We start from the raw sequence: 288,358 nt of genomic DNA on the forward strand, positions 1-288,358 counted from the left end.
TCTCGCTTTACACCGAAAAGATTCGCGGGGCTCCGGCCTTTCTCAGCCTTTCGGGGGTCCCCACTTCCCTCCGGAGGCGCCCGGGTCTCTCTGCAGCCGCACCCACAACCCGGGCGCCTCACCACAGCGGTCTGGCCGGCCGCCGGCGCGTCCCCCTCAGCCCTCCGAGGCGGCTATTGGGCCCAGGCGACGGGGCGGAGTCGGACGCTCGGCCCCGCCCCCGGCTTCCCCTGGCCCTAGCGCCACTACGATTGGCTGTAGGATCCACCAGTCACGGGTTGGGGCGACCCGCCCTGCGGGGGGGGGGGGGACCCGAGGCTGGCCCCGCCCCTCCCGCCTCCCGGCCCCGCCTCCCTCCGGAGCCAGGTCTCCTCAGCCGGGAGGTCCGCCTCATTCGCTGAGCCAGTCCCTGAATTGTCAGAGCGCTCCGGGCGGCTGCGGAGCCGTGGCGGCCGCGGGCTGGTCGTGCTCTCTCGGAGGTGCCTGCCCGAGCCGATCCGCCCCGGTCCGCTAGGGCGAGAGACGTCGCTGCTTCGGGGCAACTTGGGGTTCAGGACCCGCAGCAGAGGCGTTGCTTTGAGATCGGGACTTGGCGACCAGGGTGAGTGCTCGGCGCGCAGGCTAGCGGCGCCTCTCGGAGCTGTTCCGCGAGCCGGGGCACTGGACGCGGTCCTGGGGCGCGTCGGCGCGTCTGTCCGAGGGTGGCCGCTGTGGGGAGCCAGGGCTGGGAGGGATGTGCTCCTCGCCGGAATCCCGACTCCTGAACTTCTTGTTTCAAAGCGTCGCAACTGCCCGGGACGCGACTCGGCGTGCACGCGAACTTGGCGTGTGGTCTGTGCCACCCTGGGGATGTGGCCCCGGGCCCTCTGCGGCCGTGGCACGCCTGCCGGGTCGGCCTCTGCGCCGCGGTTCCTAGATGGCTCGCGGGCGGGTTCCAGAAAAATTGAACCCGCGCCGGAGTCGTCGGCAGTATAACCCCGCGTCCGCGTCTGATCTGGAGCCCGAGCCAGCGATCTTGGGGTTCGGGGTGGGTCTTCAGCTGTCAGAGAACTTAAGGAACCAGCCAGGTTCTGTAGCGGGGGCTTCAGTGTTTTGCAGTTATTGGAAGGAAATGACAGCTCGGATATTAAACTTTGGGAAGTCATTACTTTCTACTAGCACTGGAATCCGCGTCCCTCACGAGGTGCTCGGACCTCCGCGTCACTGCCAGGTGTGTCCAAAGACGTCGTCGGAACCAGGGGGAGCTCCTGTCTGTCCCAGGGCCCGGAGCCCCCGGGAGTACGGGACCAGACCGTGAAATGAACCACCAGGCTGGTCGAGTGGCGTTTGCCTGAGCACCTGTGTGTTTAAGTGATGAAGTTGTGACAGGAACTGACAACAGGATTTAAGGTTAAACCTGACACTTCATTTGTCACTCAGTCTGGGATAGACTTTTTTTTTTTTTAATCTTAATGATAAGGAGTAAAAGCAGCTGGTTTTTCTGAGGGCAGTTACATACATGTAATTTATGTTATGTGTGGACTCAGTAGAATTTAATACAATATTTTCTTGTAATTCTTCTTTGACGTGAAAGAGAGCTTGTTGAGAGTACTTGGTCTGGAGACTTGGGATCAGAATTTGGGAATATTTTGGTCTTTGAAAACATATAAAAAGGTTGAGATCTATAGCTATCCATGTGTGTGTTTGCATATGTAGATATGCATATATGTGTGCGTACACATATGTGTGCGTATAAAATTGACAGGTGAATGAAATAGAAATATATGCAGAGGGAAACAACCTTGAACTTCCCCTGGGTGGAGAGATGGACCCTCTGATCTGTGGGGTGCATAATGAGTGTAAGCATGTCTGGATCTGCCTGGTCTGTCTGGGTCAGTATATGTCCATGAACTTTATGAGCATTCAGTTCAGTACCATTCGGTGCAGATTCCACGTTCCTATTTTACAGCCCTGCAGCCGCCAGCTGGCCCATCTGTTAAAACATAACATGTACACTTCAGTGGGAGCCCTAGGATGGAGCGTGGGTAGGGGGCAACCCTTAGTACAAACATGCTACAAACAAAGCCTGCCTCCCAAGTTCTATTTTCATACAGTATTCAGCCTGAACTTGTGATTTGGGTGAGGAAGAAAAAGAGTGTTTGACTCTTCAGAAATGGCAAACCGCATTTTGTGAAATAATTATAGCCATGATTTGGGGAGGGGGTATTTATGGGAGGAAAAAAAATCCCTCTAGGAAAGAAATGTGGTGCTTGTCACATCACCATGCAACACTGGTTTACTGCTTTGCAGTAGCATGCATTTTAGAAACTGTGTTCTTTTGCTTCTTAAGAGATGCATTACAACGAATCATTTTGCACCAAAAAAAAAAAATCACTAATAGATGTAAACAGAGCTTTATTGCAGAGGCTATTTAATCTATTAGAGTTAAGACTGCCTTACTAATTCTAATGAAATGTGTTTTTAGGAATTTATAACTTGCATATAAATTCATAGTCAGCCTAATCACTAGTTGCAATGGTTTACAATTTATAGTTTAAAAAAATAATAAAAACCTTTATCACAAAAATTCTGATGAGTAAAAGGATATTGGAGGGGCTTAACAGCTTAATAAATTCCTGCAGCCAAATGACTGATACTTAAAATAACTATAAATTCCTTTAATAGCATAATTATTTTTTGGTGACAAAATAAAGGCAATATTTTTGTGAAGCATAGTTGATATTTTCCCAATAATTTTATGCTCATAATTACATTTTAATAATGGTGTTCATTATATGTTGCAGAATAAACTGCAATGGTTCTTAAGAACTCATCACAAGAAGTATTGTTTTTATTTTTATGGTACTTAAACATTTGGGGGGAAATGTGCAAATCCCTAATCTGTCTTTAAATTGCTGATGGACTACGTAGACATAATAACTCTCCTGCCTTGACATGAATCATCTGAGTCAATTGGGTTGTTCCTTAGAAATTCATTTTATAGGCTGGACTCCAATCTCTGGGATTCGAGTCTGGGGTGGGGCTTAGGAATCTGCTTTTTAACAAGCACCCCCAAGTGATTCTTGATATAAAAGAGCAATATCCTCTATAAGTTGATTTAACAAATATTTGTTTCAAAATTTCCAGGTGACATTTACTGGCCTTGTGAAATTTATAGGTAACACTTTAATTCTCTGTTTTCAACAACGGCACCTTTTGTCCTGTGCTCAGAAGTGTTTTGGAAACCTCAGCTATCCCTGTTCCAGGTTAGCCCCAGTTCTAAGGAAGTCTGTCTGGGGAAGCAAGGTAATTTAATCTTAGTCCTTCCATTCTTAGTCCTTCCATTCTCTACTCCAAGTCCAGTGGATTCCTGGGGTCTCCGGGGTGACTTTGCCAGTCCTAATTTACATTCCTGAGAATTTCTCCTTGGAGGTTAGATGAATCCTAGCCCTTGGGTGAATCCTAGCCCTTTGATACTTTAAAGTTGTTCCAGGTTGGGGCCTAGAACCTCAGCAGGGCTAGTATCAACTTATCCAAGGTCAAGGATCTTCTTGGGAAGCTATAGCTGGCTTGCCTCTTTGTCAGGAATGTCCCAAGCCAACCACTCAGAGACCCAGGGGATCTTATTTTCAGAAAGTCATCTTAGAAGTACTTTGAGCTGTCCCAACTAATTGGGTACATAGATTTTCTTAGCATCACAGAGTGATGAGTTGAGAATTGATTGCCATCTCGCCTTACAAATCAGTGTAAATTTCAATTTATTAATTATTGCCAATTTGTGTGTTTTTTCATGTATAGTTTGATACCAATGTTTAAGTTCAGTTCTCCCATTTCAGACTGGCATAATTCTCCATTTAAGACTCCTGGAAAAGGTTTAAAAGAGAAAGGATCTATGAGAAGTTGTTGCCCTTTCCTCTTTCTACCATCCAAGTACCTAAAAAAACAAATGATTTCTCAGAGGTCAGCAGTGCCCAGAATATTTACTTCCCTGAGGACAAAAGGATGTGGGTAGGCTGGGAAACTGAACTGGGATTGTTCCAGGCCCCTGCATCATTACAGGAACTTTTACAGAGCAATTTCTGTTTTAAGGAGCACTTGACAGGCATGTTTATAGGTTGCTTATCTTGATTCTTTGAGTACCATGATCTTTTCCCCCACTTTGTTACAGATGAGCAAACAGCAACCACAAAGATGACACCAATAACTGAGAAGTTGGCCTTGTTTTTTGAATTGTTGTTATTTAGCATCGTGGTGAGATAATAAAGTTCTGCTTAATCATTTATACCATCTATAGTTTTTATTTTTTTTAACCTTTCCTATTTTTTAATATTGAATATAACCTTGGGACAGTTTTCTTTCTTTTTTTTTTTTTAACAGTTTTCTTTATAAAACTAACCACCATATACTATGATCATTGGTTCAATGAACCTGACCTTAACCAGCCAGCCTTGAGCCACCATGGCAAATAATTTGCTAAAGGTCACAGAGTACAATGGCAGTAAAGCCTATATGTTGAATTTTTTTTTTTACTAATATTTTAGACCTGTACTGTTTGCCTGTTGAGTCATGCTGCTAATAATGTTTTTAGGCTGGCAGGATACAGTTGCTTATATTTCACTTGACCAGTTTCTGAATGATTGGATGGACCTAAAAAATTTTTAAAGCCTAAGGTATAATTTCAGCCCCTGATTATGCAATGGGACTGATTTGTGCTAGTTAAAAACAACAGTAGAATGCTACTTTTCTTGGAACTGGGTCATAGGTCATTGCAAGCTTCTAAGCAACAATTTTGCAATTCTGGTTTGGTTTTGGTTTTGTTTTGGGGTTTGGAGGGGTTTGTTTTGGTGAGGGTTTTTTTGTTTTTTGGGGGGTATTTTTGGCCATGGGATACTTGTGGCAAAAAGAATTTGACAAATTCTTTTCAAGTTTTGACCTTCCTTTCAATATATCCTTATGCCCATGGAAAAATCTACTTATGAAAAATTCACTTTTCAAATCAGCCTGCCCTTGTTTGTTTGTTGGTTGGTTGGTTGGTTGTTTTTTTATTTTTATTGATTTTTAGAAAGAGAGGAAGGGGAAGGGACAGAGAGAGAAACATTGATGGGAGAATGGAACATCAAGGAGCATCGATCAGCTGCATGCCCCCTACTGGGGATCAAAGCCCAAAACTCGAACATGTACCCTGACCAGGAATCGAACTGGTAACCTTTTTTGGTGCACAGGATGATGCCCAACCAACTGAGCCACACTGGCCAGGGCAATTTGCCCTTGTAACAGTTCCTAATACTAAAATTTTAGCCATAATTCTCCTCCAAAATTCTCCTGAAACTCCTACCTTCACTTTGTGGTGGTAGTTTTTGTTTTGTTTGTCTTGTTTTGCATCTAGTAACATCTTCTAATATAGAACAGGTAGTGAGATATAGAAGTTTTACACTAGTTTTAATTTTGTGGATTTAACTGTAACAATAGTAAGGAAAAATAAAAATAGGTATAATATTAAAGTTATGTTGATAAGCGTATCACATTAGATAATCCCATAGTTTCTGTGGGAAATTTATGAATGAAGTGACAGATGCACTCATCTGTGGCTGTACAGACACTCTTCTGATACAGGCTGAGAAACAGAACTGAAGACAGCATCCTGGGTTACAGAAGAAAAACAAATGTTAAGCACTAAGAAAAGAGTTGGCAAAAAGTGAAGGGTCAGCGGTGGGATGGGACGAGGAGAGTGGTGGGAAAAAAATACCTCCAGTAAAATGCCAGACAGGATGGTAAGAAATTTATAGAGGTGCTGATGGTTTGGGGTTTCTTGGGGGCATTGATTCTGTTTTATATTGTCTTCACAACCCGCTTGCCCTGCTTGCTTTAAATAATTTATTACAGCAGCAGGCCTTCCTCTGGTTAGTTTCTTTTTTTATAACTTTTTCCTTCTCATCTCTGGGTCTAATCAGAGGCATATATAATAGTGTGGCTGCTCTAGAGTACTCAGGAAAGTCCGTGATCAATATTACTATGCTGCATTATAAACCCAGGGCTATTCCTTTCTATTTTGCAGTGTTTTCTTCCCTGTTGTATTAACTCAATATCTATGTTTTAAACAATATTTTATTAATCCTTGCACAATGACACTTCTGGGCTTATTCTTCTTGGCTAGAACTATCTTTTGAGCAATCCATCATCAGACCACCATTAATCTAATGATGTATTTATTGCTCACTATCGCAGCACTGGCAAGAAACCCAGTATGGTTCTAAAAATTTGATTAAAAAGAAATCAAGTTTTTGCAGGGCATAGCCATCAAATTATGTTAGCAGCTGCCAAATATATTTTATGCTAAAATACACACACATATTTTAAGTGAGCAAAATGTGATTTTTTTCCAAAAGCTTCTAAAACTTTTTACTAGGAAATTAGTAGAACAAGAAGATACCTCATAATTAGAAAAATTATGATTGCACTCTCCACCTCATCCAAAGATAAGGGTGTGTGTGTTGTTGTTGTTGTTTTTGTTTTTAGATTATGCCCCTAGACACTAAAATGGATAGATTTATCTTTTTAATTGATAAGATAATTTTAGTGATAAGAACTAGCTCCTCATCCTTGAACTATCTACCAGGCAATCATTACAAAGTAGAATGGATTTCATTTAATTAACAAATAGTAATAGAGTATCTATCATGGGTAGCACCTCTTCTCTGTTAGCTAACTCAAAGTGCAGTTCAAGTATTAACACCTACTATGGGAAGCTTTTCCATGTCCTGATAGAAATCCCCTTGAGGGCAGGGACCACACCTCTCATCTTGTAGCTTCTCAAGGAAGGGTATTCAAGAAATAGTTGCTAGGTGCACTACTAGAGGCTACAAAGAATTTCAAGTGGACACCTACAAGGCCTTGAAAGGATATGGCAAAGATATTCATCAAAAGTATGAGTGTTAGCAATAGCAATCCAAGGGCCAGGCTTTCGACTTCAGTACCAGACTCGGCATTTCATATTAAGTATCACCTACTCCCGCCCCCTCCATCCTAAAGTCCCTCTGCTTCATTCCTGCCTTGCCTTTCTCTCACCACCTCCCTGTTGTGTCTTCTTCATGAATATCTCCAACTCTCCCCCTAGCCTAGGCCATCTTCCCTCATTCCTTTTTTGTTCCCATACCACTTGTTATATTTTGAAAAGGCAGCTAACCCATGGGCTCCCTTTTGAGACTTGGGACGTCCTCACTCTCATATCCTTTCTTTCTTTTTGTCTTTTTGTTTGTTTTTCTCACTCTATCTTTTGAAGTCTCAGATGGCTTGGTTCCTTTCACCACCTAGTGGAGGTGACCAGCTAGCTTTGGCCATGGGAGGTTTGGGTGCCTTGGAGGAACAAGATGGTGCTGGGCCTAGAGGCTGCTGACATCCAAAGCTCAGCAGAATGGGGAAACTTGACATTTGTTACGAGAAGCTTTTTTAAAAAAAAACACCAAAAAACAGTAGTTTTGATTTCAGAGACAAACTTTCATAATATTTTTCATTTATAAATCTCCCTTTGTTCAGGAAGTGCCCCATAGACAGTCATTTTTATGGCATGGTCTGATGGCTTAAGTAAGTGCCAGTTCTTACCTCGAGCTGGGTTACTGAGGTCATGTACTGATCTTGTGTCCAAGTGGAGATTATGGATCAGCTGAATTAAGGCTAACTGCCTGAGGTCAGGGCCATTAGGATAGTCCTTTTTCTTTAGGTCTTCACAGACTCTAAATGACTGTATCATCTGGGACATTAGCCTTACTTAACACAGGTGCTTTCTTCTCAGACCTGCCAAGAAAATATCATTAGAAAATTGAGTGATTACATCTAAAGTTATTTAGGTGTTCAAAGTAACAGAGAAGATGAGCAACTCTAGATTAGGTCACGGACTCAAATACTGGTTTCTTTTGGATCTTGTAAGTCAGGAGCACCTGCCCCTGCACATCCCAGGGCTTTTGCTTTCACGTAGGCGCTGGGGCTGGGAGGCCTTGAGGAAGGCTCAGGTGAGGGCTAGTGGCAAACATCTGTAGAACACATTGTTCAGCCCCTTCCCTGCAACCAGTGGAGGTTCACTCTGTGGAGTCTTGCTTTGGTAATTTCTCATGGCTGCTTTCAGGTGTCTCAAATACCAAATCTTCCTCTTCTACTTCGCAAATACACTGAGTGGCCAGATTATTAGGATCTCTGAACGCATAATAATCTGGCCACTCAGTGTATATCCTATATAATAAAAGGCTAATATGCAAATTGTCCCCTTGACCAGGAGTTTGACCAGCAGGCAGGCTGGCCAACTGCCCATGTCCCCTCCCCCTGGCCAGGCTGGCCAGACCCCACCCATGCATGAATTCATGCACCAGGCCTCTAATATATATATATATATATATATATATATATATATATATATATATATACACACACACACACACACACACACACACACAGAGTGGCCAGATTATTATGCATTCAGAGATCATAATAATCTGGCCACTCAGTGTATGTTACACAAACAGAGATTCTCACAGAATGTTCTCATCCTTAACCTTCTAAGTTTCCCCAATTCCAACTTTTCTCCTTTGTTTAGCCCCACCCTCCAATAATGTTTTCCTTTTTTTGACATTCTCCTTCCCTTCTGTTCAGGTAAGAACTTTACTTTATAAAAGCTCTATTATAATCAGTATTACCATGAATCTTATCCCTTTGGGAGTGACTGCATTTTTGAACACTTTCAAAGGACTTTTCTACAGCATTCCAGAGTATTTTTCTGATGCTAAGAAATAGATCACATTTATGCAAGATATTACATGTTCTGACAACCTTACAGAGTGTAAAAGTAATTAGTCTCACAAAACCTCAGTTTTTACCAGCCTTACCCATGCTTGCCAGTGACACCTCCCTTATCCTTCTAATCACTCTTACAACCTCCTGTGTATTTTTTAATCATTAAGAAACAAGATCACAAGTCTCAACTTGCAAGATATATTCATTACAACCAAGGAGAGGAAGCTTTCTACAAAAACCAAAACAGGTACCCACAGAATAGGGAAAAGAAAGGTAGGGCTACCCTGATATCTTTAATAGCAGAACATGTGGATTGGTGCACCCTTTCTTGATAAATTCTTACTTTGTTGTTCTAACTAATCATGCATGGCCTATGTCTCTAGAGAGGCTGGGTTATTGCCTTGTAGCTATTGTCACTTTTTTCTTTCCCTTATGAATTATTTCCAGTAAGTTTTAGTTTTCTCTCCTTCGGTTATTTAATTTAATTTTTATTTGGGGGGGAAGGGGTTCAGGTTTCTTTTCCTGATCTAACTCCTTAAGTTGGGTTGTTTCTAAACTCTCCAAATATTCTCCTACCACTTTCCTGACCCAGACAACATGTCACAGTTAGATACCATCCTCACATTGAATGAATTTCCATTTTTGCTACAGATTAGTAATTAAGACACTAAGTGGAATTTTGATAGTGACCCTTTCAAGAGCTAAGACACCATTTATATCCTGTTTTAATTATGGTCTCTTAGAAAATCTTCCCCTGTTATAATGTTCACCCCATTTTCTAAGTAATGTTTTTCAAATACGACACTGAATTATGAAATCTGTGTGCATTACATTTTCTGCTCTCCAGTATGTGCTAAATTTATAATTCTATAATTTTCTTGTAGGAAAAATGCTTATAAGACTGGAATGGTTAATTTGGTTTCAAACCATACTGCTTTTTTGCTTATTATGAACCATTAAACATTGAAGTGATCTTTTCTTTTTCTTCATTCCCAACCCTCACCACAGCTCCCCAAGCAATAATGCCACTCCATCCCTTCCTTCCATGCTCTATGCTTTTATTTATTTTTTAACATGACAGATATTTTCTTTTTACTGGGCCCAAATATTTTCAACTTTAAGATAATTCTACATAGCTGGGGGAAAAAAAAATCAGCCATTGTCCTTTGATGATCATGGTATTTCCCCCTTCTTTTTCAGGCATGTCTGCCTCCTGACTACAAACCATAATATTGCACCTCTTCTCCGGAGTGCTTCTGCCCCTTAATCCTCTTATCCCAGTGGAATGTGAAGCTACTTCTGCTTCCTTAACTTCTGCCTTGTGCCTGGGATCTGTGCTAGTCCTACGTGGTCTCTACTGAAATTCTTGTAATTGGATAAGGCTACCACAATAGGTAGCCTTATGGACTTCATTTAGGTCTTGGGGGAAAAACAGGTGTCTGGGCAGGAGGGAGGTAAAAGTCAAAGTTGTTTTTTAAAAAATATTTTTTCATTGATTTCAGAGAGGAAGGGAGAGGAAGAGAGAGAGAGAGAAACATCAATGATGAGAGAAAATCATCGCTGCCCTACACTGGAGATTGAGTCCACAACCCAGGCATATGCCCTGGGAATTTGAACCCTGGCCTCCTGGTTCAAAGGCTGAGCCATGCTGGCCAGGCGAATGTCAAAGCTTTTAAACAAACAGAGAAAGCCAAAGACAGAGAGAGGGCCATTTAGTACCAGCTACCCATGCCACAGTACCATCTTCTTGGGATTTCTAGGGTTGTTATGCCCCCAGGCTTTTCTGGATGACCAGTTAAAATTCTGTGTCATCCCATACCCAGGTTTCTGGAGTTCACTGAGCAAGAATCAGAAGTCCTAGTTACATTCCTAGACCATCCCAGAGACAAAGAAATTAGTGATGTTTGTGAATAGAAATGTCCTGCTAGGAGACCTTCTGTACAAAACACAGGACTCCAACTCAAGTTAACCTTAACAGTAAGGGAAGTGTCGTATCCATGTGAGAAGTAGGGCTGGTGGCAGGATTGGTTGATTCATTGACACAATGGTATCATCAGGGATACAGGTTCCTTTCATGTCTCTGCCTCTGAACTTGTCCTCAGGGACCAGTTCATCCTAAGACTGGTTCTTTACAAGATGGCTATAGTTGTTCAGATGATCATTTGCAAGAATGTCAATATCTAGAGCACAGAAAACAGATACCTTGTTTCTCTCTTTTTTTTTCTTAAATCCTCACCCGACAATATTTTTCCATTGATTTTTAGAGAGAGTGGGAGAGAAAAGGAAAGACAGAAATATTGATGTGAGAGAAACACATCGATTGGTTGCCTCCTGTACCCCAACCAGGGCCTGGGCCGGGGAGGAGCCTGCAGCCGAGGTACGTGCCCTTGACCAGAATTGAACCCAGAATCCTTTGGTCTGCAGGCCGATGCTCTATCTACTGAGCCAAACCGGCTAGGGCCAAGGTCTCTTTTTAAAAATATGTATGTTTTTTATTTATTTCAGAGAGGAAGAGAGGGAGAGAGATATAGAAACATCAATGATGAGAGAGAATCATTGATCCACTGCCTCCCTAATGGGAATCAAGCCTGAAACCCTGGCATGTGCCCTGACCAGGAATCAAACCGTGACCTCCTGGTTTAGAGGTTGAGGCTCAACCACTGAGCCACACTGGCCTGGCTCCAGGGTTTCTTTTTGAAAAATATAAAAACATGACAAAGAAGAATTTAAGAAGACCTCTCTTCTCATCTCATTGATCAGAATAGGATCACATGCTCACCTGTAAATTGGTCACTAGTGAGAAGATCAATCATCACTCCCTGAGGAAGAAAGGAGGTGAATTTGAACAAAATCAGGATTCTGTTAGTAAAAAAGAAGTATGTGTGTGGGAGTGAGGGGGCAATAGATGTTGGCGGGCAATTGTAAGTGTCTACTACATTTTGTGACTTGGAAAGTAACTATAAAATTCCCTTTATGACTGCTGTATCATTTGGTAGATACCATGAACTGCATGAGCTACACATTCCTAGACACAAAATGGCAAGCCTGGGTTGACAGGGAGAAAAAAGCCACAATGAAGACTAATTAAGGACAGAGAAATGAACCAAGATCAATCATTATTCTGATTAGAACCATAATAAACCCTAATAATTTTGAATGTACTAATTTATGTCTATTTGTATTCTATAAGTAGATGATTTTTACTGAATAAAAAATATTAAAATAACTTGCTTATTTCACAATAATTCTATATTTCTGTTGTTATTTTGCAGTATAGGTCTATTTGAATGTAAACATTTTTATTAACTTTATTTACATATCATAGCGTTAACAATAATGATAATTACTGATGATTGTAATTGGCCATTATTTATTGAATACCCTTTTATAAATTAGGAATTGAGCATCTAAGAGGAGCTAGTAATTTGCTTAGGTCACATAACTACTGAGTGGATAAGCTAGGATTTAGACTCAGGTTCATTTACTCATGTCCCTTTTCTACTCTCCACGGCTTCCCTTTGCCTCGGAAGGTAGTCCCAAAACTATGGCAAGGCCTAAGTGATTGAGCCCTGCCCATCTCTGTGACCTCATTATTTACCCTCTTGCGTAATTCAGTTTTCTAATCACACTAGCTTCCTGTTTGTCTGATAAGCCAGTCCCATTACCACCTCTGACCCTGTTCTGTCTGCTTAGATCACACATCTTAGGTTTGTCTGGCTACATCCTTTCCATTAAGGGCTCCTCTTCAGAGGCACCTCTCAGCACTATTCCATCTAATCTGTTTAGGAGGCCCCCACCCACACCCCAATTCTCTGTTTCTTCCCTGTTTTTGTTTCTTTTATGATACTTGCCACCACCTTGTTTTGTGTACTTGGTTTTGTCTGAATTCCCAACTAGACTATACTAGGAAGTTCCATGAGGGCAGAGACCCTATAAAATGAATGAGCAAGCAAGCGCATAAGTTGATGAAAAGATGAATATTTAGAAGTTTTGATATCTAATAATTCATAGTCAGTCTTTTTCTTTTCCAGTAGGAATAAAGTGGGATGTTGATTGTCAATTTGAGCTGAGTATATGCACCCTAGCTTTTTTCCTATAAAATTTGAAAACTTAAGAAAACTTGTTTTTCTTTCTCTCTCTCTCTCTCTCACTGAGAGTAAGATAAGATATAAATATCAAAGTTATTTAGAGAAAAGATAGACTTACTACTACAGTAGAATTACATGAATACAAGAGGGAAATTTGAATAATACTTTTAACGTTAGTTTTTATGTTGATTATAGTTTTAAGGATGCCAGCTCCTTTAATTGGGTATAAACCTTTAAATATGAAGGTACACATATAAGGATAAATGTAAATTGGGAGAATTATAATGACATGATAATTTGCAGTAGCAAATTCACTTAAACAAATAAAATTGCGTTCTCTGCTTACACATAATTTTTCATTTGAACTCATGTATCTACTAAAATGATTCATTCTTAGAACTTAATTAGTTTGAGGAAATTATAAAGGTGAAAATTGAAAACTAGCTTTAGCTCACATATTAATTTGGAAGGGACTGACAGAAGTGAAGCCTAGTGCCCCCTCGGAGCTCCCTTTTCTCTGGCATTCAGCTTAGGACTTTTTTCCACCAAAGTACGTGCCTTAATGTTCTTTCCTTCCCTGTCATTCTGAGGGTTGCTTGGTCATTTGCTAAATATGTTGTGAGCCATTATTTTCTGAGGCTTGCTGTGTGACTTTACCACTCAACTACATAAATCGTCATTTCAACTTGGACGAGAACCTCACATTCCTCTCCTACCTGCCCATCTGTCCTGGATTTTTTCCCAGTTGACCTTGCAAGCTACAGGGTATTTCTCTGTGCAGTTTTTCAGCCTAAACCCAGTTGACACTGTTCTGCCTTCTGGGGTTCCCACTATTACAAAAACCTGTTAGAATCACTTACTATGAAATATATTTCTCAGCTAAACTCCCTGTATCAGATTTCCAAAAACAGATAGAAATTTTATGGTGAGTAGAATACATCATATTTGAGACTAATTTTTAATCTGGTTCCTTCCAGATTGTCTTTCTGGTTTGCATCAGCGACAAGTCAGAAAAAGAAAAAAAAACTGAAGGGGGAAGAAAGGGAAAAGAATGTTTTGATGTTCACATTGTACTTTCTTCCTGAGTATCATGGTGGGGACCTCTTTCTTCCTCACTTTATAACCTGGTTAGATATGGGTGTATGACTGGGTTAGAATCCATCAAGATCCAGGTAATGATGAGACTGGTAATTAAAGGGCTGGATCAGCATATCAGCATTGTTTAAGTTAGGCAGGTGCATGGTCTATGTAAGCTCTTGAAAGCCTGTTTGACAGGGTAGTTTTCATATACAGTGGATTGGCCCTTTTATTGCTAAAAAAAAAAAAAAGGCTTTTCCTCCCTTTCTTGATAATCTGTGTGGGTAGGAAACAGCATGAGGTTGCAGAAAATGTAAAGTAAAAGCAGTAGCAAGGAGAAAGAATCCATAATGGGCACACACACATGGCTGGAATATTTCCCAAGTACTTGGGGTGAGGGGATGGCAGTGAGGTTTCTTTGGCAGAGGCAAAGTAGAACATGTGCTTTTCCATGTGTGAATACTATGCTTTGAAAGGTTCTTTATGATTCACAAAAGCAGCTGCTTTTGAGCTGGTGTAGCACAGAGTTTTGGAAATTCACTTAAAATGGGGTATTGCAGTCTCCTGACATCTGTTTTGGAGATTTGGTTGAGTGAGGGGAATTTGCTTATTCACAAGTGACAAGGAACAAGTATTCTTCATTAGAGTATTAGACCCTTTAAGGTTTGGGGATCAAAGCTAACCAGAAAAGACGTTTTGAATAGTCATTTGCTATGTTACATACATACATAAATTTGCAATAATGACTTCTTAATTTTGAAAACTGTGTATGACAGTTTTACTTTGCCTGGTAAATCAACTTTCCTGAGTTACTCTCAGTTTTTTTGTTATATTGTAAGGGTTTCTTGCTAGGTATTCATAATCTTATGATGCATTGTTCTTTAGCGAGTTTTAATTTTACCCATAGTTTTACCTAACAAATCCTGTTGTTTTCTCTTTTTGTACACTTCTATTCCATTTCTGAGTGTTAGTTTTTTTGTTTGTTTCTCTAAGCGTTAGTTTTTGTCTACTGTTCTATCCTCATTAATAAGTTGTTTTCACTTTTCCAAGGATTTCAAACCTAAGTAATACCAGCAGTGTTGTTGTTCCCTGTCACTTTCAACAAGAGTCTTATTTGTCCAGTTCCTCAAACAAGATGAGTAACTAGGACATGATTATTTCACTTTTTGCCAGTTACTTTTCAATTTATTAGATACTGACACAATTTATTAGATACTGACATAGCATTTTTCACAGGTGGCTTTTTTATTTTTTAAGTGAAAGCTTTGTTTTTAATGAGTTACAACTATTATGTTTCTAAATGACAAAGCAAAACAACTTACCTCAAAATAAGATTAACGTGGATAACTTGAACTGGAAGTCATTTGAAATGTTTCATGGCTACACTTTGTGCTAAATATAAAAGTAATTGTGTTTCCCATGTGTGAGCATCAAAAGCTCCAGTTGGAAAATCACATGGTATAGCAAGTAGGTCACTATTGATGGCAGAACATGAGACAGGAAATGTTACAGCTAAGATTAGAGGCCCAAGCAATATGTCTGGCCATGCTTGCTACATTGTTCATCCTAAGAAGTGGAAGGACTCAACAGGGTATAACTAACTTTAGCCCAATTCAAAAAGTATTAGCAAAGATAGCCTTTTAATCTGTCATTCCCTTTTGTTTCTAGATAACTCTTTTTCCCTGGGAGGTAAATAAACTGAACTGCTTGGGTTTGCACATTGGCAGACCTGTGAATACCAATTAAAATGGCAGCCTTTACATTCTAAAAGTATAAATGGGAAGCAGTAATCAGCTATATATGTCAGAGGGGAGGGGGTTTGAGGGGGCGGGGTGAAAAAGGTGAAGGGATTAAGAAAAAAACAAAAACCTCATAGACACAGACAACAGTATGGTGATTACCAGAGAGGGGTGGGGGGAGGTAGAAGACAGTAAAGGGGGACAAATGGTGATGGAAGGAGACCTGATTTTGGGCGGTGAACACAGAATACAATATACAGATGATGTATTATAAAACTGTAAACTTGAAACCTATACAATTTTATTAACTAATGTCACCCCAATAAATTCAATAAAAAATTTTTTTAAATAAAATAAAATCTACAACATTTTCTTTTTAAATAAAAGGTTGGGGGGGGGGATAACTTTTTATCCCCAATGAGAGATAATACCTTACTTTGGGGGGCCAGACCAAGATAGAGCCTTGGATTCTGAGAGAAGCCAACCCCCACACATTAGATTAAGCAGTTGAACACAAGCCCAAAGAGCCAGCAGTTATTTGGATGAGTAGATGGAGGCATGCCGAGATGATTAAATTTGAATCTGTCATTAGAGCGTCGATTATTTCATTCACTTCCAGCACAGAACCCTCCATAAAAGTACCCTGGCTTATGGAACCCATATATTCTGTGTGGATAGTTTTATCACTTGAACCTCAGAGGCCTTTCTAGGCTCATATTTTCAGAGGTCATTAATGTAGATCAAAACACTCTACTTTGAACAAGGATTATTTCATGCAGATTATAACTTTTAGGAAAGGAAGTGGTGTGGAGACTCACTGGAAAGAGTATTTTGGCAGTGCTTTTAGTCTTTATTCCTTCTCTAGCTTAAACACAGAGCTTAGATTTGATGCCTGATCCAGGGACAGGATGTTGGAAAGGGGGTTGGAAGCTCAACTCTCACAGATAATCATCTGGGATTAAAATACTGGGAGTGGTTTCTAATTGGCAGTTAGAAGTCTGTTGGGTCCTGAATGGAGAAAATACATGTGATGTGGCCATCGGACCTAGTTGTGCCATTGATTGTGCCTGGTTCTCACCCATCATGCAGCAAGTTGGTTGGCCTAGCTCATTTCCTAGGTCTCTGTCAGAGAATGTCAGTGACAGAGGCTGGTGGGAACATCCTGGAAAATATTTAGGGTGTCTGAAATAGATTTTTGCTTTGAAAATCTTTGAAAGTTCCCTTTTCTAGTTTCAAAAATGTATGAATAACTAATAACTCTTTAAAATGTTGTATGCCTTGTGGAACTCTTTATCACCTTATGAAATTGGTTATCTAATTTCAGTTACTGCTATGAGATTTCTCTTTGATGTCAGTGTAAATGACCAGACGGCCAGGTCCCCCATTCTGCTTCGACCCCAGTCAGAACCCTGAGCCTGGTCCTGGCTCTGCCTCTGACTACAGGTGGAAGTAGAGTGAGTCACCAGGCTCCTTTCTGGGCCTTATGTTCCTCTTCTGGGAAAGGAACAGAAAACTGGATCATTTTTATGGATTTGCTCCAGTGTTAACACTCCTAGTATATGATCCTATTCATCTTTCAAGCCTGTTTGTCTTATTTTTCCTTTTGTAGGGAAAAAGATGTAAAAATTTTCTAGTTGATAACTTTTAATCTTAAGGTCAATTGCTCAGCTATTTTGGCTGATTTTTTTTTTTTTTTACCTGTTTGTATGGAAGAGTTTGAATTCAGTTTAATTACAAATTCCAAGCAAGAGTAACCAACAAGTTTCATGTAAGAAGCAGCAAGACTTTTGAGGGGCAACATGGTAGAGTGGTTGGGATTGGTGGGGCATGGAGGATCTAGTTTCATGGGAAAATAAAAAGAGGGAATGCAGTATGCAAACATGTAACAGGAATCCAGTCAGGACCCACAGTTAATAACCTCTGTCCCTTCATATAGGAAACACAATACCGGGGCTTATAAATCTGTGGGCAAGGAAGTAGCACAAATAAAAACTTCATTTGTAAGGGCCATCTTGTCACTTTCTAAAGACTTAATGAAAATAGTATACTTTTAACTGAGATACATACAAATAACCTCTTACTATCTTTAGTCTCTCTGATGACCGATAATGTTGGTGGAATCTCTGAAATGCAGAAAACAACCTAGATTGGATCATTTTTCTTGTTGTTTTTCTTTTTGTTAACAAAACTTTTTTTTTTTTCCAAAGAAAGAAATACTGAATGGCATCTAGATTCTCTACACCTCCCTTTCCTCAAACACAGACAGAATAAATCAAGTTAACTTCCTAAGGGTGAGTTATCCTTAGCCTTTTGAAAGACTCTAGTTGTGAGAGTGGTTGACCTCTAAAAGGAATTAGAGCCCTAGCCAGTTTGGCTCAGTGGGTAAAGCGATGACCTGTGGACTGAAGCGCCCCGGGTTCGATTTCAGGTTGGGTTGCTGGCTCCTCCCTGGCCTGAGCCCTGGTCAGGGTGCGTGCAGGAGGCAACCAATCAATGTGTTTCTCCCTCAACGATGTTTCTCTCTGTCTTTCCCTCTCCCGCTCTCTCTAAAAATCAATGGAAAAATATCCTTGAGGGAGGATTAAATAAATAAATAAATAAAAGGAATTAGAGGCTTTGGAATCTCCTTTTCAAGAGTTCTCGAAGAACAGGAGAGAAGCTAGTGTTTTCATGGAGGAAATTTGGACAAATTCATCTTTTGGCTCTGTCTTAATTTTAAAACTCACCTATGTTGTTGCTAGTGCTTTAAGAGACTTTACTTATAGGTAACCAGATCTTGTGACAGATAATTTCTTCTAGATGTTTAGGACTGTCCTTTCAGACTCTTGAAATAGGCTTTGGTCACTGAACTGGGTTGTCTGGCCAGCTGCCTGGCATATGACTTTGTTATCGCTGGCTGCATTGGAGCACACGAGACTTCCTGAGCCCCTGCCTGCAGTGTGGCAATTGTAGAAAAACATGTTCAAAGGAAATAATCCAGGTGATAAAAGACTCTAAATTTAGAAAACTTTTCCCTTCCACATAAGAGATACAATTTGTTTCTTCTTCCCACACGAAATAGAGCTGTCCAGAAGAACAACCGTGAAAACACATGACCCCGTCACTTCCCTCCCACTTGCAGCTGTCAGTGCTTCTAAGCGAAATGAGTGTGTGCTGAATAATTTTGCAACACCTCACAATCACATGTTTCGATGTCTGTTGAGGCTGAAAACTGCCAGTCCATTTGAGAGGTGAATATAGTCTAACATGGAGACAGAGACTTGCGAACCGTATCCCGTTATTCTTGGTGAAGTCAATCTTCTAGGTGATGGCAGTAGAAAACCCACCACTGCCTTCATTCCTCACTCAGTGGGCTTTTGGATGGAGAGTTTCTCCGAACAGAAGTTCAGGGATTATCCATGAACTCTTTGAGCAGTCAAACAATGAGAGTTAGTGCCAGTCTAGCAGACCATCCATCGGTTTTAATTTTTGATTTGGAAATAGCACTAACGATTTCCAAAGTGGAGTTTGCAAGATAAACCACTGAGTGTGAGGAGAAAATATTAGAACTTCTACTTATGTTCAATACCCCCAAAATAAGAAAATTAAGTTTTATTACTATATATGAGTTGACATTTGCACCCTTCCCTGTTCTTTATGTCAGAAGGCCCTGGGTTCTGAGAGAGCAATAGGTTACCCTCAAACAACAGATAATTGACTGGCCCCTCACTTATCTATAGCATGTTGCATTGTATTTGTAAGTGTCCAGTTAAGTTTATTTGCAGAATATTAATTTTTTTGATTTAAACTAGCCCTCCACAACAACAAAATAAACAAAAGAAGTAGCTTTAAGAGATTCTGGCAAAAACAAAAACAAAAAGTGGATTAAAGATACCACTAATTTTACAAACAAGCACAAGAGAACAGTATGAAATGGAGGAGTTAACTTGTCCTTTTAGGACAAGTTTTTTTGTTAGTCATCTTATGCATTAAAAAACAATACTAATACAGTCAGTTTTGACCAGAAGTTAGTCCCCAGATCTCAAAATTATCAAGACGGCTAACTGAAAGAAGGATTTATATCTATTGTCATTAAGAATGCACACATTGGATGGGAGTGTGTACTTTGCCTTGAGAAATTTTGTAATAGAAATAATGAAGGTACCATGATTTTTAAAAACCTGGAGGATAACCTCTGCATTTTTTTTAAATCCAGTGTTAAAAGTTACCTTCTAATCTTCATAAAATTTCACTAAACTAAATAGTGTTGTGAAGCCTCTTGTGAAGTTTTCTAACTTGTATGTAAAAGTTAAAAGCACACATCTTGAGGAAATACATGTTCTTTCACCTAATACAAGACCAGATAAGATAATATGTTGAAAACTATCTAAAATGAGTTTCTTTGCCAGAAAATGCTGTTGAAAGTATTATTAAAGATATTACTGAAATCTTGGAGAAACAAATACTGTATTAAAACAAGTTATGGAGGGCAAAACACTTGTTTTAAATTTATAAGTTGTTAGATCTGACCTATTGTATTTGTTCATTTCTGTTTCACCAATTAAATACACTAAGTGCTTCTTTTTGGTAAGCCACTACTAGATGAGATTTATTCACAATCTTTATGAAAATGTTTTATGAAAAACATTGAGTAGTGTTTCCTCTTAAGAAGCAGCTGTTCAATTCTAGGGTAAGGTTAGAAGAGATAAATTCATTCACTATATCATTCATATCAAGCTAGTGCAACCAAGATGTTGAAGCCAGAGATATACAAAAAGTAAGCAAGATGTTACCTTTAGTTAATTTTATAAAAACAGACCTTTAATATACAGCATAGTAGAGAACTCACTTAATACAACATTTTAAATTGAGAAGGGACCATGAAACTCTTTTGTATCCCACAGAGTTTTGCTGTTTATCCTGTTGAAAATTACTTGAGAGTTCTTAAACTTACAGATAAGTTATATTTATTTTCCTTTTTATAAAGAGGAAAGGCTTCTATATTTTGTTAGTTGTTTCTGTGATAATAAGCAACTTCAGTAGTGTGCTACCTACAGATCATTTAAAAGAAAGAAGGAAGCATAATTAATTTGTCCTTCCAAGAATAAGGAAGAAAATAACTGAATTTTAAGGAAATTAAAATGTAGAAAGAATGTTGTGGGAAGGTGTTTGGAAATTTTTAGATCGTATTGTGATTTTATTGCTTAAAATTGTGACAGCCATTAAAACCCAGGTATGTAAAATAAACTGAACTTAGAATCTGACCTTAAAATTAACATATCACAAATAACTAAATCTAAATTTTCAGACATGACCTATATTCAATCAAACTGCTCTTAATAAAATAATTGCTATTTAGTAAATAAAAGGGATTTGTACTATTAAGTATATTTAAATAAAATAAACGTTTAAGTGGATAAAAAAGCTGTGGTACATTTACACAATGGAATACTACTCAGCCATAAAAAAGAAGGAAATCTTACCTTTTGCAACAGCATGGATGGACCTGGAGAACATTATACTGAGTGAAATAAGCCAGTCAGAGAAAGACAAGTACCATATGATTTCACTCATATGTGAAATATAATGAACAAAATAAACAAACAAAATAGAAACAGACTCATAGATACAGAGAGCAGACTGAGAGCTGTCACAGAGGAGGGGTGTTGGGGGCCAGGTCAAAAAGGTAAAGGGATTAAGCAAAGAAAAGAAAAAAACCTCAGACACAGACAACAGTATGAGAGAGAAAGAGGGATAGGGGGAGGTAGAAGAGGGTAAAGGGAGAACAAATGGTTATGGAAGGAGACTTGACTTGGGATGGTGAACACACACTACAATATACAGATGTTGTATTATAGAATTGTGAAACCTATAAAATTTTATTAACCAATGTTGTTCTAATAAATTCAATAAAAATAAATATTTAAAGTATTGTTTACTTTACTTTTGTCATTTTGATGTTTGTTGTGTCATGTACCTAATATAGTACATGTGTGCATATCTAGTACATGATCATGGTGTGCATGTTCAAAGCTTTTTTTAAAATATATTTTTATTGATTTCAGAGAGGAAAGGAGAGAGAGACAGAGAGGGAGAGAGAAACATCAATGATGAGAGAAAATCATTGATCAGCTGCCTCCTGCACACCCCAACACCAGGGATTGAGCCCACAACCTGGCATGTGCCCTGACCAAGAATCGAACCATGACCTTCAGGTTCATAGATCAACGCTCAAACAGTGAGCCATACTGTCCGGGCTCAAAGTTTTTTAATATTGGGATTCATGATCCAATAATGTTGGAGACTACTGCCACAGATTCTTAAACTTTTGGGGTCAGGGAATAGCCACAGATTCTTTGAGACAATAAAAGATATGTGTCCTCTTCTCAGAAAAATTATGCACACATTCCAGCAAATAAAATTTCGCCCAGAAATTCAGGGTGATCACATGCCCACTGATGGCTATTGCCATGGACTCCATTAAACCCCCTAGATGAGGACATACCCAGCATCACACAGTGACATAATTGATCTTCCAATCAATACTTCCTAATCCTCTGTCATTTCAGGCTTTGGTCTGGTTGCTGAGGACAAAAACATGAGGATGGAACTCTATCTGGGCCCCCAAAGAATTCACAAGTTCATTGGGGATTCCAGTGTGCAACCAATAATCACAATATGATTTATGTTTAGGAGAAACTTGTTTATTTGGCCATCAATAAATGACACCAACTGCATGCGGGTATTATGCTAAACTCCATAAGAAATGCAGAGATGGGTAAGGCAACCCTTGTAGAGAATCAAGTCCCAATTGCTTCAGCTTCCAGGGCTTTTCCTAATGCACCTTTTATATCCCTGAAGCTCGTGATGATCCTCATTGGGGTTTGCAGCTGTTTCCTTCATGTGCTAAATGATGTAAGGGAGGTGAGGCAGGGGGTCATACTTTTTCCTGTTTCTAAGCAACCCAAAGCTCTTTGTGTTTATGTACACTAATATGCACTTCTTTGCCTGTGGAATAGAGAACTGAACTCTTAGGTAAATTGGCAAATGAAAGAAAACAGGGAGTAATAAAGGAGGTATGGAATTTTATAAGCTTCATGATCTCTTCCCCAAAGGCCTGAATCTATGTAATGAGGTAATACAACCATTTTTTGCCGAGTCTGAATTTATTTCTGTTTTTTTTTTTTAAATGAACGAATAGGAATAAAGTAAATGCAAAATTTTTTTTTCTGCTTTGGTCATTAGTTGGTAATATTCTGGAAGGTGATATAGAGTTTTTCTTACAGGTATTGAGCTCTGTGTAGAGACTAAAAATAAACAGAACAGCACAGGGAAATAGGCAAGCATTATTGATCTGTGTCAGGACCATTTCCACTTTAATGTTTGCAAAAGGCACGGCCCAGTTTGCAAACCTATTTATAGAGTGCAGCTTGTTCGTTGCTTTATATAGATGATAAAAACAAGGTGAATTGTCAGGTAAATTTTGGTTTAAATTAGAAAACAGGACTAAAAGGGATCTCCTTCAGAATTAGTGAAGAGGGCTCATCCGTTGTGTTCCATGGAGTGGCGTGTCTGGGGCTGTGTTGCCCGTGGACATGCTTCCAGCTTGAGTGCCTCCTCCAGTTGGTGTTCACCCCACCAGCTGCCCCCAGCCTTCCTCAGCTGCCCCCTGTCGGGAGCAGGGGCTAAAACAAACAGGACACCTCCCAGACCCCTTCTGCCCTTCAGGGAGAGTTCTAGTTCCCGCGCTGGTATTGACCAGGCTCGTGTGCCTGTATGTTTGTGTGTACACATGCACAGTTGTGTATGAATGGGATGTTTTTGTGGGATCCTCTTTTGACATTTGGTTCTCCCTTTATTTTTTGGTAAACTGTTGACATTTTTTTCTCTCTCCACTCATTTCCTACCAGAGTTATTTACTTCTCTAATATGCCCAAACCCTTATTTTTCTAGTTTCTTTCCATCCCACTCACCAAGCTTCCACTCTCAGTTCTTTTTCTTTTCTTTTCTACAACTGTCAGTTCAATTCAACAAGCATTTAGTGAGTGCTGGGCACCTGCAAGGTTCTGGAGCTTAAGAGAAGTAAGACAGAATCTCCATCTCCAAGTTGCTCAGTCCAGTGGGACTTGTGGCCTGTGCTCTGTCCTCTCCTCTCTCCCTCCAGGCAGAGTTTCCTGCCAGCATACTCCATTGTAGTAATAGCTCAACATTGGTTCCTTAGAAATTAATTTTGTCTTAACTCCCCCCCCCCCCCCAGTAACATCTGATTTATAAAAGGAACTGGGCTTGTAACATGGAAATCACCCATCCTGAAATATGACATACGGGGTTGGATTCTGTTTGTGTTAAAAATTCCAGAGGGATGCTAATGGGCCTAACCACCTCCTAAACGTACTGTAGTAATGTTGTTTCACCGGAGGGCATACTTGTCTAGTTTCTGGGAAATGGCCTGCCAACAGTTTCCACTCTGATGTGGTGGTCTTAGTGCCAAGGCAGCATTGGAATGAAAATAACTGTTTTAAAGTCAGTACAGAAAGGAGGCAGACAAACCAACCCTGACCACACATAGTAGCAGTTGACTCCAGTTTTTGGCTCTCAAAACTGTTTTCCACCATCTCTGAGCCATCTCTTCCCTTTAGAACTTTTACACTTATAAATCCCTCTGCCCATCCAAATACAACATCAGTTTATTTTCAATGTAAGAGACACTAAGAATAGTGACAGGCAATACATCTTTCACAGCCAGTTGTATATAGGACAGACTTAAAACAAGAGGTGAGGGAAGAACTTGAAAACTAATACACATTTTAAATATAACTCTTGTCTCTATTGCTCGGTCTTCTGATAATCACCAGACAAATGGTATCAGGGCTGAGATAGCTATGTGGATGGAATTCTTAAATGGTTTCATCACTTGTGATGGGGTTAATGTCTTTCTGGTGGCTGGGTATCATTGGCTTCCCAGCTTCATTCTTTAAATCCTTTTGTGCCATGTCATTCTTCACTAAGTCTACTCAATTCATCCTGGGTCTTCCTCTGTTTCTCATTCCATACCCTCTGGAATGTGTCACTATGTAGTGTCCATTCTGTAGTGTGTCTCTAAGTGGCATGCATCCAAATGATTACAGCTGTCTTCCTAGGGTCTTACATAAAGTAATTCATTCTTGTCTTTTTCAAAGAGGAGTGATGCTATAAGGTCACTGGCACTGCCAAATCCAAATTATTCCTCATCCTCCTGCACGTTATATCACTGGCCAGTATTCTAGTTCTGATGAAAGTTGCTGGGACCTAATTCACCTTGACTTACTTGCACGCTGTGGGTACTCTGAGCACTGGCTATTGCGTGGAGAATAGATTGTAATGGACAAAAGTGGAAGCAAGACCACCAATTAGGAGGTTACTGCAGTAATTCAGGTGAGATCTGATGATTGCTTGGGTAAAATGATGGTAGTGGGGATGGAGAGACGTGTCAGAACAAAGGGGACTTGATAATGAATTGAACATGTAGGAAAAGGAATGGTATGGAAGCATGAGGCCTCCTAAGTTTTGGGGAAACAGAGATTAATGAGGGATGTATGCTAACAGAGAGGGCAGTGGCACAAATGAAGTTGCCTAAATGATGTAAGGATCTCTTTCAATTCACTAGTGAGAAATTAAGATCATTAACATTAAAATATATGCAGTAGCCTTTTGAAAACTATAAAGTTTAGAATGACTAAGGCATTGTTAGTATTTTTGCTTTGGTTTCATGATATGGCTTGGATGGAGTTGGCTGATTTCTATACATTGTGGTACATTAGTAATGGCTAAGTTCTTTGAGGGTGAGGGCAGTGCCTTATTTGTTGTACCTTCAACACTAGCATCCGTACAATAATAGGTATTTGGTATATTTGTTGACCAAATAGGTTAGATTATATATTTGATGTATAGAGAAGATGACCATTTGGATGTTTTGAAAATAAACTTGAACCTCATTTCTGGAATGCTAGTATCTTCTATGAAATATTAAAATATAATGCCATTCACTGGGGGAGCATTTTGGAACATTCATTTCATAGTTAGAAGGAATTTCTTTTAGTGATTATTTCTCTTTAGCTTGAAGGGGGGTGCTTTCCCCCTGAAGTGGCCAGGTGCCAGAGGACCAGGGGCTGAATCAGCTGGGAGACATTACTGCAAGGTGGCTGGACGGGTAGAAAATGTAATGGCAATGAGATAAATTTATGCCTGGAAATAGAACAGTGAGGGTCAAATCTGAAAGTCAGTGAGATAGTAGCCTGTAAGAGAGTAGCCTGTAAGGAGTTTGGAGCTTAAAGGCCCAAGATTTAGGTCAAGTCATTGAGGACTTTGCCCTGTAAATAAACTCCATGTCCCCAAGGTGCAGGGGGACCAGGAAGTTATGCTGGACTGGCTGATTTAATAGGCTCATTGAATGCTGGTCTGGACATTATTGCCCTAAAAATGAGCATTGTATAAGTCTGCCATCTGGAAAAAAAAAAAAGGAAGAAAACGGACCCATTTTCTGCATCATCTACATTAGATAAAAACTTCTTATCCTTATTGACAATATTTTATTTGTTTACTCCAACTGAGACTTATAGCTCACAGACCTGCCAGTATTGTAGAATCAATATAAAAATTCCTGTTGTTTTGCTGACTTAGATATTCACTGAGAGATTATTTGGGAGACAGACCTGAAAAGCAATTATGTGGAAAGTTCAATATGCGAGTTCTCCTTGAAAAGTGTTGCTTAGAAAGAAATTTCTGGGAGGCTTTCTAGTTTTTTGTTGTTTTTTTGTTTGTTTGTTTGTTTTGTTTTGTTTTTATTGATTTCAGAGAGGAAGGAAGAGGGAGAGAGAAATAGAAACATCCATGATGAGAGAGAATCATGGTGGATCGGCTGCCTCCTGCAAGTCCCCCACTGGGGATCGAGCTCACAACACGAGCATGTGCCCCTGACCGGAATCGAACCTGGGACCCTTCAGTTCACTGGCCGATGCTCTATCCACTGAGCCAAGCCGGCTAGGGCAGAGGCTCTCTAGTTTTTGCCATGTATACTTTCTTCCTGATGTCTTGTGACATGCAGTAATATTTCTTCCAGTTCTTAGTTTTACTTCAGTCCATCACTTTGAGGCCCCGTTAGGTAATATCCACAAATATTTTGGAGCTTGTTCTTTTAACCACAAATCTTTATAGCTTTTCAATTTGTTTTGGCGTAGCCTGGGGATTGGCAAGGAAGGAGTGGTGCAGGTGAATAAATAAGACTTTTGTTTAAACGATGGCTTTTCTCAGTTTGACATCCACAGGAATATCTGTTAATTGTCCTCCTGGCTTGGACTTTAAGGCATTCATGAGGCTCCTTTATCCCTACCTCCACTGCCTCCACCCCCCCACCCCCCCACACACACACACCTCATTTCCCCATCTGTTCTCCCCAGTGTGAGAAAGTACATTTGTGGCCATCTCCACCTGATAGCTTCCGTATGTGGCCTCAGCCATGGAATGCTGAATGTTTGCACTGGGTTTGCTGAGAGCAAAGTCAGGAGACAAGCATGTTGGTCAGAGGCCAAGTACCCATCTAGTGTAGCTGCTCCAGTTTCACCCCTGATCCAAGCTGTGTGCATTCTCCAAGTTAAGGGAAGCCAAGGAGTGACTTGAAAAAGGAGCAGGAACTCTAAGCTTTATTCTTAGCCTCTAGAGCAGAATTCTGGTTCCCCGTAAGTCAGCGCTTTTGATCAGCAGCCAGGCCTGGTTGACTTCTGGTTATGCAGCTCATTGGCTGCCATGTGGACCACTTGGTAGCTGCTGCTTTTGTATTTCCATGGTCCTCCTTTCACCTTGCACAAGAAGTTTCTTTTTAAAATATATATATATTTTTATTGATTTTTTTTACAGAGAGGAAGGGAGAGGGATAGAGAGTTAGAAACATCGATGAGAGAGAAACATCGATCAGCTGCCTCCTGCACACCCCCTACTGGGGATGTGCCCGCAACCAAGGTACATGCCCTTGACTGGAATCGAACCTGGGACCCTTCAGTCCACAGGCCGACGCTCTATCCACTGAGCCAAACCAGTTAGGGCAAGAAGTTTCTTTATTTACTTTGGGACCTACACAAAATAAAAGGAAAAAACAATTCACCTAGACCTAAGATTTCTGGTGTAATGAGATATTTCCTGCCATTGAAGAAGTCATTTTATGATTCTAGTCTAGTCTTTTTGAGGAAGAGAATAATATTCATTTTTTTTAATTTAATAAATCTTTATTGTTCAGATTATTACAATTGTTCCTCTTTTTCCCCCCCATAGCTCCCCTCCACCTGGTTCCCACCCCACCCTCTGCCCTTACCTCCCCCCCCCCATCCTCATCCATAGGTGTACAATTTTTGTCCAGTCTCTTCCCGCATCCTCCACACCCCTTTCCCCATGAGAATTTTCAGTCCACTCCCTCTCTATGCCCCTGATTCTATTATATTCACCAGTTTATTCTGTTACTCAGATTTTTAATTCACTTGATTTTTAGATTCACTTGTTGATAGATATGTATTTGTTGTTCATAATTTTTATCTTTACTTTTTCTTCTTCCTCCTCTTCTTAAAGAATACCCTTCAGCATTTCATATAATACTGGTTTGGTGGTGATGAACTCCTTTAGCTTTTTCTTATCTGTGAAGCTCTTTATCTGACCTTCAATTCTGAATGATAGCTTTGCTGGGCAGAGTAATCTTGGTCGTAGGTTCTTGCTATTCATCACTTTGAATATTTCTTGCCACTCCCGTCTGGCCTGCATAGTTTCTGTTGAGAAATCAGCTGACAATTGTATGGGTGCTCCCTTGTAGGTAAGTTTTTCTCTTGCTGCTTTTAATATTCTCTCTTTGTCTTTTGCTCTTGGCATTTTAATTATGATGTGTCTTGGTGTGGTCCTCTTTGGATCCCTCTTGTTTGGGGTTCTGTGCGCTTCCTGGACTTGTAAGTCTATTTCTTTCACCAGGTGGGGGAAGTTTTCAGTCATTATTTCTTCAAATAGGTTTTCAGTATCTTGCTCTCTCTCTTCTTCTGGTGTCGGTACGCTTGAAGTTGTCCCAGAGGCTTCTTACACTATCTTCAAATTTTTGGATTCTTTTTTCTTATTGCTTTTCCGGTTGAGTTTTTTGCTTCTTTGTATTTCAAAGCTTTGACTTGATTCTTGCGTTCCTCTAGTCTGCTGTTGGGTCTCTGTATAATATTTTTTATTTCAGTCAGTGTATGTTTAATTTCTAGTTGGTCCTTTTTCATATCCTCGAGGGTCTCGCTAAATTTATCAGCCTTTTCTAGGAAATTCTTGAAAAACCTTATAACCGTGGTTTTGAACTCTATATCCAGTCATTTGTTTTCCTCCATTTCTTTTGTTTATGATCTGTTTCTTTGTCTCCGCATTTTTGCTGCTTCCCTGAGTTGGTAGGGTAGCTTTGTGTGCTAGGTGTCCTATATGGCCCAGTGGCTCGGCCTCCCCAGTTACCTGAGGTGGACACTCTTGGTGCACCCCTTTGTGGACTGTGTGTACAGCCTTGTTGTAGTTAAGTCTTGATTATTGTTGGTATCACTGTGTCTACGCCGGGAGGACTTCTGTGCTGGAGACAGCCTTATGAAACAAGACTTGCAAAATTGCAAAAGCCTCTGTGCTCAGCTTGGATGGGGCGGAGTCTCAGGGCTGAGCAGACAGTCTTAGCTTCCCATCAGCCCTGCCCTATGAGGCCCCTGGGTCTCAGTGTCCCTCGGTAATCGCTGCAAGCACCTCTAAGAGTAAGCTGCCCTCAAGTTTCACCTGCTGCCAGACAGTCCAGTTTCTCCCCCAATGAATCTGGATTCCCAGATTCTTGCCCGGAACTGGAGTTCAGTGCAGTTGGGAGCTTCCAGTTCCCTCCAGCTAGAGAAAGCCAGCGGCACACTCAGCAGTCAATCCTCCCTTCGCGCACTTGCGCGCGCGCCTCCAGACCTCTGCCTTTCGCGGCTCCCCTGAGTTTCCGCCTGACAGTTCAGATTCTCCCATATAAGCCTGGGTCCCCAGCATCTCGCCCAGAACTGGGGTTCAGTGCAGTCGGAACTGGGGTTCAGCGCAGTTGGGAGCTTTTGTCTCCTTCCCGCTAGAGAAAGCCAGCCAGGCACTCAGCCGCCCGCGCGCGTGTCTCCGTACCTAAGCCTTTTTCAGCTCCTCTGATTCACCGTGTGCTTTCCTCTTTCCTTCTAGTTGTAGAATTTCCACTCAGCCAGCTTTCCTGTGGTTCTGGATGATGTTTGTTTTGTCTTTTAGTTGTAGTTTTGAGATTATTGTGCAAGGCAGCAGTTTAGGTGTTTACCTATGCCGCCATCTTGGTTTCTCCTCTCTAAGAATAATATTCTTTTTTACTCTCTTAATATTTCCTCGGTTCTTAGATTACCAATAGTCTCCATTGGGTTTCTGTAATAACAGTGCTTCAATATTTTCTCCTCGCAATAAACAATCAGCAGATTATTGATTATGATAACTTTCTAAAATAACTGACTGTGGTTAATTCCCTAAGAATAGTAGCAGACAAGGCAAGGTTGGCCAGATGTACTAAGTAGACACAGAGAATTACTGCTGATCTAACATAGTTCCTCAAGAGGGAGGGAGGAAGTATGAAAAAAGGATAATCTTACCAAAAAATAAGGTATCCAGTAAACTGGTATTCAGAAAAATACATTGAATAGCTTATTCTACTGTTGCTATTAGAAACAGGATCTGAATCCACAGGAAAGATTGCCCTTGACATTTTCACATTGGGTACCAGTGATGGCAAAAGATAGTAAGCCTATTGATTGAGGAGCAGAGTCTCCTCTTCTTATTCCTAAACTTGCAAAAAGAGGACAGTGTTTCTCAAGTGCGTTCTTTTAGGATAGAGCACTAAGCAAATCCTATATAATAAAAGGCTAATATGCAAATCAACTGGTGGAACGACCGGTCGCTATGACGCGAACTGACCACCAGGGGTCAGACGCTCATACCGGCAGTTGGACATCCCTCTCACAATCCTGGACCGCTGGCTCCTAATCGCTCACCTGCCTGCCTGCCTGGTTGCCCCTAACTGCCCCCCCCACAACCTTGTCAGCCCTTACTGCCCCCCCTGCTGGCCTGGTCACCCCCAACTGCCCCCCTCTGCCGGCCTGGTCGCCCCTAACTGCCCCCCCCCCGCCAACCTGGTCGCCCCAACTGCCTCCCCTGCCAGCCTGGTCACCCCTCACGGCCCCCCTGTTGGCCTGGTCACCCCACGCAGCCTGCTGTTCAGTTGTTTGGTCGTCCCTCACTAACTCCCCTGCCGGCCTGGTCATAGGCAGCCATCTTGTGAGGGAGTGATGGTCAATTTGCATATTACCTCTTTATTATATAGGATATGGCAAAGTTTTTTACCTCTGACAAAAAAAAAAGGATCAGAATTTGTTTTAACATGCATGTGTACACACCCAGGCATGCATGTGGATATGGGTGGAGAGATTCCTAGTGTTTTCTCATTGCTCTTCAAGCGTTGAAGAAGAGACCCAAGTCTAGTTCATGGGTCTTGGTCCACGTTGCTTTAGTCGTAAAGTCTTTGATGAAAAGGGATTCCCTCTGTGACTGAGAGGGATTAGGATTTTCAGATTTTGGAACGCTTTTTTTGCTTCTAGTACTAATCAGTTCTGAAACAGAATTGAGAGTAGCAAATGTCTTTTTGTCAAGTGAGCGGCTCATCATATTGTTTTCTTATTCTGTTGCCCTTTCTGTGGTTCTTCTGCTTCACCAATCCAAGCCCTAAGTCTTGCCTCCACCAGGAAGTCTTCTCTGCCTGGCTCACCCATTCCAAACACCCCCCCGCCCCAACTCCACATTCACATCATTTCTGTTGTCTTCTCTTTGTCTTAACTTGCTACTGCACTCTATTGTTAGCTGTTCAAGGCTTGCAACAATAACATATCCAGTAACCACTTATTAAATTAAAATGTTTAATACTTGTTCAATTAAACTTCTAGTACATATTGGCCCTTTTACCGCATTAGCCATTGGTCCCCATAGTAAATTGCAGGTTAGCCCCAGGAAGTACTATAAGTATTCTTTAATACTTTATGTGATGATGATGATCATCATTATATACACAAGTGGTTAAAAATAAACTCAGTTACAGGAGTGTATGAGTTGAAAATAAATTTTTCCCTTTCTCCTCATTTTTCACTCCCCAGATGTAACCAATGTTAACAATTTTTATGTATCCTTCTAGAAGTTTGTATGCATATGCAAACATAAATGGGAGCCTAGTATACATATTCTTCATCTCCCTGATTTTTAATTAACTTAAGTAATTTCTCCTAGAGACCTTTTCATTTCTTCACACTATTGTTTGTTTTTCCCTTACTGGCTCTGTAGTATCCCATTGTGTAAATAATCAATTATTGATTTAAGTAGTGCCCTGTTGATGAATATTTATATGATTTCCGTTTTCTTAATAGTAATGATAATGCTGCAATAAAGATTCTCCTGCATTGGTTTTTAGTGTTCTTTGTTAATGCCATTTCCTGAGGGGACTAAAGATCCTGGATCCATACCCACTAGAGAGGAGCAAAAGCTTCCTACCAGTGTGCCCTCTTCTCCCTTTCTTGTTGTTTATTTTTTACCCCCAAATTTAACTCTTTATAACTCTTCGACCACAAGCAATCCACTTAAACTGGGGACACCATAAAATGCCTTTATGGACAAGGCGGATAACCTAAATATGTTAGAGGCTTGAGGCCTGAAGACATTGAAATTCAAAAATAAAAATGGTAAGTACCCATGGTTTTCAGGCTCCAGGAGGCCAGCCTATGATAACTAATTTAAACAAATCTGTGTTCACAAGGCCCTTTGTGCAAACTGGTTCCTCAGCCTGGCATAGCTGCAGCTCTACATCGTCCTTATCCTTCCAGGGCTCAGCTTCCATTCCAGCTTCCCAGACTGTTTCAATTTCCCCTCCCCCTGCTGCCTTAGCACTGTATTTATGCCTCTGTTTATCACACACCACTCTCTGCCTTCCATTGGAGGTATGTGAGTAGCTGTGGAAGGCTGCTGAACATCTAGGCCAGCGGTTCTCAAACTTTTTAAACAGGGGGCCAGTTCACTGTCCCTCAGACGGTTGGAGGGCCGGACTATAGTTTAAAAAAAACTATGAACAAATTCCTATGCACACTGCACATATCTTATTTTGAAGTAAAAAAACCAAAACGGCAAAAACACTCTCATGTGGCCCGCGGGCCGTAGTTTGAGGACGCCTGGTAGGCTTTTGAGTTTCTCATTCTGTTTGTCCTTAGCATTTATTTTCATATAGTGGATTCCCAGTAAATGTTTTTATTGGGAGAAGGATAGGGCAAAATGAAGCCTCACATCAAATCACAGATGTTAAAATGGTATATTATTGTCATGACATCCAGTGGAAAATAAACAACTGTTGGATGTCCAGGACACAAATATTTTTCTGCCAAAAATAATTCTGTACAGGTAATCTGTAAAAGTATCACTGAATTACAGAAGTCTCTTTTCTCTGTGTTATGTCCAGTTGGAGTAATAAAGATTAATTTGCTTCATCATAGAAAACAAACACAGGGCAGGCTTGAATTCTCAGTCTGAAATAATTTCTTAACTCCAGTGATTGTGAAAGCAGTGACATCCTGTTGGAACTCTAGGCAAAGCAAGGTAAGAACACATGCAGCACCCTGCAAAATAAATAGCACCTTGATGCCAGAGTGTCAGAAGCTCTCTCTTAAAGTATAGGCTTGAAGTATAGGCCATTAAGTAGAGATCTATTGATCTATGTATTCATTGCTTTATTTAAACTACGTGTCCAAGAGTAACTGAGTGCTTGGCTTCTGAGTGCTACAGCACCCAACTTGGGAGAAGGCCTGCCGATCTTGGTGTAGGTAGGAAGTTCATCAGCTGTTCTGAAGTTCGCCTTTCTTAATTATTGAGCATTTTATGCTGAGATTTTGTGCTCAAGTTGGGTTTATTTTTATAACTTACATACAGTAAAATTCACTTTTTGTGTGTGTACAGTACTATGCAGTTTACCAAATGCATAAAGTTGTGTAACTACTACCACAATCAAGATAGAGCACAGTGTTATCACCCCCAAAAATTCTCTCATGCCCTTTTGAAGTCAACTTTTCCTTCCACCCCCAGCCCCTGGCTACTGCTGACCTGTTTTCCAGCCCTATAGCTTTGCCTTTTCCAGGATGTTGCATATAAATAAAGGGAATCCTATGCTATGTATTTTTTTGAGTCTGGTTTCTTTCACATAGCACAATGCATTTGAGAGCCATCTGTGTTGTGCCATGTATCAGTAGTTAGTTCCTTTTTATTGCCAAGTCGTACTCCATTATGTGATGTACCAGCTTGTCTTCACCAGTTGAAGCACATTTCAGTTGTTTCCAGATTTGGGTTATTATGAATAAAGTCACATTAATATTCACATACCATTTTTGTGAACATGTTTCCATTTTTCTTACATAAATACCTAAGTGTCAGATTGCTGGGTTAAAAAGACAGGTTTGTGTTTAGTTCTTACAAGAAACTGCCAAATCATTTTCAAAGTGGCTGTTTTGTTTTGCATTCCTATAATATTAACTGAGAAAGGTCTAAGATTAAGGTTATATCTACACCATTTGCAATCATTTCAACAGCCTGTGGGTGCATTGAAAGGAAGGGAGAGGCGTGGAATAGGGATGTAGACCCTATCTCAATGGGTTAAACTTTTTGTTTATATACAGAACTTTTTTTTCTGCCTGAAATGATTAAAGTGAGTGTGTAGCTGCTTGGCAAGACTCTGTCCTGATATTCAGGGGAGATTACAGCAGCTTTGCAGATAAGCTCAGCAATCTACTGGGCCACAAAGTCATTTCCCAGGCCATTCAGGCAGTCACATGTCGTGGTGTTGATGGCATCTGATAATATCAAATATTGGGAACCTGAAGATGGCACATCTTTTAAGGGTGATATTTCTAAGTTTTATTCATATTCTCAGTCGCCTAAAAACTGATTTCTTTTAAATGCTTTCAAATTCTGATCATTGGAGATACTTTACTCATAGGCTTCTTATCATCTCGAGTCCCTATGGTTGAAATAGGAGATTATAGATTTGTCCTCTACACTTGGCTTTGGAACCTCAGCCCTAATTTAGGAGAGATGTGGCTGTGCCCTCTGACTATTGCTGCAATTAGCACCTTTATACTCAACAGGAAGATCAGGTCAAAGGCTATTTGGGTTGGAGGCCTTGTCCTCCGATGGCCTCGTGAGTCATGGTGGTCTGCCTTAGAATCACCTGGGTATCAAAAACAGGAAGGAAAAAAAACTATTATATGATGTGTGTCCCTCTAATGCCCTTTGGTAACCTGCAGAGTTCTGTGGTAACCATATCTGCACCCTGACCTGGAAATTTGGCCATTAACCTTCAGGAACCATTTACTCGCAGTATTCAAGTACGAACTAACTGAATGATCCTGACTAAGGAAAACTTTCAGCCAAGGGCACTGAACTGAATGGGGTTTTCATATTTCACTCACAACTCCTCCTTAATAAAATAGAAAGGAGATGGGAAAGCAAATACTAGTAGAAAATGATTATTTTCTGTCTGATATTGCTTCAGGGAAATATCCATTCAGTGCCTGCCTATCAGCCACAGAGCTACAAGCTCCCCTTTCTTCCTTCCCTGAGCTGAGTCCTCGGAGGTGTTCTGGAAGGCTTTGCAATATCATTAGGGCATTGTGGGGAGGGGGAGAGTGTCTTGTGTTTCAGGCTGATTTGACATTCTTCTTATGATGCCAATTTGGACAGAGTAGTAAAGGCCAATAGACATGATACCTGTGGTATCAAGAGGAAGAGGTTTGTTTTGTTTCCTGCTGCAGATCTGACTGCAGGTGAACTTTTTAGACTGAGCTATCAGAATGTAAGAACATAAGAAAATTTGGAGTGGCGGGGGGGTGGGGATAATCACAGATTTTGATTGTACTGTATACCCTGGGGCTGTACTGTTCACTCGGCATTCACTAACCCCACAGGATGGCTTCTCTTTTATTGTCTGGTAAATTGTTTTCCTAAAGCTGCCAGCCTTTGCAGCTCCAGTGAATTGCTCAACTTCATATATTTCATGTGGCCCAAGGAAGACCCAGTTGGCAGACCCTATTTCAAATCCTAGAGGCAGTGAGTACATGGAAATATCTTTGGGACTCTTGCTTGTTAGGCATGTGGCAAGTTCACAAAGCTAGACATCTTACCAGGACAAGGAATACATTTGCCAAGGAAAACATTACAGTAAAAATGAATGTAGGGAGAAGAAAATATAATAATAGAAGTCATCATGCTGCTAAACTTCATTCTTAAAAAGGCAAGTTGCTATTATTACAGAAGACACTAAGGATCAGAGCATAATATAATAGGAAGCTGTTCGTAATTATCATTGATGTGCTCTAAGTGTTGTAATTAATATATTCATACTGGTGCTATCAGTAAAACATTCCTTTCCTCTACGTGTGTTCCAATTTACGGTTTGCTAGCTCACAATAGTACTGGAACACTCCACAAATCTCACTCTCCAGCCAGGGAAAGGCCCCAGTTCACAAAGCATGTGGTCTATTTTTACACTTAGATTTACAGTGGACTGGCACTCACATACTGACAAGATCCACAGTGTATGAGGGACGGGGAGGGGTTACTAAAGTGTTTTTTAAAAACTTTCTTTGCTTTCTGACAAAGAAAACAATTCAGAAATTTCCAAATTGTCTTGCTGCTTGAGCCTCTAACAAATTTGAAATTGTTTCCCTTTAGTCCTATTATTATAGGCTTTTTTTCTTCTTCAGTGAAATGTGTTGGTGATGTCAGTAGGAGTTGCCTATGTTTTTTTAAAAATCTCATTTCTGAATAATATTTTTGAAACTTTTTTTCTTTATCTCCTTTTCAGCTTTTGTGAAAATAATACATATATAAATAATAAATAAAATACCACACAAATGCCATGCTTGCTTCCCTCCCACCCCCCACCCCCTTTTACCCCCTTCCCAGGACAACACTGCTCTCTGGTAATGAATGCTCAGGTGATTCCTTGCTTGATCTTTACATTGCTATTTTTTTTTATTCATTGTGTCAATTACCTGTTGACCCTTTCTATTTGTTCACTTCCCTTACCCTTCTCCCTTCCCAAATTGCTAATCTTTGTACCTTAAAAATAATAGTTTTAAACCTCTATTTATTGTTCCATCTATTTATATAGTACATCTTGACTCTCTATTCTGTTAGTTGAAAATATTAATAATCCCAGTGGAAACAAAGCTTGAGTTCACTTTAAAATTTTCTTACATTTTCTGAATGATTTGTTTCTTCAGGAGTCAGGTATCATGTTTAAATTACTTGGCTTTTCTTTTTAGGGCTTCTAATTTGTTTTTAAAGAGGAGTGGTGAACTTTGGTTATCCACCGATATTTGAGAACAAAGGGCTGAGTTGATTTTTCTTAATACTTGGTGTGGGTTTTCCCTGATGCTATATATATAGGTTTGATTTCCTGTTCTGTGCTGTCCCTGAATTGGAAGGCTGCATGGGCCATTGGTGCTGTGGGGGGCTTGTCTCCTGGTAGTTTCACATTAGGATCAACACTGAGAAGGGGCTAGTGCAAGGAGCCTCTGGGACAACTTCAAGCATACCAACATCCGAATTATAGGGGTGCCAGAAGAAGAGAGAGCGCAAGATATTGAACACCTACTTGAAGAAATAATGACAGAAAAATTCCTCTACCTGGTGAAAGAAATAGACCTACAAGTCCAGGAAATGCAGAGAACCCCAAACAAAAGAAATCCAAAGAGGACCATACCAAGACACATCATCATTAAAATGCCAAGGGCAAAAGACAAAGAGAGAATCTTAAAAGCAGCAAGAGAAAAACAGTTAGTTACCTACAAGGGAGTACCCATACGACTGTCAGCTGATTTCTCAACAGAAACTATGCAGGCCAGAAGGAAGTGGCAAGAAATATTCAAAGTGATGAGTAGCAAGAACCTACAACCAAGATTACTCTACCCAGCTAAGCTATCATTTAGAATTGAAGCTCAGATAAAGAGCTTCACAGATAAGAAAAAACTAAAGGAGTTCATCACCGCCAAACCAGTATTATATGAAACTAGAGGCCCAGTGCACGAAATTCGTGCACGTGGTCAGGGGGGTAATACCCTCAGCCCAGCCTGCACTGTCTCCAATATGGCATCCCTCTCACAATCCAGGACTGCTGGCTCCCAACTGCTCACCTGCCTGCCTGCCTGCCTGCCTGCCTGCCTGATTGCTCCTAACTGCTTCTGCCTGCCAGCCTGATCACCCCCTAACCACTCCCCTGCCAGCCTGATTGATGCCTAACTGCTCCCCTGCTGGCCCAATTGCCCCTAACTGCCCTCCCCTGCTGGCCTAGTCACCCCCAACTGCCCTCCCCTGCTGGCCCGGTCACTCCTAACTGCCCTCCCTTGCCAACCTGATCACACCTAACTGCCCTCCCCTGCAGGCCTGATTGCTCCCAACTTCCCTCCCTTGCAGGCCTTGTCCCTCCCAACTTCCCTCCCCTGCCGGCCCAGTCACCCCTAACTGCCCTCCCCTGCAGGCCTAATTGCCTCCAACTGCCCTCCCTTGCAGGCCTGGTCCCTCCCAACTGCTCTCCCCTGCTGGCCTGATTGCCCACAACTGCCTTCCCCTGCTGGCCATCTTGTGTCCACATGGGGGCGGCCATCTTTGACCACATAGGGGCAGCCATCTTGTGTGTTGGAGTGATGGTCAATTTGCATATTACCTTTTTATTAGATAGTATGCTGAAGGGTATTCTTTAAGTAGAGGAAGAAGAAGAAAAAGGTAAAGATGAAAATTATGAACAACAAAGTGACAACAAATACATATCTATCAACAAGTGAATCTAAAAAGCAAGTGAATAAAAAATCTGATGAACAGAATAAACTGGTGAATATAATAGAATCAGGAGCATAGAAAGGGAGTGGACTGACAATTCTCGGAGGGAAGGGGGTGTGGGGGGTGTGGGAAGAGACTGGACAAAAATCGTACACCTATGGACAAGGACAGTGGCGGGGGGGGCGGTAAGGGCAGGGGGTGGTGAGAACCGGGTGGAGGGGAGCTATGGGGGGGAAAAAAGAGGAACAACTGTAATAATCTAAACAATAAAGACTTATTTAAAAAAAAAAAAAAGAAGAAGAAAAACACTGAGAAGGGGCTAGATTCCTGTCAGAAGTTTCTGTGGCTGTGGGGGATGGGGTAGGGGGCTTCAAATGCTTTAAGGGGAGGGATTTACTCTAGAGTATTGGAACATATTCTAGCCTTCCTGGTTCTTTCCAGACAGTTATTTGTTTTGGGGGGTGGTTTTTGGGGTCTTTTTTTTAGCTTTTTATTTTAAACTGATTTAGAGAAAAGTTCCAGAAATAATAGAGTGTTTCTGTATATCCCTTACCCAGCTTTCCCTAATGTTAATGTCTTACATATAGTACAATTTCCAGGCAGTTTAAACAAATTTTAATAGATAAAGAGTCCCCAATAGTTTGCTCACAAGTAAAATTTTGGCACAGTACATGGAAATAAGCAGGGGATAAGGAAAAGAATGAAGGACACTCCCAGGCCCAGTATACCTTAGGCAGACTTTCATGAACCTCTCTCTTTTACACTCTCAAAATCTCAGTCTCTGTTGCTGCTGCCCAGTGAGCCTTGGGTCTTACTGGTTTACTGGTACATTGCCAGGCAGCTCATGCCCACCCTCCCACTTTCCCAAAGTTTTCTCCTATATCTTCTTCTCTAGGAAACCTTAGTTTTGCTCTTAAAACCTGCAATTGATTAAATGAGCCTTCATACCCTCCCCACCCCCCAAAATCCACCCAAATTAAGGAGGGTAACCTCTTTTACTTAAAGTCAAAGATCTTAAATGTTAATCACATCTACAAAATACCTTCACAGAAACATCTAGACTAGTGTTTGCCCAAACGTCTGGACACCATAGCCTAACCAAGTTGATGCATAGTATTAATCATCATCTACTCTGTTCTCTGCCATCCTGTCATTTACCTCCAAAACTTTGTCAAAATCTGTCTTCTTGCCCTGATGTCCCTTTCTCATCCCTTTCACTGTTATGTCCCTCCCTCTTTCAGTATCATTTTATTAGATTCTAGGGAGACAATTGCTTGTACTCATTCCATCATATTCTACAAGAAGAAAACACAGTTTATTTGTTACAGAGAGCCTGATTGCTCATGCAAGTGCCTCTCCTAAGCATTGGTGTGTCAACAGAGGTCAGCATTCATATTGAGATTTAAAAAAAAAAAAAAGCATCATGTGATTCAGCTCAAATGTATTTGCTTTACATATTACTCTAGACAGATTTATCAATGTTGATGCTTAGGTATCTATTGCATTGTACTTACTTAGAATTTTTTAACTATTCATTTTATTTGATCTATCTAAATGAAATTATTTTTCTATTTGCTTGGATGTAAGTCCATTCAGCTTTGAAGCATTTGAAAAATGTTAAAAATATGAATTTTAAGCTTTATAACCTGAACCTTAACTTTATTATTTTAATTTTTAAAATCATAAACAAAGCTTTTTTTAGGGCTTATTCACCTATGTAATTCACAATACCTAAAACAGTGCTTTGTCCAAAGTGGGCACTCAAAATTTTTTTTAAATATGCTTACATTTCCCAAAAATTCTGTAGCTTTGTATAATAATGGCATAAATTAATATGGTACTGTAGAGATTTCAAATGTTTTAATTTCTGCTATTTCATTCACTGCTCACATCTGATGCTACTTGTGGGGTTGGGAAGTAAGCAGGCATTTTTAGAACACTTGGTAGGACAAGGGCTTTGTCTGAAAAGGTACATCATTTGCCGAGGTCATGTACCTTACAGTTTCTGAATCTGCTTGATTCCAGATCTTCTGACTCCTAATTTTGTACTCTTAACTATGCATATGTTTTCATATGCTGTATATCATCTGGGGAACATTAGACAATGAGCACACTCTTATAAACCCTAGTACTGTTAGATATGCTTGTGATGGACTCACTCTCAAGGCATGTTGTGCTAATGATCTAACCAGAGGTTCTCAGCCTTTCTAATGCCGCGACCCTTTAATACAGTTCCTCATGTTGTGGTGACCCCCAACCATAAAATTATTTTCGTTGCTACTTCATAACTGTAATTTTGCTACTGTTATGAATTGTAATGTAAATATCTGTGTTTTCCGATGGTCTTAGGCTCTACAGCAACCCACAGGTTGAGAACCGCTAGCAGGGTTGCCTAAGACCATCGGAAAACACAGATATTTACATTACGATTCATAACAGTAGCAAAATTACAGTTATGAAGTAGCAACAAAAATAATTTTATGGTTGGGGGTCACCACAACATGAGGAACTGTATTAAAGGGTCGCGGCATTAGAAAGGCTGAGAACCACTGATCTAAACTATCCGTTTCTTTTATAAGAAGTTACGTTTCCTTGGACAGTCAATCCACCCTACTGTGTCCTTGCTTGTTCCGTACGCAGGGACCAAATAGAGTCATGCATGAAAAATGCTCCTAACGTCAGGCTCTGTCTCCCGACAAAAGTGTGTTTACGAATCAGAAACCACTGTGTATTTTCAAAACCAGAGCCTCCTTACCACCACCAAAAACTCATCCACACGAAAACATCAAATTAAACCTATCACATATTTACTAATAGCAAACAGAGCTGCAATCCTTGCCCTCCCATATCTCCCAAGACACATCTTGTCAAAAATCAAATTGTGGTTTAATTAAAGGAGTAAATGAAAAGTAATGATGTCTTGTTAAAAAATAAAAATAGTACTGACTCACTGTCACAAATATATTATTTTCTTTTTTTTTTTAAAGAAATACTATGTGTCTTAATTTAGTATGAAACATGCATGACAAAAAGCTAAGACTAGTCCCCCAAAGTAAGGCCCATCATTATTTGAATTAACTTTCTCCCACCACCTCCTGGTGGGGACAGTTTTCTTCCCAAGTACTCTTTTCCCAGTTTTTCTTTATTCCTCTTTTTGTTCCCCTAGCTCTGCCTCTGAGACCTCCCTCCTACCCTCCCAGTGGCTGCACTGGACGCATGCACAAACTGTCAGCTTTAAATGCCTAACGAATCTTTGTTGCAAATGATGTGTTATTCAGAACCGTCTCAGGCCAGGTCTCATATTATTCCGCTTTGGTTGCCAGAGGTTTAAAGGATTAAACAGTCCTTTAAGTACGCACTTCCTGTTATCACTTCTCATATTTCAGAGCAGAGGAGCATCCTTTGGGTCTTGAGTTCCTAACCTCTCGAGTCTGTGACTTGGCTTTTGGGACCTGTGACTCCCCAGAAGGGAAAGGTGGGATAATGTGAACACAAATGCATTTTCTGTGGAGCGGCTCTCTGGTTGTCCTCAGGTCTTAAAAGGGACCTATGGCCTGAGAATGTCAAGAAGCATGGCTGGCTCTCAGAGGCCCTTTGCTTCCACCACCTTCGCTTTTCACTTGAGGTCTGGGCTGGGCTCTGGCATCGATCTGCAGACCCTGAGCAGCAGCCTGTTTCCTGTTGGTTCTTCTGCCCACCTTCCCCGAGCTTCTGGGCTTCACCTACCCTGCAGGCTCTCTCCGTGTGCTGCCCTTGGCTGCGCCTAACCACTGCTTGGCTTTCCTTACTCCTTTTCACATCCCCGTCCCTGCGTAGAAGGTGTTCCTGTGCTAATTTTCTAAGCACCTTTACTCCAGTGTGATTTATCCTAGAGTTTCTATACGGAACATGAGAATCACCGGAAGTTTTTCTCTACCCTCTCTCTGTCTGATCAGAGCACCTGGCACATCCCAAAGCCACTGCCTTCCTTAACAAGTGACACATTCTTTTCCCCTGGAATCGCATCCCTCAAAGGACCAGTAGCATCCTTGTGCCCTGAGGAATCCTGGCACTGTCTTCCCTCCAAACCCCTAAAACTGCCAGATTCCACACTAACATTAGAATACCCTCTTCCCCCCTCCCTCCAGTCCTATCTATTACAGTCAGCTTCAGTTCATGAGCAGGTTTTACCTTGCTTTAGCCTCACTTTAATAACTTCTCTCTCTCTCTCTCTCTCTCTCTCTCTCTCTCTCTCTCTCTCTCTTCTCTCTCTCTCTCTCTCTCTCTCTCTCTCTCTCTCTCTCTCTCTCTCAATCTTCTACATTTCTGCCTAATTTTTCAATTTTAGAATTGGAAAAAAAATAGCCAACCCTGATTAAATATGAAAAACATAAAAGAAGCTAGGCATAGATAAAAGATAAAAGGACATAGACTTCTAGTGCTTTCTTTTGGTTTGGGACTCATCTAGGAGAACCCCTTGCATCCCGTGCTCCTTCTGACTTGCCGCCCGAAAGTGTCTACGATGCGAAGGGGGCACAGCTGGAAAGTAAGCTGAGGGATCTGGCTCCTTGGCCATATGAGCCCCAGTGGACTTGACCCCGGCATCATAAATCAAGTTGGCAGTGAGGGTGGATCTGGGGCCCTGAGTAAACTGCTGTTCCAGTCCAAAGTTAGCTCGCCACGAGGTCTGCATTCTAATGAGCCTGCTGACACTTCCGATAGCCTTTGCTGGTATACAAACGAGAGAATTCAAGCCCTGCCATATTTGGATCCCTGCTTTAAGTCTGTTCTGAGCTGCTGCATTGCTGTTTCCAATACACAATCCAGAGCTGAAGAAGTGACCAGCCTGTGGCCTCATGACTCAGGAAAGCCTGGTCACGGGCAGCAGGATAGTTCCTGTCCTCAGATAGGGACCGGGACACCAGGGCCCTGCCAGATTCTTGTACACCCCTTCCCTCCTATTCTGAGGCCAACTTGCAGAAGGGATCATCTGTCCCTTCATTACTGAAAAATAAGTAGCTCTCTTAGGAAACCAAAGACATCTGGGAGGTTCTAGTGTTAGTGTGGAATTCTAGGGGTTTGGAGGGAAGACAGTGCCAGGATTCCTCAGGGCACAAGGATGCTACTGGTCCTTTGAGCAATGCGATTCCAGGGGAAGGGGATGTGTCACTCGTTAAGGAAGGCAGTGGCTCTGGGATGTGCCAGGTGCACTGATCAGACAGAGAGAGGGTATGTGCACCATCCAGCTACGAGATTCTTCCACATGTTTCTTAATCTAGCACTCCTTCTGCAGAAGAAAGATAATGAAGGCATGCACTGCTGACTCACAAGAAGCCTTTTTCACAGTTAAGAATCATCAATGAGACTTTGCAAAGTATTTCAGAGCCTACTGCTACCAGGTATCTCAGCTTAATCTATCTAACGGGCCTGTGGGAGGGAAAAAAAAATATGATCAGTTGCATGTGTGAATAGGGGGTCAAGAACAACCTAAACCCATATGTTACAATGGAATTTTCCTCCTGTCACATAGCACATTGAGCTTTCCTGACTTCTAATCCAACGTCCCTCCACACACCATACTGCTTTCATGCACCACCGCTCCTTCCCACATCAGTTTAAGAAACGAAAGTAGCACAGAATGTTGGGACCCGGCTGTGCCCCTGTCAGGATGAGTTGTAAGGTCCACAGTGCCCTCAGCCAGCTAAGTCATTTTGCCTTGCATCAAAGGAGTCACCCTAATGTGAGGCCTTGTGGGAAACAAACAAAATGGTTCTTAGTCATCACCCAGTTTTAGCAGTGTGACTAAAACAGTTCAGAACAAGGCATGTGTATCCCACTCCACCCCCCACTTTCCCAGGACCTTCTTTGTGCCAGGTATTTCTTGTCAAATTTATTTAATACTCAGAGCATTTTCATGAAGAAGGTACACTTAGCCCTGCTACATATGACAAAATCAAGGGTAGAGAGTTAGTTAACATGTCCCAGGTATCGCAGCTATCCTTGGTATTTAAGGTTGATACCCAGGTCTTCTGTCCTTGCTTGTCCTACTAACCCCATGCTATTGTGGCAGGCTCTTAGATCCCGGAACTGCACGTTAGCGTCATCTGGGGACTTTGAGAATGAGTAAGTCAGAACCTCTACGGGTGGGGCCCAGAGAAGAGCACCTAGGGAAGAGCTGACAAGCACTCAGTTTCCCCTCTAGCACTGAGAGGATAGCTGGCCTCACCGTCATCCCAGGGCCCAGCATGGCTCCGAGCAAAATCACCTGCTCATCTTTCCCCATCCCTGCCCTCCAGATGGAGTTGTTCCCAGCAGTTCATTCAGCTTAGGGCTCAGCCACAGTGCAGGAAAGATTGGAGCAGGAGGCGACTGAGCTGAGCAGGCGGAGCTGAGCAGGCAGGCTGTGATGTGGGTCTGGGCCAGGGAATGTCACTGGAGGGTGCAGAGGCCGGCAGGCAGGAGAAGATCTGGGGCAGAACAGGGAGAGTCTAGCACAGTGATGGATGAATTAGACTTTAATGAAGTAAAGATGACTAGGTTTTAAAGTTAGTGTGGGCAGGGGTTTTATCCTTAACCAAAAGGAGTACGTGAAAAGGAATATTGTGTTTGGAGAGGGGAAATGTACATGCTGAGTCTAAGGTGTTAGAAGAACTTGCTGTGGAGATGTCTACTGGCAAGTGAAAACTGGTGATGAGAGACAGTAGGACTTGCTCAGTTTCCCAAATGCGTTAAGATGTGACGCAGACTCTCTGAAGAAGGTGCGAAAGCGAATAGCAAGAACAGTGCACCCAGGTTCCTTTGGAGCATTCAGCTAATACTCCTGTGTGTGTGTACATCTTGGAAACACTATGCCAAGTGGGGGGAAAAACAGACAAAAGGCCACTTTGTATGATACCATTTAGATGGGATGTCTACAACAGGCAAATCCATAGAGACAGAAAGTAGAGTACTGGTTTCCAGGGGCTGGGGAAGAAAGGAGTGGGGAGTGACTGCTAATCGATATGGCATTTCTTCTGGGGGTGATGAAAATGTTCTAAATTGATTATAGTGATGATTGCCCAGCTCCGTGAATATGCTAAAACTCACTTAAGTAGGTGAATTGTATGGTATGTGAATTATATCTCAATTTGAGCAGAATATAAATTGTCATTATTTGGTTAACTAAAAATAAAGTCCAAACCAAAAATGAATTCTACCCAACCTTTAGCTCGAGTATACGTGGGCAGCTTGGCTCCTTATGCAGGAGAAACACACCTCTTCCTTCAGCTCCCCTTCATACTTTACCTTCACTTTCAGTGCAAGAAACAAAAATTTGTGAAGTAGGTGTTGGAAGATCGGTTTAACATATAATTAAATTCTCTATTTAAAGAACCACATTCGTTTGCAGGAGAGAAAAGGCCCCTGATTCTTTACTGCCTTGTGTGTTTCCTGTGAGAACCATTCTTACTTGGGCCCTGTTTAACATATAGGTTCTCATATATTTAGGAATTGAAAAAGTGGGAAAGAAAAGGAAAGATGAAATACGGGTTCTTCCTTTGGGATTTACACTAAAATGTGAATTTTATCTTGGTCCACCATTTTTAAACCTGAAAAGTACAAATGTTTGGACAGTGACACAAATGTTTGGACAGTGGTCATTGGGTTGTCCTTAGAACATGTTGGAACTGCCTATTGAAAAATATGAGATGCTGAAACCGGTTTGGCTCAGTGGATAGAGCGTCGGCCTGTGGACTCAAGGGTCCCAGGTTCGATTCCGGCCAAGGGCATGTGCCATGTTTGCGGGCACATCCCTAGTAGGGGGTGTGCAAGAGGCAGCTGATCTATGTTTCTCTCTCATCGATGTTTCTGACTCTCTATCCCTCTCTCTTCCTCTCTGTAAAAAATCAATAAAATATATTTTAAAAAAGAAAAAAAAAAGAAAAATATGAGATAACCTGAAACTTAGAAAGGCGCAGTCTATCAAATTCACTTGAAAGGAAAGGATTAACAAAATTAGAAGGTGCTGTTTGAAAATGGACTTAAATGTTTCATGAAAACCCTTGGGAATACTTCAGTTTAGAGATGCTAAATACTATAGTAGTCAGATAATGTGTTCTCCTTATAAAGTTAAGGTGAGCATGTCTGGCAGCCTATGAAGAACTCAGCTTCACGCCAGGCATAATCTTTGGTCTTGTCCATACTTTAGTACTCTGTTACTGTTGGCTTAGGTATCTTTTGTTGTTGAAAGAAAAAAGGCTGGAAAATCCTCAATTTGCTGGTGAAGCAGGGAAATTCTGTTCATGCACAAACATAAATCTCTCTTCAATCTAAACTTGTATGCAATACCTTCAGTTTGAAGAAAACACTGTTTAGCATTATTTCCCAAAATACATTAATATTCTGCATGCATTTCACGAATGTATTTAAAGAAAAGAAGGCTGGAGGAAGTTTTCTCCAAATACTTTTCTTAGATCTGAACCGGGAACTAGTTCTTAAAAGTCTCAGTCTCATCATCTAAGTTATGATTTCACATGGCTTCCTCCATCAAAGCCTCAGAGGCAGTGCTGTGCAGGAAGCAGGCTGAGGGCCCTAGGGGCTGGAGTGCCAGAGTAGCTGATCCCTGAATAAATCCAGATTTATTCAGTGTTCTGCACAGCCTTGATAGAGTAAAAGGCGAGGTAGAGTCCACCTATTAGGAGAGGTTCTCTTCTCCTGAGAAGCTTTTCTTCCTCACTGGATAGCAACTGTCCAAAGATGTCCTGCAAACGGTCGTGTGCTCACTGCTGGAGCTGGTTTGCTGCCCTGCAGAAGCACGTGCAATGCAAGAAGGCATGTGGGTTGTGGATTTTTCTGCTGATTCAGCACAGAGCACTGCCCGCGAACAGCCAGCTCGAAGAATGCTGAAGTCATGTATCAGTGCACACCAGAACGATTCTTTGTGCCACAGAAAGCTCAACTGGTCACTTAAGGGAGAAAGTCACACGCAACTGTTAACGCCTGCTCTTGATTTTCAGTTCCGGGTCATGGATAGCTTATTTCAAATCCACTGGTAGTCTAAAAACGATTTTAACCACTTCCCTCACCAAACCTTTCAGTGAAGATGCTAACAAGCAGCAAAACTGAAAATATTATTTTCACCTCTCCTCCATACCCTTTATCTCCCTGACAGGGCCAGAAGATGATTTTTGGATGTTCCCCAATAAAAACTGAGTTTACAAACTAGTGGCGCGCAGGCTCACCCAGCCATAGAAGATGTGTTCCATTTGGCCTGTACTGTATTTCTAAAAAATATTTTAGTAAGTTGTCAACATCTAAACCTCAGGAAATGCCACATAAGATCTACGTTTCTGGTTTCTCTTACAATTCTGAAGATCTGGTCATCCTGGGCCCACATTCTCAAGTGATCCTGATGGGCTGAGGCCAAGGGGCAGGTCTGTCCTCAGGCTGGATTTGGCTCCTGTCCTGACAGCCCTTGTTCCCACTAGCCCGCTTGTATCACTTTCATAACCTACTAGTCATAGTGGGCATTTGGGTTTGGAACACCCCGCTCCCCCCCCCCCCCCCCAACAAGAGAAGGATTCCAGAAAAGGAAAGATTTTGCTTTCTTCACAGTTGTCATTGTGACTCAGTCCCTATTGGTATGAAATTTGAACAATATTATCATATACATGCCAGAGTCCTGAACACAGAAACATGTAAAATGAGTTCCATTTAGGATATAGGATTTCACTTTCGTGTCTAATAAGGAATAAAGACTATTTCAAACAAAGTTGGAGAAGTATAAGAAAAGCACACTTAAATGGAAGGTGGGTAACCTTACTTTCTATTCTACTCTCCTCCCCCCATGATGATACCAGTTTTCTTTCCTGAGGTTGAAGTTAGTAGCCACCACCTGTCACCTCATTTAGCATTTGTTCACTTAACGACATCTATAGGGAGTGGTTAACATCAAGAGTTTAGGGTTTTACAAACATGGATATGCACTTGGGACTTCCTTTTTCTCTTCTGTAAAGCAAGAACCATAATAATAAACACCTCAGTGTCTGGTGTACTCTGAATACTCAGTCATTATAAGCTTTTATCTATTTTTTTTATTATTATTAAATACAAACTGTTCACCACACTTTGTGCTAGGCCTTGGAAATATGAGATTTTTTTTAGAGTAGTTTCATACCAGGCTTCTAAATCTGAGGTTCTGGACATTAGGGGATCATCCCACTGTTATTTGAGTTAGAGCCATGACCTCCTTCCCAGAAAAGTGTACACACACACAATAGGTTGCATAACATTCTGGGGATTTGGGAGTCACTGACGCCCATCCATGGCGCCTGCTCCATTAGGTCCTCACTGGGTTGGTCACACAGGACGTGGAAGCAGTGATTGTAGAGGAGGTGGTTCCGGAAGACCCAGAGCCACCCATAGGAACGTTAGGGCAGTTCTGTGTGAGGGGCTGAAGTGCACAGAGGTGAAGTGGGCAGTAAGGGGAATTTTAATGAAGACAACATCTCTTTTTTTTTTTTTTTTTCAGATAAAGAAGATACTCCTATAAGAACTAATGTAGTCAGAGCTAGCATTGTATATTTGTCATGTATATAATAGTGGCTACTCTGGCACATGTTAAGTTCTGGAATTATCTTCTCGCCTGTGATCTTTTTACCTTTCCCGCCCCCTCTAAATTGTGATTTGTCTTCCTGGATATGGAAACTAATTTCAGTATATATTAGCCAGATCATTGCTTTTGCATAGGGTTGCTGTGGTTTATTGTGCTTTTCCCTGTATTCTAGTCTTTTCCTAGTCTCATCAACCTGAAGTTCCCAATGTACACAGAACCAATTGCACATGGGACCTGACTATCTGTTGGTGACACAGATGGGGCTCATCACTCTGGGCCACCTCTGCCTCTAACCCTCTCAGACCCTTAGGTTGGATGCAACACTTTATTATGTTCCCTCCAAAACAAATCCAACTGCAAAGTATTGGGAAACAGGTAGGTTTTACTGAGGCTTTGGGAGGCAGAATGAAAACAAAATTCACTGCATTTCACATTAAAATTCCCATTAGACAATGCTCAACTGCCAAAGCTTTTCTCTTCCACAGGCTAGCCCCTCATCATCCCTCCACTTTACCCCCCACCTCTCTTCTCATCTTGTACTAGTAGCTTGTGCTAATTCAGGGAATGTAGCTCCCGACACTCCCGCAATTCTGCTTCCTCGTTGTGGTTATTTAATACTGCCTTGAATTATGAGAAAGCTTCCGTGCTGAGGAGGATGATTTTGTTTATACCATGCAACAAGCAGCAAGTTCTCCTTAGTATTCATGTTATTTGTAGTGGGGCTGAAGTTTAAATAGCAAATATATCCTCCTCTCCTCCCCCGCACCAACCACAAATTTCTTTCTTCTTCACTTAATACATTAGCGGCATCCTTGGTGTTAGAACATGTAAACTCATCTCTCATTTTGAACAGCTGTGACGTGTGCCATTGTATACATGCAACATGATGTATTTAGCCATTCCTGGACATTTGCTTTCTTTTCTATTACAAACAATGCTGCAATCAAGCTATTGCACACTTGTGTGACTATGTCTGTAGGATAAATTCCTCGAATTGATATTTCTGTCATAAATATGTGCATTATAACATTCAGTAGATATTGCTGTCCAGAAATTTATCTTTTAACCAACTGTATAAAAGAGATTCTGTTTCAGTTTTTCATAAAATTACATCATCTTATATGTTTGTTTATTTATGACCCATCTTGATTTGGGAAGGGTTTAAGGTGGCAGGCAAGAAAATGTAAATTAGAAGTAGATAGGAAAGGAAAGTGGAAAATAGAGATGAAGACATAAAATGGACTGGTGAGTAAGGTTATAAAAATCCATGCAGATTCATTCTATGCCCCAGGCAACCCTCAGGTTTGGCACTAAGCTTTCCAGCAGCCAGTGCAAAGAGGGGAAACTGATCCAGTATGGGATCTATGACTGAAAACAAAGCCATGGCTTGGTGGCCTCATATACAGGACATTGTACAGTGAGACAGTATCCTCAGAAGTGTGACCTCATGTGAGCCATATAGCATCCCTTTATCTGCCCCTCCCCCCTTTTTTTTTTGGACCCAAAACATGTTGCCCAAGAGCAGAGGCCTGTCTTTAGGCATACATGTGCTGATTATGTCAGGCAGTGAGCAGCCTGGCCAAGACTGATAAACCAACCGCTTGCCTCTTAATGTGGCCAGATAGATAGCAGGGCGTTCAGAGCAGGCATTGCCACTTGAAAATACAGAGCTTCCTTTCTCCTAAAAGCTTCTGAGAATGACCTTGGGGGACGAGACTGGAAGCAGATCCAGGCCAGTGTCTGTAAGCCAGGTCAGGAAAACACTCCTGAAGCAGTATTCCCAGGTAGGACGTGTGGGCTGCCTGCTTCATGAGCAGACAGAGGGACAAAGGGATATGCTCTCCAGGCTGCTCAGGGCTGGAGACAAGGATCTCCAAAGGGAGCCAAGGCCTAGGGGCCACCTGTGCAAATTGAAGATGCCAAAGAATGGACTCCCGACGTGGTCTGGGGCACTGCAGCCCTGGATCTTGGAGAGAGAGATAGGAGTGAGCGGAGTAAGCTGAGCTGGGTGGGGAGACTAGGCAAATCAGCCACCACAGGTGTGGAGCTGGCAGAGAGCAGGTGGAGGATGTGACGAGGTCTAGACAGAGAGAAAGGAGATTCAGCTTTGCATAAATCACCAAGGGACTGAGTCCCACGGCAGAGGGGCAGATGGTTCTGCAAGGAAACTCTGACCCAAAGCGGGGGGAGTAGAACTGGACACCAAGCAGCTGAGGTGCTATAAGAGAGAGCTGGACTTGGGCCTGCATTTGACATCAGGGCAAATGGGCAAGAAAGAGAGGGACTCTAAGGGTCAGGGCTGACAGAATATAAAACAGAAATGATTGAGTGACATAGATTTTGTCCCCAAGCCCCACTAAGCTGTGGATAACTTTACCCACAAGGTACCCACACTGTGATGTGGATATCTAGACATCAACTATTGAGACTTACTGAGAATGTATCATGAGCTGGAGGCGTGGGGGGGGGGGGGGGAGGGGGAGTAAAAAACAGCCCATGAATATAGAGGGGGAAATATCTTCTTTTGTCATTCCCTGGATGGCAAAGTAAAAGACAGTAAGGGAAAGTTATCCAAGGGAAAGACAAAAAGAAAAAAAAAAGACAGGAAACCTGATTGAAGGAAGTTTTTTTGCCTATCAGCCTTGGAAGCCACAAAAGAGAGGGATGTAAGAACAGCAGGCAGTTCCAAAGGGAGTAAAAGAAACTATTGAGACAGTATGGCACGGGGAGGAAAGGAGGTTCATTTTCCATTTAGAGAAGTTTGATCAATTAAATTCCTTTGGTGCATCTAGGAAGGTTTGAGTTTTGAATCATCATGAGCCTTAGCCAGAATAGATGTTCTGGGTTTTAATTTTACTCACTTAGATCCAGATCCACTATTTAAAAGCCTACTTGCCCTTCACATCAGTCTACTAGTAGACTGCTTTTGCTGCTATACCTGGGAGAATGGCTTTCTCATCCCCATGTTCTGCATCCCTCCAGGTTGGTAATAAGAGCTTCCCCAGGTATCTGGCTTATTGCAATAGGGAATGTAACTGATGAGGAAATATGACCCCAGCTTAGGTTCTGGTATCATTCCAGTACAATTTTACCAGAATATTATACAAGTGAAAACATAATTTGAACTCACATATGGGGAAACACAAAAGTGTAACAGTAAACTTTCAGTGTTAGAATTTAGAATAGATTTAAGAATGAATGTTAGCCAGATGACTTCAGCTGTCATGTGTAACTTAAATAGCTTCTTATTAAGACTTGTAAGTCAGGCAAAAATTAATTTATTAGAATAAAGTAATGCTCAGAAGTGACTGAATATGTGAAAAGTTAATAAATGGAGCATAGGTTACACTAAGAGATCCATTTTCTTATTTTCTCAGTAGCCAGTTTCCATCAATTTAATGTGGTAATCTGAAATCTTGGTTAGGATTCTCTGATATCTGTTTTTAAATGAGTTCATGAGATAAGCACTGTTAAAAAGACACCACCTTTGATCAATGTAATGGTTTTGATTTGAAACCCCCATGTAAGATTCTTAATCATTTCCTTGGTAACAGAGGTTTGAACAAAATACAAGGGCAAGGGTATTACAAAAAGGTTACTTATTGTTCCCTCTGCTTATGATTATCTGGAGAACAACAATGCCAAAATGCGGAGGAAAGCAGGGGCTGTTTGGGCCAAATGAACAGAATTCTGAAGTAGATGGTAGGTGGTAGTCTGCAGGGTTTTTCCCTCAATTGGGTGTAGCCTTGCAAAGGAAGGTGGGGCCATCATTCCCAGCAATCAGCCTCTTCATTCTGGGCCCCACGTTGAAAATAGTTTTTGCTTGATATTATGGATATGAAGTATATATTCCTCTAAGACAGTGGTCGGCAAACTCATTAGTCAACAGAGCCAAATGTCAACAGTACAACGATTGAAATTTCTTTTGAGAGCCAAAATTTTTAAACTTAAACTTCTTCTAACGCCACTTCTTCAAAATAGACTCGCCCAGGCCGTGGTATTTTGTGGAAGAGCCACCTCAAGGGGCCAAAGAGCCGCATGTGGCTCGCAAGCCGCCGTTTGCCGACCATGGCTAAGACATCCTCAGACTCCAGTCTAATAAGTTTTTTAAATAATGCTCTTTTCTGCCATCACCTTAGGCAATTTTTGTATACTACATGAACTACAAAGATGTATATGATGTGTTCTGACTTGTAGAGACAACTTAATCCTTTGTAACTGCAACAGAAACAGTAGTCCACACTCAAACTTTTTTTTTTCTAGCACTACTGGCCTGGGTAGAATCATTACAATGCATTTTAGGCAAAAGGGACGTGAGAGTTGAAGATTGTTCCCCCAAACTCTCTCTGCCACCTTCTGTACTCCTCAGATGTCTGCTTTAGCCTCTAACTAGTTGAGAGGCTGAGATGCCACACGAATCAGGAAGGCGTGACCTCGGGCAGCCAGATTTGCAAGTGCACCCCGTAGTTGGAAGCCTTACTTCCTCTGGTTTATTGCACCTGGCAGGAGCACCAAACAGGTGGAATTTCACGGGATTGCACTTTGAGGTACCCACAGAGGACATACTGATGCAGAGTTTGTTTACTCAGTGTGACCTAGCACACAAACATGTGGACACAGGGCAATCACAACTCCCACGGAGGAAATATGCAGGTCAGGTTGTGAAGTAGCACCCATAGTTATTTAGAAAGGTGTTGGAATTCCTGGGGAGGTTCATTTTGTTTTAAACTCTACTCATTTCACTAGTAGAAAACAATGAGTGTGATTGCTCTTTCTTCTCCCTAACATCAGGACTTCCCCAGGGAGATATTTGCCATGTGATTCTACAGGGGACATGGAGACATAGAATTAGATCTTGTAACCAACCAGGTATATGGCAAAAATAACTACATAAAAAAATCCTGTGCATTTCAGTATAAAAATTACTGAAATTATAAGCACAGGTTAAATATGCAAATATAAGATTTCAAAGGTATCATTTATATTCCATGTAGCAAGAGAGAAAATATTTTAAAACTGACATGATATCAAGTGATATGAAGAAATTGGTATATAATTTGTGCTGAGTATGAGGGGAAATGCAGTACATAAATTATGCAGAAGACAAATTTTCCCCATTGCCAGAAGGTATTTGGAATTGGTATGTAAATCCTCTTGAGTTTATGGGGGTTTTTCAGTGCTGTTTGTTACATCCTTTCCTCAAGATCTTTCTCATTTGGACAAGAGACCAGTGACAGTAAATTTGAGTATATAGTTGTAAAAGCCACTCTCTCCCTCCACTTACCTTGTGACAGCAGCCAGAGAAGATGAAACCTGCTGGGCATGTGAGTGGATGGTGGTAAGGCTGCTCCAGGTGGGAGGAATATGTTGATGGAGGAATCTAGCCTTCAATTACGGAATGACGTCAACGCCTGTCCTGTTGAATGGCAGGGCTCGGTGAGACAAGCAGTAAAGAAGAGAAAGATCATATCTTGTTAATTGACTTAATCTCACCGCCCCCAGAATTACTGATGATTTATAACACAGAACTTCCTTTAATTTCATCAAATGCCTCGCCCAGAAACGATGCACAGTAGTGATACAATGGATAGTGATTATGAATAAGGACATACTTTGCCCCTATCTCTTGCCATTATTTCCTCTCTGACCTTATTTAGGGAAAACTGGCATGAAACTCACGTCTTGATTTTGCGGGGTGGGCTTTTATTTTTGTCCTTTAATTTTAAGTTGTCACCCCCTCTGTTACAAGCGGAGTGAAAAATCCCACCCATTTTCTTTCTAACTTTGTATTATAAATGCTGGACTCTGGAAAAGCAGCAACGGTAACGATGGAACTGGTGTGGATAATGAAAGCTTTTGGTCTTGGAAAGGGAAAATGAAAAGACCTGCTCAGAATTGCATGGCCAGGGAGGCTGGCGTTTTTCCTCATATTTCTAGGTGATAGACAAATTGTTAGTTACCACATGTGTAATTTATTAGTAATTGCTCTAATTTACCTCCTAAGTTTCTAAGTTGCCAATTCACTGACATCAACTATTTTGTACCGAAAAAATAGGAACCATGTGATAATTTAATGAAGTAGCTAGCCAGTTAGGGTGATTTCTGTGCAAATGCAGTAATTGCCATTGTAATTTAGAGAAGTAGGAGAGGAATAACAGTCAAATCTCTTAGAAGCCTAGTGACTAATACCACTCCCAGAAATTAAAATGCTATGTGCAACCTTTCCTCTTGTGGACATATGGATACTAAGGTAACTGGCTTTCCTTTGAATTGGGTTGCCATCTACTTTAAAAATAAAAAAATGCTTCTTTCCTCCTTGGAGCATGGTAAGGGCTGTCGAGGGACAACTCCCTCCTGTGTGTGGTCTGGGAGGCAGAGGGCTCAAGGGTCTGCAACTTAAGGTAGAGCAGAGTGGGGCCTGTTGCAGGGATGTCACAGACAGGGTTAGCATAGAGCTTCTGTTTCTTCTTCTCAAAGCAAATGTTCCACTTCTCTCAAAAAAATCCTATCTAATAAAGAGGGAATATGCTAATTGACTTTGCAATGGTGGCACCCACAGCCAATAAGGAAGGAATATGCTAATTGACTGTCCCACCCTCAAAGGTGGCAGCGCCCACAGCCAATAAAGAGGAAATATGCTAATTTACTGCCACGCCCTCAAAGATGGCGGCGCCCAGTCCCTTCAGACCTGCTGGGGCAGCCGGCACGCTGCAAGGCCAGGCCGGCCCCCAGGCGGGCCCTGCTGCTCCGCGCACCTGCCTCTGGAGTCCCCCAGTCCCCTCAGCCCCCCAACCCCCCAGGGCTGGCCTGAGGTGCAGGCAAGCCTCGGATGGTGGCTTCCCAGCTGCCCATGGCTGCCCGAGGCTCAGGTAACCAGGGCCGGCTGAGGCTTGCACTGCTGGCAGTGGCAGCAGCAGAGGTGTGATGGGGCATTGCCTTCCCCTGATCGCCGGGTCACCTCCCGCCCCTGAGAGCTCCCGGACTGTGAGAGGGGGCAGGCTGGGCTGTAGGACCCCTGCTCCAGTGCATGAATTTTCATGCACTGGGCCTCTAGTAATTAGCTATAAGAACCTAAATGCACAATGTCTTCTTGTGGCCAGCCTATCAGATTTCTCTTTGTTCCTGAATCTCCTCAATTTACCAACAAAAACATTTTCTACTTTTCTTCTCTGGTGAACAGCCAAGCAAGCTGAGGTCCCCTTCTGTCTCTGTGCCATCAGCAGAACTGTAAACTCCCTTCTGCTGCTGAGGTAGGAACACAGCTTAACTTTTGGTTCTCAGGTGTAAGTTTGTGGTCCTGGAAATGACAGGAAGTAGGAAAATGAAGTTTTTAGCTGACATTTGAGAAAACTGGAAGTATAGGTGACAGGATAAATGTGGATTGCTCAGGACATTTTGGAATGCCACTCTTTTGCCCAACTCAGCTGGCAAACATCTTGGGACTGATAAAATTCTTTTGCAGTTCATCAGAATTTAACTTTGGTGCAATCTGTCAAAGTCACAACCACATCTCTCAAGAGTACCATTTGGCTACAGATCAAATTTATTATCACAAACACAGTGATGTTCCTGAATAGCATTCCTAACACAGTGGATGTCCCTATGCACCAAATACCAAAAAAATACCAGAAAAACAAAGGAATTTATATAATCCCTGCTAATTTCATTAAAATCAAGGTACTTTCCTTCTGGCCAGCATGGGTCAATGGTTGAGGGTCAACCTATGAATCAAGAGGCCATGGTTCGATTCCCGGTCAGGGCACATGCCGGGTTACAGGCTTGATCCTCAGTGTAGGGCATGCAGGAGGCAGCCAATCCATGATTCTCTCTCATCACTGATGTTTCTATCTCTCTTTCCATCTCCCTTCCTCTCTGAAATCAATAAAAATATATTTTTAAAAATAAAATAAAGGTACTTTCCTAAGTGACCAAATAGTGTTTGGACAAATTACCATACTCCTGGAACCTGATATGAGACTCTATAGTGACTAAGAATTTTAACCAAATTTTAAATCTATATTTATGGCCTTGTGACATCCTTAGTATACTATTAGCATGTTCATGACCAAGGAGGAACACTGGCTGAGTCTCCTGGCTTAATGTTTGCTCAATCGATGTTCAGTAAGCAATAGGGCAGGATGGGCAGCCCCTTTATCCTCAAAGTGTGGTCCTAGGGCCAGCACCATCAGCATAATCTGATAGCATGTGAGAAAGGCAAATTTATGGCCCCACCCCAGCCTACTGTAGCAGCATTTCTGAAGGTGGAACCCAGAAATCCGGATTTTTACTACCTCTTCTAGGGATTCTGATGTCACTCAACTTTGAGAACCACTGGCCTCAGGGTCTTGGAACAAACTATTAACTAACAATTGATGGTGCTTGTTGGTGCCTGGATGTCTTTCTCTCTGCAAATGAAAGAAGTGTGGCCGTCATGCTATATCCTCTTTGGGTTTGAAATCTCAGCTGCTGATTTTTGCCTTTTTTTTCTCCACAACATATCCCAATACCTGGATCAAAATTATGGGTTACCATACATTGAAATTAACTTGAGATGACAGTTTTGTTTTTAAACTTGGAACTGTAAGGAACTCCTCCTAAATGTGATTGAACTGTTTTAGGTTATTTGTACCACATACCAAAAAAGTAATACACACTTTTCCTGAATCAGCTCTCTGAACAACTCAGCCATTTGCAATATAGAGAAAAAACAGAAACTGGACCAAAAAAAGACCTGCCAATATTCAACATATACATTGAGAAAACTGTGCACCAAAGCTCCTTTAAAAAAAAAAATTCTTGGAGGAGACAAAAATCTATTCGCTTTTACTTTGTAAAACTAGTTGTGGCTCAGAATTGCATGAGAAGCTTTTTAAAAATTCAGATTTGCAAAACCTAAGCATGAGAGTTGAAACTATAAAACTCTTAGAAGAAAACGTATGTGTAAATCTCACGATCTTGAATTAGGCAATGGTTTCTCAGATATGGCACCTAAAACACAGGCAACCAAAACAGAAAATAGATAATTAATATTGAAATTTTTTGTGCTTCAAAGTATACTGCCAAGATCATGAAAAGACAGCCTGCAGAATAGTAGAAAATAACAGGTTGTCACCAAAAAAATGCATGTGTGCTTTTTTCTAATAGCTCAATTGATGTTTCTTTCTTTTCAGATTGAACCCATTAAAATTAATAATTATTCAAAGTGTGTATACATTTTTTGAAACACCCAATATTTGTAAATAATATATCTGAAAAATTTAGCATTCAGAATCTATATATATTTTCAAAAACTTCTTACAACTCAATAGTAAGAAAAAAAATAACCCAATTTTGAAATGGCCAAAATATTCAAATAGATGTTTCTTCAAAGAAGATATACAAATGGCCAATAGCACACAAAAATATACTCAACATCATTCACCATTATGGAAATACACATCAAAACTATAATGAGATGCCACTTCACACTAGGATATGGACAATAATGTGTTGGATTTGGAGAAATTGGAGCCCTTACACTGCATATGGGAATGTAAAATGCTGCAGCCACTTTGGAAGTCTAGTAGTTTCTTAAAAAGTTAAAGATAGAATTATTATATGACCCAGCAACTCCACTACTAGGTTTATACCCAATAGAATTGAAGACATAAAAACTTAAAGAGAAATGTTCATAGCAGCCTGTTCATAATAGCCAAAAAGTGGGAACCCAAATGCCCATCAACTGATGAATGGATAAATAAAATGTGGTATATTTGTGCAATGGGATATTATTCACTCGAAGAGAGGAATAAACTATTGATGAATGCTACGACTTGAAGGAACCCTGAAAACATTAAGCTAAGTGAAAGAAGCCAAACACATACAAAAAAACACATTGTAAGATTCAATTTATATAAATCTCCAGAATAGGCAAAGCCATCGAGATAAAAAGTAGATTAGTGGTTGTAAAGGGCTGGAAGAATTGGAGAATGAGTGACTGTGAATGGTTGTTGGTTTTCTCTTGGGTGATGATAATGCCCTGGAATTAAATTGTGATTGTTGCACAACTTTGAAATACAAAAACTACTGAATTGTACACTTAAGAGGGTTATTTTATGGTATGCAATTACAGCTGAATTTTTTTTAAAGGCAACAAGTTGGATTTGGCCTGCAGGGCCATAGTTGGCCTATCCTACTTTTAGTGTGAAAAGTGGGGAGGGGCAGATACATGACAAAGATTGACCACATGATGATAATTGTTGAAATGGATGATGGGTATTTGGTGGTTCCTTATAATATTTTTTTCTACTTTTGTATGTCTTCAAAGATGCAAATATATTTCCATAATAAAAACATCACGTATGATGCATACTGAATTAGATATGAGAATCACCAAGAATGGGGCCTAGGCATCTGTAGTCTTGACAAGTTTCCAGGTGATTCTTTTGAAACCAATCAATTATTGGCTTGAACATCTATAATTGGAGACCAATGCTCTGTGTATAGCTCTCTTAATTTAACTCTGTTAGAAGGTTAGACGAGAGGGGGAAAAGTTGCTTATAGCCCAACAAGAAAAGCAGAAAATAATAAAATGCAAATATGAACACTTAAAAAGCTCAGCCCTGGCTGGTGTAGCTCAGTTGTTTCGGCATCGTCCTGCACACCACGAGGTTGTAGGTTCGATTCCCAGTCAGGGCACGTGCCAGAGTTTGTGTGATCGATCCTCAGTATGGGGGTGTGCAAGAGGCAGCTGATCGATGTTTTGCTCTCACATCGATGTTTCTCTCTCCCTCCCCTTTCTGTCTCTCTAAAAATCAATGTAAAAAATCTTTTTTAAAAATCTCAGTATTCTGAGGCCACTTAGCATAGAAGCAAACAGTCCTATGTGCCATTAGAAACTGAAATCATCATTATATTACAAAATAGCACAACTTTTGAGATTAATAATAAAGATCTGGAGGCATTCAGGGAGGACTGAATTGTGTTCAGTAAATGTTATTTAAGGCATGTAGAGATAAATACTCATTTTAAAAATATCATTTTAAGAATTGTCTGAGTTCTGGCCAGTGTTTTCAGTGGTTAGAACATCAGTCCTCGGATCGAAGGGTCATTGGATTCCCTGACAAGGGCACATTGTACCTAGGTTGCAGGTTTGATCCCCAGCCCTGGTCAGGGTGCATGCAGGACCCAACCAATTGATGTGTCTCTCGTGTTCTTTCGCTCTCCCCCTCCCTCTCTCCCTTCTGTCCTCTAAAAAATCAATGGAAAAAATATTCTCAATGAAGATTAACAACAACAAAAAGAATGGCCCAAGTGGTAAAACCTCAATTATCAAGAAAATCTGCTTATCCAGTTAAGATAATTAAAAAACTTTTAATCGCTTTATTTTAAAATCTTCTAATTTTTTTCCACTTAGGTTTTATAAACAAAAAGCTACTTTGCAACTAAGGAAAAATAACAGGATATAAACTTTCTGAAACAAGCATTAGATAAAGAAAACATTTTGGGGGACAGGGAAACAGAGATGGAGGAATTTTTGTTTTTTTAAATGCATAATCTCTTCTAAGCTAATTGTCTTTTTTATTAAGTCAACTTTTTTGAAGTAATATTTATGTATAATATTTTAAGCATATTAAATGTTTTTGACAAATGTATACACACACCTGGGTAACTACCATCCCAATCAATATAAAGTATGTTTCTACCTCCCCAGAATTCTGTACCCCTTTGCAGTCAGTCCCCACAGCCCAATACCTGTCTTGTTCCAGGAAACCACTTATGTGATTTCTGTCACTATTGATTAGTGTTGCCTTTAGAATTTCATATGAACAGACTCACTGTCTGTACTAGTATATTCTTGGGTCCAGTGTCCATGTTGCTGCTTGTTATTAGTACTTTATTCCATTTTATTGCTGATTAGTATTCATTATATGAATATACCAAAAATTATTTATCCATTCACCTGTTGCTTTCTGTTTGGGGTTATCCTATATAATAAGAGAGGAGTATGCTAATTATCTGTTATGCCATGAGGCGTAACAACTGGCCGAGTAACAACTGGATCATGGATCTGCAGGAGGGTGGGGCAGAGAACTACAAGTGGGCGGCAGAGAGCTACAGGAGAGGGCAGGGCAGCAAGCTATGAGGGGGGCGGCGGGGGGAGCTACAGGAGGGTGGCAGCGACCTGGCGCACGGATTCATGCACAGGGCTACTAGTTATAAATAAAAATGCACAAGTCTTTTTGTAGACATATGTTTTCATTTCTCTTGGGTAAATACCCAATGTTGGGCCATATTTTAAATATATATTTAACTGTATACGGAACTGCCAAACCCTTTTACCAAGTAGTTTCACCATTTTATACTCCCACTAGCAACACATGAGAATGCCGGTTAAGCCCAAAACCTTGACTTACAAATTAGTAAAGAGGAAATGCTCTCTCTCGCTCTCTCTCTGAATGGTTTCATCTCTCACTGGCTCATTGTTTTATCTACTGCTTAAGGAGCTTCACCTTGTATTTATGCAAACCTTTCCTGATACAGTTTCAAACCATTTTAGGCTTCAACTAGCATTAATATTAACTATTGTTAATATGCTGTTCATCGATTATATAGTTAATATACTGTTATTAAAACTAAAATTTTAAGCACAAAATATTTCTTTCCTACACCGATAGCTTAAAAACTGTTCCTAGAAGAGCATTTATTTATGTTCCTTTCTAATAAGTAGGTAGTGACTATTATTGAATCCTTGACCATTCAATGTCTTAGCAATTTTTGTGGTTTAACCTTTGGAATGTAGACTTTGTGTGGAAGTCAGTGTCTCTGCTCATGAAAGAGAAGAAGTACAGTTTAGTGGTAAAGAGGTTGTCAGACCAGCAAAAGAATCTTGGCTTCTCTCCATGGGCCCATTCTTTAACAAATAAAGCCTTGGTTTCCTCATGTATAATCTTGGGGGGGGGGGGGGGCGGGTAGGAGGCATAATTATACATAGCTCATATGATTGTTCTGAACACAATGATCTCATGTATGTAAAGCTTTTGGCAATGTTCCTGGTCTATATTTATTGCTCAATAAATGGAAGCTTTAAGAAAGATGTGTCCCAATGTAATTGAAGCAAGAAGTCATCAGAAGGAAAATAGGGGTGTGTTCTAGAATGTAAATTCCCTCTCCTCCTTGCTTTGACCAGGGGCATGTTCTCTCTCTCTCTGCTTGAAAGCCAGGGAGACTTCAATTTCATTAGCTTCCAATAAGCCCCATCCTCCTCAAGGTCATTCACTTCCCTCCCTTCACTCCTGCTTGGGGCTAGCTAGAAGGTATGACTCTTCTCTCAACAGGTTTCAGTCTAGCTTGCCTGCTCAGAAGCCTCAGCTATTTCAACTAATCTCATGCTAAAACATCCTGCTTCCTTCCATAACTCACCCTGAAGCTCCCACATGCTCAAGAAACTGACAAACAAACCCATGGGCTGAGGGATTAAGATGCACCTGCTATGTGGACCCCAGCCTCAACCATAATCGGACAATAAGAAAAAAAATCACTGGACTCACATCTTAAAATTCCAGAAAATCATTTTTTAAGTTTTATTTTCCAAAGACATGAACCATAAGGAAGGTAAATTCCCTAGTCTCAGACTTTCAATTTAAAGACCATTTGGTTACTGTTTCTCTTTGCACTTAGGGCCTTTAGGGAGTAGCCCGTATTCCATCTTCCCTAGTTCCCAAATCTGGAGATCAGGAGATGAATGGATCATACCAATAAATAAGTTAATTAAGAAATGTAATATGTGTATATATATCTAGCAAATAGAGCAACCAGGGAAGCTCAGGTTGAACTAGCATAATGACTGCAAGTGACCATCCATTTGAATACCACATAAAGGCAAACCTTGTTACCCTGGCCTTTATGTGTGCTGTGCCCTTTGCCCTTATGGCATTAGTTCCAACTGCAGGTCAAGGATGGATGAGGCATAGAAGAGTGGATGAGAGGAGGGGTTATCTTTTTTAATCCTCACCCCAGGACATGCTTATTGATTAATGATTATTGTTACATAACCTGAGACCGGAAGGGAATTGCCGTGGAACATCCAATGCCCTCATTTTCCAAACGAAGAAGTTAAGGTCCATGGAAGTGAAATGACTAGCCCACAGGGATCAGCCAGGTCATTGAATTTCAGAATCAATCAGCAGATGTACACTGTGTACCTCCTGTGAACACAGGTTTCTCAAACATTGGCAATTTATCTATGGCTTCTTTCCCTGAGTTACTTATCATATTACAAACTACCCATGTTCATGGCATAGCACCATCCTTGCTTCTTCACAGGGTGCTGCCTTCCTAGCTCTGTAGGACCAAGTGATGGCTATTTCTGTTAAGTTTTTCAGATGCCTGTTTGCTTACATTGTGAAAAAGTAACCATGGTAGCTTTAATGTTGTGAATTTCGAGCTTGTCAATATTATTGTGTAGTGGTATCACTGAAGTTGGGAAACAATCATTAATATCCTTCCTTGGGTTTATATTTAGCAGTGACTGTTCAGGGTGTGATTATAGGATATAAACAAGCTCCACCCAGAGTGAGCTCGAATGACTAAATGATTGCCTGGGGACTTAGGTTACCCAATGCATATTGCACTCTGAAATGAAAATATCAAGCATAGACAACTTTATTATAACCATAAATTTGACTTCCTACTATTACCATTTCAAGTCAAATTATATATGTTTGATGAGGCATAATTTCTTATTAGATCCAGAGAATACTAGGGTAGAATACATCATGATGGAATTATGATTTGAATTTTAATTAAGTTTCGTTCATTCCCCAATACTAGTTAATGAAATAAATTCAACTGTAGTTATACAAATGAATAGGGAACAATGTAGGACAAAAAAAGAACAAATTATATTGCTTACCAAAAATTATTTTTATAATAGTAAACATAACTTTTGTTATTATTTTATTTTACCTTTCCATGAACCTTCTTTCGCCAGCCTTACGGTGGTTGCTTCTAAAAGACAGATGTCTGATTCTGAATCTTGGCATTTCTGATTAGACATTTAACATACTGAATTTAGCCCTTTCATGATTCTCTAAAATTTTATTTTGATAACCTCTATGCAAACCCTGCATGTAGATCAATGTTCCTCATTTCTGACAAAGAAAATGTATTGAAACCTTTCCAACAAAATATTGTTAGTGAAATGAAGAGGAAATATAGTGCAAAGGACTTTGATTTGCTCCATTCTGCTTGCTGTATTTCTCCCTTTTCTTCATTCAGCACACCCAGAATTCAGACATTTGGAATAAATGTTTATAGCAAGAGATGTCATAGAATGTATAAAGTCATAGCTGGAATTACCTCTGACACATCTTATTTGTCGGTACTAACTATGCCATCAGCTACATGAGAATAATTTAAATAATAGAAAATTGAGTTACCTGAATAATGAGCCATTTCTCCTTAACCCCAGCCACTTTTCATTCATTCTGGTGAGTACTTAACTTCTAATGAGAATATTTATTGTCTGGTCATTTTTCTAAATCACATTTATGTTTTTGAGTACATAAACAATTAGAATTTCATCAAGGTTAAAAACTCAGGTGGGATAAGCCAATGGAAACAAGGTGATATAATTTCAAATATTAAAACTGGTATGTGCCAATTGACAGACAGTCCTTTCTTTTTTTAATGCACAAAAAATGGCAGAACATCATTGCTGTAAATGGCTTGGGGGCCTGGTAGTATATTGTTTTTCTAAAGTATTTAAGTCATCAAAGCAGTAGCAGGAGGTCAATGTCTAGTGTTGCTTCATAGCTGGAGGCAGATCAGGATGATCTTAGATTTGCTTTTCAAAAGATTTTCACAAGGGAAAATATTAATAAAATTTTAAAAAAGGAAAGCTTTAGAATGTGCACAAAATAAGCAGAAATAAGATTTTTACTCTGCCTCTGTAAGGGTATTGAATATCATTTCAATTTCTAAATATTGATACAACTGTCACATTATTTTCACATTGTGACAATTTTTAGTTTTCTTCACTTGAAACATTGTCCCATGGGGTATTGTGACTGTTAAACTAATCTCAATTCATGATTTATGCTGCCCGAACCCAAATCTTTGGAACAAAATTAATAAATCATGTGTTGATGGAGACTGTAGACAATTTAATGAGCAAGTTCTATGTGATTGATACCACTTATTCCTTTTAGTCTATGGAAATTTTCTACTTAAGATATAAAGTCTTTTAGGACCTTCTGGAAACTATAGAAATCAATTTTCTTGCCTGATTTACTCCAAGATGGGCTGAAACTGATATATGGCCAACTCATCCTTTAAAATATGATTAACAAGGAATATCACATAGTTTGACTTCATAGCACAACTCAAGACCCTCCTGCTGCAGTTTATACCCATTTGTTCTTGCTCTTTTCTCAGAGGAGCTTTAGAGTATAACTTAGTACCCTCTGTGGATCCATAAGTAAGCAATAACCCTGGAGACAAAGGTTCATTGGTAATTAGTCCAGGAAGTAATGCTGGTTGGAATACCAAGCAGGGCTAGCTATGTGTTAATTACTGAGTTGTTTTCCATGGTGGTTTAATAACTGCAGCTTTAAGAATACTCAGGAATTATTGTCTATATTTACGTAAGGTGTGATTATTTTTTAAATAAACTTTATTTTTAAAACAGTTTTATAATTACAGAAAAATTGCAAAGGTAGCACAGAAAGTTCCCATATGCCTCCCACTTAGCTTCTCCTATTAACAGCTTAGCAAATTGGACAACCTACAAGAAATGAATATATTCCTAGAAACATACAACCTTCTAAGACTGAAGAATCATGAAGAAATAGAAAATCTCAATAAACTTATTGCTAGTAAGGAGATTGAACCACTAATAAAAAACCTTCCAACAAATAAAAGTCCAGGACTAGATGGCTTCACTGGTGAATTCTACCAAACATTCAAAGAAGAATTAATAAGAATCCTTCTCAAACTCTTCCTAAAAATTGAATAGGAGAGAATGCTTTCAAACTCATTTTACAAGGCCAGTATTACTCATACCAAAACCAAACAAGGACACCATAAGAAAAGAAAATTACAGTCCATTATCTCTGATGAACATACATGCAAAAATCTTCAACAACATATGAGCAACCCAAATACAACCATACATTAAAAGGACCATACACCATGATCAAGTGGGATTTATTCCAGGGATACAAGAGTAGTTCAGCATTCACAAATTAAACTAAGTGATATACCACAGTAATAAAATGAAAGATAAATATCATATGATCATCTCAATAGATGCAGAAAAAGCATTTGACAAAATTCAGCATCCACTTATAATAGAAACTCTCAATAAGAGGTGTGAGTATAGAGGGACCACATCTCAACATAATAAAGGCCACAGATAAATCCACAGCTTATTCAACAGTGAAAAAATTGAAAGTTTTTTCATCAAACTCAACAGTGAAAAGCTGAAAGCTTTTCCTCTAAGATCAAGAATAAGACAAGGATGTCCTCTCTCACCACTTTTATTCAACACTAGAGACCCGGTGCATGGATTCATGCACCAATGGGGTCCCTCAGCCTGGCCTGCAGGGATTGGGCTGAAACTGGTTCTCCAACATCCCCTGAGGGGTCCTAGATTGCAAGAGGGCAGTTCTCAGGTGATGCACCCCAGAATCAGGCTCCCTCCTCTCTGGTTCCGGGTGCATCACCCAAGAACCACAGCTGCCAAGTCACCACAGCTTGGCAGCTCCTGCATTAAGCATCTGCCCCCTGGTGGTCAGTGCATGTCATAGCTATCAGTCGGATAGTAGAACAGTCAGCTGGTTGCTTAGGCTTTTATATATATAGACTAGAGGCCCGGTGCATGAAATTTGTGCACGGGAGGATGTCCCCTTAGCCCAGCCTGCACCCTCTCCAATCCACAGGGATCGGGCCTAAACTGGCAGTCAGACATCCCTCTCACAATCCAGGACCACTAGATCCTAGCTGCTCACCTGCCTGCCTGCCTGCCTGATCACCCCTAACTGCCCCCCCTGATGGCCTGGTTACCCCCAACTGCCCCCACTGCCAGCCTGGTCACCCACAACTGCTCCCCCTGCTGGCCTGGTTGCTCCTTATTGCCCCCCCTGCTGGCCTGGTCGCCCCAACTGTCCTCCCCCCCAACCAGCCTGGTCACCCCTAACTTCCCCCCCCTGCCGGCCTGGTCTCCCCACACAGCCTGCTGCTCAGTCATTTGGTCAACTCTTACTAACCCCCCTAATGGCCTGGTCACCTCACGCAGCCTGTTCGGTTGTCGTTCGATTGCGACAGTCACTTAGGCTTTTATATAGATAGATAGATAGTATTGGAAGTCCTAGCCAAAGCAATTAGGCAAGAAAAAGAAATAAAAAGCAACCACATTAAAAGGAAGAAGTAAAATTATTGCTATTCATAGCAAACATGATTTTATATATAGAAAACCCTAAAGACTCTGCTGAAAAATCTGTTAGAAATAATAATCTCAGTAAAGCTGCAGGTTACAATTATATATACAAAAAATGTTGCATTTCTATATACCAACAACAAACTATCAGAGAAATTCAACCTAAAACACTAATTCAAAAGAATATATGCACCCTTGTGTTCACTGCAGCATTATTTACAATAGTCAAGATCTGAAAACAGCCCAAGTTCCCATCAGTAAATGACTGGATAAAAAAGATGTGGTACATTTACACAATGGAATACTACTTGGCCATAAAAAGAAGGAAATCCTACCTTTTGCAACACCATGAATGGACCTGGAGAATATTATGCTAAGTGAAATAAGCCAGTCAGAGAAAGATAAATACTATACGATCTCACTTATATGTGGAATCTAATGAGCAAAATAAGTTAACAAAATGGAAAGAGAGGCATAGATACATAGAACAGACTGACAGCTGTCAGAGGGGAGGAGGTTTAGGGGGACTGGGTGAAAAAAAGGTGAAGGAATTAAGCAAAAAATATATGTGTGTGTATATATGTATATGTATATGTAGCCTATCTAATAAAAGAGTAATATGCAAATTGACCATCACTCCAACACACAAGATGGCTGTCCCCATGTGGACACAAGATGGCCGCCACAAGATGGCCAGCAGGGAAGGGCAGTTGTGGGCAATCAGGCCAGCAGTGGAGGGCAGTTAGGGGTTACTGGGCCAGCAGAGGAGGACAGTTGGGAGGGACCAGGCCAGCAGGGGAGGGCAGTTAGGGGTGACCAGGCCTGCAGGCGAGGGCAGTTGGGGGGGACCCAGGCCCGCAGGGGAGGGCAGTTGGGGGGGGTGACCAGGCCTGCAGGGGAGGGCAGTTGGGGGGACCAGACCTGCAGGGGAGGACAGTTAGGGGCAACCACGCCTGCGGGGGAGGGCAATTGGGGGCCACCAAGCCTGCAGGGGAGGGCAATTAGGGGCAATCGGGCCAGCAGCAGAGCAGTTAGGTGTCTCTCAGGCTGGCAGGGGAGTGGTTAGGGGGTGATCAGGCTGGCAGGCAGAAGCAGTTAGGGGCAATCAGGCAGGCAGTCAAGTGAGCGGTTGCGAGCCAGCAGTCCTGGATTGTGAGAGGGATGTCTGGCTGCCCTCAAGGAGTCCCAGATTGGAGAGGGTGCAGGCTGGGCTGAGGGACACACAAATTTTGTGCACCGGGCCTCTAGTATGTGTATGTGTATATGTATATGTATATGTATATGTATATGTATATGTATATGTATATGTATATGTATATGTATATGTATATCAGACAACAGTATGGTGATAGCCAGAGGGAAAGGGGGTGGGGGATGATGGAAGAGGGTATAAATGGGGACAGAAAGAGACTTTACTTTGGGTGATGGGTGCACAATGCATTATGCAGATGATGTTTTGTTGAGTTGTACACTTGAAACCTGTATGGTTTTGTTTGCTAATGTTGCCCCAATAAACTCAATTAAAAAACGAGAAATTAGGAAAACAATGCCATTTACAATTACATCAAAAAGAATAAAATACCCAGGAATAAATTTAACCAAGGAGGTAAAAGATATAGAATAGCACTTATATAACAACCAATCCTAAAATTCATATGGAACCACAAAAGACCCCCAATAGCCAAAGCAGTCTTGAGAAAAAAAAAGAACAAAGCTGGAGGCATCACACTCTCTGATTTCAAACTACATTACAAAGCTATAGTAATCAAAACGGTATGGTATTGGCATAAAAAACAGACACATAGATCAATGGAACAGAAGAGAGAGCCCAGAAATAAACCCATACATATATGGCCAATTAATTTACAACAAAAGAGGCAAGAATTCACAATAAGGAAATGATGTTGAGAAAACTAGCTAGCCATAGGCAAAAGAATGAAACTAGACTACTATCTTAGACACAAAAATTAACTAAAAATGAATTAAAGATTTAAAGGGATTAAGAAGTACAAATTGGTAGTTACAAAGTAGTCACAGGGCTGTACAGTACAGCATAGGAAATAAAGTCAATAATATTGTAATAACTATGTATGGTGCCTAGTGGGTCTGGAGTTATCAGGAGATCACTTCATCCTATCTAATAAAAGAGTAATATGCAAATTGACCGTACCTCCACTATACCCACCAGCCAATCAGGAGCGAGTATGCAAATTAACCCAACCAAGATGGCTGCGGCCACGGAGGGAACAGGAGGCTTGAGTTTCCCCAGCAATGGAGGAAGCCAAGCTTCCTGCACACCCTGGCCAGCCCAAGCCTCTGCTCAAGGCTACAAAGTTTCAATTATAGAACATAAATAAATCCCAACAAAAATGGCAGCAGCCATGGAGCTGGAGAGAGCAGGAGATTTGGGTTTCCCCGGCGATGGAGGAAGCCAAGCTTTCTGCCTGCCCTGGCCAGCCCTGGCCTTCGCTCAAGGCTACAAAGTTTCAATTATAGAAGATAAATAAATCCCAGATACCAGGGCCTCCGCTTGGGTCACTGGGGGGCGTGGCCGGCCTGAAAACCACCACAGGCCCCTCGCCCAGGCCGCCCCACACCCCAAGGGAACCCTTACCCTGATCCAGGACACCCTTCAGGGAAAACCAGCTGGCCCCCACCCGTGCACCAGGCCTCTATCTTATCTAATAAAAGAGTAATATGCAAATTGACCATCACTCCAATACACAAGATGGTTGCCCCCATGTGGTCAAAGATGGCTGCCCCATGTGGACACAAGATGGTCGCCACAAGATGGCCAGCAGGGGAGGGCAGTTGGGAGGGACCAGGCCTACAAGGGAGGGCAGTTGTGGGCAATCAAGCCTGCATGGGAGGGCAGTTAGGGGTGACCAGGCCGGCAGAGGAGGAAAGTTGGGGGCGACTGGGCCTGCAGAGAAGGGCAGTTGGGGGGGACCCAGGCCTGCAGGTGACCAGGCCTGCAGGGGAGGGCAGTTAGGGGCAATAAGGCTGGCAGGGGAGCAGTTAGACATCAATCAGGCTGGCAGCGGAGTGGTTAGGGGGTGATCAGGCTGGCAGGCAGAAGTGGTTAGGGGCAATCAGGAAGGCAGGCAGGCGAGCAGTTGGGAGCCAGCTGTCCTGGATTGTGAGAGGGATGTCCGACTGCCCGTTTAGGCCTGAACCCAGGATCGGGCCTAAACGGGCAGTTGACCATCCCTCGAGGGGTCCCAGATTGGAGAGTGTGCAGGCTGGGTTGAGGGACACCCCACCCCCGTGCACGAATTTCATGCACTGGGCCTCTAGTAAATTAAATAAATGTCTAACCACTATGCTATACAGCTGAAACTAAAATAAAATAATATTGGATGTCAAAATAATTAAATTAAAGTAAATCAATTCTAATGGACAAAAAAGAGACTTGTATGTAAGATCTGAAACCATTAGCTCCTAGAAGAAAACATAGGCAGCAAGCTGTCTTGGTGATGATTTTTTAGATCTGACTAAAAGCAAATGCAACAGAAGTAAAAATAAACAAGTGGTACTACATCAAACCAAAAAGGTTTTATGCAGCAAAGGAAATCATCAACAAAATAAATTTAAAAACCTGATGGGAGAAAATATTTGCAAATCATATATCTGATAAGGGATTAATATGCAAAATATATAAAGAACTCATACAATTCAATAGCAAAAAACAATTTGATTTTAAAATGGACAGAGAATCTAAATAGACATTTTTCCAAAGAGGACATACGGATGGTCAACAGGTACATGAAAAGATGTTCAATATCACTCAATCATCAGGGAAATACAAATCAAAACCACAATGAAATAATACCTTTTCCAAGATTGCTGATTGTCTTGTGAACTTGACCAGGAGGTATAAGATCTCTGCATCTTTGTTTCTTCAACTGTAAACAAAGAGACAGGTTTAAAAATATGGTCAGTGGAAGTGAAAACAGGAGAAGTTGTGGGGTTGGGAGAAAGATAGAAAATTTAGGGACCAGAAGAGAATGGTTTTAAGGAAGAATCTGACTAAAATTTTAGATGTACGCATTGTAACAGCATAGAAAACCCAGAAATAATATCCAAAATATATGCAGGAAGTTGTCAGAAGGTAGAAAAGACCAAAAATAAGTGAGAAGAGGAAAGGTTATTTAATAAATGATTTAGCTCTCATTTTGAAAAAAGAAAAATAGATTAATGCCTCACCTCATACAGATCGATAATTTTAGATGGATTAAGGGCCTGAGTGTGTAAAATAAACCTTTAAAACTATCAGAAGGAAGTACAGGAGAATATTTTTGTGTCTGCAGGAGACAGATTATTTCTCAGTCAGTACACAAAAAGGACAGTTCATAAAAGGAAAGATTACATTAAAAAATAAGACTGTAAAACTCTTTTATGCAAAATCCACTATAAAGTTAAGACCCTGGATTTGAAAAATATATTTTCAACACATAAAACAGCAAATATGTTAGTTTCCAATCTACATAGTTAGAGAATCCTTACAAATTAGTATGAAAAAGACAACTGGCTACAAAAATTGAGCAACAAAGTGTACCTTCAGGCAGTAGGCAAAGGAGATTTAAAAGACCAATAAATATAGGAAGAGATGCTAAGCCTTACTAACAATTAGGAGAAATACTTACTAAAACAGAGGTATCATTCCTCACCCATTAGAATGGCAAAAATAAAGTAAGACTGTTCAAATGTTGGGCAAGATGAATGAAATGGAGAATTTTCCCAGCTTGCTGGGCATGCAGTCTGTGCACCACTTTGGAAAGCAAGTTGGCAATACCTGGTCAAGTTGTAAATGTGATCTAGGGAGAAGCAGTTTTACCCCTAGAAGTATTCCCTAGGCATATTCTAGAGAAGAAGCTTTGCAGCAGATGTCTTGTACAAGGACATTCACCACAGCATTCTTTATTATGGCAAAACCTAATGTCTGTTAATGAAGAAAAGATAAATTACACTATGTTCATATTTTGTTTTCTTCATTACTGTGTTCCCAGGCACCAACCAGTACAGTTCCGGAACATTGTTGGTGCACATAAATATTTATTAAATGAATAATACATCAAAAAAGAAAAAAATACCTAGTAATTTTATTCTTTTTGATGTAGAGGAACACTTGCAACAGTTAAAAATGAATACAGGGTGGGGCAAAAGTAGGTTTACAGTTGTTTTTATGGAAAACAATATAATAATCCTCTCTAATAAAATGGTAATATGCAAATTAACCATCACTCTGCTACATAGGCCATGCCCACCAGCCAAGCCACGCCCACCAGCCAATCAGGGAAAGTATGCAAATTAACCCCATCCAAGATGGCTACAGCCACAGAGAGCAAGGTTTCCCAGGTAACAGAGGAAGCCAAGCTTTCCATAGCCGTTGAAGCCCTAAGCCTCCACTCAAGCTATAAAGTTTCAATTATAGAAGGTAAACAAATTCAAACAAATGGTGGCAGAATGGAGCTTGAGAGAGCAGGCCAGGGTTGCCGCTGGCAACAGGGGAAGCAAAGCTTTCCGCACACCCTGGCCGGGCTCACCCGCTTAAGGCTACAAAGTTTCAATTGTAGAAGGTGAATTAACTGCCACAGAAATGGCTGCCGCCCCGGAGGGAGCAGCAGGCTCGGCTCCGCTCCAGGCTACAAAGTTTCAATTGTAGAAGGTAAATAAATCCCAGATACCAGGGCCTCCGCTTGGGTTGCCAGGGGGCGTGGCCGGCCTGCAAACCACCACAGGCCCCTTGCTCAGGCCGCCCCACGCCACAAGGGAACCCCACCCTGATCCGGGACACCCTTCAGGGCCAAACTGGCCCCCACCCGTGCACCAGGCCTCTATCCTATCTAATAAAAGAGTAATATACAGATTGATCATCACTGCAACACACAATATAGCTGCCCCCATGTGGTCAAAGATCCTGCCCCCATGTGGACACAAGATGGCCACCACAAGATGGCCAGCAGGAGAGGGCAGTTGGGAGGCACCCGGCCTGCAAGGGAGGGCAGTTGAGAGGGACCAGGCCTGCAAGGGAGGGCAGTTGAGAGGGACCAGTCCTGCAAGGGAGGGCAGTTGAGAGGGACCAGGCTTGCAAGGGAGGGCAGTTGGAGGTGATCAACCCTGCAGGAGAGGGCAGTTAGGGGTGACCAGGCTGGCAAAGGAGGGAAGTTGGGGGCAAACAGGCTGGCAGGGGAGCAGTTAAGCATCAACCAGGCTGGCAGCGGAGTGGTTAGGGGGTGATCAGGCTGGCAGGCAGAAGTGGTTAGGGGCAATCAGGAAGGCAGGCAGGCAAGCAGTTGGGAGCCAGCAGTCCTGGATTGTGAGAGGGATGTCTGACTGCCCGTTTAGGCCTGATCCTGGTGGGATCGGGCCTAAACAGGCAGTCGGACATCCCTCCAGGAGTCCCAGATTGGAGAGGGTACAGGCTGGGCTGAGGGACAACCCCCCGCCATGCACGAATTTCGTGCACCGGGCTTCTAGTTAATAAATAATAATACAAGAATAAACTGCTTTGTGTACTCACAACTGTAAACCTACTTTTGCCCCACTCTGTAAACTAGATCCATATCTATCAACATGGATAGATTTCAGACACAGCATTGTGTGAACAAAATGATCTTGGAATATGTACCTTATGGTACAAATTTAATACACATAAAACAATCACTAACCTGTAACTCTATAGAAAAACAAATATACCAAGTGGAGTACAATATTTATATACAGCTTTTTGTTTTGTTTTGTTTTGTTTTGTTTGTTTTTGTTATTTTTTTAATCTTTATCGTTGAAAGTATTACATATGTCCCCTTTCCCCCCCATTGACCTCTTCTACCTCCCCCATCTCCTACCCCAGGCCTTCACCACCCTATTGTCTGTGTCCATGGGCTATGCATATCCTATCTAATAAATCTAATAAAGAGGGAATATGCTAATTGACCCTCACGCCATCGCAAAGATGGCAGCACCCACAGCCAATAAGGAGGGAATATGCTAATTGACTGCCCCACCCTCAAAGATGGCGGCACCCACAGCCAATAAGGAGGGAATATGCTAATTGACTGCCATGCCCTCAAAGATGGCGGCACCCATAGCCACAAGATGGCGGTGCCCAGTTCCCTCAGACCCCTAGCCACCCAGGGCCCTCTTGGATGGCGGCTGCCCAGCCGCCCAGGGCCAGCCTGAGGTGCAGGCAAACCTCGGATGGCAGCTGCCCAGCCGCCCTGGGCAGCCTGAGGCTCAGGTAACCAGGGCCAGCCAAGGCTTGCGCTGCCAGCAGTGGCAGCAGCAGAGGTGTGATGGGGCGTCACCTTCCCCTGATCGCCGGGTCACCTCCTGCCCCTGAGGGCTCCCAGACTGTGAGAGGGGGCAGGCCGGGCTGAGGGACCCCCCCCCCCTCTAGTAAGCATATAAGTTCTTTGGCTGATCTCTTTCCACATATCCAGCCTTCCCCACCTTCCCTCTGAGATTCAAAAGTCTGTTCCATGCTTATATGTCTCTGGATCTGTTTTGTTCATCAGTTTATTTTGTTCACTAGATTCCATATATTAGTGAGATCATGTGGTACTTGTCTTTATCTTACTGGCTTATTTTGCTTACCATAATACTCTCCAGGTCCCTCCATGCTGTCTCAAAGGGTAAGATATCTTTCTTTTTTACTGCTGTATTGTATTCCATGGTATAAATGTACCACAGCTTTTTTTATCCACTCATCTGCTGATGGGTAGTTGGGCTGTTTCCAGATCTTAGCTATTGTAAATTGTGCTGCTATGAACATAGTGGTGCATACATTCTTCCTGATTGCCATTTGGGGTTTCTTAGGATATATTCCTAGAAGTGGAATCAGTGAGTCAAATAGCAGTTCCATATTTAATTTTTTGAGGAAACTCCATACTGTTCTCCACAGTGGCTACACCAGTCTGCATTCCCACCAGCAGTGTACTAGGGTTCTTTTCTCCACAACCTCACCAGCACTTGTCATTAGTTGATTTGTTGATGGTAGCCATTCTGACAGATGTGAGGTGATACCTCATTGTCATTTTAATTTGCATCTCTCTGATGATCAGTGACTTTGAGCATTTTTTCATATGTCTCTTGGCCATCTGCATGTCCACTTTGGATAATTAAATCAGGATAATTAAAACATTCAGAGAGGATTAAATTGAGATTTCATATAATTTATTAGCTGTTTGGTGCCTTGTTTTCTTTAACATATGTACATGAAAGAGTTGACATTTAGATTTGAATGAATTTATAACTGTGTTTGCCTCCTAAACATTGTCTTTTAAGGTATTTCTTCCACTGGGATTTCCTTTTAATCAAGCTAAAATTTCATTCAAAAGAAAGAACTGTTTGATGCTGGTATTATAAGCTTTTGCTGGTTACCAAGGAAGATTTTTCTTCATGGTGGGAGAAGTCCTCCCTCCTCTCTACTCACTCCCCCTTGTACGCCTTCCGAACTCCATGTCTGCAAACCAACAAAGGTGCACATCCACAAAAACACTTCGACAAATGCTGCTTATCCAAGAAGCCTGCCCTCACCCTGACACCTTCCTCCGCCTGCTTGGCCAGACACAGATATCACCATCACATCAGCACTGACACACAAAGGCTCCATCCACATTTCTGAGTTCCCTTTAGTCTCTATATCCCTTTGTGTGCCCGAGTCTTTTCATAACCGTCACCAAGGTCCAGGCTGCTGGCCTGTGTCACAGGTGACACAGACAGGATAAAATCCATGGACACTTAAGAAATAACCCCCATTGAACTAGCCCAAAACTCATGAGGCAGATTCCAGGGAAACAGAAAAGCTCCAGAGGCACTTTAGGCTGCTTTCAACTCTTCATTCTCTCATGCGTTCTTTTATCCAACGTATTGTTTCTTCGAGGAGCATGGAGGTTATCAGGGGCAACATTTTCTCTGTTCCTTTGTGTGTTTCTGCACAAGCACTTGTCTGGTGCACATAGTGGGTGCTTAATTATTACTAGATTGGGTGAGAAACTGGGCAGTCCTACTGAAGACAGCGGCAGAGCCTTGCAGTGCCCACCCAGGGTCAGGGGAGAGGGGCTCTCAGTTGTGTTTGGGGAATGAAAGTGGGCTGTTCCTGGCTCGGCACTGTCTTATTGATGTAGGAAGTGTTTATTGCTCTCTCCCTCCACTAAAAATGATTTTGATGAGTGGGAATGAAAGGAAAACGCAGTTAAGTCAAGCAGTGGGTTACTGCAGGTCATTGATAGGGATGTCTTCTCTGACTGTATACACAGTTGTCATGTTTAGGGTATATCTGTTCTCACACTGGCTGCCCCCCCCCCACCCTCATACAAACACACACACACACACACACACACACACACACACACACTCCCAAACCCACATGAGAGGTGGTCTCCTTAGTGGCTGTGATTTCAGGACTGCCTGACCTGAGCATGTGATAACCTGCACAAGGGAGAGGATGTTCTTTTATTCTTTTGGTCCCTCTCCTTCCGCAGAGGAATCAAGGGCTTATGAGGTTCTTTTTTAGCCACTTTTGTCAGGAGGGGAAGGAGGAAAAAAGAAAGTGAATGAGCCCTGATGTTCTGCTGCAACTTCCTGTAAAGAATGGGCTTTTAAAAACATCATTGAGGAAGATTAATTTCTTTGTCAATAAATGTCGGCAGATAATCTAGTGCCAATTTCATGTGCCTGGGGAATGAGCCTGTGGAGACTTAAGGAAACTAAATCATCACGTGACGTGGTGCTTGGTTTTTTTCCTCCCAAACACTGACCAGGCATCTGCCATTGCTTTCCTTTTTTTTCTTTTTTTTTAATTCCCAAGGAAAAAGAAATGCCAAATGGTTTTTGCAACTCCAAAGGGCAAATTGGATATGTTTTGACAAATGTTGAAAATAAATTATTCTAAAATGTATTCACATATACAATTCTCTTTCTGGGGTACACCAGACTAAATGTCAATTACTACTCGGTTCCCTCGTGCACCAAGTCACGGACTGGGCAGCGACTTGCCTTGGACAGTTTTAGTTACCGAGTTTGACTCATAGTCAGAACTGAGCTTAGTAACAACAGGGCAGTTGAAGGTCTTAGTACCCCTTCCCTCCCAGTCACACACTCTCCCTTCCTGGCCTTTGGCTTTTGGTCACTTCCATGGACTGTCCATTACCCTGGCTGCTAAACAAGGAGCATCATTGTTTATTAGAAGCTAAATAGCCTTGGAAACCCCGGGGAATAAATCCCTAACGGAGACATTTCCCCCTCCTGCAGTAGAAGACAGCAATGCTGGTGGCCAGGCCTGTCCCCTCCCCATTCTTGCAGCCCCCAAAGCTCTCAGGAAGCTTCCCCTTGAAGCTGAAGCAGGGGATGCCACACTTTTAACTGCAGCCTGCAGGAATAAATTTCATCCCATACACACAAACCCAAAACAAAACTTACCTGGCAACGTACAATGGACTATGATGCTGGGGTTTTTTAATCCAGTTTCATTGAATTCTATATCTTTTTAATTTCTTTTTTTTTAATTGTTATTTTTTAGTACTACTCGAGACTTACTAAACTGATTTCACAACCTACTAATGCACCACCACCCAGAGTATCAAAAACTAGCAAAGTCGTGCTGTTCTAAGGTGGGAAGGGGCCACAGAAACAGCTCCTCTCCTATAGAAGGTGTGCATCTGCTCCGTGGGCAATTGCCACCAAGCAACTCTGAGCACTTGACCTGCAGCTGCACAGCCACCCCAGGAGGTCTGAGTACTACAACGACCCTTTTTTTACAGGTGAGACTCAACTGAAGTAAGAAGCGTGTTTGAGGTCCCCAGCTGGCAGAGCCAGAATTCAAATGCCACCTCTCTGACTCTGAACCCCACACCCATAACCCTGGCCCTGCCTGCTCAAAACCCACTGGTAGCCACCCATTGCTGCCAGGGTCAAGTTAAACTCTTACCTCTCCAGCTTCTTTCTTCTCTCCTCCCTCCCACGTTGCACTGCAGCCTAGAAGGAACTTCCTTCAGCTGCTCTAACACCCTGAGTCTTTGCACACGTTGTTACCTCTCCCAGGAACTCTCTTCTCCCTCCCCCGGCCTGGCTAGCTCCTCTCATTATTTAGGTCTCAGCTTAAACTCATTCTCCAGGACACCCTCTCTGAATGCCTCCACCCACTCCCCACAACCAGGGTAAGTGCCTCCCTCTAGGCTCCCAGACTAGTCCTTTCTATCCCCATTCTAGCACCTGTGCCATTTAATCATTTTGCTCTCTATCCTAAGGTGTGCTGGTAAATGTTCAACAACCAGTTCTCTGAGGAAAAGGGGAGGTGGGGAGGAGTGATCTGTAGTTTTCATAGCGTGAAATACTTCCAGCTGTTGCCAATATCAAGCCATCAATACGGCTTCACTGAACATGAAGTTGGAAAGAAATTGACGAGATGGTACAAGCTGGCTCTAGCACACCAGTGGGTTTCTGTCTTATCTTCTCTGATCTGGGAAAGGGGAAGGATCATCTTTGTCTTGCTGGCCATTGTATATCTATCTCCTCAGTGAATAAAAAAAAAAAAAAAGGAAGGAAGTGACAGGCAAGAAAAGGGCCTCGTATTCTGAGAAATACGAAGTTTATCAAACGTGTTGCTTTCTTCACAATGAGTAAGGAAAGAATTGGAGAGGAAAGGTTAAAGGCTGTGTGTAATAAAAATAATCACCCACAGTCAACCCTTCCTTTTAGATTATAAAATGCTTCCACATACATTGTGTCATATGATTATTTTTGCAAAAACGTTATAAGGATAAATGTTATTTAGTAGATGAAGAAACTGTGTCTCCCAGGGGTGAAGTGATCTTTACAGGGTCACAGAGTTCACACCTGAACTAGAACCATGGTTTCTTGAAGTCTAGCCCCACGTTCCTTTTCTATTCACATTGCTTGCATATCGCCATAATATTCGTGGTGTGAAAGCAGATACTTGGGCGTATGCAGGAATTAGAGAGGGAGGGTAATGGTGCAGGAAAGGATGGAGACTTTCCAGGCCTCATGATGGTTGTGTACCTAGGTGCACATGGAGCATAGTATCTTGGGAAAATAATACCAAGTGAGCGACAGAGCCATTAATGGCAAGAACCTTTAGTATAGTTGTCCCTCTGTATCCTTGGGGGATTGGTTCCAGGACCCCCTAAGATGCTAAAATACACAATGCTCAAGTCTGTTATATAAAACGGAGTAGCATTTGCTTATAACCTTTGCACGTCCTCCTGTGTACTTTAAATCATCTTTAAATTACTTATAATACCTTATACAATATAAACGCTATATAAATAGTTGTTATACTATATTTTTTAGGCAATAATGACAAGAAAAAAATTCTGTACATGTTCAGTACAGATGCAACCATCATAGGCCTAACTACATCGTAATTGTCCGCAACAACATAACTTTTTAAAAATATTTTTATTGATTTCAAAGAGGAAGGGAGAGGGAGAGAGAGATTGAAACATCAGTGATGAGAGAGAATAATTGATCGGCTGCCTCCTGCATGCCCCCCACTGGAGATCGAGCTTGCAACCCAGGCATGTGCCCTTGACTGGAATCGAACCCAGGACCCTTCAGTCCACAGGCCGATGCTCTATCCACTGAGCCAAACCAGCTAGGGGAACAACATAACTTTTTATGTATATATTAGGGGCCCAGTGCATGAATTCGTGCACCTTGAAAGGAACTGTGGGCAGTGAGGCTGCGGTGGGCACAGGGGCGGGTCTCGGCCCATCCTCCACGCCCCCTGCCCAGCCCTTTCCACTGCGGCCCCTGGTCCCCTGTCTGCTGGCAGCCCTGCTCCCACCACCGCCTCTCCCACATGCTGACAGCACTGGCCCCACTCGCACCCGCTGATGGCGCAGAGCAACTGGGGCCAACGCCAGTAGCGTATGTGAGCGGGGCTGGCGCCGTCAGTGGGTGCCAGCAGCAGCTGCTGCCCCAATCGCCCCTCAGGAGCAGGGGGAGGTGGAGAAGCCCTCAGGGGCAATCAGGGCCAGCAACTTCCACTCACACCTGCTAACAATGCTGAGCAATTGGCACCGGCGCTGGGCACTGGCAGCAGGTGTGAGTGGCAGATCCAGTGCCAGCTGCAGTTGCGAGTGGGGCCAGCGCCAGCAGTGGGTGTGAGCAGGACCATTGCTGGCAGCAGGTGTGAGAGGCAGCTGCTGGTCCTGATTGCCCCTCAGGAGCAGGGGGAGGTGGAGAAGCCCTGAGGGGCGATTGGGGCCGGCAGCCACTGCTCGCACCTGCTGAGGGCGCCAAGTGATCGGGCCGGTGCCAGGCACCAGCAGCAGGTTCGAGTGCCCAGCGGGACTGCAGTGCATGGGAGCAAAGAATTTTCAGTAACCACCAGAGGCTTACCCCGATGACAGTGACCGGCACCCCACCTTGGTCTGGCACCCCTGCTCACCTGCTCCACCATCCTGCCACAGCCAATGCCTGCCATGTTCCACACTCTGCCACCTGCTGCTGACGCCCGCCATCTTCTGTGCGTGCCCCCTGGTGGTCAGCACACATCATAGCAACAGGTTGTTTGGTTGTTCGGTTGTTCTGCCATATGGTCTATTTGCATATTAGGGTTTTGTGTATATATAGATAAATATTTCCTGTCTGCAGTTGTTTGAATCTGCAGATGTGCTTTCCTGGGGTCAGGGCCCAAATGCAAACCGTGACTCTGCCAGAGTCTTACTTTAATGTTGTCCTAGACCTAGATGCAACTCAGTCCTATCTTATTCAGGTTCTACTCCATGGGACTCTGTTAGCACATGTAACACATGCCTTGGCTTAAGTTTTGAAAACCTAAGTATGATTCAGAAAACTGTTTCTAACAAGTGTGAATTTTCCCACGTAGGTTTTTTCCCTACTGATTACTCCTTGTTGGATAGATGGTGTCAAGATTTTTCTCTACATTCTAGAGATGACAACAACTTTTAAAAAATAGGTTTGAACTTCTAATCTTACCTGCAGTGGTTAGAAAGCTCCTGAAATGCAGTTCAGCACAAAAGGGCTTTAAAGAGACAGAGGCCTCATATTTTCACATATTCAGCTCAGCATCCCTCCCTTTCCAGAGTGCTTAGTAACTGCTCATCGTTCTTCTACCAAATTCCAAACATACCTTTTCTGAACCAGGGGGAGTATAGTGCACTAATGGAAGTTTTACCGGAATTATAAAAATTAACTTCTGTATCTGTTCACAACATTTTCTCTATTTCCTTTCTAAAACAAATAATTGGAGGAGATTTTTGTGAACTTATAGTTTAACATTTTCCACCACCCTTAGTAACGTTCATTTATTTCTTTAAATCAAAGCTTTTAGCACCCATTTACTTAAAAACACACACACACACACACACACACACAAGCAAAATAAATAATACACAGCTGCACTACTGTTGCAGTGAAAATATGTCTCACTGTTTAGCATGGGAGATTACTTTTGTTGAGGCTGTATCAATGTTTAAGAGAAAAGGAGATAAAGCACGGTCTGCTATTGGATAAGAGAGAGAATTTCTACGCTCACTCCTTATTATTTGTGGATTTCATATCTGAGAATTCAAGTACTTGCTGAAATTTATCTGTAAATCAAAAATCAATACCTGTGGTACTTGCATGGTAATATGCAGACATGCACAGAGTGTGAAAAATTTCAGCGTCCCAACACACACATTTCCAGCACAGGCCGAACTTCACTCCCATGATGTAAACCAGTGTCTTCTCCACAATCTATTTTTGTGGGTGTTGTTGGTAATTTTGCTCTTTAAAATGACCCCAAGCATAGTGCTGAAGTGCTGTTTAATGTTCCTAAGCACCAGAAGGCGGTGATGTGCCTTATGGAGAAAATATAAGTTAGATAAGTTTCATTATCCACCTTGTATAAGAAATTGTTAGGTAAGTTTCAATCAGGCATAAGTTATAGAATTGTTGGCCCTGAGTTCAATGGTAGTGAGTCAACTACACATTAAATAAGGTATCTCTAAACAGAAACACACATAAAACAAGGTTATGTGTTGATCATTTGATGAAAATGTGACCAGAGGCTTGCAATAACCTAACCCTACGTTTACAGTAGGAGTGACGTTTCAGAATTCCCTAACTCAGTGTTCTCAGCAATTTGTAGGACATAACCACCTCAAATAACAAGAATCAGCTGTATTTGGATTGCCTTTCTATTAAAGTCTTAGATTTGTGGCTTAAATACATTTAGTCCGGAAGCATCTCTGCCTATTAAATTTACAACTACGGTATTTTTCATAATTACAATTATTTTCAAAGCACTAATAAGAATTTCTTCCAGTTCTCCCAATATAATCACAGTTCTCTATTTTATTTATTAACACCGTACCATGTTCCAGAAGGAATCACATTGAGGTTCACCCAGCATAGATAATATAGGAAGAGGTAAGAGATAAGAAGGAAATGTAGAATGGACTGCAGCCAGGGGAGTGTTAATAAGTGTTCTCCCATTCCAACCACTCCTGAGAACTTTCATCTACCCTGACCAAACAGTTTTTACCACTTAGCGAAGCCTTCCTTTCACATGAGGAGGAAAGGGCACGCAGTAGGAGATTATGTGGGTGAGACGCTGATCCTAACCTTTTCCTACAGGGAAGGCATACCCAAGGGTATGGAGTTGTCAAAGAAGAAATAATAAAAATAGTGTTTAAGTTGAGGGTCATCTGCTATCATTAATGCTAGCGTAAGGCTATATTTGTTGTAGAATTGGATACTAACAGGGATTTGTGCATGTGTTGTTATTAGACACTATCCAAAAAGGAAGAAACCTCTGGCAACCTTTCTAAGGTTAGGTTTTCTTAGAAAAAGATTTTTTGAACTTGTAGTTTAACATTTTCCACAGCTTTAGTGACCAGTATGTACACAAAATTCACTTCCTTTCAGTGAGAGGACAACTTCCCCACTCCCAAAATACCTGGTCACTGCATGGTTTTTCTTGTTGTTTGTAAGAAATAAGGAGCATTATTTATTTTAGCCTCTGCAAAACTGAGAAAATATTGCATTTTCTTTATTGTAATGCACATGTGAAGTTATTTCCCTCAAACCAGATTCTAATTTCCTGTAATTCAGTAGGACAGCTCACAGAACTTTATTGTCTACATTTCTAAAGTGCCATGGGGAAAAATTAAATCATTGCACAGGATGGGAAGTAGAGGAGTTGTGATGCCTAGAAAAACGTGTGATGACTCACACATATGAAGAGAAGTTTCATCCACAGCCGTGAGACTTTAGAAATACTAAGGAAGGTGATTAAATTCTAAGAATCAGATCAACAGAGCTGAGAAGTATGTTCTGCTCTCCTCTAAATTAGTAAAATGTGGATTGAAAAAATCTAAAGTACTCATCAATGTCAGTGAGAGCTGCTGAAACTATATATTGTGGAATTTAACCAGGAAATCTTGCAGCTATTACAGTGTCTTGCCAAATCATTCAATACCAAGAATTCTTCCTGTTTCAAAACTTGAGTCTTATCAAAAGAATATGTGCTTTTTCTTTAAGCATTCAATTCTACTCAGCGTTATTAGGAAACTCAGGAGTTTTGGGGAGTATGCTTGTTAGCACTGGAGAAATCACCTACTTCATTAACTTTGGGGGAGAAAGGTTTTCACTTTTTATTCCCCTTGCCCTACTATTCTGTCTCACCTCACTTCACCCCAACCAGAATGACTAACGGCACCTTGCATCATATGTGCACTTAATCAGTATTAATAATAAAAGTGGTAGCAAAGCACAGAAATTCGAGTCAAAAATGCAGTTATCAGGTTCTTCCACTGGCTTGAGGGTGCTGAGAAAAATCATAAAATTCCTTTCTTTTGATTTCCTCATTTATGAAACAGAAGTGAAAATATTCACCCATTCTCGTAAGGTCACATGGTTAAATGTACAGTTGAGAGCCAGGCAATTTGGTTATATAAATCCCAAACAGGCTGATTATTACAGCTCCTGTTTATAGATTTGCCTTGTAGCAAGGATATGATTCACATTAAGTATATGGATTTTTAATGGAAATTAGTATGTTCCTGGTTAAAAAGAAAACAGCCAGTCAAATGTTAATTTAGGCACATTATATTTATATGGGGGAAAAGAGAGAGAGAGTAGTATTCCACCTGGGTCATTTTGTCTCTCCACATTGACATCTGTGGCTGCCATCTGTGGGTGGAGAAGCTGCCGGAGGATCCACTCACTAACCTGGGTCTTCCCACAAAACCAGCTACTCCCTGGAGCAGGTGCCTTGGAGAGGGTTTGCTGACTTCCTTCCCTGGATATCTGTAATGTCATGTCTGCATGTGTGGGATAAAGGAAGTCCTCTTGCTTACCTTTTTAAGTTATTTATGATGATGTGCTTTTTTGAATTTTGGTAGGCTTGCTCTGGTTTGATTGGTTGTCTAAGGAGGTGATTTAATATGCTTTCCCTCTTGAGAGTTATACAATGTTTATTGTTCTTTTTTTTCTAGATATGATAAAAATATTTTTTATTTTAGAAAATTTTAAAAATACTAAAAACATAAACAATAAAAGTAAAATAAAAATCACTTATTACCCAGAGAGAACCACTATTTACATGTGGGTACACCATCTTTCTCTTTGGAGGTTAAAATTATAGATATAAATACTCGTATATCCTACTTCTTTTCACATAGCTTTACATTTTATTTTCCAGTGCCTTTAAATATCTATTATAAAAGTAATGTTATGATCCATTTTATGGATGTACTCTAACCTTTCCCCAACTGTTGGACAATTGTCTTGTGCTACTAGAAAGAAACACTGCATTTCTGATTATGTCCCTAAAATATATTCCTTAAAGGAAAGGCTCAAACATTATATCCTAAAAATAGATCCCTAAAAGGAAAGGCACAACCATTTTGAAGCTTTTAGTACATACCACCAGATTGCTTTTCAGTATGTGTGAGGGCTCATCACCCATGCTGAGAACAGCCTGTGTCATCTCCGCCTAGCACCCCCCAGTCATCCACACTCCTAATGTGTGATCAGGGAGCATACATAGCCTGAGCATCACCAAGAAGGTAATTGAGAATTTGCTTATGTTTTACTTTATGGATTTTTCAAAGATGTATATGTATAGGTATAGGTATATGTATATATTTATATGCTTTTTAGATTATCAGATTTTTGGTTGTTTCTGCTGTATTAGTCAGCATTCTTTAGAGAAATAGATGATGATAGATAGATGATAGATAGATAGATAGATAGATAGATAGATAGATAGATAGATAGATATTTATTGCAAGGAATTGGCTTATGTGATAATAGAGGCTGACAAGTTCCAAGATCTGCAGGGTGAGTTGGCAAGCTGGCGACTCAGGAGAGCTGATGGTCTACATTCCCGGCCATAGGCAGGCAGGTTTGAGGCCAAAGGAAAGCCAGTGTTTCCGTTTGAATCTGAAATACTGATGTCCCAGCTGAATGGCTGTCAGGCAGGAGGAATTCCCTCTTCTTTAGGAGAGAGTCCGCCTTTTGCCTTCAATTGATTGGATGAGGCCCTCCCACATTAAGAATAATCTGTTTTACTCAGTCTCTCAATTTAAATGTTAAACTTTTCCAAAAATACCCTCACAGAAACACCAAGATAGTATTTGACCAAATATCTGGGCACACTGCGGCCTGTCAAGTTGGCACATAAAATTAGCTATCACACCCTACACTCTTATGTCACCTTTGCCTGCCTGTCTATCCCAACCATTTACTACAACAAAAAAACATTTGTTTCTTTACAATAGTAGATGTTTCTGGTGGTTTTGCAAGTTGATATCAATCAGAAACAGAATGGACAAGACTTCCTCAACATGCAAATACGCTATGCCCTAGCCAGTTTGGCTCAGTGGATAGAGCATTGGCCTGCGGACCAAAGGATCTCAGGTTCGATTCCACTCAAGGGCACATGCCTTGGTTTCAGGCTCCTCCCGGTCCACATTGGATGTTTCTCTCTGTCTTTCCCTCGGTCTTCCATTCTCCCTAAAAATCAATGAAAAAATATCCTCAGTTGAGGATTAACAATAAGGAAGAAAGGAGGGGAGGGGAGGGGAGGGAGGGGATGGGAAGAGGGGAGGGGAGGAGAGGGGAGGGGAGGGGAGGGGAGGAGAGGGGAGGGGAGGGAGGGAGGGAGGGAGGAAGGAAGGAAGGAAGGAAGGAAGGAAGGAAGGAAGGAAGGAAGGAAGGAAGGAAGGAAGGAAGGAAAGAAAGAAAGAAAGAAAGAAAGAAAGAAAGAAAGAAAGAAAGAAAGAAAGAAAGAAAGAAAGAAAGAAAGAAAGAAAGAAAGAGAGAAAGAGAGAGAGGAAGAAAAGTTTACTCCAGGAATGCAGGGTTAAGTTAAAATTCAAAAAAAAAAAAAGATTGCAACAGTAGCTCATAAGAGTCCAATCACCTAATAGTTTTTCTGGGTATGGAAGTAATGGTACTATTTCAACTCGAACCAGCCATTTTATCTTGAATGGGAAAAATCTATTCATGATTTCCAAATCCGGGTGCCAGAAACCTGAGCTTCCACCATGCTTCTGCCTCACACAGCAAATCAGTAACCTGGGCCTGCGTACACAGGCTGAGAAGACCTTTGAGCCTGAGCTTCTCCTTTCCTGCACTTCCAAAGTGTCTTGGATTGATGGGAAAATGGGAATTGCTTTACCTCTGGAGTATTTTGAATCTTTATCTACCTATTCAGTCATTTAGTCATACATTTATTCGTACTTTAATTTTTTAAACAATACTCTCCATGTCAATTTAAGGATACTAAGTGCATATGGGTGAATAGGGAGAGGAATTAGAAATTCTTTGTATGAGAGATAATTGCAAGCCATTTCTAGGTTAAGAGTTCAAGATCATGGTCTGCCTGTTAATTTTCCTAAACGATCTATAAATGGGATTGCCTGATTTCAAGTTTGGTAGTAAACATAAAGATTGTTCAAATTCAAGGAAAAAATATATAGACAACCATCAAATAGAAGGGATACTAGACGGGTTAGAAGGTAGGTAAGTCATATGGAGAGTAGTGTGTATCTAAGTGGGAGGTCTGTGTCAGCCCTATGATTGTGTGACTTTAAACCTGGATCCAGAATTTGATGTCAAGATAGTGAATTCATTTATTTATTCAATGAGTCAACAAATATTTTTAAGTGCTAATTATATGCCAGGCACTTGTGAAAAAGCAATGGTCTTAATAACATTGTGGGGGTTTTCTGAATAGAGAGGGCTAGAAGGTAGAAGGAAAGTCTATAAAGTATACCTTTTAATGCAGTTTTCCCAATGACTGCATTGCCATTAAAGAAGATTGCTCATGTAAAGAAACTGTGTATGGTTTTGTAGTTAAAAAATAATACAGTTTATTGAAGCAGATTGGAGCTTTATTCCTTGAAACTAATAAAAGAGGCTTATGGGAGCTGGAAAGAAATAAAGAGAACAAGTTTACAATCATCTGTAGATACACAAGCATCTAAAAAGATGGCCTTTTTACTCGTTTTAATGAAAATATCTCAAAACCTCCACAGTAATGGGTAATTTGCCTAGGAACTCATCTTCATTATTTGTGTAACTTTTAATCTGCCCGCTTTTAGTTTCCTGTACATCAAAACCACTTAAGGGCTCTAAAAAAGATACTGAGGAGAAAGCCACGGTTAGAGCAGAAAGTTCTGTTATTGAATTTGCCACAGTGATCATCATTTGTAAATCTAAGAAATGAATCCAATTTATGGACAGACCAAACTAGAGAAGTCAGCATACCTTGTTTGCATACATACACGCTGTCATCATGGATTAATTTTAGTTGCATTTTCTCTTCCAGCAGACAGGACATATTTTATATCACCTAGAAAAGAGAACTTAATAAAAATCATGATGCAGTGTATTCCGGCTCCTTTCTAGTGTTCAGATCCTTATGACCCAGATACCCAAAACGTTGTACATTTCCCCTTCCATATGCCCCTGTTTTATTAAAAGAACATGAATTTCTCCCTAAGCTACCTGGTAAACATCTAAGTGGGCCCTGGGCTGAGTGCTGTGTAAACAAGATAAAGCGAGTGCCTGGTTCTGGGAATGTTAACATCAACAGATGCAAGTGGAATTACAAACTCAGTGTGGTTTTCCCCTGCAAAGAACCATCCTCCCCAGAAAAGAAGGCCACCATTCATTCATCTGTATCTATCCTGCTTCTGAGTCGCTACCTCATTCTGGGGCTAAAATGGTACCTGGCCCTTAGGCAAACCCAGGGAGGATAAAGGGAAAGTCACAGAGGTATAGTGGCCAACCTGGCTCCTCAGAGCCTTGTATTAGCCCTCTAGCAAAAACTAAGGGAGACAATATTCTATTCTCTATTGTATTGATGCTGTGTTTTAAGGTAATATTCTCTGCACACTTCACCTTACAGTAACACTTAATTGTTTTAGGTGTGTCCGGTATTGGTATTCAGTCTCACCTCAATGTTTTTCCAGTAAGTTCTGGCCCTTCCGCCCCAGTTCAGGATCACAGCATCCAGTGGCAGGATTCATCAGGCCCACCTCTGTCCCTCTCCAGAGCCATATATAATATTCTAATAATAATGAGAAATACCACTGAGTGGGCACCCACTGGACAAGACACCTGGGCTAATTTGCACAATGATTCTATATGGGAGGCACTTGCCTTTTTTACAGATGGGCAAATTAACGTAAGTTATTTATCCAAGATTGAACCCGAGTAACTGGTGGCAAAAGCTAGTATTCAAAGCTATGTACCCGATTCCTAAGCTCATGTTTTTTCCTGCTCCTCCACTCTGCTTCTCCTATATTACTAGTAGTGTCAGTTTTGTGATAAATGCCTTTTGGCTTGAATAGAAGTATCAAACGCAATAGTGTACCCTTGTGATATTTGAAGTTGCTGTGGCCCTCACACAATAATGGCAGCTAGCAGTGTTTGCTGTGTGCCAAGGTCTATGCTAGCATTCATTACATACGTTATTTCATTTAATCCTAAAATAGGAGGTTGGGCACCATTTTATCCCCAACTTGATGAGACATAACTGATAGATGGAAAAGCTGGGATTCAAACCAAAGATGTTATTTCCACGGCTCACATGCTGAATCACTGCAGTAAATAGCATTCCCCTACTTTGTTTTTTAAAAAGAAAATTGTAACATTTTCACTGGTGAGGCTAGTGACTTCTGGCTTCTATCAGTAGTCAAGCTGATTATTACCATTGGTTATGGTGGCACGTATTTTCTTCCCTATTGTGCTCATATTAGAAGTTTGCAGTCCGGATCATGCTCTAGTAGTACCTAAGCTCTGTGACTGAGTCCAGAATGGTAAGAATTATGGTGAATTGTTAGCATATAGATGGCATTATATTATAGTCATTTGTTGAATAAGTTGAAGTTTTATTGAATTGAAAATAAAAGATGGCATTATATAGGGGTGTGTGTGTGTGTGTGTGTGTGTGTGTGTGTGTGTGTTTAAAGATATGCTTTTATTTTCATTAGCCAAGAGGTCAGGACCTGAAAATATAACTAGAGGTCCAGCTATCTGCGTAACACTATTACTTCTGACAGAGAACTATTTACTAAAAGGATTCTCAGTGGGCGCTGAATTGCTTTTATTAGTTTATTTAAAGTGTGCACTTCCCTTTTCACCTTTGTTTCAAAGAGAGTATCTGAATGTGTGAAAGTCCTCCATTATAGAGTTGTTTCTCACCTATTCCTTGGTTCAGCAGCTCTTGGTGAGTTCCAGGGAAGCCAGAAAAGAGCTGCTTCCATCCTGCTCATGCGTTTTGGCATGCATTTCTCAGCCTATTTCCCTCCTGCGTATAGCAGCGAGCCCCCACACTGGTGTCTACAGGGCCATTTAGGAATCTCCCCTGATTCCATCCCTCTGTTATTTTTCTTCTCATTGTTTTGTGATTCTTCACTGAATTTCAAGCTGACTAGAAATGCGGATGGGCACATAAGCATCTAGGTTTCCCAAAATACACATTTTTCATGAGTGCCTCTCTCTTGAAGTGTGTGGACAGAGGCTGCATATTATCTTCCCATGATCACTCTATTTTAATGTCTGACTGACAGCTGCCTGTCAGTAAAATGAGGCGATAATGGGCATAAAATGTCTCTGCTCTTAGGAGAGCAAAGAAGGAAAGACCCTGGATTCCTATCAGTCTCGGAGACACTTGTCAGCATTGTTAAAAAAGACTTATAAGTGCCTCTGTGGGGAATACATACGAATGGCCCAAACATTCTCACCCTTATTAGTGAGAAGAAGAAAAGGGAGCTGTTTCTCATACATGTGCAGACTTTACCCACCGTGAAGATTCTTCCCCCGGTGGGAGCTTGCCCAGTGTGTTAATGTGTCACCTGGAGCAGGGTGTGGCCATGCCAGATGGCACCTGCAGCTTCACTGATGGGTCCCCGACAAAGCTCAAGCTGATACAGCTCAGGTGGTCTCAACTAGTCATTCTGAAGAGAGTAGTTCTGCCCACCTGCTTACACATGCTTGAGGTGCCTTCAGATGTATCTAACAAATAATATGAAAGTGGAAGTCTACAGGGCCAAGTGACACCACATGATCTGTGCCACAATAAGCAAAAGAGAGGATATTTTAGAATTGTTCTCATTTTCCCAAGGGATCAGTAAATGCAGAAGGAGTGTTCAGCCTAACGAGAGACTGTATCACTCATAAAGATGAGAGTCAGACACCAAAACAAGTGAGGGAAACAGCATCTGGCTTTTCTACTGAGAGTGCTGCAAGATGGCAGGGACCATGCCCTTGACTTACTGTGTGCCCCTTTAAATCACAAATCCAGCTCTCTGTGCTTAAGAAGAAGGATTATTAATGGGCGGAGGTATTTTATTTAAGTAAAGACAAGTGGACCTTTCAGAATAATATAAACAAAAACAACTGAGTTCCTATAAGATAAAACTAAGGCACCAGTTCCTTACTCTCGAAAATTGGCAAAGGAAAGAATGAGTCCTGCCTTTTCTGTGCATATTGTATTTGAGGAAAGCCAGATTGCACTGGTTAATGAAGGAATGTTCTTCACATGAGAATTCCAGCCACTAAATGTGGAAGGGAAATTAGAATTGGAAAAGCATAACTTGGTGGCTCCAAATGAAATAATTGAGTCAAACAGCTATCACCAATGGATTCAGTGATTGGACCATTAGAAATGTTAATAGGGAACTTCACAACGGAGAAATCAGGCTGCCGTCACCCAAACCCACTAAAGGTGGGATGGCCACACATTAGGTGCCTCCCGATGTGATGTAATGAAAAGTACACAATGAATGAAAAGGACACAATGCCACCTATATGGCTTACGAGTTAAACTTGAACTTAATCAAACCAATCAATAAGTTTCCAGAAAATACAGTGGATACAAGAACAAAAGAAGACAAATTATGAAAGTGGCTATTGAGACAGGGCTCATGAGGAACCCTATAAAAGTATATTCAGCGAGACAATGGCATGAGGGAAAGAGGGAGGTGGCTGCATGCAAGTGAGAGGGACTTCAGAGACAGAACATCCAACTCTTGTACCCTATTTGGATCATTTAAACAAACTAAATATAAATTATTTTTCAAGTTGGAGAAATTTGACTATATTTTGGGTATTAAATGATACCAAGGTATTATTGTTTATTAGGTATGGTAATGGCTTTGTGGTTATATAAGAAAGGTCCATTTTTTAGAAATTTATACTGAAGTATAAAGAAGCAAAATGACATAATTTCTTCGACTTGCTTAAAAAATCTTAATAGCCGTGGTCGGCAAACTGCAGCTCGCGAGCCACATGTGGCTCTTTGGCCCCTTGAGTGTGGCTCTTCCACAAAATACCACGGCCTGGGCGAGTCTATTTTGAAGAAGTGGCATTAGAAGTTTAAGTTTAAAAAATTTGGCTCTCAAAAGAAATTTCAATTGTTGTACTGTTGATATTTGGCTCTGTTGACTAATGAGTTTGCTGACCACTGTTAATAGGATTCCAGAGACATGGAAGCATGGAACTGAGTGTGGAATCTCAGAGGGAAGGCGGGGGAGGTAATTAACCAAAGACCTTGTATGTATATATGCACAACCCATGGACACAGACAATAGGGTGCTGAAGGCCTGGAGGGGTAGAGATGGGGAGGCAGGAGTTGGGGGCGGGGGCTGGAGGGGGTCAATGGGGGAAAAATGGAACATATGTAATACTTTCAACAACAAAGAATTATTTTGTTTTAAATCTTAATAGGATGAAAGGAAGAAAAAGAGCGTGAAACAAGTGTGGCAAAATTTTGATTATTAGATGGGAATGATGGAATATATGTGGGTTTACTGTAGTATTCTCTCTGAAATGTTTCATGATAAAAATATTAAGGAAAAAAATAACAGTTCTCTCTCAGAGATGATAGTGAAGATCTATTGGAGCTGTGACTAGAAAAACGTCACATTAGCTGAGTATTTAAAATTTTATGATTCTTTTCCTTAATTTTTTGATAATGTCCTTTTTATTTAAAAAAATAACTAGTTTTGTTAGATCTTTTGGGTAGTCACTGGAAACCAGTTTCATTGCCATACATCAAGCAATTGAGGAGAATTTGTGAAAGCGAACGCTGATCTGAGCTGAAATAACTTGCTTTCTTCAGCATCTGTAGTGGCTGGTCTCCAGGGGCTTATCTGGCTACATGTGTTTTTCACATTTATTAGTGAAATTGGAGATTCAAGAATAAAACACAGTCCGCGGGAACATTGTGTTATTTTGTGACATGCTAGAGAATCTTTAGCCCATAAAGCAAATGAGTGAGCTCTGTGGGGGCATAACTGTAATTTTCACCCGGGAAGGCAGTGAAGACCCATTGTATTTATTAAGCACATAGACAACAGAAAATTAATAGTGCTGTGAAGATAGAAAAACACACTCACTATTGCTATTAATAGTGTAATTTTTAACCACTTACTGGAATTGTAATGTGCTGCCAGGATTAATGTTCTTCTTCCAAGGAAAAATGACAGTGCTCATATTTGACACTTGTGTGATGGACTCTTTTGAATGAGAAAAAATGGAAAGGGCTTGGTGTCATTCCTGATGGATGATGGGATGTGTGTTATTTTTCATGCCACAGTTTCTTATTTAATTGCGGTTTCCTATTTAATTGTCATAACCCAGCAGAAATTTAAAAGAAAATAAAGCTCAATAAAAGTACAAATGTTTAAGCAACTATTAAAAAAATAAATTTTTTTGTCTGTTTTGAAGGAAAACAACCATCAGACAAAAATTTAAAGGTAGACCTCTGTGTAATATTTGGTTGTTTTGTGTTGGATAATAATTTCATTCAGTGTCAGCATACAGTTATTTTTGGTTCTATCAAACAGGCAGGATCAGGTGAAGGAACTTCACCCATTGTTTTTGGCAAAGCTGGGTATACAAAGAAATGAACAGACCAGATATTTGATTCAGGACCTTTCTTCTAGGTGGTTGAGGAGCTTAAGGGGAAGTTCTGGTGGGAAGACAGCCCTCTGTGTAAGCTGATGCACTGGGGCATTTCTAGAACACTCAGCTCCCCTGAAGACTGAGGAGAGAGTGGGCTGGATCTCCCACTGAAAAAGTCCAAACAAAGCCAACAACACTCTAACAGGTGACAGCCATGTAAGATGCAGGGACTGATGCTATTGCCAAAGTCAAGATGCACCTTGAGCTGGAACAGGACCAAAGTCAAGAGCTGGGACAGGCAGCCCAAGGAGCAAGTGCAGGAGGGAGGAGTGTGCTTAGAAAAAATATCACCTCAGTGGTACCTTGGAAGGCATTAGTAGGCACTTTGCATTGAGTAGGTGCTTTGTTTTGAGGTAAGCAGGAAGTAAGAAAGAGGCCTTTCCCCCACGAATTTCATGGTCCTCAAGAATCTGGGATATACAAAGGTGAAGAGATTCAAGATAAAGTGATCTCAATTAACTCAGTCCTTGACTAAGTGTTATTTTTTTCTTGTGCTTGTTTGTATCTTGATTATTTAAAAGAATATATTTTAGGGAACCAATAAAAAAGAATCTATGGTGTGTGTGTGTGTGTGTGTGTGTGTGTAGAGAACAGAGTAAAGTAATTCCAGGGGCTTGTGTCTGTGCTTTTTGCCTATGTTTATACAAGTCTGTCAAAGCAGATGTCAGCAGTTCTGCCTCCGAGGGATTTTTGGCCTGGGAAGATGGGAGAATAGTAAGGAGGACTGTGGACAGGTAGGCTAGGTGAGGGGACCTAGAGGTAGGCTCTGGAAGGGGCCGCTTTTCCCAGCCTGGCCCGGGCTGTTGTGAGATGACTGCTGCACTACAGCCTTAAGCACGGCGGGTTACCAAGTGCCCTCCATGTGCCAGGCACATACCTACCTAGCACAGGCCCTCGGTGTCAAGAGGAAACCAGGCTTAGCGCCAAGTAACTGTTCCACTGATAAGCTCCAGGTGGCCGTTCAAAGCCAGGACTCCGTGATCTAAAACCAGAGCTGTGTCCCCTCTCCCCCAAAGGCTCCCAAGGGGCCTCTGAATCCCAAACCACAGATGTGAAAAGGCAATGCAGAAGCTCCAGAGACTCTTGACAGGCCTCCAGACCACGTGTGAGAGAACATGAGGTTTGGCAGATTTTAGTAATTGAAACATACGATAGAGAGTCTGTAATGCCAACGACAGGGCTGAAAAGCAAAATCCAAAGAGCTTTAGACTTTGCTCTGCATTTCCTTAATATTCCTTGGCAAGGAGAATAACTTTGGTTTTCCTTGCAAGTATATGAAGGGTAACGCCCCCCAAACGTCTCTTGGGACATCACAGGCCTGAAAGCACTGCAGAGGGTCCCTGTCGCCAGCCTGGTGGGAGGCAGAGCTTGGACACTGCCCTGTGAGAGGGCAAGACTACAACTTCCTGCTTCAACTTCCTAATGAGTGCTCTTGGTGAAATGCAGATGGGTAAAGCCCCCAAGGAACCCTGGTTTATAAGCCGATAAGCCGGCAGCTGGCTTTATTCCAGGGTACGGTATGAGGTGGGGTTAAGAATTAGCAATTCTGTCCTAACTGGTTTGGCTCAGTGGATAGAGCATCAGTCTTCGGACTGAAGGGTTCCAAGGTTCGATTCCAGTCAAGGGCATGTACCTTGGTTGTGGGCACATCCCCAGTCCAGGGGGTGTGCAGGAAGCAGCTGATTGATGTTTCTAGCTCTCTATCCCTCTCCCTTCCTCTCTGTAAAAACTCAATAAAATATATTATATTTTTAAAAAAGAATTAGAAATTCTGTATTGCTGGTACTGGGTTGTTTGTGCAGAGGAGAGTGAGATACAACTTGGACTGGACCCCAAATCAACTTCCTTACTAGGGAACATTCACTTAAATGCTAGTAGAAAATGTGTCTGAAGCGGACCACAAATTAGGAACTTGTAGTTCGTAGAACATGTTCAGCTCTCATTTGCAGCTGAAATGTTTTTGTCCTGTGTATTTCTCCTGGTCAGCAGGCCGTACCCTCCACACCTTTCCTCATGCTGGACAGGTAGCTGTTGGCACTGGACACACTGAATATCATTTGAAGAATACACGTTTTTTTCTCGTCTCCAAGTAATATGCCTTGAACATTCCATTCTGTTTTGCCTGCTCTCCTCTATTTTTTTAAACTTGACGTTTAAACTTTTCTGATATGCCTGATTGTTCCCAAGCTCCCGGAACTCATCCGTGCAGCTCCATTCCCCCACCAGCTCCCGGGCTCAGCAGGGCTCTGTGTAGGAGCTAGTTGTTATTTACAAGTGTAATTCAGCTGTCGCTGTGTCTTTGAACATACGGTGTTGTTGTGGGATTTTTAATTGCCATTTTCATCTATATAATTAAAATTAAATGAAAAAAATGGATAGCTTCCAATATCTGAATTAATTTTATGAGTACTGCTTGAGAGGGAAAAGTATGTGTAAATACAATAATTGTTACTTGATTTGCCTTTAGCAGAACTAGAGATTGTACCTGGCGGAAAAGAAAATATAGTAATTATAAATGGGGGTAAAAAGATTAGTCTGATATTTCTGTGACTGAGAATCAGAATTAATGACCTGGATGAAAAGTGATAAAATAACTCTAGATATGTTTCAAATAGTACACTGGGAATGTGTTACAGTAATTCTCTACAGATCCAACTTGTCTGGTGCTGGTCTGGATTTTTTTTATTTTCTTCCCAGAGCTCATCATGGGTGTTTACACATTCCTCAAGAAAGGGCCATTATCCCAGATCAAAACCTCTGTCATGCTCAGAAACGGGCATTTCACCTGCTTATTCTGCTCTGTAAGTGTGACAGTGAGCACGTAGCAGAGATAAACGAGACAGTCAAGAGCAGAGTTTGTGTGTGGGTTGTGTTTTGTTGGGTTTTTTTTTTAACTCATTGGGCCAGCCAGTGTTTCACTTGCAGACTCATCAAGCGCCTGACCGTCATGTTTATAAAGACGTGGATGGTCACTTTATTTGAAATGACAAATTCTTCGCTCTACATAATGAGGTCAGTGAAGCATCCAGAAAAGAAATGTATAATTTGGTAGCGTGGGTCTGTAAGCACAGCCCTGCCGCGGCTATTTAAGTTTAATGAAGCAGCTACTTTGCTGCTACATATTCTTAGTGAATAGCCTCCTTGGCGTGTTTTTGAAAACGTAAATGTTGCTGGCAATCATGTCCCGGCAATCTCCTTGGAGAGCCTTTGTGCCCTGTTCTCGGAAGAAATATGCCACTTTTACATGTTAATGGTTTTGGAATTAGTCATTTGCTCCATTTTCATTGGAAAGCAAGGTCAGTATGCGATTCCCTGCCTGCCTTCATTTTCTCTGAACATGCAGAATACTCTCAGTCAGTTCATCAGCCATGCAGCACACTGTCTGGTTATAACATGCCTGAAAAGCCAAAGAAATGTTCCCTCAAAGAGCATTCCTATTCTCAGAGACTCTTCTTAGAATTCAGAGCCTAAAAATCTAACTCAGACGGGAAATTTCCTGGACAGACCATTATTGCTATTTTTTCCCCATTTCCATCACCAACCGACTTGTATCACCCATTCATTGGTCTCATTAGAGGAGGCCTCGCTCCCTGAGCATGCGAATCCCTGAAGAAGGCTAAGGGGTAGTGTAGAAATCCTTTTTGAAGCAGATTTACTGGTGTAAAAGTAAGGTCAGGCTTCTGAATCCTGGACCAGTGTTAATAAAGTACAGCTTTGATGGAGCAGAAAGACATCTCGCCCTTCCATGGTTCTGCAGTTTCATTCCCCCAAATTTAAAGCATCTGGTGGTTTTCCCTGAACCAGCAGGACACAATTGCTGGTGCCGTGTCCTCAACTCCGCAGCCCCGGGAGGGTCTGGGGACCACTCCAGACCATTTAGTGGCCTATGCCTGGGAAATGTAAAGCAGAACTTGAAATGCTGGACTCTATACCACCAAGCATTTCCCAGGAAAACCTAGTAAGTTTTCAAAAAACATTTTTTTAATAGATGAATGAATTAATAAATCAATTAGCTCTTTTGATTTTCTTTGTTGATCAACTCTGGATGTGGAGGTGACACAGGACCCTTTCAGGACATATTGGAAGCTGAGAAGCCCGCTGCTTAAAATCTCTGGAGTTGGCATTTAGAGTTGCATTTGGAAATGCAATCTTGATCCAGACTGCCAATCCAAACTTGGGCCTGCTCAGGCCATTGCCTGGGCAGCCCATATGACCAGGTTAGTGCCAGCTGGCACACAGCCTTCTCATCCTACCTCTAAGAGATTAAAGTTGACTTGGCACTAAAAATACAGTTCTGATAGAAGCAAGCCTGAAAAGGCACTTGAGAGAGGCTTGTGTCTTATTTTCTAGTGTATTTATCACATGCTAGACTAGCTAAGATAATGGTAGCTGCTGTAACAACTAGACCAAAGTATCTTAAACCTAATAGCTTTTCATCATATATCTTTTTTGTCTATTTGTTCTTTTGTTAATCCTCACCTGAGGATATTTTTCCATTGACTTTTAGAGAGAGTGAAAAGGAGGGGGGGAGAGAGAGAGAAACATTGATGTAAGAAACACAACAATTGGTTGCCTCACATCACAAGCCCTGACCGGGGCCAGGGATCAAGCCTGCAACAGAGGTGCATGCCTTTGACCAGAATCGAACCCGGGACCCTTCAGTCCAAGGGCCGACGCTCTATCCACTGAGCCAAACCACCTAGGACCATCATATATCTTTACTAAACATTTTCATGGAAAAATGAAACGTGTGCTCAGGGATAGGAAGAAGACAGGGCTAAGGGAAAGGAGGAGAAGTGGGTATGCAAGAAAGAGACTCCCTTTGTGCTCCCCCTCTAAGACAGATGGAGTGACCCATTGGCAGGGCTCAAGTGTGTTCCCAAAAGTGCAGTGTTGTAGGAGTCAACCAGCCATGGGGATCAGAAATGAGATGCATCCCAGGCCAGAAGAAGAGCAGAAAATAAGCTTAATGTAGTAATAAAATACAGCTTTCTCTGTGCGGGGCTTGTTGCAATTTACAAAGCACGTTCACAAGTATCATGTTATTTTAGGCCTCAGATGAGTGGCTCAGGAAGTATTAGTACCCTAATTTCAAATGTGCAAGAAATCTCAGCAAAGTCTGAGAAACAGAGTGATTTAACCTCAAGAGTAGTGAACCAGGGTGCTGGGTTGGATGTCCTACCTTTAAGAACAGAGCTTTTTGCCCAACAGGTATGGGTCAATGGTTGAGCGTCAACCTATGAGCCAGGAGGTCATGGTTTGATTCCTGTTTAGGGCACATGCCCGTGTTGAGGGTTCGATTTCCATTGGGGGGGGGGGGCCGCAGGAGGCAGCCAATCAATGATCCTCTCCCATCATTGATATTTCTCTCTCCCTCCCCCTTCATCTCTGGAATCAATAAAAATACTTTAAAAAATAAAAATAAAAAAAGCCCTAGCCAGTTTGGCTCAGTGGATAGAGCGACAGTCTGCAGATAGAAGGGTCCCGGGTTCAATTCCGATTAAGGGCACATACTTTGGTTGCAGGCTCCTCCCCAGCCCCCATTGGGGTGCGTGCAGGAGGCAACCAATCGATGTTTCTCTCTGTCTTTCCCTCTCTAGTCCATTCCCCCTAAAAAAATAATCAATGGAAAAAATATCCTCTAATGAGGATTAACAACAACAACAAAAGAACATAACTCTGTGATCCTTATGGAGGGTCCAGGGGCTGCTGAGGCAAGAGGGCTGCACTTTCCTTCCCTTCCCTTCCCCCTTGACCTCTGGACACATCCTCATGACGCCAGTCATGTTCCCATGGAAATCACTTACAATGGCAGCCTGTTCAGAAATGCAGCAGCGATTATCTGCAGCATGGTTGGGTTCTTGATTTTGTAAAACCTGCACTCTGTCCTTTAAAGGGGTCAAGTTTAACAGGCAGTCCTTTTTGTCTTAACAATTCACACACACACACACACACACACACACACACACACACACACACACACAATACAGAACAAAGAATTGTCTTTGAGGGGGGGGGGGAACACAAAGAAGAAAAAAAACAATTGTCTAACCAGGCTTTCATTTATTTAGCCCTCCTTCCTTTTTTATTGTTTCCCTCTCATTTACCTTTTTCCACTGTGTGCTGCTGAATTTGGCCAGTGCCAAATTTTGTTTTATTCTCAGCCTGAGTAAGAAATAATCAAGGTGTAAAGTCTGGCCAAGAAAGGTCCAGTGCAATTTTAAGTTTCAAGTTTATACAGACACCACTCCCTCCCAGCATGTTTTTGTCCTGAGAAATCTCAGAGAGCAGAATTCTTGGGTAGACAAGAAAGACATTTTCTCACAAGAGCAGTAGTAGTGATAAGAAAGTGGTCAAATGGTGCTTGAAATTTTGCACAAAGATCCGTGAGAGACCAGGCACTAGGCTACAAACCCACAGCTCAGCTCTTTTTAGCATCCAGGCAACAGCCTGCTGTTTTCCCAGGTGGCTCTGAATGAGACAGGGGAATGCAGGGGCCATTTGTCACTGCCCCAGGTGCAATAGTCATGCCAGTTGGTACATGCAGCCTGCAAGGCCCACTCCTGCCCACGTCTGGATCGGGGCCTCTGGGCTTCCTTTTGATGGAGATTGGGGAGAACATGTTCCCGTCTATGCTCCTCCACCTGAGCCAATGATTAGACTCACTTCTTTGGGGCTGGAACCAATTCAGCCCTCCCGACCATGATCAAAGGTACCCATGCTCAGTGTGATTCCTTCCACTCCATTTTCAACTCAAGACACAGGGTGTTTTGTTTTGTTTTGTTTTGTTTTGTTTTGTTTTGTTTTGTTTTGTTTTTGTGGGGGTAGAGGGATTGAACAAAAAGGAGAGAGAGAAGACCGTTTTTTTAGAAGTATGGAGATTCAGTACGCCAGTCTTAGAATCCCAAGGTTATTCTGGTCAATGAATATGCTGGTGTGCCCTTCAGTGCGTGCTGGACTGGAGTCTCGCTTCAGCCAGGTCCCAAGTTGGGCTCAGGGTTCTGCAGAGATGCCCGAGGAAAGAGCCACGGCTTGCTTGCAGGAGAAGGCAAAGTAGAGGAGCCTTGTGTTCCTTTTTGCCCAACTCAGTGCCTGGCGCCCACTGTGAATGGAATACACTGATGAGATAGATGGCTGATAATAGCCCTTATGCCTTTGAGAAGAGAAACGAACTGAAGTACAACATCCAGAAGTCAAATTACAGATGTAAAATAAGATTAAAGGAAACGCTACTTCTAGAATTGTTTTAAGGGCATTTCATTGTAAATTGAGATTATGCATTTAGAACTACTTCCTTTGATGAGGACTTAGTAAATGAACTTGGAGACATTATGCGCTTGAGAGACCTAAGCACTGACAGCCCTGGTCTCATGGTCTCACTCTGTGCATCCCTCCTCCGCCTTCTTCCAATTCCATCAAGTGTAGGGAGGATACGTTTGGCCCTCTGAGTTGGAATTATGCAAAACCCAAAAATAGACTCTCAAAGTGCACCCAGACATAATGATTCCATGCGGCAAGAAGGTCACTGTGTCTGCTTTTCCTGCCAAGACACCACTGGCTCTTAATCTATGGCTGCCTTGTGAAGCAAGAGAGCTGTGCCAGGAAGTTACACTCTGTGACTGTGAAGCGTCATGAGAATTTAAAATCATGTCAATGGGGTTTTATAAGGGCAAGTGAAGGAAGTAGGATTAGACATAGTTTTAGAAGACCATCTTTGAACATCCTTTTTTTCTGTGGCCTGAGAGCTACCATAACTCAGTTAAAATAAAATAAAAAACACATTATCTGGCCCCAGCTGCAAATCCACTCCAAACTGCCAATTCTGCCAAAAATTAAAAAGACAGCCACCCAAAAAGTGTACTGTGATTATCTGAGTGGTGGGGTTATGAGTTAGTTTTATTGTTTACTTTGTGCTTTTCTGTACTTTCCATCACATATACTTCCTGGTTTTCTGATGCTAAAAAAATAAATAAATAAAAGCAACACCTCCTGTTTAAAAAGCAAAACAATACTAGCTGATTGTTTAGTTATGTTCTTTGAATGCTCAGTAAGTACCTGGTGGTTGAGAAGCCCACCAGGGTCATGACAATGGTAGCCCTGCCTCTTCCCCCGTCTCGGGCCTCGGAATAGAGTTTGTGTTCACAGCCCTGTCTCCACTGCGAGGTTCCTAAAGGCTCCTGGAGAGGCCAGACCGCAGACCCTGGGAGGACTCACGGCAGCCAAGGAGCACAGGAAAGGGCGCGTGCTGAGCCAGACACCTCCGCAGCAAGGAAGGGATTCCATTCCCATCCCTTGTCTCTGGTGGCCAGGCCTGCTTGACACGTGCTTGTTGGGAGGAACAGTGTCAGCTCAGTTCATCTGGAAACACTGCGTTCTCATCCTAAGAATGTCCAGTTGATGCACATTTTTTTAGAAATTGGGAAGATCCTGTTTTCCAGACTTGTAGGAGTCAAGTAAAGTGTAATAAGTAGAGACATATATCTGGGAGCAAACAACCTTTTCAGGAACTTCAAAAATTCTCTTAGGGTTCAGGGGAAAGATTCATTTAGACTTGGGGCCTTGACCATCCAGACTGGTTATTGACCATGAACTCCATCTGCCAACCAACCCTGCCTCTGTCTAGGTCGTGTCAGGCTCAGAAAGTTGAGGGGAGCAGGCTGAGCAGAAATGGCCTGTATGGACCGGAAAACTATGTCATCTCGTCCTTCGACGTAAATAATTCCACTAGAAAGCCCTCTATTTCTTACACATCACATGCAGATTTAATATTGAATGTAGTGGGGTTCCTCACTCCAGTGGGCCTCACTGCCTTGAACTTGAGGTCAAGTTCAAGCCCATGCCACACAGATCAGAAACAGAATTCCTAAAAGTTTGCATGATAGACTATGTGTCAGGGAGGTAAGGCTGTCACTAAGAATGGATTATTATTGTGAGGGTATTTTTTGTGTGAGTGTTTTTTTTGTTTTGTTTTGTTTTGTTTTTTTGTTGTTAATTCTCACCTGAGGATATTTTTCCATTGATTTTTTAGAGTGGAAGGGAGAGGGAAAGACAGAAACATCAATGTGAGAGAGACATATTGATTGGTTGCCTCCTACATGCACCCTGACCAGGGCTGGGGAACCTACAACTTAGGTATGTGCCCTTGACCAGAATCTAACCCAGGACCCTTCAATCTGTGGGCTGATGCTCTAGCCACTGAGCCAAACTGGCTAGGGTAAGAATGGATTATTTTTAATAGGCAGTAGAAATCTCACTCATCAGTTTCCTCCATTCTCCTGTGTGTTCCTTTATGACAATGCAGTGTCCATAGATTTTAGGTAGTACATAAATAAACAAAACTCAATACTAGTGTATTTATTGTAATTCTATTAGGAAAAAAAATGTAATAAGATCATCCAACTGCTCATCTTATTAATAACTTTACTTAAGACTAAAGAAAATAGGTTAAGTTTTTAAGGGAGGTTAATTTTTAAGATGTAAGTAGATAATCCTATATAATAAAACCCTAATATGCAAATAGACTGAACAGAAGGACTGGTTGCTATGACGTGCACTGACCACCAGGGGGCAGATGCTCAATGCAGGAGCTGCCCCCTGGTGGCCAGTGCACTCCCATAGTGGGAGTGCCGCTCAGCCAGAAGCTGGACTCACAGCTGGCGAGCACAGTGGTGGTGGCGGGAGCCTCTCCTGCCTCCGCTGCAGGCAGGAGGTAAGGAGTGAGGGGACTGTGAGAGGGATGTCTGACTGCCAACTTAGGCCCGATCCCCAGGGGACTGCCAACTTAGGCCTAAGCTGGCAGGTGGACATACCTTGAGGGGTCCCAGACTGCGAGAGGGTGCAGGCCAGGCTGAGGGACTCCCCCTCCCCCTTCCAGTGCACGATTTTTGTGCACAGGGCCTCTAGTTGTATTATAAGCACAGATATAGCAAAAGTCAGAATGGTTGTACATTAATTGAATGATTCATGTTTGGCAAATATTGCCCTACAAGGTGCTAGTTGGCCAGATTTCTTTTTATTCTCTCTCTCTCTCTCTCTCTCTCTCTCTCTCTTTATTAATCTTAGTATCTCAGAATGAAGCTGCGTGGGGAATAAATTGCTTCCAAGAAAAAAATAGTTGCCATCAGTAATAATGATTCTAGTAACTTTTAGAGAGTGTCAACAAAGACTTATTGCTTCTCTGGTGCAGAGCGGGAGAGCTGCTTATCATTCTCTTCCGATCTGGCTTTGGAGCCATCACTCCCTCCTCTCTCCCAGAGCAGGGATCCTAATGTTTATGTACGCTGACATGCTCGCTGTCTTGTTCAGAGCCACCTCCACTGTTTCTTGTGAATTCTGTGTGTGCGTGCGTGCATATTAAATGGTAACAAGATAATGAGCCACGTCTGGGCTACCCCTGTTATTTATATTAAATAATGACACGATGATGTTGGTAGCCTGTAATTCTCCATTTCCTATTAACCACCCTGCCCAAGTAAACTGTTTTCTGATCTCTCTTAGATGGAAATCCTGTATGAATGCGGAAGCCATTAGCAGAGTAATTGCTGTCTGTTGCCATGACAACCAGCCGCTGCAGTCACCTGCCAGAAGTGCTGCCAGACTGCACCAGCTCCGCCGTGCCCCTGGTGAAGACTGTGGAGGATTGTGGCAGCCTAGTGAATGGGCAGCCGCAGTATGTCATGCAAGTTTCGGCCAAGGACGGGCAGCTGCTGTCAACAGTAGTGCGGACTCTTGCCACCCAGAGGTAGTACCACAATTAACATTTAAAAAAATGAACGTGTAATTGATCCGAAGGACTCTTTGTCAGATGGGAAGGAAAGGGAATGTAATTAGTGCTCAGGTCTTTGTGTCAGGTGAGAGGTGGTAGGGGGGAGGGGGAGGGAGGGGAGGCTACACAAGTTTTGTTTCTATAGCAATAGGGTATAAAGCTAAAATTCACGTTTTTCGCTTAAAGACACACTTGCAGAGAGCTGGGCAGGGAAGGATCCCACAAGACAGAGTCCTTTGCTTTACATTTATTTTGACATTGCAACAGTAATTACACTCATTGTCTCCAGGCAGTGACAAAGATAACCCTATGTTAGAATAGAATGAAGGAGGCACTGATTTCAGGTGACTGAGCCAAAGTAATTGGATTTGTGGGCAAAACCTTTGAAGTGATACTCCTGGTGTGCATGCCAATCAGCACTGCCTGATAGGAGCACTTACTGGGGCCACTTCCTGGGCATGTCTCTTCTCTGGCACATCCCCACTTGGGGACCTCTTCTATTGCTCCCTCCTTTGTTCCTCATAGGCGCCCCCCCCCCCCATAATCCTTCATACACACCCTGCCCTATGAAGTTTACTATTGTTAAAACCCCCACACTTGTCTCCCCTGAGTGATGAACCAAAGCAAAGCTAAAGGCTTTCAACAGCCCAGAAATGGCTTATCCAGGCCAATACTTTGTCCCTGGAGGTCTCTTCTTGTGCTGTTGCTACCCAGTGACCGATTGGCAGCTACAGGCTGCCTGGCCAATAAGTACACCCTGGCTTCTCCAGCTTTCTTTCAAAATGGGTAAGTGGGACTTTTACTTATGGGTGTAACATGTATATCCGCACTGGACTTGCCTCCTGATATCAGCGCTGACTCTTCTAACCCTGAAATGTGAGTCTGTCACTCACATCTGGACCACATACCTTGGTCTGAGCAATTTAGCCAACCCTTCCAGTGCAGATACAGGTCCACAGATCTGAGCATGTACCTGCAGCACCACTGGGCCACTGCCACATTTCCTGTTGCCTTCAGCCTGGACGTGGTGTCCGCCAGACATGGACTCACACACCCATGCATGTCATAAACATTGTCCATGTACTTTCAATTTGTGCTGCTATGGCAAAGGGAAGTCATGGAGGGGAAGGAAGTCATATATATTTTTCTACCTCTTGAAAAGCTTCTAAACAATTGTTAGGACTTGGAATACAATGAGGCAGTGAGCATCATTGCTCATCTGTGAACTGAGACAGATAGCTGATGTGTACCTGTCACCCTTGCAGGCATCAGACACTTCGGTTGATTGGGAACAACAGGCTGCAGCACTAAAATGATGAGACTTGTGAGCCCTGGTGTGTGTGTGTGTGTGTGTGTGTGTGTGTGTGTGTGTGTGTGTGTAATTGTTGTGTTCTCCCACCACGTAGTAATGTAAATGAGAAGGCTTTAGAATTTTACATGCAAGTGGCTCAATGTGAATAAAGGAGGCCATTAATAATGAGAGAGAAAAAGTCAACTCTTTAAACTTTATTGTCCTGCCCCTGAGCATGAGTGAGTCTTTTGGGCAAGTGAGAAGGAGGTCCTTTTCTCTTTTAATCCCCTTTTAGCCTTCACTCATTCCCAGAATCATCCCTGGAAAGGCCTGTCGGAAACAGCAGTGTGTCTATGACTGTTTCCATTTGGACCAAAGATGGGGTCAGAGAGTGGTGGCCATGAGCCTGGGCCACTCTCATCTGTGGGAGACAGGAAGAGGCAGGGGAGAGTGGGTAAAGAGGTTGGTCCTCAGGTTGGCACATACAATGGTGACATAACTTTAAAATCTAATGCCCAATAAAGGAGACTTTGAGCAATATAAAAACATGTCAATCAGAAAGAGATAGTCCTCTTAGTGGATACAGGACACAGTATCCACTGAGAAGTAAGGTCATCTTCACTTGACCCTTCCAATGGCTGCTGGTTTATGGCCATTATTTGATTTCCCTGACCTGAATTTGTCTACAAGTGAAAACGGCATTAACTCAGCATTTACTACTAGAGGCCCGATGCACGAAGATTCATGCAAGAATGGGCCTTCCTTCCCCTGGCTGCCGGCACCACCTTGGCTCTGGCTGGAGCTGCCTTTCTGCCTTGGCTCCGGCCCGGAGCCGCCTTTCCGCCTTCCCACGCTGCCCAGAGGCCTGGAGCTGCTGGGGTGGTGCCTACATATGCAAATTAACCCACCATCTTTGTTGGGTTAATTTGCATACTCACTCCTGATTGGCTGGTGGGTGTCACAAAGGTACAGTCAATTTGCATCTTCCTTTTTTATTAGTGTAGATATGCTGGTCCCGATTCTAAGCTTCTCATCTGAATTACCTTTTCTCATCCTCACAATCGCCATATGAGGAAGGCACCATTCTCTGTACCCATTTTAGAGATGAGGAAACTAAAGTACAGAGAGGTGATGTTACTTGTCCAAAGCTAGCCTGCTCATAAGTAACAAGCTGGTATTCACGCCCAGGCCACTAGACACCAGAGCCTGCCACACAAACCACTATACCAGGTGCCTCCACAAAACATGCAGGGGTGATTTTTTCAAATTAACCCTTTGTACTCGCTTGCTTTTTTCTCGATTCCTTTATTCTACTCAGGATTTAATTTTTTAAATACCCCAGATTTTACAAAGTGCGGCAGTAGAATAAAAAAAATGGAGTTTCTTTTCATAAAAACTTATTTGTTTGGATTTTTTTGGAAACATTCAACATACGAGCTGCTACTGATGCTAACCGTGTCGAGTCACACTCGACATCCGAGTGCAAAAGGTTAAAGGCAGAGCTCTAGACAGAGGCCACCTCGGTAAAAGGTGTCCTCTCATTACTCGCTTTCAGCTTAGTGTCCTTAGCATCCCAGAGAGCATCCCAGGAAAGTCCTGCTACTCTGCTTTGTGCTGTGGCTCAGACAGCCCTTCTGGGGCAGCTTTGGGTTGGCAGTCAGTTTACTTCCCCTCTTCTCAGCCTCCCACCCCATTGAAAGCAGAAATGAAAGGAACCTCTGGGTATTCCAGTGTCCTGGCCAGGTTTTAAAAATGCAGTTTGTCCAGAAATTACAATTGGTAGTCATTTCAAAGCAATTTCTGTCCTTAATGGCGAGGGATGGTTTTTATTTTTTAATTGGTGCTTGCCTGAATTACATCTGTACCCAAGGCAAAAATAGCATGCTGCTTGTTTTCACCCATTTTTGGCCCTGGGCCACTCCCCATTTCTTTGTATTAGCAACAGTAGATGCTCAAGGACCATGGCACTGGCCCCACTGCCAAGTACAAGTGTCGATCTAGGGTTTTGTTTTTGTTAATCCTTGCCCATTTCTTTTTAAAGAGAATGGAAGGGAGGGAGAGAAACAGAGAAACACCGATGTGAGAGAGACACATCGATGGGTTGCTTTCCGTATGAGCCTGCAACCAAGGTATGTGCCCTTGACTGGAATCGGACCTGGAACCCTTCAGTCCTCGGGCCGACACTCTATCCACTGAGCCAAATCGACTAGATCTAGGGTTTTAAAGCAGGTGGTTTTCGGAGCAGCTGCCACTGGGGAGGGGTGAAGGACCCTGGGCCAGAGGACCATCCCCGTGGCTGTGGTTTCTAGCCCAGTGACCAGCAGGTGCCCCTCCTCTCTTGCAGCCCCTTCAATGACCGGCCGATGTGCAGGATCTGCCACGAGGGCAGCAGCCAAGAGGACTTGCTCTCTCCATGTGAATGTACGGGGACCTTGGGGACAATTCATCGGAGCTGCCTGGAGCACTGGCTGTCATCCTCAAACACCAGCTACTGTGAACTCTGCCACTTCAGGTTTGCAGTCGAGCGCAAACCCAGGCCATTAGTGGAGGTCAGTAATTGGGGCACGTCCTGAAAACTTAGCTCTAATGAGCAAATGATGTCTGCTTTTATGCCCAGATCACAAACCTTGTGCAGTTTCACTGAAGCACGGAAATAGCTTTGCGTGAGTGTGTGTGAGAGTGTGTGCATGTGTAGGTGACACAGACGGAGATAGCTCACTAGCTCATTCAGGAGCAACAGTAGAAAGTTGACCTCCCTGAGGTGGAGACAGAAGAAATCAGGGTGATGAGGGGGGGAAGTTTAGAGACCTGATCTCCATTTTTCTATCCCTGTGAAGTAGAGCAAACAGGTCACTTTTCTCTTTGCACCCCATCTGCCCGCCTTGAAGGAACTGATCAATGGGTGTATTCTGAGAGGTCTTCATGAAAAAGTATTGCTGCATAGTGGCTTGAATAGTTCCGTGACCTTAGGTAAGTTACTTCACCTCTTGGAAGTGCTATGTACACCCATTGATTAAATGAGTTAATGTTTATAAAGCACTTAGAAGAATACTGGGTATACAAGTGTTTGAATTTTTTTTTATCTTTCCCAGGAAATTTATACAAGTTTTTTTTTTCAATTAATAACCTAGTATTAGAATCTCTTTTCTTAAAAGGTGGTGTTATCAACCCAGCTGTTAAAATGGCGGACATTCTCTTTTATGTTTTAGGAGCCACATGAGTCTTCTTTAGACCAAGGGTCTGGTCTTGTATGAGCTGGGGGAATTGGAAAATATCATTGGACTAATTTTTCCCTCTCTCCTACCCTCGATTTCTACCAGCCAATTAAAAACTGGCTCTTGGCAACAATAAATATTCTAACACATTATGAAAGAGACCCAAGACAATGTGCCTATAACCCAGACATGCTAGTAACCTTCTCCTTACTTTAACAGCTGGCCCAGTGCAACTTTGGCATTAAACTAAAGCTGGAAATCAAGAAGCCCTTCTGGAGGACTATTTAAAACAGTGTGTTAGCGCCTTGGCACTCAAGGCTCTGGAGAGCTCTGCATATGTGTGCTCTTGGGTTTGACCTTGAAATTTTAATCAGGGCCTGTAACTGAGGCCTGTTTTAGCTATGGCTTGCTTGCCAAATGGCACAAATTTATTTGACTTGCCCCAATAAACTCTATGCTTTTTTTTAAGACTCTGGATCAAGTGACCTCTTAATTTAGCTGTCTTGCTGCTTGACAACCACTTTCAGAAATTCATATTTATAGCGTGCCCATCAGGGATTTGGCCCTCTGCCACATTCACTGGGATTTACATGTCAGAACTTCTCTGCAGACGGGGAAAATATAATTAAATAATAAACAAAGGAGATGAAGATTTCTCAAGCCCAATGGCAAAACTGAAAAAGAAGCCTATTTCCCCTCTCTAGAAACTTTTGGGAACTTCCCCAAGTTGATATGGCAGCTTCCCCGGGCAAGCTGGCTCCCCACAGTCAGAAAACCCTGCTTCCGTGGGCTGCATCCAGTGGCCTTCTTTACTAGTACCTCCCAGTAAAGAAGACTTTGCTTTTGCTTGGGAAAAACCCCACAGGGTATTGGGGTGATATATAACAAAGGAGTGTGTGTGTGTGTGTGTGTGTACACGCACGTGCACACAACTTAGTTTTCACATATTACACCCGTGTTGTATCACCCAGTGAACCCACTGACTCCCAGAGAAGGAAACCTATCCACACACAGATGCCTGTCGGGACACAGACAGACTCCAGAATGTTAGGCAGCTGCCATTAAATGAGGAAACAAGGCAAATGACCTTGAGAATGTGTGAGGTGCTCTTCAAGATTTAGGGCTTTGCCTACAAAAACTTCACCCAAACGGTCTCGGGTGGTGAAATTTTCATTGCACAAATGGAATGTGACATTTTTCAGAGTTAATGATGATTGAACAAGTTGAAAGTGAAAGGCAAACCTTCTCAAGCCGGGGGAGGCTGGCCGTTTGATCATCCCATGGCGAGATGAACTTGCTGTTTGACCACAAGCAATAAAAAGAAGTTGTCTTTGGTTTCTCAGCTGGAGGACAAATGAGAACCAGGTGCAGGCAGACTTTTAAGCAGATGACATTACTAATTGACTTTCCCCCTTACCAAAGGAAGGGTTTATCATAGTGACCATTGCTCCGCAGTACGTTTACCTCCAGATAAACATGAATCTTTTAAGTAAATCATCAAAACCTGCCAATTTGGGTGAAGCATTAACGGTTGTTACTTTGTTTCTCATTTTCACTCTTTTAATTGCTTTAATCGTTACTTTATTTACCAGTCAGGTCTGCCTTCTCATTAAAGCAAGAAAATTCCATAACATTTAATTTTAAAATCGATGTGGTAATAACAGCTCCTGTTGCTAGAGGAAGCAGTTGGAAAAGTCATTTATAAATTTTGTTTGTCAGCACCCAGACGTTAACATTGGTCGGAATTACTTTAACACCTCAGACTCCCACTCTTCAGTAACTCAGTCCTCATTCAACATAGCCCTTTATCCTCTTTTTTTTTGTTGTTGTTTTGTTCCTTTTTTTATTTAATTTATTGGGGTGACATTGATTAATAAAATTATACAGGTTTCAGATGTACAATTCTGTATATTGTATTGTGTGTTCACCACCCCAAGTCAAGCCTCCTTCCATCACCATTTATCTCCCCTTCCCCCCCTCCTACCTCCCCCACTGACCCTGTCCCTTGATCCTCTTTAACACCACTATTCCAAAGACACTTCCCCTTCACTTCCTTTCCTGAACTCTCTGCAGCCAGCAGTTGGAAGTTCATTTTTAACAGGTTGGGAACCCAGGGCTGGTACCTAAACATGGGCTGCTACATAGAATCTTTCCTCTCCCTCCCCACAAAAGAGTGAGTTTCTATTCCTAGTGGCGAATCAATGAGCTGGTTTTTGTTGTTATTGTTGTTGTTAATCCTCACCCGAGGATATTTTTCCATTGATTTTTAGAGGTAGAAGGGAAGGGGAGAGACAGAGAGAGAAACACTTATGTGAGAGAGACACATCAATTGTTTGTCTCCCACATGTACCCTGACTGGGGCTGGGGATCGAGCCTGAACCGAGGTACATGCCCATGACCAGAACTGAACACAGGACACTTCAGTCCATGGGCCAAGGCACTGTCTACTGAGCCAGACCGGGTAGGGCAATGGGCTGGTTTTTATTAGTACATCCAAATTGAGCATCACCTCCCCACTTACCACTGACCGTGTGGGTGAGGTGGCTCAGTTTCTCTGAGCTGCAGTATGAAGGAAGATGAGCTAGGAGCTCTCTCTCCCTGATATCCTTGGTCTCTCTGAGGCTCTCTAAGGCTGAAGGTCCAAGGCTAAAGTTCTTGTGAGGGGAAAAAAATGTGCTCTGCACTTAAAAGACTACCTTGTATGCCCTGGCCCATGTTGCTCAATGGTTATAGTGTCCCCATGCACCAAAGGGTCTTGGGTTCGATTCCCAGTCAAGGGCACATACCTGGGTTGCAGGTTCAATCCCCAGCCCCCAGTGGGGGGGGGGGTGTGGAAGGCAACCAATTGTGTCTCTCTCACATCCATGTTCCTTTCTCTCTCTCTCTCTCTCTCTCTCTCTCTCTCTCTCTCTCTCTCTCTCTCCTTCCCTCCCTTCCTCCCTCCCTCCCTTCCACTGTTTCTAAAAGTCAATGGAAAGACATCCTGGGATGGGAAGTAACAAACAAAAAAAAAGGGTACTTTGTGTGGTATATGATTTATACCTCAAGATGATTGCGTGTGCGTGTTTGTGTGAGTGTGTGTCTAGTTACCTGCCTACCTACATGGCCAGACTACATCTTTTTAGTCTCTTTTGGTAAAGTCATTGCCCTAAATATTTTCTTGTCGTTAAATAAGCCAGTGTAACAAGAGCTAGTTTCAACCCAAAAGCTACATCTGGATCATCTGGTTTTCTCTAGACGTGGGTAAATTTTCTCTACAGTCCAGCTAATATAAATCTCATAAGGTCTGCGTCCAGTGAGGTAAAGCTTGGAAGGAAAACATTCAAACTGTACATAGCAAGAAGGAAGAGCAGATATAACCCATGTGTTTCCTCTCTGCACAGCTGGCACAGCTAGCACGCCTCTCGTGAAGGCTACCTATTTTCTGCTGGTGATGTGTCCGTTTGTGAGATGAATTATCCCCAAGAATAATGACCTGGTCAAATGCAGTCAACAGACACCCACTAACCATAAAAGGATTCCCTGAATGGCCAGCCTGGGCGGTTTTATAGTCTCCTTCCCGCTCATTTTTAGTTTTCCTCATTTCTCTCTAAGTTGAACTCTGATACCGTTCTTTTTTAAGGGTAAAATAGAACAAACCAATAAAAATACCATGGCTTGTTTCCCAAAGCCGTGCGCCTTGACTCCAGCCTGCAGCCATGATTGCACATCTGACTGAGCAGGTAGCCAAGGAATTCCATCTTCCTCTGTGCAAATAGCGTGCTTGCAACATCAGTTTCTGGTGATGGGAGTATCTGCGTTTCCTAAGACGTGTATCAGGAACACCCAGCCTTGCCCGGGAAACGCATGAAGCCATAGATCAGCTGAACAATGTCGTGATTAAAATGAAACAGCCAGGAAGTGGTGGAAATCTGGAGGAAAGGCTTCCCAGGACCCGTCCTTCCTCCAATCCGGTAGACACGGTGATTGTTCACAGGCGGAGTGATTAGGTTTTCGTATTTCTGTTTCCTTGACGCAAACCCTGCTGACTGATAAGAATTGTATGAACAATTTAAAAGCTGTTCCCTGTGAATCAGAGGTTTAGCTGAATTGAAAGGGAGTGTTTTCACACACATCAGTTACTCTGAATAATGGGATGTAAAGCTAGGGAGGTGAGGATTGGGGATTTTTTTCCAAATGCTTTATTTATAACTAGAGGCCTGGTGCACGAAATTCGTGCACGGGTAGAATCCCTAGGCCTGGCCGGAGATCAGGGCCAACCTGTGGGGTGACTGATGGGGCAATCGGGGGGCCCTTGCTGGCACCACTCACTTGCCGGCCCTGCCCTCCACTCCTCCCCTCATTGCCACCAGTCGCCTCCCTCTGCAGGGCGACTGGCAGGGCGATCAGGGTGTCGGGGGACCCGCTGGCTTCTGCCTTGGCTGGCCTGGGGTCTCTTGGCTGGGGGTAGCTTCTGCATTGAGCGTCTGCCCCCTGGTGGTCAGTGCACATCATAGTGACTGGTTGTTCTACCAGTCGTTCTGCTCTGTGGTCAATTTGCATATTAGGCTTTTATTATATAGGATTATTTTTGTAAGTCACGGCGGGGGGGGGGGGGGGGGGAGATGGTCCTAAAGCCCTGGATTCAGTGTAATCTCCAGCAACACAGCAGGGAGCAGAGTTGAACTGCTGTGGAGAAGTCACTTTGTGCCTTGGCTCTTGCTATTTAATAGATTTAAGACTTCACTTAAAACCTTCCTAATGTGTACACATCAGACTTAGGCGGTGACATTGCTGGGCTCTTATTGTAGTGGGTTTTGTTTCCTTTTGATTTAATATATTCATTTCAGTAAAAATGTGAGCTTGTGGTTTCAGAGTATTTATTGTCATCAGCAAGCCCTCGTACCATAGCGGTAATTAGGGAATGACAGCATAGGGGATGTAAACTGATTCAAGGCACTTCCCCCATATGAGGACCACTTATTCCATTCCTTGAAGGCAGGCGGGCAAGTTCCCCTCTTCACAGCATGTGATAGGCAACCCAGAAGCAGCCAGCACTTGTTCATTATATAAATGGATGGAGAAACTCCCCTCCCCCAATTGCAAGCCATATATCGTATGTTGGCCTATGGTTGTAAATCAAAGAAACTGACCCCTGGCCCTTACAGTTTAAGACAGACTCCATTGGACAAGGGCTTTTGTATAATACAAACTAGCAACATGTCTTTGAGCAACACAGCAATGTGGTGATTCTGACAATCCTTTCGCCCTCGTCATCAGTCTTCTGTCCAGTTGTAAGGAATGGCTGGTGGCAGGAGCCCCGCATGCAGTCACAGTGCGGCGCCTGGCAGGCCTGAGAGAAGTGTGGTGGGGGTGGGGCGATCGGGCCAAATCAGAAAGATCAGGCCCAGCTACTATTTGTCAAGCTTTCAGGAACACAAGCACTATGCAGGCAAACACTTCACCACAATCTAGCGGGGGTCGGGGAGGATCCTATTACCCATTTGGTAGATGAAGAAACAAGTTTACGGTGGTAATGTTAGGTCAAGATCCCTCAGTGAGAAAATAAGAGGGTCTCTTGGCCCTGCATTCGGGCCTCTCTGTCCACTCCATGCTGTGTTCTGGAGGGATGAAATGAAAGACAAAAGGCCACACCCCAGCGTCTGTGAAATGGAACGTGGGAGGGACTTAGTTGAGTCCACAAGGAGTTCCCACTTCCCATTCTCGTGTCCACCACGGACTGGCCACCTGAGCTCCAGGGCGGGCTGGCACAGGTTCTTCCTGCTCTGCCACCAGGTTTAGTCGGCCCCTCCTTTCCAGCTCCAAGTACCTGAGGCCACTCTCCTACCCGATCCAGGCGAGGCTAAGGCCTCACACAGCAGAAAAAGGCGCTGTAGCATGAAGAACAAAGGAAACACCAAGTACCGGAAGGGAGTGTGTGAGGGACTTTGTGTTTATTTTATGGGCAACAGAACAAAGGTCCTCCCACTGAGTGAAACCTTTGCCGGTGACTTTCCCAAGCAGGGCTAACGTCACGACTGGGCTGCTGGTCTAGAACTGCAATACAGACGCACTGGGCTGGCCGCAGGAAGCCTGGTTCCATGCTGGCCCCATGACCTGCACTGAGAACCTGAACAAGGCATTTTTCTTCTCTATGCATCAGCTTCCTCACCATTGAATAAAGCAAACCTCACAAACTGGTGACTTGATTCATGCACACAGGTGTGCTCTCTTGAATTAATTTTTTTTTAAGAATTTGAATGCCTTTAAATGGGACATGTACTCTCCCGTTTCCCCGGGCCTTGTCTTTTGCTTACCTCCATCCAACCCTCTTCAACCTCTTGTGTTACCCATGTACTATTTACAGTTGAGATTCCAGAGGTAGGTGTTTCTCCCGCCTTTAAAAGAGTTCTCTAATGCTATGTGCATTGCCTTCTACCAGCATACCTTTCTTTCAGGGTAGTAAAGACTGAACCTTATGATCTCTCCTATTGTCCCCACATTATAAGTGAGCTGAAATGACTGGTTCACAATTACAAGGTAAAGGAACCGCTGAGAGACAGCATCCTAGCATGGACAGTGAATAACGATTCAAATATCTTGCACTTGCATAGTATACCCTAGTGCTGGCCCAGCACTTCCTTGACCCCTGGTAAGGTTGCTGAGCAGGCAGGCCACCAGCCTCCAAGTGTCACCATCCTTTGTGCCAGCTGTTGAGATGACATGCCTGAGGACCGACGTCCAGCAATCCTTGATCCTGCAGTTGTTCAGGCTTGAATGTTTCTCTTGGTCTTGATAGCTAATTTGGCAGTTGCTTCGTTACTTAAAGCTTAGTTACAAAGAAGCTGTTTTAAGGTACCTATTAAATTCACAGCTTGCTTCATTAAAAATCACTTCATTAAAAAAGCCAGCCAACCGAAGTGTTCACATGGCCGTGCCAGATGGAAGTGAGCTCACAGCTTGGTGCCTATGTCTTTAGCCCCTCCATGGCTGGTGAAGGATTAATTTGGAGGGAAAATCCAGTCCCATGCATAAAAGAAATCTACATGACCATATCTATTATTTTACTTTATTATTATTATTACTAGAGGCCCAGTGCACGAAATTCATGCACGGAGTGGGGTGGGGCGCGGAACCCTCAGCCCAGCCTGCACCCTCTCCAATCCGGGACCCCTTGGGGGATGTCCGACTGCAGCCACAATCCTGGACCACTGGCTCCTAATTGCTCACCTGCCTGCCTGCCTGGTCAGGCCTAAACTGGCAGTTGGATATCATTTTCACAATCCTGGACCACTGGCTCCTAATAGCTCACCTGCCTGCCTACCTGGTCACCCCTAACTGCCCCTCTCCCCACCAGCTTGATCGCCCCTCACTGCCTCTGCGTGCCAGCCTGATCACCCCTAACTGCCTCCCATGCCAGCCAGGTCTCCCCCAACTGCCCCCTCACTGCTGGCCTGGTTGCTCCTAACTGCCCCTCCCACCAGCCTGGTCACCCCTTACTGCTCCCCCTGCCAGCCTGGTTGCCCCCAACTTCCCCCCTCTGCCAGTCTGGTCGCCCCCAACTGACCCCCCCCCCCCACTGGCCTAGTTGCCCCTCACTGCCCCCCCTGCCAGCCTAATTGCCCCCAACTGCCCCCCCAGCCAGCCTGGTTGCCCCCAACTGCACCCCCCCACACCTGGTTGCCCCTAACTGCCCCCTCTGCTGGCCTGATAGCCCCCCAACTGCCCCCCTGCCAGACTGGTCACCCCTCACGGCCTCCTCACCAGCCTGGTCGCCCCTCGCAGTCTGCTTGTTCAGTCGTTTGGTCACCCCTCACTAACTCCCCTGCCAGCCTGGTTGTAGGCAGCCACCTTATGAGGGTGTGAAGGTTAATTTGCATATTACCTCTTTATTATAAGATTATTATTATTATTATTATTATTATTATTATTATGAGAGAGAAAGAGGAAGAGAGAAAAATCAATGTGAAAGGAAAACATCCATCCACTGCCTCCTGCATGCCCCCTACCAGGGATCAAGCCTGAAACCCAGGCATGTACCCTGACCAGGAATAAAATCAGCAATCTTTCCGTACATGGAACTACACCCAACCAACTGAGCCACACCGGCCAGGGCCACACAACTTTTTTATTTTAATTATTCTGTTTTTAAAAATCTAGAGGAGGATAAAGAATAATATAGCAAACAGGTGTGTATCTACTACCTAGAATTAGCACTCCAGGGAGAAAATGTAGTCTTTACTAATTTATCCTCAGGTAGTCTCAAATATGGGAGAAAATTCAGCCAGGTTTTCCTTAAGCACATCGGGGCCAAGAACAAGAGAAAGTAAACAAAATGCGACAGATAAAATCCTGAAAGATTTTGGACCTTTGAGCTAATTCCAAATGTAGGAACAAATAGTACAGCTAGTGTTGGACACCAAGAGTTCCACTGCTTTGAAAGGAAGACAATTAGAAATTATTATTTGGGAGTTCAGGGATGGAGAGTGGAGGTGAGGGTGTCCCTGGGCAGCCGCCCGAGGAGCTTTGTAAAGGGGAGCTGATAGAGGAGCAGTGGAGTGTCACTGAATGATTGGAGTTGCGCATCATCTTTCTCCTACGTCTTGCTGAAATCACAAAGCACAATTAGCTCCTAGGAACGGCCCTGGGTAGGTATGAGGCACCAGGATGAACTGCAGAGAGACGTAAATTGCAGACACCCTGCCCTGGTGCAGATTTCAAATGCAGAGTTATAGAATAGGCATAAAACTCCCGGCCGAGGGCTCCTGCCAGCCATCCTCTTGCCTCTTCAGTTTTGTGTCCACAACTGACATTTAACTCCAAAGAAAGAATTTGTGTTTTTTTAAGCAAATAATGGTGTGAAATATTGTGAGCAATACGTGATTATGGTTAAATGCTGCCTAATGGACAATTGTATTAGAATGAGCAAAGTGGAGACGTCGCTTCAGCGAGGCAGTGGGAGATCTGTGGTCCTTTATTCACTGAATAACACCGTGCTGTGCCCGTTGGTGCTAAGACCTTCATTTTCTAGAAAAGGCACCGAGCTGGACACGACACTTCCATCCAGTGGCATTAATTTCCCTTTGAGTCTGTCTGCTTTTATCCTTACCATGCTCACACCCCAAAGTTTTTCCTTCTTATTTACCGTTTTCTAGGCAAAGGGAAAATATTATGTGCCATACACCGAATGGCACCATCTTAATTCAGTGTCTGGGTATCCCTGCAACGGGTATTATTCCATTTTGTAGATAAGGAAGGTGAGACTCCAAGATGTTAAGTCATTCTTGAAAGATCTTAAAAAATTCCAGCCACAGGGCCAGGAAGTGGAGGAGGCAGAAGAAAGCAGGTCTCTGGCTCCATAGCCCTTGCTCTTTCCACACCTGGCTTCTTCCTTCCTGGCTCAAAAGTGCTTTCTTTCACTTGCTCACTGACATGCACACGTGGAGCACATGCAGATCTGAGGACTTCTTCACCAGCCTTTTTAAGGGGCTAGATATAGTTCAGAAAGGGGAGAATGAAAAAAATGTGGATTAAAGCCCTGATTTCCTCTTGATGCCGAATTCCTCTCTCAACTCCAGCGCTGTTAGCGGGGAGGGAGGAATGAAGAGTGGAGCACAGAGGATTTTTAGGGCAGTGAACCTATTCTGTACCATACTATTATGGTCGTTATACATTTATCCAAACCTATAGAATGTACAATCCCATAGTGAACTCTAATGTCAACGATGGATTTGGGGGGATAATGCTATGTCTATGTAGGTTCATCCATTATAGCAAGTGTATCACTATGGTGAGGGATGTGGGAATGGAAGAGGCTATGCATGTGGCGAGGCAGGAGATATATGGGAACTCTGTATTTCCCACTGAATTTTGCTATGAACTTAAAACTGCTCTAAAAATAAAGCCTATTAAAAGCAAAACCCTGAGCTGTGCCGGATTGTGTGCTGGGACAGTGGAATGGCATTACTTCTCTGTGCCTCTTTATACCCTAGTCCAGCCAGGAAGAGAAGCTCTCAGGTATATCATCCTATTTGGAAGCCAGAAAAGTCATTCTCGGTTTCCAAGGGACTTTATAGACCCTTTCTTATTTTTTTTCTCTTTTCATCCAGTTACTCTTTCTCTGCATTTGAGCCTTCATTTTTCTGGGTTATTGTGCCGCCAATTTCTTCTGAGATTACTCCTAAGGGAGAGATGTTATTTGAAAGCCTGTTGAACTCAATATTGTTTAAGAGCCCTTTCTCTCCTTTTACAAATGGTTATGAAGGTTCATCACTCATCCTATGCTTACACCACTCTTGTTAGGTAAATTTCTTTCAAGACTGTCATCTAAGTAATTCAGATAAAACCTGGTTTTACAACTCATGAAGGAAAACACTGGTTTTCCTCTTGAATTATTTGTATAAGTGCCTCAGTTATTTGCTGCAATTTATGACAGGTGCAGCAGACTTGGGAAAAGATAAGAAAAAACTGTCAGGTGTTTTGGCTTTGCTTTTCCCCTCCATATTTGCTGCATGTGTGTTTCTATGCCGTGCCTCATCACTGCCTGCCTTCATTCTTGAAAAGATAGGGACCCTGGAGGTGGTCTGGGGTAAGGCCGTTTCTGTGCAATCCATTATTACAGAGTTAGAGGAGTAGATTTGCACTGTGATGGATATATGAAAGGGAAGTTATGTTTGCCCTTGTGCAATACGAAAGAGGAAAACCTGCTTTGAAGCTCTTAATTTAGAATACTGAAAACTGGGTTTGACTTTAAGGTGTGCCACTTTGGAAAATGTGTAGATTTGTTTGTGAAGATTGAGGTCAGATGAAAAGAAGAAAACGAAATCTTTTCTGCACATTATTTCATCACTGCTACACCTCCAGTGATGCTATTAGAAGCAGAATGTTGGAATAAATTGTCAGGTTCAAGATCTGTTAAGGCTCCAAGGGAAATGGCTAATATAGCACATAGGAAATGCTGGCAAGCAGGAACAGCAGGAAGTTGTAAAACAGAACCTACAGGCCTTTAAGGACATTATATCTGGGAAGAATCAGTAAAAGCAAAATTTGGGAGACGAAGGGAAAACCGTCACTATCCTAGAAAAGAATGTGATGCCTCCTCCTTCCAAAGGCCTGCTCATTGTATTAACGCTGGGAGATGATGGGAAAGGATAAGAGATGGAAGTAATAAAATGGCTCTAATATTTTTCTAAACGCTGGCTTCATCTGCTTAAAATCTATGACTTGAATGTTGAAACCCAGAAGTCATTCATTCATCAAAATATACATGTTTTCAGCTGTTAATAAGAGGTACCTGATAGATATATATCTGAAAAGTAACCCTATGAGATGAAGATGTGGCAAGGTCCGGGGCCAGACAGCTTTACAGGGGAGTTTTGCCAAACATTCAAAGAAGAACTAAAACCTATCCTCCTCAGACTATTCCAAAAAATTCAAGCTCATTCTATGAAGCCAGCATTACCTTAATACCAAAACCACATAAAGACAGCACAATGAAAGAGAATTGCAGGCCAATATCCCTCATGAACATAGATGCCAAAATCCTCAACAAAATTCTAGCAAATTGGATCTAGCATTACATCAGAAAAATTATTCACCATGACCAAGTAGGATTTATCCTGGAGATGCAAGGATGGTACAATATCCCCAAATCACTAAACCTGATACATCACATTCCATAGACAAATTGAGAGATAAAAATCATATAGTCATATCGATTGATGCAGAAAATGCATTTGACAAAATCCAACACCTTTTTTTGATTAAGAAAAAAAAAACCCTCAGCAAAATGGGAATAGAGGGGTCATACCTCAACATAATAAAAGCCTTATATGACAAACCTACAGCCAATATCATACTCAATGGGCAAAAACTAAAACCATTTCACCTAAGAACAGGAACGAGACAGGGATGCCCATGTTCACCTCTCCTGTTTGACATAGTACTGGAAGTGCTAGCCATAGCAATTAGACAAGAAGAAGAAATAAAAAGTATCCAAACTGGAAAAGAAGATGTAAAACTGTCATTATTCGCAGATGACATGATACTGTACATAGAAAACCCTAAAGACTCCATCAAAAAATTATTAGACTTAATAAATGAATTTGGCAATGTAACAGGATACAAAATTAACGCCAAGAAATCTATGGCATTTTTATACACCAATAGTGAACTTACAGAAAGAGAGATTTAAAAAACAATCCCATTTACCATCACACCAAAAAAAATTAAGATACCTAAGAATAAACTTAACTAAGGAGGTAAAAGACCTATACATGGAAAACTACAGGACACTGAAAAAAGAGATAGAGGAAGACATAAACATACCATGTTCATGGATTGGTAGAATCAACTTCATTAAAATGTCCATAATACCCATAGCAATCTATAGATTCAATGCACTCCCCATTAAAATACCAAAGGCATATTTCACAGACCTAGAACGAACTCTCCAAAAATTCACCTGGAAAAAAAAAAGCCCCGAATAGCTGCAGCAATCCTGAGAAAGAAGAACAAAGTAGGAGGTATCAATACCAGATATCAAGCTGTCTTACAAAGCCACTGTTCTCAAAACTGCTTGGTACTGGCACAAGAACAGACATATAGACCACTGGAATAGAATAGAGAACCCAGAAATCGACCCAAACCACTATGCTCAATTAATATTTGACAAAGGAGGCACAAATATACAATGGAGTCAAGATAGTCTCTTTCAATAAATGTTGTTGGGAAAATTGGACAGATACATGCAAAAAAATGAAACTAGACCACCAACTTACACCATACACAAAAATAAACTCAAAATGGATAAAGGGCTTAAACAGTAAGACAGGAAATCATAAGAATATTAGAGGAATCCACAGGCAGCAAAATCTCAGACATATACCGAAGCAATATCTTCACCAATACAGCTCCTAGTGCAATGGAAACTAAAGAGAAAATAAACAAATGGGACTACATCAAAATAAAAAGCTTCTGTACAGCAAAAGAAACCACCAACAAAACAACAAGAAAGCCCACTACATGGGAGAACATATTTGCCAATGTCATCACCAATAAGGGTTTAATCTCCAACATTTACAGGGAACTCATACAACTTAACAAAAGGATGATAAACAACCCAATCAAAAATGGGCAACGGAGCCAAAACCGGTTTGGCTCAGAGGATAGAGCGTCGGCCTGCGGACTCAAGGGTCCCAGGTTCGATTCCGGTCAAGGGCATGTACCTTGGTTGCGGGCACATCCCCAGTAGGGGTTGTGCAAGAGGCAGCTGATCGATGTTTCTCTCTCATCGATGTTTCTAACTCTCTATCCCTCTCTCTTCCTCTCTGTAAAAAATCAATAAAATATATTTTTTTTAAAAAATGGGCAACGGACCTAAATAGATACTTTCTGAAAGAAGACATAAGGAAGGCCAAGAGACATATGAAACCATGCTCAAAGTCACTGATCACCCGAGAGATGCAAATCAAAACGACAATGCGGTACCATCTCACACCTGTCAGTATGGCTATCATCAACAAATCAACAAAGGACAAGTGCTGTCGAGGATTCAGAGGAAAAGGAACCCTCGTGCACTGCTGGTGGGAATGCAGACTGGTGCAGCCACTGTGGAGAAAGTATGGAGTTTCCTCAAAAAACTAAAAATGGAACTCCCATTTGACCCAGTGATCCTACTTCTAGGAATATATCCCAAGAAACTAGAAACACCAGTCAGAAAGGATATATGCACCCCTATGTTCATAGCAGCACAATTCACCATAGCTAAGATTTGGAAACAGCCTAAGTGCCCATCAGCAGATAAGTGGATTAAAAAACTGTGGTACATCTACACAATGGAATACTATGCTGCAGTAAAAAAAAAAAGGAATTACCATTTGCAACTGCATGGATGGAACTGGAGAGCATTATGCTAAGTGAAATAAGCCAGTCAGAGAAAGATAAATATCACATGACCTCACTCATTTGTGGAATATAATGAACAACATAAACTGATGAACAAAAACAGATACAGAGACAGAGATGCATTGATCAGACCGTCAAACCTCAGAGGGAAAGTAGTGGGGGTAAGGAGGAGAGATCAACCAAAGGACTTGTATGCATGTAAGCCTAACCAATGGACACAGACACGAGGGGGGTGAGGGCATGAGTGGGGTGGGGGGCGCAATGGGGGGATAAGGACATATATGTAATACCTTAATCAATAAAGAAAAAAATCCAGAAATATTAAATTTAAAAAAAGGATGTGGCAAGGCAAAAGGAAATATCTAAAAACCAGAATTCATGCAAAATAGAGGAATTTTTTAGGGAAATCTACAGGACACTTCAATTTATTTTTACCAAGGGGATTTTCCAGTCTCAGATTTTTTAAACAGCTTTATTGAGATAATTTATATACCATATCGTTCACCCATTTGAAGTGCACAGTTAAGTGACACTTAGCATATTCACAGTGTTATGTGACCATCACCACAGTCCATTTTAGAACATTTCATCACCTTAAAGTGAAGCCTCACACACTTCAGCCTTCACTCTACAATCCTCCCATCCCTAGGCAACCACTGCTCTATTTGATATCGCCATGGATTTGCCTGTTCTGCACATTTCCTATAAACGGAACCCCACAGTATGCAGTCCTATGTGACTGGCTTCCCTCGTGTACCATAATGTTTGCAAGGTCTAGTCTCGGGCTTTATAGAAAATGTGTCTTAACCTTCCTTGCTATCATTTTATTTATTTATTATTCCTTCTCAACATCCTATTTGCCTTAATATACTGCTAATGGTAGTTATCCTTTGCTGAGTCCATGCCGCTGCTGTAGGCATGTGACTGTTCTGCTATTTGTATGTATCACCATCTCCATTGTAGAAATGAGGAAACTGGCACAGAGACACCAATGGTTTCCCCCTCTTAAAGTCCTGCCTTCTCCCTGTCGCAGTTTATGTGATGAAACCCTGTTCTTATTTTTACTCTTTTATTGTATGAAAATCGTTTGTACATTGATTTTTTTTTTTACTATTGTCTGAATTTTTGCCATCTTTGCTCAATGAGTGTCCTTTTTTCCCTTTAATCCAATTAATTTAACTTGGTTGCCTTCTTGGTTCCGCTGCCCTACAAAATACCATATACCTAGATTTTCTTTTTGCCATATAGCTGAATGTGTTAAGTGTTTAGAATTCCATTCTTACATTTAAAAGCCAACTGGGTTGCCCAGAAATTTAGGTGAATTTGTTTTGTCCTTAATCTTTTCCACATTGAGGATATAAGCAGGTCATCTGAAAGCATGAGGTTTGGTTACAACCACATAATGCATGTCTTTCTTAAGTTAAATATTGGTGTTACACAAGTGGTTCTTATTCCAGAAGCAAAGATGACAGGTGGAAGGAAAGAAGGGAGAGTTCTGTAAATGGCTGAGACCTTGTAACAAAGGCAGAGTAGACACCAAGGACGCCAGCTAGTGACTAACTACTGTCTAAGCACGCTGCGCTGTGTAGGCCAGGATTCCCCTCAGCCCTCCAGCATGCTGGCGAGGGCCTCTTTTCTCTACCGCTCTAGCTGCTGGCTGACCCTGAATTTCTCCCAATAAAACAACTAGGACTCAGGTACTAAAGAATTTACTTTGTCCACACATGGGTGTTCAAGTTCAAAAGCTGTTGCCTAGTTCCCAGCCCTGGGTAAATGCTGAACACTGTATGTGGGAACAATGAACTTTGTCCCAAAGATGAGACCCTACTGTCCATATTCTTAAATTCATCAAACCTCAGAACGTTGGACTGGACCAAGGAGTGTCTTAAGACATTTTATATAAATGCTCTGGAACACTGCTTCCTCCCCTCAGATATGCTTGAGAACCTGGGAAAAGCTTGAACTCATTATAATGAATATAAACCACTTTATTGAACTATACTCACCAAACCTGCTAAGATACCAAAACTTAATTATTCCAGCTGCTAAAAGAAAGTGTAAGTATATAATGTGATAAAGTTGCTAGATGTCTCTACAATAGCAATCATACAGTATTAAATGTATCAAATTAACATTGTACACCTTAAATTTACACAATGTTATATGTCAAACATATCCATTTAAAAAAAAAAACTTATCATTGAGAAAAAAAAGAAAAACTCTCCCCTGAAATGCGCAGACATCCAGTTTCAAAGGGGTCACGGGTTTTCTGAAGCCTTCCAGCCTAGGTCAGGGACCCCTGATCTAGAAAAATAGTTATATAAATTACAAAGCACACAGATTTTCCAAAAATGTCTCCTGCACCCTTGAAGTGTTTTAAGCATGAAAAGTAAGAAGCTTTTCAACACTTCACTGCAAATTCCCTCCTCTGTAAGGAGGCCATACTATAATTCTGTGGGTGCCACCACCGTGGATATAATTTGCTAGTCTTAAATGGAGAGCTAGTGATTCAGTCCGCACATAAGCAGGACTGGGCTAGTTATTAACTTGGGCGTTTCCATGGTTGGTTTGATTCTGCCTTGGGGACACATCGGGGGCACATGTCTCAGGATCATTGAAGCTAAAATGTATGTGTGTCTCCCAGTTGGAACAGAGCTTTCCCACAGGCAGGAGCTGTGTCCATCCAGCCACTCTCCTGCTCGCCCTTGTGTAAATCCAGTCCTTGATACCATGGCCCATGTCGTTTGAGCTGTTGCTCCTACCCCTTAAGAATGTCTTCCCTGAAGACAGCTTCATGAGATTTGTAGCAAAATGGTCTACAAATACTGAACATAATCAAGAGAATAACTCCAGCAAAATAAAATGTTGCCCTCCACTCTTCTTACACTATGGCATATTTTTACCTGGAATTCTGACAGTCTGGGCCCCATACCTGATGAAGGATATCCAAAAGGTCCTGGGAGCATTACACACAGATGGCTGGGTTGGCCAGGACAGAGAGAGGGAGACCCTTTAGATGTTAGAAGGTTAAGGAAGAGTTTGAAATCTTTTTTTAAGTCTGTGTTTTTCTAATGTGTTTTTATTTATTTTAGAGAGAGAAGAAGGGAGAGGGAGAGAGAGAGAAAGAGAGAGAGAAAGAGAAGGGGGGGGAGAGAGAAACATCAATTGATTGCCTCCTGTACCCGCCCCGACCGGGATCGAACCCTCAACTGGTCATGAGCCCTGACTGGGAATCGAACGAGCAACCTTTCGGTGCATGGGATGATGCTCAACCAACTGAGTCATACTGGCCAGGGCTGTTTGAAATCTTGATAATCATGACCAGCTTAGAGATAGCACAGTTCAAATTACTTGAATGCTATTGGGATCCCTTTGAAATTTGAGGATGGGAAGAGGACCACCTAATAACTACTATGGCTCATGAACTTAAGCCATTGTCTCAAGTGAAGCCTTGAGAGATTCCAAATCCATTCATTGCTGGGATTCGTCCAGTGTCAGCAAGATCAGCCAAGCCCTCCTACATATTTGGGGTCCTTTGGGCAGCAAAACATTGAACTGTAGGGACGGTGAAGCTAAAATTTCTCTGTTCTCACAGTTCTTCCATCTAGCAGAAATTTTCCCCTCTCTCTGCGTTCCCATTCTTGCTTACTTTTGGGAGTATGTGGCCCTGGGGAGAATGTCTGTTCTATCCTTTATTTTACATTTCACTGAAATCCCTCCACCACACTCTGCTTAGATATTTTGTTTGTTTGTTTGATAAGTTTTTATTGATCTTTTTTAGAGAGACAGGAAGGGAGAGGGTTAGAGAGATAGAAACATCGATGAGATCAGCTGCTTCCCGCACGCTCCCTAATGGGGATCGAGCCCGCAACCCAGGCATGTACCCTGACAGGGAATCAATCTGGTGACCTCTTGGTTCATGAGTCAACACTTAACCATTTAGCCACACCAGCCGGGCTGCTTGGATAGTTTTTATATTTACATTCTCGCTACATAGTGAGGGATACAGATTTTTAAATGTGGTCCCATTTTGACGACCTGGTTTTGAATTTGATTTCTCCCTCTCTATTCCTTTAAACATCCCCAGTTGTCAAAATAGGGATTTATTATCCTTATTCCTATTATTCATCATAGTCTTACCTTTTTGTCTAGTGTTCCACTTGGGGATTTTTCTTGGTACACTGTCCTGGCACCTTTTACCCTGTGATCCTGTCCTTCTGCTAGAAGTAATTATTCAAAGTTTCAGAAACCTGGGCTCCAGCAGCAGCGGGCAGAGAGGGTGCTAGAGTCCAGCAACTTAACCAGCTGGAGGGCCAGGGGCCCCATGAGAGCCAGAATGAAGCAGGGCTCAGGGGACTGGGAGCTGCTCTTTATGTCCTGTTTACAAGTGACTACACAGTCTGACTCCATTGTCTCCCTAAGCAAGTCATTTCCATCTTGGGCACTGTCCATCTTATTTATCAGTTTCTTTTGGAAATGCCTGTGTTCTTGCTCTCTATCCTCCCTTGGTTGTTTATCTCCTCTGATGTTTCTGGCTTTACATTGATCACATATGCCACCTAACTCTGCAGCATCTTCCCGTTTGTCGGATAAGCAGTCACCAGTTGGCTGTGATCACTTCTACACAGTGATGATCCAATGTAATTAGAGGGAAATGATTCCCATTTTGCTTATATCTGAGGTTGCAAGTGAATATACAAAATTATTTTGCCATTTAATCCTGCTGTGCTGCTAATCATATCTTTGGAAAATTTCAAACCATTGGTGTGAGTGTGTGTAGCATTTGTCTAAATAATGCCAGAGCCGAATTATAATGTCCCAGACAGAGATATAGTATTTATGGAGCATTATAGCCCATTAATTGGCTTATTGGCCTAAGTTCTCCAGGGAGCGTCACAAATCTCCAGGGTGTCCTTGACTATGGCTTATGTTTCTGCCAAATCACTGCTGTAAATGCCAGAGCCACTGCTAAGTGTGTGTCTGTGGCAAAAATTACTTCACTGTGTTTGACCAGAAGAGTCAGGGTGATATATGTATGTATATATTTCAGTTAAACGCATCTAATTTCTACCCAAAGCAATCCTCTGGTTGAATATATATATATATATATATATATATATATATATATATATATATATATATTGCTTCAACTAATACTTCTTAAGTGCAAATTAAATATTATAGGAAGTGGGGATATAACTGTGAACAAGCCAGAAAAATATTGTGTACTAATAGAGCTTACCTGCTAGGGAGAAAGACACAGGATAAACAAGTACATAAATAAAAAGATTAGATGGAAGGAGACTTGACATGGCGTGGTGAACACACAATGCAATATACAGATGATGTATTATAGAATTGTACACCTGAAACCGATATGATTTTATTAACCAATGTTACCCCCAATAAATTCAATTAAAAATAATAAATACATAGGTTATTTCTGGCAGTGGTCAAAGTTAAAAAGAAAGGGACCGGTTGCTGTGGTAAAGAATGACTGGAGTGAGAGAATGCATGGTGTTTTGTGAAGGCCTCTCTGAAGAGGTGACATTCAAGTGGAGGTATGAGCGATGAGAAGGAACCTGCCATGGGAATAAGCGTTCCAAGCAGAAGGAACAGCCACTGCGAAGGCTCTGAGGCAGGCAGCTCAGTATTTCTGAAACAGGAAAAAAACACTGCTAACATGCATTGTTTGAGAGGCCCAAGGCGGAATGTCCCAGGTGCCTACATTTTCCTATCATGGACCCTTTGGCAGTCTGTTGAAGCCTCTGGATCCCTGCTCAGAGTCGTGCTTTCAATTATAGAAGGTAAACTACATATGGATGCAAAGAAAGCCAATCACATTATAATTCATCCATCAAAACATTTGTAAGACAGAGTTGTGATATAACATGTAAGTGCTTCTTTAACACACTTTGGGGGCAGATATGATAACAGACTATAAAGCAGTGATATGTCAAGATCTGTGCACCAGTTGTAATGTGATATGAAATATCTGTGATTTCCCCGGGTGACAATGTCACAGGTGCTGCTCACACTACTGAGATTTTCTGCTCAACTCAATGAAATGCTGAATTTCAGCTAGAGATTGTAGAAATGAAGATGTCATTTTCCCCACATCCAAAAATCTCATGAACGCTATCCTTGCCCCCCTTTGGGATCGATGGAGCCAGGGTACAAACACCTGGGCTCCATCGCGCAGGGCTGTGTGGGCCGTGGCAAGGCGTTAGATCAGCGATTTTCAACCACAGAATTTTAGTAATTAGTTTACGTGTGCCGTCAGATGAAAAGGGCTGAAAATCACTGCATCAGACTTCGTGTGATGGGGAGACGTTGAAAAACTTTAAGCAAGAGAAGTGATGTGATCTTGCTGCTTTATAGAAACTGGATTCTAGGGTAGCAGGGATGGCGGCAGTGGAAATGGAGAGACGTGCACAGACACATGTGGAAGGGAGTGCCAGTAGGACTCACTGAAGGGCTCCATGTGTGGGGCAGACACAGAAAGGAAACAGGATGACTGAGCGGCTGGCTGGGTGGATGGTGTTGTCATTTACTGATACGGAGGAGACTTGGCGAAAGGAAGGGTTGTGGGATTAAGTGCTAAATCAAGAGTTCTGTTTCGGACAGATTAAGTTTGAGTTGTCTGTTAGTCATCTCCGAGGAGATGCGGCGGGGGCTGTTGAATATGCACATCTGGAGCTTTGGAGAGGGGCCAGAGCTGGAGACTGGCGTTTTAAGGTCACGAGCAAACCCTCTGCAGAGTTTTCGTTGGCAGGGCACGGCTTCCAGCCTGGTGTGATGGCTCTCTAAAGCACGCCTCTCCTTGGCCTCCCTGGAGCCAGAGTTTCCTTGTGTGTGACTGCAGCTGTCCTGGAAATGCAGTGGTCGTCTGTGGAGTTCAGGGATTTAAAACTCGGGTAGGAGTTGGTTTTTGTGCTCTGCTGTGTTTCAAGTTAACTGAAATGCGTGGTTTTCAGGTTTCAGCTTCACTGTTAATCATGCAAAGGACCTGTCACCTATCTTCTGTCATCGCTGCCCTTTCCCATGCAGCTCCCAGGCAAGCCAGACAGGTGAGGGTTGGTTGTGTTGGGCTTTGGAAATAAGACCCATCCCAAGGAAGGCGAGTGCTTGGTTAATCCCGCTGCCCAGTGTCAGATTAACAGGAGGCACTCAGGCAGATAAACCCATGTGAGTAAACATTGTGAGACCGGGCCCTCCTTTTTTTTTCTTTTTTTTTTTTAATCCCGCTCCATAAATTTGCTATAGTTCTATCAGGTGTTACCCCTCCTCTCCGTTTCTTTCATTTTCATGATGGTTTCTCATTAAGGAGATTCATGGGGAAGTTGTAATTGACCGGAGCTATTTAGCCGCCAGAGTGTAATCTGGTTCTGGTACAGACCGACCTGCACAATGTCCTGTCTACCTTGGGGATTTAAGCCGATTAACTCACCGCCTGGGAGGCAGACTCTAATGTCCTCGGGCACTGCACCCCCGCCACCCTTACCCACTAGCAAGGGATTCAACAAGCTGACACTGTAATTAGACCCAAACCCGCAGTTAACCCACCTTGACAATAACCGCTAGTGCCTGGCTCACCGCGGCTGTGCGTTTACAGCCAGTGAACAATGCCCTGTCACTGGTAGCAGAGTGCACTCCCGTCCCTTTGCTGTCTCAGCCCTGCAGGGCTGATTACTTGGGGGTTTCTGTTGTGTTTAGTTGCTTGGTTGGTTTTTGTACCTATTTCCAAGAGTAAATTCATCTCATGGTTCGGGGACAAGTTAGTGATTGGAATGAGATCGCCACAGAAAAATGGGCAGTTCACCGCCAGGGCTTTCAATGGCATCTCTGCCTGTTTTATTATTTTTCTTTTACAATAGTTAAATTTTTTATTGAATTTATTGGGGTGAAATTGGTTACCAAAGTTACATAGGGTTCAAGTGTACAATTCAGGTATACATCATCTGTATAGTGCATTGTGTGTTCATCACCCAAAGTCAAGTCTCTTTTCATAACCATTTATCCCTCCCTGTACCCTCTTCTGCTTCCCCCTAAATTTCCTTTCCCTTTGGTAACCACCAAACCGCCATACTGTTAAGAGTTTTGTTTGTTTATCTTATTTGTTCATTTGTTGCCTTCAGTTTTATGTTCCATCTATGAAGGAAATCATATGGTTCTTGACTGTTTCCATCTGACTTATTTTGCTTAGCATCATATTCTCAAGATCCATCCATGTTGTGGCTAATGGCAGCATTTCATCTTTTCTTACGGCTGAGTAATATGCTATATTATATGTGTACCACATCTTCTTTATTCAGTAATCTCTCAAAGGACACTTCGGTTGTTTTAATGTCTTGGACATTGTGAAAAATGCTACAGTGAGCATATGGGGTACATATATCTTTATGAATAAATGTTTTCAAATTTTTCTGGTAGATACCCAGAAAAGCAATTGCTGGGTCATATGGTATGCTTTACTGGAAGGGTGCCCTCAGCTGCCCATTGGCATCAATATGGGTGAGCCCACCAGGTGAAAGATGCCATACAAACCAGTATTCTCAACCATTGACCTCAGCTTTTTAAAATACAGCTAACCAAGTATAAGATGAAAACAAAGGTTAAACTAAAGATTCTTCAAGAATGATGTTTTAGCTGCAAACGCTGTCCACAAGTGGCAGGACAAATTAATGGATGTTTTGCTCCAGGGGAACCATGATAAGTAAATATTCCTTGTTGTGCTGATAAAAAACAGTTAAGATACAATCGGACTCACATCCCCTTCATCTACCCAGTGCCTCCCAACCCCCCTTTTTTTTGTTTGTTTCGTGTTTTTTCTAAGAATCTTACCTTATAATAGACAAATATGCAAATTGACCGCACCTTCGCTACGCCCAAGCCACGCCCACCGACCACGCCCACCAGGAAACCGTTGCAGGGACGTTGGGGTGTGGCGGAGCCCAAGGCCGGGAAAGCCGGAGGCACCAGCAGGGAGCCTGCACAGATCGCAGGCAACGACCAGGGGGTCGGCTCCTACGATCCGTAGCAGGGACGCTGGGTGCGGCTGAGCCCAACGCCGGGAAAGCCGCCCGAGGCTTTCCCGGCCTTGGGCACCAGCGGGGAGCCTGCACGGATCGCAGGAAACCACTGGGGGTCTGCTCCTGTGATCCTTAGCAGGGATGTTGGGTGCGGCCGAGCCCAAGGCCACCGCCCTGGGCCAAGCCCCGACCCTGAAAGAAGGCAGAAGGCGGTGGCCACAGCCAAGGCCTGGGTCCCCGGTGCCGGCAGAAAACTGGTGCAGGCAGCCAGGTGAATGAAGGTCTATTGCACGAATCTTCGTGCAAACGGGCTACTAGTGATGATATAATAGAGTGGTTAGGAGTACTGTCTTTGGAGCTAGACTACATGGATCAAAGCCAAGGCCAATCTTCTACAAGTTATTTAACTTCTCTGGACCTCAGTTTATCTACCTATAAAATGGTGGTGATGATAATGCTACCTCTTTAAAGATTATTGAAGAGTAAACCAATTACTCGATACAGCTTATGAGACAGTGTTTGGCATATAGTAAGCTGTGAGTAAACAGAAGCTATTGTCATTCATTCAACATTGAGAGTGTTGAATGTGCTAGATGCCAGTGATATAGGTAAGTTTTCTCCTCGGGTCAGGCGGGAAGATGGACACACAAACCTGCCATTCTGCATCGGCCTGCTCTTTATTGAATATTTGGGAAAGGAAGGTACTACTACAGAATGCATATAATGCTCTATGTATAATAAGTATAACTGATAAGAGAGGCCAAAGACATATATGAGCAGAAATGTAATTGAACAATTATTGAGATAACCTTTGCCTATTATAAATTAAGCCAAAATGCATAATAATATAGCTGAGATTAAATACCCAGACATCATTGGACCTCTCCTCTCTCCTCTCTCCCTCTCTCTCTCTCTATGTTTCAGACACAACTAATATACAATTTATATTTATACAGGGAGTCCATTTATTGTAGAAAAATAATACAAAAAGAAAAAAAAATAAAAGATCATTCGTAATTCTACCACCAAGAACAGCCACCATTTTTGTAGTTGTTTTTTTTTTTCAATTACTGTTATATGTGGGAATCCCTTGTCACGTCCCGCGTGTTTCAGGGTTCCCGTTCAGGTCCGGTTTCTGGAGAAGGCCGCAATCAAAATGAAGAGAAGCTAGAAAAGAATCAATTTGGGTAAATGGGGGGGCCAGGCGGGGAGCCCACCTCTAGTGGGAGGACTACTCCCTGCTCTGGCCTTTGCCATCCCTTTTATTGGGGTTCTGAGATACACCCATATCCTTTAGGCAGGAAATTCCAATAAAAGACAATCAGCAAAAATTTACATATGATTAACAGGTGAGAGTTGATTTAACTACCAATGTCAACTAAACAATGAGTGACTAGCTCTGACCATTTAGAGCGATTAAGGTTGACCAAAGCATTCTGGATTCCCTTTTCACATTTAACTTCCAATGCCTCAATGTTTGGTTTCCGGCAGTTATAATACAATATTATATTAGTTTCAGGTGTACAACATAGTAATTGCATATTTAGATAACTTATGAAGTGATGACCCCAATAAGTCTAGTACCCATTTGACACCATACATAGTTATTACAATATTATTGTTTATATTCCCTTTACATCTCTGTGACTGTTTTTATAACTGGCAATTTGTACATCTTAATCCCTTTCCCTTTTTCAAACTCCCCCCCAACCATTCTCCCATCTGGCAAACATCAGTTTGCTCTATCTATGAGTTTCTGTTTTCTTTCTTTGTTTTGTTTTTTCGATTCCACATGTAAAGGCAATCATATGGTATTTATCTTTCTCTTTCTGACTTATTTCACTTGGCATAATACTCTGTAGGTCCATCCATGTTGTTGCAAATGGCAAATTTTCATTTTTTATGGCCAAGTAATATTCCAGCATATCTATTAATATATTGATGGACATTTAGGTTGCTTCCATATCTTGGCTATTATAAATAATGCTGCAATGAACATAGGGGCACATATATCTTTTCGAATTAGTGTTTTAGATTTCTTCAGATGAATACCCAAAAGTGGAATCGCTGGGTCATAAGGCAGTTCTATTTTTAATTTTTTGAGAAGTCTTCATCCTGTTGTCCACAGTGGCTGCAAGGAAGAGCCACAGTGTTGCTCAGTGTCCTAGTCTGTGTCTATGTGACTCCACTACATCTATGTAAATGTCAATGTGTATGTAAATATATGGTTACATATCTCATACTATACATTCTGTTCAGTAAACTTCTTTTCCTGCTCAGCAATATATCATGTCAGTAAATATAAAATGTGCATTATCACTTGAAATTACTGTATGGTATTCTATTTTAAGTAAATCCATAATTTATTTCAACCATCCCCTGTTGCTAGAAATTTGAGGTATAATCACATTATTTCTCTCATAAACTCTGCAATGTAAATATCCTTTATTAGCCTATTTAGACATGTTAACAGAGGTTCTTACCATGGCACAGGGCAATTTTTTTTCTCAACCACAGATATTATCACTGGTCTTGCTCGAGGGGGCTGCCTTTGTGTAGGCAATAAATAACACTTGTGGTTCTGAAGAAGTCCCAGATGTGAACATAATAGTACCCATTTAAAGAACTTCATACCTAATTATGACTCGGCAGCAAACAACCACAAAGAGTAAGCTAAGCTGAAAAAAAATACATAGCGTTAATAAGGTGTGGAACCTTGGTATTGGGTAATCGTGTACATATAAAATGGCCTAGAAGTTTTTCAGAAATATAGACTTAAAAATAATAGAAAGTAAAAAAACTTGGAACAAGTAATAGTAATTTCTAATTTGCCTTTCCAATTTATTTTACATCAGACAGAGATAAGTAGTGATTCATAATTACCTCCTGCCATACCTGAGTTATTTCATTGGGTAATGTCAAGGGCCACATAGATAAGTAAGGTGCTAAATTAGTTTTAATAAAATGTATTCAGAATTCCAAAGCAAAAGAAATTGGAGGAAGTCTTAGCCACTGAGGTCAGCTTGTCTGTGATCATATGTCACTTTATTGAGAACCTACTATGTTCCAACAGAAAAAAATAGTCCAGATCCGCTCCTAGACACAGTCTAAACTGCAGGAGGAATCAGGTCGCTGCAAATTGGGCACCATTGTTTAAGAAATTGGATTTCTGAATGTCTTACAACTTTAACTTTCAAATATTTACTGATAGGACATCTGAACAATCCATGTTCATTTTAGAAAAAAAAACAAGAAAAATAAGCAATATCCTGATTCTCTTCAGTTTGACTGCTGAGTCACTTGGAGCAATCTGTTAACCTAACTGAGCCTCCATGAAGTTGCCATAAAAATGCCCAATTTCTACTCTTCACTTCATAGCAATATTCCTAGTGTTTGAGCAATACAATATTAATTAATAAGAGTTTTTTGAATGTCTAAGGTAGCATTACAACACATTGCACTTGGTCATTTTGGTATTTATATTAAATTTTTATAATGCTGTGTTTATATTCACAGACAAGTCAACTCCCCATTGTCTAATTTTAAGCATTTCTTCAGGTCCATTTCTGAGCTGAGGTTGACTTCCTCCAGCATCTCGGCCCATTTTAGGGGGCTTGTTACTGGAAAGTGCTATGTGGGGCGTCCCAGGTCATTTAACATTGGCTTCTGGCAAACATTGGAGGAAGGGCACCCCCAGAAAACTTCCTTCTGTGCCTTCTACCTCCCGTCTCTTCTGCTCGCTCCCCGAGTCTTCTGCTGGCCCGTCCGCAGCTCCTTCCTCAACTTGCTCGCCCTCTTTGTGGCTCTTTTGTCTCTTCCTTCTGTCCTTGAGCATGACATTCCCTTCTCTCTCCAGTCAGCCCCTCCCTCTCTTTTCTTTCCTGTTACGGTTTTTTCTCTCCCAGCAGTGGTTTTGTGGAAATTGTTGCCCTGGCCACTTGGGGTTGCTCAGTGGCCCACAGTGCTCCCATTTGGGGGCCAGCCCACAGCACTGCTAGGCCTCCCCATTTGTTGGTAGGATGAGAAGGAAGACAGAGTCGCAGTGTCTCTCCCCACCCGCACCCCATGACCTGTGTTTGACCCCACTGCTTCTCTGGACTCCACGGCCTCTCCCATTATTACATGGGACAGTGCTATGAGAATGTCAGATTGTTGGGGGCATGTTTCCACACTAACCAGAAGCCGCCAGCCTTCTCACCAGTGCACACTGACACCAATATGTAAGCGTGACTTTTCCTAGAATAGGTTATGTAAAACACGTCAGCAGACATTCAGCAATTCCCCCAGTGGGAGGACAACCCTGTCCTGTAGGAATTCTCTGCTCTAGTCCTTAAACAAGCACAAAATTGTCCCCATCCTTTCGGGGGTTGGGTCAGTCAAGATGGTAGCACAATTAAGATGTCCAAGACAGTTCTAAGTAGGAGGTTAGGGTCCTAAAACATGAGGGAGGGGGGCATTCCTGAGTTCATGGAGTCAGGTGAGTCTCTGTGTGCGGGTGGTCCCCAAGACCACCCTCAGGCTCAGTGATTCCCTGGACAGACTCACAGGACTCAGAGAAGCTCTTATGCTCCTGATTACGGCTCATTACAGCCAAAGGATGCCCATGAAAATCAGCAGAGGGAAAAGATGCATGGGCAAAGTCTAGGAGGAACCGGGCACAGGCTCCCTGGTGTCCCCTCCCAGTAATGTCACACGTTACTGTGCATTTAATTGTTCCAGCAACAAATCGCGGCAACACATACAAAGCGTTATCAGCCCGGGAAGCTCACCCAGCCTTGGTGTCCAGGTGTTTGTTGGGGTCAGTCACATAGGCACGCAGCGCCTGCGTGACTAACCTCAGCTACTCAGGCTCCAGCCCCAGGGCAAACATAGGTGTTCAGCATAAATCACAGCGTTGGCATAAGCTCCCTGATTACACTGGTACTCCGCGGCCCGGTGCCTGAGGCAGACAAAACATTCATCAGGCAGAATAGTACAAGGACTCTGGGGCTCATTTCTGAGGAGCCAGTCTCCAAACCAGTCTTCCTCAGGAAGAGGCAGGAATGGAGCAGTTCAGGCCGGCTGAGTTTACCTTCTCCTGCTCACAGTCCCCGGATCCAGACACTGGAAGACTTTGGCCACCTGACAGCACTCTGGCTCCTCAACTATTACCTCCCAAAAAGAACATCCTCTACCTTCCACATAGACTCATTGTGATATATAATAATAACCATTGAACTGTTTTTCAAAAACAGGCCATCTGCAAGCAAGGATACATTACTACTATTATGATCATCATCATCATCATCATCATCACCATTGTCATATTATATTATTATCATAATCACTATTATTCAGGGGGTGGAGGCATGGGAATGAGCCCTAATGCTCCCTTGTGAACTCAGCACAAGTCAGAAGTGCCTTTTCCCAGATTCTGAAGATCAAGACAAGTTCGGAGTAGGGGGGTCTCCACGCCACCGGGGGTTTAACCGTGTCCTGTCTTTCTCTCTCTCCCTCTCCCTGGCAGTGGCTCAGAAACCCAGGCCCTCAGCATGAGAAGCGGACTCTGTTTGGAGACATGGTGTGCTTCTTGTTCATAACTCCCCTGGCCACCATCTCGGGCTGGCTCTGCCTGCGGGGCGCCGTGGACCACCTGCACTTTAGCAGTCGGCTCGAGGCCGTGGGACTGATTGCACTCACTGTCGCACTCTTCACTATTTACCTCTTTTGGACACTCGTAAGTATGGCCACGGCCCCGGGGACCAGGCCAGCTGCAGCTGGCAGCCCCACAGCTGCCATGGCCTCCCCTCTTGTCTGGGTCACATCTCACCTGCCCGGTTCAGGCAGCTAGAATGTGTGATTAGGTTGTTACTGAGAGTGTGTGTGTGTGGGGGGGGGGGGGGGGGGGTGGGCGGGGGTACGTGAGCAGGCACACGCTGCTGAGACGAGCAGATCAAGTAAAGAAAAAGCCTCAGCTTCTGAGAGCCCATCAGTCAGAGACACACACCCTGGACATTGCTCTCCTCTGGCCGTCGAGGCTCCATGTGTCAGGAGGCGTTCTCCTTCCCTTGCTTATGTTCCTCCCTTTTGCGGGGATCAGAGTAGATTGTGAAGGATGTGCTTGGCGCTGCTGCTGTGGCTGCCTGCACAGATCACGAATCCTCCTGCTGGTTATTGTCTTACACCCTGACACAGTCAAGTCTCGCTGGGCGTGGAGCTGCCCTGCGCCTGGGGATTGTTCTGTGTCGGGATATTGACTCTGCTGCCCATAAAGACACTCATTTATCTAGCTGAGAAGCTGCCACCAAAGAAAAACCATTTCCCAGTAAGTGTTCCTCTGCATAAGAGGAAGAATTTTAAAACATCTCTCTCTCTCTCTCTCTCTTTTATTTCCATTCTTTTAACTTATGGAGTAAGTTGGTTGCCCAGGCACCAGTTGGCAGCACCCACAAAGTACAGCATTTGATCTCTCTTCATGCTCCCCTCTGGGGCCTGCAGAGAAAACTATCTAGAATCGTTTCCGAAACTGGGCCCCTGCTTCCCGGCATCACTCTCCTGTGCCTGCTGGTTTCTAATCTGAGCACGTCCCATTGTCATTCAATACGCATTTCCTGTCTGAAGTGTACGTTCCCATATCCCACAGCACAGCGTCAGCGTGTGGAAGCTTCCCTGGCTCCCATTTCCACCCAAGCCCTGCCCACCAGCGGCCATTCCTGCCACACTGACCCCAGCCCCAGCTCATCCCCGTCCCTCCCCCTAGTGAGAGCGCTCCCTCAGGAAGTGGGGAGCACCGCTCAGTCTCAGGGAGAGGGACCTGACCTGAACCTTGGTAAATGGAGTGTTCTGATGCCTCGGACTTTAACTGAGTCCTCTGGTCCATTTAGGCCTCTGTTCCCAGCCTAATGGAGCCCCCAAACAAAGCTATTATTGCCTTCTTTGAACGTCTGTGCTTCCAAAGTGTATCTAATTCATGACGAATCAAGCAGTGAAGCTGACTCAGAAGTCACAGGGACATTGTGCTGGGAAGAGAGTTAGAAGTAAGGAGTTAAACAGTCTGGCTAGCTCAGTGTAAAGTCACTTGCTCAGGGCCTCGGTGTTCCCATCTGTAAAGTGGAAATGGTAGTAACACCCACCCTGCCCACTTCCCGTGGTGCCATTAGATTGAAATGGACGTGTTCAGGGGGAAATACTTGGGAAAATAATGTTTTACCATGATTAGAGGTTTACTTGTCTACCATTTTTCTTAGACAAGTTCCTAAACTGAAGATGTAGATTTGAATACTGGCTTTCAAACCAACTGAAGCCTTTTTGAAAACCAGCTTTGTAAAGCATCGACTTACCTAACAAGGCAGAATGGGGGGCAGGGGCATGGAAGGAAGAAACGAAAAAAAGAATTACGTAGAGAAATATGGATGTGGCCCTGTTTGATCTCCCATTTGGGTGAAAGGAAGGTTTGGGTGGGAAAAGTACCTGGAGTCGGTTCTTTCAGGAGAGAGATAATGTAGTACTTCATTCCCAAGAGGCAGCATAGTAAAAAGTGCAGGTGTTTAAACCCAAGATCTAGCATCCTAATAACTGTGTAACTTTAAACAAGGTACTTAACCTCTCTGATCATCCTTCCCCTTATGCAAAAAAGGGAGGGATGATTGATAACCCCGGGGTCAATGGGCTATAGTGAGGATTAGGTGGGATTACATGGGAACGTATATCAAAGCACCTAGCATAGGCACCCTGGTTTTCTTCCCAAGGCTTCCCTGCTCCCCCAACTCCCACCACCACCCCCAGCCCTCTATCCAATGCAAAGCAGCGGAAGGAAAAGAAAGGCGTTTCTGCCCTTGGACTGGTGTGAAAAGCGTGCTCAGCAGTCGGTAGTGAGTGCAGACTCTCTCCTTCCCGGAGACATGCTGCACTGAGCTGCCCGTGCAAGAGCCGTAATTCAGGAGCTGACAGCACTTGGAAGCTGCCCTCCAGCAGAAACCATTGTAAACAAGCTGTCAGGCTTAAGGAGAAAATGCTGTGAAAGTGTCCTAGGTAAACAAACACGCTGTCAGTCCACTCCTCAGAGGAGCCTTCCTGGAAGGGCCTCTCGGGCTCTGTGACGAGGGCCGAGCATCCACGCTGAGCGCCTAAAGGTGCCTTTGGAGTTCCTCGCCCGCTCGCTCACCTGGCCACGGGGGCCGGGCCTGCACACAAACAGGGAGTTCCGCCTTATGGAGCCTGCTGTGGACCCAGCGGGCCCAGGCCTCGTCCATCCCCACTCTGGGAGCTCAGGAGGGGGTGCCCCAGCACATCTCTGGCCATGTGGTAAACTGTTGGAAGTCCAGGGACAGACAGCAAGAGCGCTAGAGGAGAGCTGAGTCCACACTAAGCATTAAGGAATTGTCCGTAGTGGGAGTCATAGGAGGCCGGTTCAGAGCTGCAAGAACGGACGCGCCTCCCTCCAGTGACCACAGGAAGTCCTTCTGGTCACTGGGTCACTGTTGCAGCCAGTGCCCAGCACAGAAACTGTGCTCCATCACGGAACGGAACGAAGGGACGATCTGAATCCTCTGGCTGACTCCCAGTCCCATGGGTTAATCATTTACATTCTTGTTATAAAGGGGAAAGGCTCTGACAAAATACTGTTACAAGGTTCCCGTGGGACTGGTTTAGACACACCCCCCAGCAGCCCGTGGCAGCGTGCGGGTGCTCAGTGTGGCCCTGTGCTGGGCCTTTCTCCCCAGCTGGTGTATGCCCACACGGCCCTCTTCTCTTGCACGGTGCCATCAGAGATCAGAGACTGGACCCCTCTCTGCAATGGCAATTCACAAAGCCCTGGCCCCATCAATAACCTCACGGTCACACCATAACCTCTGGAGAGAAAGGGCAGAAGAAAAATGCATAGTGAGAAGATTTTCCAAAGCCTACTGTGACTTCGGTGACAGCTGTCACCTCCCCGACCGGGAGAGGTGGGTGTTCTCCTTGTGCCATCCTTAGCATCACAGCTCTCTGGACAGACCTTGCCATGACAGGAGGTGAATAAATGTCCTTTGGATGAAGAAATGAATGCACCTCAAGAAACCCATCCTACAGGGAGGAGTTTTATTAGAATAGGTGCCCTGTGCTTTCTTCCTCCTCTCTCCTTAGAACAGTGGTCGGCAAACTCATTAGTCAGCAGAGCCAAATATCAACAGTACAACGATTGAAATTTCTTTTGAGAGCCAAATTTTTTAAACTTAAACTTCTTCTAACGCCACTTCTTCAAAATAGACTCGCCCAGGCCGTGGTATTTTGTGGAAGAGCCACACTCAAGGGGCCAAAGAGCCGCATGTGGCTCGCGAGCCGCAGTTTGCCGACCCCGGCCTTAGAACCTCAGAGATTTCCGTATAAACGAGGTTCCCAATGTCCCTATTGCTACAGCTTCTTTTGGTTTATGTTTATTTCCACCTCTCTGCCTCTTTATTTCTCTAAATCAAACCTCGTTTTCTCCTGTTCTATTTCATTGCGGGAGGGAGTGTCTTGGAGCTTCTAGAGATGGGAGCCCGCATTCACCCAGGGCAGCTGCACACGGCGGTCCCTTCTGCACTTGCCCAACTTCCTTTATTTTCCCTCAGACGGAGTCATCTGCTTATGATGTGCTCTTCTTATTGATTGGACTTGCCCGCAAACTGTGGTCGTTGACAGCAATTAAGATAAATTAGTGCATAATAAGGTCTCATTTGTTTATCTGAACATTGGGCTGATTTCTTACTTCCTGGCCAAGGAACCGGGAGACCTGCTGAGTCGTGGGCACCTGTGTTCCCGGAAGCAGGGCTGCCCGGGCTGCAGGGAAGGTGCCAGTCACCTGGAGATCCTGCTAAAAGGCAGGCTCTGGCTCCTCAGCTCTGGGCAGAGCCCCAAATTCTCATATTCTAACAAGCTCCCAGGTGATGCAGGCTGACCCGCCACCGCACCGAGAGCATCCTGAAAGGAGACAGCCCAACCTCCATTCCCTGTATCTAAGAAGGAGTGCCACAAAGTTACCATCTTTTCCATACTGAACGACAATAAGCCAGCACGTTCGCTGGGTGTGAGGCACGAGGCCAAGTGCTTTTTATTTTTTTGTTTTGTTTTGTTTTTCAGTTACAGTTGACATGCAGTATCATTAGCTTCAAGTGTACAGCATGGTGATTAGACATTTATATAACTTACGAAGTGATCACCCAGAACGTCTAGCGCCCACCTGACACCATGCACCGTTATTACAGTATTATTGACCATATCCCCTACGCTGCATGTGCTAAGTGCTTTTTATGCATCATCTCAGATGTCATTATTCACATTTGGCAGACGACCAAACTGAAACTTGGGGATCGCAAGCAACCCTCCCAAAGTCCCGGCGAAATTAAGGGGAGTTTGGGGGTTCAAGCCCCATGTGCCTGGCCCCGCCGCCCAAGGCCTGCTTCCTACCCTGTAGAGAAGGTGCTGCCCACCTGTGCCCACAGCTTAATTCTCTGCTTACCGATGCCAGCCAGGTGTGGCTCTTTAACCTCATGGATGAAAGGACTCTCGATTTGAAATTCAGCTTCCCTGTAATACTTCCAGGTTCCAGACTTCTTGTAGCGCCAGCGCTCTTCATTAGTGCTTGTCTGTGTTCTGCCTCGTCCCTGCCCTTGGCCCTGAACAGCAGGCTGCCCAGCCTGCTTCTCTAACATTCGAGAGGAGCACCGAGCAGCCTTAGGACAGAATCGATGAAAGAGAAGCGGGCTTTAAAAGGAAAAGGGAAAAACCCTGATCCGCTTTGGCATGTTCAGGGCCTTTTGGACAAAAGCACATCTGTGTGAGTTTAAAAGCTTATATTTTCATACCCAAATCTCTGGCACTCAGCCTGTGGCGTTTGCTTTCTGAGTGAGCGATTAGACTTGCTCAGAATTGCATGATCCTGCCGTGAAGACGAACAAGCCCTTTCGGACCAAGGGCCTGCACTCTCCTCCACTTCTGCCAACGCTGACCTCAAGCCACGGGGCCAACCCACTCTGACCTGCACTGGGGTCCACACAGTCCACCGCCCAGAGGGTTGCATAGCCTGTCCCTGGATAGTTTGTCACTCTCAGCCCGGGGCACCTTCCTTCCCAGCACCTAGTCATCTGCATGCACTCAGCCTGGACCCTGTCCCCATTTGTAAAGGCGTCTGTACACCTTCAAAAGTACAGATGAAACTGTGCATTTCCTGGGCAGTCCATCCGTGCTTCATGCCGGCCTTCTCCAAAACAAGCCACATATGTAATCCTCTCATTCCAGTGTATTTACACGAGAAGCAAGCACTTTGGGCACACAGTTCTGTCACAATTAACTGAGTTTACTCTTCATACTGTCACATAGATATAACAGAGGCTTAAATCTTAAGCAGTTGTTGCAATTAGAAAGCATAGGATATGTATCCACTCATCCATTCACTCAGCAAACTCTACTGAGCAACGTCCCAGTGCCAGACTGTGCTAGGTGCAGGCCTTGCAAAGATGGAAACAACACAAGCCCTGCTCTCACGATGCCAGGGAGAAAGACAAGTGCACTGATGCCCAGGGCACTCTATGCCATGCCGAGGCAGGCACGAGGCACTGTGGCTGAAGAAGACCTGACTAGGGGAGTTCCGTGCCCATGCCAAAGCGCCCCCTCTGGGAGCCATCGAATGCTGGAGCTGGAGCAATTGGGGGTCACCCATCAGGGCCACCCAGTACAGTTCTACAGGGTGTCCATGGCAAGTACAAAAGATGCCCTTCCCCTCACAATCGGTGCGAATGGCGTCCTTTGAGTTGTGCGGGGTCCAGCCTGCAGGAGGGCACATGAAGCCCCGGCATCCCTCCCTGAGGACCAGGAAGGCACATTGCCCGGTCCCTCAGCGGGGCCAGGGCTGGCACTATACCCGCTGTGCCCGCTGCTTCCAGCCAACCTTCTTCATCACTGATGCTTTGAAACCTAAACACCACTATCCCCCAAATAAGTCCAAACTCAGAAGAAGCCTCATTTCCTATTGGCACCCTGATTTTACCCAAGATGAGGAGGAGCAAAGGAAGCTGCTCTCTGAGCTGCGCCCAGGCGTTCCCATGCGGGCGCTCTTTGCTTGGTGCCCAGGGTCCCGACACTCGGCTGCTTGCTGGAGCAGTTTCAGCCAGGCCCTTGCCCCGCTGTGCCGCTGCCAGCTGTTTGCAGCTCCTTTAAGTGACATGTTTGTTTTTTGGATTGATTATCGGCGTCTGCTTACCTGAAACCTTCCCTTATTTTCCTCTCCTCACCCCAGGTGTCATTTAGGTACCACTGTCGATTGTACAACGAATGGCGTCGGACCAATCAAAGGGTGATTCTCCTCATTCCAAAGTCTGTCAACATCCCTTCTAACCAGCAGTCCTTGCTGGGCCTCCATTCTGTCAAGAGGAACTCAAAAGAGACAATTGTCTGACGTTTGTGTGGTTGGTTGGTTGATGCGTTGTTTGGGTTTGGAAGTGTCCGCACTGGGGCGGTGCCCTGAGCCACCCCCAAACCCTTCCTGAAGCCCGTGGGTCTACGAACATCCAGAGCCGTGTGAACACAGCGCCCCGAGCAATGAACTCCGCCAGGAGAAAGCGAATGCTGTTTCACTTCCAATCACGGATGCTGCAATCATCTGATATTTGCTAAGCTGCCAAACATGTTTATTTAGCAGATACTGTATGGAATTTTCCGAACACCTCTTTAACAAATGAGGAAGGTTGTCCTGCTGAGGATGCAACTCGATTCTTCCTTTTTATTACTATTTCAGATATATAAACTTATTAAACTTAGATGATAATCAAATTGAAAAGCCAATGTTAAAACTGGTGTCTTGGTTTGGACGGGTTTTGTTGGATTCGTTTATTTGTTGCCGGTTTCTACTGTAGATTCTTGGGGGTCATTTGATAGCTTAAGTGGTCTTTTTCATCTCTTTTTTATGTCCCGTACTCAAGGGGACAGACAGCATAACAACTGGAGAACAAGTCATGTTTGAAGGATGTTTTGTAACTAAATCTCATTTAAGTATTCAGACTTTAAAGGAACAAGAGGTGTGGCAACTCTCCCCACAGTGTGCTGTTTATTTAATTCTCATTTAAGGAGGAAAAAAAAAAATATATATATATATATATGGTGAGAAGCACGCTCCTGTCAACTCGTTTGGTACTGACGGCTGATCGAAGCTATTTTCTAATAATAAATATCCAGTGTGTGAAAGACAAACCGCACTGATTGCAATACTTTCTGTTTTAATCATAAAACCTGTGAAGTTTCCCAAAGTAGGTTTTAAGAAGGAAAAGGAGAAAGGTTGGTATCATTTAGTGCGTGTCTTAATTCTGCATTCCCAGCGACTTGGAGGATCATTAGGCATTTCTAGGAACCCTGAACCTGTTTTGCATATCAATTAGCACTCCCATTGCTCTATTGAATTTCCAGCTTGACAGGTAGATGTGGCAAAAAAAGCTGGCCCTGGCCTCTCAGACCCCTTTGTCTCCGTTCCAAAGCACAGCCCCACACGGTACCTTCCCCCAACCACCAGCCGATCCTGTCGCAGCTGAAATGGACTTTTTCTGAGGGCTGCGTGTCCCTCTCTCCTCTATGGCAGTGTCAAGGGGACAGCCTGTCCCCGCGTCTGTGTGCCCAGGGAAGCCGGGAGCAGATGTGCGGTCTGAGGAAGCGCCGCTCCGACTCCCGCTGCCCGCGCACCCGCCCCACGCCCGGAGGAGAAGGCAGAGCCCAGCTTTGGGGAAATGCTTAAAATATGGATTTCTACAACATGACCCACATTCCTAATATCACTCCGGCGGCTGCCTGACGCTCCCCGCGTGGGAGAACAGAAAGTGCCGAGGAGCAGCAGCGAGGAGGGTAACGATTTCTGTCTGCAGATTGATCAAGCCGATGCAGGTGTCGCCTTTGTCTGCAGCGCCCTCGGCGCCCAGGCTGCTGCCCGCGCTGCCTGGGGAGGGAACAGCTGTACTGCTCGCCGCTGCAAAACTCGGGTGTGCTTTATGGCTTGTGACAATGGATTTCCTCCCACCACGCTTCACTCCGGCACTTCAATTCCAGTAATATACGCCTCGGCCCTTCTGTTTGCTCGGCCCTGCTCACCCCTCTGGGCTGTCACTCGCTGCATCGCCATCCACCGTTTCTTAATTGACCTTTTTAAAATGCTGGACACCGCTGGCTGCACGCAGCTGTCACACACTAAATTTCCGGCGCCAGGAGTCCAACTTGGTAGCGAGCCGGTGACTAGCAGCCCTGCAATATAGTTGATGAATGAGGTGCACCCGGCCTGGGTCCCTGAGCCGTCGGGTTAAGCAGTGGCACCTCGCCACTGAATGGCGCCCCCCGAGAGGGCCATACCCTCTCCTCGCTGCTGCTTCCACGAATTAAGGAAGCGGCAGATTCCCAGCATCATTCCTGCCAAGGTTGGCTGCGGAGAGTCCCCGCTGTCTCGGTTCATGAGCTGAGACATGATGTGAAATACCAAAGGCCGCAGGTTCCGGCAGCTCGCTGCCCCCCCCCCCCCCCCCCCCCCCCGCCCCACCGCCGTGCTGGGAAGGTTGACACATTAATACTGTGCCTGTGCCACACCTTCTCCCCCATGCTTGCTTCGCTCCCGGGGAAATCAGGCGGAGTCCAAGTCGGAGGCGCAGGTTGCCCGTGGGGTGGTGGGCAGCACAGTCCTGCGAGCTGAGCCGAGCCGGGTAGCATCAGGGCCTCCCTGCCGGGGCCACCCGCCCGGAACCTCCTTGTGAGAGACTGATCCCCACCAGCACCAGGGCTCACCTGGGATTCTGCACGTCCTTGGCAGACACTTCCTCCCCTCCTGGCCTCTGACCCCTGAGGCTGTCCCAGGAGGGAGAGCCCGGGGAACTGCGCATGTGCACAAGGCACCAGCCAAGCGGGCAGGCGGCAGTGCCGGCCCCGGTCGAGGCTCTACATCTGTCACCCGGGCAGGCTGCACCCGCTGGAAGCTCACGGGCAGGCGGTGCTCCATGGGGACCAGCAGCCCTGCTGGCCTTACTCTGCCTTTTTTTTTTTTTTTTTTTTGAGAGAGATCAACATGAAGCGGGGAAAGGAATGACGAGGGGCAGGCGGAGGATCTTGTGGTTCGATGCTTCCCTCTACCAGCTTCCTCCGCGTGCTCCTTGCCGTATCCGGTCCTCACCCCTTTCCCTGAGAGCATTAGGCAGAGACAAATGCGTGTGAAGCCAGAGGGGAGACCAACACCTGAAACAAGCCCGGTGCTCTTGCCTGCCCGGGTGTGCGCATGTGTGTTCCTGCGTGTTCTCGTCGGGGGGACAGAGAGCACGAGTACACACGCCGCTCCCACCGCTCCTCGGAGAGCGAGCAGAAGCCCGGATGAGCTGTAGAGCCAGGGAAGGGAAATGAACAGCATGACTTCTTAGAAGCTGCTTGCATTTGTCTCCCGTGTCCTGTCCCCGCTCCCCGCGCCCTGCACTGTCACTGTCGTCCGGGCGGCGGCCACCGTCCTTTCATGTTCGGTGAAGGCAACTCATCTGGGGGCTTGGAGGAGCCCAAGGAGAAAACGGAAGAGAGACCGCAGCCCGGGTACAGGTCGGCCAGCGGAAGGTCCCATTTCTCCCCAGGCCTCTTTGTTCCGCTCTTGGCACCGGCTCCGTCTGGCCTCTCCTGACACCACACAGCCTACTGGGCGCCGTGGCGCAGCGCACAAAATCTTCATCTTCAACCTCCCCTCCCCGGGGACTGCCCGACGGCCAGAAGAGACTGAGGAGGAAAGATCCCCAGGAAGGGAAACCGGCATGAGCTTCCTTTCCACTTCACGCCGGAGTGTTCCCAGGGCTACCGGAAGGTCAGCCACTCAGCCCCGGTGCTGGGTGGGAAGTAGGTTGTGATTCTGAAGCCTTACAGGGCATGGGAGGGGGGCCAGCAAATGGGACAGGGTTCAGGATTACTTTAGGACAAGAGGTAGGGACCAGGATGGAGCTGGCTGCCCCTCCAGGCAAGCGCTGGGAGGATGTAGCCGACTGTGGCGGGAGGCAGCTGCTGCGGAGGTTGGAATCGGAGAAATGGGCCCTCCCAATGGTGATGCCTGGGCAACTGCAGACCCTCTCCAAACGTGTGGGTTCTGCAGAAGTACTCGGGCTGGGGTGAGCTGCAGTCCACCTTGTTTGGCTGTACAATTTCCTGTGTCTAGGAGCTGCCTCTGGGACATACAGCCTTTCCCTTGAGTTGAGCTGTCATGAGTGATTCTGGCTCTTGGCTCCCGTGCCACAGAGTGGGAGAGAGCCAGCCATGAGTCAGACTACGAGAGCCCGATGAGGCGCCCCCAACCATGGGCCAGGGCATCATTTTTACAGAATAACAACTACAATTATGTTCTTCTGCTCTTTAGACAGAAAGCTCAGACTGGCTTTGGGGAAGTTTGCAAATAGCTTTGCTAACATATGTGTACTCTTACGCAGTTCAAAAAAGTCACTGGCTCTTTCTTTCATTTACCTTCCTTCTCACTGCCCCCGCCTAGTAGAAGCCAGGCCAACCACATGTCATGCCTGCAGTTGAGCAGCTCCATGAAGTCACAGGACACCACTCAGAGCTTCCCCTCCGCAGGCGTCCCCTCCGCAGGGGCCGGCCGCAACCCTGACCCGGAGCGTGGAGACCCATTAGGGGCGGCTGTGGTGAGCGCGCCAAGACTGCGTCATATGGATCTATTCTGCGGTCTCTGTGAGGGCGCAGGACTCAGTCCTGTGGGCAGCATCTTACAACACGATTAGCGATCCTGGACCAGGAGGTCTGCGTGTGAGGAGACACTCCCCAAAGGCACACTCCATTCTGGGAGGGGTGGTGCAGCCCCTTGGGGCTCACGGAACAAGAAGGGGGCAGTTCTGGCTGGAGTGACCTCTGGAGGCTGCAAAACGGGGCCTGAACCTCCTGCCTCAGAAGCCCGTGCTAGCAGGGAGGGTGAGAGGGAAGAACCTAACAGTTATCAGTGAATCTGCTTCATCCCAGGTGAGGAGGAATCAGACTCAAGCAAGGTCTGCAAAGACCAAGGGACTTTCAAACATGCGCCCTGTTTGAGGGGGTTCAAGTGGGATTTACTTTGTTTAATGCACTTGGTGAGATTGCAGTGCCATGGACCGTGCCCAAGTGCAAGACCTGGGTCCCCTCTGTGTATCTCTTGCAGGTCCCTCGCCATGACGCAAAGTCTTCAGAAACTGGGCACACCTGATCGTGGTCTCTAAATGCCATCTTCCTGCTAAACAGAATCAGGTCCCCTGGAGAAATGTCCGACGCTAGGTCAGGGACAGGAAATGTGTAAGATGATTCTGGAGCCCCTTCTCACACCGGAAAGCAAGGAAGGCCATGTGGTGGTGTCCATGGGCTCCGCCAGCCTACGCTGAGCTATAGGAGCACCAAAAAGAATAACGGCTGACTGAACTGTGAGACACCAGCTCTGTTAAATGCATGAGCGTCTAATGATTCTTTCAAAAACAACAACTCACCAGTTATCTTTGGAGCATGCTAAGTAACCAAATCATTATTCTGTTAACTGCTTTAAAAAGAGAATCGTGTGTGCACTGCATCTTGGGTATAACTGATGAAGAGAAGTTTTCCAGAGAGGAAGTACACATGTAGAAATAAGTAGAACCTAAATACTGTAGAATCTAAAGGAAATAATCCACCTACCACACGATCGTTCAAAGATGCTAAAACCACAGTTGATGGGGAACTTAGTAATGGAGGGATCAGACCCTCCACACCTAACCCTACCGATCAATCCTAACTCCCAAAAAAAGGAGAAAGCTGACATCACGTCCCTCTGGCTGTGATGCAATAGGAATGACGCCGAGACGCCCATTAGCTATTCTTGCCACAGAACGGAACCGGAAGCTGACCAAGCACTGCTGTCGAGCTATCACTTTACAGGCACCAGTGGGATAAAGGAATTGTTCAGTGACACCAACAGCAGGGCTTCTCACCAGCAGCACCACTGACCCCTCCGGCTGGATATTTCAGTTAGAGGCCTTCAAACGTAGGAGCAAACGTAACATGTGGGCCTTGTTTGGATCCTGATTCAGAAAAAGCAAATGTAAAAAAATAAAATCACAAGACTGTCAGAGAAGTTTGGACACTGGCCAACTGGCCTCAGCGCATCCAATTAAAAAACCCCATGACCTGCTGAGGCTGGAGGGTGCCTGGGAGATGGTCACCAATCAGACAATCCTACCACGGAGATGAGGCCACCAGCCCACTGCCCTCCCGCTGGGGAACAGAGGAGCAGTGGCCACACCCTCCCCGGAGCCTGGCTCTGCTTGTCTGCAGCGTGCAGTGCACTTGCACAGGTTGGCTTTGATCTGGAGCAGGGCAGCGCGGGGGGGGGGGGGGGGGGGGGGGAGGCAGGGGGAGAAGTTTGTGCTTCAGTGGTGACAGGAATTATTTCATCAGCTTGCTCTCAGGGTCCTCTACACGTGTCACAAGGTCACATCCAGGAGGCGCTCCGATGGCCCCGGTAGCTGCACATGGCAGGCAGGTTTGCCCTCAGTGAGCCTTCCCCAGCCCCGACCATAGTGGTTGAGCGCCCTGGCAGGCAGGCAGAGGGGCCGCTGCGAGGGCACATCCTGAGTGACCCGTCCCAACACGGGACAAGGAGGGCGGGCCCCAGAGCATAGCAGGGATTTGCCAACCTAAGCACAGAAAAAGGAGAAAGTTTCGTGAATCAAACCCCGTTGTGGTCCAAAATGAATTAAAAACATCTAGACAGAGGACCTAATATAGAAATGTTCTCCTAGAAGAAATTTACCAATTTAAGAAGTTATTACACCCCACATGCACACACATATGTGCTGGCATGCACATTAAAAAACCACACATGTGCCCTAGCTGCTTTGGCTCAGTGGATAGAGCGTCGGTCTGAGGACTGAAGGGTCCCAGGTTCAGTTTCGGCCAAGGGCACATGCTCAGGTTGCAGGCTCGATCCCCCCCCAGTAGGGGGCATGCAGGAGGCAGCTAATCAATGATTCTCTCTCATCATTGATGTTTCTATCCCTCTCCATTCCTCTCTGAAATCAATATACATAAATAAAAAAATATATTTTTTAAAAAACCACACACGCACATACACATAGACATGCGTGCGCGCGCACACACACACACACACACACACAGCCTAAGAATCCTTCCACAGGCCAACACTTGTTTTGTTAATCTCAGTGGCTCTCAAGGTGAAGTCCTCTGGACCCCCCTTCCTCCCTCCCTCCCCTCCCACACTCCTAACGACAGCGCCATGCGGCTAAGTCCAGCACCACCCACAGGAGAGGTGCCTGGGACAGGGTGCGTGTGGAGGGAGGAGAACCAGCAGCAGATGTGAGCAGCAGCAGACCCAGGGCGATTCAGGGAAGAAGTGGCCGAATGCCCCGCGGGTCAGGGGACTCAAGATGAGGAGAGGACACATCTGTCTCCACAACTTCCTGGTGGCTCTTCTGAGCGGAACAGAGGTCACAGCCCCGGTGGGGCCCGTTGCCAAACGATGCAAATCAATTAATGGGCAGCACATATGTTCACTCTCGGCTCCTCCCGTCTCTCCTCGGAACTGATGAGGCCCTTCAAACAGCAACCTTCTGGAATCCTGTCAGTTGCTGGTTCCCCCAGAGACGGTATCAGTGAGCATTAACATGTTTCCCGTTGTAACCACCCGAAGTCATTCACGTCAGGCCAGCCTGGCCGGCCGAGTCTGCTAGAGGGAACTCACCGAAAGCAAACTGCTGAGGATGCCAGGTGCCCTGTGGTCCCCACAGAAGGCCTGATCTCGTTGCTGTAACTTAGGATTCGTGTGCCAAGGATGACAAAAGCACTCCGACTGCCTCCCTTTCCTCCATAACTCAGTGTCTGCCAACCTTCTCTCACGCGCTCTGGGGAAAGAGCTGCCAAAGACCCAGGACTTCCTCCAGCCGCCTGGCAGGGAAGAAGGGAGCCCTGGTCGGGTTGCACGTTGCTTTAGTATGTCAGTGCCCGGTGACCCTTCAGACCCCCTTCCCAGCTGGAGGCTTGAATGATTATTTATTTCAATGAAAACCGGAAATCAACCTACAGACATCCTGGAGGACAAGCGCGAGGCTGTGGCCGCAGTTCCAGGATCCAGCACAGCGGGCCGCAGTCCGCGTGTGTGCAGGGCCCACAGCGGAGGAGGCTCCGCCCGCAGCGCGCAGGCCGAGCGCGGAGACGCTGCGGGAGGAGAGGGATGGCCGCTGGCACGAGCCACGAGATCTTGGCAGTGTTTGGGTCTCAGAGGAAAACTCGGAAGTGATTGCCAACATGTTCCAGAAATCCTCTCTGTTTCCCGTGTGCGCCCTGAGCACGTGGGGCCCCTTGACGGTCCCTGTCATCTTCGGTTTTAAACGACAGGGCAAAGGAGGCACCGTGGCCAGCCTGTCACCGTGGTGCCGAGCTCACAAAGGTCGCCTCCCTCCGAGAAAGAGCTCCCACAGGGACCGGCGCCTCCACGCGAGGCGAGGTGGTTGGAGCACATCCGGACAGTAAAGACTCCTTAGGGGCGGGCCAACGTGCGTCTAAACCGGGAAAATCCCAGAACATGGCCCCAAGCATCCGACTGGGAAATAGCCTCCCTCCTACAATATGCAATTTTCAAAGGAAAGAAGCAGACCTCGCTGCTCACAGTGTTGCTTCGAGACGTCTCCACGCATGCCGGGTGGGAATGGGTTTCTCTTCGGGCAGCCTTAGACCCAGAAACTCCACATTCCAGGTGCGTCCAGGTTCCAGCCCAAATCCCCTCCCTTACAGCAGGCAGAGGCGTGTCTCAGAGGAGCTCGGGAGGACCCTGAGCTCCACCCAGCCGGCCGAACTCCCCGGAAGCACTCCCACCGGCCTGGGCCCTCTTTGAATTTCAGGTCCGGGACCCGGGGCGGGGTTGGGGGGCGGACAGGGAACAGCCGGCTGCAGGCTGTGGCGCCGTGGCATCACCCACGCAGATTCCTCCTGGAACCTGGTCGCTCTGTCCCTCTCCCCACCGCCTGTCTCCCCTGCCCCAGGAGCCGGGCTGGAGTTCGGGTGCCTGGTCCAGGGCCCTTACTAAACCGGCACCAGGTGCTGGTCCTGGTTTTCAAGAAACTCAGATAATCCTAACAGGAAGTCAAGGAATGTGAATACAGTGTAATCACGCCTGTCATGATTGGGGGGGTTTGTGTAGCTGAGTCCTTCTCAAGCGAGACGTGTCTCCTCCGAAACAGCCTCCAACTAGACATCTTCCCGCGCGAGACCAGCGGTGCCTTCTGTTCAGAAGCGCTTAGCGCAACGGCGGGTCTGTGTCCGTGCGGCTATTTGATCGACGCCGCCCTGAGCTGCAGGCTCCACCCATCGGGCCAGGACAGGATATCCTTTCTCCCTCTTTTTACACTTTATCGCCAGGGCCTAGTACGCAGAGCCGCCCTCAGGAAGTGCCTCATAAGTGTTTGTAGAATCGGTATTTACTCATGACAGGAGTAAACGTGGCGCTTCCAGTATTAATAGCTCTCCTTGTTCAACCACTCACCTGGCCAGGAGAAATATTAACTCGGACCAACACCGTTTTCACTTGCAGACTCACATACACGAATGGCCACGGACACCCCGCCAGTTCGTACTGCAAGTCTCACCGGTCCCAATCCCCTAATCAAAACCTTTGACGTGATTCAGACCTACTAGGTTGGTATAATCTTTCCACGTGGCCTCACGTGACCTTTCTCCCATCCTCTCCCTGGAATAGGACTGTTAGTCTCAAGACACAGATAAGGAAGCTGGGAAGCAGGAATGCTGGCTTTTTCAGGATCACACCACTGAGTGACAGCAACTCCGTGTCAGTAACTGCTCTGACCTGGGCCTCCGCTGACAGAGCAAGTTCAGAGGCAAAAACAACGCTGCTCCTCGTGCTCGCAGCCTGTCTGTGGAGAAGGCCCATCCAGGTGGGAAAGTACAGGTTTGGGACATGACCCCTGACTACACTTGGCATGCTTTAAAGAATGCTTAATCCTCCATCATTAAAAATATATTTTTTTTTACCTCCTTTCTAATCAGAGCTGAATCACCAGTTCCAATAACTCCTGTTATTCACAGCCCTCCCCCACCGGCCACTAGGATAACTGTGGCGGGGGGGGGGGGGGGGGGCGGGCGGGGGGGAAGCAGGGGGAGGCTTGCACACCCTCTGGGTCATTTTCAACAATTCCCAGATATGTTATGACCATGTTGCTTCACTGAGGCCCAACCTGCTTTCAAGAGCTTGTGGGTCCTCCCCCACCTCAGTTTAGCTTACCTCATGGTGACTACCCGCCTCAGGAGACTGAGATCAGAACACTTCATTCCCACCCCCCCCCCCATGTCAGGGGCCGTGCACCGTGCACGCAGCCAGCTCGGGGAGGGCGGCCGCCAGCTGCTGTGTGAGCTGTGAGCTGGCGGGGTGCAGGGCAGGGTGCAGTGCGGCGGGAGGAAGTGGGACCGGGAGCCAGAGCCTGCTGAGGAAGCAGACTCCCCCGTCTGCTCCCAACTGAGTCTCATCTTTAGGGGCCAAGAGGCACAAACTGGCTCATCTACATGAGAGCGTTTTCTAAACGGCACCATGCAAATAACACGTATTACATTTGCCATTAATTTGAAGAATAACAGAAAGAGCCAAGATGGGAAATGGGGATTTGGGGGTATCTGACAGTTGGAATTGTTCCCATTCATCTCGACGATGAACAACACCACTTCGTTTGTAAAGGACGTAAGTTATTCTCGGAGAGCTGCCTGGGATGGTAGAGCAGGCCTCGCTGTCTGGGATACTGGCCTGTGATCAGACTGAGTTTCTGAGAAAACGGCTGGGTCTCCGATCTTGGTATTCTGGGTGCCTTGCCAGGCAGTGCCAGGCAAAACCAAATCCCTGTGAATGGTTGAAGGAACGGCTGAGGGAATAAATGATGTAACCTCCGGCTTAGGGGAGGTTACGTTGCCCATCTGCCAGAGCAGGGTCACACACTCACCCGTGTGGTTCTGAAAGCCGTAAGTAAGGTAACGTAACCACCCTGGGCAGAGAGCCCGGCTCTGGGACGTCAATACCTGCTCCTTTCCCTTTCGCCCTCCTTCCTCTTTTTGGATCTTTGTTGCTTTTCTTTCTTCCTTCATGAGAGCGAAGCTGTTCCGAGTATAAGGAAGAGACCACCTGTGGGGCCGTGTGCTGCCCCAGAACCCACCCAGCCAGGGCTCAGCCGGTCCCCCCAGGGGCGTGACACAGCTCAGGCTGCTATCTGAATGTCTGGGGTGGAGCCCCCTGAGTCAGCCCAAGCATCCCCCTCGGGTGCCCAAACCCTTCCTTCTCCACAAGGACCCCCCAGGTTTGTAAGCAAAAGCCCTACTTTTCCTGGTGACCCCGAGCCTGCACTTCTCAGAGGTCAGTCTGGGGTTTTGATTTCGTTCCTGACACATCATGATGAACTAGGCAACAGTGAATGTTCTCAGCTCTTGTTATTTCCAAGGTTCAGATTTCCTAACAATTGTTCTCTTATCAGGACAACTTACAGAGAAATGATCCAACCAGGCAACTGGGAACATGGATCATAGAAAAATTTGGCCCCAGAAAGAGTTTGGGTTCAGTCCCTTGTTGACACCCGTTGGAAAGCAGCGTAACAGAGGGGTGGGGAGCGCTGGGCCGAGATCCCAGGAGGAGAAGGCGCCAGCTGCCGGGCTCGCAGTCAAAAAGGAGGCTGGTTAGAGGGCCCTGTGACGGGGCTCCCTGGCTCAGAGGTAAAGAAGGCAGGAAGAACCTGGCCCGTGTGGCTCAGCGGTTGAGCATCGACCCAGGAAACAGGAACCAAGATGCTAGGTTAGGGCACACATTGGAGTTGAGGGCTCTATTCCCAGTAGGGGGTGTTCAGGAGGCAGCCAATAGATGATGTTCCCTTTCTCATTGATGTTTCTATCTCTCTATCCCTCTCCCTTACTCTCTCTCTCTAAAAAAAAACCACTATAATAATCAAAGCTTAATATGCTAATTAGACCGGACATCCGGTCCTGGGTGCCAGAGGGAAAACGGTGCCGGCAGCCAGGGGAAGGAAGGCTTACTCTTGCACAAATTTCATGCATCAGGCCTCTAGTCAATAAATAAAAAATCAATAAAAACATATTTAAATGCCCTGACTCATTTGGCTCAGTGGATAAAGTGTCAGCCTGCAGACTGAAGGGTCCCGGGTTCGATTCCAGTCAAGGGCATGTACCATGGTTGTGGGCACATCCCCAGTAGGGGGTGTGCAGGAGGCAGCTGATCGATGTTTCTCTCTCATCGATGTTTCTAACTCTCTATCCTTCTCCCTTCCTCTCTGTAAAAATAACAATAAAATATATATTTTTAAAAACATATTTAAAAAGCAAAAAAGGCCGAAACCGGTTTGGCTCAGTGGATAGAGCGTCGGCCTGCGGACTCAGGGGTCCCAGGTTCGATTCCGGTCAAGGGCATGTGCCTTGGTTGCGGGCACATCCCCGGTGGGGGGTGTCCAGGGGGCAGCTGATCAATGTTTCTCTCTCATCAATGTTTCTAGCTCTCTGTCCCTCTCTCTTCCTCTCTGTAAAAAATCAATAAAATATATATATTTTTAAATAAAATAAAATAAAAAATAAAAAGCAAAAAAGAATGCAGGGAGAAAGAGAAGGGGAAAGGGGACTAAGTGACCTGGGACGCACCGTTTGGGACACTAGATAATGAACAAGATCACTCGTGGCCACTGAGCTAGAAAGCCAGCTCGTGCCAGAGGTGAGACCTACTCAGCAGTGAGGCTTCTCTGCTCTGGTCCCACGGTGGACACGTTAGCACCTGTGGCTAAACTTAAGTCATGGGACACGGGACCACGCAGAAGGGACTGCAGGTATACCCGAGTGTTTTCAACACACCAAACCGGACAGTTTGAAAGGAATTATCCAGACGGAGTCAGCAAACACTGAGGAAAACTAAATATAGTGAAGGTCCCTGCGTGCTGTCACAATTGTACGGGGAGGCCTGTCCCCAGAGCTGGGTCCCGCGGGGACTCGGAGGCAGAGGGTAGGGGACACAAGCTGTGGACCAAGCAGGCCACGAAGGAAGGCTTGAGAGGCGAGTGAGGACCGTCCCGTTTTAAACCAAAGAAATCAACACCAATATTTAAGCAAATGGCATACCAAACACAGATAAATCTTCAGGATCCACAGACCGGGCCCATGGGAAGTAACACTCAGCCAAAGGAAGTCTGAAAACCACCGAAATGAAACAAGAGCTGCGTTTCTCTGAGAGCAAACTGGGCTGGCACTGAACCGAGGATTCCCGTTCCGACTGGGGGAGGAAGCACTCATGTAATAAATCTGGGCGAATATGTTTTATTGTTTTAAAGTAATTAAGGTCCTGAACAGGCTGTCTCCTTCCATTGAAAGGTGCATTTTGTCTCTGGAGAAATGTCAGCAGAAAACAGAATTTACTGTGCTGTTAAAAGTGAGGGAAAACACATTATTGGGGACGTGACGGGTAGGAGCAGGAAGTGAGTGATTTCACACACTGGGCCTGATCATGTCTCCGGGGCAAACGGGCCACCGTCCATCTCCTGTTATTCCCTGCCCTCACTCTGACCCTCCCAACAGCCAAGGAGCATCCACTCCCAGAATTGTTCCCTATTAATTAATTCTTCCCACGCAACACTGTTCGTATGCAGCTTCCTCTCCAACAACTTGAAATATGACTTCTGTGAGTTTTGCCTAAATATTTTTCCTCATTCCCATCCATCTGGCTCCAAATGTCCCTTTAGTAAGGCAGGCAAATGGCAGAAACACAGAATCCTAAATATTGCCTCCTTTGGTGCCTGTTTGTTTCATTGGAGGGTTGCGGGAAGGATAGGAGGGGAGAGAAAAAGTCAGTCCCCATTTCAGAATTCTGGGTTTTGCCAAATACATGTCACAGGAACACCAGAACCTTATTTCAGGGGCTCAAGTTTGAACCTTAACATCCTCCTCTGACGGTACCTCCCAAAATTCCTATCCATGGTGCCACTGCTTCGTGCAATAGAACCTAAGAGAGAAGATCTGCATTTTGTTTAGAAGCCGACGACCCGGCAGCATGGATATTATAAGATTCTTCTTAATTTCTCATTTTGTTTCTAACATGTATTTTGGCCAGGAAAAGAAGAGACATTCAAATACATTCCTTTGTAGATTTAAGATCTGATGAAAGGGATGGTAGGTAAGAGGGAAATCAAGAGGAACTGATTTAGGGTAATCACATCTCTTATAAATAAACCCATATGCACATAAATGTGTACACACATGCATTTATGTATGACGACAGACTAAACTGACAAGGAAAACCCTTCCCTCCTTCCACTATTCAGCTGGTAAAATATACTTTTCTGTTGTAATGTAGAGCCCAGCTTAAGAGAATGAGAAGTGTCCATAAAGGAACAAAGAACTGAACTCACAGTCTGAAATGTAAGCGTTAGGGGCTGGGAGTAGGGACAGGAGTAGGGACTGGGCCTTGCGTGCGGGCGCAGACCTCCAGGTGCACCGCGCATGCCCTAAGCAATGGCGAGGATCAGCGGGACTCGGGTCACACGGACCTTCCCTGTGAAAAACAGAGAACACCCAGGCACAGAGTCACAGTGGGTTTCACTATCACAAGGTGAGAAAACAACAGAAAAGGCCGAACCACTGCAATCACTGGGGAGCTGGCACAGAAACCCACCCACACCCTGGGGCCTGGAAGCAACCCTCACCCTCGCTGAAGATGTCACAAGGCTAAACACCCCAGGAGGAAGCAAACCATCATGGGAGGCGGGGCAGTCAGTAGACACAGCTAACAGAAAAATTAGCATCTTAAGAACAAGAGTCCGAGCTGGTTTGGCTCAGTGGATAGAGCTTGGCCTGCACACTGAAGGGTCCCAGGTTCCATTCTGGCCAAGGGCACATGGCTGGGTTGTGAGCTCGATCCCCAATAGGGAGGCGGGGGAGGGGGGTCATGCAAGAGGCAGCAGATCAATGATTCTCTCTCATCATTGATGTTTCTATCTCTCCCTCTCCCTTCCTCTCTGAAATCAATAAAAATATATATTTTTAAAAAGAACTCAAGAAAAAAATTTAAAAAGAAACTAGAGATTATAAATATAATTACAAGGATTGATAAAAGATAATGAAAAAATAAGTTTTAAAAAAAAAAATAGGCAAGCTTTTTGGCGGCTGTAAAGCTTGCGAGATCCGGCCGGCCAAGGACATCGGATCCATTGTCCTCCCAGCACTTTGACCCTTCCCTGAAGGCTCTCAATAAAATAGATTGTTCCTACCAAAAAATAAAAATAAAAAAATAAAAAAGAATAGGCAAGTTTGAAAAAAGAATCAAAGGAAAATTCAGAAATGGAAAGTATAATCAATGAAATTAGAAACTCGACAGGCAAACAGATTGCAGAGCTCAGAACAGAGTGTGTGCGATGAAGCCAAGGCAGGTACTGAGAGCACAGCAGAGAAACCTAACCCATCTGAAAGAGGATGGACGCAATGGTAGTCGAGAAATCCCAGCGGGAAGAACAGTGAGTGGGGATGAAGTAATAGTCAACAAAATGAGAACATCCAATTTTTTTTTATTTATTTTTTTTTTTTGGTGAAGAAAAGCGAGAGCCAAACAAGAGGAATAAAAATAAATCTGAGTAAAAACAGTGGTGAAACAACAATAATCGGAGATAAAATGCAAAAATGGGGTGGGAGGTCATGCTTGTTATAAAATAGTTCGCTAACCCAGAAACGCAGTTTTGGACACTGTGTTTGATGTTAACTCCGTTGATAAGGAGACACATGTAACACACAGGCAGCGCGCGCTCTGAGCCGCCAGCGTTCAGCGGGGACAGCCGCGGGTGCCACTGGCCTCCAGAGACGTCCTTTCAGTCTCGTCTGTCCATCTGAATCGTCTCAACAATCTACTGCCCACACATCCAAGGGCCCAAAACGGAGTCCTGGATTTTTTTACTCGAAATTTCACTAGTCTTTACTACTCTTCGGTATCACAGCTGCCAATTTTTCTTAATTCTTCACTAATGAAAGTGTCATGATTTCTATAACCTAATTTACCAACAATCAAGTACCTAGAGTGAATTCTGATGACAAGAACCCCATCTTGTGGCAAAATTTTTCACAGGCAAGCCTGGCCCCACACCACGCTGCCATCCTCACTGTGAAGGAAAATCTGTGTGCGAAGTTATCGTTTTATCTGCTGCACCGGCGGAATTTCTAACCCAGCGTTTATCTGTGTCTGGGAGGGCACCAGAGGATGCAGTAAATCTGCAGAGCACAGTGATTCTGGGACTCTGAGTTATTTTCAAGTGAAAGTTGGCAGTCTGTGTGCAGCTTACCGCAGGAATATTTTAAGAGAAAAGCAAACATTGACTCTGGCTTAGCTCCTGAAATGTTATCATCTGTTAGGTATGGTTCAGACAGCCCACGTTCAAGAAGATGAACTCACTTAGCTAAAGCAATCACAAGACAAAATTTGCCCAAACCCATAACCAACGACACCCCAATTACCATGATACCTAGCAAAGGTACCCCCGCCACAGCACACGCCTACCTGTATTTCATATCACTCATACCTTATCCCTCAAAAGGTGGCTTTTAAGCAATATCTTTTTGCCATTTTAAAAGGCAGTAAAACTAGGTTCTAAAAGTATAATCTCCATATATTTTCCTTTGCCTCTTCCTTCCTCTCTCTTAAATCAATTTAAAATAAAATATAAATAAAAGGAATGTCTTCCTCAATGAATTCTCCCACTGTATGACCTATGTTCCCATTTAAGTCTTATTGTTACATAAGCTAAAAAGCATAAAGCACTGAGCACAAGTTAAAAAAGACAGTAGATTAATATTAAAACAGCCTTTTATTTGTTAATGTCACATAAGAAATTTAAGCAAGTTACACTATCTTAAAAAAAACATAACTAACGCATTTTAAGAGAAACCCTCCCTCCCCCTTCCCTCCTTCCCCCCATACCCCTGGTGAATTAAGAATCTAAGAGAAGAAGTAACCATAAAACAAAGTTTTGTGGAGTCCTTCATCCAGGGTGCTTACATGATTAGGTTAATATTGCCATCTTACAAAATTTCTCTTTTCTATTAAAAAAAAATTGTAGCCATGATTGTTTATTACAAAAAAATTCAGTACAAAATTGCGATATATTGAAAAACACTTTCCCCCTCCCTCACAGCACCGTTATATGTAGCAGAGAATAGTCAAGAGCAGATTGCTAATCTAGATGGAGCAATCTTCAAATTATGCCCAAACACACAGTGGTTTATTGACCCTCCCTCCCCTTCTCTTCTCATAAGAACTTAAAAAAAAACACACATACAAAAAAATGTCAAAAAATTTGAGGGACCCTTTCCAAACAGTACAGTTAGTTCAGTGTCAATAATTCACATCTTGCAACAAAGTGTATGGATATGATTTCTTTTACAAAACTTTCAGTGTCAAAAAAGGAAATTAAGGCCATCATTTCGCAGCTTAAAAATTCACATAAAGGAAATATAAAAATATTCTGTGCTTCTGAGAAGGCTCTGCACTGTATGTAGGTAAGGATTACCATCCTTCTTTACTTCGAGGAAGACAGTCGACTTGAGAAGTTCACATAATTGCACAGCTTCTATTGGATGCTCGAGGGGCTCCCTGATGAGGAAAAGAGAAAGAGAAATTAGTGCTAAGAAAGTGGATCACAGTATTTTAACGAGAGATGCTACAAATCCGTACCTTCAAGTGGACCCTCATCATTTCTCATCCTTTTTCATCTGTCCCTTACGGAATTCTTCCCCAGAAAAGTGATTCTCAACTCCGGCTACACTAAGGAGCTTAAAGAAAATAAATTCTGATCTAGGTCCCTAGATCAATTAAATGAGAATCTATTTACATAAAATGTTAACATTCCTAAGTAATTCTAATATGCAACCAAAGTTGAAAACCACTGTCCACTGACTTCCTTTCATAAGTTAGGAAAGAGATGGATGGACTCCATTCTCAACAACCACATCAGAGAATACGCCGGCTGGCTCCTCAACGTTCCGTCCCGAAGCATTTGCACTGGGTTCATCCTCAGATGTGAAAGTCACCAGAAAAAACTTCCCATCAACTTGCAAAGCCACTGGATTCGTTCACTATCGAGAAGTCAAACTAGCTGATCTGTCCTTCCATCTCCCGTCTTCTGAACCTTGATGTTATTTTCTCTGATCACAAAAGCTAAAAACCTCACACATCTTTAACTTCTGTTTTCCTTCTCTCACCCTCAAGTTCAGCCACTGTGCCCTAATGAATCTGCATTTTAATAGTTCCTCAGTGCCCTAGCCGGTAGCTCAGTTGGTTAGAGCATCATCCCGATACACCAAGGTCAGGGCACAAACAACAATCAACCCCTGAATGGAATGCATAAATAAGTAGAACAACAAATCAATCTCTCTCTCTCTCTCTCTCTCCCCCCCCCCCACCCCATTCCTTTCTCTCTCTAAATGAAAAAAAAAAAAAGGAACAGTCCCTCTGTACCTCCGCAATCTCCCTTGTAGAGTCCATGCCTTGTAGTTTCAATTTCCCCTCTGCTTCAAAATGTGCAGCCGCTACTTGCCTGGGTGTCCTACCACCTTCCAACCTCGCCTCTCTCTCACACACCCTGCAACACAACTGGATGCAGGGATACACCTCGTGCTTGAGTCTTGACATCCCTCCCCCGCCCCCCCCCCCCCCCCCCCGGGTGCACTAAAGATCACCACAAACTCTCTGCCGCGCCTCCCCTAAGGAAAGAGGGAGACTTTGGCCCTCACCTGGAGCCGGCCTTATAACTAACTGCTTTGGCTGGGAGAATGCCTGGGCCTAGCCTGTAAGAGCTCCAGCACTCTTTGTTTTCACCCTCTTGGGAGGGAGCTGCTGAACTACTGTAGAGCTTGGGCTGAACTACTGAGCGATGAGCAGCCACATGGAGAGAGATGTGAGGGACATTCCAGCCCCAGCCAAGCTCCCAGCAACTGCTTGGTTAACTCAGTCTCCATCACGGGAAGCAAGATAACCTCCCAGCTGAGCCCAGTCAAACCACAGAATCATGGGAAGGAAAAAACCATTGTTTTAAGCCACTAAGTCTTGGGGTGGTTTGTCAATGTAACGACAAATAATTCAAACACCCTCAAAACACCATCGTCTGCGTCTCATGCCCAAACAATTGCCCGTCCTTCAAAATACTGGACAAGCAGATTTCCCGGAGATCTCAGCTACTCCAGGGGCCCAGAGAGCTCTCTCCAGCGGCCGGCCGACTACAGCTCACGCTGATATCTGACATTGTTTTACTCCCAGTCATTACAACGGTTCTTTAAGGGCGGAAAATGGATCTGGTGCTTGTTTCTCAGTGAAGCCAAGTCTAAAGTATCTATTCTTAGGTAGTCCCTGAAATGTATGAAGTATCCAGGCCAAAAGTTCATTCTACCTCATATAACCCACCTCAAGTGGTTCTCCACCATGGGGACTACACACTAAGATAATGTTCATTTGGAGTAGGATTGGGACTCATAAAGCAAAACGAACAGACCTATAAATCTGGAGACAGGCTTATGGAAATAGCAGTTTTGATTAATGATCAGACTCAAGCAGCTTGAGAATATAAACTGAAGGCTCGTTAGTTATTAATAATTCCAATTTAATTAGAATCAAATTTGGAGCTTCTTTATTTTAAGAGCTCTCAAAAGCCCAAGCACCAGCTACAACCTATCTTGCAATTAGATGATTAAGAACTTAATATAGCATCAATTTGGTTTCCTTCTGAAGCCGTATATTGCTCTTTGTTATTTTTTTTAAGTTTACATGCAGATGCTTACTTCTAATTTAGAGGTGTAAACTTCTCAATCACAGAATCCTTAAGTAAATAATTTTGAGCATGCATTCTAATTACATATGCTTAACAAGTGTCACACATGTCCTACCGTATTATGTACATTAAAAAAAAACTCACAACAAGACAAAACTGAAATTGGATATAATGAGAAAACAATGTTTTAAAAAGGTATGCCAACATTTTCTTGCAGTAACCTGATGTACTATGCCGAGTATCTCCTCAGGAAAAGCAGCTCCCACTTGTAGATCACTGTTCTGGCTCATCAAGCACCAGGGAAAAACCAAACTCCACTACTGGTTTTGGTTTTCATGTAATTCCATTAATAACATTTAAAGCAAATATATTGAAATAATACCTGCTGGTGGAAAAATTCTTCCTCAATAGCCACTTCAGCTGCTTCCTCCTCCTCCTCTTCCTCTTCAGGTATGGTTGTTTTAAAGACTGTACTTCTTTGAGCCACCTCCTAGAAGCAAGAGGAGTTTGATTTTAAGTTGAAACCAAACGTAAGTTTAAGAAATAGCATTCCTACATCAGGGACTTTGTTTAAAGTGGCTCATCAGTAGCTTTAGCTACTGAACAGGAATTTTTGCATAATCAGAAGCAGTTCTTAGATCTTCAATATTCCCTGCAGAGGAGCTACTGGTATCCAATCTGAAATGCTTGCTGAGAAGGTCCCACTGCTTTCATCCCATTCTGTTACTCCAAATCCTGTAAGTGATTCGGCAGATGGAATTCCTATAGCACTCCACGTGAATGCAGAGCAAGGCTCTCACCTGGCTCCAGCAAAAAGACGGGGCTAAATAAATGCTGAATACGCCCTGACCGGTGTGGCTCAGTGGATAGAGCGTCGGCCTGCAGACTGAAAGGTCCCACGTTCGATTCCGGTCAAGGGCATGTACCTTGGCTGCAGGCACATCCCCAGTGGGAGGTGTGCAGGAGGCAGCTGATCGATGTTTCTAACTCTCTATCCCTCTCCCTTCCTCTCTGTAAAAAAAAAATCAATAAAATATATTTAAAATAAATAAATAAATGCTGAATAAAATGAAGTTGGAGTCCTGGATGGTATGGCTCCGTTGGTTGGGCATTGTCCCGTGCACCTAAAGGTTGCAGGCTCCATCCCCAGTAGGGGGCGGGTGTAGGAGGCAGCCAATGGATGTTTCACTCTCACATCAATGTTTCTCTCCCCACCCCCTCCTCTCACTCTAAAAATCAATTAAAAAAAAAATATATATATATATATATATATTTTTTTTTTTTAAATGAAGTTGGAGGCCAGCTGCTGTGATCTCAGGGGCCATGGCAGCAACAGGACTCCGTGATGAGTGGGAAGAAAAGGACGAGCTCCTTTCATTCCTTCAGCAACTGGCTCCTCTTGAATGAAATGGAATCAAGACCAATGAGCACTGTTTACTAATAATAACACACTCGTGAAGTGCCAGTGCATTCCACACATAAAACGGACCGCCCGTCACTCACTGTCAGTGGGACAGGAAGTAGCCATCCCCATTTCCTACTGCCTTTCCTGTAGGGACTGCTGACTCCCACGGATGCAGCAGTGATTCCATTTAAGCTCCGGGCTACCCTGATGAGCTGGCAGGGGTGAGTGAGTGCTCGGAGCACCTAATTCACGCTGTCCCGTGTCCTAGCGTCACCCAAGCACGATAACGCCTTTACAGGAAGAGGAAGGCGCTAACATGTCAGTGAAAGCTTATCTGAAATTTAACACAGACCAGCTAGTTTAAAATGGCAGAGGAAGAAAACCAAAAGTGACATAGCAATGAGCTTCCATTTTAAATACGTCCCAGGATACAGTCTGTGAGTGAAGTAAGGGAGTGTGGTAGCATTTTGTGGGAATTTTGATAACTGTGGCAGGGCCAGGAAAGATGGGCCATTCTGAGTCTCCCAATTAGCCGGAAACTTCAATTCTGTGAGAGTGGTCTATATCTGCACATACAAGGAGCCATTGCACAAGTATCTGCCTGCTTTAACCAAAGTGTACTTTAGATCAATTACAATCCTTGGAGCTAAGATATCATTTGGGAGATTGTGGCATACATACAAAACAGAAAAGATTCTCAAAAAGCTTTTGAAGTACCCAGCTTTCCTCAACTCATCTTAAAATAAGGAAAGATTTTTTCAAAATCTGTTGCAGATTCTTCACATTCTAGCTTCTGGCGGCTGAGCTATATAGCATTTACTATTTTCTGGGGTATAACTTCTCAGGGCGTTTTTGTTAATGGAGGAGCCGATGGTTAAGTTATGATATCGCTGTATAGGAAGTAATCATTTTCATAGATAAATTTCAGTTGTGCCTATATTCTGCAAGGTACAGAGACACTGCTTTATTATTTATTTCCCTCAAACAAAGACATTTTATTTTCTGTGTTTTTAATCATCCAACACTCCTTCCCTCATTTCTCAGTCAGAGCCCCAGTTTCACTGGACACCCATCTGTCCCACAGAGTGTGACCCCGCCGTGGAGGGGGAGGGAGGCTCAAGCTCCAGCTCTGTCCTCCTGGCCCCAGAACTGGGTTAGAGGCGGGCACGTGACCCAAGCTGGCAGAGTAAGACACGGGAAGCCGCTCTTTCCCATACCAAGCCAGCTCCAGGGGCAGCCAGCAGCCATCCTGAATCCATGCGGGAGACAACCCAGGAAGCAGAGACAACAGGAGGACCCGTGGGACACTGGGTGAGCCCATGGGTCAAGCCTACTATCTCTGGAGTTTTGGTTTTGTGAGCCCACATATTCCCATTCTTTTAAAGCCAGTCTAATTGGGTTTTCTGACATTTCCCATGACTCAGCAAGAAGAAAATAGGCACAGAAAATGAAACTGACTTGAGCCAATTACTTTCAAGGTTACAGAAAAGTGGTCTTTATGGTGATGAATACAGATCGTTGCAAACATGGTCTGGGACCTACTAATAAACACAGTCTTGCAGAATTAGATAGCTGACAAAAGCACTCGTGACAAGGCACAGGAATCAGTAACTATATTGTGATACCGCCCCTGCTGCTGACAGAAGTCACTAATACAGCCTAGCAAACGGGAAGCAATCGTTTGTTTAAAAAAAAAAAATAGACAAACCAACCAACGGATCTGACAGTCAGTGGTCTAACTATGAAGGGAAACCTGAGCTTCCGTTCGCTTCACGGAAACGTCATTGAGGAACTGCCTCAAGACCCATCCCAGGCTCTGGCACCTGCTTTAGTCACGTCATCGCAACTCTAGTGTGGGTTTCTGAACCTGCTGCGTTCCAAATATCCTCCTATTAAGATTACCTCTAACTTGGAACACCTTTTCACACAGAAAAGAACGCTCTGGGTGGCAACTAGATTCCCCGGCTCACACAAGCCGATTTCATCTGCCTTCCCATAGTGCTTTCCGACCTGAGCGCCCACCGCTCCTCCCACGTGTCCCGAAAGAGACGTGTGCTCTGCCCACTTCAGTTACAGGGAAACCACCAGCCCAGGAGCTACGGAAATCCTAGCACTGAGGCGGCGGCACCAGCGGCCGCTGGGAAGGACTCCAAAGGGCTGCAGGCAGCAGGCCAGGGCCCGCGCGGACAACAGGAGGGAGACCCCGCACCTGGAAGCCTGTGAATTACTGAGGGCACTGTAAGCACTCCCCTACCCGGAGAACCCAGCGGGCATTAGGAGGTGAGAGTCCCAGATGCACCCCCAAAATTATCACGGCTAGACTGAGGTCTACAGACAAGGCAGATGCCGTTCCATTCCCAGCCTCAGCCTGAGGCCAGGGGCGCTCCGCATCCTTCAGCGGGTCCTTGCGTGGAGCAGTGTAGTCATCAGCGCTGACAGCGAGGGAGGATGGGAAGGGGGCCGGCACAGGACTTCCTACCTCAGCCCCGTGACGGCGCTGTTCATCACTTTATTTCTCTGAACTTAAGTGAAGGTCCATGTTTGATTTTTATAAAAATGTATCCAGGAAATTCTTACTGAATGCCTATTGTGTGCCAGGCACAATGCCAGGCAAAAATGAGAATAGGTCCTTGCCCTCGATGTACTTAGTACTCTAGTGAGGGGCCCATCTGGCCAGCGCAGGGTAGGGTACGAGGCCTGCACCTGGCCCTTCAGGAGAGAAGCAGCCCTCGGGACACTGGGATTTGCCTGAGACGACTCCCTCCCACAGACACTTATATCTCCTGGTGCCCGAGAACGCACTCATGGGAATGGGAGTGTGTGTGTGTGTGTGTGTGTGTGTGTGTGTGTGTGTGGTGGGGGCACCGGGTGACTTTACCTGACACTTGGGGATGGGTAAAGTGCGTTGACAAGAATTCTAGGACTGACATGTTGAAAACATACACATCAAGCAGATCTTCAAACTCCACAATCTTCGAATTCACGGTTTCACACACACTGACAGCTAGTGACAAGGTTGGTAACATTAGCGTTCACAGAGGCCAGATGCTGTTCCAAGCACCTCCCAGGATTGTCTCATGTCTGTTGCTCTCATTATATTAATGTTAGCTCACTGATATGGCCTTACCTCCATTTTAGAGAAAACTAAGCGAGGGAAGGAAGCTGCCCAGGGCACACAGCCGTGTGCGTGGGGACAGCGGCGTGGCCAGGCTCACTGAGCCTCTGCCGTCACCAGTCAGGACTCTGACACTCATACTGCGTCCCCACGTCTGAAGTCAGCGTCTCCTTGAATTACGCGGCAGCCCTGGTCTGATTTAAGCAATCAGTCACTTTTTGATTTGATTTCTGCAAAGAAATCACACTTGCGGGATGAACTTTCCGGTGAAGTGGACATGGTAGTGGTGCTGATAAAAGGAATGGCCATACCTCTCCTTGAGAATTCCTCAGGATGACCTTCACGTCCTCGCCAGTGCCCCAGGAGTTCTGGTTCTTCCAGATGAGGTCGGTGGGAGGACTGGCTGTGACACCCGCGTTTGCAGCCCAGATCTGGAAACAAAACCAGGACGTCAGTCTACTCAGAGCCCATGTCCGCCTGCCAATGACAGCAACATCATGAGAGAGTTGAACGCCCAGCAGGGCTGATTCCAAAAGCCTCAGACCTGTGCCCTAGCTCCAGACCTACTCTATTAACTAGCTGTGTCAAGGAGAACCCGCAGAACTTATCTGGGCTTCAGCTTCCTCATCTGATTAGTGAAAATGATGACGCGGGGCTCGGAAGTCAAGTTGCCTACATTCACATCCTAGCTCCTCTGCATGTCAGCTTACCCTTGAGAAAGTTACCTTACTTTTGTCATCCATAAAATGGGACAGAAATGGTACCGAGAGGATTGAAATTTTTGTCCAGGACAAGTAATTACCCACTCACACGGAGTGGCCGGCTCACTCAGTGAATCTGAGCTCTCACTGCCAGCATTCTATTAGCACTCTGAGTTCATGTGAAGGGAGCCTCTGACCCCTCCCACAGGATCTGTCCTCCAGCTGCCTGCAGCAGGGATCAAGGAGAGGACTAACTCCTCTCAGACCTTCTGGGGGAGACGGCCTATTGAGCATACTCATGGAAAGTGGTTATGTCTCCAACCAGGAACCGTGTGAAATGGAACTCCAAAAAGATACAGAAATATGACTGCTATTGAAATAGGCAAAACCAAGAAAACAATCACATTTTCCCTTTCATCGGCATGAAAATTCTGCCATATTTTTAATGTACTTACTGGCAGAAGAATATGGGTCAAGTGGAGGAAACTTTAGAGCAGAAAACGTAGGTGTGAATCCTGGACAAGTCACTACACCTCTGCACCTCAGTGTCCTCACCTTAGGGACACGGAGACCTGTCCTGATTGTCCTAAAGAACCACGTGAAACTAGGAAAGTTCTCTACCAGTAACGTGTTTTACAACACAACGGGCTCTCTGATGGCAGAAGAAGACTGGAGATGGGCTAGGCCAGTATACTTTCAAATGCGGAAAAAATCTATGAACTATTGATGAGGAGCCCTTCCTCGTTAGATGCCCACTTGCAGCTCCCAGGCCTTCCATCGGCATTACACATGGCAAGGGCCAGGGGGCATGTACTGGGAGAAAACTGGAAAAGGAATGCATCTGGGCAGCCTTCCAGATTATGTGGAACAATAGTGTTTTCCTAACTGCGAGCAATACTGTTCACTAGTCCACATGGAATCGCATGGTTGGTTTCGTGTTAATAATAATCATAAAATATCAGCAATCTTACTGGGTAGTTTAACCTAAAAGTAATAAATATGTCCCAGAGCCGAGCTGTTCGATATGGCAGCCACATGTGGCTGTGAGCACCAGAAGTGTGGCTGGTCCAAATGGAGATACGCAGGAAGGACATCAGTTCGAAAAAAAGTAAACCATCTGACAATTTTGTATATTGATCCCGTGTTGAAATGGTAATACTGTGGATATATCGGGTTAAATAAAATGTAGTGCTAAAGTTAATTTCACATCTTTCTTTACTTTTTTTAATGTGGCTACAAGAAAATTTACAATTACCTTTGCAGTTCTCTTATTTCTGTTCTAGAGTTTTAAATTCATCTTTGCTATCGCCTCGTACAATTTTATAGATTAAGCACTTATCACTACCATGATACAAAGAGCTTCTTCTCACATTTCATGCTACCGGCTAGAGAAAAAAAAAAGTATTCCAGTATTTTATATGACAACTGGCTTCTCCCCTCGCCCTACAGAATGCATATCTGTTTAGTCCTGCGGAACTACATGCAGTGGAAAATGCAGTGATTGGCATAATGGCTTCACATTACTTTAAAGAGATAGAGAGCACACTCAAATCTGAATCTTCTGAATTAAAATGTTAGATGCTTTCCACTACATTATGCAGCTTCCATAAGACAAATAATAAAAACCGAGCAATTTTCTCACTATAGTAATTACTACGGAGAGGAAGGGATAATGTGGTTAGGGTATTTGTTCCCATTTTTACCCATGATTATAAAATTAGCATCTGATATTTTCACAATGTGGCATCAAGCTCTATGAATACACTTTTAAAAGGGAAGTTCTAACCTCTTGAGCCTTTGATCTTAGACACTAAGTAAGGTTTATATCCATCAAAATTTAAAACATGTTTAATATTTTTTAAAAGAATTGATAAAAAGAGCCATCTCTACATTCTTTAGAGATGAAAACAGTAACTTGTTAAAGATCTCTATCAAAGCTAACATATTGTTTGCTAAAGCTACTTACTAAGGAACCTTGTGCTTGATCAATGAAAATTCTCAAAAATGAGCAAATGATATTTAGTCACTAGTAGAGAACCATTTAGAATTCAAAACAAATCAGAATGGCACATAGCCCATCTCTCTAAATCTAGAGCCTTTGATATTATGTAAAAGCCACGTGTAACTTTTGGTAAAATACTATGTTTAAGCAGTGCCTATCACCTAATGACTTCTATTGAGAACGTAAGTAGTCCCTATCCCAGCACTAGAGATGGTGACTAAGGGGAGTGGGCCCTGGACACTACACACTGCCCAGATTCTGATGCTCATCTGAGACTAAAGGCTGTCGCTGTAAGGCAGATCCCAGCATAACAGATGGTCTTCCTAACTGTTCTCTATGCCAAGCAGTATCTTCTCAAAGACCCTGGGCTCCAATTACCAGTCAGATGTTTTACATCTACTCGTGTAGACAAAATAGAAAGAATTCATAGGTACATTCTTCCACTTTTAATAGACAACTGCAACTCTCAATAACACAGAACTTTTAAAATCTTTAATAGCATGTGTGATTTCCTAATAATGTCAAAGATGTTTTAATGCCCATTTCTAAAATGCTTCTCGTTAAGCTAAACATTTTCCTGAAATATTGCTAGGTAAGACAATGAAGTTAAATGATGACTAAATTCACTTACTGTAACAGTCTGCCCTGCCTTCAGCACATATCTTGAGGTATATTTGTAACTGACTGATGTGTCTCCAATTTTTCTGATCATCTCCCAGCCTCCCATTGGTTGATCCTATTCAGAGAAGAAAATAAAACAAGGTCACTTCAAATACACAGAGAGCTATGGAATAATCAAACAAATGAGCCTATAAAGGAAGTTAATCTAGCTTTATGGCTGACTCCCATGATTCCTATTTTCCTAAAATAAAAAGAAAATATGGTGCCCTGGCCAGTGTGGCTCACTTGGTTGGAGCATCGTCCCATATGCCGAAAGGTTTCAGGTTCAATCCCCAGTAGGGGCACATTCAGGAGGCAACCAGTTGATGTTTCACTCTCACTTCGACATTTCTCTCTCTCCTTCTCCCTCTCCCACCTTCTCTCTCCCTCCCACTAAAATAAAAAAAAAGTGATAAAAAAAAAAAGAAAAGAAAATATGGCTTTGTCATTCAGCAAAACAGCAACTTTGACAACGCTGCAGATTAAATGTGGGCAGAAGTGGTCCAGATACATTAGCATTCGTTCACTCCTTCATTTAGAGAGGAAATACCTGAGTCTGGCTCATATTTCCTTCTTTTCGTGAAGCTAATGGCTGTGAAAGAATACCCTCCATTCACACCCACACTCCAAGTTTTTCAGAAATCTCGCGAGGGCAGGGAGTAACAATAATCCGTCCTTGGGAAGGCCACTGTGACAAAATGACCAGGAGTGAACAAAAGCCCTGGCTCTTCTGTAAGGAAGGGCTAATGAAGAAAATCTTCAAACCACTTAGCGCACCAACTCCACTTCCCCCTCCTGGTGTAATTTATTCTTTCTCCACGAATTTAGGTGAAGACCACTAAATCCAAGTAAAGGCTGAGGAGCTATTACAATTGCAAGATAGCCCACCAGTCAGCAAAGTCTTGCTGGGGGAAAAATTGGGGCGTTGTTATTCACCTGTTCGGACGTGTTCTTCAAGCGGATAAATTTCCCGTCAACATCTATCTCTTCAATACAGATGTTCCCAGTGGCTGAGGCGGAATGAGAGATGCTAACACTGCTGCTCGCCTCTGATTCTTCCACGTCCACTCTCTTCCGTTTCCCCCTAGTAGTGCGCACACTGCGACTTGAGGATGCTCGTGAGACTGTCACACGGGAAGAAGGGCTCGGCGAGAGCTTCAATCTACACAGGAAACAGAATGCTCCGTTTATGAAACATACTTCCCCTCCTGCCTTAAAAGTGGGTATTAAAACCCTGCACGTGCATTCCTAAAGCAGAACATGACTGGCGATCTGTGAGACAAAGCCGGTGCACATCTTAACTAAGATAGACTTCTTTGCGCAAGGATGTCCACCATCCATTTTCTTTAGAGTAACAGTAATTTGAATGCTTTCCCCAGGAACAGAATATAACCATAAGGCAGAAGGTTTGGAAAACGGGAGGAAATCGTCCCATCTACCATCACCATACACAAACATTGTTATATTTACTATACTTTTAAAATCTTGTCATGCCTGCATTTTCCTTTTTACAAAATTATAATCACAACTGTATGCAATACTGAAACTGAATGGCTTTTTTTCTAAATCAGACACTTTTCCATTGGAACTTTTTTCTGAGAATAGGTGTTAAAAGGATTTATACACTAATCCTGATTTGAAAAATAAGTATAAAGACTCTTTCAGCAAATCTGATATTTTACAACTTATTAAATTATCAAAACATTTTAAATCTTAAAGGAAAGACTCCATCCTGACACAGTTCAGCATTTATTATAATCCTATATAATAAAGAGGTAATATGCAAATTGACCCTCACGCCCTCACAAGATGGCTGCCTATGACCAGGCTGGCAGGGGGGTTAGTGAGAGACGACCAAACAACTGAACAAGCAGGCTGCATGGGGCGACCAAGGCAGCGGGGGGGGGGGGGGGGGGGGGTGCAGTTAGGAGCTACCAGGCCGGCAGGGAGGGGGCAGCTGGGGCAACCTGGCCAGCAGCGGGGGGCAGTTAGGGACAATCAGACCAGCAGGGGGGGACAGTTAGGGGTGACCAGGCAGGTGAGCAATTAGGAGCCAGCAGTCCAGGATTGTGAGAGGGATGTCCGACTGCCGGTTTAGGCCTAATCCCCGGGATTGGTCCTAAACCAGCGGTTGGACATCCCCCAAGGGGTCCCGGATTGAAGAGGGTGCAGGCTGGGCTGAAGGCACACCCCCCCCATGCACAAATTTCATGCACTGGGCCTCTAGTAATAATAATAATAATAGACTGCTTGAGCCACAGTTTTTGTTGCTGACATAGAAATATGATCTATTACTATGAACATTTCAACACCTAGGTGTTAAAAGAAATGACAGAGAAAATATTTAAAGTTAACCTTGTTTTAAAATATAACCCAATCCTATTTACTCTTCTTTAAATAAAAAGGGTGGGGCAAAAAGTAGGCCATAAGGTAGACGCCTGAGTTGCTCACCTCTCCTCTTCGCCTTCTAGGAGTTTTCTGTAAGCACTGATTTCCATGTCCAGGGCTAACTTTACGTCGAGAAGTTGTTCATAATCGCTCAGCTGTTGCTGCATCTGGTCCCTTATTTCCGCCATCTCCCTCTCTTTGTCAGACAGCATGCGCCGAGAGTTGTCTCTTTCTTTAGCAAGCAAGTCCTCCAACTCTTGGATCCTCTCCAAACAGGCTCTAGACTGCAGATTCAAGGGAACACATTGACTTTCGAGGAACATTCCCACATTAGCACAGGCGGCTATTTTAAACCACGATCCACTGCCTGGGTTGGAAAGCAAATAGAAACCTAAGGAATGTCTAACATCAGAATGCAGGAGATTTTGATTTTAAGAATTTAAAAGCCAAAATTCCTCCAATATAAAATGCAGCCCGCAGGAAATGCCTTTTAAAAAAGATATAACCATCAAATGTGTCATAAACATACATATAATTTTTCCATATTTGACCAAATAAAACAGAATTCTAAACTATGGTTTTAATGAAAGTCAAGTCTGGCTCCCCTACAGTCCTTTTAGCTCAGAAGTATCAATCAGCCAAAGTAAAGAACTAAAAAGATCAGAAACTCGTTGACAGAAGAAAACACAGGGGCGGGGAGTCTGAGAGTTGCTGGAACTATTGGGGGACCACACAGGGGCTCTGGCTGTCCGCTTAGGGGGTGTCCCTGTGGGACTGCTGTGCTCTCTCCTGCTCACCCAGCCCGCGAAGTCGAACACAGTGCTCTGCAAAATATTATTGCCAATATAAAAACTTCATGTTTGGTATTTTAAAAAAATGAGAAATTATACATCCTATGCCAGGAAGTTCGTCTTAGAAACCTTGTGGCTCACTAGGTAATTATTCCTCTATATTTCTCCAAGACAGAATTCATCTCAGCAGCCTCAGAAAGTGACAAAGGTAATCAATTCAAAAGGACTGACGGACAGCTGAGGCCCTGGGAGCCCAGAGGTAAAAGGAACGCCACGCAGTGCAGGCACACTGCGCTCCACAAGGGAGATTTATTGCTCGCAGGGGTGTGGGCAATAAACTGTGAAACTGCTTTATATGTACACTGGGCTTGAACAGGTCAGTAAACAGGATAGAAGAAACCAGGTTTCTTACACTCAGAGAGGAAAATTACGGGTAAGCGAGAAAGGGAGCCTAAAATGAACCCTGAGGTACAGGGTAGGAGTCAGAGGCATCAGTATGAATTTGTCTTTAGCTTAACGTACATCCAAGGAGGCAAGTGAGTGCGCAAACACGGGTTGGCGTACATTCCTGGGTGGCCTAGCTCTGCCTGCGGGAGGGCCGGGAAGCGGCGACACCCAGGACCAGGGAGCACCCTCAGAGCCCGATCTCATGTGCATGTGCCTTCTCCGGCAAGGAGAACCAGGGCTCCTGGGAGAAATGGCCGACCTGAGGTGGGGGCAGGGTAGACACCAGGTGAGCCTGCAGCACCTCAGAGCACCAGGAAGTAAAGAAGTGCTCCAAAGTGGGGGGCCGTGGCATCCCACCCGAGGAACTCCGATGGCCGAAGCTGGTGAAGTGATGTAGTACTGGATCATAACCCAACGAGTGAAATATCCAGAGTCCACCCTGATGGGAACCAATACACGAATAAATAAAAGTGTCAATAGGGCAGAAGAACTATACCTCTACTTAAGAGTTCCAGTTAGTAAATGCAGACGGTCCACCTCAGGATGTGGAGCTCAATCCCTGCCCTTCACCCCTGACAGCTCGAGAATGAGTGTGGGGAGGGAAGAACAGGAATCTGGTCGGGGAGAAACCTGGCAAACCCCCACTTTACCCAACTGTGAAGGTTGACATCACCAGGGATGTAACGTGGACGTCACGTCGTCCCTGATGTGATGCAACAAGAAGGGCACCTAAACCCATGACCCAGGCTAATCAAGAGAAAAGCACCTGATAAACACAGATCAGGGACAGTCTAGAGCAGTGGTCGGCAAACTGCGGCTCACGAGCCATATGCGGCTCGTGAGCCGCGGTTTGCCGCTCTGTTGACTAATGAGTTTGCAGACCACTGGTCTATAGGATACCTGCTAGTGCTCCTCAAAACTGTCATGGTCATAAGAACAAGGGAAGCCTGAGAAACTGTCCCAGACCAGAACACTCGGGAGAGGGGTTCCCTGGAGCAGAAAAATGACAGTAATAGAAGATGTGGTGAAACCCAAACAGTCTGGAGTCTAGCTACTGTCAGGTCTTAGTTCTGACCATGAACAAAATGCTAACAATGGGGGCAACGGGGGGAGGGAGACAGGGGAACTGTCTGGACCATCTTTCCAACTTTTCGGTAAACCTAGAATTACGCCCCCAAAAAAGTTGTTTAAAAAATAATCAATCAATCAATCAATTACAATTCAGAGCAGCATCTAACATTCCGTATCAGAAGCAGGCCTTCTTCATAATAGTGATACCAAACATAATCCCTGCCTCTGAGAACTTGCACTTAGATGCATCTGCAAAAACAATGCTATAAACTGAGAAATACGTTTTTTCCTCTCAGGTTTCTTATATGTTCTTTCCTCTAAAAGAAAAAAATATATATAAGTGCAAAATGTCTCTTCTTCGATGAATCTCTTCACCTTACTCCCATGTGGGAGGTAGACAGAACGGGCAACAAGGTGGAATCTAAAGGGGCTGATGAGACGTAAAGTTCCCAAGATTCAGAGAGAACCTCTGCGCCTGGATGTGTAAACCCTGAAACGCCCCTATTGGTCTGCCATTGATGCTCCAGAGTTCCTTAAGAGAGAAAAATCAAAATGTAGGATAAAAAGGGTTTAAAAGTTATTCTGAATCATTTTGTAGTTTAAATAGAAATATTTAAATTATATTTTAAATAGCTGCACTGCATCTGTTATGTGTGAAATACATAGAACGGGACATGAGAAGCAGGCCTAGAGTCTCCCTCCCAATTCTGCTGTTAGCTACTTAGGAGGCCCTTGGCACTCACTAACCCAGTATCCACATTTGGAAAGTGAAGAGGCCTAATTATCTGTAAGATCCCACCTCCAACTCTAAAATTTTATGACTGACCTCTCATGGTCTTGTTTTTTATTTTATTTTATAGTTTGTAACAATTTATTGCACTAGTTTATTATGCTCTAGTTGCAATAGCAGTTCCCAGAGTCTGGGTGTAAGAAAAACAAAAATTAGACATGCTTTCAAAGTGCCACTGGACACGCCTGCAGACAAAGAGACTCTGACCAACAAATTGACTTGGCCAAAGTAAAAAGTCTAAATAGGAATGATAGAAATGCTGTAAGCAATATGTAAAATTCCTAATTCCAGAACATAATACTGCTAACGTGTAGTATTTAAAAACATTTCCTAAAGTCAGCATTTTAAAGGCTATGTCCATTGTAAATAAAATTAAGAAGTACTTCGCTAACATGAGTCATAACTGAAAGGAAACTCTGTGGCCTAAGAAGCAGCATGATGAAACTGATATGACTCAACATTAAGGCTATTAAGGTGTACAACAGGAAAGCATTGAGAGATGGCTTTTCGTTTTTGATGATCTTTCTAAGACTAAAATTTATCAACGAATGGAGATATTCCTCAAGGTATATTACTTATCATAAAATCTGATACCAGTAATGAACAGGGGAAAGGATTCCCGCCCCCCCCACCCCCCCAACAGAGAAATGTAAAACTGTTCTGCTTGAAGGATTTGCTCTTCTCCTATGTCCTAAGGAGTTAGCTCCAAAAATCCCCTGGGTCCTGCCTAACGTCATTTAAAATCTACTAAACTGAAGTTAACAAAAAAAACTTGCAAGGATGGGCACATATCTGATGGGCGCAATCAAGTGGATTAAACAGCAGCCAAAGACATGAATAAGAAAAGCTAGGGAAACGTATAATTGCAGGAGAAGGGACAACTGGAATATAATTTATTAAATGGAGAAAAAGTAGTAATTGTCAAGTCAGAGTAAGAACAAAGAGGCCTGTTTTTGGAAAGGTACCTGTTAAGATACTGTAACGGGGGAAAAAAAAAGTATTAAATTCCTAAAAGAAAATCTTTGAAGAGATTGAGATGTAAAGTGAAGAATTGGACATATTTTAAAAAAAAAGAAAGAAAAGAAAAATGAAAAAGCCTGGCCAGTGTAGCTCAGTGGTTAAGTGTCGACCCATGAACCAGGAGGTCACTGGTTCAATTCCCCATCAGCATCAGCGCACATGCCTGGGTTGCAGGCTTGATCCCCAGTAGGGGGCGTGCAGAAGGCAACCAACAGATGCCGTTTCTCTCTCATCCTTGATGTTTCTATCTCGCTATCCTTTTCCCTTCCTCTCTCTCTAAAAATCAATAAAAACATTTAAAAACAAACAAACTGGAAACTAGGGAAGAAACCCATTGATCAGTCTGCAGTCTCTGGGCGAGTTGTTAAACTCACCTAGGTCTATGGTCGGGCTGAGCCAACTCAAAGGTCCTTCCAGCCTTACTGTTTCATGAAAACTTCAAAATACTACCAGGACAAAATAGGTCTAAAATAATTTTTATACTTATGGTGTCAGTAATAAAGTTCACATACAGGCACTATAAAAGCTTCAATTTTATTTTTTTTTATATTACCTTACTTTATGTAAGTCACTGTCTACTTTGTTTTCTAAATTCCTGCAATAAATGTTGTCAGTTTTTATAATCAAGAAAAGGATTTCACTAAAATCAGAGAAAAAGAAATAAAGAAAAAGAAAAGTTTAATCAAGAATAAGATAAAGTTTAATCTGATGTGGAAAGTTTAAAACAAAATTTCCTTCCTTAAGGAAAGCAGGAGCTGAGGTTACTTTCCAAGTAAGTAAGGTGAGCAGCAGATTAATCTACTAATTTAGGAATAACAGTCTTCTGCTGGGAGGATGTTTGGCAATGCAAAGTGAAGAAACCTGGGCGGCACTGTGAACGCAGACAAACTCCACCCTCTCTGAAAAGTGGCACCGAGCAGAGCAGAGCCAGGGGGCCTACCCTGGTGGAGGTGGCTTCAAGTTCATCTTCAGTTCCTCGTAGGGGAAGATGCTGACTTACCTCTTTCTGTAGATTAGAAAGCTGAGATGAAAGGCTCTCGATTCTCATACGACTTTCCATCAGTTCTTCCCTGGCACTGTTCACAGAAGACGTGTTCATCTCTGACGAGAGCCTGGCATTCTCAAGCTAAAAGAAGAAGCAAGCGATGGTCAGCCTTATCTTTGTGAAATGGAACACACAAATGAGGAAGCATGATTCACCTCAAGGCATTTCATTTCAAACCTCAGCCCTGCTGGTAACTGGTTGATGAAACAGGAAGAGCATCATGAAGTTGGCTGACACGGGAAAAGTTACCGTAAGTGTTTCAATGTGTGAGCTTTAACAATGCTCACATACCTGGGTCTTTGCCCAACGTGTATTATTCCAACATTTTGTCCATTATATCTCTAATGTCTTAGATAATACTGCTAAAAGGAGACTGGGCAGTAGCAATTTAACGATGTAGGAAAACAAACATCACGTATCTCTAACCCACCAAATAATACAGAATATAAAGAAAATAGGCAGAAAGCACTAATTGATAAATTACTTGAAACCAGATAGAAACACTTCCTTTCAGAAGCAAAAAAAAAACAACAAACAAAAATAAAAAACCCAGCTCCTCAGGTAATTCAATATCCTATTCCTCCAAATGCCCATAATATTTATTCTGCATGTGCTCAGCACGCTTTCATGTACGCCGTCTCTCCCCTGGCTCCCTTTGAGGCCACAGTCCATGTGACGGACCGATCCTTACTTTGGCTCCTCCACTGCCCGGCACAATGCCTCGCACTGAACAAGTATTGGGCAATTGAATATGGGGCTTAAAGGACCTCTCCCTTCCACCAACCAACTATTGCATCATAAAATGGATTAAAAGCACATGAACAGTGTAAGGCCATGCAACAGATATTATTTTCAATACCTCTATGACCCTAACTTTCTAAACCTTCACTAATAATTCTTTCTAATCAAAACATGTAACATTTACCACATTGGGGTAAAATCATTTCCTAGGAAAGCTTGTACTCGTTGGTGATTTGATGGATTTTTGCATGGTCTGCTAATACAAAGTTTTATAATATTTTTTCAATTAATAATAGTGGCAGAGGAAGAAATGTCAGACTTTCCATTTGGCCTTTGTTCAAAAAAGCCCCAACTGTGTGTACGCTGATGCCATAGAGGTCAGAACTAGATGCAGCCCAGCGTTCATTTATAATCGTATGGATGCGCAGGACGGCGTGATTAGCACTTGTTATTGAAAGAAAACTGTTTTCAGATGTCTTGGGTTTTACTGCTAGGACATGACATGACTGATCAGTGGACCAAAAAGATAAACCCTCATCTCAGATAAAATTAGAATAATCCTACTTCCTTTTAATAATTTCTAGTAACATTTACTTAGCATGTGGTGAAAGCCAGGGGGTAGCGGGTGGGGGAGGAGGAGTCACTGGGGAGAAAAGAGAGATATCTGTAATACTTTCAGCAACGAAGATAAATTAAAAAAAGAAAAAGAAAACTAGAACAGAGCAAACATCAGGTGGCTGAGGTCATGGCTCAGAGTTTGAACCTGCCCGCCGAAGCGACCCTTACTTTGGCGTGGTAAGTCTGCTCCAGCTCCTCCTTGTACATCTTGACCTGGGCATCGTGCTGCTCGCGCATCTCGTGAAGGGCTTGAGCCAGCTTGTACTCATACTCAATCTGACGCCCGGAATCCACCTCCACCAAGCGAGTTTCATGCTTCCTTCTGGTCTCATTAATCTCCTGGGGGGGAGGGGGGAGGGGGAAATATATAAAACCAAGATGCTTACCATGGCTGCATTGGTACAAGTGTGAGTGGCATCAGAGCCACCTGGAGTTTAGGCACCCACCCTCGCATCTGTCCTGGCAGGCATGGGAGTATAGTTTTTTGCCTTCATTTTCAAATCAGAAGATTTCAAGGATGAAACTAATAAAGAAATGGCAGCATCTCAAGCCCTGAGAATTCTGTATTTCTTTTCAGTAGCACAGCTATTTATTTCTCTGAAGGCAAGAAATGGCCTGGGAGATGTACTAAAGTACCATGCAATTATGCATAACTATGTACACTGAATAGTAATCGGTTTTCTAAATTGTCATATTGATTGATGATCCTAAGGACACCTCTGAGAAAAATCCACATGAAAAGTTCAACTTGTAGGGACAACTTCAACTAGAAGATTTGTGCATAATAAACTCTTTTCTTAGACATACTAAGATGCAATAATAGGCAGAGCAAGCTAATTTACATGAGTTATTGTAAGAGCTGCTGCTGAGGTATCAATACCAACTGATACAGAACCTTAACAATTAGCACTTTACTATCTGGAGTACTTGTGACAATTCACTGTTAAAGAATAGAATGTAGGCATAATCCTTTGCTCTACGTTTTAAGGAACTGTCCAAAACTAGAATGTCTAGAAACACAAGCCCGGGAGTCAAGTTTCCATTCCAGCTTCCAGCTCTGAAAATACAACAGATCGTTCTTTAATGACAATAATTAAAGAGGCCACAAGAGGGGGGTATAACCCACTGAAGTTCTTGTTCCTGTATCATCTTACCGCAAGTGTTTTCCTATGCCTTTCCTCATCTTTCTTTTAACACTTCTTTGCAGAGGAAAATGCATTGGACAGAACCCGAAAACCAGGTTCAAATTCTAGTTCTGCTATTAACCTCCCAGGGCTCACATCTTTTTAATGAAGTGAAAAGCATGCAAATGAAAGGTTTAGTTCAGCAAATGTTGAGCACGTACTAATAATTTTGCCCTTTGTCTACCTCCCTTCCTCCTCTTCCTGGTTTTCTCCTTCCATTCTTGCCCCTTTAACTGTTCCTGATAAGGAACTTAAGTATATTTATGGAATAGAATTATATCTTCAATGTTAAAAAAAAAAGGAATATTTTAAATTCATTCTCAAGGCAAAAACTAACAAGATGTTCCCCAACGATGTACATTAGAAAGCTGAGATGAAAGGAGTCCACGCACAGCATCAGAATAAGTGGTAAATTACAATTTTAACAAAAATGTCGTCAACTTAATATAAAAATGTTTCCATTTATAAAGCAAACTGTTAACAAGCATATAGTAGCATTCACTAGTTTACAAGGAGCTTTCACACACAATAGTCCATTTTGATCTTCTCCACTCCTTGAAGAAAAAAACAGCAAGTATTGGCATTTCATTTTTAAATTAAAAAACAATTCAAGAGTTGCCCAAAGTCAGAATGGTTGGGAGTGCACTTAGTCCCAACAATACCTATTTTAATACTCTAGCATTATAAAAGTGGTCAGATTTCTAATATTTTTCTACAATAAAAAATTTAACTTATATAATAAATTCCTATTTTCAAATCATTGTTAATTATTGTTTTCAATATTATATTACTGCTACAAACATTTAATTACTTAACCGCATGTTTGCTCTGGGTTCATGCCAACCCTCTTCAATTTGGAGGAAATATACATTCCCCTTTCTCCAATTTTATTACTTCTTTTTTGGCAACACTTGCTGCCTTCAGCCCCCAAGGTTTGACCACAGGAGTTAAGGCGTGTAAATGATACCTTAGAATATACACAGACAGCTATAAATGTTATGGGCAGCAGCCTTCAAGAAGGCTCCCAACGGTTGCTGCCTCCTGGTATTCACGCCCTGTGTCATGATTGGAGAGCGAGATGGAGAGTGAAGATATATCACTTCTGGGATTAGCTTCCAGAAGATAATGAGGCCTCTGTCTTGCTCTTACTCTCTCCCTCATCACCACTCTTGGGAGAAGCCACATTGTGAGCAGCCCTCTGGAGAAGCCCTCGTTGAACTAACAGCTCCTGCCCACAGCCTGTGAATGAGCTAGGAAGCAGTTCCTCCAGCCCAGGTGAAAGCCTGACTGTAACCTCATGAGAGACCCTGAAGCATAACCATCCAGGGAGACAGCTCTCAGAATCCCTACCTCCAGAAACTGTGAAATAATAAAGGTCTGTGGTTTTAAGCTGCTAAGTTTTGGAGTAATCTGTTAGGCAGTAATACACAACTAATACAAATGCTTAAACAGTAATTAACTGCTGTGACTAAGCCTTTATAAATCAGATGAAGTAAAATCATACCTGTTTTCTCATTTGCAGCCTTTTAGCAGCAGTGCCTTGAAAAATTTACCTACAAAATTTCTCCCATTATTTACATATAAAGTTATAACAAAGCCTTTTGGGATCCCTCCGTTCCTTGAAAAAGTAAAATTATACACAGTTACCTCCTCATACATGTTTTTACGGAACTCCAAGTCCTCGGTAAGGCTCTGACAGCGATTCTCCAAATCCACTTTAAGCAGAGTTTCATCAGCTAACTGTTTTTTGGCAGCAGTCAAGGAGGCTTCCAACTAACATAAGGAAAAAGAATCGATGGAAATTATACAGCAATCATATAGTAATAAACTTAATAGATATGGATGGAATCCAATCAAGTATTGCAACTTCTATGTATTTACAAGTGTATGAGAGTCCCTCATGGTAACTTTTATCCTTAAATGTGTTCAGTTGCTGTCTCACCCACAGAGTGCCACACCAAAACACCTCTCAAATCTGGTAACTGGCAGCAGGGAATGAACAGAGACTTGTGACTTACATTTCAAACGCAAGCCCAAGATTTAGCTACACTTTCATCGTTTCCTGTGGCAGAGCACCGCATGACACCTTCTCTTTTCCCACCTCACATTCTGTTACAATGAAATAGGCTTTGAGAGCAAGAAGCAGAAGGCGCATAATCAAGACACAATGATTAAAGAGTGGAGGTGCTTTGAATATTAGCTACCTCGAGACCATCAGATAAGCCATAAAATAATCAAAATAAATTTTTTAAAATAATACAAAATAAACTTAAAAATCAATCAACCAAGAGAGGTAAGGCAATTACCCTGCCGCATATGGCTCAAGAGCAGCAGTTACTGACCTGGGCGATCTGATCCTTCAGATCCTCCAATTCGCTCTCTAAACTTTTCTTGTCACCAAGTGCAGTGGCCAGAGCCGCATCTTTAGAATTCAGTGCTGCTTCATATTCTCGGAGCTTCATCTGGGCTCCATTAAGATCAGATTCTTTCTTAGCGTAACTGCAAGACAAGTGAAGAAGCACAAGACATCAAATTCTACCCCTGACTTGAGGCCTTCTCCCACCCTGCTTAGGGGGAAACGGAAGAGGCCGTTTATCTAAAAGCTGCCATAACCTGCTAAAATCAGAGAAGCAACTCAGGAGCATTGTATCTCAAGTTCTGGGTGGACAACAGCTTTCCCTTTCAGTAAGTCCACGGGGACCAATGTACCACAATCCTGGTTATCTCTGAGAAAGAACACATGTGCCCCTTGTTCTATAAAAAGGAATTACATGTTTCTCTAAGAAGACTCTTTTTTTTTACATATATTTCTTAATCTATTAGTCAAATCACTATTCAGTTCTTCTTGTATAAAGATGCACTGAGGGGGAGGAATCAAAATAAAACAAAAACGGAATTTCTTCTAACTTCTTACTGGCTATCGCATCCACTACGGGCTCTTACACCATTGCCGTCAAACACACAGAGGGGCCTGCAGCCTGGAGGCAAAGTCAATCGTGGTTTTGGGTTCTATTCCTACAGTCTTACCACTAAGTTCCCCAACTGTACCCTTCAGTTTTTCATTGTTAAAATATTGTATGGATTCCATCCAGTAGTATGCTGGTAAATGTTTAATAACCAACTCTGGTGTGGGGGTGGGGGCGTTGGCATGTATGAGACATATATGCAGCATGTATATATGATTCTCAGACATTTTTAAAAAAATAAATATTTATTATTTTTAATACAATGAATATTACAAACCAAGATGAAAAGGACCTATAAATCAAGATATAAAGTGAGATTAAACAAGTGAAAATAAAGTTATTATAAAAAGCAATTTTGTAACTGGTAGCATATAGAAACTCCCTTGATATAAGAACTAACTGACCCCAAGCTTGCAAGCACTTTCCATTCCTTACATAGGAGGTGATTTTTAGGACTTCCTTAACTATAAATTAGTGTCTCTGAAGAAAAATTAATTATTTTAGTTTATATTATTAACTACCCAAAAAATGAGATCTAAATTGAGGTTTCTTTTTCTTTTAAATGTCACTTTTTATTAACTGGAGTTCTATATTATAATATTAAGGCTCCTTTGGATATATTTTGTCAAATAATTACCTCTTAAAGAAAAGTATTTTTTCATTCAAATAATTCTATTGTCATTAATTAGAAATTAATATCAAAATTCTCAATATATGCTCTTAATTAAAACTGCAATTGTAGATTATTTCTACTACTAATGTTTGAGTGGGCTAAAAGAGAAAATTTTAATTAACAGAAATTTTTTTAAATCTGTAATATTAAAATAAAGTGAACAAATCTGTCCAAAGGATAAGCAAATATAAAGAGAAGCTTTAATAGTATTCCTTTCTTACTCATTTTGGTATCATAAAACAACTATAGTCATAAAATCTCAGCAGTCATATCAGGTTTTTCTTAAATCCTTTATTTTAAAAAAACCACAAGGTGGCAACCTTTCACTGAAGATTTGTGGGAAAAAAATCAAGTTTTTTTTTTTTTTTTAATCCCATGTAGTCATTAATTTATAACCAAAAAGAATGCCTTGTTATGACAATTGCTGGGTCCTAGCTGGGAACTCCACAAAACAGAATCAATGCTTGTGGAGGAGCTATTATTTTATCCCACTGTTGAAATGACCAGAGCTGGGCAGGAATACATAGTATAATGCATATGATTTTTTAAAATGTTATGTATTCCACAATATTTACAAAAGCTACTGGCTCAAATTACTTAACAATTACGAACACTCTACTGCACCACTGTTCAATATTTAAATCTCATATCATAATGTGGTACTTTGCAATGGCAGGGGAGTGAACCGTGCTTCCCAGAAACCAAATAGCCCACCAAGGATACTGAACACACACAAACACAGACACATAATATCACTCCAACTTCACAGATCCTCCAATTCTGTGTGTTTTACTTCATTGATTTAATGGATATAATTAATGTACATGGTTCCAGATCCAGAATGCTAAACCACAAATGAAAGATACTGCACAACACCTTGTGGAGTACAGGAAATACGAGGAGCCAAAAAAATTAAGAGAGTGCACCTAATGACTAGAATACGCTGGCTTCTTCAACAAAAATCATGACCAGATATGACAAGGAGTGGACTAAAGGGGATGAGTAGGATATGCTATAAATGTGTGATACCTGGAGTCACCCAAGGTAACAGCTGAAATTTGATGTCAAGTTCTTTGTTACTTATACCACTGTTATTTTGTAAAAATATACATTGTTCCATTACAGATTCTTTCCTAAAGCTGTAACTTTGACATTACTGAACATATTAGGAAGATACAAATCAGAATTAGAAGTGTGCTTAAAATTGTTTTCCATGTTTATATGCCCTGGCTCAAGGGGAAAGAGGAAGAGAGTTGGATACTATGTCTGCTTCTTGCACATCTATGTTACACTTATCATACAAGTCTGTACTTGTGCAAGTACTTAGCTACCTCAAGAGACTGAGAACTCATTGCGGGTTCTACATGGATAATCTAAACTAATAAAATAAAAAGATGCAAATTGACTTACCTTCGCAACACCCACCAGCCAATCAGGAGTGAGTATGCAAATTAACTCAACAAAGAGGGTGGATTAATTTGCATACACAGGCACTGAGCAGCCGGGCCGGGTGGGACACTTGCGTCATCACCATGGCAACGATGCAGGCGTTCTACCAGCTCCAGGCCTCTGGGCAGTGTGGGAAGGCAGAAAGGCGGCTCTGGCCTGAGCGAAGGTGGTGCCGCAGCCAGGGGAAGGAAGGCCCATTCTTGCACAAATCTTCGTGCATTGGGCCTCTATAGTTTATAAATGACGACTGTTTTGGTAGTCTCAAATAGTCTCCCCCAAAACCCATTCTGCCTTTTTTTTTTTTTAATATATTTTTTATTGATTTTTAACAGAGAGGAAGGGAGAAGGGATAGAGAGCTAGAAACATCGATGAGAGAGAAACATCGACCAGCTGCCTCCTGCACACCCCCCACCGGGGATGTGCCCGCAACCAATGTACATGCCCTTGACCGGAACCTGGGACCCTTCAGTCCACAGACCGACGCTCTATCCACTGAGCCAAACGGGTTTCGGCCCATTCTGCCTTTTTTATGCTATGTAAAATATCATGTATTTTCCTAAAAATAAATAAATAACTGTGATACTTTTATAATCTCTAAAAGTTGCATTCCTAGATGTCCTCCCTATCGTCGGCCAATCTCCTAGGTTAGATGGATAATGAAAAAATTCATAAGATTACACTCGCTCAGAAGCCATGAATCAGTGAGTTTTATGGGCCACATAAGCTGCCAAAATACCAAGGCCCTGCAGCAAGTTAACATCTTGAACATAATCTTGTCCGTTTTCTAACAGCCTTATTATTTTTCATTCATTAAAAGTCCTGCAGGAAGTCCTGACCTAACTGTGAGTCCCTGAACTAAGTGCAGAAACCTGCAGAACTGACATCCTAAACCACGCACAGGAACTGGCTGCAGCTCTCACCTAAGCAGATGAACAACTGACAATGCCCAGGAACAGAGAGCGTCTTAGACAGGAATCCAGGGCCAGTGGGCATTCCTCTTTGACTCTGTTTCATAACTGGATTTGTTCAGTGTGACTGACCTGCCTAAGGTAGTCCTACCTCCAGATAAGGCCTTTCTGTGTTTTCATCTAAATTCAACATGTGCATCTAACACTAAAAATATGCACACTACATAGAAGTCAAAAACATACCCATTTACTGTAGATGTTTACAGAAGAACCAATATTCCAGCTGCAGGCAGGGAGAGAGATTTATAAAGTGTAGTTGACAATGGAAAAAATATCCTCGGGTGAGGATTAACAAAAATAAAGGGGAAAAAAATGTAGTTGATATTCTATACCAGTGATGGCGAACCTATGACACACGTGTCAGCACTGACACGCGTAGCCATTTTTGATGACACGCGGCCGCTAAGGCGTCCGCATGCCAAGGATGAAACATTTGCTGCTCCTGAGGATGAAACATTTGCGAAATAATGTTTTTTCCTCAAAGTGACACACTACCCGAGTTATGCTCAGTTTTTTGGCGAAGTTTGACACACCAAGCTCAAAAGGTTGCCTATCACTGTTCTATACTAATTAAGAATGCCCTGTCCTAACTGGTTTGGCTCAGTGGACAGAGCGCCGGCCTGCAGACTGAAGGGTCCTGGCTTCGATTCCAGTCAAGGGCACATGCCTGGGATGTGGGCTCGATCCCCAGTAGGGAGGAGTGCAGGAGGCAGCCAATCAATGATTCTCTCATCATTGATGCTTCTATCTCTCTCTCCCTCTCCCTTTCTCTCTGAAACCAATAAAAATATTTTTAAAACAAAACAAAAACCCCACAGAGTTACATTAAGCAATTCAATTTCAGAGACCTAAATCATAAATGATCTCTTAGTTGGCTGAATAACATACCTAGAAAAAGCTATATAAAGTTAGTTTCTGGCTAATAAATGTCATTTCCATTAAATTTGTCAAAGATTATGATACTGCATATATAAAAAAGTGGACAGGGGCAATTATTTGTGTTTAATAAATGCTTGCTCAATGAATAAAATCTGTTGGAAGTATTGGTGCTTATGGAAAAATCCATCCAAGGTATAATATTGATGTCATAGACTTAATCCTATAGCCTTTTAAAAGGCTATACATTCTAAATTTAAGGGATTTAAAAACAAGACTTAGCAAAAATGGTTCTATTAAAATTGTTATTTTTAATCATATCCACAAAGATTTTTCTTTAAAATCTATTTTAGAGAGGAAGGGAGAGAGAGTAACATCGACGTGATTGGTTGCTTTCTGTATGCACTGCCTGGGCATCAAACTCACCTCCTGGGATTTTGCCCTGACCAGGAATAGAGCCCATCACCCTATGGCGAACAGGACATGGCTCCAACCAGCTGAGCCGTAGCAGCCAGGGTGCAAACAAGGATTTTTAAATCCCTCAAAACAGACCCACTCTATATGGAGAACAGGGCCAATCAGACCGGCTGTTTGAGCTCTTTGCTTTAATTTACCTTACGGTTCTTCTGAACAGCTGTCTCATGGCAGCTGAACACCACTCAACACTAGTTGGTTATTCCAGTGACTATCAGATCATTCAGCTTCTGAGGCTCTCTTCACCCTTCAGAATGAACATGCCCTTTATCTAGCCATGGCCCGGACTTTTAGAGAGAAAATACCCTTTTTCTGTAACTTTATTTTTGAAACTTTATTAAGATAAAGTTATTAATATGCCCAAACAAAAACTTCCTGTCCTAAAATTTGTATGAAACTACAAAAAAAATCCCAAATAGCCAAAGCAATCTCGAGGAAAAAAGAACAAAGCTGGAAGTATCAGTTTCTGATTTCAAACTATACTACAAAGCTATAGTAATCAAAACAGTATGATATTGGAACAAAAACATACACAGACCAATAAACAGAACTGACAGCCCAGAAATAACCCTTACAAATATGGATACAAATTAGATTCTCTAATGCATCTATAAGTATATAAAAGAAGAAAAGTGTCTTGGGGCCACCTTCTTTGTCCTTGCGCAATTTTCCTGCTAACGTGCAAGGTCCTTAAAACCTGACGTTTTTCTGTCCTTTTGTCTATAACACACACACACACACACACACACACACACACACACACACACACTACAGTAACTTTGCAGTACATTTGGAAAACAGGAATTGAGTCCTCCCTCCAATTTTGTTCTAATAACATTTCCTTTATCAGTTTATATCACAAATGCTTAGCTGAATGAAATGTGTATTTTATGTGCATTTCCATATGTATTTTAAAGTCATCCTGTCAATTTCTGCAAAAAAAAGGGTAGCTGTGATTTTGATAGAGATATCATTGAATCTGTAGGTCAACTGGGGGAGAATTACCATCTTAATATTAAGTCTTTCAATCCATAAACATGGAATGTCTTTCCATTTATTTAGGTTTTCTTTCATTTCTTCCAACAATATCTTATAGTTTTCAGTGTACAAGTCTTGCACTTCCTCTGTTCAATTTATTCCTAAGCATTTCATTCTCTTTGAGTCTGTTGAAAATGGAGTTTTTGTAATTTCATTTTTGGACTGTTTATTGCTAGTGTACAGAAACACAATTGAGTTTTGTACCTTGTTCTTATATCCTGTAACCTTGCTGAACTTGTTTATTAGCTCTCCAGATCTTTCTGTTTTTTTACGGATTCCCTAGGATTTCCTATTTATGAGATTATCATCTGTAAATAGACATAGTTTTACTTCTTCCTTTCCAATCCAAATGTCCTTTATATCTTTTTCTTGCCTAAGTGCCTAGTTCAAACCTCCAGTACAATGGTGAATAAAAGTGGTGAGTGGGCAATCTTGCCTCATTCCTGATCTTAGGGAGAAAGCAGGCAGTCTTTTCCATTAAGTATGACGTTAGCTAGATTTTTCATAGGTAACCCTTTATCAGGTTAAGAAGTTCCCTTTTATTGATTTGAGTATTTTTATTATGAAAGAGTAGTATACTTTGTCAAATACTTTTTCTGCGCCTATTGAGATGATTATAGGGTTTTTGTGCTTCATTCTATTAACATGGTGTGTTACATTCTTGACTTTCCTAGACTGACCAACCTTGCACTCCCAGGACAAATCCCGCTTGGTGGTGGTACGTAATCCTTTTACACATGGGTGGGTTTGTTTTGCTAGCATTTTGGGGGGAATTTTTGCACCTATATTCATAAGGGTGAAGTTTTTCTGAAACAGTCCATTTTGTTTGCTGGGTGTCATGAGGCAGTTGTCCACACAACAGCCGTGGCAGCTTCCTGGTCCTGACCTGCAAGCTATGTGCTGCTTTCTTAAATTCAGTCGTTCTAGTCATGGCCTCAGACATTAAAGCTCCCAAAGAAGGTAAATTCTACAGTGTTCTAGCCCTATGTTGTGGGGGGGCAGAAGAGTGGGGGGAGGTGGAAGAGGGTATAGGGGGGACAGATGGTGATGATTCGACTCTTTCCCTACCTCTCGGGCTATTATTTACCATCTCCTCGGCCTCGTCCTCATATGTAGATGTTTTCCATGTCTCTGACTTTGCCCTTCTTCTCTTTTCTCTACCCCCAAATATCACCCATGCTCCAATCCAAGCCTCTCTTCAGAGCTCAGGAGAGGTACTCCAAATTGCCACTGACATCTCCATCTGGAAGTCCAACCAACAGCACTCAGTCACTAATCCTGAGTAGGGTCCCCCAAACCTGTTCCTTCCCCATCAATCTCTGTTAAGAGCAACACTATCTCCCCCGGCACCTAGTCATGGAAATAGTCACCTTAGATTCTATTCTTCCTAACCCCACAAATCTACTTTCTGTCCTTCTCCATTGCCTACCTCAGTTCAGGAGTCACCTCATTACTCCCCAAGTGTCCTTACTAGTGTTTTTACCTCTACTCTTATTTCCTTCCACAGAATAGCCATACTTATGTCACTCTTATGCCTAAAATTCTTGAGGCACCTCATTACATAAAAGCCAACCCTATATATAAACACCTTATTTATGTATATACTAGTGGCCCAGTGCACGAAATTTGTGCATGGGGGCTGGGGGAGGGTGGTATCCCTCAGCCCAGCCTGCACCCTCTCCAATCTCAGACCCTTAGGGGAATAACTGGCAAGTCGGACAGCCCTCTCACAATCCGGGACCACTGGCTCCTAACCACTCACCTGCCTGCCTGCCTGATCGCCCCCTAACTGCTCCCCTGCTGGCCTGATTACCCCCAAGGCTTTTATTAGTATAGATGGCTCTAGTTCAATGACCTATTTGCCATCCAGGACAACACCCTCTCCCAATGTTTTCCTTTAGATGTCAACTCCTACTTACTTCCCAACACTCAGCTCAGATATCACTACCTCCCCAATTCCCCTGAGACATCTTTGAAACCTTTGCAAAGCTCCTAGTTGGCCTTGGGTGGTAGTCTCTGTCCACCCATAGCACTATGTGGTTACTGCTCAGCACTTATTACACTGTATTAGTGTATCACATTTAAAGTATCACAATACTGTAGTATTTGTTGTCTACCTTCTACACTAGACTGGAAGCAACTTGATAACAGAGATTGAGAGCCCCGCCCTCTATCCCCAGCATCTGGCTCAAGGCCTGGCACATAGTGCCTGTTCCACAATTAGAGCATCTAGCATTGTACCTGGCAAGCACAATAAGCACAAAATGAATGTTGGCTCTTGTCCTGCATCTTACACAAGTATTTTAATCTCTCTAGGTTTCAATTTATATATTTACAAGTGAATTGTTTAGATCAGATGATACAAGACCCAACAGTGCCGTAATTCTATCTATGATCAATAAACCCAAAAGCTACTGACGACCAAAAATTAAATTTAAAAAAGCCCATTTAAATATATTAGCTAAAGAAAACCTCTGTTTTCATGTAGCCCTATACCAAAAATATTGGCAGAAATCTAAGATTATAACCTGAATTTTTATCTTTTTACTCCTTTATGCTAGCAACATGAGCATAATAAAAATGACCAAGAACCTTCAGAAATTAAAATTAAATTCATCCAAATAGGAAATGGACACTCGTCTGCTACTAGTGGCATCAAAAATTGGCAAAATTGTATAACTTTATCTAGTGGTTAACATTTAACCAGTAAATTAGTTAATATTTAACCATTCAGTTAACCAGAGGAAAAATCCTAATATTGTCATGGCCCCTATGGCCTCTGAGAAATTGGGTAGCTGTACTTACCTGCAAAGCCTTAGTCACAGCAAAGTGAAGTGGCCAATAAAGGTTAGCGATGAGATCTTCAAAATATGTTCAGTAATGGTATCACACATTTACCGACGTGTAAAATGTTCATAAAATAGTGTTGATGAATACAGGTTACATACCCACACTTATCATCAACCCATTTTTTTTGTTAATGTGATGGAGAGGAAAACTTTTAGGACTTATATTTCTGAGAGATAGAACTAAGGGCGATTTTTATTTTCCTCTTGGCGTTTTATCCGTATTTTGTAGTTTTCCATAATGAACATATAATTTTTATGTAATAAAAACGTTAACTTTCAAAAATTCCCCACATATAACAGCCAAAACTATTGCTCACTCCTTACCCCAATTATACAGATGAGGAAATAAAGGCTCAAAGAATTAAGTGCCTATCCCAAGTCACCAAAAACAGGAAATTGCAACTTCAGGTGGTGCTTTTGTTTGATACCACCCTATCTCAGCTATTGTGATGGACATGGTCCCAGTCATACTTGCTAGTAGCAACTCAGCATGCACATGCATTCTTACTTATGAAAACACACAAATCCAAATTTCCCTTACCCTAACCGGTTTGGCTCAGTGGATAGAGCGTCGGCCTGCGGACTCAAGGGTCCCAGGTTCAATTCCAGTCAAGGGCATGTATCTTGGTTGCAGGCACATCCCCAGTAGGGGGTGTGCAGGAAACAGCTGATTGATGTTTCTCTCTCATCGATGTTTCTAACTCTCTCTCCCTCTCCCTTCCTCTCTGTAAAAAAATCAATAAAATATATTTAAAAAACAAACAAATTTCCCATCAGTAGTTTCCTTACTAATGTAGTAACAAATGCTGTTTTTCCCAAAGGAATACACTAAGTATGCTTGATCCTTCTACCTCAAAACTATCTTTCTCAAATCAATGATGCTTGTGGATGGAGGTAGAAAGTCTACAAACCTTCAGATCCACATGTATCATGAGAAAACATAATCAACATTATCCTTTATTCTATTTGGAGAAAAAAAAACTTTTATTTTCATAAGGTAAATTATATTTTTAAAGCATCAATTGTTTCTAAAAATATGAAATTATGCTATTATTATTAACAAAATTTGTGTACAATATGTCAAAGATGATTTTGAAAACATTGGCTTTCAAGCCTAACAACTGTGTTTCGTGGGCCATCCTTTTTCAAGTCGGGGTGTGTGTGTGTCTGTGTGTGTGTGTGTGTGCGCGCGCTTAATGAAGGCACAGTGAGTTGCTCAACATCTCAAATGGTCCTACAGCATTCATTATTTTAGAGACATACCAATGAGCCCCCATCACCATTTTTCTAATTCAGTTATAATTTTCAAAAAGAGAAACCTACAGTTAATTTTGCAGTTTTTCAAGCTTTAATATCTACCATAAACCAAATGAGGAATAAAAGAAAAGTTCTGAAGCCCTAGCCAGTTTGGCTCAGTGGATACCGCGTCTGTTTGTGGACTGAAGGGTCCTGGGTTCAATTCCAGTTAAGGGCATGTACTTCAATTGCAGGTTCCCGGCCCTGGTCGGGGTGCATGCAGGAAGCAACCAACCAATGTGTCTCTCTCACATTGATGTTTCTCTCTGTCTCTTCCTCTCCCTTCCACTCTCTCCAAAAGTCAATGGGAAAATATCCTCAGGTGAGGATTAACCAAAAAAAAAGAAAAAGAAGGAAGGAAGGAAGGAAGGAAGGAAGGAAGGAAGGAAGGAAGGAAGGAAGGAAGGAAGGAAGGAAGGAAGGAGAGAGAGGAAGAGAGAAAGAGAGAGAGAAAATATAAATTTTAAAAAGAAAATAATAATAAAATACAAATTGATAATCTCTTTTATGCATTTTTAGAGTTCTAAAACTTATATTTACATTAATTCATTTGGTAACAAAACCAGACCTGAATGAATGTGAGTCTATTTTTAGATGTCTTTCTCCACTTACTGTGACTATTAATATCTTTCCCTGCAGAAATATCTGTTTCATGATGACGTGCTACCCTAGACCCCACTGGGGGTGTCATACACAGTATATGCATCATATTACCTTATTAAAATGGGAATTGTTTTTACTTCCAAAACACATCTAGCAGCAGGGGTTTTGCATAAGATTATGGACCCTTATCACTGAAGGAAAAAGAAATGTATGCAGCCACAAAATTAGTTACTGAAATCAACACAATTTTGTTGTGTCTCCTTTTCCTGCATATTTGGTTAATACTGAAATTCTGAAATAGGTCAATCTTTCTTTACTTTTTTCTTTCAAGTGCTGACTGATGGCATACATCATCATTCTTGAAAACCCCAAAAAAGCTTCCAATGAAATATAAACTCGGACTGAACTGGAGTAGCTGTATCGTAGATCAGAGAGCTGTTGTCGGATGGATCTAAAGACCAGCTTCAGTGGAGGCTGTTGTCAAATTCTCTCCAGCAAGGCCAAGTGTCTCCATGAATTTTCTGTCTTTGAGGGATATTGTGTACTGAGGAAACCAAAGGGACTGAGTAATTCTGGAATCTATAATTCTCAAGACTGTTGACTTAATCTAAAACCATCAAAATGATAGACTGATTACAACACTCTGGCTCCAAATAAAAAGTTAAGTATAGAAAATTACTTTTAAGCAAATAAAAAACCTCAATGGACCAAAGAGAAATAAGACATTTCTTTCTTTTCATCATACAAATTGTACTTCAATTATTGCTCAAAATTAACTGATTTCCAAGATGATGATTTACTATGCACAGGTATTAGCCCCCCAACTAGACCATAATAAAAAAGCAGTAAAGTATTTGATGCACCAAAGTGAATAGGAAAAGAATCATTAGGTGACATTTCAGCAAATTTCTAGAATAAATGTAGATTAAAGTACCTGTCACAGAACATGAACACAGGAACTACAGGGGATAGTGAGGCACACTTAAAATAGAGGGATTAACTCAAGGAACAGCTTTGCAGGTGGCCCTGCTCAGCACCCTTTACCTTAACTGCAGGCCCTCCAACAAGCTGGCCAGCAACACACCCTATTCAATCAGAGAGATCCTAATTTGTTCTTCTATTCAGAAAATGCAGAGGAATTACCTGAATGATAACAGCAGTAATACTCAACCATTACCTAGGGCTTTATTTGTAAATGTAGGATCAAAATCAGTAGCAAGAAGAAAAAAACAAACAAAAAAAGTCAAACAAAAAGAATAAGTGGCCAGAAAGGAAAAAGAGATAATCCAATTCACAGAAGAGAAATTTAAGAAGAAAACCTTAAATATTATCATTATCCTCAGAGTAAAGAAAACAATGCATTCTGAAAATAGAAACGGTATAAAATAAATATCTTTTCAAAAATATTTCTTAAAATTAAAAGTATGATTTATGCCTTTAAAATGTCACTATTGTGATGGAGAAAATAGACAAAGTAATTTCACAGAATGAAAAAAAAAATTATGAGAAAAAAAGAAACCAAAGGGCTCAACATCCCAAATAGAGAAAACAAAGAAAACGGAGCACAGAAAAGGTATGGACTAAAGTAAGTTTCCCAAAGCTAAATAAAGATTGTGCTTACACTGAAGGGACCCCCTTATAACAGCTAGGATGCATGACAGAATAGCCATACCTAGCCCTATCACCATGCAATCTCAGGAAACCAAAAACTTCTAAAAACTTCCAGAGAAGAAAAGCAAAAGCAGCTACCAAAAGAAAATAACTGTGACTGGTCTTAGACAGTAACAACACTGGATGCTGAAAAAATGGAGCAATATGATACTTTTCAAATTCTGAGAGGGAAAATGTTAAACCAGTATTCTATATCTAGCCTATCATCAAAGCATGAGACAAAGTTATTTTCAAAGACACAGGAATCACATAGTTTATCTCCTGCCATCTTTTCTGAATAAATTACTTAAGGATGTTCTCCAACAAAATGAAGGAAGGAACCAAGGAAAGGAAATACATGACCTAGGAAGAAGCTGGATCTAAATTCAGTAAATTCCTAGGATGTCTGTCAACTGCATGTCGTAAGAGCAGAGTTCCAGGGAAGAAAGTAGACTTAGGTAATAGATATTATGATTACATATATTTAAAGGGTTTGAAGATATACTGAAGGGCAAGTACTTCACTTAACAACAAAAAGTAAAAGGCTACTTAGGAACAAAATTATACAAGGCATGCCCAGGGTTGAAATATGAAGCAAAATAAAATGGGGCATGTTTTGAGCAATGATGGCATATTAGAAAGAAAGAAAAAATACAGTATCCCACCCACAGTCAACCACAATCCAAAAAAATTAAATGGAAAATTCCAAAATTAAGTGTTTTGGATTTTTTAAATAGTTTTATTGATTTTTAGAGAGAGAGGAAGGGAGAAAGAGAAACATTGATGTGAGAGTGGAACGTCCATGGGCTACCTGCTGCACACCCCCTACCACCAGGAATGGACCCGCCGCCACCCGGGCATGTGCCCTGACCAAGAATGGAACCAGCAACCTTTTGGTGTACTGGATCTTTCCCAACTGAGTCACTGGTCAGGGCCAGAAATAAGTTGTTTTTTTAATTTATCTTTATTGTTGAAGGTAAATTGCAAGCTGTTCTGAGTAAATGTGATAAAATCTCATTGTTCTGCTCCATCCCACCCAGAATGTAAAGCATCCCTTTATCCAAGGTATCCATGCTATATATTGTACTTAGCACTCTCCGTTATCAGATCAACTGCAGAGTATCTCAGTGCATGTGTTCATGTAACCCTTATATACTTAATAATGGCCCCAAAATGCGAGAGTAGTGACACTGACAATTCAGATATGTCAAAGAGAAGCCTAAACTGCTTACCTTAAGTGAAAAGGTGAATGGTTTTGACTTAATAAGAAAAAAATCTTAAATTTTGAGCTTGCTAACCTCTACAGTAGGAACAAATATTTCATCCGTGAAATTGTGAAAGAAAAGAAACCTGTGTTAGTTTTTATACAGAACCTCAAACTGCAAAAGTTACAGCCATAGCCCCAGCTGGTTTGGCTCAGTGGATAGAGCGTAAGCCTGAGGACCATAGGGTCCCAGGTTCTATTCTGGTCAAGGGCATGTATCTCGGTTGCAGGTTCTTATCCGGCCTGAGCCCTGACTCATTCAGGAGACAACCAATCAATGTGTTTCTCTCACGTCAATATTTCTGTCTCTCCCTCACTCTTCCACTCTCTCTAAAAATCAATGGAAAAATATCCTCAGGTGAGAATTAAAAAAAGAAAGTAAAGTTACAACCACAGTGCGTAATAAATTAAGATGATAAAGCCATTAAAATTTATGTGTGGAATATAGAAAACGTTCTAATTGATGGCAAGATGTACCAGAATGCATTGAGCCTATATGAAACTTTAGCAAGGGATCCCTTGAAAGGAGTGACCACACTCACATAACTTTTATTACAGTGTATTGTTAGAATTGTTCTATTTTATTATTAGCTATTGTTCTTAATCTCTTACTGTGCCTAACTAACTTAATGAACTTTATCATAAGTACATGTTTATAAGAAAAAACGAACAATATACAGTATATCTAAAGGGTTCAGCACTATCCCCAGTTTTAGGCATCCAATGGGAGGTCTTGGAACGTAGCCCCATCTTATAAGGGTATGCTACTGTACATCTAATCCTGACAATAGGAATATATGTACAGATTTAAGAAAACTATAATCCCAGGACATTATTCAGCATCTCAGATTATTTTCGAATGTCAACCCCTCAGACAGGCCTTTCTTAACCACACTTTTGCTTCGCCCCACTTTATTTTTATTCCCCTAGCGTCTGTTATTATCTAACATTAAATCACATGCATTATGTCATTGATTCCAATACACACATTCTTCCCACTTTAATCCCATTGAAACCAGCAGGCATCTCACAGTCTACACATCGCATTTTACAACTAGTCAGCCAGATGGCAGTCTTGTTACTGGGTGAAAAACCTCCCAAGGATACCCTCTGGAAATATTTAAAAAGCATCAGCATCAAAATGCCTCCGATTAAATGAAATGCAATATTTATTTTCTTACTGGGTATCTCCCCTACTGTCCTCTGAGAAAGGTAAGGGTAGTAACTTTTTGTTTTGTTACTTTTGGGGGCAGAGTAGAGGGGTGTAATCTTTGTATCCTCCACTAACTCTTTTTGTAATCTTTGTATCCTCCACACACAGAACAGTGTCTGGCATGTAATAGATACATAATCAGTGCTACATTTTAACATCTCTGAAACTAGGATGGGTCCAACAGGATGGTTCCTACATAACTAGCCCTGATGTGTTTTTTCTTCTTAGTAGTACACATAACAATGGTGAGTCATACAACAGCATCTAAGATTTGAAGAAATTCATTAACAAAAAATTTATAGGAAAATGGAGACAGTCGTGTGAGTGAATGGACTCATTTTAAAACATGACATGCATTTACCAAAGGTTGGTAAATACAAGAAACAGAAATATAAGCTTATGATTTTAAAAGATTTTATTGATTTTTAGACAGGAAGGGAGAGGAGGAAAGAGAAACATCTATGTGAGAGTGAAACATTGATGTGAAACATCGATGGGCTGCCTCCTGCACAGCCCCTTCAGGGAATCCAGCCCCAGGAAGCCTGGCATGTGCCCTGACCAGGGAATCGAACTGGCAACCCTTTCAGTGCATGGATGATGCCCAACCAACTTAGCCACACAGGCCAGGGCAGCTTATGCTTATTTTCTGAGTTATGGAACTAAATACTTAAAGAAATAAACACAAAAAGGGCCAAACATGGTTGCCTCATGGAAAGAGGCAAGAGACTATTTTAGTTTTTCAGTAAATCAGTCTGTATTTTTTAATATATTTTATTTTTACCAAGTGCACATACCTTTTTATGAACCGTTCTTATGAGTGTTTAGTAACGGGGAAGTACAGATTCGCACCTACAAAATCAGCGACTGAGACAGTCATTCACACGGATACAGATAGAAAGACATCCAGGAGCAGAGTCAAAGTCAAAATCGATTTTCATTTGGCAAGATTTCACTTGGCAACGAGGATGGAGACCGTGAATTCTGGATTCGAATTTAGCACATTTCTAAAGCCTGATATCAACACTAAGTTGCTTAATGACGACAATTATGCCATTTTGCTCATCAGAAAGTGAAGGTAGGATCAGCAAAGGCTTGCAAGTCTACCCTTGTGCACTGGAATGAAAGTCAGACCCCTTACTTAGGTGGAGTAACTACGAGTTCTCCCTCGCCACAACACTCCACATTTACACAACACCCTTTGACCGGCCCTGGCCTGTCATCACTATGACAGACGCGGGGAATGAGAATGAGCATGGTCTTCCACCATTACCAGAAAGACCGACCGACCATTAGTTATGGGGATGCAAAAACTAGGGAAGGGGCTGCTGCCTGGGGGGTAAGAGGTTCACGGATCAGAGAATGGAGGCCACGACATGCAAAAACCCAGCTTGTGGCCCCGTGCTCAGAAGCACCGAAGGGTCCCGCCTGTCTCCGCAGAAAGGACATCTTTCCCCGGTGAAAGCTAAACGAGCTCGAAAACCCAACTGGCCCCGCGCCGGCAGTGGCGCGCAGCTCAGACCCCGCCCCTCCGTCCTCTCTCAAGGCAGGCGCAGAAAGATCACAAAATGTCACAGGGCCCAGACTAAGCGCGCCAAGGCGGGACCCACCCCCGGGAGACCGGGACATTTAAGGCATGTCCCTCCCCTTCCTCCCTCCGCCCAGCGCAAAACTCATTCATTCTTAAGGCGGGCGGCAAATCCTCGCGGACTAGCCACCTCGGCACGGCAAGCCCACTAGACGCTTTGTCTCGCGCCCCGCCGGAACCTGGGGCGCGCATTGGAGCGCGCGCCCGGGCGTCACCTCCCCACACCTAGGAGGGCACGTTGCCCGGCCCTGCTCCGTATCCAGGATCAGGAAACGTGCCTTCAGTCCCACCATCGCTACAATTCAAGCCCCCTCCGCCACCCTTGCGCCCACTAAGAAACACTAGATTCTTTCTCCTTCCCGGAGATGGAGACCCTACCCCCCCTTCGGAAGGGCGTGGGCACGCTGGGCCTCGATCTCCCTCTCCGAGGTTCTCGAGGCCCCCGCGGGCTGCGCCCCCAGCCCCTGCGCGTGCTAACGCGGCGGCCACGCGAGGACTCACTTGAGAAGCAGCTGGTCGTGCTCGGCCTTGAACTTGCCCAGCTCTATCTGCAGCCGGGCGCGCTCGCGGGCAGTGTCGTCCAGTGCGCGCCGCGCATCTGCCAGCTCGGTCTCGTAGAGCGCCTTGAGGCCGGTGAGCTCCCGGCCGCGCACCTCCTCCCGCTCCGTCACCTGCAGCTGCAGCGCGCTGTTCTCCGTTTCCAGGCTGCGCACCTTGTCGATGTACACGGCCAGCCGGTCGTTGAGCTCGCGCAGCTCCTCCTTTTCCTGCAGCCGCGACAGCCGCGTGGGGCTCAGCGGCGTGGTGGGAGCGCCAGCGCGGCTGCCTGTGCGCGGCGGCACGGGGGTCGCGGTCGCCATGGCGGGCGGCGGGGCGATCGGCGCAGAGCGGGGAGGCCGCGGGCAGCACGGGGACACGCAGCAGGCTGGAGGGAGCGACGCCGGGACCGAAGGCACCCACCGGCGATCCGCGATGGTGGGAGCGGGGTTACAGCACAAAGGGCAAAGGGGAAGACTACGAATCAATCAGTCGTAAAATGCCCTTTGTAAGAAAACACGCGCGCGCGCGCACACACACACATACACTCAAACACGCACGAAGGAAGACACGGGGCAAGGGTGACCGGGAGGGCCGATCTGGGTCCGCGCGCCGCCGCCGCCGCCGCCGCCGAGTCTCCCGCCCGTAGCACTTTGTTTCCTCCCAGGCGGGGCGGAGAGGCGGGCGGGCGGCGCGCGGCGGGGGCGGGGGCGGGGGTGGCGCGGCCCGAGCGGGGCAGTCACCCACTGGGCGGGCGCGCGCGGAGCCCACGTGACCGTCGCCGACCAATGGGGAGCCGGCGGGGCGCTCTTGCGGCTCCGGAGCCGGGCCCGTAAATTCAAACTCGGGCCCGCAGGCAGCCGTTCGCTGGGCGCGCGGAGCGGGGCGTGGTGGAAGGAGGGCTGCTGGAGGCGGGGAGTGGCGCCCGGGACTGCCCGCCGGCTGCCCCGGCTCTGCGCTGGCCGGGGGCCTGAGGGGCCGGGCCCGCGGGTGGCGGGAAGGAGCCGGCAGCCCGGAGGTTTCCGGGGCGGGTCCGCGCCGTCGCCCACACCCAGCGGTTCAGGGAAATTCAAATGTAAACGTGCTGAAAAGCGACCCGCGAAACTCGCGGAGGCCTGGGTGACCCCGGGCGTTGGAACCTCATCCCCGCCGGGCGGACCGGGCTCGGAAAGCCGTCCGGAGGCCCCGCTGCTGTGGGGCCACGGAATGGGCCCTGGTGTCTGCGATGCAAAACCCCACCGCGTGCCGGTTCCAAGGGCAAGCTCTTACCCTTCTCTCAGGTGGGAAACAGTGTATCAAAATGCCGCCTTCCTGTCAAGTTCATGTTCGCGTGTCTTGAAGCTGACAGATAAAGACCACAGAAGCCCTGAGGTTAAATCGTTGGCCTCCAGTGCTCAGGGGCGGGCCCCGACCCGTTTATTCCTTAACAGTTTAGGGTTTTAGAAAATCAAAACCACCTCACAAGTGATATGATTTAACATGTGATTGAGTAAATAGCACAAGCTCTTAATTGTCATGCTTCACAAAAATCCGATGTATGGAAATCTAAATATGGGAAAATTTAAGTAGAAATGACTGCTTTAAAAGGGAAATCCCCTATTAAAAAAAAGAAGAAAAAATTTTAAATGGGGGGGGAGGTAATTCCCTAAAATGTAATTGACAACTCGTTCTAATAGAATGGCCATGAATCCTTTTGAAAAGTTTTGAACTTTGTGGCTAATGTTTATTGAAATTTATTGTGTGCCCTGCACTGGGCTTTTCATGGGTTACCCGGCCACGCAGCCATTCTGTGGTGTGGGAACTGGATTGTTTCCATCTGGAAATTCATCCATTTTTTTAAATTTTTTATCAAATGTATTGGGATGATATTGGTTGATAAAATTATGTAGGTTTCACAAACACAGTTCTATAATACATCATCTGTATATTGTATGGTTCCCACCCCAAGTCACGTCTTTTTCCATCACCATGTATCCCCCCATACCCTTTTCTACCAGCCCCCCCAAGCCCTCTTTTCCCTTTGGTAATTACCACACTGTTGTCTCTATCTATGAGGGGGTTTTTGTCTTGTTTTTTTTGCTTAATGCCTTCACCTTTTTCACCCAGTTCCCCAACCCCTGTCCCCTCTGACAGCTGTCAGTCTGTTCCATGTATCAATATCTCTGTTTCTATTTTGTTTGTTACTTTGTTTTGTTCATTAGAGTCTACATATAGTACTTGTCTTTCTCTGCCTCTCTTATTCACTTAGCATACTACTCTCCATTTTGGGTTCATCCATGTTTATAAATATTTCTCTTTTCTGCAACCAGCACAGCTAGAGAGCAGACAAGAGTCCTCAGTAGGGGCGACGGGGATTGAGAAAATGAAAGAGACGGACACAAAGACAGTAGGGAAAGCTGGGACCGGGTGGGACAGCTGTTCTCTGATGGAGAGACAGTGACCCAGAGCCAATACAGCGCATTTATTTTATCCAGTAAGATACCAGCAAATTTTACTAAAGTTTAAGATAAAGAAAATATGTGCATTCTTGTGGCTTCTTTGTAATCGTCACTTCTGGGTGGGCCCGGATAATTGTGTTTGTTCCTGGTGCCTGGCTGGATTTAGATAATGAAATCCACCCCCTGGGGCCTGAGCTAAAGGTCAGACTGACAACACACCTGCCTCTGGCAAGGTATGTTTCCAAGGCATGGCTCTGCCAGGCACCACTGGATTCAGACAACAATCAGCTTAAGGGCCTTTCCCAAGCACTCTCTACACATGTTGTTGCAAAAGGTAAGATTTTCATCTTTTTTAAGGTGAGTAGTATTCCATTGTGTAAATGTCCCACAGCTTTTTTATCCACTCATCTACTGATGGGCACTTGAGCTATTTCCAGATCTTAGCTATTGTAAATAATGCTGCTATGAACATAGAGGTGCATACGTTCTTTTGAATTAGTGTTTCGGGTTTCTTCAGATAAATTCCCGGAAGTAGAATCACTCACGGGGTCATAAGGCAGTTCCACTTTTAATTTTTTGAGGGAACTCCACACTGTTTTCCATAGTGGCAACCCCTGTCTGCTTTCCCACCAGCAGTGCATGAGGGTTCGCTTTTCTCCACATCCTCTCCAGCACTTGTTGTCTGTTGACTTATTGATGATAGCCATTCTAGCAGGTGTGAGGTGATATCGCAATGTGGTTTTAATTTGATGTTGGGCTTCTTTTCATATATCTGTTGACCATCTGTATGTCCTCTTTGGAGAAGTATCTATTCAGATCCTTTGACCATTTTTTAATTGGATTGTTTATGTGTTTTTTTGATGATGAGTTTTATAAGTTCTTTATAAATTTTGGATATTAACCCCTTATGAAAATTCATCCATTTTATCTAATCAGTGGGGTATACCCCTGAAGCTTAATAACAGATATAATAATGTATGTCAACTGTAATTGAAAAATAAAAAGTGATTTAATTTCCAAAAAGAAGAAAGAAATAAATCAGCACCCTTAAAAAAAAATTCATCCATTTTATAGACGAATTTCTGTAAGGCCGCCCAGAGGCGACAGGACTGCATTTGAACCCAGCCAGTTTCAGTTGGCTCCAGAGCCTCGCCCTTAACCATAACCTAGAAGGCCACTTCACAACCTATTAGGAATGTATCTGTAGGGTAATTACAGGTTAGTTACTTTAATAATGGCAAAAATAAAGGCTGGGATGTTCCTCAAATATTAATCAAGTCACAGACATAAGAATTAGTGAAGGGCTACGAGGCTGCGCATCCTCCTCCTTGAATTTCTGGGCACTGTATGAGCAAGGATACTCTCCTCATACATGATTCTGTTTCCTGCCCTGTTATCTCAAATACAGTTGACCCTTGAACAACACGAATTTAAACTGCCTAGGTTTATTTAAACGGTGTGTGTTTTTCAATCAGTGTATAGTGGGCCCTCCTATCCCTGGGTTTCACATTCATGGATTCAACCAACTGCTGATAGAAAATAGTATTTCTCGTCTGGAGTTAGGAATCAGCATTTTCAAATTTGCAAGCATGGAGCTCAAACTTAAATAATACCCAGGTTTCATTTCTGACTGCAGGGTGGGCGCTCCTAACCTTGGCGTTGTTCTAGGGTCAACCGTACGTACCTCCTTCCCTAACCTCCTGAGAGTTAGGAGATGAAAAGCTTCTATTTTGAAGTTGGTGTTAGGAGTTGGTAAGTAAGGATTCAGATCATTTGAATAACTTTAAAAAGTCTGGGAAATCCAAATTACTAAAGAAGAACTGAGTTCTAAAAAAGGCGGGCACTGGGTCCAAGGTGATGGAATCAAGGTTGGAATGTAAATCCACATGCATTGAGGCCCCTTACGCTGCACTGGTTTGGTTTTCACACCGTACTCCCTTTTACCTCAGACTTTAAAAAAATATTTGGAAATTTTCTTTTTAAATAATGTCCATTTTTGAAGTTTTAAGACTGGAGGTGAAGTGGTTTCAGGCATAATCTCTACTTCTCTCAACTCCGTGAAGCTTCTCTTGATAGAATCCCTTGATAGAATTCTTTTAGGAGACTCAGGTCATATCCTAGTATCTGAAACAGCCAACTTTCTGGAGTCAGACAATTGACGATTTGCTATTGATTGATAGCTGTTTCCTCATAGGAAAATGAGGAGTGATTCCTACCCTGACAGGGGTTTTTTAAGATAAAATATATCATCTGTTAGAAATATAGTAATCTTGTGTCCTCAATCAAAAGCAATGAAAGAAAAAAAGGAAAATCTCTTAACCTTAGAATTAGGAGATTGTGCAAACGTTGGTCAGGAACTTTTCTAAATGTACACTTCCCTTATTCTCTCAGCTTTCCCCAGGCCTAACTCTGTATCTGCAATAAGGCCCATTTCTTTCCTGTTCTTTCATATTCTGTTTGTCCAGTCTTCTTCATTTAAGTAATTCCTGAAATCCCATCACTGCCAATGCTTTCCCCAATGAATTAAAAGAGAAATAATAAATACTATATAAGTTTGCTTTTGCGTTTACAAGGACAATTGTGATTTCAAATAGCCTGCCTTGTTTTTCCTATAAACCATCACTTGTTAGGGCACGTGTTCTGATTGTTGGTTAGGCCATGTACATTCCCACCAAGCCCCAGCTTGCCATGTCATCATTTCCCTCTTCAATACTGCACTCACAACACACAGCTACCTTACTGCATAGGATGAGCTCATTTGACATTTGCTCTACCTTCTGTATATTATTCTAATCTGGGACAGAAAAATACAGGATAAACATAAGATCTAGGTATAAAGGGCCTCAGACTAGGATGGGGGTACAGATACAAAGACAGTGGAAGAAAAAACAGAGCTAGCAGTAACCCACTTTTGTTCCAAGAGAGGGGAGTGACAGCTGGCAGATAGCTGAATATAACAATACAAACAAATGGGATAGCTAGAGCTGCGGTACAAAATGTAGGAAAATATAAGTGGTGTCTCTTCAATATATATTTGCTGAATAAATGAAGAAATAAATTAATACATGGTTTACTAGGCCGGATTTCTCATACTTTGCAAAATTAATACTTTTTCTGTTATCATAAAAGCGTAAGAATAAGTCATGTTTCAGAAGTCTGAGTGACTATCCAGAATCATGTCCAATTCTGATTTTGATTTTTGGATTTTAAAAAATGCTTAAGAGCCCTAGCTGGTTTGGCTCAGTGGATAGAGTGTCAGCCTGTGGACTGAAGTGTCCTGGGTTCGATTCTGGTCAAGGGCACGTACCTTGGTTGCAAGCTTGACCCGTGGCCCTGGTTGGGGCGCAGGCGGGAGGCAATCAATGGATGTGTCTCCCTCACATCGATGCTTCTGTCTTTGTCTCTACCCTTCCCTTCCACACTCTCTGAAAGAATAAAAATAAAATAAGTGCTTATGAGCCTAGCTGGTGTGGCTCACTGGTTGAGCGTTGACCCAGGAATGAAGAGATCTCAGTTCAATTCCCGGACAGGGCACATACCCCGGGGTGCGGGTTCAATCCCCAAGGGACGTGCAGGAGGCAGCCAGTTGATGATGTTTCTCTCTCATAGATGTTTCTATCTCTCCCTCTCCCTTCCTCTCTAAAAATCAATAAATACATATTTTTTAAAAAGTGCTTAAGAGATCTAAAGGTATATTTATCATCTTCAGTAGGATTGTTCTCTTAGCATAGCCTCATGAAGTTTACTGCTCAAAATTGTTTTCCAGATTGCTTGTTAAAATCTGGATATTTAGCAATAGTATGAGTGGTGGAGTGTTTTGGAGTGTTTTATTTTTCTTTTGTTGGTCTATTTATTTTAACTTAGTAGTTCATCTTCTTGATAGCTTATGCTTTAGTCAAAAAGAGAAAGCAATTTGCACTCTATCATTTTTAGTTTTGTTATGCCAAAATATGGTCATAACACTAGAAAACTTTACTTTAAAAATCTTTAAACCATTCTCATTTTTCCATCTTACAAAGGTAGGCCCCTTCACCCTATATCCTGCATCTTTGCCTTTACAGTGGTAAAAATAACAATAAAAACTAGTGTCAAAGTATAAGGTTTACACACAGTTCAGCTGTTTCTGCTCTGATCAGAACTGACCCCACTCAAAGAGTTAAGGGCTTTCCTTTCTAGTGATCCCGCTTTAGCCAGCCACTTTATTTATCTTGGTGTATAGTTTATCCCTCCCCAATAACACTTTAATGTACTAATTTAATTCTTAGATTATAGAGGTGAGATTTGGATTGCCTAAAACCGTGGTTGGCAAACTGCGGCTCATGAGCCACATGCAGCTCTTTGGCCCCTTGAGTGTGGCTCTTCCACAAAATACCATGGTCTGGGCGAGTCTATTTTGAAGAAGTGGAGTTAGAAGAAGTTTAAGTTTAAAAAATTTGGCTCTCAAAAGAAATTTCAATCGTTGTACTGTTGATATTTGGCTCTGTTGACTAATGAGTTTGCCGACCACTGGGCTAGGCCTAAGCCAGAATCCACCCTTTGAGAGACATGCAGGGCGGAGAGTCAGGAGTCACGGCTGCCCTCACCAAACCACATGATATGATTCCATCAAGAATGAGGAGTACCGCCGAAACTGGTTTGGCTCAGTGGATAGAGCGTCGGCCTGCGGACTGAAGGGTCCCAGGTTCGATGCCAGTCAAGGGCATGTACCTTGGTTGTGGGCACATCCCCAGTGGGAGGTGTGCAGGAGGCAGCTGATCGATGTCTCTCTCTCATCGATGTTTCTAACTCTCTATCCCTCTCCCTTCCTCTCTGTAAAAAATCAATACAATATATTTTAAAATAAAGAAAAAAAAAAGAATGAGGAGTACGTCCCAAAACGTGATGAAGGGACCCTTGACAAAAACAACATGTTCTACCCTAGCTGGTTTGACTCTGGTTTGACTCAGTGGATAGAGCGTCGGCCTATGGACTCAGGAGTCCCAGGTTCGATTCCTGACAAGGGCATGTGCCTTGGTTGCGGGCGCATCCCCAGTGGGGGGGTGCAGGAGGCAGCTGATCAATGTTTCTCTCTCATCGATGTTTCTAACTCTGTCTCCCTCTCCCCTCTGTAAAAAAATCAATAAAATATATTTTTTTAAAAAAACATGTACCTACCTCGTGGAAGTAGAATAAAAGAATCAACCTAAATAGCCCTTTTCTGGCCTAAAATTCTCTAGAGATATAAATATTTTTTTAAATGTTAAAATGGAAACTCTTAAAGGTTTAGGATACCTAAAAAGTCCTATTCATTTGCTCACTCACTAATCCATGCATTTATTCATCAAACATTTGTGGGCAACTTACTACAAGGATAACTGAGGTACATGACCCCTGCTTTGAGGGGCTCAACTGTCCAGTTGTGGGCAAGCAAATATACATCTAAATAAATGCTGCCTCAAAGTGCCAGGTACTAAAAAGGAGGCATGAACAATGTAGCATACACCAAGGACCAGAAGGCCTCTGCATCAGGGGCAAGGAAACCACTCACAGACAGATGATCTCTGAGCTGGGCTTCAAAGAATGTCAGCCTCCAGGGACTGGCAAATAGATCTGGCACTTTATGGAGACCTGTAAGTGGCAGCCCAGAGCCCCCAGGGAGAATTAGAGAGAAACCCCAGATGGAATCCCTAATCTCCTTGCAGTGTGCTTTTCATTTCAAACCACACTGCATAGGGGGTGCTTTAAACTAATATTAGTAAGATGATAAGATGGAAACCAATCTTAACTTTAGGCCTGGCTTACATTAGTCAAGAAAAAATGGAAAAATGAGGAAATTATAATTGAAACAAGTAAATTACTTAAGCTGAGTCATTAAATAACAGTTATGCCTTGCCAAAAGCAAAACAAAAATAGAAAACCAATAGAGCAGGAAATTTTATTGAGTAACTTCTGTGTGCAAGTTACTGTACTATGTGCTATGAAATAGATTTTTTAAAAACATGAAATGTGATTTGTTCAATAAAGGTGTGTGTAGAAATGAAATGTAGACATGTAAATAGATAGGTTAAGCAACCATGCCATGAATGACAAAGGCCCAAAGGATTGACATTGGTGAAATGGGTCAAAACACTGGGGCTGCTAAAATTTAAAGAAAGAAAAAATCCTTTCAGGCCAAGACAACATAAGAGGATATCAATGGAAAAAGAGGAGTTGGATTGGGCATCGAAGTAGGGGAAAATTTAATTCAGTACGTGATTTGGCTTATGAAAAATTAGCTTTACACACAAGATTTTCAGGAATAGAGCACTTCCATTAAAATATATGACTATATTTTGGGTGAAATATTTGTATTTGTGCATGTTGATTATGAATATTAGAAACTGGGCAAGAATTTTGGACACCGACATATCTGGGATTTAATGCTAACAAAAATATTCTGTTAAAGTCTCTGAAAAGAGATGACATTGAAAAATAATTAGACAATGGTAAGATATGTACACATATAATACCTTAATAAAAGAAAAAAAAAGAAAAATAATTAGAGACTGATTTGCATATATATTGAGTAAAGGAGCAACTGAAACTTTCATATATTGCTGATAGGAGTATAAAATAACCACTTCAGAAAATTGTTTGACAGTTTATAAAGTTAAAAATGTATCTACCCTGTAGTTGGGCAATTCTACCCCCAAAATAAATGAAAGTTCATGTCCACTAAAAGACTCGTACAAGAAGTTTATAGTGGCTTTATTCATATTTGCCCAAACTGGAATGAATCCAAATGCTCATTAAGAGGAGAAGAGGCACGCCCTAACGGGTTTGGCTCAGTGGATAGAGCGTTGGCCTGCGGACTAAAGGGTCCCAGGTTCGATTCCCGGTCAAGGGCATGTACCTTGGTTGCGGGCACATCCCCAGTAGGGAGTGTGCTGGAGGCAGCTGATCGATGTTTCTCTCTCATCGATGTTTCTAATTCTCTATCCCTCTCCCTTCCTCTCTGTAAAAAATCAATAAAATATATAATAAAAAAAAAAAAAGAGGAGAAGAGGCAGCCCTGGCTGGTTTGGCTCAGTGGATAGAGCGTCGGCCTGTGGACTGATGGGTCCCAGGTTTGATTCCAGTCAAGGATACATGCCCAGGTTATGGGCTCCATCCCCAGTGTGTGGGGCTTGCAGGAGGCAGCTGATCGTCATTGATGTTTCTATCTCTCTCTCCCTCTCCCTTCCTCTCTGAAATCAATAAAAATATTTTTTTAAAAAAAGAGAGAAGAGGCAGCCCTAGCTGGTTTGGCTCAGTGAATAGAGTGTCGGTCTGCGGACTGAAGGGTCCCGGTTTTGATTCTGGTCAAGGACAAATGCCTGGGTTGTGGGCTCAACCCCCAGTAGGGGGCATGCAGGAGGTAGCCAATCAATGAGTTCTCTTATCATTGATGTTTCTATCTCTCCCTCTTCCTTCCTCTCTGAAATCAATAAAAATATTTTTTTAAAAAGAGGAGAAGAGACAAATTAATCATGGTATAAGTACTATTTTTATTTACATATATATTTTTAGTGGTAAAGAATTATAGATTTACTAGAGGCCCGGTGCATGAAAATTCATGCACTGGAGGGGGGCGTCCCTCAGCCCGGCCTGCCCCCTCTCACAGTCTGGGAGCCCTCAGGGGTGGGAGGTAATCCGAAGATCAGGGAAAGGCGATGCCCCATCACACCTCTGCTGCTGCCACTGCCAGCAGTGCAAGCCACGTCCGACCCTGGTTACCTGAGCCTCAGGTGGCCCTGGGCGGCTGGGCAGCCGCCATCCAAGGCTTGCTTGCACCTCGGGCCGGCCCTGGGCAGTTGTGGGGCTGAGGGGACTGGAGGACTCCGGAGGCAGGCACGCCCCGGCGGGGCTGAGGGGACTGGGTGCTGCCATTTTGTGGCTGTGGGCACTGCCATATTTGAGGGCAGGGCAGTCAATTAGCATATTTCCTCCTTATTGGCTGTGGGTGCTGCCATCTTTGTGACAGCATGAGGGTCAATTAGCATATTCCCTCTTTGTTAGATAGGATTAGGTCATTTGGAAACTAGATGGGCTGAGCCCCAAAATGGTGTCAGCCATAAATACTATTTTTCAATTAAAAAGAGTGAGCCACAGATACGTGCAGCAACATGAATGAATCTCACAAATACCTAGTATTATGTTGAACAATAGAGTACATTTTATATGAATACATATTTGGGCACAGACTATTCCATTGATAAGATTCAATACTGAACCCTAGTAATCCAGGGACCTGATGATATAACTTTCTAAGCCATTGAAGAACAACAATGATTTAATTCAATAGAAATACAGAAGTAATTTTCAACGGGGATGGGGATGAGGAAGAAGGGAAGAAAAAGGGAGTTATAAAATCTGAGGTAGCAAAAAGTTTGACTAAATTTTTTTGGACAAACAGCAGGCTTTATAAAATCTGTGATTCTCAACTGGGTGGTGGTTGTGGGGAGGGGGAGACAGAAAGTTCCCTATTTTTAAGGGACTTTATCAGATTTGGGGGGCAGATGAGATTTTTATGTTTATCAAAAGAGATCAGAGGATGATAAAATTATGAGGCACGGCTGTGGAGAACTTAGAGAACATAAAGCACAGAGCTCCTGTCCTTAGTCTGACCGGGGCTCTTGAGTTACATCCAGAACCATATAAGCCTGTATTCTATTACATACCAGAAGTGACTAGGTCAGCCAGCCCGCCATGACAGCCATGACTGCAGAAATATTCTGTCACTCACTGTGACATTCACTTGGAAAAATCACCCTGTGGTAACTTGACTCAACTTCTGCAGAAGGGTTTCAGAAACCTGTTGTCATTTAAAAGAAATTGGTTTCATTTCTCTAATTTTAACGTCTCCGTTTTTTTCATTTACTATATACTTCCTTTAAGAGATTTAAGTTGAGTTGATCTCAAAGTGAGGGCTGGAGAAGAGAGCTCTCAATTGTCATAGGGGAAAGGGAAGTCACAGTGGTGAATTCAGAATTTTTATTTTTAAAAGTAAAGTGAATCCTAAAATTTCTGCTTCACCCCAAAATAATTAAGATGTCATTCCTCCTATGAACCCCCATAGCATTATCATCTATAGCATCACTTGAAAGCATATTGATTTTGGTCTAGCATTTCAACCAAATCCTAAGACTCTTGAAGACAGCAGAATTTCCCTGGGGACACTGCAGATCATGAAATCCTGTCACTTTTCTATTCATGTCACTGATACGGGAGTACAGCACCGTATATCAATGGGTGGTCTAAGTACCCTGACCTTTCACCCATCTCTCAATTCTCTTACTGAGTCTGCCTTATCAAATAGATACTTCTGTATAGTTCTTTTGAGCAAAGAACTCTAGTAGACATGAGTCAAAAGATACTCTTAAAACTTCTCAAAACAATTATTTAAAAATTTTGTAAGAATTCCATTTGGAAAATTTATTTTCTATTACTCTTGTCTGAAAATAAGAGTCTGATCTCTACTGTTTATTTTAGTGACTACCTACTACTGATAAAATGGTACCAAATATAGTAAATAGCAGCATACACTGTATAATGTAAGACTTATTCTCCTTAAATACCAACAGCCTACTTCAACTTCCAGTTTACTATGTCATCTCAGATACTTCCAAGAAACTTGGTCATGATTGTTGAAGAAGAGATTGGAGAAAATCACTTGAAAAAATTTATATTTAAAGAATTGAGTTCAGCATGCTAAACAATGATGTTGCACCTGCCCCAAATGGAATCTAGTTAACATCGGGCATGTTAGGTTTAAAAGATGTTCAGACAATACAATAAATACCAACTACAAGAATAAGATACATGTAGTACATATTAACAAGCAAAAGGTGAATGTGAAGGTTGGAAATTCGGCAGGAGAGAATTACAGAACTGCACTTTAGGATCAGAATTAACACACTGTTCTGGATCTCCAGCGAGACGCTATTTCACTTCCCATTTGTCTTTGAAAACTCCAAAAATGATTTGAATGTAGGAGAGTGAAGCAGTTAAAGACTTGCCATTGGGGCTGGGGATAAGAAAGGACATGGAGAATGCTGTAGAGATAGAGTGGGTTAATTTGACCAATCACTGGACAAGTAAAACAATATTTTGGGGACCAATGGAGATATTGGGGTTCAGGTAGAATAAAGACTGTATAGGCATACCCAAGTGTGAATCTTGCTTACTCACTATGTACTTCATTTCCTCATCCATAAAAAGCAGAGAACTACCTTATAGGGATGTTGAAAGGATTGAATACATTAATGTATGTAAAGTGTATCTGGTACATCGTGCTCAGTAAATATTTATTACTTTCCCTTCTTGTACAAAGATATATATTAGAATCTTGGCTTCCCAATTTTGAAAGCTCTATTTAAACCTCTATATATAAAAGCCTAAGCGACCTACCGTTTGACTGGTAGCTATAATGTACACTGACCACCAGGGGGCAGACACTCAAAGCACAGGCATGGAAACATGGAACAGACTGATGAATCTCAGAGATAGTGGGGAGAGGGGAGGGCAGGAAGAGTTACCCAAAGATTTTATATGCATACTAGAGGCCCGGTGCATGGATTTGTGTACCAGTGGGGTCCCTTGGCCTGGCCCGCAGGGATCAGGAAGGAACTGACCCAGTGCACGGATTCAGGGGATTGGGCTGAAACTGGCAGTCTGATATCACCTGAGGGGTCCCGGATTGCAAGAGGGTGCAGGCCAGGCCGAGGGACCCCACTGGTGCATGAATCCTTGCACTGGGCCTCTAGTTAGTATATAAAGCATTATAGCAGTAAAACCAGGGCCAATTACAATACTGCATTTTCAAAATGTTAACTGTTTTACTTTGTCATGCTCACTAATGTTTATCTTGGCATAAAATTAATAAGTATACAAATGTTGAGTAGTATATGTAGTGATTGACTCACTCTACCTTGATTCCATTTGACAGACTTTCAGTGAATAACATCATGGCCAGCTCAAAAGAAGTAAGTTACAAAATGATCAAGACACAGTTCCTGCCCCACAGAAACTGAGACTGTGCAAGGAAAGGCCATGTGAGTAGCTGAGTCTTTTTATAATCATCCATAAGCCAACCTCTCGCCAAGCACAAGATGCTATAGCTGTTGATTTTAGAACTTCCTAGCCAGTTTTATAATTTTATCAATTATTTTTAGATATTCAGACATAATTTGATTAATTTGGATTGATTTTTGTCATAGAAAGAACAAATCACTTTCAACTAGCATTGTCAAAATATGAATGGGCACCTAGTTTTTGCAAAAGATAGGAGTCCTGGCCAGTGTGGCTCAGTTCGTGGGATTGTTGTTCCATGCATCAAAGGTTCCCAGGTTCGATTGCCAGCCAGGGCACATAGGTTGAGGGTTTGATTCCCTGTCAGGGTGTGTATGGGAGGCAGCGATTGATGTTTCTCTCTTCCTCTCCCTTCCTCTGTCTCTAAAATTTTTTTTAAAAGGGAGATAAGATCTATTTTTTTTTTAGATACATGTAATATTTAAATCTAGCTTTTTCCTTTGTATGTCTTTCACCACTTCCACATTTTGAAGAGAAAAAAAAGTACATGCTTTCTGCATGACCACAAGATCAACCACTACTGCCTGCTGGACAGAAAAAGGGTGTTATTAAGGGGGCAGCCATCTGCTTGCCATAGGTTCTTAGTGAAGCAAGAAAAGCTAATTAGCACCCCCACCCTCCTCCTTGCCTCTGCCTCCTCTCTGTGCCTCCACCATCTGGTGGGCCTCCCCTTCTCCCGCACCAGCTTCTTTCATCATCCTCTAGCTTGGGGCGGTCAGAGATGTTTGCCTATCCTAGGAAGAGACAGATCAGGCTTCAGCAGCACCCTGGGCCATGAATTTCTAAAATTTGAAAGGAAATTACATAAATTACATCCCCCTCCCATCACCAGTGTTCTGTTTTACTCATGCCTGTTATCTTACTTAAAATATCTTTTCTTCCCTGTCCAGTAAAATTGGTCAGTCTGGAATCCAATCTGTTTTGTAACTGGCAGTTATCTAATGACTAGAGGCCCAGTGCACAAAATTCGTGCCCGGGTGGGGGGCGTCCCTCAGGCCGGCCTGCACCCTCTCGCAGTCCAGGACCCCTTGCTCCTTACTGCCCACCTGCTCACTGCTCCTTACTGCTTGGCTCGCTGCATCTGCCCCCTGGTGGGGAGGGACCTCCGGAGGGCTCCAGGGCATGTCCGGCCTGTCTCGCTCAGTCCCTATCGGCCAGACCCCAGCAGCAAGCTAACCTACCAGTCAGAGCATCTGCCCTCTGACTGGTCAGTGCACGTTATAGCAACTGGTCTACCAGTCAACTGTCTGCCCCCTGGTGGTCAGTGCACGTCATAGCGAGCAGTTGAGCAACCTTAGCATATTATTAGCATATTACGCTTTGATTGGTTGAACGGCCGACTGGATGACCAGACACTTAGCATATTAGGCTTTTATTATATAGAATAGGCAAGTACCTAATTCCTACACTGAGTCTCTCTCATCTATTTTATTAGGGGTTGGGAGGGACAAAAATGGGATACAAAATCATTAAGTAAATCTAATATATTTCACCATAAAGCCACAGAAAACGGTGAGAGTGTACATTTAATGTGAAACAGCAGTGACAGCTCAAATGCCATTACTCATTAAAAAGGTGTCAAATAAATAGGACGTCAATGACACAGACTATAAGATTTTGAGACTTCACAAAATAAACAGAGTAAACCTTCTAACTATTAAACAAATACAGACAAGCTATTAACACATAAAAAATATGATTCTCCTATTTACCTGAGAAATAATACAACCTGAATAAACTGTAGTTTCACTAATAAAACTCCTTGTTAACCTTGGATTTGTTTACAAAAATAAGTATTTTCCCCCTGTATTCCAATATTGTTCTGCCTTATTTTTCCTCTTATTCTACCTTGCAGTAATACAAGCTACATACTTGTTGTTTTTAATCCTCACCCAAGAATATTTTTCCATTGATTTGTAGAGAGTGGAAGAAAGAGTGAAACACAGAGAGAAATATCTATGTGAGAGAAACACATTAATTGGTTGCCTCTTGAATGAGCCCTGACCAGGGCCCAGGCTGGGGAGGAGCCTGTAACCAAGGTATGTGCCCTTGTCCAGAATTGAACCTGGGACCCTTCGGTCTGCAGGCAGACACTCTATCCACTGAGCCAAACCAGCTAGTGCACAAGCTACATACTTTTTAAAAGAAATTTAACAGTACCAGTTTAAAGGAAGAAAGGCAATAGAAAAAAAAACTTTGCTAATTACAAAACTGTAAATTGGCTCAGAAAAAGAATCTGATTAGAATCTTGGAGATAAGCTGTGGTTAAGCTTATTATGAAAAGCCTTGCTCCATAATTATATTTCAAATACAACAATGTAATCTTGAAAAAGACAAAAAAATACTGTCAGGATTTTATATCAGAATTTTTACCTCACTAAAAGAACTTGCTAAAAGACGCTGTCCAAGTGTATCTTTTTATTTTAGTAACAGAAAGAAAGGCAGGCCAACACATCAGTTAGAGTATTTTTCTAAGTTGGATAAAACTAGGCTGTGACTCAGAGCACCAGATGCTTCCTACCTGTGAGGGGCATTTGTAACTTTTTTGGCTGCTCACCCTTGATCTGTCTTCCTATCTTTGGGGAATTCCTCCCTGTTTGAGTCTTAATAAGAAATAGGGTCTGCCTCCTACTCTAGATGCTTAAAAAAAAAAAAAAGCCAGGTTTTTTTGCAGGCCTAGGTTTGGCCATTCAGATGCACCAGCCCCAGAATTTGACCCAAAGCCATGGAAGACTGGCAAACCCATTCTGGTGCCACATCCAATTTCCAAAGGCAATAGGGACAGGGCACCATCCTACATGCAGTGCTGAGGGGTGTGGTACAGAGCCTACTCTTCCTTGGCAGCAACAGTGCCCTTTCCAGACATGTTCTGGAACCCCTCGGTATGTAGCCTCCTTTCACCTGGGACTTCTAGCTTTCCCACGATTCTGTGAGCTACCTACTGTGTGTTCAGTGCATTGCTTTTCCTTTAAATTAGAATCAGCATCTGTTGCTTGCAGCCAAGAACCCTGAGGGACACAGAGCCTCTGGAATAATGACTTAGAATTTAAAAGAGAGGAACCAGGGAAGGGAATATAGTTTTTCTTGAAAGCTATATACTGCTCGTAAAAGACATAGTGGAAGGTAAGATCATTAGTGAAGAGATATATGTATATTTTTCCTAATGTAAGTCAGGAAGGTGTGTCCAGAAGGCTATGTGGGGAAAGGCCAGTTTCAGTCCAGGCCTAGATAACTTACACAACTTAAAAATGCAGGAAACAAAATTGCTATACATTTTACGATAACATAAAACAAAATAATGTACATCAAACACATGAAAATGATTGCCTGTGGGAGGTGGAAATAAGAGTGGGGAATGGAGATAAAAAGGATTAGTTGAATAATCTCTTGTGCAAAATGCAGGACTTATTATCTAAGGCCTTGCCTCTTGTGTCATTTCCTCTGCCTCTGAGATCTCAGAGAGAAGGGAACTAACTCCAGCTGCCCATCCCTTGGGTTTGGAGAGGAGCAGAGTAGAACAGAGCCTGCAGGTAGTGATGGGATTCATCACCAGGCTGTTGCTCCCAGCCCAGGTACAGATATGCAGCAGGAACTTGTAAGAACACCTGGGGTGGGGAACACCTGGGGTGGGGCAGAGGATGATGATATTAAATGCCCTCTTACAGACAAAATTCTTTTAGTCTAAGCCTAATTATAGCATAGCAATATCCTAATCATTTTGTTTCGAGTGATGGAAAAGTTTGGAAATAGATCGTGTTGATGGTTATACAACATCATGAATGTAATTAATGGCACTGACTGAATTGTACACTTAAAATGGTGAAGATGACAATTTTTTAATCTATTTTACTACAATTTTAAAATATTAATACTCTAATATACCAAAACAAATTGAGTTGTACATGTTAAATGGGTGAATTGTATTGTATGTGAATTATATCTCAACAAAGCTGTTAAAAAATCATCCTAAGCCCAGCTGGTGTGGTTCAGTGGTTCAGTGTCAACCTATGAACCTGGAGGTCACAGTTCGGTTCCCTGTCAGGGCACGTGCCAGGGTTGTGGGCCCGATCCCCAGTGTGGGGCCTGCAGGAGGCAGCTGATCAATGATTGTCTCTCATCATTCATGTTTCTCTCTCTCTCCCTCCCTTCCTCTCTGAAATCAATAAAAAAAATATATATATATATATTTTAAATCATCCTAAGTGCCCTGGCCGGTGTTTCTCAGTGGTTAAAGTGTCGGCCTGCGCACCAAAGGGTCAATGTTCGATTCTAGTTAAAGGCATGTACCTGGGTTGCAGGTTCAATCAACAGTGCTCAGGCAACCAATCGATATGTCTCTCTCACAGAGATGTTTTTCTTTCTCTCTCTACTCATTCATTGTTTTTCTTCCCCTTCCTTTCCACTCTGAAAAAAAATCAATGGAAAAATGTCCTCCAGTGAGGATTTAAAAAAAAAAATTCATCCTAAGCATTTAGGATCTTCACTTTTAAAAATTGGCACTGGTGCTAAACATTTCAGCCTATTGGAAGCTGAGAAATTTTTCCTCCTGTCGAATGGATAACTAGCCACTTCCCTCTCACAGCACATTAGACACATATCACGGACAAGAGAAACACAAACATCCCAAGGTTTGGAATACATCAGTGGTTAACATTGGAAAGAAATGGAAGGGAATGAATAACAAGAATCTAGGAGAGATGGACACCCTCACCCAAAAATGTGCAGCACTGCCAGAGGGGAGTGAAGAATTGTCAAGTGGAAATGAAAACCGCACTTGGCTGTAATTGGCTTTATTTTTTAAAATCTGTAAGGTTCGTGCCCAGTCAGTGTAAGACAGCTAGCATGAAAGCTCCTTGGCTGAATCTACCGCAGCTGCCTACCAAGTATCACAGAGTAGAGGACATTGTCTTCATTTCTAGAAATGAAGGTTCCTGTGTTTGTCCTGTGCATTCCTACCTCCATGCTATTAATCATGCTGTTCCCTACACCTGGAATGTCCTTCCTACTAATCAGCTTATGTCCAAATCCTACCAGTCCCTCAAGGTTCAGCCAAAATAGCATCCTCTCCCTTTCCTAGTGCTCAGCTGTGAATCACCTTCAAGACAAATCAAATTGATTTTGAAATGATGACTGCAGGCACAGTTCTCAGACATTTCTGACCAGGCAGGGGTAGGGGATGGAGAACAGAGTGTCCTGCATGACTCTCATTGCTGGCAGGGGTAAGGCCAGCAAAGGGGAAAATACCCTCCCTACCACCCTAGCATTCTCATGTGATGTGATTCCTTCTACAAGTTTGACTTCCTAGATCACTTAATGATCTTCTTCATTAACAAGGCATTTCCTTATCATTATTTATGTAATGTACTTCACTAAGTACATTAACATTGTTGTTCAAAGTAATGACCTCTATTTACAAATCATTCTTCTGTAATTATGATGGGGGAAAAAACATATTGAAAACACATTTTTTTTCTTTCCTAGGTTGACATTTTTTTTTTTTGGTGATACACTTTCTTTAATGTTGCTTGGCTTATAAACTTTTACTACCTGTTATATATATTTTTTTAATTTTATTATTTTTTTAATTTCTTTATTGATTAAGGTATCACATATTTGTCCTCGTCCCCCCATTCCCATCCCACACCCCTCCCCACACATGCCCCCACCCCCCTGTTGTCCTTAACCGCTGGTTAGGCTCATATGCCTGCACGCAAGTCCTTTGGTTGATCTCCCCCTTTACCCCCACCCTTCCCTACCCTCCCCCTGAGGCCCGACAGTCTGATCCATGCCTCCTTGTTTCTGGGTCTGTTCTTGTTCATCAGTCTATGTTGTTCATTATTTCCCCTAGATGAGTGAGATCATGTGCTATTAGAAATACACTTATAAGAACCGAAAATGAGACAAGCAATAATGGTTATGGTGACAGGCAAATGAATCAGTGTGTAGTGAGTTTCTTTCTGGGCCAACAGTTCTTTTGAGACCCAATTTCAATGTCCAACAGTTCCTTATGTGTACATGTCAGCACTGACATTTCAGTTCTGGATGGTGGACAAATGGTGGTAATGCAGGTCCGACTCTGTCCGGTTTGGTCCTGGGCAATCTGCAGTGATGCACAGCTGCTAACTGCTAGTATGGGAAGGCCACATCAGCGTCTTCCGTCTCTGGACTGCTTCTCTTCTGTCTTCATGGCTGGAGTAGTCCTGTCGATTCCTCTCTTGCTGGAATCCACATGGTCTCGGAGTTGTTTTCTGAAAATATACAAACATATTCTCGACCAAAGGTTAATAAAGGAATATTTTCTATAAATTTGACTTGGGATCCTTTTTCAATTTTGCCCAAATGATTTTCCTCTGGCTTGTTTTGTCACCTTGTGTGTTTTTCATGGGTGTCTTGCTTTTAGCCTTAAAATTAATTTTCTAAAGTATTAATTTTCTAGATGTAATTTACTTACAGGATATTTTTCCTTACATGATATTCCTCTACTATCCCCTCCTTTTTTGATTTAAATGTTAGGAGGCTTTTGAAAATTTTATAATGTATTCTTGATGGCTTTTAAATTTTAATTTTTTGCACTATAATATTACTGTTTTAGGTTCATTATATGGTGCACACTTTTATCATGAGATGAAGTACCAATAAAAATTTTAGTTGACTCTTTAGGAACACCTTTTTGTCTGGTACAATTAATTTTTCTAGAATATTCACTTGTTTCAACTAGCCAATTTAAATTTGCCTGAAAACTTGACTACTATTTTACTGTCAAATTTATTACTCTAACAATAATCTTGTTTTACCCTGTAAATATTGGTGGAAGGGATTATTTGCCTTATTGAGTAGGTCCTGAGCATTCCTGGTGGTAGGCTGGATTTAGATATCGTAAACCCCCTTCCCCACACCATGGGTACAAGGCAACTCAAACAATTCTTGTTGGAGTGAGAGGGCTAGGTTGACATTTTTGTAGAATTGCTATTAATTGCTGCTTTTGGTGGCTTCCAAGAAAATATTTGCATTACCTAGAACAGTTGCTTCCCAATCTTTCAAAAGTCACAAACATAAAGAGGGAATAGAGGGGATAAATGGTGATGGAATAAAATAAAATAATAAAATAAAATAAAACAATAAAAGTCACCCACATAGAAAATTATATATGATTTTTTTTAACCAAAGACCATCCTTTATTACAATGTTAGCTTATGGTAATTGCATGGATATTAATTTCAGGAGGAAGTTTCCAGTTTAAAGAACTTGGATCCTTGCCCAATATAATAAATACAATACTAAAATGTGAAAATGATGTTTTTAAATTTAGAAAAACAAAAATAAAGAGCTGAGTCAATCATATTCCTAACTCTTCTGCACAGAGCCACAGCATATTTTTTAATATATTCATTCATCCACCCATTCATCTATCCATTCCCTCTTTTTTTATATATATATATTTTATTGATTTTTTACAGAGAGAAAGGGAGAAGGATAGTTAGAAACATCGATGAGAGGGAAACATCGATCAGCTGCCTCCTGCACACCCCCTACTAGGAATGTGTCTTCCACCACGGTACATGCCCTTGACCAGAATCGAACCTGGGACCCTTCAGTCCACAGGCTGACACTCTATCCACTGAGCCAAACTGGTTAGGGCCATTCCCTCTTTTTTTATTGTGGAAACATTGGTATACAACATTATATATTTTTGAGGTGTGCAACATTATAATTCAGTGTTTGTAGTATGCAGTACACAGTGATCACCACTGTAAGTCTAGTCACCATCCATCACCATACTATGATCCCCTTTACCCATTTAGCCCTTCACCAACCCTCTTCCCCTCTGGTAACCACCCTGGTCTGTGAGTGTGTGAGTTTGTTTTGGTTTTTAGATTTCACATATGTCATAGAATACGATATTTCTCTTTCTCCACCTGACTTATTTCACTTAGCACTGTGGTCGGCAAACTGCGGCTCACGAGCCACATGCGGCTCTTTGGCCCCTTGAGTGTGGCTCTTCCACAAAATACCACGGCTTGGGCGAGTCTATTTTGAAGAAGTGGTGTTAGAAGAAGTTTAAGTTTAAAAAATTTGGCTCTCAAAAGAAATTTTAATCGTTGTACTGTTGGTATTTGGCTCTGTTGACTAATGAGTTTGCCGACCACTGACTTAGCATAATACCTTCAAGGTCCACCCATGTTGTTGCAAATGACAAGATTTCCTTCTGAATATATATACTAGGATACACACACACACACACACACACACACACACACACACACACACACACACATCTTCTTTATCCATTTATCCATCAATGAGCACTTAGGTTGTTTTCATAACTCAGCCATTTATGAATAATGCTGCAACGAGCATAGGAGAGCACATATCTTTTCGAGTTAGTGTTTTTGTATTCTTTGGATAAATACCCAGAAGTGGGATAGATGGGTCAAATGTAGTTCTATTCTTAATTTTTTGAAGAATCTCCATGCTGTTTTCCAGTAAGCCCTCCTGGAAGGTATTGCAAGAGCAGAGGGCAGAAATAAGGCCTGCAGGGGAAATTACCTGCTTCCTTGGGGAACCTGGGAGTGTGAGGTGCAGAGCTAAATGCTGCATGAGTGGCTCTCCCCTGAATGCTGTAGTTCCAACTAGAGCACAGGTCCTTTTCCTCTGCTTTGTTACTCCAGGTTTCTGGGATTTCAGTCTGGGAGTTGAGATACAAACTCATAAACTGTATTTAGAAAAATCTGATGATCTAAGAATTGTGGCGTTTGCTTCGTTAGATTTCCTTTGTTTGGTGTTTCTCCTCGGAGGTGTAAATGGAGTGACTAATGTGTTTTCACAGTCTGTGGGCGGAGGTTGACAGAAGCATTTCCATTCCTAAATAATGGAAAGAAGGAAAATAGACCCCAAAAGTTTGTTGTTTTTTTTAAAACTGTAAAAAAAAAAAATCCCAGCTGCTGGGATGATAAGGAGATCAATAGTTCAGGAGATGACATTTTCATTTATTCATATGAAATGCAAATATTTGTTGCAGCCTGGAGTGAGAATTTCCAGGATTCTCTTATACATATCAAGTGCTGAAAGAGGGAGAAACATTTGCTTATATGCTTCTCTAGAAATGAAGCTAATTTATCACGTGGGCAGGAAGCTAGTCTGTGCGCACATGGCCTACATTTCATAGTTTCTGACAATACCAGAGACTGAGCGTGGAGAGGGCTGACATAATCCACTTCCTGATAATGAAGTGTTGGAATCTGAGGTCACCGCAACAAGCATGCTGAGTTGTTCTGTGGATTTCTAGGAAAGCATTTCCACTTCCAACACGGGATTTCCATTAGGTGTATCAGGTTTAATATATCTTATAGCCATGGGAATAGACCTAGGATATTTGTGTGAGACAAAGAAGTGGGACTTCAAACAAAGACAGGCTATCAAAATAGTGACTCAACAGCTGAATTTACATGTATGTAATGTAGGCATTGTTAATTATGGTGCTCCATCTACATATTTAGAAAGAATGCAGATAGCATACTTTTTAGATGCGAAGGATAGCAATATCAAAATATATAAATATATGGGCATGTGTCTATATACAAATGCATTTAAGACTAGAAGTCAGTTAATATCCATGGCATGGGACAATAATGATACATTTTTGGACCTTTTAAAATATTATTTATATTTAAAAACTAAATAAGATATTTGTCCTTGATAATATATTCATAATAATTGCAAGTTGTTTGCCTCTCATTTGTCCCATTGCCTATTAAGACGCCAGACTCATCCTGCATTTTCCATTGGTTTGACTCATGTCACTGCACTAGGCCTTAATTAATTTTTTAAAAGTTTTGAAAATAGCCCAACTGATTTGGCTCAGTGGTTGAGCATCAACCTATGAATCTAGAGGTCAAGGTTCGATTTCTAATCAGGGTACATGCCCACGTTGTGGGCTTGATCCTCAGTGTGGGGTATGCAGGAGGCAGCCGATCAATGATTCTCTCTCATCATTGATGTTTCTATCTCTCTCTCCCTCTCCCTTTCTCTCTGAAATCAATAAAAATATATTTTTAAAAAGTTTTGAAAATAGAATATTAGGAAAGAACACATTATTTAATCTGTTTATCACCCTTTAGTTGCAGTATGTGGTTATAGTATTAAAGTAAACATGTAGCGGGCAGTGGACTGGCCCCCTTCCCTCTAAGAACTTCCTACCTACTCTGCCCAGATGAGTGGATTATTCCAAGTCTTGTTTCTGTTGTGTGGGTCTACCCTATATCGGGGCTGGCTGTCCAGAGCTGAACCCTGAGCACAGAGGGGATAATCACTTTCTCTTCCCTGGGAAGTGACCATTTTTACATAGAAATGTTTGAGGAGAAAATCTCTACGTTCGTGCTCACTGAGGTCCCAGAGATGCCCTGGTTTTGCCCTTTCCACTCCCCGCTGCATTCTAGGAGTCTTCAGTCAAATTGTAGAGCCTGAACAAGGCCTATGAAAAGACCACTCAGAAAACTCAGGGCTGTGTGCTTGCAACCAGAGGAGGAGGCCCAAAAGCAAGCCCCAGCAGGGGAAACGATGGTGGGCTGGGGCTTGGGGGAAGGCTGCAAGTGAGAGGCAGAACCCAGTAGGACTGCAAAGACAGGACCACGCCAACCACTCCCACCCACCCTCAGAGCTTCCTAAATAGTCACCACCCTACTCTTTCAGTTGGGTGATGAGTCAAAGCAAAATTGTCTTCAAAGCTGCTAGGCTTTTCGCCTGTTCTTTTTGCCAGTCTCCTCCCATAGGTGCTTCACCCCTGAATTTTTTTTTGCTTAAGCTCTCTTTGTTTTTGGTCACTTGTAACCAGAGAAAACAACATAACACAACACACATGTTTAATATGACCTTATGTCATTGTAACATGGAATTTCTGGTTTGTGGCAAAATGAACATCACGTAGTCATTTCCACTTAACATCGTTCTTTCTGAAGAGCTCCAACCAGTCACGGCTGATGTGTTCTGAATTATTTGAAAGTAAGTTAAAGGGATGTGTTAGAAAATGATTTAAGGAATGGGTGGGAGAATGTGGGCTTGTTAACTTAAATACCAACATTTTTTTCTTTTTAATAAAAAAAATATCTGATAGGTTTCCTTGCAGAATCCCATCATCATTCAAGAGGTTGTTCATGAACTATCACTAAAAGCGATTCAGTTCCAAATGAGAGTCTTCTCCTTCAGTCAGCAAGAGCTTTCAGACACACCAGCATGAATGTTCTCGCTGACCTACTCTGGATGTAAAAGTCCCAAGTCATTATATGACAATGAGGTTTCAAAAAAATTTAAACAGCAGGAAGTAGAGCAGAACACATGCGGATGATGGTAGCAACCACAAAGTATGTAGTATCCTGTTCTGCCACATTCATTGGGCTGGATTATGTTGTCTCAGAGACCTAGTTAACTCTGGAAGAACTTAATAGGTGCATATTGTGTAGTGTGGGGGTGGGCAGCATAATTAGACCCATAGTCTCTAAGTCTCCTCAAATTGAGATGAAAGCAACAATTTCGGTTTGTCTAACATTCAGGGTGTGTTTCCAATTAAACTAAAATCATAGTGAGCACCTCTGGCTTCTCCTTCAAGATCTCTATCATGCAAACTAATTGTATGGTTCTGCCTCTCCCATCCTCCCTCCCCCTCCCCCCCCTCCCTCCCGCTTCTGGAAGTAGTAATATCTTGCTCTACCTGAAAATCTCCATCCAGGGCGCAGGTAGGCATCATAGAATTTGATCTCCTTGCCTTGGCCAGTTCAGCTCAGTGAATGGAGCGTCGGCCTGCGGACTCAAGGGTCCCAGGTTCGATTCTGGTCAGGGGCATGTACCTTGGTTGCGCACAGCCCCAGTTGGGGGTGTGCAGGAGGCAGCTGATTGATGTTTCTCTCTCATCAATGTTTCTAACTCTCCCTCTCCCTTCCTCTCTGTAAAAAAATCAATGAAATATATATATATATATATATATATATATATATTTTTTTTTTAAGGAATTTGATCTCCTTTGTGCCCCCGCCCCCCAATGGCCCAAAATTGGAGGCAGTGTTGGGTACTATTGGATGTGGTGACTTGGATTAGAGTTTCAACCTGTCACTGACTAGAATGTCTATTCATTGACTCCTACCCCTAAATAATTAGGTTTCTTTATCAATCAATTGTTTATAACAGAAAATATTAAAAGAATTCTTAGGTGTACCTTTTTGTGAAGATGTCCCATAAGACCACACATTCCCTGATCTAAATGAGAAGTTCAAACATCTCCTAGGGGTGTCAGTGATGAGTAATATTGTCAGCTCAAACTGACAATTCTCATCATACAGTGAGTCCTTGAGTGCCAGAGCTTTGTCCAATCCGCCTTTGCACCCCTAGCACCTACCATCATGTCTGCTATTAGGAGGCCTAACAAATATTTGGCAAACACACATAACTTATTTATCTTTCCCACTAGAATTTACTTAGAGGTAGTAAGAACTATGTGGACTTAAACTTTAGATTCCACATAGGACAGACAAACTTTGTGCACAGGGAAAGAACTTAAGACATATTTTAATACATATTTATCAAATTTTTTAAAAATAGCAAGTTTGGCAAATACAAAGAGATTTCAAATATAAAGAATCTTCTGTCAAATTGTAGAGCCTGAACAAGGCCTATAAAAAGACCACTCAGAAAACTCAGGGCTGTGTGCTTGGAACCAGATGGGTAGGCACCAGATGAGTAGGACCAAAAGCAAGCCCCAGCAGGGGAAGCCATGCTGGTCTAGGGATTTGGGGGAAGGTTGCAAGTGAGAGGTGGAACTGACTGGGATTGCAAAGACAGGACCATGCCAACCACTCCCACCCACCCTCCGGGCTTCCTAAATAGTCACCACCCTACTCTTTTCAGTTGGGTGATGAGTCAAACCAAAACTGTCATCAAAGCTGCTAGGCCTTTTCCCCTATTCTTTTTGCACCTAAGGCCTACAGTGAAAATGAAAAGACGAGGGGAAACCTCTGCAATAAAATAGTGCGCTTGCTTGAAGGAGTGGCTTATTTATTGACTTTGGCCAGTGTTCACCAAAGGTTTTTCACTCTGATGAGGAGTTTGTGTGGAGGAGGACTGACTTCACTCCTTCACAAGCCTTCACTCCTCCTGCCTCACAAAATAATTCTTTATCTGGAGTTAGGTGGAACCAGATCTAATGGAATCTCACATGTGAACTTTTAATTTTTTAAAGAAGACAACATGAAACAAATATAGTACAGCAAATGCCACTGGACTGTGCACGTTAAGATGGTTAATAGTTAAGTTCATATTACATGAATTTTACCTCAATTTTTAAAAAATGAATGGAGGAAACTTAATTTGCTATCTGTTAAAATCTTTCCCAGGTCATGGAATTTGTCCATCCTGCTTTGTGTTTGTAAGGGTGGATCAGACCAAAAGAGTTTAACACCGTGGGGAAGGCCTGGGACCGGCGTTTCAGCCCAGCTCTGCTTCAGAGTTAACCTCTCCACCCTCCATCTTTCTCATAAAATTCCAGGACTGGGATATCTGGTCACCCAGGTCTCTTTCAGAAGTAAATTGATTTAAAGGCAAGAGGCATTTACATCTTTCTTGTTGTCTTTCAAAAGAGCTTCTTCTACATTTCATTATCCAGTAGGTCTAGCGCCCCAAAGGTGTGGCGAAAGCACTGACAGGCAAGCAGATCACTTTCACTGGGTCTCCTTATCTAGGACTCACTCACTGAAAGAGCAGCAGTATAACATTCCCATTCTGAGACACAAAAGTAAATAGAACCCAGCCCTGCCCGCAGGAAGGTAGAGATCAAATTGACACCCCGTGCTTCCTGATATTGAGAATTCTGTGGAATTTCTACCAGAGGTACCTAATCTGATTTGAATCATAAGGAAACACCAGGCAAACCCAAACTAAACAACACTATAAAATAAATATTGTCATGGCCCTGGCCAGTGTTGCTCAGTGGTAGTGTCAGCCTGAGGACCAAAGGGTATCCTGTTAGATTCCCAATCAAGAGCACGTGCCTGGGTTGGGGTTTGTTCCCTGGCCCTGTCTGTTGCATGAAAGAGGCAATCAATCTCTCTCTCTCTCTCTCTCTCTCTCTCTCTCTCTCTCTCTCTCTTTCTCTCTTTCTCCCCCCTCCCACCCTTTCACTCTCTCTAAAAATCAATGGAAAAAATATCCTCAGGTAAGGATTAACCATATATATACATACACACACACACACACACACACACTAGAGTCCCAATGCACAAAATTCATGCAAGGGGCTCAGCCCTCGCAGCCCTAGCTTCATCCGGAAGGAGGTCTGGAAGGACATCCAGAAGGTCATTCGGCTGTCCGGTCTAATTGGCATATTACGCTTTTAATTATTATACTAGAGGCCCGGTGCACGAAATTCGTGCACGGTGGGGGGGGGGAGGGGCGTCCCTCAGCCCAGCCTGTACCCTCTCCAATCTGGGATCCCTCTCACAATCCAGGACTGCTGGCTCCCAACTGCTCGCCTGCCTGCCTTCCTGATTGCCCCTAACCGCTTATGCCTGCCAGCCTGATCACCCCTTAACCACTCCGCTGCCAGCCTGATTGATTCGTAACTGCTCCCCTGACAGCCTGTTTGCCCCCAACTTCCCTCCTCTGCCAGCCTGGTCACCCCTAACTGCCCTCTCCTGCAGGGTTAATCGCCTCCAACTGCCCTCCCTTGCAGGCCTGGTGCCTCCCAACTGCCCTCCCCTGCTGGCCATCTTGTGTCCACATGGGGGCAGGATCTTTGACTACATGGGGGCAGCCATATTGTGTGTTGGAGTGATGGTCAATCTGCATATTACTCTTTTATTAGATAGCATAGAAGCCTGGTGCAGGGGTGGGGGCCAGCTGGTTTGCCTTGAAGGATGTCCTGGATCAGGATGGGAGTTCCCTTGGGGCGTGGGGGCGGCCTGAGCAAGGGGCCTGTGGTGGTTTGCAGGCCCTGGTATCTGGAATTTATTTACTTTCTACAGTTGAAACTTTGTAGCCTGGAGCAGAGCCAAGCCTCCTGCTCGCTCCGTGGCCCGCAGCCATTTCTGTTGGGGTTAATTCACCTTCTATAATTGAAACTTTGTAGCCTGTAGTGGAGGCCTAGGCCAACCAGGGCAGGTGGAAAGCTTGGCTTCCTCCATTGCCGGGAGCAACCCTGGCCTGCTCTCTCCAGCTCCGTGGCTGCCGCCATTTCTGTTTGGATTTGTGTACCTTCTATAATTGAAACTTTGTAGCTTGAGTGGAGGCTTAGGCCTGCAAGGGCAGGCGGAAAGCTTGGCTTCCTCCGTTGCCTGGGAAACCTTGCTCTCTGTGGCTGTAGCCATCTTGGTTGGGTTTATTTGCATATCTTCCCCTGATTGGCTGGTGGGTGTGACTTATGGGCATGGATTGTGGGTGTAGCAGAGTTAGGGTCAATTTGCATATTACTCTTTTATTAGGTAGGATAGTCAGGAAAGAGAAAAAAAAAAGAGGCTTCTTTCATTTCGCATAATGTTTTCAAGATTCATCCATGTTGCAATATCTATCATTACTTCATTCCTTTTTAAAAAAATTATCTTTATTGTTGGAAGTATTACAGATGTTCCCTTTTCCACCCCATTGACCCCTCCACCCTGCACCACCCCTCAAGCCTACCACACTATTGTCTGTGTCCATGGGTTATGCATATATGCATACAAGTTCTTTGGTTAATCTCTTCCCACCCCCCTCTCTCCCCTTTACTCTGAGATTTGTCAGCCTGTTGCATGCTTCCATGTCTCTGGATCTATTTTGTTCATCAGTTTATTTTGTTCATTAGATTCCACACATAAGATCATGTGATACTTGTCTTTCTCCAACTGGCTTATTTCACTTAATTACTAAATGATAGTCTATAGTATGGATATGTCATATTTCATCTATTTATCGGTTGATGGACATTTGCGGTTTTGGCTAATGCTAATAATGTTGTTAAGAACATTCATGCACACAGTTTTGCGTGCTCACACTTTTTCGGTTCTCTTGGCTACATACTTAGGAGTGAAATTGCTGGGACACATAGTGCATTCGTTTGTTTGCTAGGGCTGCCATAACATAATACAGAATGGGTGACTTAAATGATATAAATTAATTTTCTCACAGTTCTGAAAGGTAGAAGTCTAAAATCCAGGTGTCGACAGGTTTGCTTTCTTCTGTTCTCTCCAAATGCAACCACAAGCAGAAAACTATCCTTCCTCTTGCTAAAATTATTTACTTTGCTGACGGAAATTCTAGTTCCTTGTGTTTAAAAAAATTGGGTGAAAGGAAAATTGGGGTTTGCACATGGACATTTGGTTAATAACACTTGAAAACTTCTTTTCAGAATCTTTATGCCATTGGTGCTTTATAAGAGCCTGGTGAATTAAAGAAATTCAAAGGTTGAAAGAATTTTAAGGTGGTTTTATCTATATATATGAAATGCCTTTTGGAATAGCTTTTAGCTATGACACAATAGAAGGTATTTTAAAGAAATTGGGTTTTTAATTGTTATTTTTGTGTTAAAGAGTGAGATTTTGCCCTAACCAGTTTGGCTCAGTGGATAGAGCGTCGGCCTGCGGACTGAAGGGTCCCAGGTTCGATTCCGGTCAAGGGCAGGTACCTTGGTTGCGGGCACATCCCCAGTAGGGGGTGTGCAGGAGGCAGCTGATCAATGTTTCTCTCTCATCGATGTTTCTAACTCTCTCTCCCTCTCCCTTCCTCTCTGTAAAAAATCAATAAAATATATTAAAAAAAAAAAAAGAGTGAGATTTTGGGGCCCTTACTTTTTAAAAGATAAGGTCTCACAGAGAGCCTGAAAGAGTTCATTAGAAACAGCTAAGAGGAGAGGTAGAATAACCCAAAGGAGCTGGGAGGGCGCCTGCTGACCATTAGTGGGTGGCTGGTCTCTGGTTCTGCTGGTCCTCCGGGTTCAGGTTGGGGATTAGAGCATTGTTCACCCCCAGCTATGGTGTATGGATCCAGTCCATCCAAGAGAGCACCATCCACGGAGATGTGTCTACAATGAATTGCCAGCTGAGCAAGTGGCCCGAGGCAGTTGTGGGGAGACTGTGCAAAACCACGGGAGTCAGATGCCCAGACGATAAGAATAAGGAAGGTCCCATAGGGCTGAGGAACAGGAAGCTTCTGGAGCAGTTTCAAGGCTTTCTAATTGCCTAAAGCTGGCTTTACATTTTTCAATAGAACGTTGCTTGTTCAGGCTGGATGCTTTGGAATGTTTCAAAGTGGAACACACAGGAGGAATAAGTTTGAAAGAGGATTGAGGCCAATGCCACAAAATATAGGATAGAATTGAACAGAAGCAGGTGGCTCTGCCAAACAAACAACAACAAAAATTAGATCCAATTATTTGAGAAAGCTAATTGAGTCAGTAACTTCTAATACATTTTAAACATAGTTTATGGCCCGACCAGCGTGGTTCAGTGGTTGAGTGTTGACCTATGAACCAGGAGGTCATGGTTTGATTCCCAGTCACATGCTGGATTGTGGGCTCAAGCCCCAGTGGGGGGCATGCAGGAGGCAGCTTATCAATGATTCTCTGTAATCATTGATGTTCCTATCTCTCTCTAAAATCAATAAAAATATATCTTTTTACAAAATAGTTTAGGTAAGTTTAAAACTCTTGAACTGAACTCAGCTTGACAACTGACATACAGGATCAAAGAAGTAAGGATATTGAATATTTGTATCTAAAGTACAATTTTTTTGTCCTTAAAAATCTTTAGCTGAAACCGGTTTGGCTCAGTGGATAGAGCGTCGGCCTGTGGACTGGAAGGTCCCAGGTTCGATTCCGGTCAAGGGCATATACCTTGGTTGCGGGCACATCCCCAGTAGGGGGTGTGCAGGAGGCAGCTGGTCGATGTTTCTCTCTCATCAATGTTTCTAGCTCTCTATCCCTCTCCCTTCCTCTCTGTAAAAAGCAATAAAATATATTTTTTAAAAAAAATCTTTAAACTTTTCTTTGTCATCATCCTTGGTATTAGATGATTTTCTTAAGGTTTTTAAAAGAAACTGATTTCTCTTTTGTAACAGTACATATCTGTATAAGATAATCTGTAAGAAGAGGCGTTGTTTTGTTTTTTTAGTTTACATTCCCAAAGGGAGTGCCTGCTCCATTATTCAAAAGGCACCCATGGTCATTTCATCAATGTATAATGAGAAAAGGCAAACAGTATCTTCAGGGTATGCCAACCGCCCCAGGTATGTGTCATACACTTTATTTTGGCAAATTGGAACTTGTGTATTTCCATAAGAAACAATGTGATTCTATTTATTTCTCAATCGCTTAAGGTGAAATTTGTCTCCTCCCCAGACTTAACAAAAAAAATCCGATCTGCAGAAACAGATCTACAGGATTACCTTTTGTTCTGAAACAAAAGACAGATGTCATCAGAGAACTATATCAATTTGGTTGTGTTAATGTGGCATTTGGCCACTTGTATAATTTACTTGAGTCAAGAAATAAGACCCACTCTGCAAATACTGAAGGTACCATTAAAGTTATGCTAGCCAATGAAAAACCATTGAAGAATATGGGATAGGTTACACATTTCCAAGCATGGAATCCTTCTAGTTACTTAATCAAATCCACTTAGCATCAGAACTTTGTGATACTTAAAGGAATTGCTCAAAGCGAACGAAACAACAAAAGCAGATTATTTAAGTATTAATTTAGTGACAGTATCAACGCATCAAAATGCTTCAAAAATTGATTCAAAACATCAGACATATTCTTTTCTGTTCCATGAATATTCAGAATGCCTGGAAAGGATGAGCAAACAGCTGAAAAGTTGCTTTTATGGATTTTTTTTCAAAGAATCAATTCCTTCAAGTACTGTGTACTTCTCCCCCCCACTCCCCACCCCTTAATATGTCTATTAATTTTAGAGAAAAGGAGGAAGAGGAGAGAGATAGAAACATCAATGATGAGAGAGAATCAGTGATCAGCTGCCTTCTGCACACCCGCTACTGGGGATTGAGCAATCAGGGCATGTGCCCTGACTGTGAATCAAACCCTGACCTCCTGGTTCATATGCTGACACTCAATCACTGAGCTATACTAGCCAGGCATTACTATGTACTTTAAAAAAAATTTTTAAATTAATTTAGAGAGAGAGAGAGAGATACCAATTTGTTGTTCCACTTATTTATGCATTCATTGGTTGCTTCTTATATGTGCCCTGAGCAGAATTCAAACTCAGAGCCTTGGAGTATCAGGACAATGCTCTAACAGGGCCTATATACTTTTAGACCCAAGTAGCCAAAGGGTACTTATAGATAAACTAGAGGCCTGGTACATGAAAATTCATGCACTGAAGAGGGGTCCCTCAGCCCGGCCTGCCCCCTCTCACAGTCCGGGAGCCCTCAGGGGCAGGAGGCGACCCAGCAATCAGGGGAAGGCGACGCCCCATCACACCTCTGCTGCTGCCCCTGCTGGTAGCACAAGCCTCAGCGGGCCCTGGTTACCTGTGCCTTGGCCCGCCCTGGGCAGCTGGGGGGCTGAGGGGACTGGGCGCCGCCATCTTGTGGCTGTGGGAGCCACCATATTTGAGGGTGTGGCAGTCAATTAGCATATTCCCTCCTTATTGGCTGTGGGCGCTGCCATCTTTGAGGGTGGGGCAGTCAATTAGAATATTACCTCCTTATTGGCTGTGGGCGGCACCATTTTTGCAATGTTGTGAGGGTCAATTAGCATATTCCCTCTTTATTAGATAGGATTTGCTTTAAGGAAAAAAGAGATGAATCTTCCAGGAGACCTAATTATTTTCTCCTTAATAAGGTCAATATTAAAAAAGATCAGAAACACAGAGAAAACCATAACAACTTGTGAAGGGAATCTTTCCAGTACAGGACTCCAGCCAGAATGAACAGGTCTGTTTCTCTGAGCCAACTCTTCACTGAAATTTCTGTTCCATTAGGGCTGACACCTCAGCAGAGCAGTAGGGTCAGCACCATTCAGGCTGGAACTTCACCGGCCATAAACATTTCAGAAATATGCCTCTAAGCCAGCCTTGGCTAGGGGCCTACTCAATACAGTAATCCACTTGGACAGCTGAGAGGGTGACGTTGGGTCAGAGAAAAGCAGTGCCGCCTGAATGTTCCTACTCACCTGCCACCTGACAAGCCCGGGCACAGGGCTGTGTGGCACAGGTGTGCTGGCTGTGCCTGCCCAAGGCTTAAAGACTCCGCGTTCCAACCTCCGTTACTGTACTACACTCACCCCGATACTTAACATTTGCCAAAGTGAGTCAATTTCCTAAATTTATACATGGATTCTGGATTTAACTGCTGAAATAAAATTCTCAGTGTTTCTTAAATTTTAATTTTAAGTTTCCTCTGGGTTTGATTTCATTCATTCAATAACTATTTATTGAACGCTTGCTGTGTGTTAGGGTTTTCCCTGTGGTTGAGCCAAACAGGGGAAAGAGAGCTGCCAAGGTCTGCCCTGTTCAGTTTCCTTCCCAGTGAACAACCTCCCAGGGGAGTCCGCAGTTTGGAATTGGTGTTGTCTGTGGCAGCTGCCGGCTGTGGGGAAACAAAAGTGTCAGAGCTTACTGGTGACAGATGGAAGTAATAGCTTGGGTTAAAAAAAAAAAGTGCTATTTTATGGACCAACAACATAAAAAGCCAAGTAACTTTAACTGGTTACACATGCTTACGGTATGAAGCATAAAAGTATAATTGAGATAAGTCTTTTGGTGTTGCCAAAATACTAGTGGATTTGGAAATTAAAATATTGTGATGATGAAATAGTTTAAAACCCTCTGTATACTCCTTTCCTCTAACGTAGTGGCCTGCATGCTTTCTGTTTCAAGTGACAGAAACACAATTAAAAATAGTCTGAGAGTTTATTGGTTTGTATAACTGGTAAATTCAGGATAGGGCTGGTTTCAGGATGACAGATCCAGGGTCTCAGATGTGCTTATCAGGTCTCTCGCTCAACTTTGTTTTTTTGTGTTTGTTTGTTTATGTATTGATTTTAGAGAGAGCGAGGAAGCGGGGTGGGAGAGAGAAGGAGAGAGAGAAAGAAACATCGATTTGCTGCTCCACTTATTTGTCCATTCATTGCTTAATTCTTGTATGTAACCCTGACTGGTGACGGAACCCACAACCTTGGCATACCAGGATGGTGTTCTAACCAACTGAGCTACCTGGCCAGGGCTCTCAGCTTTGTTCTTTCACTGTTCTAGAACTGTTCTCTCCTACACAGGTGGGCTTTCCCACATGGCAGGGAAATTATCAGACAGTACCCCCCAGTTAACATCTGCCCTCACCTCCATAATGCAAAAAGCAAAGCACTTTCTCCTCCAACTCTAAATGTAAAAGTGCAGGGTAAAAACTTGAGTTGTATGCCCTTGTCTACCAAAGCCAGTTAAATGGGATATGAGGAATGTCTGGAATGTTCTGTGCCCACTATAAAGTAGGGTCATGGTTTAGTGCCTCACCAAAATCATACAGTTGCATTGCTGTGGGAGAGAACGAATTCCCCAAAGGAAGAAGAGCTATGCAAACAAAGCCAAAAGACATTCCTGAAGATTTCAACCCTGAACTTCAAATCTGCCCTCCCCTCTTGGTGCAGCTGTGTCCCATTGAATGTTTGACTAATATGATTATACTAGAGGCCCAATGCATGAAGATTCATGCAAGAATAGGCCTTCCTTCCGCTGGCTGCCAGCACCACCTTCGCTCCGGCCCGGAGCCACCTTCTCCCTCTCGCCTTGTCACGTCCGTTTGCATATTCCCTCCTTATTGGCTGTGGGCACCACCATCTTTTGTTGTGGAGTTACGGTCAATTTGCATATTCCATCTTTATTAGATAGGAGGATTTCTGGTTCAGTGGTTCTTAAACTTTAGCAGGCGTCAGAAACATCTATAGGGCTTGTGAAAACAGATTGCTACAAACCACACCTGCATTTCTGATTCTGTAGAAACAGAATTTTTTGCTTCTGACCTATTACTATAGTAGCTATATTTCCAAGTAATACTGGTGCTGTTGGTCTGAGGAGCACACTTTGAGAACCACTCTTCTAGGATTTTTTTTAATTGTTAAAGAGCTTCTTATCCACATAAATATCATTCCTGAATATATTTCACAGGTAAGATCTTTCTAATCTTCAAAGAACCTATCCTTCTGATGCTGATTAAATACTGTGGCCTAGGGCAAGTTACTTAACCACTTTGCCATTTTTGCTTGTGTAAAATGGAAATAATGGTACTTATTTCATATGGTTGTTGCAGAAAGTAAATGATTTCATGTATGTAACACACTTAGAAGTATCTACTGTATAACATACAAGTGTGTACAAGTATTTAAACTGCTCCAAAGAATGTAGAGAAATCACCCAAAGTATTTTATAATGGAATCAAAATATCAATATCAAATCCTGGAAAGGTTATGCACACCAATCTCACCTATAAATTAACCATGAAAATCATAAATATTAGCAAATAGAAGCATGGTATATGGTAAAAGATCCAATATCACAACCAAGTGGGTTTTATTCCAAAAATGGGAAGACAGTCCAACTAAATGTACAAATATAGTTACTATAGTAATAGGTCAGAAGCAAAAATTCCTATGGTCATTTCAAATGCTGCGAAGGTAATCAATACTGGCTCCTGGTGAAAATTTTTAACAAAGGCAGAATAGATGGGTGGTAGACATTTTCATTCCTGTTTTTGGCTATCCAGCAGCAGCAGCCTGTTGTGAGGTGTGGAGTTTGTGTGAATCTTGGTGGGACATGGGGTCCCACTATCAAAGCCAAGCACGTGCTTTCCCTGGCCCAGGAAGCCACACTACATGCACCAAGACAAACCTGGCCAGCAGAGCCCCTGGCCTGGGACTCCGAGTCAGGAGTGGCGAAGCGAAGAAGCAGGTGTGAATTAGAACTCTGTGTGGTGACAGCAGCAATGCCGTGTTCAGAATCTGCAGGGACATCTCAGCCTGACTCCTCTGGGGATGTAATTTTGGCTGCAGTCTGTCTACCCAGCCTTTTTTTTTTTTTTCTTTTAGAAGAAATAAAATTTGATTTGATATTAAAGATCAGTATCATTGTGTCTTATAAAGTGGGGGGAAAGCATCCTAGGCAGAGGGAACAGAATGTGTGAAGTTTGTTCTGATGTCCCAAGGGATAAAGCTAGTAATGACAAGTACATGCTACAGCAAGCCAAAGAATATCTGCAATAAGGCCAAGAAGATTACTGGCATTTAGATGGAGACCAATGGGCTGCCACTTGGTAGGAGCGTTGCAGTGAAGACTCAACCATCAGATGGGTACTGGGACCAGATGAAGTCATATTTGCAACCCTGAGATTTATTATTGGGCACTTCTCAGCCAAGGAACAAGCAAAACCTCAGACTTCAAGGGAATCCCCAATTTCACGATTCTGACTCTTATATCTTCAACCTTCCCAGAGAGTTCATGAGCCTTCCAAATTTTTCTTCCCTTAAATTACCCAGATTGTATTTGGGATGTTTGGATCCAAGAATTTTGACTAGTGCAAAATTAATATATTTTGGACCTGATATTAAAAGTGTAGATCTCAAACCACATGCGAACATTATTATCTGATGGTGGAACACCAAAAACATTCCCATTTTTCCCAAATATTGATAGTTTTTTTTGCAATTACAGTTGACATTCAATACTATTGTATATTACTTTCAGGTGTACAGTGGTCAAACATTTATATATTTTACAAAGTGATCCCCTTGATAATTCCAGTACTTACTTGGCACCATAGTTATTACAATACTAGAGGCCCAGTGCACGAAATTCGTGCACGGAGGGGGGGGTGTCCCTCAGCCCAGCCTGCACCCTCTGCAATCTGGGACCCCTTGAGGGATGTCCGACTGCCCATTTAGGGGAGTCGGACATCCCTCTCACAATCCAGGACTGCTGGCTCCCAACCGCTCGCCTGCCTGCCTTCCTGATTGCCCCTAACCACTTCTGCCTGCCAGCCTGATCACCCTCTAACCACTCCGCTGCCAGCCTGGTTGATGCATAACTGCTCCCCTGCCAGCCTGTTTGCCCCCAACTTCCCTCCTCTGCCAGCCTGGTCACCCCTAACTGCCCTCCCCTGCAGGGTTGATCACCTCCAACTGCCCTCCCTTGCAGGCCTGGTCCCTCTAAACTGCCCGCCCTTGCAGGCCTGGTGCCTCCCAACTGCCCTCCCCTGCTGGCCATCTTGTGGTGGCCATCTTGTGTCCACATGGGGGCAGGATCTTTGACCACATGGGGACAGCCATATTGTGTGTTGGAGTGATGGTCAATCTGCATATTACTCTTTTATTAGATAGGATAGAGGCCTGGTGCACGGGTGGGGGCCGCTGGTTTGCCCTGAAGGGTGTCCCGGATCAGGATGGGGGTTCCCTTGGGGCGTGGGGCGGCCTGAGCGAGGGGCCTATGGTGGTTTGCAGGCCAGCCATGCCCCCTGGTGACCCAAGAGGAGGCCCTGGTATCTGGAATTTATTTACCTTCTACAATTGAAACTTTGTAGCCTGGAGCGGAGCCAAGCCTCCTGCTCGCTCCGTGGCCGGCAGCCATTTCTTTTGGGGTTTGTGTACCTTCTATAATTGAAAGTTTGTAGCCTTAAGCGGAGGCCTGGGCCGGCCAGGATGTGCGGAAAGCTTTGCTTCCTCCATTGCGGGGGGAAACCCTTGCCTCCTGCTCTTTCCAGCTCCGTAGCTGCCGCCATTTCTATTTGGATTTGTTTACCTTCTATAATTGAAACTTTGTAGCCTTGAGTGGAGGCTTAGGCCGGTAAGGGCAGGCGGAAAGCTTGGCTTCCCTGTTGCCAAGAAAACCCAAACCTCCCTCCCGCTCTCTGTGGCCATCTTGGTTGGGTTTATTTGCATATTCGCTCCTAATTGGCTGGTGGGCGTGGCTGGTGGGTGTAGCGGAGTCAGGGTCAATTTGCATATTACTCTTTTATTAGGTAGGATTACTGACTATATTTCTTTTTTTTAATATTTTTATTGATTTTAGAGAGGAAGGGAGAGGGATAGAGAGATAGAAACATCAATGATGAGAATCATTGGTCAGCTGCCTCCTGCTCGCCCCGCACTGGGGATTGAGCCTGAAACCCAGGCATGTGCCCTTGGCCGGAATCGAACCTGGGACCCTTCAGTCCGCAGGCCAACGCTCCATCCACTGAGCCAAACCGGCTAGGGCCTGACTATATTTCTTATGCTGAACTTTACATCCTCATCACTATTCTGTAATTACCAATTTGTACTTCTTAATCCCTTCATCTTTTTCACCCAGTTCCCAACCCCTCTCCCATCTGGCCACCCTCAGTTTTTTTGAATCATTCCCATTAATGCCAGCAATAAGACAAGGTGATCTCTATGATCACCTACCATAGGAATCTCTAGATTTTTTTTTTTTTAGGGAGAAGGTGGCAGGGAACAACTTTCATTTCAGCAAAACCTGTGAACACCAGTGTGGACAAGGTACACTGAGTGGCCAATAAAATGCCTGAATCAAGTTAAGGAGAGATTACCGTAAACCAGGCCAAAGGAGCTGCAGTAGGGGAACTTGATAATATGTCTTAACATATTTTAAAAGGCCAAAAAAATGTTCATGTTTTTGTCTCAGCAGTTTACTTCTGGGAATTTGGCATAAGAAAATAATCAGAGCTGAGAACAAAGACTTGTGTGTAAAGGGAAGAAAACGTGCACCTGGCCACAATAGAGGGCTCTCTGTCTTTTGTGTAGGAAGCAGATTTTCTTTTTCTTCTTCTCCTCTCTCCTCCTCCCCTTTCTCCCTTCTTCCTTCTTCTATTTTCTCCTCCTCCTCCTCCTCCTCCTCCTCCTCCTCCTCCTGCTCCTCCTCCTCCTTCTTCTCTCTTTCTCTCTTTCTCTCTTTCATTTTTCATATCTTAATATGACTTTTAGTCATAAAAGACAAGGTCCTGGCCTTGTCTGAATGTGATAGGTTAATAAAAAAGTAAGTTAAGTGCTTCTGAATGTAAAATGGGAATTTTTGCCTTAGCCGATGTGGGTCGGTTGGTTGGAGCATCGTCCCATACACTGAAAGGTAGTGTGTTTGATTCACGGTCAGGGCACATAACCAGGTTTCGGGTTTGATCTCAGGTTGGGTTGAGTGCGGGAGGCAACTGATCTAAGTTCACTCTCACATGGATGTTTCACTTTCTCTCTCTATCCTGCTCCCTTACTCTCTCTCTAAAATCAATAAAAGTATGTCCTTGGGTGAGGATTTTAAAATAATAACAGTTAACAATATAAGTTATTAAAATGGGATTTTTTTTTCCTAAGAGCCAAACCTACACCCCAAGGCTAGTCCCTGAAGAGTCCTACCTAGTCCAGGCTCAGCCTAGTGTTTAAGGGCAGATCGTAGGTCCCCAGAGGATCTGTTAAGGAAAGTTTTACACTTGATTAGTTAGTTATAGGAGTAAAAAGGTAGGCTCGACTCTTCGGGGCCCAAAGAGCCGAGCATAGCCCCGAAGGTCCGAGCCAACCCAGCCCTAAGAGACAAGCCTAGGCCTGAGAGCCTAGCCTCGCCCCAAAGAGCTGAGTCTAATTCCAGACGGCCAAGCCTAACTCCAAAGAGCCGAGCCTGGCAGCCCCTAAGAGCCAAACCTAAGGCCGAGGAATTTTTTTATTATATATATTTTTTATTTCAGAGGGAGAGAGAGAGAGAGAAACATCAATGATGAGAAAGAATCATTGATTGGCTGCCTCCTGCACACCCCCTACTGGGGATGGAGCCTGAAACCCCGGCATGTGTCCTGACTGGGAATTGAACCGTGACCTCCTGGTTCATAGGTTGATGCTCAACCACTGAGCCACACAGGCTGGGCTGAAATGGGAATTTTTATGTTTGACTTCGAAGTGCCAAGAGGTGGAAGCCCTTGAACCTAGAAATCAAGAGAAGATGTGGGGGAGAACTCTCAGGATCAGGAGGTGGACCCCAGTATCCTGGAAGCAACTGGGAGCCTTTGGCAAGAGATGAAAAGTAAGCTCTCTGTGGCCCAGAATGGTTAGTGAACTGGAGGGCCAGCAATGTCTGAGCAGCTTAAATTTGTTTCTTTTTTTCTATAAGTAATTAAACTCTAGCTTCCCCAGGGTTTCACTTAAAATCTATAAAGTATAGATTGAGCTTGTGTTGGTGGAGAGCAAACAGGAGCACACAGGGACGATCAGGAAGTGTCCTGAGGACACAAGCAGGGAGGAGTGGGGACTGAGATGACAGGAGATCTTCAGGAGGATTTAAACACCACCTTTCATCCAGGAGTTCCCACAGCTGCAGGGGAAGGGGGCGCTGGGCATCCTGCAGTTATTTTATGATAATAACAAGACACGGTTATTTTCTTTGTATAGTGAAAAAGGGGGTAATGCAAAGGCAAGGGAACTTGGAGACATCCTGATTCCATGTGTGCAAGCGTTATTTAGACTCAGGCATCACTGTCTTCAGAACAACCTGAAACTCCATTTATCAATTCAGAATTCTCAGGTTTACTGTCTACCCCAGCTTAGGGAGGCAGGAAGAGCCAGTCCAGCCCTCAGGCCCATCCAATTTCCCTTCCCACTCCCAGTTCTATTTTGTCCAGGAGGGTCAAATGGGAACATCCCATCCTCCTGCCCAAGCTCCATCCACACTCTTGTCCACCCCTTTGTACTAAGAGCAAGCACACCAGTGGTGTGGCTCAGTCTTGAGAGGATGGATGGGGAAAGAGGCCCAGTCAGGTCTTGAAATGAGCTCCTCAAGGCAATTTGGACAGGGAATTCCAGGGTACCCAGAGCACACTTGAGGGGAGAATTGGGACAGGGCGTGACCTATCAGGAGAGACCTGGTTCAAGTAAACCCAAAAGAGTTTTTCAAGCTGTGTTTCCCCTGTAATTTCAGCAGCCTTGTGATGGGTACAAGGATATTTGAGGACAGGTATACTGAAGATAAGCATGAAAAAATACAATCCTAAAGATGTTAATAAAGAAAAAGGAGATGTCCTGGCCAGGTAGCTCAGTTGGTTAGAGCATCGTCCTGATGCACCAAGGTTGTGGGGTTTGATCCCTGGTCAGACACATACAAGAATCAACCAAATTTCAGCAATAAAGACCAAAAAAACCCCACAAAAACCCAAAAACACACAAAACCTTAAAAAAAGAGAATCAACCAATGAATGCATAAGTAAGTGCAACAACAAATCAATATTTCTCTCCTACTCCCTTCTTCTTCTTCTTCTTCTTCTTCTTCTTCTTCTTCTTCTTCTTCTTCTTCTTCTTCTTCTTCTCTCTCTCTCTCTCTCTCTCTCTCTCTCTCTCTCTCTCAAATCAATAAATAAAAATTCTAAATTTAAAGGAAAAGGAGCTAACTCGGTAATATAGAAGACTACCCCCAAAATTACTAATACAGGGTTCTAGAACAAAGCTTTCTATTCAGGTATTCCCAGATTGTACATAGGATTCCCAGCACCATGGATCTCTCAAGGCTTATGGGCAGAATTTATTGAATTCTATTTTCTAAACCTTGTTCTTACATGGATCAGTCCATTTAATTTTCACAAGTGCCCTATGAGGCAGATGCTATTAGAATCTCCATACTAAGACAAGGGAGCAGAGGCTCGGAGAAGCAATGTGACTGGGATGGGGCCCAGGCAGACTGTTATGGCAGAAATCAGGTCGGCGGTGTTAGAAATAAGGCGAGCCCCCGAATTCAGGGGTCCTGGTAGAATACAAAACATACTCGGGAGCCAGGCAGCAAAGCAACCATCTTTACTTCTACGTAGAAGGGTGCGCACACATGGTCTAGAAGTACGTGCACACCGAGCAGGTGGTCTGCTCGGGAATTTATAATCCCTGATGGCACGTGACCTGTCCCCTTGCTCTTGATTGGAGCACAGTCTTTCTCGATTGGCTAATTCAAAGGGAGGGGCTGGCCTTTGCTGTTTCAAGATGGCAACCCCCAGGGGAGCTGCAAGCCATGCAGCCAACATGGCGTCTGCCAAGTCACTCAGTCCAAAATGGCAGCTGTCTAACTTGTTTATTCTCACAACGAGAAGGGACAAACCATACATGCAGCCTTCATGAGGATGCATCAAGCACTCGGCGGTTCAGAAAAGGACTATTTATTCTGATACTGCCAGCAATATAGGTGAGCAGCAGTTCATCCACAAAAATCTGCTCAGCCGCCCCCCATAAGCCAGCTGCTTATATAAGTAGGACAAGGATTACACAGGGAAATGGGACTATAGGCATGGGGAAGTAGGAGGCTGCGGTGGGACTCCATTGTTTGGGCAACAAGGGTGTTAATCTTTCCATGAGAATGGACTGCACTCCAAGGTTGACTCCCTGATCCAAGGTTGACTCCCGAGGGCGTACAACTCCCAGCCAGGTCAGAATGTCCTTTCTTTAACCAACACAAGGCCGTCATGGTTAACAGAGCATGATCAATATTTCCCACAACCATAGCCAGTCCCCAATATTCCTTTCTTGCCCCTAACAAGACCAGCACCAGAACCCCACTCCTAACCACTGAGTGGCAATTTCCTAGTTGGTTAATAAATCCAGAATAAACTTAAAAACGAGTCATTTGGGCCAAAGTGGCTCTGGTTCTCCTATCTTGTTTGGTAATGTGATATGGGAATCCTGTCCTTTTTACTGGCAGCCTTCATGAGGATGCATCAAGCTTTTCCTCATTTTCTGAGCATATCTCTCTCCTGGCAGCCCAGTGTGGTGTACCAGTAAAGACAGTAAGCCTTGGGGACATTTAGACCAGAATTTAGCTTGTACCCTGGGACTGGCTGTATGACTGAGTCTACAAAGGCTGTCCAATTGGGAGCCTAGTCCCTGTGACTGACTAGAATGGGTATTGTTCCTTCTTCCCTTTGAAACACCTTGCAGAACTGTGAGAAGGGTCTGTGTTAGTGAGACACAGTTTTAGCCACATTGCTCTGGGCATGATGACAATAGCATGTGATGGCAACATGTGAGTGGAGAATCTGAGGATCCAGGTTTCAGCCTGAAGGTTTCAGCGCCTCCCTCTGGCTGCAGCCCCAGCAGCACACTCTCCTGCTCTAGAGCAACTGTCTTTAGATGTGGCTTTCCCTGAGGTGCCAGTGGAAGGGGTGGGAGGGGACTGAGGCTGCGCATCGGGAGCGTGGGCTCCAGCAGTGAGACACTAGCAAGGAGGACTGCCCTCTGAAATGAAGAAGCACCTTGGGAGATTCCTAAATATATTGGGCGGAGGGGGCAGGCAGGAGATAGAAATTGAACCTATTGACACGCTGAGGATACATGCAAGTGGGAGGCATTGCCTGCACCCAACCCAAATTATCATATGGAATTCCTTAGTTTTGAAGAGAACTGAACATTTATGCTGTTGCTCTGAAGTCCTGGAATCTCCACTTTGGACATTGGAGATGATTTAAAGATTGTCTCATTAATGACACACCCACCATTTAAGTCTCTTTGCCAGGAGTTGTCCAGGCTATTCCCACAGAGCTCGAGATTGGGATTCACTCTTTTCAGAAGCACCTCATTCTGTGTTTGGAAGCATAAATAAAATGGTATTTTGCAAGTTAAGCCTAAATTTGTTCCATGTACTGTTTACTTTTTGGTCTGGGCTCTATGCTCTGCAGCACTGCCGGCTAAGTCTAATCCATCTGCCACAAAATGCCCCTCAAATTTTTCAAGGAAGGCAGCCTGAGACATCTGTTTCAAAGCTAAAAATGCTCAGGTTAGCTTGTTCAACCGCTCCTTGTGTAACACACAGGCCCTTCCTGTTCCCGATTTCTCTCCGTGAGTACTTTGCAGTTGTCTCTTGTGTATGTGTGTGTGTGTGGGGGGGGGGGGCTTGTCTATTTTTTTTTATAAAACGACATCTGGAGTTGAATGTCATCCTTCTAGAGTAGCAAGAGAGGAACTGTCACGTGTGTTTTTCTTTTAACGTAGACCAAGGTCATAGCAGCCTTTTCTTTTCCTTTTTTTTTTTTTGTGGAAACCTCAAAATGGGTGTATACTGATATAACTGCTGGCTGTGTTCCCTAAATCATTTTTGCATGAGCTATCGCTAAACTCTGCTTTTGCTAAAGGCAAAGTTGTGCTCTTGTGAGACTCAAATGCACGTAGGGATAAGTTCTAGCAACAGAATGAGTAATCCATCCAATGTTGTTAAATCTTTGCCTCCCCATTCAAGGCAATCTAATATTTTCAGTCACAAGTTATATGTTTTCATAAAAGAATGATTATAACTCACTTTCTAGTCTTTAAGTGTTTTAAAAAAGATTAAAATTAAGCGTTAGCAATGTTTAGGAATCCTTATAGGATTTTTTCAAAGCACCAAACGGTTGCCCTTCTGTCTCAGTTTAGCTTAGATAAGTATTTACTAGTAAAACCTCAGAAGTCAATGTTACACAAGCAGTGTCAGTGCTGAGATTACAAGCTTGGAACTGCTGGTGCCCGCATAACTGTCTGGCATAGGAAGTGCGATCTGTCAAGTTCTTACAAGTATGTGAGTTTCTAGGTTTTTTAGAAACATATGTAGGCCATTTTTAAATCTTCCAAATAATTCAGCTGAAGCTAGCTCATTAGTTCAAAACAAATTACTTCATACTTCATCATTCTTTGGAATTGTATGTATTTTGAATCATGTTTGGCCTCTAGCTGATCGTAACCTTATCCAATATGCAGTGCTTTAAAGGGAAGAGTACGAAATATTTTTGGCCAACTTCGGTGTTTACGTACTTGAAATATTTCATTTCTCTACAAGTTAAAAAAAAAAAAGCAACAGGTTTTATTTGAAAACTCTGAAAAAATACTGAACAATGGATCGAAACAGTTGATATTAATGTAGTCATCCCGCAAAAAGCCAACTGTCTCTCTCACCAGCGTGCAGAGGGACAGGGTATATGCTGGGCGGGCCTTCCTCTCCACCTTACCCAGAGTCCAGGGGTCCTGGGTGGAGTTTCTAGAGGCGGAGATCACAGAGTTAGCAATGTTCTTTGAAAAGTGAGCAGAGAAGTAAATGCCTCCTCCTGATGGCCCAGCCCTCGTTGTGAACACAATGGAAGCTGTGTTTCCCCCAACCAGCCCACTCAGTGGGAGAAGGCTCTGGCTTCCTTCTGGTCCAGCCTTGCTCAGGTGAGGGCTGTCAAGCCCAGAGATCCCAGCTGAGCCCGTGGAGCTGCGTGTTGGGAGACAGCAAAGCCTCTGTTGGGAATGGGGCTTGTCATTCCTGACAGACTAGCCGTGCGGGTATGCTGACTGCTCTGGGTGTCACAGAGGGCAAGGCGAGTGACCAGACAAGGATAATTAACACAGTAACACAGCAGAACAGTGAACCTAGAGACTGGACGCCTCTGGGAGCTGACCTGCCCATGACACTGGGCCTCCTTGTTCAAGCTGAACAGTGATGCCTTTCTCCACCCACTTCTTCCTGTGCGGCCTCTCCCTCATTCGCTCCTTTCCTCCAGTGGGATCTTAATTTGGGCAGAAGGTCAGATGGAGTGGGTGGGAAGAGGGGGGCAGGAAACTGTAAATGTGTCTCTGAATTTTTTAGTCTTCACCTAGAGCAGCGGTGGCTGTATAGCTTCGACATGCCAGTAATGGAACCCATCCCCTAAAGCAAAGAATGACTCATATCTAGCTCATTGGGAAAGGCCCTCAGGTACAAGTGACAAGTTTCTTTCTTTTTTAAATATATTTTTATTGATTTCAGAGAGGAAGGGAGAGGGAAAGAGAGATAGAAACATCAATGATGAGAGAGAATCAATGATTGACTGCCTCCTGCACGCCCCCAACTGGGGACCGAGCCCACAACCCAGGCATGTGCCCTTGACTGGAATCAATACTGGGACCTTTTAGTCCACAGACCGATGCTCTATTCACTGAGCAAAGCAGCTAGGGCCAAGTGACAAATTTCATTAAGTGCAGGGTCAGGGGGAAGGGATAGAGATTACACATTATTTATCCTTTGGAGTTTTCTACAACCAGAAGACTTCAGAGAGAATGGCAATGGATAACCTGTAATTCATAATGAACTAAAAGTATGTATGTGGGTAGTTCCTTTAGGTTTTATACATAAGGAACATTAGAGAAAACCTTGTAAATGAAGATAAAAATATGTATGATTCTTGGGAAAATTAATGTTGGCTAAGTGTTATTAATGCTTATCACTATCTAATTTTAATTCCTGTTAGTAAAAGGAAATTTTTCTTTTCAAGTGTCACCAGTGGACCCATGTTGCCAAATGTAATAATTACTTCCATCCTGTTTTTCTTGGTGGCATTCAGCACAGTTGACCATACATTCTTATTTTATTTTTATCAAAAATTATACACACACAGTGTAAAGAGTCAAATAATTCTATGATATTTATTATTTTTAAAAAAATAACCCAGAGCCCAGCCAGTGTAGCTCAGTGGTTGAGTGTTGACCTGTGTACAGAAGGTCACAGTTCAATTCCCGGTCAGGGCACAATCCCAGGTTGTGGGCTCGATCCCCAGTGGAGGGCATGCAGGAGGCAGCCTATCAATGATTCGCTCTCATCATTGATGTTCCTATCTCTCTCTCCCTCTCCCTTCCTCTCTGAAATCAATAAAAATACATTTTTAAAAAGTAACTCAAAATTTAAAAAAGGAATAAAAAATAAATAAAAACAAAATGACCCAGCTATTCCTCACCCTCCACCTGTCACTCTACCCATATCCCACTTCCATTTTCCATTTTCCAAAGCAATGTTTTTAACTATTTTTGCTCATTCTTTTGATACTTACCTCCATGTCTCTAAATAATATGCTTGTAATATTACTTCTTAAATTTCTAATTTTAGGCATTATCTATTGATTTCACACTATGAGAGATGAGGGATTAACATGAACTTTATTTTTCTGTCTCTACACACACACACACACACACAGGCGTATTTCTCATCCCTCATCTCCAAATAGAGTTATATTGCAAGAGTTTTTAGATAGGTGTTCGTATTTCATTACTATGACCATGTAAACACTATGCACTGCTGAGCCAGGTGGTATACTATGATGTGCACCCTTTCCTGTAGAGCATTCCTCCCTGGCCGACCTCTACTTTCCTACCCTAGATTTAATAATTACTTTCCCCCCTATTTGCTTACTTTTCTCTGAATAACATTTCTTACTAGTTCAACCCTATCTTGGTCCATTCAGGTTACTGTAACAAAATGCCACAGGTTGGGTAGCTCATAAACAACAGAAATTTATTTCTCACAATTTTGGAGACTGGAAATCCGAGATCAGGTGCCAGCATGGTTAGGTGAGGGCCATCATCCTGGGTGCAGACTTCTCACTGTGTCCTCACATGGCGGAAGGCACTAGGAAGCTCTGTGGGGTCTTTTCTATAATGGCATTGAACCCATTTATAAGGGCTCCACCTTCATAACCTAAGCACCTTCAAGGCCCCACCTACTAATACCATCATCCCATCACCTTTTGGAGCTTAGTATTCAGCACAGGGATTTTGGTAGGATACAAACATTCAGACCATAGTAAACCCTAGACTTTACCCCAGTCTTGAAATTTTCTTCTCAATCAGATCAGATATTAAGTATTCAGAAGTCCATCCTGGAGCTTCCCAATGGGCTCTGGTCAGGAGAGAGAGTAGCTCTTGCTCTGGGCTCTCCCTTCATTTTCTGGAGAATCCTTTTGTCTCTATTGGGTTGGATCTTTGTTTTTCTCAGAATTTATAACTTCCTCTGTCTTGGTTTAGTGCCTTAATTAAAGCCTGATAAAGGGTACATGAGTACATGAATAGCTCTTTTTTTTTTTTTTAACTGCTGTACGATAGTTCATTGTGTGAATATATCACAGTTGTTTTTTATCATTATTGTTGATAGGCTTTTGGATTCTTTCCAGTTTGGGACTATTACAAATAGTGCTGATGCCATGGAAACTCTAGTGTATGTCTTTTGGTAACTTATCTAAGATATTTTGTTGGTTATATACTTACAAGTGAAATTTCTGGTAGAGGAGATGCATATGTTTAGATTTAATAGATATTGCCAAAAAGTTTTCCAAAGTTATCAGGCTAAGTTACACTCCCACCAGGAATTTCTGAGAATCCTAAGTCCTCTACAGCCTTGTCAATCAATCCTTGTTTTTCTGCCTTGTTAATATTAGCCATTTTTGTGAGTAGATAATAGTATTTCACTCTAGTTTTAATCTGCATTCCCTGACTACTAATAAAGTCACACATCTTTTCATATGCATATGAACTATTGGGATATCCTCTTTTGAGGATCTGTTTAAATCATGTCTCTCTTTTTCTATTAGGATTGCCTGTCCTTTTCTTATTGATTTGTAGGAGTTTTATATATTCTAGATCAGGGATTTTCAACCTTGTTCATCTCATGGCACACATAAACTAATCACTAAAATTCTGCCAATCTGATGAAAAAATAGGTATAACTTTGATTCATTCACATCAGACGACTATTGTTGTGTTGGCTGTTGTTATTTTTTTTATTAGATAATCTAAGGGAAAAGAGATCAGTGGCCCTGACTAAATAGTCAAGTATTGCAAGTTTTAAAAATCCTGGTGGCACACTGGTTGAAAATTGTTGTTTAGATACAACTTCTTTTGTCTTATTTTATTATTTTATTTTTATTTTCAGAGTTTGTTTATTAAAGCTGGGGACAGTGCAACAAGGAAGGGCTTAGGATAAAAGAAGCAACTGGCCCTAGCCATCGTGGATCAGTTGGTTGGGCGTCATCTGGTGCACTGGAAGGTTACTGGTTCAATTCCTGGTCAGGACACGTGCCAGGGTTTTAAAAAAAGAAGCAACAGGAGAGAACCTAGGTGGGGCTGCTTTGGCTCTCTGGAAGTCAGAGAAAAGGGGGTCTTGAGACAAGTTCAGGGGCTTAGTCCAGTAGGAGCCACCACTGCCTATTGCTCCCCTGGTTGCAAGTCTCTGGGGTCCCTTAGAGTTTAGGAAATGCATGCCCATACAGGAAGAAGAAGGGGAAGGGAAATGTGCTGGCATGCTCCTGGGAGGGAGAGCATGCACTAAATACAAGTTCCTTATCAGATGGATGTATAATGAATATCTTCTCTTACTCTAAAAATTGCTTTCATCATCTTTTAATGGTATCTTTTGATGAATAGAAGCATTAATATAGTCTATTTTATAATTTTTTATTTTATGGTTAGTGCATTTTATGTCCTGTTTAAGAAATCTTTCCCTCTTCCAAAATTAAGATGGTATTCTCCTATGTCTTTCTCTGAAAGCTTTATTGTTTTACCTTTCATCTGGAACTACATCTGGAAAAAATTTTCTGTGTATATTGAAATGTTTCAATATGGTAAAGTAATTCAATACACTGTCTCTCATGTTGGCTCAAACTTGCATTTCTGGAATAAGCTCAAATCAATTATGAGGTATTATCTTTGCTATATGTATATTGCTAAATTCAATTTGTAAATAGTTTTCTTGGGAATTTTATTATCTTATGTTAATGAGTAAGGTAAATTATATTTTCTTATTCTGATACTTCCTTTTAGTATTAAGATTATACTGGCTTATTAACATGATTTGGGAAGGGTTTATTCTTTTTTTATGTTCTAGAATAAGATTGCAATTACCTGGTACCTGAATTTTTGGTAGAACTTCTCGTAAAATCATTTGGAGCAAGTTGTTGTTTTTTATGGCCGGGTAAGATTTTAAACTACTGACACAATTTATTTAGTAGTTATAAGACTATTTGGTTTTTCTACTTTATTATCATATTTTATATAAATTTTTATATTTGTGAATTTTCTTTTTTTAATTTTTCCTTTATATTAATCTCTCCTACATCTATCCTGATTTATCCTTTTTTATTCATAATATTATTTAGTTGTGTCTTCCTTCTTTTTTTCTTGATCTATCAGGGCTTCAATATATGAATTTTGAGGAGACATAGTTCATCCTATAACACCATATATAATAAATTATATAATTTTTCAATATTTCAATATGTGCCCAGCCAGTGTGGCTCAGTTGGTTGAGCATCCTCCTGTGCGCCAAAAGGTCACCAGTTTGATTCCCAGTCAGGTCATATGTTCAGGTTGTGGGCTGGGTCCCAGTTGGTGTGTGTGTGTGGGAGGCAACCAATCAATGTTTCTCTCATACATCGATGTTTTTCTCTAATTCCTTCCCTCTCAAATCAGTAAAAACATTTTTTAATATATTTTTATTGATTTCAGAGAGGAAGGGAGAGGGAGAGAGAGATAGAGACATCAATGATGAGAGAGATTCATTGATTGGCTGCCTCCTGCACATCCCCTACTGGGGATCGAGCCCACAACCCGGGCATGTGCCCTGACAAGGAATCAAACTGGTGACCTTTTGGTGCACATGACCTCTTGGTTCATAGGTCAATGCTCAACCACTGAGCCACATGGCTGGGCTCAATAAAAACATTTTTTTAATGTCAATATAAGAGCCATAGGACATGGCTACATAATTACAGTGCTTCTCAAACTTTAATTGTGTATATGAAAGCTTTGGGGAGCTTATAAAAAGATGCAGATTGTGACTCAGTAGTTCTGAAGGGGGCTGAGATTCTGCACTTCCAACAAGCTCCCAGGTGAAGCTGATGCTACTGGCCCCAGGACCACACTTTGAGCAGTAGTGAAGCACTAAGAGACAAAGTAGCCAGGTCCTTGCAACTATTTGTAATCAGTAGGACTGGATTTAAGAAAAATAACAGGCTCAGAAGATGTTCCATACAAGCAAAACAAAAATGAAATAGCAAGAGAACAAATGTGATTTATATTTGTAGATAATAAGGGAAAGAAAGACAACTGAATTAGGGATAATGTGCCAAGATGACATACTGCCTTAGTGGAAAAAATGAGGAGGTATGATAATCCCACAAATGAATGAGTGAGTAGTGTTAATATACCCCACCAGGGCTGTCAGATTTATAAAACTACAGGTTTGCAAAACACCTTTTCATGCTATTACGCAGTTTCGACACTACTTCAAGTGACATAATGAGATGCCTACCGTGTGCCATTGGTGATAACAAAATACAGTGTTTTTAAAAAGGGAAATTACTCAATCAGTACTAATAGCTCCCTTTTCAGTTTACTTACTACCAATTTTTTTTAGAACTATAATCATATGGAAGCTCAGAGTTAATAAATTATTCAAAGGCTGTGTCCATAATCCATTTGTGTTTCTACTCTCCATACCTCCCTCTCCTAAATTACAGGGTGTGTGTGTGTGTGTGTGTGTGTGTGTATGTGTGTGTGTGTGTGTGTGTGTAACTTCTTATAAAAACAGTAACAACAAAGCCTTCATAATTGAAATCTACCAAATTACCACTGATTTACATCTAGAGTGGGTTTATTCTGATGGGACATTGGAAAGTTGTGCAAACCAAGGACAATTCTTTGTTGTGTGACATTTCTGTACACTGCAGATAGTACAGCATTCCTGGTCCCCAGTTAGTAAATGCTACAGTCACATCCTCCACTCATTGTGAGGCATAAAAAGATCCCCAAAAGATTTCCAAAACACACTTTAGAATGGGGCTTTATCCCTGCTAACCATCACTGTATAGATCAACCGAATTAGACTAAACTTTACATCTTTAAGATTTAACACAACTTCCAAATGTCTGAATTAACACCAGGCATTCAATATACTAAGCAGTAAATTCTTCACAACTGTCTTGTGATCCAAAAGTTTCATGCAGAAAGATCAGGCCCCAGAGAAATCGGACATATTCACTTGGCATTTATCACAAAAGCCTCAGGTAGTTGGATAGCCAGTGAGCTCTGTAAGTTCTTCCCTTACTAACTGGAAATACAGGAACAGCAGCTTCTGTTCTCCCCGTAACCTCTTTTACCCGAGGATGGGCCTCTTTCATTCTGTGTTCTAAGCACAAGACGCCTGCCTGCGGAGCTTTGTTTATATCCACCCATCTACAGGATTTTGTAGCATTTCCTATGGAAGGCAGGCTGGTGTTTCGTGTTATAATTCTTGTGCTTGTTACCCTGCCTGACTGAGGTAATGTAGGGGGCCATCTGTTCAGAGAATAAGTGGAGGAACACTTCAGGGAAACACACAAAAGGGGTAACTAATGCGGCCAGCTAAACAGCGAGCCCCACAAGGACATATTTCGTTCATTTGGAAGGTGTCATCAAACACTTCTACCGCCGTATCTGTGTAAAATTATGTGACGTGTCAGGCCCCAGAATGTTTAAAGCTACAGTCTTGCCAACAAATTGCTAAACTCTGGCTTATTTGTCCATGACAATGAGTTGGACCTAGAGATTAAAATCTAGGTGGATTAGTAATGTCAATAAATCAACTCTTCATAGCCTCAGTAAATTATGAAAAAAATATTCTGACAGGAAATTCTTAGATTCACAAGATGCTCTTTAAACATAAACTAAAGCCATTATTTTTGCACTGCCTCATCATGCTTCAGTTTACTCCAAACATTACAGCAAAAGGGTCACATTTTCTTTGTTTGATACATCTGATTTAAGGCATGTATGTGTGCTCTGTAATATGTAGGATAAAATCTGGAGGGAGAGCACACAAAATATGACGTGGTTGTCTCTGGAAGCTGGGATTATATGTAAACTTTATTTTATTCTTTGTATTTTTCTGGGTTTTATTGTATGTATTTTTCTAAAATTTTTCTCAATGGGACCCATTCACGTTCCACAAGGACAGGGATTTATTCCTCTTGTTGTGTTCACTCTTGTATTCCTAACCCTAGAACAGTGCCTATCATATAACTATGATAGAATGGATCTTGAATTATACCAGAGGGACTTCATTTTCTAATTCAGTTCCCCAGAGGTGTACTGACAACCAGCTATGTGAAAGTTTTTGCTCTTGAAGCAGTGAAGGTTGTGAAGTAAAACAAAACCAGACCCCATTCATATGGAAAAAGGCACATATGTAAGAAAGCTTATGCTATTCCAGGTAGTTATATTAGAGTTAGATGTATGAAGTAGGTACTAGGAAAATAAGGCTGGAAAATGCAGATTTGAGCTCAGTTTTCAGAGATGCCAGGGTTAGGTTACACTTAATTGTATATGCAATAGGAAACCACTGAGAAGAATTGAGTGGAAACTAATATGATGGGAAATTAGTTTAAATGCTTAGTCTACTAGCATGTCTAAGAGACATTGGGGCCGGAAGGAAGTGGCAGTGGCCTTAGGAGGGGATGGCATGAAAACCCCTGTGTACGATGAATAAACATAAATTGGCAAATGATTGGCTATAAAAGGTAAAGGGGGAGGCAGGTAGTGCTGAGATTTTAACTCCAGTATGTCCTAGACACCTTATGGAACCAGGTCTTGGATCCTTCAACATGTCCTCCGGTGGTTCGATGTATTTGCTTGTCAGGACACTTGGGATTATTTAATTGATCCTCAGCAGAGAACGCCAGCAATCATAATATGGTTATGCCAACTATACTTCAATAAATCCATTCTTATATATACTAGTAATAGGAGCACAAGGAATAGCAGCCCAACACCGGGGAGCCAGGTTTGTGGGGAGCTAAACGGAGCCAAATGCTTGGTAAAGGGGCTGGAGAGATCATCTGCCTTCATTGCCCTTTGCCATGCTTTACAGGATGTCATTGCTCAAGCAGAGGCTGATTTACAGAATTTGACTAAAATTTGCATGGCTGTTCAGGAAGGCATGATCCCACAGCCAAAACTGAATCCAGCAGCTCCCCCAACCTCCGAGGACTGCTCTTCATCCTCAGCCGGGGGAACGTCCATCAGCCCAATGCAAACATGACGTTCTGCAATGGGCACGACAGAGGCAGCCCAGAGAAAGGCCCAGATGCATTGCAGTAGTTCACATGCCTGGGTTGCAGGTTGCAGGCTCGATCCCCAGTGGGGACCTGCAGGAGGCGGCAGATCAATGATTCTCTCTCATCATTGATGTTTCAATCTCTCTCTTTCCCTCTCCCTTCCTCTCTAAAATTTAAAATATACATACAGCTCTAACCGGTTTGGCTCAGTGGATAGAGCGTCGGCCTGCGTACTCAAGGGTCCTGGGTTCGATTCCAGTCAAGGGCATGTACCTTGGTTGCGGGCACATCCCCAGTAGGAGGGGTGCAGGATGCAGCTGATTGATGTTTCTCTCTCATCGATGTTTCTTACTCTCTCTCCCTCTCCCTTCCTCTCTGTAAAAATATCAATAAAATATATTTTTAATAATATATATATATATATATATATATATATATATATATATATGACATAGGATATTAAAAAAAAATCAGTGGAAAAAATGTCCTCAAGTGAGGATTTAAAAAATAAAACAAAATCTGAAACCAGTAAACAATGTTTCATTGGAACATAGCCATGCCTTTGTTTGAAAACAAACTTCAATCACCCTATAGCTTAATGTTGGATTAATTCTCAGCCCTGGCTGAGAATGGACTGACATGGTCATGGCCAGGTGCCTGGAGTGTTTCTTGGCATTGCCAAACAGCCATCTCCCGCTGGACTCACTTGGCCCCACTTCCCACTCTTCTGAAACAAATCATCACCAATTACTGTCTTAACTGAATGGAGTAGTTGAGCTTTTTTACACAACTTGACTATATTTAGACCTGAAAGCAAAGAGCCTAGTGTCTTTGACTCATCTCCAAATTTTGAAGCCCAGTCATAAAAGATACTCTGTGATTAAAGGGTTTATTATAGATTAAGTTTAGTGCAATATTTAATGCACTAAAGTTCTGTGCTCTAGTCCTCCCAGCCTATAAAGAGCTATTGCTGAAAGATTTGATTTTCATACAATACAGAGAATCACTAAATACAAGAGCTAGAAAGGACCTCAAAGATCATAGTGTCCTCCCTCACATTGTCTTTATTCCCATTTTTTCCTCATTTTTTATTAAGGTATTATATGTGTACATATTTTACCATTGCTTTATTTCCATTTTACAGTTGGTGAAACTGAGGCTAAGAGAAAAGTTGTATTTTACCAGGCTCTATAACAGGTAAAGGAGCCAGAGCTAAAATCCAGTTCTCTGCATCTGATGGTTTTGAACTCTGCCATGGTTACTATGGGCTAATTAAGTGCTATTATTTAACAGTATAACCTTTCATACAATAACATTAACAATTTAAGCATTTTTAGAGTAAACATACCAGAGAATCTGCATCAGAAGGAACCTTGGAAAGCATTTAGTTCAATTTTCTAGTGCATCAGAAATCCCATTAAGTTCACAGGTAGGGAGTATATTAGAATAATGCCAGCTGGTGGGACAAAACAACCCCCAAACTTTAGTGACTAAACACAATAAAAGTTTATTTCTCGCGCATTTAACAATACAAGTGTCCCTGATGATGGCAGTCTTCCACAGGGCGACTCAGGGACCCAAGCTCCTGTTAGCTGGTGGCCTCCCCTCCTAAGGTTTCCATGTCCTCTACACGCAGGAATGAGGACAGGGAAAGAACAAGTAGAGAAGGCTTCTTTTTTTCTTTTTTTTAATGTAAACTTTATTTTTCAATTATAGCTTCATTCAGTATTATCTTACATTAGTTTCAGGTGTATAGCAAAGTGGTTAGACAATTGTATGCTTTATAAAGTGTTTCCCTCACTATTTCCAGCAGGCATCCGTGTGCTAGGCATCCGTGTGCTAGGGCTGCTGTGGCTGAGGATAGAAGCTAGCTGGCATCTGCTGGGTGACTCTTCCTGCCCCGTGGGTGGTTAGTACCTCATCTGCAGTAGATATTCTCTGGTGGACATTAACCAGTGCTTCTTGCCCACTCCCATTGATTCTCTACTCACATGCTTCTCCTCCAGGCCTACTTCTGCATGATTTTCCCATCTTGCTCTGTCCAGACTGCCCATAAATTCATATCTGACTTTTTTTTGGGGGGGAGGGTGTTGGGAGAGGGGATGGAGGGGCATTTTCTTCCCATACAAAGTAGATAACCAGGAGCACCATCTGAAGCTCTACCCACGTGGAGATTCACTTCCACACCATCTTTCAGCCCAAGTGGGCTGCAGTGCAGTAGCAGTCTATTCTCAATCATATTAGCATGCCTCCTCTGTCTGTTGGTCCTAGGGAAACTTCAAGAAGCTGTAGATATGAGCTGAAGGAAAAGTGTTTATGTCAAAGTAGTGAGAGATCGATCATTCTGAACTACTTCTTTTCTACAGCTTACTTATACTTTTGGGACCTGCTGGACCGAGTTACAGAACCGTTTTCATCTTATGATGGAATTAGAGGCCCGGTGCACAGATTCGTGCACCAGTGGGGTCCCTCAGCCTGGCCTGCACCCTCTCGCAATCTGGGACCCCTCAGGGGATGTTGGACTGCCGGTTTCAGCCCAATCCCCACAGGCCAGGCTGAGGGATCTCACTGGATTGGGTTGAAACCTGCAGTCCGACATCCCCTGAGGGATGTAATAGTGCGCAAAGCGGCAGGCAGCCAGGGAGGACCCCGAGCCTGGGCTAGGCACCACGCCACTCCCGCTCATCCTGGCCCCGCTGTACCTGCTGCCGCTGCCACTCAGTAGCACTGCCACTGAGGCGAGAAAAGCTCATGCCGCCGCAGCTGCACTTGCCAGTCGTGAGCCCAATGTCTAGTGCCCATCTGTCAGCTGAGCAGCGCTCTCACTGTGGGAACACACTGACCACCAGGGGGCAGCTTCTGCATTGAGAATCTGCCCCCTGGTGGTCAGTGCGCATCATAGCGACCGGTCGAGCAGTTGTTTGGTCATTTGGTCAACCAGTCGCTTAGGCTTTTATGTATATAGACTAGAGGCCCGGTGCATGAAAATTAATGCACTGGAGGGGGTGTCCCTCAGCCTGGCCTGCCACCTCTAACAGTCCGAGAGCCCTCAGGGGCAGGAGGCGACCCGAAGATCAGGGGAAGGCGACATCCCCATCACACCTCTGCTGCTGACACTGCCAGCAGCACAAGCCTTGGCCAGCCCTGGTTACCTGAGCCTCAGGCGGCCCTGCGCGGCTGGGTAGCCGCTATTCAAGGCTTGCTCGTGCCTCGGGCCAGCCCTGGGCGGCTGGGCAGCTGCCATCAGCAGGTTGCCTGTGCCTTGGACCAGCCTTGGGCAGTTGGGCAGCCGCCATCTGAGGCTTGCCTGTACCTCGGGCCAGCCCTGGGCGGCTGGGGGACTGAGGGGACTGGGGGACTCCAGAGGCAGGCACATGGAGCAGCCAGACCCGCCTGGGGGCAGGCCCGGCCGTGCGGCGCGCCTGCCGCCCCGGCAGGGCTAAGGGGATTGGGCGCCGCCATCTTGCAGCCGTGGGTGCTGCCATCTTGAGGGCGTGTCAGGTCATTAGCATATTCCCTCCTTATTGGCTGTGGGTCTCACCATCTTTGTGAGGGCATGACAGTCAATTAGCATATTCCCTCTTTATTAGATAGGATGGTGTTTTCAATCAATTGACTTGGTAATTCTGACCAAACCTGCTATGGTGGGCAGCTCTGGTTGTATAATTAGTTGATGTCTCACAGTCAGATCATCTCTTCTAGGTCACATAGTGTGCCAGAAGCTGTTTTTCCACGTGTATAGTTCTTTAATGCAGGAGGCATGACCTTGCCCAAGAACCCTAGGAGTCGCCCTGCAATTCTCATATTTGGGCTTCCCAAGTATTTTACTCAGCATCTTTTTTTTTTTTTTCCAATTTTTAATTCTGGAATGTAAACCTCTTTTCAATGAAAGTATAGTTGACATACAATATTATATTATTTTCAGGTGTACAACATAGTGACTTGACTTACACAGCATCTTTACCACAGATACAGCTAGTAACCTAGAACCTTTGGGTCATATAGCCCCAGTGGTCCTGTGTTCTAAGCTTCCTCATACATGTTACCTGTCAGAGCCACTGAGCATTTAATGCAGCCTCTTCTGCCCATGTTTTGCCCCAGTTCACTACAGGTGGAAATCTTAGCAACTGCACCAATACAACAAGTCCAGGACTAAAACTGTTTTACCCACCACCAATGACAGGGTTCTCATTGCCATCTAGTGGATAAATTTTCCAATGCCAAAATCCAGATCTAGTCGTCTTCCGAGGACCATTTTTGTCACCAATTGTTTTAGATGATGCTCCCTATGAGCGGAGTCTGAAGTGGGAAGTCCTGCGTAAGTGGTCTTAAGGAGAAACCTATTAGGTAGTGAAAAGAGTGGGAGACAGCAAGGATGAAGTTGGGAAGCCCTCAATCATGAACTGAACCACGGAGGGTGTCCCACCCCAAAACTAGGAGGCCCTCCATGTGCCTCATCACTTAGTCTTTGTCCATGGCCCTGCCCTGGGTGGAGGACAGAACTTCGGCTATTATCCCCAGGACCGGTCAGCCAAGGGCAATCCTCCATAAGAGAACAAAGGCCTGAGCCATGGGCAGCCAACACCAACAGCATCTGGAAGATGAATACACAGCCTGAGATGATATTCAATTTAAAAAACTTAATAACAAGAATGTTGACGTAAAAAACATCCAAACTGATAGATAATTTTATAAAAATTTATTTGAGCCAGTTGGTGTGGCTCAGAGGTTGAGCAGTGACCTATGAACCAGGAGGTCATAGTTCAATTCCCTGTCAGGGCACATGCCCAGTTTTCAGCTCCATCCCCAGTGTGGGGCGTGCTGGAGGCAGCCAATTAATGATTCTCTCTCATCATTGATGTTTCTCTCTCTCTCTCCCTCTCCCTTCCTCTCTGAAATTAATAAAAAATATATATTTAAAATGTTTATTTGAGCCAAAGAGAGGATACATTTAGAAGATCTCAACAGACTGAGATTATGCTTCTGAGGATAACAGTTTGCAATTTCTTTATGTATTTGAGATTAAGAAAGGAACATAAGAAAGATTGCATCAAGGTGTAAAAATCAATTCTGGGATTGGATTACAAAACAGTTAAACTTGAGAGTGGTCTCCAGGGGATTGGATTATAGGAGCTTTCTTGATGATGGTATCAGAAGGAGAGGTCTGAATGGGGGCATTTCAAAAGTGTGATAACCTAGATGCACAGAAACAATGAACAGGGCTTGCTTAAGGCAAAGATAAGCCTTTTAATTAAAAAATTATATGCCTGGAGCGTGACCACCCACCATGACCTGCCCAGTTAGGAATTTATGATCACATCACCCTGTGAGGTTACTTTCCGTAGAACCCCTTTATTCGTCCACAAGAGGGAGGCAGCTGTGGGAAGCTCCCAGGAAAAGCATTCTGGGAGTTATGAGATGGGGACTCCTGGGTATTAGAAGGACAGAACAAAGACTAGTGTGAGGAATGTGACCATGCAGCAGGGCCTAGGCAATGGCCAGCTTTTACCCTATGGCCTCCTTATGGCACTTCAACTTATCTTCAAAGTTGATAAGGTTACTTGTTTTCTAAGTAAGTAAATAACCCTCTCTGGGGATTGCTTCCTTTTAATAACTGGAGAAATGAGAGCTATAATGTTAATTTGATTTGCAGTGAGAAAATCTGAGTTAGTGACGTGATTAGAAATGCTATTTCTGCTTTCATTAAAAATATACACCCACACATCAGCTCATAGCTCATTCCGAATGTACCAGATTTTAGATAGGAACATAACAGATCTGAGATATCACTACTTTCATGAATTTTCATAAGGTAGCAAAGCAGGTCCAAGCTTGACCTTGGGTGCCTTATCTATTCCTTCTTACTTACGCCATACTTAATGAACCATCTTGGAAAGGAAAACTGATTAGTTACACTAAATGGCTTTCTTAAAAGACTTCATCACACACACACACACACACACACACACACACACACACACACACTCAAAAAAAAGCACTGCACCTCTTGCAACTTCCTTCACTACACATTGATGTTTTTCTCCCTTTGTATTATCATCTTTCTAGTAGAAAGTTATATAACTTTTCTTGGAGGTTAAAATGGTTTTCTCTCATATGCCCTACTGACCTCATTTATAAAAGTAACTACCAGATGCAACTGAACTCTTTCCCGATATAGGTCAATCCCATCTCCGTGGGCTCAATCCTGTCTGTGGACCTCATTCACACCAATACATGAGCCCTCTATTCTCCATTCACATAGTTATGATTCTAATCTGGGGCTTCTCACCTGCATTTAATTCCAAACTAGTGTGCCTATCTCTTAATTTCTAGTCCATCCTTTGAACTGTTGCCAGATCAATTTTTCTCAAAAGTATTCTGATCATTAACATAACTCTCCATAGTAATAATCTATTTCAATCCCTTGTATGGCGATTTAAAGTTCTTTATAAACTGGATCCCCCTTTCCTGAGATTACCTTCCTTTATTTCCCAACAGAAAACTTCTGTTCTGTCCCGGATGGTCACACCATCCTGTAAACACAGTGGGTTTTTTCCTTCCTTATTGCCTTTCTTTATGCTTCCCTCCCCAGTTCTCATCTGCTCACATCTTAAAAATACGTTTTTAAATTGATTTTAGAGAGGAAGGGAGAGGGAGATAGAAACATCAATGATGAGAATTATTGATCGGCTGCCTCCTGCAAGCCCCCCACTGGGGATCGGGCCACAACCCCGGCATGTGCCCTTGACTGGAATCAAACCCGGGACCCTTCATTCCATAGGCTGGTGCTCTATCCCAGTGGTCGGCAAACTCATTAGTCAACAGAGCCAAATATCAACAGTACAACGATTGAAATTTCTTTTGAGAGCCAAATTTTTTAAACTTAAACTTCTTCTAACGCCACTTCTTCAAAATAGACTCGCCCAGGCCATGGTATTTTGGGGAAGAGCCATACTCAAGGGGCCAAAGAACCGCATGTGGCTCGCAAGCCGCAGTTTGCCGACCACTGACCTAGGATAACATGCACATGCAATTGCTTGAGAAAACTATAATGCAACTATGCCCATTGTCTTCCAATACCAGGATGGCAATGGACCTTGCTGTCCTTGTAAATAATTCTCTTAACTGCCAGAAAGACCAAAGGACGAACAAGTTTACTAGAACAGAATAGTCACAGATCAAAGATAGAACAGAATGGTCACAACTCGTTGCTGAGTGAGTCAAGCATGTGCTGTTGACTCCATGGAGAGAGGACTCTTGGAAACTTGTGCCAGCTGTCCCCTGAACTTCACCTTTATTGACTTAGCCCTGTATCATCATTTTGTTGTAATAAATCATAGCCATGAGTATGACTACAGAGCGGGGCAAAATTAGGTTTACAATTGTTCGTATGGAAAATAATATAATAATTAATAAATAATAATAATACAAAACTAAGCCTACTTTTGCCCCACCCTGTGTATACTGAGTCTTGTGAGTCCTGCTAGTGAGTTATTGAACCTGGAAACCTTCCAACACGCAAGCCAAATGCCCTTCTGTTGGTGAATAGATAGCCAAATTGTGGTACATCCATACAATAAATATTATTCAGCAATAAAAAGGAATGAACTAATGAGACATGCAACAAACTGGATGCATTGCAATGGCATTACACTTAGTGAGAAAAGCCCGTCTCAAAGCATATCACTTTGTGATTCTGTTTAATATAACATTTGTGAAATGACAAAATTACAGTGATGGGAAACAGATCAGTGGTAGTAGATCCACAAGAAAGGTGTGATTATCAAGGGGTATCACAACTGGGTTTTTTCGTGGTAATGGAATATTCTGCATGCTGATGGTGATGATGTTTGTTGAATCTACACCGGTGATAAAAATGTCATAGAACTATACACCAAAGACCAAAATAAGAGTCCATGTAAAAAGTGATGAAATCCAAATAAATTGGATACCTCTGTTTCTGAATTAATAGTGTTTTGCCAAAAACATTTTCCTGGGACAATTTGCTACGATTGTTTAAGATGTTATCATTGGGAAAGGTGGGTAAAGAGTATATGGGAACACTGTACTATTTTTACAACTTCTTGTGGATCTTAAATTGTGTCAAAATATAAAAGCATTGAAAGAAAAGAAAATGTGAAAGAGAGAGAGAGAGAGAGAGAGAGAGAGAGATTTTTAAAATCTCAATGATTCCACATGGAGTTATATTGGACAGAGGATAATACGTTTTTCTCATTCTAGTTATCTGTAGGAAAGAAACCGTGATTTCAATCCCCTGTTAATTCTTTATGCTGTTGATGGGAGAAACTAGTTGTAGATGGCTTTTTTGTATTGTTTTGTTAAGGAAAGTATCTCAAAGAATTTTCTTGATCGTGCAAAGATCTGGAGAGCCTAAATTACTTTATTGTGGGCAAGAGTCATCTATGAAGTTATTTTTGCCTTTAAAAAAATGTCTCCCTTATTTTGGATTTAAACTGCTTCATCTCTAGAAAAAAAAAAGAAAAATTTAATAAATAAAATGCTTCATCTCTGAGAATTATTACTATCTGCCCTTTGGATACCGTGTGTGCGTGTGTGTGTGTGTGTGTGTGTGTGAGAGAGAGAGAGAGAGAGAGAGAGAGAGAGAGAGAGAGAGAGAGAGAGAGAGCTAGAGAGAGATTGAGTAAGAGAGATTTGCCCAAGATGTGCCCACAGATGACAAGAAGTCCATAGCGAGAACAAAGAGGCATACTTTTTCCTCACGTTGCCAGAGAGCAGAGAGGGCTCTCTTTTGTTTGTCTTTTGTCCATTTTTTAAATTGAATTGCTAGTGAAGGATAACAAAATATGCCCCCACAAAATATGCCACTTTGGCATAAGGATTATTTTGAGCTGAAGGCAATTAAGAAGAAGTAGATAGAAGAAAACCTCTCTGCCTTCCCACTACTTGCCTAAAAGCACGATATAAATATGTAAAGGTGTCCCCATCTCCCCTCTCTATCAGGAAGGATAGGAATTAATCACCAGAGGCAACACAGACCCTTTTCAGCCCAGGGAAATCTGTAAAACAAACCTTGCTTAACCTAGCCTGTATCTACTATTACTTTTGCCATATATTTGCCTTCCTACAATTTGCAATGTCTAGAAGCTAAAAGTTCTTTAATTTTCTTGTCAATTCTCTACACAATTATTGTTCTTTTATTAAGATACTATATACTAGTAAGCCCAACCCTTGCCCGTGTGGCTCAAGTGGTTGGGTGTCGTCCCATGCACTGGGAAGTTTCCAATTCTATTCCCAGTCAGGGCACATGCGGGGGTTGTGGACTCGATCCCCTGTGAGGGGCATGCAGGAGGCAGCCAATTGATGTTTCGTTCTCACATCTCTGTTTCTCTCTGTCTCTCCCTCTCCATTCCTCTCTCTCTAAAAATAAAAATAAAAAATTTAAAATATACTATAGCCCTTGCCAGTTTGGCTCAGTGCATAGAGTGTCTGCCCTCTGGTGGGGGGCATGTAGGAGGCAACTAATGGATGTGTATCTCTCATATCAGTTTCTCTATCTCTGTCTCTCCCCCTCCCTTCTATTCTCTCTAAAAACTAATGGAAAAAATATCCTTGGATGAGGATTAACAGCAACAAACAAAGAGTTAAAATTTTCTCCAGTGTAAAAAAACGGCCCTCTCTTCCCCTCTGGCTAAGTCCACAGTTCACTGTTAATCCAGATAAATCATTTACAATGAAGTTATATCTTTATAATGAAAATGTTGATATAATATTAACTTCTGGCAATACTAGAGGCAAAGTTATATCATGGGCAACCACACATTCTTCTATGGTTACTTTCCTATAAGGTAAACTATTCCTCAGCAATAGTTCATTCAGAAAATAATGGTGCATAAACATGGACAGTTTTATCAAAATAAATTTATTATTTTTGAAATTATGTCCTTAGACCACCCAATAGCATAAAGCTGCCAGCCCCCCTAATAAATAAGTGGAATTAGAAATATAGAATATTCCTTTCCTACAGGTTGTTATGGGAATTAAGGAAGATTATGAATCCTTTACATTTTGTCCCATGATTAACACAAAATTTAATAATTTGAAATGTAGTAGTTAATAAAGTGAAGATGTTTAAAAAATATTTCATTGATTTCAAAGAGCAGACAAAGAAAACATTTTACAAAAAAAAAAAAGTTGTGTTTTTTTTTTCTCCTTGAGCAATGCAACAGAGACCTCTTCTGGTCAAGAAGCAGAAGTCTTAGGCAGAAAACCAACTGGGAAAAAGTTAGGGCGGAGTGAACTGGTGAAGGAGAAACTAGGATATGAAATAAGACTCCCAGAAGGGTTGGCATCTGCATTGGCTCTGAACTCTGACAAGCAGAGCAGAGAGAGGAGTGCGTTCCACATGCGGGGAGCAGCATGTACAAGGACAAAGGTGTCCCTTCTTTTCTAATGATAAAACATGTAGATAATTTATTAAGGTGCAAGGATGTAAATGGAATCATTCGTAACTACTGTCCAGAAATAAAATTGTATGTATTTTGATGCACTGGCTTCTAGCATTGTTTACATTCCTTTTCATCTATAAAACTGAGTAAATCCTGACCTTTTCATTTTAAACGAAGAAAAAGCTGCTTTCTGATAGCAGGCTTCTAAGGGTAAATCATATACAAGCCAGAGAAATTTAAATTAATACCTTACCCTGGTCCCCAAATTGCCAGGGCCTGATTAATGTGCATTCCAGCCATGGCTCACTTTCTCTGCCGACTCCTCTGTATGGGGTTCACCCATATATCTGCTCTCGCTGGCCCCTCAGCCTACCAGGAAGCTAATTAGCAATGGTCAAGTATGATCATACTAGAGGCCTGGTGCATGAAAATTCATGCACAGGAGGAGGGGTCCCTCAGCCCGGCCTGCCCCCTCTCACAGTCCGGGAGCCCTCAGGGGCAGGAGGTGACCTGGTGATCAGGGGAAGGCGATGCCCCCATCACACTTCTGCTGCTGCCACTGCCGGCAGGACAAGCCTCGGCCGGCCCTGGTTACCTGAGCCTCAGGCGGCCCTAGACAGTGGGGTAGCTGCCATCCGAAGCTTGCCTGCACCTTGGGCGTCAGCTGAGCAGCTGACATCCAAGGCTTGCCTGCGCCTCAGGCCAGCCCTGGGCAGCTGGGGGGCTGAGGGGACTGTGGGACTCCGGAGGCAGGTGTGTGGAGCAGCCAGGACCACCTAGGGGTGGGCCTGGGCTTGCTGTGTTCCTGCTGGCGAGGCTGAGGGGACTGGGTGCCGCCATCTTCTGGCTGTGGATGCCGCCATCTTTGAGGGCATGGCATCAATTAGCATATTCCCTCCTTATTGGCTGTGGATGCTGCCATCTTTGCAACAGCCTGAGGGTCAATTAGCATATTTCCTCTTTATTAGATAGGATATGCATATATAGAAAACATATCCATTGGCATTTTTTACCTTGGAAATCCCAACGATTTCACAGTCACTGGGACTGATCCACCTGGGTTAAAATGCAGCACAACATTCTGCTCTCTTGTGAGGAAATTTAGTCTCAAATAACCCCTGGTGGATGTAGGGGATGGGCTTTGAAAGGAAGAAGCCAAAAAGAGGTTACATGTAGGGGACTGAAATTAGATGAGCAACTATCTGAGAGAAGTGGGGGGGAGGGGTCACAGAAAGTTAGGGAAAATTAAGTAGACAGAATAATTGCTATGGCGGGGTGTCAGAGCTCACAAATGGGTGAATGGGTTAACACAACTGGATGTGAACAATATATCCACATGTTTTCATGAAGAAAACATTGCTCAGTTCTTCTGGGAAGATAATTTATAAAGGTGCAAGGATATAAGTAGGAATAATTCATAACTCCACTGTCCAGAAATAAAATTGTATGTATTTTGATGCACTGGCTTCTAACATTGTTTCCTGGCTATATACATTCTTTTTCATCCATAAAACTGGGTAAATCCTGCTGCTGCCCACTGCTCCCAGGTTGCAAGCCTCATGGGGTCCCTTAGAGTTTAGGAGATGCATGCCTGTAGCAGAGGAAGAGGATGGGGGATCTGAGTACATACTTTTTTGAGGGGCCTTAAAGGTTGGGTATTTAGGGGAGGCTCAATAGAATATTCGTCAGCTTTATGCTGATGTACCAAAATGAGGTTTATTCTCTTCATCTCTCCTTGGGTATGGTTGACAAATGGCTTTAATTGGATTTCTGCTATCTGTCTCTTAAGTAGGGTGATTTAAGTTATTTACCCTCTGGTTGGGGAGGAGAAGTATAAGCCATTTACTCTTAAGTGTTCCTGATTTAGGGAAAATGAGATTTAGTAGATGGCTGAAAACTGCTTAGCATCTAGATTTTCTAGATGGCTGAAAATGGCCGTTTAACTGTCTGTCTCAGTTTCCCTATTCTGCTTGTCCTGGCTTACTGGCCTGTCTGAGTAATTATGAAAGGGCAACCATATAAAGTCTCTGGAAATGGTCTGGAGTGCATACAGCAAATGAAGAAATATTTGTTTGAAAGGATTTACTAGCCCAGCCAGCATGGCTCAGTAGTTGAGTGTCAACCTATGAACAGGAGATCATGGTTCAATTCCTGGTCAGGGAACATGCCCGGGTTGTGGGCATGATCCCTAGTGTGGGGTGTGCAGGAGGCAGCCAATCAATGATTCTCTCTCATCATTGATGTTTCTATCTCTCCCTCTCCCTTCTCTCTGAAATAAAAAATATATATATATTTTTTAAAAAACCAAAACGGAGAGAAACATCCTTCTTTTCCATTGTGGGTACGGATGGTTAACATGTCCAGCACGTAGAGATGGTGTGCAGGCAACAAGATGACAATGCAGCGGTGTGTCCTGGTACTAGAGGTGGTACCTGAGGGGGGTCTGGAAAAGATTACTCTGGTATTTCAAAGGTATGTTATCTCAGGTGCACAAAGACACTAGACAGGGTGAGTGAGGGTAAAGCCTGACCTTTGTCAAGGAAGTGACAGGCCTAGGATATGACTACTCGCTATGGCCTGCTTTTAGCTGGAATTTTTATGTTCAACCCATCCTGTGTGGTTACTGTTGGTCTCTGAGTTTGTAAGGCCAGAGCTTGTTGGGTTTAGTATATGTCCCCTTTTCCTTCACACTTTCACTAATAGAAAACTAGTATTGAAATAAATTTTTAGCCCAAGATGGAGACACCCCTGCCTGGGGCGTCCCGTCAGCAGACCAAAACTTCTATAACTTTCATGTCCCTGTAAATGCTTCAGGTGACCAGAAACGCAGTCTATCCAGTTAAGCCCCAAAAGTCTAGCCAACTCAGGGCTCAATAAGTACTTTCTTGTTTCATATTCTTTATCCTATAAAAGTTTCTTGCCTTCCATCCCATGTTGCAATTCTCCAAATAGAAACTGTGTACTTAATGAAGTGTTAAACAAAGATTAGTTTTCTTTAATCATTTTTAACATTCTGTATATATAGTTTTTACTTTGTTTACATTTTATTTATTGAGCTTTAAGTTGATGTTCAGTGGACATCCATATCTTTTTTATAATAGTTTCCTAGTGTTGTTGTTAGATTTGAACATTTGAGTGGATGAAACATAGCTTAGACCCCCTAAGGCATTTTTTGTGGGAGGGTTTTAAATTGTGGCAAAATATACATGGCAATAAAATTCATTATTTTAATCCTGTGTGACTGTCCAACCATCTATCTCTAGAACATGTCAAACTGCAACTATGTACCCATGAAACAATAACTACCCGTTTCCCCCTCTCCTGCAGACCATGGTAACTACTAGTCTACATTCTTTCTCTAGGAATTTGACTACTCTAGGTCTCTCAAATAAGCTAAGTCACACAACATTTGGCCTTTGGTGTCTGGCTCATTCACTTAGCATAAAGTTCCTCCATGTTGTAACATGTATCAGACATTTTATGTCTGAATATTCCATTGCATGCATATGCTGCATTTATTTATTTATTGACCAGGTGATGGACATTTGAATTGTTTCCACCTTTTGGCTATTTGTGCATGGGCTGGCATGAACCAATATTGGTGTGCAAATATGTTAACGTACTTGCTTTTAATTACTTTGGCATATACCTAGAAGTGGAATTGCTGGGTCATAAGGTAATGTTTAACTACCTTATGTTTAATTGTTTGAGAAACAAGTACTGTCTTCCACAGAGATACACTGTTTTGTATATGGTCATTTTTATGTTGTTATAGTATGTGAATCAATTTGCTATAAGAAATTGAGATCTGGTTACACTTAATCAATACAGAAGGTACCTCTCCACCAAAATTGTATGATGTATCATAGAGTTGTCTGCCAAACCCTTCTAATTACCATGTTGATTAGTTACCAGTGTCCAGAGCCTTGGGGGGAGGGCTATGGCAGAAAGAAGCATTTTGGGGCAGTCAGAAAAGTAGCTAACATAATTCCACATCCTGCGGCTCTATTTCAGCCTGGTTCACTTGACTTTGAGTATTGGAGGGGATGAATAATAAAGATGGAGTGAGGAGGAGAGATAGGTAGAGGAGCCTGCTGATGTTAGATGGTAAGATTGGGTCAGTCTGCTTTTCCTGTTACTGCACAGGGGGCCTGACCCTGACCAGGTCGGCCTAGGGCCAGCTGGTAGTGTGTGGGTTCTTGACTTTGCGCAAGAAAAATTTCACAATATGAGTCCAGGTGATCGTGAGGGCACGCTTACTAATGCCGGGGACAGTGAAACAATGAAGCAACAACAGAGAGCCCAGGTGGGCTGCCTTAGCTCACTGCGAAGTCAGAAAAAGGGGGCTTTGGAGACAGGTTCAGGGGGTTAGCCTGGGACAAGCTGCTGCTGCCCACTGCTCCCCTGGTTGCAAGTCTTGTGGGGTCTCTTGGCGTTTAGGAGATACACACCTACAGGGAAAGAAGAGGGCGAAGGGAAAAGGGGAGGAGAAAGGGAAGAGGATGGTGCAGGCGTGCTCCCTTGTGGGAGAGAACCCCCTGGGTACTTTGTCTCTCTCTCTCTCTCTCTCTCTCTCTCTCTCTCTCTCTCTCTGGAATTTTAGGGGAGTTCTCAGGGGAGGGTTTCAGCAGAATATTATCAGTTTTCCAGATGTGCTCTTTCAGGGTTGTGGTCTCCACTGATTGGTCAGCTCCAGGGCAAGAGGCTGGTCCTGGCATGGGTGGCCCACCCAGTTTTGCTGCTTTTCTGGGCCTGGAGCTGAACTACAACTGAGGCCTAGAGGTTATCTCCAGGGGGGTGACCTGGTATAACTACTGTACATTTTTCTGCCCGTTTGTTCAGCCGTCTGTCCCCATTTCCCTATTCCAATTGTCCTGGCTTACTGGCCTGTCGCATTTCTTAGCTATTTGGTATGAATTTCAACGAGACAGTTTTCCTTGCTCCCCCACTTGATCTCAGATGTTCTGAGCCTATTTCCGTCCTGAAGCTTTTATAATGTATAAAGTATGCAGTTGACTTATAGCCTTTAAACTGAACCTGTAGGTGAACTATAAATGTACGATGGACTTAAACATTTATTCCTTCATCAAACCAGCCGCCGCCTGAAGCCATGGGAAATCACCGTGCTCTGGTATCTGGAGAGAGGTGAATGCAGAGGCATATCTGTGATTTTTATCTCAGGAGGGCCTTTCTTCCGGACAGCTTCGCGGTCCTCCCCATGGCAGAGCCTTTCGCTGTGATTCAGAAACAGAGAGTCTTCCAGAGGGCCAGCATAGATCCCACACATTTCTGCATGCTAAGAGAAAAAGACAACACTGCTGTATATGACCCCGAATGTCACTTTATGGGATTAAGATGGAAGCTGCCCAATAGTTTTTCTCACTCTCCCTGTGGAGAAGGAAGGTCTAGGGGACAGAGCAACATCCCTTTCTCAAAAGCAGTGCCCTCTCGCCGGTGTCCCGAGCACCAGGAAGACGTGCGCACTGCACACTAAAGAGAGAAACCTGGAGTCCGCTGGTGGAACTTTAACTTCACTATTCACATGGCCTGTACAAGTCATTTACCCCTATGGGATTCAGTTTTCTCAAACAGAAAATAGAAATTATGAAAGGATTCTTTGAGTTTTGAGTGAAATGTTACATGTGAGTGAAAAAAAACTTTTGCCAGCTACTAAATATATTAGACAGAAAGCATGTTGCTGCACTGTGGCTGGATAAATAACAGCTACGTGAGGTTATTGTCAGGTATACATCCATTTCTGATTCTTCGATACTGCTGAGCAGCATTCTGGCCTGGCCGTGAGATGCAGCCCCATCTCTGCTCTGCTGTGTTTTCATTCCTGTGTGGTTAGTTACGTCACCTCCCACAGGAAAGTGGTGGAAGTAAAGAGAGGGAGGGAAAGCACAGCTAGCATTCACTCCACTCACATTCACTCCATTTCATTCTCATTTGATTTTCGCTTTTACTCTGTAAGGTGGGTTGTTCTGTAGACCAGGCACTAATTGTATTTTAAAATTGTTAGAAACATTGTCAACTGAACTGTAAAAGTGAAATAGCTATAAGAAATTATGTTGAGCCCTAACCAGTTTGGCTCAGTGGATAGAGCGTCAGCCTGCGGACTCAAGAGTCCCAGGTTCGATTCCGGTCAAGGGCATGTATCTTGGTTGTGGGCACATCCCCAGTAGGGAGTGTGCAAGAGGCAGCTGAATCGATGTTTCTCTCTCATTGATGTTTCTAACTCTCTATCCCTCTCCTTTCCTCTCTGTAAAAAATCAATAAAATATTTTTTTTTAAAAAAAGAAATTATGTTGAATTATAATGAGTTAGTTCAAGAATAAAAAATGCGTTGATGCATTCAAAACAATTCTTTATTACTGACTTCAACTCAAAGATTACACCCTATACTTCTATTCTAGTAAATGAAAAAGATGAAATAAGTACTAATATTGTCACCATGCTAAAGCTATTAAGAACATTGAAAATGTGACTTGATAAGCGCCTAAATTACATGAATATTAAGATTGTAGAAAATCTTAATAACCATATAAATTTGATATGTAAGTCTGTTATTTGAATCTTCTTGTTGTTGTTAATCCTCACCCAAGGATATTTTTTCCATTGATTTTGAGAGAGAGAGAGAAACATCGATGTGAGAGAGACACATCCATGGTTGCCTCTCACATGCATCGGGGGCTAAGGATCAAACCTGCAACCCAGGTCTGTACCCTTGACTGGCAATCGAACCCTCAGCCCTTTGGTGCCTGGGCCAATGCTCTAACCACTAAGAACGCTGTCTAGGGCTGTTACTTGAGTCTTTATTTCCTTAGTTTTTATCTTTGTTATCAAAATATCACATAAAATACTTATATAATAATCACTTCAGGGCAAATGGTAGCTTTATTTATTACATTGCATTTGTGTATTTTATAAGAAAATAATTTAGCCATATTTTCAGGATATATTTTTTATATCATAATAGTCATTTTTTCAAGTACTTTTTTTAATTCATCTTTTTAAAAATATATATATTTTTATTGATTTTAGAGAGGAAGGGAGACGGAGAGATAGAAACAAAAATGATGAGAGAGAATAATTGATCAGCTGCCCCCTGCACACCCCCTACTGGGGATCAAGCCCACAACCTGGGCATGTGCCCTAGATCAGAATTGAACCTGGGACCCTTCAGTCCTCAGGCTGATGCTCTATCCACTGAGCCAAACCAATTAGGGCTCAAATACATTTTTATTGATTTTAGAGAGAGAGAAAGGGAGTGGGATAGAGAGATAGAAACATCGATGAGAGGAATATCAATCGGCTGCCTCCTGCACACCCCACACCAGGGATCGAGCCTAAAACCCAGGCATGTGCCCTCAGCGGGAATCAAACTGGTGACCTCTTGGTTCATGGGTTGACGCTCAACCATTGAGCCACACCAGTCGGGCTGTAATAGTCCTTTTTCTTTGTAATGTCATCTCTATCTGGGCAAAGTATATTCTTATTCAACATTAATTGCTTATCTATTAGAAATTTGCAAATTAGTGATATACATTTCTTTCTAGGAATCCTAACTTGAAATCTCCTCTTGTAGTCTGATTATTACAATATATTCTATTCTTCTTTAAAGAAACAACTTACCTTTTCACAAGTGAATGGTCAGTCTGAATTTGGAAAATGTTTTGAAACTACTGGCTGAATAGGAGCATGGGATGGGCAACGAGTCTTATCTGTAAATCTAGCCAAACTGTTCCCATAGCTCTCAACCTAAATATGCAGCACAACTTTAAAAATACATGCTCTGTACTGTAGCTTTAATATTAATGGGCCCTATTTCTGATGAGCTTCTTAACAACTGCAAGCAGTATTGTGTGGGGAAAGGTATACGGAGAGTTCTGAAATCTTTTGGTGTATTTACTTTTAGGATTGTAAATGGTTATTGGAGAATATATTGACATGAACTTTTGCTTGCAAGTTTATGGTGAGTGCATCAAATGTTTTTGTTAGAGAATAAAATGGTGTTTGCCAGAGCCTGGGAGGAGCTTAGAAATGAGGAGATATAGGTCAATGGATACAAACTTTCAGTAGTAAGAAGAATAAGTTTTGAGGATCTAATGTTCAGTATGGTGACCACGGTGAATAACATAGCATTGTGTACTTGCTGAGAGTAGATCTTTAGCATTCTCACAAAAACAAGAGTTAACTATGTGAGGTGATGGATGTGTTAATTACATTATCTTGATAATCATTTCACAGTGTATATCAAATCCTCACATTGTACACTTTAAATATATACAATTATATTTGCCCATTATTTCTCAATAAAGCTGGAAAAATACAAAATAAATTTTAAAATAGCTATTATATAATTATTATGTCTATTCATTATATTAAACTAGAGGCCCAGTGCACAAACTTTGTGCATGGGTAGGGTCTCTAGCAGCTGCCAGCTGCTGACCTCCCTTCCCCCAGCTGCCTGCTGCTACCACTGGCCGGGGCCTCCCTTCGCACTGGCCTTGGCCTGGCACCACCCGCTCACCTGCTCCACCATCCCGCCGTGGTCCCACTCTCCTCGGGGCCCATCGGGCAGGCAGCGCCTCCACTGCCGCCCGCTGCCAGCGCCACATTACCAACGCCAACCATGTTCTGTGCCGCCCCCTGGTGGTCAGCGCACATCTAACTCCCAGCCGGTGGAACTCCCGCCCATGGGGACAATTTGCATATCAGCCTTTTATTATATAGGATAGCATAGGGTTTTTTATTATGAATATTTATAGAAAAATACCTTCAGATTTGCATTCCTGAATTTCATGCTTTCTTTCCAAGGCATAACATAACGTCTTGGGATGAGCCCTTGCTTTAATGAAAACCGTGGCAAATGAATCTCACTACACCTGAAGATTAGGAAGGGGAGGAGAAAAGGTATCTGGTGAGTTAGATACAATCATTTTGGCATCACTCTGGGGCATGGAGGCAGTTGTGCCTGGTCCATGATGCTTGGATGAAGGCAGCTGCAGGACAGAGAGCTGTGCCATTGTTTGAGGCTCCCCTGAGAGATAACCAACCCATTAAATCCCTAAGTATCACCAAGATCAAGAGTCAGGGCCAGTGTCTATACCTCCCACTGCCTGCCATCCTTCACAATTTGCTCACCATGTTCATTTTAACCTCATTTTCATGGAGAAGACAGAGCATCATGATTCACCTCAGGCCTACCCATTGCCTGAAGGAATCTCTAGCCAATCACAAAAAGCAGTCACTAATTCAGCTTCTGAATTTAGTACATGCTCTACACTCAGGTCAGACTTTCTTTCCCTGCACACTCATTGCTTTCCTCTGGAACATAAAGCTTTCCATGGAGATGCCAGGGGGTGTACAAAACTATTGTGTCATTTGTATAGTTCCCAGATTAAAAAAACAAACAAACAAAAAACCTAAACTCCCAAACCCTTAAGTACTTACTTTTTAGCAGCAAGCTTATCTGAATTCTCATCAGAACAGTTGTTGGCCAGTTTAGGTAAGACAGGACAAGTGTCTTTTCCTGACGCCATCACTGCTGGTAGTGATGGGAGTTCTCATCTAGCACCTCACCAAACCATTACTCTAATTATGATGACATCGCAGCCTCAGATGTAACAATGTTCTGCTAACTTCATAGCAACCCATTATCCGTGGATTAAAAGAGCCATTTTCAGTGGGTTGTGTTTTGGTGGGGTTTTTTTACCCCTTCTTTTTTTTTCTTGGAGAACAAAATTTTATTCTAAAAATAGATCTCAGTAACAATGAAATGGCAAAAACTGGTCATTACAATAAAAAGGGAAAAAAGTAAGGTGAATTTGCTTTAAATTTGTTTATCTGAAAAATACAAAATTATCACTGTAATATACGGCCAACTCTCATTTATCTATATTTGAATTATTCATTTTATGGATTATCCAAGGAAATTTAAAAACCATCGATTGGATTCTACCTAATATTTAATCTTCACCTGAGGATATGTTTTATTTAATTGACTTGAGAGAGAGAGAAAGGGGGAGGTGTTGAGAGAGAAAAACATCAATCAATTGCCTCCTATACTCGCCCTCCTGGGAATCAAACCTTTGACCCTTCAGTGCACAGAATGATACTCCAACCAACTGAGCCACACCAGCCAGGGCTGCCTAATATTTAGATGTACATCTGAATTGCTTTTATCTCCAAGTAAATACATTCTCAAGGGATGCAAACAAAATTGAACATATGCTTAAGTAAACATAATTAGGAAGATAAATTTATGCTTAGGAAATGCCCCCCAAAGCAAAATATTGGTTTGAATCACTGTTTCCCTCAATTTTTGCACATAACCCCAAATGCCTTACTATGTTACAGTCAATAAAGCTGGAAAGTAATAAATTATATAACTTACAATATACAGAGAAAAGATAACTAAATTATTTCAAACCCAAAGCACAGGAAACTTTAAAGGCATATAATGACATTTAGTACTTAAAAGGTGGTTTTATATCTTTAAAGGGCTAAAGAAACAAGTTCTCAAGGAAATTTCAGGCCTATTTACAAAGTTCTGACTGATTTGAAATGTCAAGAAAACAACAAATTTAGAAGGCCTCCATTACTATAAAATGTATTTTAAGTATATTTTGCAGAACTATGAAAGCAGTAGTTAAAAGACCAGTTAGGGCTAAGTTAGTAACATACAACTTACCTATCAGTCTACATCTTTTTTCAAACTAATATAAACACACACGTTTCATAATATTTCCTCTACATTGTTTGTCACATGCATCCTGTTATGTCCATATTTTGGATAAATTTTCATCATCCATATTCATCACATCAATTGGCCATAATGCACAGTGAGTAGAAGTGATCTTTTTATATAAAAAATTCTTGATATATGATATTCTCTGTAAACCAAAAGCTGATCACGATTTTATTTAATTCCTATAAAATGTAGCTGCATGCTCATTAGGACATCTTTAAAACATTTTTTTTCCATTGATTTCAGAAATGAAGGGAGAGAGAGAGAGAGAGAGAGATAGAAACATCAGTGATGAGAAAGAATCATTAATCGGCTGCCTCCTGCACACCCCTTACTAGAGATCGAGCCCGCAACCCAGGCATGTGCCCTAACTGGGAACCAAACGGTGACCTCATGGTTCACAGGTCCATGCTCAACCACTGAGCCACTGCAGCCAGGCTTCATTAGAACATCTTAGCTCATGTTTAGACTATTAGATATCAGTGTGATTTACTTTGACTAATCTAAGATAAAAATGCTATCTTCGTATTTAGTCTGACTAAATACCACTTTTGTCAAAACTTATGTTCTAGCACTCTATTAACTGTAAAACTGAAAACACTCCAAAATATGATGGCTAATATTGGTGTCTCTACAACTGTGCTTTTTCTCTCCATTATAACAGTACTGTGAAACTGCCTCATCTTCAGCAAGGAAGGAAGGGGAGTGGTCTGAAGAATACCCAATAAGGAAGCAGGATGTTTCCTGTATTAAAAATTCCCATCTAAAAACTTTATAAGAGCCCTGGCCGATTTGCTCAGTAGTTAGAGCGTCGGCCTGCACACTAAAGGTTCGAGGGTTCGGTTCCTGGTCAAGGGCACATACCTCGGTTGCAGGCTCCATCCCCAGCCCAGTAAGGGCGCCTGTGGGAGGCAACCAGTTGATGTGCTTCTCTCACATCAATGTTTTTCTTTCTCTTTCCCTCTTCACCTCCCTTCCACTCTATCTAAAAGCAATGAAAAAATATCCTTGGGTGAAGATTGAAAAAAAAAAAAAAAAAACTTCATAAGAGCCCTGGCTGGTGTGGCTCAGTTGGTTGGGCATCGTCGTCTCATGCACAAAAAGGTCACCAGTTTGATTCCCTGTGGAGGCGAATGCCCTGGTTTCAGGCTCCAGGTGGGGGGCATGCAGGAGGGAGACAACCATCTTTCACTCTGACATCGATGCTTCTCTCTCCCTCTCCCTTCCTATCAATAAAAATGTCTTTTAAAAAAACTTCCTAAGAATTTATACCGAAATACATTGTTGTTCCAGTGTAAAAATGCTGTCTCCCAAATCTTTGAGTAAATCTACAGTGCAGGAAAAGGCAGCATTTTCATCTGTAGGTTCCGTAGCTCCAGGCGAGCTTCACAATCCCTTGGCTGATAAACAGATTATTAGCGTTTACTTCAGACTACATAGAGTTCTAAATGTTATTTTAGAAATTATATAAGAAGCTTTTTAAAAAGTTAAGGGTGGCCCTGGCTGGTTTGGCTCAGTGGATAGAGCGTCAGCCCGCGGACTGAAGGGTCCCGGGCACATGCATGGGTTTCGGACTCAGTCCTGGGTGGGGGGCGTACAGGAGGCAGTTGATCAATGATTCTCATCATTGATGTTTCTATCTCCCTCTCCTCCCTTTCTCTCTGAAATCAATAAAAATGTATTTAAAAAAGAAAAGTTAGGAGTGTTGTTTTTTTTGCTAGTCTTCATTTTCAAACTTTTTATTGTAGCAAAATATATATAATATAAAATTTGCTATTTTAACTATTTTTAGTTGTACAGTTTTGGGGCATTCGGTACATTTCACATTGTTCTGCAACTATCACTACCATCTGTCTCCAGAATCGTGTTTTCTGTTTTCTTTTGTTAAATCTATGTTTTTGCCATTTTTAAAATTTAATTTATTGGGGTGACATTGGTTCACAAAACCAAACAGGTTTCAAGTGTGTAACTTAATAAATCATCATCTGCACACTGCATCCTGCAACCATCGCCCCATGAGTTAGTTGTGTTTACATGACATTAAACATTTCTAGATATTGAAAGTAGCTCTACAGCTCTTTAAAAAATTCACTGAAGCCCGGTGGTGTGGCTCAGTGGTTTAGAATTGACCTATGAACCAGGAGGTCATGGTTTGATTCCTGGTCAGGGCACATGCCCAGGTTTCAGCCTTGCGCCCCAGTAGGAGACGTGCAGGAGGCAGCCAATCATAGATTCTCCTCATTGATGTTTCTATCTCTCTCCCTCTCCCTCCTCTGAAATCAATAAAAATAAAGATATTCACTAAATATATAATTAGTAGCTGAATATAAAGTAAAGCAATTTCCATTGGTGATGATAGTCTCACAGTACCAAATAATCTTATTTAATACTAACAACTACGTCTTTAAAAATCCAGTTAAACATTGCAATTTGCTGAAATTACAGAGGAAAAAAGATAATTATATCAGCTACTATTGAAAGCTCTAAAGAAGTTATTAATAAAAATACAGGCTGTCCAGTGGCTAACAATGCTAAGCCCTGTATTGTTTCTGCTTTTATTTTATCTGTGTATGTGTGTGTGTCGGGGGGGGGGGGGTGTGCATTTGAACTTCAGGGGGGTGCATTTTGTTTCTAAACCAAGTACTAAGCTTTAAAACATAAAATATTGATGCTTTCTGAAGAGACACTTTAAGCTACAATTACACTTAAGACCTGGTTGAGCCATAACATTTCTGCTGTGGCGTTAGTAATGAGGTCATTTCCAGCCCTGAGTGGCACTAAGTTCTTTGTGAGAGCAATAGAGACAATCAACATCCTGAGTGCTGTGACAAGCTCCTTATTGAAGGCCCAGAGAGCATCGTGCCCTTCCCTGATGATGTCTTCCAGTTACTGGCTCTATGTGACCAATGCCACCAGGAAAGGGGACAGGACTTACTATGTATTTTCTAAAAGCGAATATAATCATTGCATTGACTGTGTGCTCCAAATGTTCATTAGAAATCCAAACCAAACCAAACACTTTTTACTTTTAGTAATCATGAGGAGTCTTTACATATTTATATAATATATTGCACATTATATGTGTGGCCTGCTTACACTATTTTATTTATTTTTAAACACATTTTTATTGATTTCGGAGAGGGAGAGATAGAAACATCAATGATGAGAGAGAATCATTGATCAGCTGCCTCCTGCACGACCCCTACTGGGGATCAACCTAGGCATGTACCCTTGACCGGAATTGAACACAGGACCCTTCAGCCTTCAGGCCAACGCTCTATCCAGTGAGCCAAACCAGCTGCATGTCAAACTTGTGGCCCGCGGGCCACATGTCTCATTTATTTGGCCCATGTTAGCCATTGAGTTTGACATGCTTGGGCTAGGGTTTGCTCAGACTATTTTAAAAGAGAACATTGCTTTAAACTAATAGGTTTACCTCAATACTTCTTTTTTTTTAAAATATATTTTATTGATTTTTTACAGAGAGGAAGGGAGAGGGATAGAGAGTCAGAAACATCGATGAGAGAGAAACATCGATCAGCTGCCTCCTGCACACCCCCTACTGGGGATGTGCCCGCAACCAAGGTACATGCCCTTGACTGGAATCGAACCTGGGACCTTTTAGTCCGCAGGCCGACGCTCTATCCACTGAGCCAAACCAGTCAGGGCACCTCAATACTTATCTTTTTTAAGAGAGATCAATTTTCTGTTCACTCATCCATGCACTCATGGTTGATTGCTGCATGTACCCAGACCATGGCCCAAACCTACCACCCTGTCCCATTAGAACGATGCTCCAACAAACTGAGCCAGGGCTCAATCTTTCCTCTTCCCACTGGTTCTGTACTGAATGCCTCTTCTTGAATAATACATTTTACATCCAATGTAAAGAACAGAACAAATCCAGTGTTACTGCATTACCACCCACAGAGCTACCACGATCAAATTTTGATCCTTTCTTTTCTTTAGAATTTATAGTTGCTATGATTGTTACTGATGAAGAAACAGATGTCACCAAACTATTGTGGGTTGTGGTCCTTGTGGATGTTGACTCCTGGGATGTGTTTTGTGAAAAACTTGTAACTTTGGGTGTAGATTTTAAAGTGGTGGAAGTCGTATTTGTGAGCCTGGTGTCATTTTAGATGTTGTTACGAGTTTCAAGGTGGTGATTATCACTGGAGAAGCTGGAGTTGTAGATGGTTTCACAGTGCTGTTGATTCTGTTGTAGGGCTGAAAGGCACATGTGGGGGTATTCCCTGTTGGCTTAGAAGTGAAGTTTTCGGGAAGTGCCAAGTCTTTCAACTTGAAGATGGCACAGGTTTCCCTGTCCTAGATCGCCTAGCAACAGCAGTGCCCCCCACGATAAACACGGCCCAGCCACCTCCGCTCCAAGTCCCATTGTTCTGGGGAAAAGATGCTATGACCTTGTAGGTGCCCAACCAAGGTGGCGATGGCATTAACCAGAGATGCCCTTCTGCGCATCTGACCACCTGCCCCCCAATGACCAAATAGGGTGATGGAGCCCAGCCCAGGAGGTAGGATTTATGTCCCTTCTTGAGTAAAACAATTAAAAAATGAGACTGTTTGCAGACACTACAAATCTGACAAACATACTAGAACATGCACTAAACAATTATTCACAAACACTTCATAATATTGTCTTTAGCTGGTTTTTCTCTATATATATTGCACATGGTGTGTCCCATTTACATTAAACTATTAATTAGACATGCACTCTAAGAGTCTAAATCAAATTTGCTTACACCCAAACCAATCCAACCCATCTTATTCCCTAATATTCGAGTTACATTGTATTGTAGATTACAAAAACTAATTTTAATGAAGAAAGGTTACAAGTGATGAGCATCTAAATGACTAGAACAGAGTGGGGGAGGGTTATTGTCAACCCTAGTAGGAAAAATGTTGGTGCAAAATACCAGCTGGTTTATTGTTAACTGAATATATATCTGGCAAGTTTAGACAAGTATCCCTAGATCTGGATACACAGAAAGCTAAAGGGGAGAGTAATTAATAGGCAAAACTTTAGGAACCTTAAAAATTGAAGTATTAGTTTGTATATAATATTAGGGTGTGATGCAAGAAAGAAATCTGTGGTTTCCAAATATTAAAGAAACTATTGAAGAAAATGATTGAGGAAGGTGAGGAACAATCCATTTAATGAAGATAAAGTAACCTTTCAGGCATTAATGCCCTTCAAAAACTGTAACTTTCACTAGAAAAATCAGCTTTATATGAATATGTGGGATTTAGATTTCTGAGTGTCAGTTATCTTTCCAATTGTACTGTACCTTTAAAATAACCTCTAAAAAATAATCCGAGCCAATATCGATACCAATTTAAAATATTTTCCTTTCCTTGGTTATAATAATTTTATGAGAGAATATTTGAGATTAAAAGATAAAGTCACAGGGGCTGGGAGGAGGAAGGAAAAATAGGAGATATCTGTAATACTATCAACAATAAAAATATATTTAAAAGAATAGTCACTTGAATCTCATTAAGGACTGCCAATACTAATTTTATTTTTGCATTCTTTATGAATAAAAAGCAACCAATAACCATTTTCCTTTTCTTTTCCCACTTAAGATTCGTTAATCCAACTTCAATGACCATCATTTCAGGAATGACTGAGTTTAAGTACATTGCCTAAAAAGAATTGTTTGTAATCACTTCCTAGATATTTTTGCTTAATCTATTTTATAAACTATCATCAATTCTTGGAACATCTTAAGTAACCTACCTTTGGAAGGTTTATTCCTTTCATAAAAATGAGTACTTGGAAAATCCATGCAGATGTGATATTTTTAATACTTCCTTAACATAAGGTAAAACAAGCAGGCCCCACTGAAAACATTTTAAATATCCATGGTAATTAATTACACAAGTATGGATCACATTCAGTATTTAGTGTATGACCAAGTTAATTAATAAGTCAAAAACAAAATAAAATAAAAAAGACAAACAAACCAAAGTTAAGTTATGAATCAATACATCTTCGAAAAGCTTCTGCTGTTTATTTACTTCTGGACAAACAAGTGGGAAGGCCCATCAGAATAAACATAATTGAATTTTAATCACTATCCTTAAAATAGCCTAAGAGTTCTTCAAACACAGACATACTAAATTTGGATGCATTTGTAATAAATAGTTTAACAATTTATGTATCTTAGTAGGATCTTTTAATGGAATGTATTAAAATCAGTCATAATTCACTGCAAAGATAAATAGGACAAAGAAAACAAACTTTTGAATGGCATGTTATAATGACCTGGACAAAACTGATTATCATCTAGTCATAGCACATGCAACAGATCGAGAAATTAAATTCTCGGCTATATATACTTTTTAAAGTATTTTGTCAGACACAAGAAAATGCAAAAGTTTCTACCAATCTCCGCCCATATTCAATTTCATTTAAAACAAAAAAACAGATCTTTTTCTCCAGATATTCATGTTAATCAGTGCAAAGTAAAACAAAGCAATTCAGTAGAAATGATGTATTACAATATTATTTTAGGAGGATTCCTCAAATGTACTAGAAAATGTCTAAATCATGAGAATGATCAACCTCAATATCTTCCTCTACATCCAACTTAGTTTCTCCATGTCCCTCCTGTGATTCATCGAGAGAGGCCAAGGCCTCATTCGTGTCACTTGCAAAAGTTTCTCGTGATGTATCATCATCTTCTTGAAAATTCAGACTTTTAATAGCTTGCTTCATCTTTTTCCCCAACAGTTGTGTTCTCCTCTTCCTAGCAGCTTTTTTATTTTCATATTCCTTTTGATTTTCAACGTAGAAAATGTCCTAAATAGAGGCACAACTTTAGTTAATACAACTACCATGTAATAAAAGTCTATTACAAGGCAGACCCTTTACATTATCTCCATTTCTCACACACACACACACACACACAAAAACAACAAAACAAAACAAGCCATTATTATTAAACTGACAATTGTATACAGAGTCCAAGATATTAATTAAGTCCCCAATGCAAGAAGAGGATGAAACTATGATTCAAACTCAACCTAGTGTTCGGTCTAGGGCCCATGCGTATTATACCATAACACATCATCTCTAAAGTTAAAGGGTTCTAACTGGAAACATACTGTAGGAAAACCATGTTGTTTAGCATTTAAATGAAATATAATTCATCTTTGGAGTAAAGATTTACTTTGAAATACCACCATAATCATATGCTAAGAAACGGAGCCATTCCTGAATTGTGTGATTAAGTATGATAATGTAACCTACACAATGCAAGAACAATTCCATTGCTTAAAAAAACATGACTGTAGCCTAACCGGTTTGGCTCTGTGGATAGAGCGTCGGCCTATGGACTCAAGGGTCCCAGGTTCAATTCCGGTCAAGGGCATGTACCTTGGTTGCGGGTACATCCCCAGTAGGGGGTGTGCAGGAGGCAGCTGATTGATGTTTCTCTCTCATCAATGTTTCTAACTCTCTCTCCCTCTCCCTTCCTCTCTGTAAAAAATCAACAAAATATTAAAAAAAAACATGACTGTAATTCACATGTGACAATGTAAATCTTTGTCAGAAACTTTTATCACAAAGCACAAAAATAATACAGCACTGGAATACATTCCAGGTAGAGTCTCTCAACCTTGACACTACTGAAATTTTGAGCTGGATAATTCTTTGTTGTGGCAGTCTGTTGTATGTATTGTAGAACGTTGAGCAGTACACCTGACTTTGTATTTTCTAAACCAAAAATTAAAAGTACGGCCCAGCTGGTATGGCTCGATAGTTAAGCATTGACGACCAATGAACCAGGAGGTCACTGTTCGATTCCTGGTTAGGGCACATGCCCGGGTTGCTGGCTTGATTCCCAGTGGGGGGCATGCAGAAGGCAGCCAATGATTTTCATAGTTGATGTTTCTATCTCTCTCTCCCTTCCTCTCTGAAATAAAATATATATATGTTAAGGAAAAAAACAAACACACTAATTCTCAAAGAAGTTAAAAAAAAGTACACGGTCACATACAAAACAAAATCAAATGGAAACAAGGAAAGCAAGCCCATTCAGTTTAGTTCTGCTTCCAAGTTTTGCAGACTATGATTGTTAGCAATATAGTGATTAAAAGAATAATTATAGCATCATCATCTGGATGGCATGTGAAATTACCTGCAATAAAATTCTATTTGCTTTCAGGTTTTTTCCTCTAATAACAAAGGTACTCAATCCGTGCACATACAGAAAATTTGAAAAAACAAAGAAAAATCTTAAAAGACAAAATATTTATAATCCCTCACAATAGATCAAATCTTTGGTTAACATTTTGATGTTTTACATACCCATCTATTGTCCCATCCTCTTTTTCTTTATAAATTTGTACTTTGCCTCTTTAAAAAATTTAGTATCTTTGTACTGTTTTCATTTCCTTAAAATTGCTTCACAAAAATAGAGGCTACAGCATAATCCCCCTTTTTTTTTCTTTTCTTTTTTTTTTTTACACTTTATTGATTTTTTACAGAGAGGAAGGGAAAGGGATAGAGAGTTAGAAACATCGATAAGCGAGAAACATAGATCAGCTGCCTCTTGCACACCCCCTACTGGGGATGTGCCCGCAACCAAGGTACATGCCCTTGACCGGAATCGAACCCAGGACCTTTCAGTCCGCAGGCTGACGCTCTATCCACTGAGCCAAACCGGTTTCGGCATAATCCCCTTTTTTTAAAATATTTATTTTTATTGATTTCAGAGAAGAAGGGAAAGGGAGAAAGAGATAGAAACACCAATGATGAGCCCTAACTGGTTTGGCTCAGTGAATAGAGCGTCGGGCCTGCAGACTGAAGGGTCCCAGGTTCGATTCCGTCAAGGGCATGTACCTTGGTTTTGGGCACATCCTCAGTAGGGGGTGTGCAGGAGGCAGCTGATCAATGTTTCTCTCTCATTGATGTTTCTAACTCTCTATCCCTCTCCATAAAAAAATCAATAAAAATATATTTAAAAGAAAAAAACACCAATGATGAGAATCATTGATCAGCTGCCTCCTGCACACCCCCTCTTACTGGGGATCGAGCCCGAAACCCAGGCATATGCCTTTTACCGGAATCGAACCCAGGACCCTTCAGTCCGAAGGCTGATGCTCTATCCACTGAGCAAAACCAGCTAGGGCTAGCATAATCCTTTTAAGAATGTTCCTATAGCCTGGCCAAGGTGGATCAATGGTTGAGTGTCGACCTATGAACCAGGATATCACTGTTTGATTCCCAGTCAGGGCACATGCCCGGGTTGCAGGTTAGAGCCCCAGTGGGGGGCGTGCAGGAGGCAGCCAATCAATCGTTCTCTCTCATCATTGATGTTTTTATCACTCCCCCTCCCTTCCTCTCTGAAATAAAAAAATAAAATGAATAAGAAGTCAACAATCCTCTATTATTGGGTATTCCAAATATTTCTATTGTTTGTTATTATAATGCAATGTTTCTGGTAGTTTAACATTAAAAACTAACATTAAAATCCCCTTCTCTACAATGAGTTAGAAGAATTATTTCAAAGACATGTGATTCGGTGAAAACATAGATGTGAAAAAAACATAGGTTTAAAGCCAGTCAGTGTCTGTGTGATCCCAGGCATATCATTTTTATTACTCTTCATTTGCATAACAGGATAACACTCACTTTGATAGCCTGTGTAAAGATAAAGCCATATAAGTATTTGGCCCAATGCCAAGCTAAGGATGAATAAATGCTCTTTTCTTCTTTCTTGCTTCTGGAAAGTCTGCCCAAGTGTTAGGTACAGAAAGCTTTTCTAGATATTTTATTTAATCCTTTCATAGCCCTATTAAATAAGCAGAGCACATATTAAAGTCCCCACTTTATAGATGAGAAAATGGAGGCCAAGGGAGAATTGCTCATGGTCATATAACCACTAAATAGCATATTTAAGATTAAAACCTAGATTTTGAATCTTAGAGAATTCTATTCATTACATCATACAATTTCTCTGAAAAGACTAACACTTTGCTATCTAATGAAAACCCAAGAATTTCCTTCTAACTACACACTATTTGTCAGAGATTATATTGAGGGAGGAGAGAGAACATTAAGGTTTAAACTGTTCTACCATTCCTAAGGAAATTTACATTGTTACAAATTTATGTTATCAAAATAATTGTCCCAATAAGGAAGAAAGCAGTTAATGACTAGAGATTTCAAATGTGCTACAACAGTAATTTCAATAACAGATCTTTAAAAAGTGACTCGGCCCTAACTGGTTTGGCTCAGTGGATAGAGCGTCGGACTGTGGACTCAAGGGTCCCAGGTTCGATTCCGGTCGGGGGCATGTACCTTTGTTGCGAGTGCATCCCCCCTCCCGGGGGGGGGGGTGAGAAGGGGGGGATGGGGGTGTGTGTGCAGGAGGCAGCTGATCGATGTTTCTCTCTCATCGATGTTTCACACTCTCTATCCCTCTCCCTTCCTCTCTGTGAGAAAAATCAATAAAATATATTTTAAAAATAAAAAATAAAAAGTGACTCGGAAGTGAACAGGCAGAAAACCTAAGGAAAAACAACAACATGGAACAGATGCAAAATATGCTCACATCAGCTCAAGAAAAATAGCTTTTATTTATTCATCATTAGCATTATAATTAGTATGGCAACAACATATTCCTATTTTATCACCCACTGTAGTAATAAAGAGAAGACAACACTTCTCAAATATAGCAGGCATGGCCCGGCTAGCATGGCTCAGTGGTTGAGCGTCGACCTGTGAACCAGGAGGTCACTGTTCGGTTCCCAGTCAGGGCATATGCCCGGGTTGTGGGCTTGTTCCCCAGTGTGTGGTGTGCTGGAGGAAGCCAATCAATGATTCTCTCATCATTGATGTTTCTATCTCTCTCCCTCTCCCTTCCTCTCTGAAATCAATAAAACTATATTTTTAAAAAAAATATATATAGCAGCTATGTTGCCATGTACACACATTTTTCCAATGTAAGAAGTTAGACTCGAATGTATCTGCTAAATGAAAATCATGTTCCTTAATTAACAAAAGATATCAAATTTTGAGCTACGAAACACCCACATTGTAAATTCCCATAGAAGACATTCTAGTAACACAAAAATGATGAAGAATACTGAAGTGCCTAGCTTCTAGTTTATAAGAAATGTTGGAAGAGAGGGATGAACAAAACAAACCCATGAGGAGACAATCACCAGAATGTACATTCTTTAAGACTCTTCAAAAGGTCTAAATCATAGAGGGAAATGTGGGACTAAAAAGAGCAAAAGATAAAATAAAATGGAATGTGGAAATCTGGACATGATCCTGTTTTGGAGGGAGAAAAGAGTTGAAAATAGATTCTTGGGACAATTCAGGATATAGGAGTAGTCTAGAAGTTGGAAGAAACTAAGAAATTGTCTCATTTTTCTTAGGTATGCCTCTGTAGGATATTGTC

The 288,358-nt window shown here is 42.7% G+C and overlaps 4 protein-coding genes across 6 annotated transcripts in view; 1 reads left to right on the forward strand and 3 right to left on the reverse strand.

Annotated features, from left to right (window-relative positions):
* The first annotated feature begins 401 nt into the window (after window positions 1-401).
* On the forward strand, window positions 402-145,371 carry MARCHF3 (membrane associated ring-CH-type finger 3). Of its 2 annotated transcripts, none has more exons than XM_079779584.1 (5): window positions 402-601; window positions 104,503-104,746; window positions 108,406-108,610; window positions 137,699-137,908; window positions 144,428-145,371. In XM_079779584.1, the coding sequence occupies exons 2-5, from the start codon at window positions 104,559-104,561 to the stop codon at window positions 144,584-144,586; spliced, it is 762 nt and encodes a 253-aa protein (XP_079635710.1). In that variant the 5' UTR covers window positions 402-601; window positions 104,503-104,558; the 3' UTR covers window positions 144,587-145,371. The 2 variants fall into 2 exon arrangements, with proteins under 2 accessions (XP_079635710.1, XP_079635711.1); XM_079779585.1 differs by lacking the exon at window positions 402-601 and adding an exon at window positions 17,936-17,955.
* A 15,750-nt stretch (window positions 145,372-161,121) lies between these two features.
* LMNB1 (lamin B1) lies at window positions 161,122-202,085 on the reverse strand. The gene is made up of 11 exons (XM_079779482.1): window positions 201,373-202,085; window positions 184,309-184,465; window positions 183,614-183,739; window positions 180,951-181,121; window positions 179,379-179,504; window positions 174,323-174,543; window positions 172,808-173,033; window positions 171,843-171,947; window positions 168,820-168,939; window positions 164,371-164,478; window positions 161,122-161,818 (listed from the first exon to the last, which is right to left on the reverse strand). The coding sequence occupies exons 1-11, from the start codon at window positions 201,729-201,731 to the stop codon at window positions 161,777-161,779; spliced, it is 1,761 nt and encodes a 586-aa protein (XP_079635608.1). The 5' UTR covers window positions 201,732-202,085; the 3' UTR covers window positions 161,122-161,776.
* A 68,741-nt stretch (window positions 202,086-270,826) lies between these two features.
* On the reverse strand, window positions 270,827-275,721 carry SPMIP10 (sperm microtubule inner protein 10). The gene is made up of 3 exons (XM_079779602.1): window positions 275,624-275,721; window positions 274,947-275,055; window positions 270,827-271,463 (listed from the first exon to the last, which is right to left on the reverse strand). The coding sequence occupies exons 1-3, from the start codon at window positions 275,710-275,712 to the stop codon at window positions 271,254-271,256; spliced, it is 408 nt and encodes a 135-aa protein (XP_079635728.1). The 5' UTR covers window positions 275,713-275,721; the 3' UTR covers window positions 270,827-271,253.
* Window positions 275,722-282,422: 6,701 nt separating this feature from the next.
* Window positions 282,423-288,358, reverse strand: part of PHAX (phosphorylated adaptor for RNA export) — a 14,022-nt gene continuing 8,086 nt past the window's right edge. For both annotated transcript variants that reach the window (XM_079779565.1, XM_079779564.1), the window contains exon 5: window positions 282,423-283,746. In XM_079779565.1, coding sequence (XP_079635691.1) covers window positions 283,477-283,746 — 270 coding nt within the window. In that variant the 3' untranslated portion in view covers window positions 282,423-283,476. The remainder of the gene's footprint in view (window positions 283,747-288,358) is intronic.

The sequence above is a fragment of the Cnephaeus nilssonii genome, assembly GCF_951640355.1.
Source record: "Cnephaeus nilssonii genome assembly, chromosome: 2".
NCBI lineage: Eukaryota > Metazoa > Chordata > Mammalia > Chiroptera > Vespertilionidae > Cnephaeus > Cnephaeus nilssonii.

Bases quoted from the DNA above. Each gene is read 5' to 3' on its own strand.
- LMNB1 (XM_079779482.1), bottom strand. From the start codon at position 201,731: ATGGCGACCGCGACCCCCGTGCCGCCGCGCACAGGCAGCCGCGCTGGC. The intron at 179,505-180,950 runs GTAAGGGTCGCT...TTCTTCTTTTAG, and splicing joins AGCAGACTTACCACGCCAAA to CTTGAGAATGCCAGGCTCTC. The intron at 168,940-171,842 runs GTAAGTGAATTT...TTTTGTTTCCAG, and splicing joins AGGCAGGGCAGACTGTTACA to ATCTGGGCTGCAAACGCGGG.
- SPMIP10 (XM_079779602.1), bottom strand. From the start codon at position 275,712: ATGGCGTCAGGAAAAGACACTTGTCCTGTCTTACCTAAACTGGCCAAC. The intron at 275,056-275,623 runs GTAAGTACTTAA...CCTAATCTTCAG, and splicing joins GATAAGCTTGCTGCTAAAAA to GTGTAGTGAGATTCATTTGC. The intron at 271,464-274,946 runs GTATTTTTCTAT...TTTTTCTCTTAG, and splicing joins TCAGGAATGCAAATCTGAAG to CATGCAGAAATGTGTGGGAT.
- MARCHF3 (XM_079779584.1), top strand. From the start codon at position 104,559: ATGACAACCAGCCGCTGCAGTCACCTGCCAGAAGTGCTGCCAGACTGC. The intron at 104,747-108,405 runs GTAGTACCACAA...CCTCTCTTGCAG, and splicing joins CGGACTCTTGCCACCCAGAG to CCCCTTCAATGACCGGCCGA. The intron at 137,909-144,427 runs GTAAGTATGGCC...TCCTCACCCCAG, and splicing joins TTTACCTCTTTTGGACACTC to GTGTCATTTAGGTACCACTG.